Source organism: Dryobates pubescens, chromosome 6, assembly GCF_014839835.1.
Source record: "Dryobates pubescens isolate bDryPub1 chromosome 6, bDryPub1.pri, whole genome shotgun sequence".
Classification (NCBI taxonomy): Eukaryota; Metazoa; Chordata; class Aves; order Piciformes; family Picidae; genus Dryobates; species Dryobates pubescens.
This window is the reverse complement of record NC_071617.1, coordinates 15987357-16205199: the sequence shown is the minus strand read 5'-3', so window position 1 is coordinate 16205199 and position 217843 is coordinate 15987357. Positions and strand designations below refer to the sequence as shown.

Here is a 217843-nt window from a genome sequence, read left to right as displayed (position 1 = left end):
AACCCTTTTATTATTTTTTTTTGTATGTCACCTCCCTTGACCTGCTGGCTATGCTTCTCTTGATGCAGCCCAGGATGTGATTGGCTTTCTGGGCTGCAAGTGCACACTGCTGGCTCATGTTGAGCTTCTCATCCTCTGGCATCGCCAAGTCCTTTTCTTCAGGGCTGCTCTCAAGCCAGTGGCTGCCCAGCCTCTATTGGTGCTTGGGGATTGCCCTGATCCAGATGCAGGACCTTGCATTTGGTCTTGTTGACCCTCATGAGGTTGGCTTGTGCCCACCTCTCCAGCCTGTCAAGGTCCCTCTGGATAGATCCCTTCCCTCCAGCACGTCTGCTGCACCACACAGCTTGGTGTTGTCAGCAAACTTGCTGAGGGTGCACTCAATGCCACTGTCAAAGATGTTAAACAAGACTGGTCCAAGTACTGATCCCTAATTTGCCATAGAATCCCTCTTGTGGGAAACCACAAATCATGGCACCTTAATTTCCAATTTGAATCTCCATAGTGGAAATCCTTGGATTTTTACTTAAATCGTTTAACCTGCCTTCATATTCCTTGCATGTAGAATACATTACCCACAGCCAAATATCAGAACCTGTAAATATACTTGGTAAATAAGTTACAGTGGTGTCTGAAGATCCCACTGCCTGAAATATTAAATATAAAATATATTCATGTTTTATGACAATGTAGTTAGTTACACCCTGCTTCCTAAGCACAAGAAGAAGGTATCAGTAGCACATCACACTCCATAAATCAGTGCATTGAGGTCTCAGGCACGTGGCTCTGTTACAGCAATTCTGTGTGCATCAGACGAGCGAGGATGGGCAGCATGTAGCTGAATTCTAACTTGTACCAAGTGTAAGGTAAAACACATTAGAGAGTGAAAGAGGTGGATAAGAATCTTTACCTTGGCAGTCTTGATGACATGGGGGAATTAGGCAGACTTCTAAAATGACAATAACTTGACTGTATGTTTGAGCCACAAGATTTATGGAGAGGGAGAGATGAGTGCTTGAGAAGAGATGCCAAGCTTTGGGAATGTGAGTGACCACCAAATGGTGCCACATTGTGAAGCATCAGGCCCAGGGTTTTAAGCTTCTGCTTCCCCTATAGTGAAAATATGTCACCAGACTACCTGAATTTTAAAGCTATTGCTGTGCAGCTAGATGGATCCTGGGAAAATGGAAAAGTGAATAAACCATAGGGGTTAGCTTTGGGGTTTTGCTCCTACATGGGAGCAAGGCGTGGAGAAACGCTGTGCTAGTGCTCCACTGAAAGGATATCCATGCTAGAAAGCAAAACAAAACCAACCAACCAACCAAAAAACAAACAAACTAAGAAAAAAACCCAAATCACAACAAAATAAACAACCAACCACCCAACACCACCAACAACAAAAATTAAGGAGGCTATGTACAATATGAGGCTGAGGGTGAGCCCTCCATTTGGGAGGGAAAAGAAGGCCTCTGTTCAGCCTGAGTAAAGCTGATGTTTCATGTCCTCCTGCAGTAGTGTAGCTTAATAAATAAACCACAAATGTATGACAAAAGAATTAAAGCAAACCGGTCTTGTTTTAGCTGATATAAAAATCCCTCTGTTTCTGTGAGACCTTCCTATCTTACGTGTGGGTGTTGGTTCAGTGGACCCTATCCATCCCAAACTGGACAAAGTTATGCAAGAAAAGCAATCTTTGTTTTCTGAATTCAGGCACTTAGTCATCAGCAATTATTTAGACTGGGTAAATGGGCCAAAACACTTCATAAAGCAGTATTTTATTCTTTTAAAATATTTGTTTCTTAGCTATTACATCTGCTGCTTTTCCACAACCACCTTAATATTAAAATGCTTCTCTTGAAATTGTGCCAGCCATGGAAGGAATAAGCTGGTTGAAAGTAGCCACATGCCAATCACCATCACAGGACTGCTCTACACACATTGAAATGTCTGGTTTACGGGAATAAGCCACACAGCTCCTATCATCAGGCAGCCAAAACCTCGTGATTTGTATGTGCCAAGACAATTCAAGGTTTGTGCTCATAGAAACCCTGTTAGCAGAGATTGAGATCTGAGAAGGAAGAACTCTCTGCCAAAGGGATATTTTTTTCCCCGCGTGGTATGAAAGTAACAAAAAATTGAGACATTTAATTAAATGCCTAAATGTGGAACTGGGTTGATCCATTTGCTTGCAACTATCCTGAAAAACTATGTGTTAGTTTCTGTATACTGAACTTTGGGGCAAACACAGCTGGTGTTTTGTTTTTGCAGTGGATTGTGTATGCAGGGGCTTAGAAAAAAAAGGAAGAAACACACGGTCTGTTTTTCAGATCTTTTTGGGATGCATGTATGTGCATTGGGATGTTCCTGCCTCCACATGTGGTACCAATATGCATTGTTACTTACATTCTTCTGATCCCACTGCCTGCTGAGTACCTGCTGAAATGGCTGCTAAATAGAGAGCACTGCAGCAGTCACTGTGCCAGCATGCCAAAGTGTTTGGGAAGCTAATCCTTGCCATGCCTGGCAAACGTCAACACTGAGTCAAACTTCTTCATGTTAACATTATCCCTAAAGCTTCTTTCTCACATTCTTCTTCTTCTTCTTTCCACCCCCCCCCCTTCTCCCCCAGCTTCACTGAAAGAAAACACTGAAATGTCTTTTGCAGCATCTTCAGTAACAGATGGATTTATTTAAATTGGTAAACAAAGGACCTGTCAATTTTAGCTGGCAGGGTCAAAAGAGGTGCAGGTCATCATGCTCAAGATAGCAGCTCACACAGGCAACCACATGGATTTAGCACAAAGATTAAGGAGTGAAACAAATACCTGCAGCTCTCACACAGGTTTGACCTGTTATATAAAGGCACCAGTCAGAAGCCCTGGTTTCTAGTGTAAATAGCCCATTGGATGTTAATCTGAGCAAAATAATAATGAAAAGAGAAAACAGAACCAGGAAGATTTTCAGGAATGTGTCTAGTTTTCCTTCCTGCTTTAAGGAAAACTTACCTATGTCAAAATCAGTCCTGAGATATCTATCTATCTGTCTGTCTGTCTATCTATCTATCTATATCTAACACAGAGGTTTGCAGCCAATCTTTAAAAAGGACCAGGACTCAGAGGTGGTGGTGGTAAAGGTGCCTTCAACTGCTCCTCTAGCACATGCTTGGCCTGCACATGGCAGGTTACTGCTGACCAGCTACACCACAAGACTGTGCCCATGCCAGGCTGCTCAAGGGCTGGGCATGGCTGATGGTGTGGCCATGTTTGCTTTAGTAGAGGCTTCAATAAGTGAGGCTGTTGCTGCAGTAAGGAAGGCTTGTGACTGGGGTGAATAATGGTGATGTGGAAATGCAATGGGTGTGGAGTTGTTTTAAAGGAGGGTGAAGCTACTTGGTGGATGAGGCAACTTCTATGAGCAAGGGGTTTACAGCTGAGAAATTTGGGAGAAGATAAACCATGGAGACAGAGTATTGATATGAACTGTTGGAGCACTTTCCTCCTCATGCAGTGTACCGTGTTAGTTAAAATAGTTACATGAAATAAAAGAGGATCACGGGACCTACCTCTGTGTCATCTGATACTGCTGTTGGTGTGGATGGTGGCATCCACATTAGTGAGTTTAGGAAGCCCAGGTTCAGCTCATTCTTAGACACCTCCAGCAACAGAGGGTCACCTCTGTCCTGAAAGTCCAGGATATAATTTTTGCCTTTTTCTTGCTCAAGAGGCAATTTATAGACTATTGCAGTCAGTCCAGTCTGAATGCAGTTAAAGGATCTCTTTGCACAAATGTAGGAAACACCATATACAGCACCTGATAGGATAAAATATGGTCAGAGGATTGTGTGTTTGCTGAACCAGAGCATGCAATACTTTGGGTGAAAAAGACCCATCTTTGGGAGACATTAAAAATCAATGGGAATGAAAGAGCAAGATGCATTAAACTCAGCTGGCTGTTACCCAGCAACGGGAGCTGACAGCCACACTCTGAGGGACAGGCTGCTTCTGTCTATGCTGATCTTTTTTTGGGTTGATGTGAAATGAAATGTGCATTCAGCTGCCCAGCCACCCCAGAAGTACCATGACAGACTCACTACACTCTGCCTTTAGCTGGAGCTTGTACAAAGATCTGTGTGTGGTGTGAGGCTTGAACAGGCTCACCTGAAGTACATCCTCAATGTGATCCTTTGTCACCTACTACTAGGAGCTGTCAGGCTTGACCCCAGCTTTTCATTCACCTAGTGTAGCTAAAAGAATTGTAAATTACTCATCCCTAGTAAGAGCTGCAACCTAACCAGACCAGGGGAGTGGGGGTTGGTTTGAATTACCATTGTAAGGCCCAGTTTGCCTAAATACATCCTCCTAATCTGCAAGAGGAATTATCCTGGCTACTTCAAGTCCTCACAGTTACTCCCTACCTTCTCTAGGCTACACCAAAGAAATGGTGAAGAAGCCATTCATGGATGAAGTCCAGCTAGGCTGCAGGAGCTGCATCCCCTCAAAAGTTGCCCTTCCTGCAAAGCTCAGCTTGGACCCAACCTGCACCAAGTTGTTGCAAACTCCTCTGAGAAGTCTGAGCTCCACTCTAGACACAAACCCACAGTATTTCAGCCCCTGCCCTCCATTCCTGCAAAGCTTTGAGTGCTGGTTTCCCATGCTTGCCCTCCTTCCTGAGCACCTTCACTGTCCAAAACTGAATTGCAGCTCCATTATCTGGGTAGCACTGTCAGCATCTGCCCAGCTCCCTCTGTACCTTGGGAAAGTCTATAAAATGAACATGTCTGAGCAATGAAACATTTGCAGCCAGACTGAGAGGCATTCTGGCATGTCTGCTTTCCTGGGAAGTGAGCAATGGTTGTAGTGAGCACTAGCAAGGAACTCAAGCTGGCTCCTGCCTTGTGCAGAGCAGTACTTGTGTAAGTTCACCAAGAGATGATGTGCCAGTAACACAGCAGTGCTGCGACTCTGATCTGCTGTGACACCAACATCACAAGAGTTTGGGATGGTGTCATGACCTGTCTTGATGTACTAGTCTTATGCCCTGCTATGTACACCAAATCCTGACTGTTCCTGGGCCTCCCTTCTGACTGTCATAGCAGTCATGCCTACAGGCTCTTTTGAAAAAAAAGGCGAGGCAAAAGCAGGTCATATCCTTCCCTACCCCATCTACCCCAGGCCACCCCTCTTGCCTTAGACTGGTGTCAGCTTAGTGATGCTGCAGGTGTGGGGTGAGAGCAACATGCCAGCAAGTCTCCTGGGACAACTACAGATGAGGGATTCAAACCACTTCGGATTTCTTTCCCCAAAGATTTCGTGAGAATTGCAGATAACAGTGCCTTTTCCAGTGGAGCAGCACTCTGCTCAGCCCTGCCTATGAGGTGACCTCATCAATGTTTATAAATATGTAATGGGTGAGTCCTGAGAGGATGGAGCCAGGCTCTTCTTGGTGATGCCCAATAACAGGACAAGGGGCAAAGGGTGGAAGCTGAGGCATAGGAAGTTTTATGCAAATATGAGAAAACATTTTTTCACTGTGAACAGGCTGCCCAGGGATGTTGTGGGGTCTCCCTCTCTGGAGGTATTCAAAACTCACCTGGATGCTCCTGAAATTCTGTGAAATTACAGAGTGGCCTTAGGTGCAGCTGTACATCTGAGCATGTAGCTGCACAGTTCTGCACCTTGCTTGAGCTTACCTGGCAATAGATGTTATGGGCAAAGAGTATGTGGAACAGAGGACTCAGACGACAACAGATCTGGCCCTACGCTGTTGAGGGAAGAAGTGGTAGGGAGGTACGAGCCGGCATGCCACCATCAACAGAAGGCTGCTATTCCGTGCCCCCCCCCACCGTGGACATTTATGGATACAGTGAATTTCTGAGTCACAGGATGGCAGCCCAGCAGATCAAAGAATTTGCCCAGTACTGGAATAAACTAGCGTGCAAGCATGAAACAGTGACCTGCCTCTGTTTGCTCAGCTGACAGCAGGGTAGCTGTTGCTAATTCCATTGCATCCCGTCAGGGCTAAATGGAGAAAACATAGTATCCAGCAAGGGAAAAATTGCTCTTTCCACTAAATGTGCCCGAATGCAGACAGACAGCTCTTTCCCCTCACTTCCTCAAGCATGGAGTGTTTGCTTTATCTGGTGATGTAACAGATTTCTAAATAAGAGACCAACCTGATATGAACTCTCCTTCTTATTCCTGCGCTGGTGCTTACATGTGGAAGAATCTTGTAGAATTTTTCACTTGATTTTCAGCTTTACAACTAGCAATATGCCAGTGCCCTCTGCTGGAACAGCATGACCAATTGTGCCAGGCGAGTGGGAAAGAAAACCAGAGTGGAATTTTCTAAGCGCATAATAGTATTGCATTTACTGCACTTGGAACTGGAGTGCTGTGAAACGCAGCATGGCAGGGACAGCAGGAGCCCTTTGCCCATCAGGCAGAGCCAGATGCACTCCTCTGACATGGCCCTTTTCTTCCCTTGTGTTTGTGGGCTCCCCGGGATGGGAAAAACCTGGCAGTGGAAGGAAACATCAGACCAGAGTCACCATATTTAGAATGCAACTGAGATTTTTGAAAACACTTTTCTGTCTAAAGCTATGTTTGTTGAGAGCTCTTTCCAAAATAGTCTGGATACAAAAGTTTAGGCTATCAGGTACATGCTAAACATTCAAGCAAGTATGCATTTTGTAGGGTAGATCATTCAACATGCCTTGAAAAAACCCTGTCATTCAAACTGCTGTCAGATGGCTGTGGTTATACAATCCATATGGACATCTCCACAATGTGCACTCCTCATGAGTACTAAATCTGGGCTTAATCCAAGTCCAATAGCATTTATTGGCTCTGAGCAAGCAGATGTATCTGAGGAAGTGCTACCTTTCCAGAAAGGTTTCCATGAGACTTATTTACTTATTTTGCTGTGGTGCTTGAACTCTATCAGACTGATTTGTCATTATGAGGGGCACTGGGTTCTTCCTGAACTATAGAGATTTTATTGCTAGGTTAGTCTCCCAATCATAGAAATACTGGAGTCACTGCCTTGAAGAACTGTTGCAGATCATCTGCTTAATGCTGGAGGGTTAAAAATACTAGTTTTAATTGACATGCACAAATAGCCATGGTAGTGTGTTCCGCCTATTCCAGTGGTGTGCATCCATCACTGGTCAGAGTGACATATCCTGAAGAAAGGGAAAAAAAATCATGTGGAACATGTAGGGTGATGCAGAGCAGGCCTTGACCAACTAGCCTTTCTTTTTATTCACTTCTGGAATCTCTTCTGTTTCCCTTTCCCAAGCACTTCAGCACATGATTTCCCTGAGGATGGGAGTGCAGGATATCTAAAAATTAAATGGACTGAGTAACCAAAGACCAGCTAAGCAGAGGTTGAAGGGGAAAGCCTCTTTAGCAGAGCAGCAGCTGGAGCGCACGAAACATCTGTGCCACTGACTGCTCTGCATGACTGAGTTCCCTGATGTTAACTTCTAAGCCCTTTGTCTAATTGGTTGGCCCATATAAGATTTTACATCTTTATATACTGTAAATGCACAACAACATCTTATAATGGCTCAGTGAATGACACGCTGCCGCCTGTAACTTGGTAGCTGTCCCTGTGGTTACATACATTATAGATCTGCCTTTCAAAAGTAATATAATGAAGTGGCACTTTATGTAACTCAATGGGTTACAGTAGGAAGCTGTTAACAGTAGAGGATTAAAATAAAACTGTTCTTGATATTTAAAAAGTGATGAAATGAGGAGAAAAATAAATCCACCCCCACACACTGCAAATCACTCCTTACAAGTTTGACATCTGCCAAAATCTTACTTGGAAAAAAATCCTGGACTCCTTCACTCAGAGAGTCTTTCCACCCTGTTCATGGCATAAAGCTCAAAAGTGGTGTTCACTGTCCATGGACACATACGGACAGACCATCCACACACCCCCAGCATCCTCATTAATACATGCCACTTATCACAGTGTGGGGTTTTTTGGATAGAATAGAATACATAGAATACATAGAATAAACCAGGTTGGAAGAGACCTTCAAGATCATCGCATCCAACCCATCAACCAATCCAACACCACCCAAACAACTAACCCATGGCACCAAGCACCCCATCAAGTCTTCTCCTGAAAACCTCCAATGACGGTGACTCCACCACCTCCCTGGGCAGCCCATTCCAAGGGGCAATCACTCTCTCTGTATAGAACTTTTTCCTAACATCCAACCTAAACCTCCCCTGGCACAGCCTGAGACTGTGTCCTCTTGTTCTGGTACTGGCTGCCTGGGAGAAGAGACCAACATCCGTCTGTCTACAACCTCCCTTCAGGTAGTTGTAGAGAGTAATAAGGTCACCCCTGATTGTTTTCTAAACAATATTACTGCTAAACCTTCATATTCTGTGCATCTTCAGTGATGAGACTTACATATAGAGGAGCAGATCTGACATGTTTCAGCAGGTTTCCTTGTTCTTTAAAGGTAAACAATTAACAGTAGGCCATTAGTGTGTTACATTTAATGTTTATACATCAGTATGTATTAATCAAGTGATTGGCTGACTAAAATATTTCAACAGTATCAAAGTATGACTACAATTTAAATCAAGTTATTGATGATGAGAGACTACATTTAGCTGGAAGGAAACGTATGAGTTTTAGATTATTCATTTCTATTACTTCTACAAGATCATCCCAGCATATTGTCTGTTGCCTTCACTTTCATTTCCTTGACACAACTGCTACCAGACCATTCACTGGATGTGGCATTCAGTACATCACAAAAGGGAAAGACATATTCTGCAGAATGTGTTCCTCTGGTAAATTTGAGTTACTCTTGCACATTTATTTCCAATGTTTTGGCTAGGCATTTACCTGTCTCACATACTTAATAAACACAGGACTATTTCGCAGAATTCCACTGAGTCGTTTTTGCCATGAAACACTAAAAAGTAAAATAAAAATAAAATCAACCACTCACTGTTGAAAGACTTTAATTATCTGGAACACTAACATCAAGAACGTTTACTTGAAAACGTTTCCACTTCAGTCCATCTTCAAACCTGTTACACTATGTTCCACTGACTAGTTTTACACATTTCACTGACTTGCAAAAGACAGAACTACAGTAAATTATTTCACAAGGTGTTTGACGAAAACATATATAAGAAATTATTCTTTCCCTCTTCTTCTATGATGAAGCAGAAGCTTGATTTTAAAGCAACAAGAACAGTCATTATAGAGCTAAATAAATTTGACATATTTAACCTCACAAATAAATAAATATATACAAGGGAGGTTACAGCATGTCAACTACAAAGTACAAGATTTTCGCTGTAGAACTGAGAGCATTCAAGAGCATCTAACTGACACGGAGTTTAAGATTACTACATGGTAGTAAAAAAAAGAGGAAAAAAAAAATCTTAATTCAGCAAAAATATAGGTAGCTGTACATTAAACTGATAGGTTACAGCTCAGCTTCACTCAGGATACTGTGTTTGCTTTTTATATTATGCTGATTTATTATGTTTTACTGATTCCTCATTTTTTCAAGAATGATTTTTCCTTCTCTTCACTTCTGAACACCTTAATCAGGTAGAATCTCACAGTAAGCCTCTATATGAACACTATTATCTACAGTAGTTAAGCAAGTGGGACGATAAAATATAAGTTCATTAAATGCTTGTACTTAATCTCTCCCTAAATTAAAGGTATCTGACAACACTCATCCCTGTTAATAATCACGTTTGTAGTGACTCGAGTTGACTTTCACTCATACCACCATATAAGGATTTGCAGTTACAAGACTGAGGTTTCACTAAGGTCCATGTAGCAACAGCAGTGTTTCTGGATGGGATATGGTCAGGTCATCCTCCCCTCACCAGGTTTTTGCAGCCAGGGAATACACACCATTTGTGCGGTCACAGCATTAAATGATCTCTGCACACAAAAGTGCATGCAAAGAGCAAAGAAAGGCACAAATCCACATCCCTAATCACTGAACATCCACCTGCCTGGCAACTGCAAAAAAATCTCAGCACAACTTCATGGTCACCTTCTGGATGCAATGAAATATTTGGATAAAGATATTTTGGTTAAAAAGACAGACCCTTTGTTTTGTTTTTTTTTTTAATGAAAATTTCCATTAGGAGACACTCTCCTCTGGAAACAGTATTTGAAAATACCTTTGGTGGTTATCCCATGCCTTCAGAGACATGTGCAGTTACAATGCTTGTATCACCCGTCATGGAGTGAGACATGCTTTATGAGGAGAGATGCCTTTTGGCAGTCATGGCAACACACTAACGTGTCACACATTTATAGAGACTAGAACAAGTAAGCACGTTATGCTTTTGTCTGGTCTCTGCACACATACACAACTCAAGTGTCATTATGTACACAGTATAGCAGTAGGAAACTTGCTAATGTTGCCTGAACACTGTTTAAACAAACTCCGTGCCACTGACAATCTTAATCAAGTCAGCCAACGGGGGTGGGGGGGGGAAGGGGGGAGGAGGAGAGCGATACTGATAATGTTATATGCCTGGAAAGATGTTATTTATTTATTACTGCTAACTGTATTCCAGGTTATTGTAATGTTGCAATGCCATCTGATGGAAGTGTTCATACATACAGTATATCTGAAGTACAAAGACTGACAAAAGAACCCATGGGTTTACAAAGCATTCACCTTGCATTTAAATACTTAAGTTTTAGCACCGTTCATTGTACTTAGATTGTCTGTGCTACACATGGTGGTTTCCTCTGTCACATTTATTATGTGATTATACAAATATATGTGGAGAGAGATCTAGATATATATTTATATATCTGTATCTAGTTGAATGTCTTATTTTGTGCAGTGAAAAAGAACATTAAATCTAGGACTGTGATGGGAGATGCCACATTTCATACATGCCAGTCGATTACTGTTGAAACATGACTTTGTGTAAACTTTGGATTTACCTGTTCTGCACAAATGCAAAAGATCCATGCCACTGCCTGCCTCCATATACACCAACAGGCTTAATATTTGCAAGAGTTATTAGCAACCTGCATGCCCTTCTCAGCCAGTACATCTATGTACTAAGTGTGTTGCTATGTACATGGATACAAAGTAGCCTGAATTTAGAGCACATACTGTTTTGGTAAGCATGATTTGTGTGATTAGGTCTATTTAGTGAGATATGGTTTAAAATAACCCTTTTAATGCTGCTATCAGGGTTTTATCCACTTATGAAAAAAAAACAAACAGACAGCAATAGACAGTCAAGAAGCAAGAATCTAACAAGTGTTGTAGGGAAAATCCCTGTTTTTCAAATGAAAAAGACCATCAGTAAACTGTTCAATATGAGCTTGCCTATACTGTGTGGTGTGTCTACTATTTTCTCCAGGAATCAAGACTTGCTTCTGTTTGAACTATATAATTTAGGCTGTTGGGTCTATTTACACAGGATTGCAATTAGCTGTTGGCAGGCATGCATTTAAAAACAGCTCAATACCACAGTGGAAAATTGTCTTTTCCCACAATGTTACAAAGGTAGAGAAATTGGTCCTTGAGTGGAAGCTGTTAACAGATGAACATTAAAAACTAGGAAAAATAAGTAAACACATTCTATGACATTCAGTATTCCCAACTCCAGGCAGACTTTGCTTTAAAAAATTCAGAAGCACAGTTAGAACTTTGTGCTGAGACTAAACGTGTCAGACATGATGATATTTTCATAGAAGTTGTCAGAGTGAGGATTGCAGTATCTCTTAACCTTGTCAGTAACATTGTGGACAGGGATGATTGATGTCTGTTCTCCATCCTCTTGAGCAAAATTTGAAGATGGCTTGTCAAGAAAAACATTCTCTAGGAAGAGGAAAAAGCAACAAGAAGTTAGGGCTTCTTAAGGAAACTCACAGCTCAAGAGGTGTTTCACTCCCACACAGATATGCCGTGATTTGCCTCTACTGCTGAATTAAATTACTGACCTAGTAGCCAGCAAACTACTTTTTGGCTTGGCATTGTTTCATCTAAATTCTTTCGAGGCACCCGGTTTTGTGGAAGATCTCTCAGGTCTCTCTTGCAATTATCCTGCTATTATTTTGCCTAAAGTGTAACTGACTCCTACAATCTTTTAATATATTAATTTACTGTTGATGCTTTGAATCTTACAAACTAAAACCATTTCAACTGGACTGGAATAGGGGTGACCACCGTAACACCCAGTAAATAGCATCTCCACATAATAAAGCAGTGGGAAATGACAGTTAAGCTGACTAACTAACTTAACATAACAATATTAATTTAATAATTTAATAGACAGTGGTGGTTTTAAAGCTATGCACAGAAATAATGTACAGCACAGAATGCAGCAGAGGACAACTTGCATCTTAAAGCAGGTAACTGGATTTGCAACTAAACTTTGTGCTCGCCTAGCATCTCTTTGGTTTTTCCAGAGTGTGCAGGGTATGGACCGAACAACTGTGTGGAGGAAAAGATGCAGAGAACTGGCATCTCTTCAGAGTTCATGTGCTATAACCAAAGGGTGGAACTGAAAAGAAAACCCATCAAGGCAATCCTCAACTGGGCTGAGAAAATCTGCTACAGTGGCTAATGCTATTTATTGCTGTTCCAAGAGCAGTCAGTAGGTAGAGCTCATGTACTGAGCACGGAGAAGGAAAGCTCCTGTATCTCACTTGACAATGACCTTTCTCATCTCTTCCACTGTAGTAAATAAAGCCACAATTAACTCTTAACACAGGCAAGGTTTGGACCACCATAAGCTGACAGTAAGATCCTGTGAAGCAATGTTTTCTACAAAGTGACACTTTTGATGGCTGTTTACAAGACTTTGCTGAAACCACCTTCAAAAATTCCCTGGTAAAGAATTTAGCCTTTTTTTTTCATATATAAAAAAAAAAAGTAACAAAACCAGTAAAGTAACCCACCCCTGCAGAAGTCATCACATCAAGCCATAAAAGAGTATGAAGTGTTGCAAAGGAGGAATGGGTTGTGGAGTGAGAAATCAAAAGTTTCATTCATGAAAAAAGAAACAGGCATGTTCACAGACATCAGAATGAGTTTTTCAAAGCACGCAAGAATGTCCATGAATTGCAGCAAATAACTCCATGTCCAACAGCAAACTTCTGAGTATCGTGTACCTTCCAAATGTATGCATTTATTAGCCAATGGTACCGCATTTTAAAGCTTTTCCACATATTGCGTATCTTATGACAAATATGAAAAGTTAATTCTCAGATTTTAGGGAAAACTTTTAAAATTCCTTGTAAATATCTACTCACAAGGCATCATAACGTTGTTAAGTACCAGATATTTCCTCATGAAATTGGCATGCACAGGAATTACAAAAGGCCTTTGGAACCAGTGGAGACCTATGTTTTTTTAGCTCAGGCTTCACCTAAGTACAGGGTTAAAATCCTGTATCACTGAAGTAAATGGGAGTTGTACTACCAAATCATCTGCAGAAATAATCCTAACTTCTAATTCATAGATGTGTTATATATGATATTTAAGTACTATCTACAGCAAGTTTGTTTTAGCCTCATAGAGAGCAGTGCCACAAAATGTTGAAATGCCAATGTCATTTCTTTCATCAACCCAGCAGGGTCCAGCCCATACTTGGGTCCAACTTGGTGCGTCCATCAGTCAGCCACCAGTTCACAGCCTGGCTTTTGGGCACATACAGTTTGTCATTCAGAGGTGTTTTGGGAGAGATTGGATATGGCAAACAATGGCTAGAAGACTAATCTAAAAATGGCCACAGATCAAATAGAAATACAGTATCTTAAAATTCCTGTAATAACTTTAAAAAAGACTAAAAGGATTTCTAGGACTCAGTCAGATTGGTTTCGCTTTTTAATGTATGATCTGTGTATGGGTGTTTCAACTTAATCTCTTTTTCCCCAGACTACTGTACAGAGGCACTCATCTCAGGACATGGTCTGATTTCTAAAATAATATCTTCCAATTGCTTCATGCCCCATGCAGATCGCAGACACCGTGAGTTTGAAGCAAGCTTATCCTCTGATTCAGCATCAATGGCGCAAGATAATAATAGTGAGAAACAAGCAGCGTTTTGAATTGATTAGCAAAGTCCTTTGTGTCAGTGAGGACACCATGCAAGCAGCATCCCTCCACCCTGTTTAAACCATGCATCAACAAAAGCAGTTCTCACTTTACCTGTAACGCTCCACCACTGATGAGGAAAGGGCCTTAGAAGACATTATCTATACCACAAACACATGAATGCTTGTGTCAATTCCAGGGAGCAAATTATAACCACATTAACAAGAGCTGCCAAGTCATGTAGCTATGCCATTATTTGCCTCCAATTTACTAAGACATCAAACTGAGAAGTTTGGCTGTATTAAAAATCAGAATCTTGATGTTATTTTGTATTGTTTTAACACGAGAAGCAATGTCAGTAGTTTAAAAGCTAACGTTAGCAACAATTCCTTTGGAGTACCACATTGAAATGTGTATTTTTAGAGGTCAAAGCAAAATGTATTAAAATTTTAAAAATACAGAGAAAATATGTGGTATTCCCTTAATGTTCAATAAACCACCACATTACAAATTATGATTATACCACCAACTCTGAATGTAATTTCTCTTTGTTTTGGATACTCTGTGTTTACCGTGGGATAAGACGACTTACCTTCTTTTATCCAAGAAAGGTGAAACTGCTATACAAAAGGCAAAATTTGCTTTCATCACACCTTCTAAGTGTGGGAACACACTGAGATTGGAACTATGTATTTGATACAATATATATTAGGTTAAGAGTCCTTATTAAACACTGTATTTTAAAAATACCAAAAGTACATTCATTGGTGACATTTTCTCACTCTAGCTTTAACATGGAAATTCCCAGTCCAGCTTTAACATGGAAACACATCTTTTCAGATGAACCGCGTTGCAGTGCAAGAACTCACCTGTGTGGCTGTTTCGTTTGCAATATGTGTTTGTTGTAGACTTTGATTTGGATGTTAAGTAGGTTGAATTGGAGCCGATAGAACTAGAGGACAAGGATTTCCCAAGATTATCGGAACTCTTCTTTATAATATTGGTTGCTGTTTTGCTCCAGTCTAAAAAGGATTACAAATTTTGACATAATTACCATAGGAACTAAATACCTAATTTATTAAATTATGAACATTTCAAGTATCAGATCTCTTTCTTAATCTACCTTGTAACAAACAGCCCATTGCTCTTCCTGTCAGGTAGCCTCCTTGATTCTTAGGAAATACAGGAATTCCAGCTTAACTTACTTTGCTGCTTACAATGGTAGTTAAAATCGGGGCTCTAACAGTCTAAATAGTCATTTGGATGGATGGCAGAACTCTTAAGATCTGGTTTGCCAGGATGCAGGAGAGCAGTGAAAATCTTTAGCTGTGTAAGAATGCCAAAGTTTTATCACTTCAAGAGAGACATCCCAAGTGATGTATAGGAAAGGATTTGGATAGGAGCATTTAGAGAGGTTTTATCATTTGAGGGCTTGATATGCTGAGGCAGATACTGCATGCTGGTGGATTTGCACTTGTTACAGGGCTTAGCAAATTGGTGCACTATTAATAACAATGAATTAGAATGGTTATTCAGTAGTTCACAACTGAAGAGTTTTGTTCTAATCACTAATGCAACAGGTTTTAATTGCGGAACAACTAATAACTAACATACCAAACTAATACCAAAAATTGTATTGAGGAAGACTGACACAAGTGTCCCAATATCAGCCAAATAAATATGTCAAATTCCTTTAGTATCATATATTTGCAGGTCAGTACAGACAGTTTCACACTTTTGTTGCTATTATGCACTGTACTTCAATAAAATTCACAAAATGGAAGAGAAGTACAAACCAATTGTATGCAATTCAGTAAACATACTGTAATATAGGAGAAAAGGATTAAAATTAGTTTTTGAATGATAGAGTTTGAATCTTTCTTTCTTTCTTTCTATCTTTCCTGTTTTTTAAGGGTCCAAAGGGCAGTACAAAATTTACCAGCTGTGTTCATTGGAAAAATGAAAGAAAATACTTCAGAATTTTTATGAAGAGATATCTGAAAAGTCCCTTGGCAATTGTTATCAATGAAGTGACAGCCTATAATTAATCCATTTTTCCACATCTCTAATGTTGCAGCATATTAAAAATAACACAGCAAGCTGTTCACCTGGACTTTTATGGACTATTGCAGCATCTAAGGAGGGAAGCTGTGAATTGCTTTTACCTGAATTATCTGCCAGTCGGAATCTGCCACAACAGAGATGTCTCCTCCACTGTTTCTGAACGTTTTCTTTCATAGCACAATGGAATACAAATATAAACAAACCTGCAACAAAAAAATACATAAACAGTAAATGGACAGATAAGCTAAAATCTGCTATAAAATACAAGCAAAGGAAAACAACCTTAAAGTTTTCTTATTGTTACCTATGCTTCAGCAAGGTATTGAAATTAATTAAAGCTTTCCCATAGCTGCTGTAGAAGTGTCTGGGATATCAGAAGAGAGCGAGCACAGGGCTGCTTTTATTGATACTGTTGGTTTAGATCCAGCTCAGTGTGTTTTCTGAAATTATTATTTCTGTCTTAGATGGAAATAACTAAAAGGTTTTGTCCTTGAAACAAATTAGTATTTTACATCCAAAAGGACTGCAAGAGTCAGACTGCAAAGTAAATCCAGATACTTTTATATTATCAAGATGATACTTTTATCCTCCTATTCCAGTATTTTCAGAACTATGGGCTGTATTCTTTTAAAACTGGAATTATTGCAATTGGCACTAAAGAGTGTTATGAAAACAAAGCACACTTGGATTTATATGCATCACATGTATGTACTTGAAATGATTATGAAAATGCTAATAATATGTTCATAAATGCTAACTAGTGTCCAGTTAATTCTGAAAAAAATGACTTTGTGCATGTAATCACAGTAAATGTGTTTAAGAATGTTTTTTGTAGAGTTCATATTTCTCATGCAATTGTATAATCTTTCAAGACAGAAAATTAGCATCTACCACCTGGTAAAGAAGGACTTAACTGGGTGTATGGTACAATTTCATAATTCTGCAGAGATAGTTTGGAGCTAAATATAGAAGTTGGAAATCTTATATGCTCCTGGCTCTCTCAAGCAGGCAGTGGTTGTGGAATCTCTCAACATTCTCAGGTTGGCCTGTTCTTGTTTTACTCTTATTCTCTGGGAGAGAGCCAACCTGAAGTCAAACACCTGATGGCAAAATGTTATTGCCAAATCCCTCATGATTACATCTTCAGCATGAATAAATGCTATATAGTGTGGGCAAACATGCTTAAAACTGTTCCTTTATGATCATCTTCAATACTTCTGTATACTAATGCCCACTATGTTTCAGCTGGAAGAACACAGTGTCAGAGTATAGCCTGGAAAAAATACTTTGGAGTATAAAACTACCCTCTCTTCTCCAAACTGCTGAGAATGTATGAGTGCATATATGAATGACATTGAACTGGGCTTCTATTTGCTTACAGCCATCAGGCCAGGCAGAGATCACTGAGATCTTTGGGTAAAGACCACTGAGAAATTTAGGTAAAGGCTGTGTCATGAAACAGTTTTGCAGAACTTTTCAATAGCTGATGGGCAAAAAGAGGCAAGAGCACAATTAAAGAAAGGCAAACAGACTTTAAAGCACCCTATATGAAAGTTCTGTTGCTTTATGTCTACTGTTGTCTACATTTAGTAAAATATTTCTCTGTGTGATTTGTTTTAAGTACAAAGTAATTCCAGTGCTACCACTAGCACCTCTTATAGGCTCCCAAACAAGCAATTGTTTGTGGCCCCAAGTACCTCTTAAGGCTTCTGCACAGGTACAAACTTACTAAACAGATGCTTAATTAAATTGTGGTGAATGTTTGGAACATATTGAATAGTTAAAAAACTATGTGTCTATAGTAATAGAAAATCAATGTGCTGCAGTAAGTGCTTTGTCTTTGCCCTGTCTGGGCTTGATCTCCAAATTTTTTTCTCTATTTCATTATTCATTAAATTTACAATGTGCTTTAGTAATTTGGTTTTGTTTCCCAGAGCCAAATCAGACCCTAGGCTTGACTCTACCTTGGCTCTGACTTAAAAGTGTTTGGCTTGTTCAGGCACATATATAAAATAAGCAGCCAAAAAAGACATGTTCCCAGATTTTTTTGCTCTGTCAAAAAGAAAAATAATTTCCTATGTAGATGAAATAGCAAAGTACAGTAACACCAGTAGTTGCTGCAAGTTACTTTTTCACTGCCAGTGAACAGAAAACTGTTGATGGAGGCTGCTGATATAGGTTAAAATACTCTGCAGTTTTAAAAAACTTGAGAGAATAAAGATATTTACTGAGGCCTCAATAATTAAGTTCATGTTAACAATAAAGAAAGACTTACCATACTGAATTACTTTTTGCTGTCTGATAATAGAATAATAGAATGTACTGGGTTGGAAGGGACCTTTAAAGGTCATCTAGACAAACCACCCTGCAGGTTACAGGAATGTCCCCAACTAGACCAAGTTGCTCAGCGCCTCATCAAGCCTGACCTCGAATGACCCTAGGGATGGGGCCTCTACCCTGGGCAACCTGTTCCAGTGTTCACCCACCCTCACAGTGAAGAACTTCTTCCTAATGACCAGTCTAAATCTACTCTGCTCTAATTTAAAACCATTGCCTGTTGTCCTAATGCTGCATGCCTTTATAGGCCCTCCTCAGCTTTCTTGCAGGCCTCCTTCAGGTACTAGAAAGCTGCTACTGGGTCTCCCCAGAGCCTTCTCTTCTCAGCCTGTCTTCCAGCCCTCTGATCATTCTTGTGTCCCTCCCCTGGAACAGGTCCACATCCTTCTTCTGTTGAGGGCTCCGTAGCTGTACACAGTACTCCATGTGAGGTCTCACCAGAGAAGAGTTGCATGATCACCTCTCTGGATATGCTGGCTATGATTCTTTTGATGCAGCCCAGGATGTGATTTGCCTTCTGGGCTGCAAGTGCACATTGTTGGCTGATGTGCAGCTTTTCATTCACCAGTAGCCCCAAATCGTTTTCCCTGGGCTGTTCTGTGTCACATAATTGCCCACTCTGTGTTGATAACAAGGACTCTCCCGACCCAGGTGCAGGACCTTATACTTAACCTTGTTGAACCTCATGATACAAATCTTAATTTTTCCTTTGCTTTATTCCATCCCCTTAGAGCTACATGTGCACTCCATCAGTTTTATGTGACTTTAAACATCTTCCTTCTCTCTTTAGTTTTGCCTAGCTCTTTTTGATGCAGCATCAAGCCTTTTCAGATATGGAGTTACTATCATCCTGTGCCCTACATGACATGCCTGAGCATATGCTGTGTCATCATTGCTACCACAATCTGAAAAATCTCATCACTCTTCCTTTTGCATTTACTCCTCAGGTTTTTCAGTTTCATCTTCTGACTTAACTGCCTTCCAAATACTCATTTTCCACTGAACAGTGCTGTTGTCCCATAGAGACCTCAGCAGTGGTGGTCAACCTTGTATGCACTATGCACATACAAGCTTAATTGACTGCACTGGAAATTCTGGTTACAGAGAGCTTGTTTAGATCCTTGGCATGTTTTTCAGAGTTTTTAATGTTTTTTTCATGTTCTTCCCATAGTTTTAATCTCCCTAGGCCCATCTAAATTTCTAACACAGGCACATTGGAGCAAATAGTTCATTATGCTGCTAGGGGAGTATCAGAATCTGTCCTTTGGAAAAGAAGTCTTCAGTAAGAACACCACATCTGAACAATTTTTGCCATATTGCCTACATTTTAGGTTGAAACTGAACCAAACCAAACTCCACAACACTATTCTCTTTCCACGAAAGCTCAATAAATCTTTTAGTGCAGTAAATACATCTAAACTGCAACAGATAAAATCTAAACAGTGTAATGTTAAGTACTTTTTCCATACAAGTGAGGCATTTTGCTGACCCTGGGAAAATTTATTTTTTATCTCAAAATTTGTGTGGCAAAACACATGTTCCTCCAATGACATTCTTGGGTTTGCTTTTTTATGATTTTTTTTTTGGCAGACTTATTTTTTATACTAGTATGTGTGTGGTATAACACATGCTCTTCCAATGGCCTTCTGATTTTTTTCTTTTCTGTTTTTTTATTTGTTTTTCTTTATTAGTGGGTAGAGTAAGTGGAGGTGAACATTCTTACGCCATTTGGTGCATACGCAAATCTTAGCTCTGAGATGAAGCTATTTTAAATGTCAACTATGTAACTCTGTAATTTGTAGCCATGCTCTTACATTTTTCAGAAGGACAAGCTATGTTGGAAAAGTCAAATATTCAAAATTTCAGTAAAGGAAACAAAAATAAGATGACTGTAACAGTGGCTTGATTTTCCTTAAAGAACCAAAGAGCATCTCACACTTCTGTACCATCTCTCCACACTGAAATAGGGCTGAATTTTGTTTTAATAGCTTCTCATGCCTTACAAAGTGCACTTCTGCCCAGAAGGCCCATCACATCCTGGGCTGCATCCAGAGCATCATGGTCAGCAGATCCAGAGAGGTAATTCTGCCACTCTGTTCTGGTGAGACCCCACCTGGAGTACAGTGTCCAGCTCTTGGGTCCCCCCCGCACTGGAGAGATATGGACCTGCTGGAGCAGCTCCAGAGGAGGATCACAAAAGATGATCAGAGGGCTGGAGCACCTCTCCTGTGAAGAGAATTGTGGCTATTCAGCCTGGAGAAGAGAAGGCTCCAGGGCAACCTTATAGCAGCCTTCCAGAACCTGAAGGGAACCTGCAGGAAGACTGGGGAAGGACTGTTCAGAAGGGCTTGTAGTGATTGGACAAGGGACAATGGTTATAAACTGGAGTAGAGTAGATTTAGGTTGGACATAAGGAAGAAGTTCTTTATAATGAGAGGAAAAATACTGGAACAGGTTGTGCAGGGATGTGGTTGTGGCCCCATCCCTGGAGACATTCATGATCAGACTTGACATGGCCCTGGGCAGCCTGACCTAATTGGAGGTGTCCCTGCTCACTGCAGGGAGGGGGTTACACAAGATGACCTGTGAGGGTCCCTTCCAACCTAATGCAATCTGTGAATCTGTAATAAAATAGTTATGAGCTTTACAGATTTCCTAAAGGAATAAATTAAGGGAAGTAGCTTCCTATATTTGTTATAATCAGTGAAAGGAAATCTTGAAGGTCGTGCAACATCTGTCTCAACAGAGATTATTGCAAACCATTAGGTAGGAATAGCACTATTATAATACAGTGTATTTTATGGAAAAGATCATGAAACAATTCATTTAACTCAGATATTCAGCCCATATGTAGTTGGTAGCATTATTCCACATAAATGGAAACTAATGATGGTTTAGCTTCAAGGGAAAACCTAAAGAGCTTGGCTCTGAGCTACCAAACCAATTGCTGGACATAATAGTTTCTAGAACAGCAACATCTGAAATATTAATTGTTCACAGAACAGAAATTCATCTTACCTTGCAGTGAATTGAAAATTGAGAAGAGATACATGAAAGGAATAGTTAAGGGACCCCAGGCAAAAAAGGCAAAGCCCCAAGTCATGCCCAGGAGGAAGGTCAGGCTGACCATGCTACGGAGGTTCCTCAGAATCTCTTCCTTCAGGCTCCGATTAGTTCTTTTCCCATTCCTCCCACATATTTGCACCATCACCACAATAAACATGGCAACATTGATCAGAAATATCACTCCAAAGTATCCGGCATAAGTCACGTAAAAGACAACTTTATTCTTGATCCAGCAGCTGTGAAAATACACGAAAATGTCACTTTTAGAGAATGCAAACTATCTTCCAATTATCTGTACAACTACAAGGAAAATCAGTCTATATCTGATACGACCGATGCAGTGCTATACTCTAAAACAAAACTTTTATCCACTGTCTGTTAAGAGGATGAAGCCCAGTGGCATCTTAATCTGAGGTCTGTAACTGATTTTAGTTAAAACTCATTAAAAGGAAACCTGACCTCTGATAGAAGCTGTGGGAGCTGCAATCATGGAAACTTTAGATTCTGTATGAGTAGCTTCATCAGTTCTATGTGTGTGAAGCCTTAGTTACAGAATGGGCAAACTTAGACCTCAACTTTCTATCACGTGATCAAAAATCTCTGGGGAAGAGGGAGGATGGGTAGCCCTTTAAGAGAGCCATTTGATAGTCTGTCATGTAAGAGACCTAGTTTATCCATATAGCAGCAAACTGCTTAGCACGATACTATAAAGACACAGAATGACACTTTTATTTATCATGATGAAGTTTTCCCAAAGAAGGAACAGGAAATGAGGTAACAGTCATATAAAAATGTTGACATTTGTAGATTATTATATGGACATCCAGCAAAAAACATAGAAAGCTATTGACAAAGTCTCATATATTTACAAAGGAGGCTGTTTTAATGCTATTATTTTCTTTGCTGTTGATAGAGGAGTGGTTGTACCTGGCACTGGGTAATGCATATTTCCCCCCAATTTTTCCTGTAGCCTTCTTCACACTTGCCCACCTTGCTTGTTCAACACACCTCTGACTTTTCCAAAGCAATCTGATCAATGCTATTTGTTTTTCAGATTGTGAATGCCAAATTACAAGAGATTTAAAGAAATACTCACAAGTCATCTCCTCCTTGCCCGTTAGAATCTCTGCCATATGAATCTTTGCCATAAATATGGCTTGCATCTGTATTAGCACTTGCTAAAACAATTGCTATCACCAGAGCTGGCAAACCTGTAACACAAGAAAACCTGCAGCTTGCTTTCACATCTCATAAACCTTCAAAATCACCATGCAAAGCTGAACTACTGATATCTCCATCCCCATTGTTTTGGTACAGAGTATATTGAGGTAGTTAAATCAGAAAACTGCACTCAGAAGTCGAAGAAAATACTTTGTCAAAAAGTACAAATGTATAAAACTTTCAAAGTACTTAATGTATATTACTGAATAAGCCTCCTAATGTTCTGTAAGGTAGAAAATATTATTTTAGCATGTGATAGAGAAACTAAATTAAAATAATCTTTATTTACCTAAAGCTAAATATGCAATTGCACTTAGGTTCTCAGAACATAGTGAGAAGATTAACAAACTACTACAAAAATCAGATCTAATGGAGGATGGTATTGGGATTAGTTCTGAGAAAATTTTTTTCAGAGATGCTAACATACTTGATTAGGCTGGGGAACTGGGAAATATGAACTTGAATCTATAATTTCTCTACTGCTTCTCTCAACAGAAAATGTCTTTTTCTACATCATTGCCTATCATTTTACTTAGATATGTTCCCCCAAAAAAGGACGTAAACTGTGTATTTTTAAAGAAAATAAAGGAAATATTGTGGGACCATAGCCAGCTATGTGGGAGAGAAGTCTGTGCAGAACTCTGTACAGCTCACACACAAAAAATGTATGTTTCCTGACGTGCCTTATTTACATGTCTTATCCTTGCTATGATAAAACAGATTCAAAGGGGAAGAGGTTAATTTGCTTTTCTGACCGCTCATTCCTTGTCCTCTGCTGAGGTTGCCAAAAAGGATGCTAGTTGCCAATGGAAAGACATCAATTATCAACTGGACTGAGGTCAGTGCTCTAGCCATGAGGTTAATGGTTTTGTATTGTGTTGTATTATTTCAAACACAATATGTGCATTCAGACAGAAGGCACAGATTCCTGATATAGAAAAAAAGCCTTGCTGCCTGAGCCTTGCAGTTATTTTTCAGTATTACATTTTCCATTTCAGTCCTGCTGTGTACACTGCTTAGGGCAGGCAGGATCTTTGAGTGGTTTATTCAAGCAATGTGCTGAAGCTCAGGAAATTTTGGTTGTTTCTGAGTCCTGCCATAGGCTTTATATTTATCAGCAAGAAACTTAAAGCCAGATTAAAAGTTTCTGCAGTACCTGCAAGAGTTTCTGAACTTACTGTGTGCCATGGCTCTCCATCTCTGATATGACACTAACATTTTCCCCCTCCCATTCTGGACTCTCTGGAAAGTTAAGACCAGTTTATCTGGTCTCTCTGCAACTCCTTGCACTGTGAGCTGCTCTGGCTGCTGAGTGCCAGTTGCAGTGTATTTGCAAAGATCTATACTGGGGAGAGCTTGGTGACAGAGAGGGCTGGCTGCGTGTCAGCACTGCCAGGGGGTGGGGAAAGGAACTGCCATGCTGATTTAGATTCTGCTCTGCATTTGTGATTATTTTTATATCTTATCATTTCAAAACCCATGCTATGTAAATATTGCATCTATGGAACTCACCCCAGCCAATGATGCAAAACTTCAGTATGTATCGCCGGATGTACGTGTTGAACACTTTCACAAGAGCAATGTACATATGAACAGCTTCCAGTCCCATCCATGTAAAGGTGGCCAGAAGAAAATAGTGCAAAAGTGCAGCTACAGCTATGCAGAGGCCATCTATGTTAAATGATGCAATCCAACCATCAAGCAAGAAGATCAAGTTAAGGAAGAACAAGGCTGTGCTCAGATTCATCAGGATTTTGGACGGATAATCTCTTCGCAGCTTCCTAATTAGAGAAATGAAAATGCATATGACTAATTGGCTTCAATCACCCAGGCCACTTAGAGCAGTTGCGTTTATCAGTTTGCAAATAAAAGCACAGGGATCTCCTCCTACCTGTGAGTTTTTCTGGCAATAAAGCATACTGTGATTATCTGCTGTATGTGGTGGGGGAAAGTTACTTCTTTGGGTCCTTAATGAGCTAATTAGCTGCCACAATATTTTAGCAATGGATTTATTGATAAAAACATTTAGAATGAAATATAATGCAATGTATTTTGTACTTTAAAAAAAAGAACTGAAGAAAATGAAAACTTTCAAAATACAGCTGACCTCTGTTAATTTTATATGTAAATCTTTGCTTAACTTTTGGAATATACTGTCCAGTGCTTGCTGTTTTCTGTTCAGTAGGTTTTTCTGTTAGCTTCCCTTGCTTTTTGTTTTAGGAAGACTGAAGATCAAATAAATTTTCTTTTTTAACTGATGCATATTGAAATGTATAAACTGAGGGGCAATACAACCCATTCTGCTACCTTGGACCAGAGCACTATACCATAGGTTGTAAGAGTGCAATCATTGGAGATATTTAGAACTTGAAGATCCCTTTTCCCCCACCCCCTAGCAAACTATGCTTCTTTAGCAGCTACACTGTGATGTCCTGTTACAGACAGAATGGTTCCTTTGTTTGCTATGACTTCATTTTCTCTTTTCACTGTTCACAGAGCTGTATCACTTCAAAACTTCTGCGTTCCCAGGAGTCACTTTCACATTTCAGTAGGACTGCTGTTGAAATTGTTGCAGCAATTCACAACTTCATTTTATTTCTCTTCCTACTGCCTTCCGATGGGCTCTAAAATGTAATTATTCTAGTTGGAAATTTCTTAAGACTTTTTATGCTCACACAGGCAAGTTTTGTTTTGTTATGTTTTTACAAAAAGACTGGTTGCAGATTTTAAAGTAATACATACCTGTTCAGAAACCAGAGGATACTGTACTCCCAAAAGAGAAAATTTTGAGACACATGAGCCTTATTCCCAGGCCTGAGCAGCAAAACGCATTCATTGGAAACAGGAGGAAAGAGTCTGAACTTAAGTTCCCTTGAAAAACATTCTGACCATGATTTTGCATATTTATTTTCTTACACATAGATTTCCCTTCCTAGACAAATAAACCACCCTAATCTTATAACTAATTTATTTTATTTGTCACATATGGGTATTTTTTTTTGTGATATTTTCCACAGAGCTAATACTTACTCAAATGCAATATACGTCAGAAGAGTTGCAGCTGAAAATATAGCAGATATCCCACAGCCTATGTAAGTGATAAAAGTGAGGACCTTGGTATTATGTGGGTCAATTTCTGTAGCAGCTCTCTGAAGGTCCTGTGTGAGGAGGAAGAGGCATCAGTTATAGTAAACATCTTTTTCATGAACTCAACACTCTTTCTTGGTAATTAGTCAAATAAAGCTCAAAAGCACTTTCACAGAATCAAAGAATCACAGAATGTTAGGGGTTGAAAGGGACCTGCAGAGATCGTCTAGTCCAAACCCTCCTGCCAAAACAGGACCATCCAGGGCAAGCCACACAGGATTGCATCCAGATGGGTTTTGAAATTCTCCAGAAAAAAGAGACTCCACAGCCTTTCTGTGCGGCCTGTTCCAGTGCTCCATCACCCTCACTGTAAAGAAGTGTCTCCTTGTGTTGAGGTGGAACATCCTGTGTTCTAGGTTGTTTTCAGTGTTCCTTGTCCTATCAATGGGCACCAACAGAAAGAGACTGTGACCTTCATCTTGACACCCACCCCTCAGATACTTACAGATGTTGATGAGATTCCCTCTCAGCCTTCTCATCTCAAGACTAAACAGCCCCAGTTCTCTCAGTCTTTCTTCATAAGAGATATGTTCAAGTCCTGCAATCATCCTCATAGCTCTTTGTTGGACTCTCCAGCAGATCCCTGTCTTTCTCGAGAGAACAACACTGCTATAACCCTGACATTATGGTTCATGCTTACTGAGTAACCTTAGTCTATGATTGCTGCGTCTCTTAATTCCTTCCCATTTCTATTCAAAACATTGCACTTTAAGAATCGTAAGTGCTGGGATCAGCAAATAGACAGAGCCTGATACTAAACCTTGTATTTCAGTATCAGGAGTTCTAATGTCCTTCTCTGGAAACATCTCCCCTTTTCAAACTTTTCAGTTTCACTGCTTACTTTAAGAAGATGTAAGATTTAGGAAAATACAATTTATAGTTATTCATACTGAAATATGCAATATTCTCAGAGTTTCTGACATCAGTGCTTTTTAATAAACGTTCGTAAGAGTCAATGTGCCTACTCACGTATGGGTGAAACCAAGGGCAAGATACTGCTTTTTTGTTTTATGGTCTGTTTTGACATGCAAACTACAGTTATAAATAGAATTGGTCAGAAAAATAGTGACATAGACAACATTAAAAAAATAATAATTTGGAAATGAAGCAGGAACGTTCTGAGGACTTTTTTCCAGTTTTCTGTCCAGCTGCAATTGCCACACCATACCGTCAGAGAATAAATACCAGTGTCATTTCCTTTTTTTAAGGAGAACAAAAAATTAGAATGTTTGGGTCTATATCACTGTGGAGTAAATGTAAGCAAATACTGAAACATAATGGTGCCATTCTACGGGGTCACAGTTGGCCACAGTAAGACTATCCAGCAAAAATAAATTAATAAGACACTACAAAACTTGCCATTCTTCATAGAAAAAGGAAGCAGCATGTTTTTCACACTCTGTCCCAACTTTATATCACAGTTTATATATGTATAAGGAGAGTCCTATTTGAAAATAATTTAATAGCTAAATTAAAGTCAGAAAAGATTATTAAAATGAGAAAGCAATTAGAAGGGTCAAAACTGCTGGAACATAGCCCTGATTCAAAGAACTTCTGCCTTATTTCCTCCTGCCACAAAAGCGTTCAGGAAAGAGAAGGGATTCATTGAATATATCCTGAAGAAAGCCCTTTTTTCTCCCTTCAAGGATGAAAAGTGAAACAAGACCACAATTTAGCTTTCAAAAAGACCAAAATCTTGGGGCTTTTTCATATCTACATCTGAGCATGACATGAAGAGAGCAGCTCTATTGAGAAGGGTTTAAAAGGCCAAAGCTGAAAAAGTGCACATGGCTCCTTTGTGTGGTTAAGTCCTGTGACACTGACAAGTTAAATAAAACCCAAATACTTCCACTAGGAGCACTGCTGTGATCAGGAGCAAACACCTTTTCAACAGGTGAGATTCAGAGGCTAAAGCATGTTAATTTCAGATGGGAATAAATATTTCAGCCCACTTCTGATCTTAAAATAAAATAAATTTAAAACATCACCAAGTGTTAAGAAAAGATAGCAGTATTCCATCTTTTTCATATTGGGAGTTTTTCCCTTCAAAAATGCTTCACATGCCAATTACTGTAGGCACCTGAATGCAGCTCCCTAACAGGCTATTCTTATCTCAGACACCCAGTCTGGAGACTTTGCTTAAGGCTCCGAAAGAGCAGAGTTACACATTTTGTACCAGCTCTCAGTGGGGAGACTTTCTCTGAGAGGCAGCCTGTACTGTGTGGCATCCCCAAACCTGACGAAAGTCTTTTATAAAAGAACAGCAAGTATGGGCTTACACATCTCATCAAAGAAGTTATTGCTTCATACTTTTTATCATTAGATCAATATAAATCTTGTCACATTTGGAAATCTAAATTTGCAAGGGACCATTTAACTTCTTAAATCTGAGGATGAAAGGGGATTATTGTGCTCCCCTGACTTCATTTCCATCAGCAGTTTTATTGACTGTAGGATATTTTTCTTTCCATGACTGTTTTCCCTAGCAATACATGTACATCTTTTTTTAAGTTTGTTTTGAAAACAGCACCTCAACTTTTTCTCCTATCTTCTTTTATTCTGAAAACAACTTGCAGCTTTCCAGATTTTGACATTTCAAAACTACATAGACTTGTATCCTGTTCATTCCTTCCCATCCTTCACACCTTCCCATCTCAGATGCAGGTCACTGGTACCAGACTATATTAAGGGAAATGACAGGGATACCCTGCACCTTAGACCTCATTGAGATCAACTCTTTCCACTTTTTATTGGAAATGTTATTACTAGCCCTTGGTTTTACAGTCCCTGACTTTCTTCTTCACCCAGCCATATCCCAACTTTCAAAGAATCATAGAATGGTTTGGGTTGGAAAAGACCTTAAAGATCATGTATTTCCAAACCACCAGCAACACCTTTCACTAGATCAGGTTGCTCAAAGCCCCATACAAGGGGTCTTTGAACACAGAATCACAGAATGTTAGGGATTGGAAGGGAGCTGTAGAGATCATCTAGCCCAACCCCTGTGCCAAAGTATCACAGTATCACAGTATAACTAAGGTTGGAAGAGACCCCAAGCATCATCGAGTCCAACCTGTGAATGTATGATCATCTTGAGCAGGCCATGCAGGAATGTATCCAGAGAGGAAGACTCTGCAAACTCTCTGGGTGCCCTGCTTTAGTGCTCTGTCACTCTCACCATAGAAGAGGTTCTCCTCATGTTGAGATGGAGCATCCTGTGTTCCAGCTAGTACCTGTTGTTCCTTGTCCTATCACTGGACACCACCAGCTTCATATTGACACCCACCTCTCAAATATTTATAGACATTGGTAAGATCCCCTCTCAGCCTTCTCAAGTCTAAACAGCCCTACTTCCCTCAGTCTTTCTTCACAGGGGAGATGTTGAAGTCCCCCAGTCATCCTTGTATCTCTCCTTTGGACTCTTTCCATCAGGCCCCTATCTCTCTCGAACTGGGAAGCCCAAAACTGTATGCAGTATTCTAGGTGTGGTGTCATGAGGGCAGAGTAAAGGGGGCACCCACAACTTCTCTGACAGCCTGTTTCAGTGCCTCACCATCCTCACAATAATGAACTTCTTCCTTACATCTAATCTAAATCTACCCTTGCTCAGTTTAAAGCTTCTATCCTTTTTTCCTATCACTATGCTCTCTAATAGAATCCCTCCCAATCTTTCCCATAGGCCTCCTTTATGTAGTGGAAGGACACTCTAAGGTCTCCCTGGAGCCTTCCTTCTCCAAGTTGAACAACCTCAACTCATCCTGTCTTCATACAGGAGGTGCTCCATCTCCCTGACCATCTTCCTGGCCCTCCTCTGGATCCATTCAATCAGGTCCATGTCTTCCTTACACTGGGGGCCCTATAGCTAAGCACAGCAGTCCAGGTGGGGGTCTCATGAGAGTAGAGGAGAATCACTTCTCTCAATCTGCTGGCCACACCTCTTTTGATGCAGCTTCTTTGAAGTTGGATGTTACAATACACTTTTTGTATTTTGGTATCACTCAGAAGTCTCAACTCCATGTCTTATGGGACACAATACTTTCAAAATTTAGAATACTCATGTGGGCATATTTTACTTTTTATTTTACAATATTTAGTCACTTGTAAAAAAACATAGTAATAGACTTTCATTGTTTACTTTATTCATTACATCATTCTTGAATACTTATCACTAGCTATTTTGTTGTGAAAATATAACTTAGTGACAATAAGGGGGGAAAAGATGCATTGTTATTAAAAAATACATGCAAAAGGAATAAGACAAGTAAGAAAAATGAGAGTTGTCTTCACCCAGGATGAAAACTGCATTGCAGTTTCTTGGAGAGACAACTTAGTGAACAGGGATTTTGCCTACCATTAGGACCCCGAAGTGTGTGAGGTGGTTGCATAAGCAAACTGTCTCATTTTCATTGGACTCTGTGCTCACTTGGCAGCCCTCAGGGTTCCAGCCACCATTGCCACCTGTGGAAATGAAAGAGGAGAAACTGTTCTTTCCAACAAACTCATGTCACTCTTTTAACAGATTCCTCACTTTATCTTGTACAAATGCAGAAGTGTTTTCTTACATTGATTGAATATATACTAAAACCAATTATGACAGAAGAAAGTGTTCCGTTCCCCAGTTTCTACAAGGAATCATACCACATGAGTGCCCCAGTAATGGAGTACTGAGTGGAAGCAATAGAGATCTATAGATAGCAGGGAGTTTTTTGATGAATGAGAGATGAATAAGAACTACTTTGTGGTTCATGCATTAAGACATACCTTAGTTTCACCCATCAAGAAGATCATTGTAAAACTCTCTTTTATCACAGTGATGTGATATCTGTACCTGCCACCCTCCTACTCATATATCCCTAGGCACATAAAAGCATTCGTGACCCAAGAGTGGTCCTGTCCTTCTGCAGCATGTAATGCAGAAGGATCCTCCGAGGCATTAACAAAAAACGTGAAGTAAACTACCCCCTACTCATTTGCTCCGAAAAGCCCATTCTGAAAAATAAATGGAATTTTCTCTTTGAAATAGATGTTAAAAAGTAAAATTTGTATTTCTGATTACTTTTCATTTTCCCCTGCTAAAATACTAACTCATTTTGTGTAATAGTTCACATACTCTGAACTCCTGAAAGAAGTTTTCGCACAACTCCAGACAACATTCATCACATTATCTGACTGACCCTATAACTTTACCTCAAATTCAAGACAGGATCTCTCAAAAAACTGTGAAGATGTTCCAAAACTACTTAAAACTTTCCCCACTCAAGCAGCCACTGAGAAGTTTCCTCCCTTTGTGTTTCTCATTAAAGTGTTTCTTTTAGTCTTTTTTTTTCCCCTCATTTTTTTTTATCCTTTTGCATTCTCCTCAGTTCTTCTGTCTGAATTTTCTGCTTTCAATTACAACTTTGGATGGTAAATTTTATTTCTTGCAATACTCTCTGTACTAAATCCCTCCACCCAGTATCCTACTGCTAAGGACAGTTACTTCTCCACTCTCTGTTTCAACACAGGGAAGAGTAGCATCTCAGTAGTAATCTCTATATAGAAGGCTCTGGAAAGTTATGTGCAAAGGATGAAGAGCCTGAGTATAAAATCACACACAAGGCAGTAGCAATGAAGAATGAGCTAAAATACTGCCTTGTTAATGTGTGTCTGGATATGGGAGCTCATCAGGTTGATTCTCATCCATTTATAGGGTGGATGAAGTACATGTGATGTAGTTCCTAACTTTCCTCTGAAGACAAAGCAGCTTAAGATGTGTAATGGGCACAATCTCAAACAACCCAGTGTTTTCAAACTTACGAGTTAAAAGTATGAGTAAGAACCTTTAGAACCTTTATATGTTTGAGTGGCATTACTATTTAATTTGCACCTGCAGACAGATCAGTGAAAATCTGTTATCAGATACAGAAGATAATTTTATTTTACAAATTTAAATGGTAAAAAAAAAAAAAAAGATTATTTAACATCTGCTGTTACAAGCACCTGTACTAACCAGAAGATATGATATCACCTAAAGACTTCACCTCATTCTGCAAGGATTAAGAAGTAAAATGGCCAAGACTGCGACTGATTTAACTTAAGACATCTTTACTCTCCACATATAAGAAATTATAGTATTTTTAAACTTACCATTTTTGTTCATATCCCAGAAGACACAGGTAGGCTTAGGATCTTCCTAAGAACACATGCAAAAGTAGACTTTGTACACCTTTTCAAACATAAATCTCATCAACATATACATTTGCAACAGTTCTATTATTTGTCTTTTCATCAGTGAGCGGAAGAATAAATATTATTTGGATTGTTGACATTTCAGCTTGTGTCAAATTAGAATTTATTCTGCTAAAAAGACAGATCTGCCCAGACTACAAAATCTAGACCACCGTTCCTCTGTGCTGTTTTGCTGGTGGTGAACATGGTCATGAGCACAGGTTTTGCCCACAGTCATTGTCACAGAAATTGCAGAATCAATATTATTTCAGACAAATGTTAGATTATGAATGGAGTTGGAATGTGTGAGGACAGTAGAGGGTTATTTGGTTTAAATTTTTACTTACTTGCTTTGGGTTTTTTTTGCTTTAGAGCTTTTATTTCCATTTGAGTTTCTGTTCTTACTCAAAATTTATTCAAACCCATCAGGCTATATGCTTAGAATAGAATAGAATAAACCAGGTTGGAAGAGACCTTCAAGATCATCGTGTCCAACCTATCATCCAACACCACCTAATCAACTAAACCATGGAACCAAGCATCCTGTCAAGCCTCGCCCTGAACACCCCCAGCGACGGCGACCCCACCACCTCCTCGGGCAGCCCATTCCAGTGGGCAATCACTCTCTCTGTGTAAAACTTCCTCCTAACCTCCAGCCTAAACCTCCCCTGACGCAGCCTGAGACTGTGTCCTCTTGTTCTGGTACTGGTTGCCTGGGAGAAGAGACCAACCTCTGCCTCACTACAACCCCCTTTCAGCCTTTACTATATAGAACCTACCCTTCACTACATATAACATACCCTTTACTATATATAAGCGACATTCCTCTGAATAATAAATCTTATTTTACCTGTATTTTGGTATGTTTAATTGTAACCTTCACATAATCCTGAAGATCCTGAATGGTTATGTTTCCAATGCTGCATGCCACCACAAAACTGGTCAAATTGGCAGGATTTTCTGCATCCTTTGAAAGATTCAGAAAAAATGTAATAAATGCTTACATAGCACATAACATAAAAGCCAGCGTATGCAGTTTCATTTTTGCAGCGTGCCAGAATAAATAAGTTGTCAGCATTTCTACACTTTTGATCAGGCAATGTAAGAACACTGTGTTTATAAAATCCAATTATGGGTTTCTCTCATGGAAGTTTCCGTATTTTCCTTATAGTCACAAACATATACAGACACATTTATAGGTAGAGGTTAAAAGGTGGAAGTTCCCTTTTTAATCATTATGTCTGATGCTAACAAAATGATAACCCAAACAGTGTGGCAGATAACAAACCATGACATTATTAGCTCGTTTCCATAAACAAGAATTGTTGATGCTATCCTTTTTAGTAGATGCAAAGTATTTGGGAAATGGTTTGTTCTTATATATAGTTGCTACATCACTCTCCAGCTTACGATGAATTACTAAGTAGCTGTAGATAAAGTCAAAGGAATGTTACATATTGTAGGAGATTATATTTTCTACGAGGTCTTATTTGATGAGAATTTAAATAGAAGATTGACACTATCACTGAGCAATACCATTTCTAACCTGTAATGACAAAGCAGCATGTTAAGAGATTTCTGGAACAGAAGTTTTCCTTGGATTGATGACTTAATTAAAATGGAAGTGCTATTTCCTTTAAATGAGCTTCCATTGAAACCTCCATAGTTACATGCCTGGTTGGCCTTATGGGAAGCTGGAAAACTTGGTCACTGTCTGTGGCAGATCTTAGGTCAAATGAAATCTATTGCCCCTCACTTTTCCTCCAAAAATCTGGGCTGCTAAACCCCTGAAATTGCTTGATTCCTTCAGTCTAGGGGTTTTGTCATCCTGACAAGGTATCAGGTAGCAGCTCACCACTGGGCTCATGAGATCCCACTACTCTTGAGAGACAGAATAGCTTTAGCTATTTAATGCACATTATTCTGAAAATAATATTTAATTTCTTAAGACTCATTTGTGACTTAATTTACAGAAAACATAAAAACTGCAAAGGAATCAAAATGCAGTTTTCTAGACAGTTCTTGAACATTCAGCTTAAAGAAAACCTCTTGGATATGACTTAAATTTCAACATTTGGTAAGTCTATGAAAACCTCTGGACAGAATTCTATGGGTTTCAGTGGATTCTGTCTCTAGTAGATAACAAAACCTAGAAGAAAATATCAGATGGTCTCTTCAGGGAAGGCAATTTAATATATTCTTACCTGTCCTTAGAAAGGGATGTGTATATTAAAGTATATGTGTATTAAAGTGAAATGCAGATAACTGCTTATTTAGCTACACAGCAGTAAGCCTTCAGACTATAAACCATATAGAGCTACAAAGTAAAACTATGCTGAAGCTACTGCCAATAAATAAATCTGGTCTAGCCTGCATTACATTTATATATTTGCACAGAACTCATGAGGATAATCCTTCCAACCTAACTTTAGACAAATAAAAATATATCTAGACCTGAAGTGGCCATTCTAGCATTTCTTAACATAGTTGATGACAGGAGACTGGTACATCCTATTTTATACACCTAGGCTGACGATGGGTTGCCTAAAAATAAATCTCCTGCCCAGTTTCCAGCTGCTACTGAAGAAAATCTCACATATCTTACAGGTTCATTGTTATGTCTGCCAGAAATACCTTTGTACCTTGGGGTGTCTTAAATTGCACTATACTCCTTTGTCTGGAGAACATGTGTTCTGCAGGTGTCAGAGGATGAGATGTCACATCTCAACAGAGTCCTTCTTTTCCATTGACAAGCTTTGGAAGCAACTATGGACAACAGTTCAGGCATGGGTATGCACATTGAACAGACCTGCCTTTGGTGAAATGAATCTCGTCTTGAATAGCTTACATCAATTTGTCATATTGTCTTCTTTAACGACTGACAAGATAAAACTCACTAGTATTCCCTCAGCTGCAATAAAAAAAAAACCTCCAATGCTGTAAAATAAGGTATTTCACTCTTATGTTGAATGCTTATAAATACAACTAATAGCAATGTTTGGTTTTTTAAATTGGAATTGGAATAAATACATTTATAAAATAAATTTATACTAATGGCTAAAGTTATTTTGGTTTGAGGTGGCATCTGCATCAATTTATATTTAGGCTTTATTTTTAGAATTTATTTATTCATTTGTGTTTTTTAGACTTACTGAATTTTGTAAGCTTTGAATTAATTCTGTTGCCCATATCACATGAGAATAGTTTGAAAAACACAAAACATGGAAAGAATTTTGGTTGCATATTTTCCTGGCTTTTGCTTTTTACTTACTTATAAAGTATCCCTTAGAAATACATTTTAATACCATTAAAAGACAACTTCTGACTTTATATGGTTTTATGGCATTATGATAAAAAACACCTGCATTCTTCTGGTTTCTTTATTAAATGTATGCATCCTGTTTTTCTCAAAAGCAGGCTTCCAATGTACACTATTTTAAATGAAGATACTTTGGGGTGTATTTCAGAAGGCAACCGAGGGTCATGGGTATTTTCTTGCCTGGATTATCTGAAGAATCTGGATACACTGCCAACAAAAACGATAATATAGGGACAATACAATACTACAGAGTTCTGCGGATGCACAAGAGCCAAAGGTCACTAATGGGAAAACAAACTCAAATCTTCTGAGGCTCAGCCTACAGTTCACTATGAAACAATGTTTCCTTTTTAATTAGCTCTTTTTCTTTTTCTTTTCCTTTTTTTTTTTTCTCTTCAAAATAAGTGTGTTTTGGGTTATTATTGTGTGTTTTGGTTTTTTGGGTTTTTTTTTACAAGCTGTGAACATTTCCTAATTTTTTGCCATGTACCACTCAGAACTATTTATAATTATCCCTTGATGGGACCCAAAGGAGGAAAGATCAAATCTTCCTGAGCCCCTCCAGATTTTAGGTAGATATATTGTTATCTTATTTCATATTAAAATACGGTGTGCTTCTAAGAACACATGTATGAAAAGAAGAATTATGTATATAGAATCAAATGTTCTTTGGTTGATGTCTGTCAGCCCAGAGTTTCCAACTAGGTAGCCACCTGGCTATGACCAATCAACTCTTTTAATGGAAAGAGAAAGAAAGAGTACTTGGAAGTGTTAGCCAAAATCACTTCTGATAGAAAAGAGCTTGGCTCCACTGAACATCAAGGACCTATATTAAAGCATTTAACAAAAGTTATGCTGTTTTAATAATTCTGTCTATTTTATTTTGATTATATGCAGCTGGGATATAGTTTTCCATAGATTACCCTAAGAAAAACTTTATCTCTCATATAAGAGGAATTTGCTACCTTTAATTAAACCTTGGCATTTTCACTATTTTGTCACTCTGAACATAACATTGTTTCTAGTGCTCACATCTGCTATCACTTTCTCATTCCTGCAACTCATGAGATGCTACAAAGAACTTTTAGCAGCTGGCTTTAACTGAAATTACTTCAGACATATGAAAGTTTACCTGAAAAAGACCATTTTTATTGAAGAAAGTAAACTGAGCCCTGGATATAATTTCAAACTCTTCTTGACTTAAATTCCTCAGTAAACTTGGTGGCAGAACAACAGAAGCCAAGGCATTTGTATGATCCTTGTCAAAATCTATCTGTTAAAGAAAAACAACAGAACATGTTCAAACAAACCCCATACCATCCACTGTCCACAGCTGGGTTCACATCCTTATACAGAGACATCTAAACAAGGGACTCAAACCAGTAAACACTAATATGAGCTGTACCTGTGTAAGAGTTGATGCAATGAATAATTTTTTTTAAAGCTTAGGATGTTTTTCCACTATTCCAGAAGGATAAAAATGTTTTCAATGGATAATTCTGCCACAAAAAAGTGTGTGTGTATGTGTGATAAAGATGTCCCATTAGGCATTCTCTGCAAACAAAGTGGTGGAGGCTTCTGTAAGGATATAGTATTACAGGAACAATTTAATAATATGAATCACCAAAAGCTAACTTAGTCAAAGGTTTGGCAAGAAACATAGAGACACAGGGGACTGAAATAGAATCATTCCAAATAGCCATGGATTCATTTGCTTGGTATCTGATTTAAGAAAAAAAGCAATGAAATAAAATCTGGAAACATCCTGACACACAGTTCAAAGACATTAATGCTCCCTGATGATCCTGGGATAGATCATCACATCACTGGTGAAAAACATGGGCTTTCACAAGGGAATCTCCCTGCAGCAGGGATAGCATGGAAAATATTAAAGGTGACCACAACTGCTGCGGACTCTTCTGGTAGGAAGGATGCTAAGAATTCTGTCAGCTGTTGGAAATGTGAAATCCTAAAAACAAACTCTTGTTCCAATAGGAACATTACAAAAAATCTGACGGAGTTTGGATTTTATGATTATTTAGACGGTGCCGTAATAAATGATTCCAGGGCAAGAATATTCCTGGATGTCCTCATGCCACAGATGGTAATTCTTATACATGCGAACATCCCAAACCTGGCTTCAGAATTTTTCCTCTTTCCATACATACAGGATGAAATCTGGAGAAGTGTTCCTTTGATAACTATCAAAGAGCACTCAGATACTGAGCTTTGTTAATAAGGAAACTAAATGAAAGAGATTTATGGTCATCAAAAACGTCAAATAAAATAAATTGATTTCCAACTCATTTTAGCCAAAATGTCCACAAGTATAAACGTGAACACTCAATTATATTAAATCTATGTATCAATTTATACTTGCATTTGAATTTTGATACAAAGTGTATATACACAACATGTAAAAGACCTGCAGCATGGTTTATTTTACTACTTTTTCTAGTACTATTTTCATAACTTATTTTGATTTTTACAGTACATGGCATCTTATGAAATGATCAGACATTTATTAGCATTGCTGCCTTGCCAATTTGCAGTGGGAATTAATTTGGTTCCACGAGATGCTTATATTCTAGTGATAAGCCTTTAAGCATTTTTTATAACTTGTTGTTTTGTTTGAGCTCAGTCTTGGTTCCTCTTGCCCCAACACAGCAGATTTTAAAATTTTCTTGTTTAAGCTTTTCTGTGCATTTCTCCCAAGAAACTTAAGATTACATTACCTCTGCCATAGACTTCTTACACAGCTGTGAAAAAAAAATGCACCGCAATGACATTTTTAAAAGCATTTCTGGGTCAAAAGATGCAAACAGGCACAGAGTGAAATGAAAAAAATCTCAGCAACGCATTGCTACCGATTTCAACAGAAATCCCAGCAGGTGTTCATGTACATCTCAAATGTTATTTCATAGGTTTTAGACATCTGAGCTTTTCTACTTGTGAAACAAGAAGAAAAAATACTTTTGAGGCAGTGCCAAATATCTTAACTACAGCAGCCTGTCTAGGTACTGTAGCACTGAAGACCATTCTGCATTTTGACACCTCTTTCTCTTAGTTTTCAGGCTCCACATGAATGTCTTGAAGCACCCTGTAAATCCAAATGTCACAAGCCCAACATCCTATGTGTGGGACACCTGGATCAGTTGTAGGTCTCTGCTAGCAGCAGGTGTTTAAACTATACTGGAAGGCTGAAAACCTATTGTGTATCTGCATAAATCTACATGTAATTAACCTACCTACATGTAGGCGTTTTATTCCAAAGCTGAAATGCATCAATGGAATTGTTAGTGTACAATGGGTAACACAGCAGGCTGTTAATGATTATTATCTCTTCTCATTAGTAAAAACAACCTACAAAGGATAAAGTCTGTTGTGTATTTGTACGCAAATTACTTTTCACCCATACGGAAGGTGTAAGTTTATCTGGGTTTCCTGTCAGTCAAGGAAATACTACATTAATATGGATAATTACAGGAAAAAGGAAATAGAAAGTAGGGGGGAACGGGGAGTTTTAAGTGGTTTTAGAGGAACGACAGTAAACACAGTTGGAACAACAGGTACATTTCATGTTCAAATACAACTACTGGCTCCATACCTGAAAATCAGATGCATTATTCTGTGGACTGACACTGAAAGAACCACCTCTGAATGAAGCTGAGTTTATAGAAGACACTCCAAGTGCAAGATTTCGTGTTGAAATACTCATGGATGGTCCAGTGAACTGGATCTTTAAAGCTAAGGCATCAATAGTTTTTAGAGCTCTAAAAACAGAAATGAAATTATTCTAAAAACTGAATACAGAAAACCAGAAAATATTATACATATACACAGAATATACATAGAATAAACCAGGTTGGAAGAGACCTTCAAGATCATCACGTCCAACCCACCAACCAATCCAACACCACCTAAACAACTAACCCATGGCACCAAGCACCCCATCAAGTCTTCTCCTGAAAACCTCCAATGATGGCAACTCCACCACCTCCCTGGGCAGCCCATTCCAATGTGCAATCACTCTTTCTGTATAGAACTTTTTCCTAACAACTAGCCTGAACCTCCCCTGGCGCAGCCTGAGACTGTGTCCTCTTGTTCTGGTACTGGCTGTCTGGGAGAAGAGACCAACATCCCTCTGTCTACAACCTCCCTTCAGATAGTTGTAGAGAGTAGTAAGGTCACTCCTGAGTCTCCTCTTCTCCAGGCTAAGCAACCCCAGCTCCCTCAGCCTCTCCTCATAGGGCTTATGTTCCAAACCCCTCACCAACTTTGTTGCTCTTCTCTGGACTTGTTCCAGCAAGTCAACATCCTTCCTAAACTGAGGGGCCCAGAACTGGACACAGTACTCGAGGTGTGGCCTAACCAGTGCAGTGTACAGGGGCAGAATGACCTCCCTGCTCCTGCTGGCCACACTGTTCCTAATGCAGGCCAGGATGCCATTGGCCCTCTTAGCTGCCTGGGCACACTGCAGGCTCATGTTCAGTCTACCGTCGACCAGCACCCCCAGGTCCCTTTCTGCCTGGCTGTTCTCCAGCCACTCTGACTCCAGCCTGTAGCTTTGCATGGCGTTGTTGTGGCCAATGTGCAGAACCCGGCACTTGGATGTGTTAAATCTCATGCCGTTGGACTCTGCCCATCTGCCCAGCCTGTCGAGGTCCCTCTGCAGAGCCTCTCTACCCTCCAGCAGATCAACTCCTGCCCCCAGCTTGGTGTCGTCAGCAAATCTACTGATGATGGACTCAATGCCCTGTGCTCTGTATGCTCTCCACATTTGAGATGACTCTCATTATTGACTATCTCTCCATCATCCCTCTGTGTATTCACAAGGAGACTGTCAGGCTGTAAACTTACACATCTCTCTTGAAAACAAAAGCTTTTGATTTCCAGAAACTGACTACACGTCACTGGTCCTGAAGTAATTTTGTAACCTTACTTAAATCTCTGCTGTGCCATATAGCAGGAGACTTCTTTTCCATCCAAATACATTATCTTTGTCATGTGTATTAATTTTAGTACAAGAAGAAATATCTGTGTATCCAAGTTGGAAAATTCTTTGTAATGGCAATTAGAAAAAATTGATTTTTGTACTGCAATTGTTTGTCTAACCTTGCAGGTTACTCTCAAAATCTTGTCCCAAACGCAGAAATACTTACTCTGAGGATGATGCTGCCAATACACTGTCTGAACTGTTTAGAATATTGGAAAATATTGTCACCACAGTAGAACCCAGCGATTCGTCAATTTCTTCATCGTTCACAATTTTTTTTAGCTTCTGCACAACATCGTTTACTTTGTCTGAAGTTAGCTGCTGCCCTTCACTGGTGAGATTCAGAAGCTGATTGGCAATGTCAGCTGCGTTTTCTGTGAGTATACAAGCAAAATGAAGTGCAAAGAGCAAACAATGCTTATCAGCCCGAAAGTAATTCAGAAACACAGATTTTTATCCTCATTGGGGAAAGCTAGAGAGTGTTCTGTGGCACTTACAATGAACATAAGATGTTATCATTTTATCAAATTTATAATTTTATGAAAAAAATATAGAATCTGCTGATTATATACTGTACTCAACAGTATCTTTTTTCTTTGAGTTTGTAAATTTAAGGGGCTGACTGAAAAAAAAAAAAAGGGCAAGTAAGGAATTTTTTTTTTCTCCTTATGTGATCCTTTCTCACTCTTGAAGTGAAAGAAATGTATCCAAAGTCTCTATTATGGACAAACTATTCACTCTTTTAAGCCTTGGGGAGAAGTCTGACCTCACTGCAAATGATTCAGTCCCTTCAGAGGATTGTACTCTTACTCAGAGGGCTGGCAAACACAACATACAAGCAAATTTCATTAGAAGAATCTTGCTTATAAGGAAAGTTTGATAGTGTGTCCAATGGTAAAACATCAGTGTAAATCCCGTGCTAAACTGTAGGTTTGTTTCCACCTGGATAGGAAACTGATGCAAACACTTGCATTTTACAATATGTGAGATTTACTGAAATTTGCAAGTAAGACTTTGAAATACCAGCCTTCTTTAGTCTGCAACTGCTTGTGTTTTTTTAATCTTGTGTTTACTCCAGAATGTTCACTTTACATGAAAAGGCATTTTCATATTGCCTGATTGCAAGTACTCAAGCAACTAATTTAGGTAGCCAAGCCCCCCTTGGACAACCTCTATGAGTTGAGAAAGAAAAAGAAGCTTCTCTAAGAAAGCCATTCATAACAGGAGCTTACTGTAGGTGCTCTGAATTGCTTATAAGAGTACATTTCTCTTGACTAACTCTGGCTCTAAAAAAAGCCCATAAATTGTTGTCTATTTAATTTATTACTCCTTGAAGGCCAGAATGACATCAAGGGGTATTTTACAAACAGGATAAATCTGAAAATGTCTGATCGTAAGCCCAGTGAAAAGAGTGGGAGTCTTTCCACTGGCACTTAACAGGCACTGGAAACAGTTGAAAATTTGCCTGAATCTGAAAATCAGGCTGAGGAAAGCTATTGCATGCCTCTGTTCTAGCTTAAATTACCTGAAGAATTTGACTTATTTAATTGATTTCTATGCTTTCTATGAGTGGACTGAATTCAACATGGTGCACTTCCCCAACAGTTTAAATATTTATTTTGCACCGTTGTGGATTTTTGGAAAGATTTTAAGCAACTTAGCATCAAGGAAGACAATGCTTTCCTTAATGTAAATTCCTTATAGTAAGCAGTAATCAGCGGTTACAAAATTACTCCTTTAGTCAAAGATCAACATCAGTATACTCACCTGTGCAATTTCTAAGATCAGGCTGCCCCCAGTATGATGTGTAATTATGCAGACCCAAATAGCTAAAGGAGAAAAATGGCAAAATTCATATGAAATACAACAGCAAAGTCATGTGAGGGCTCATTATTTTGTAGGTGTCACACTGGTCCACTCTTTTCAATTCACTGTTTTCCTATCAGCATGGCCTTTCGTAAAAAGAATTATGTATGCTTGACAGTGGAAATATGTGATCAATAAAGTGATAATGCTGACAGAAACTCTACTTCTTTTGGACAAATTCCCAGCTGCCTCCTATAGTGGTATGATAAACTGTGTCAGTGGAAATTCTGCCCCTGCATTTCAGAAAAGACCTAAATGTTGACACAAATTATTATGTCCCTATTATGGCCTAATCAGATGATAATTTCCCTTTGATATAAATAGCTTTGGTCAAATCAATAGCAAGCTGTAATAACTCTCAGTATAACATGCACAGAAGCTATGTGGAGACATAAACTTAAGCAACCCAAGAAAACTAAGGCAGGTCACCATCAGATCCATGTCCAAGGTGAGGGACAGATACAAAGATATATGTCTTCAAAACACTTTTTAGAAAAGCCTTATCATAGCAAATACTCAGATAATGTGTCCAAAATCAATCACATAGCAAAATACTCCAAAATCAAGCACACTTTCACCTCGGTTTTCTTTAAGACAATCACATTATCATTGTATGGCAAAGGCAGGATGGAGAATATGAAAAATTCATCCTTTCACTTAGCACATGATAAAGTCATTCCTCAGGTGAGCACCTTTATTATAACAGCACACCAGCAGGTTACCTGCTGTGGGATGCACAGCACTAGAGGAGACCATTAGCAGAGCTTCCTCTTCTCTCAAAACACATCCCACCTGTGCTCCATTCTGGCAAAAGCTAACAGTGTCAGAGCCAAGCAAAGCATAGCACAGTGCAGAATATAGTCATCTTTTAATGAGAAGTGCTGTACACTGACAATTAATGGCATTGTGTAGACCACAAATGAGCAACAAAGATAAGCAAGACTGGGGCAGCAAAGGCCAGAAGCCTTAATTTTTAATGATTCTGAGGCTGTGACATAAAAACAATTTGACTTCTGCACTACTCGCTCTACAACAGAAGCTGGTCAATCAGAATCCAGCAGCTCTTGTACAAGACTAAGAGGCTGAGGAAGTGAGTTAGTTAAATATAATGCTGGTTGCTTTCCTGTTTGGCACAGAAACTTAAAAGATGATTCACACCCATGTTGCCATGTTGTTTCAAGAAGCAAAAGATTGGGTCTTCTCAGAACACATTCCAGATACAATGTGGGCATAGTAAGACTACAAATGGGAAACAGATATACAGCATCTATTTATTTTTTTTAGATATTCACATAGAAAGCTTGAATTAGGGGAATATTATCTTTAACCTTAAAAACTGAAATTCAAATCTTTAAGTAGAAGATTATTCCCACTTTCCGTTATGACTAACTACTGGCAAAATGCTTCTTTCACAGAATTTATTTCCCTTAACAAGATGAAGGGTTCTGGATCAAACCAAATACACATCTCATCTTCGTTGATGATTTCTTATACAAGCCAGATAGCAGTAGTAGAGTGGCCACAAATGTGAAACTTTGGTTTTTGTAGAATCACAGAATGGTCTGCGTTAGAAGGGACATCCGAAGGTCATCTAGTCCAACCCCCTCTGCAGTAAGCAGGGACATCCTCAACTAGATTAGGTTGCCCAGAGCACTGTTGAGCCTCACTTTGACTATCTCCGGGGATGGGGCCCCAACCACCTCCCTGGGCAACCTGCTCCAGTGTTCAACTACCCTCATGAAAGAACTTGTTCCTAACATCCAATCTAAATTTGCTCTTCTTTAGTTTGAAGCTATAGCGCTTCATCCTATCACTGCAGGCCTTTGTAAACAGCCTCTCTCCATCCTTCTTGTAGGCCCCCTTCAAGTACTGGAAGGCTGCTACTAGGTCTCCCTGGAGCCTCCTCTCTTCCAGGCTGAACACCCCCAGCTCCCTCAGCCTGTCATCATAGCAGAGGTGCTCCAATACCCTGATCATTTTTGTGGCCCTCTTCTGGACCTGTATCACTCTAGGAGGGAGTAGAGGTAACATCAACATCATAACTTAAGAAAAGCAGTTTCATTCTGCAAGAAAGTGCTGGGTTTATAGTCACTTTGAACATGTATTAATTGATAGCCTCAGTATGCCCTACACAAGATGAGCCTTTTTTTCTTACCTATGAAGTGCATACTTCTACACTCACATGTAATTTCTCAGTATAGAAATCATCTTCCTGAAATAAAATACCAGCCAATGGCAACCATTATGGAGGAGGCAGTTTAACTGTATAACCAGAAAGTTGCATTTGAAGCCTTCATCTTCTCAGATACATGAATGCCTACCAGGTTCTGGATGCAGTCTGAACTGAGCTCCCATGGCATAATGTGAAATTGGTCACAGTTGGTCTGGTATCTGGCCAAAAATAGTTTGGAGGGTTTTCTTCAGCTAAACATTTTTCTGTAAGAACAAAAGTGTATCAGTGTTAATGGTAATTTCTTCATCTAATCATTTTCCATTTCTTATCCTGAGCTCATCAACCAGTCAACAGCACAAAGCTGCCTTCAAATGAATGCTTGGTTGTTATCTGTACAGCAGTGGCAATGGAACGGTGAACAATAGGGGACAACATACCACTGCTGCTTAAGGGAAAGGATTGACTAAGAGCAGCAGCTGGCAAGAGCACAACAGCTTGAGGAGAGGGCATGAGAGACCTTGGAGGTCTGAAATGTCTCTCTGCAGCTCTGGCTGTAAACCACACCTCTTTCTCCTATACCAGAGTATCTGTCAAGAACTGTCCCAGCCTCTTTGAATGACTCAGCAAAACACTAACTAAAGCAACCTGGACAACCGTATTTGTGTTAAAAGAGCTATCTTGAGCACAGCTCTCTGAGATTAGTGGAACACTGAGGCTTAAAGGGACAATTTAAAATCTGAAAGTCATACTGTTTGGAAATGTGATAATTTTGACACAGAAGATGCTTATTTGTGGACAAGCAAATAAAATCTGTTGTGTAATAAAGGTGAAAACTACTTACCAACTGGATCGACATTCACAGTATGAAGCCTATACCCTCCTTCTATGGTTCCATTATTATTTATGAGCTTCTGTCGGATGTCTTCCTCTTCTAAATTGATATTGTTGGTAGAATTATAAACCAGAAGAGCCAAAACCTCAAAACTGCAAGGAAAATTATCTGAGTGTTTGAGTCAGAAGAGCAGAGGCCAAATGTTTGGAAATAAAAATATCTGACAAACTCTGGCTTTCTGAGTATGGAACGGTGTCATCATAACAATGTTGCTCATTATGATTTTTGTGTATACAGGGCCATGACAAGAAAATATGGTTGGGAATTTTGTCCTTTGATTACCATTAATGAAGCATCTTATCAGAAGAACTAAGAAACATTTTCAGAAGACTTTGATAATCTTCAAAGGTGAAAGCATAAATCTGAGTTGTGAGTTCCAAACCGGCCCTAACTAAATTGAAAAATCTGGCTGCTGATGCTTAGGAACTTTAGAGCTGATTCATCCCACCTTATGGAACATATCAGGATAGGACAAGCCATCCGTCAAAGGGTCTATCTCTTCACTGACTACAGAGGTAGAAGATTAACATAGAACAGATGCCTAACATTTGTCTAAATACTGATGCAGTGAAAACCACCCTGACTTCTGAAACATTTAGTCCTAATTAGGAAAGTCTAGCTGCTCAGATGAGTAATTTAAGTTTGAGTAGTTATAACTATTTTGTACTGTAGCCCACTGCTACTTTCTGGAGCATAAGAACTAGTTCAAAGGGCTCAAGTCCCTTTGCTGTGAGAGAAATAAAACAATCTCCACCCTTGTCCAAAAACATAACTTTTCTGGAAGGGAAAAATGAACAGAAAACCAGTTCTAGCAGAACACAGGAAAATAAGTCCAGAGTGGAAGGCTCAAAAATTTCCTCCTGGGACTCAGAAAACACATGTTGGAGAAGAGAATATGTTGGTACCCATGAGCATTGCTTGGCTCTGGCTAGTAGGAGGTGACGCCACTGAAGCATGGAACATTGGAACTCCATGGGAGCCAAAATGTGGAAAAAAGAAAAAAGCCTGCTTTGGGCTGTCTTCATCTTAGCTTTGCCCTTGGATACCCAGAAGCCTGAATAGAGACAGACCTTCACAGTGTGTGAGCTATTCCTGGCAGCCTGGCAAGCAGTTGCACTGCCAGCATACATACAGCGAGTGGGGCACACACCAAACAGAGCTGCTTTCGCCACTGTTCCCCAGTGCAAGAAAGCAGCAGTGAGATAAAGGATCTTGCAGTCTACTTAGAAGTCTGCAGGAGCACTGTATGGGAGAAGGACCACAGAGATCAGGACTTCATTTCCAAAAAGACATCCCCATGATGACAGGTCAGAGCTGCACTTTCCAGAGGTACCTAGTTTGGTACAGAATAAAACTGCAGCTTAGTATACAGGTGTTGTTGTTAGATGGCAGATTTAACCCTCTTTCTGTCAGACATCATTCTGTAAACTGAACAAATTCAGCCAATTACTCTGAAGTACTCTTATTAGTGAAATGGCATTAAAAGAGCTGGCATTAGAAAACAATCTCTTGGTCAAATTAAAAATTTATAAAAGTCAAAACCTCATCAAGAAGTCATGAATGTGAAATAAATATTCCACATATTTCATTGATGCAGATGTAAAGAAATAAGTATATACTCAGTCCCTGGTTGTAGTGCTATAGGGTTTTTGTTGTTGTTTGGTTTTGTGTATTTTTTGTTGTTCTTTTGAATTTATTTGGTTTTGCTTTGGTTTTGTTTTGTTTGGGGATTTGTTTTGTTTATTTGTTTTTGGAGTGTTGTTGTTGAACAGCAGTACACTTCTTTTTCTTCTTGCCATATCCACTGTTTTACTGGTAACATGCTTCTGGAGAAGAAGATTAAAATGTGATCACCTGCTGGTTTGGCTTGTGTTTTTTTCCCAACTGATCCATTTTAGCAGAGAAATTCCAGTGATCTCTCACCAGATTGCTCCTGCCCTGCTTTCACAGATAGAGAGCTCCTAACAGTCCTTTGGCCTCTATGGAGTGTTCAACATATGGCAATAGTCTCAGTAGGGTAGATGTGCATTAGCAGGCTCTTGCTGTATACCTCAGATATATTATGAGGCACAAGTTTATTATGGCATTTATTTTTAGCAGAAGCATGGAAATTACTTACATGATTGCCAGTTCCTTCAGCCCTCCACTATTTCAGCCCCAGAGTCTCCTGGCACTTAAACCATCTTTCCTAAAAGATTCTGGCTTCACTCATCTATTCCCTTTACTTCAGAAGAGGAAAACTTAATATACTGATGCCACTCCCTACCTCAATGCTTTGGCTGTAAAACAGAAGTCATAAGTGAACAGTCACTGCTACTGCTATGCTGCATATTGAAGGACTTTCAACTAATTAAAATTATATCTAGTACCTGTAACTGTTCAAAAGGATAATGGCAACAAAAAACAAAGGGATGATGACAGATGAGGTAGAACTGGCTACAGCTGTCTTGAAAAGTTGTAAAGTATTTGCTATGAAGTACTGTTTGGTTCTTTTTTTCCTGAGAAACTCTTATAGTACATGTTTGTGTAATCAGACCCTGCTCCACATTATGAAGAACTTTTCAGAATCACTCATGCTAGGTTCCTAAATTAAATAAATACCTTCTAGCTTGACAGCTGATGCAATAGGAAGCTTGAATGTTTCCCTCCACTTTTGTCACACTCAAATCTCAAAAAGAAAACATTTTAATGATGAAGAACAAAATTCTTGATTTGGGAAACAGTAGGCCTGCACTCAAATAAATGGGGACACTACCATGCTTTGCTAAAGTCATCACATTTGTTACACCCAACCTTACACCTTTTATTGTATGCTGTACATACAATAGGGATGTATGCATGTAGGGATGTAAGCAGAGGGATTCTTACAGCAATAATCAGTTACAAATTACAGATCACCTACAGTGATCTGTACTGCTAGTATTACTGCTGCCACGATTAAAAAATGGACTGTGGTGCTGGTAAACACAATAGGAATAAGCATTTATGGCCCTCTTCTCTTTGACTGAAATGATGACAGCTGGAGCAAGCAGGAAAGCAGGGGAAGACCAGTATCGGTGCCACTTTGTCCTAGTCTGTCAAGCTAAGCTGGATCAGAGAAAGGAGTTTACCAAGCTGCATCCTCATCAGTGGCACAGGAGGCAGTGAGGGAGCCTGCGCTGCCACAGCACGTACCACAAAGCCTGCTTTCTTCTCCGGCAGCATGACTCAGAGCTATTCCAGGACAGTGTGCCTACACACAGGCTGTGGGCTCACTCATGATGTGGGAAGCCTGAAGGAAGGATTAACAAACCATGCGAACCGTGCAGCACAGGCTGTCTCATACCTGAAGATATCTGTCTGATAGCTAGCAATGCATATTTCTCCTCCTGTTTCAGTTCTAAAAGACAGGCTGAACAATACTGAATTATTGCAGTTGTCAAACTGTTTAACTATTAATTTCTCTAGTTGTAAATGGTACTTGAATTAAAGTATATAAAGAACAATTTTTAAAGCACCTAACTAATCAAGGAATCTAAACTTCCACTAGAAGTCCCTGGGACTTTAATTCCTAACTACCCTAGCAGTTTTAAGATGTCAGAATTGAACTCTTTACCAATCTTGCCGTTCTATTGGCTTCAAAGATAAGCAGTGATGGGCAGCTATAACTCAAGACTTGCAGCACAAGTAGTCACCTGCTAACTTCTTCACATTGACTGGACAGACAAAAAATGATCTGACTATTGTGTAAGTCACTCAGTGAAAGTGTAATATGAACAGCAGATGAAACTTCAGAAAAAACACAGAATGAAGCAGAAAGAAATACGAAGATAGAGGGAAACGAAAAGCACTGAGTTATGGATAAACTTTTACTTCAGGTGATTTTTGACTATGATGGCATCAAAATGTTCAGAATAGAGAGCTAAAAATTAGGACTGGTTCTTTTCTCAGCAGAAGCTGATGTTACAGAAAACTACCAAATCTGAGTCTTCAGGACACAAAAATTGCAGCTAATTTTTGGACTACTGAAAATTAAAAAATCCTAAGCCTTCCTTTCAAGTCAATAGCCACTGTAACAGAACAGTGCTGTGAGCAGCATGGTAAAGTCTTTGTGCCTGTTCTTTTGTCTCTGGGCCTTACTCCTCCTTTCAAACCATGTGTGGGAATACAAACAACTACAGCACTTACAATATGTGATGATTTGGTATGAAGACTGTTCATTATTAGAGAACGTAGCAGAAAGGCAAACTAGAAAGGACTGGAATCCCTCACTTTTAAACAGCTGTTCTTTGCTGAAATAAGATGTTGGTTATGCTTGAAGAATGTTAAAAAACCCACACCAAATAACAAAGAAATCCCCATTCACCGATATATTAATTTCCTAAAAAATGGCATCTAATGTCAAACCTACAATTAATCCAGTCAAAATCAACAGAAAGAAAAAGCAAGTCATTGGAAGCTGGATCAAGAGCAGGCAGCTTCAGCAGGACAATAAGAAGGGATCAACCTTTAGTCACGTGGGAAGAATTCCCAAATTTCTCCATCCACAGATGGAGTCAAAGATGAAGTCTTTTTTTACACATCATTGACACAAGATGACAGCAGGGAAATGTGGAGGAACCTGAAGATTTGTGCTTGGTCAGTTTTTCAAGCAGAAATATTGCACATAATGAGGCATTTTACAGTGCTGTTCAGCACTGGTCAGCGTTGTCCCTTACTGCCTTTGCTAACACTGTGAAGCTGAACTCAGGGCGAGTAGAAGTGAGCCAGCTCCGAGCTATTCCTAAGATCTCTGTCCTGAAGAGTCAAACCCTAAAACATGCCCCAGCCCAGACAATGGGCTAAGCACCTGCGAATGTGCTAACCTGGACACTTCCTGGGGTCCAGATAGTCAAGGGAAATGTGTAGCGCATGTAAGCACCCGTGAATGTGCAAGCCTGGACACTTCCTGGGGGCCAGAAAAACATGTAGTATGTGTGATTAACTTTGTAACACAGCTGTGAACTGTGTGTGCCCATGGCCATGTCAGGACATGCCCCATCCTATAGGTCCAGTTATCAGGGTTCTATGCTACCAAAAGGCATTAATTGATTTGGCACAGTATTTAAACCAGCCAAGAAGTCAGGCAATTTATCTTGTTCTCACCTAGCAAGCAACAAGAGCCAAATGCTGCTGGAGTAGCAGCTGAAGGGCCTGTCCTAGCAGACCAACTACGCTTATGCCTTATGCTTACCACAAAGAGACAAGAGCCAAATGCTGCCCAAATAGCAGCTAAAGAACCTATCCTAATAGGCAACAACTACACCCAGGCATTGCACCTGGATCAAGGCAGAAAGGAGAAAAGCTCCAAGAGAAGTGAATCCCAGAAGAGGCTACAGCAACAGAACACACAAGAGAGAGGTTCCCTAGCCCTCTCCAAGCCAAGGACTGCTCATATTATAGCCACAGCATCTGGGAAGATACTGGACAGAGGAGCAAGTTGCGAGTACCCAGCTAATCTGCCACAGGATCCCATTTGTGGGAAAACCACAGATCACAGCACCTGTATTTCCAATTTGAATTGCTGCATTGGAAATGTTAGATCTGTGCTTGAATCATTTAACTGTCTTTATATGTGGAATCTAATACCCACAACCGAGTAACAGAACCTGTAAATAAGTTATGGCACTGTTTGAAGATACCACAACCAGGAAATATTAATTATAAAATATATAAAAATATAAATTTTATTACAACCTCACCAAAAGAAACCAGGAATTTTTAATGTATTTTTTTAATGGGAATAGGGATCACAAATGCATTCATTTATAAGAAGAATAGCATTCTTATTTCATAACTAATAATTGAAAGTAAATCTAGGAAGATTGTAAAAGCCTAATACTTTATTTGGTAAAGAAACTTACAGCTATAAAAGCAAAATTATGCTACTCTGACGTTGCTAAGTCCCATCCAAAACTATTACACAACCTAATTAGCTCAAGTTTTATCCAGGTGTATTAAACTTTCCATTAAGCAACACAGCACCCAAGAACACAGCATGCAGGAGTCTGAATCTGTCTCACTGACACTGGTGTCAAAAGTCCCATGGACTTAAAAAATGTAGCACAAGGCAAGGGCACCTCTGATTTCTTGCTTTCCTCTCTATTTTCATCCCTGCGAGAAGGATTTCTGTTTAAGCTTAGTGGGCTTTGCACAGCTTGCTGTCACCATGGTTTTTTCATTTTGTCAAAATTACAATGATCAGGTAGTGAAAGCTGGAGCAACTATAACCTCATCTATATGTTGAGACAAGACTACAAATTAATTAGGACCTGAATTCTTAGAATTGCTTGTGAAATCAAACAAGAGAAGCAGGGGGTATGAGCTGCTTAATAAAGACCAATTCCCCTACTGAGGCAGCACTGTACAGTCACCTGACAAGACCAAGCATCTGAAGGACCCTTCTGAGAAAAGCAGCAGCAATAGAATGTTTTTGACAAAGCTCTAGAGTCATAAAAAGCAAAGAATTTATCAAAGATACAAATACAATGGTAATTTATCTACATAAAATCTGCACATCAGCTTCACTTTCAAAGCTTTGTGCAAAATAACAGGGCACAAAGAAACAGGTATGCCCACAGACCATTCTGAATTAGACTACTTTAGTTTGAGTAGCTCAATGAAATACTCTAATTAAGTTTAATAAAGAAATAAAATAATAATTAAAGAAATGAAATAATGAACTTCCATAGCTTAGTTTACTTTAAACAGCTGCCCTCTTATTAAGAGGGTGGAAACAGTAGGAAAAAATTAAACACTGACACAAAGTCAAGTATAGCTGTGATAAAATTCTATTAAAATAGTTAATCATCTACCAAAGTATTAGCTTGATATATTGCCACCATCCAGTATTAAAGGTGCTGATAATAACATGCACTTTTGGACTTGGCACTCTGTCTCTCATCACCACGTAAAGAAACTCATAATAAGCACAGTGTACTTTGGATTTCTGCAGGTCATAGAACACAGCAATGAAAGAATAACAATCCACTTCCATATTTTTATTTTGTACTGCTTTCCTCCAGAATGCAGTACAGTTTAAAATATTTATATGGAAAACTCCTATTTTTAATGTACCCAAAAAAAAAGCCAGCTTCCCACCTCCCACTTCCAGCTTCTATTTCTTCTCTGAATCATTCTCTCTAACAATTCTTCCTTTCATTGACAAGATGACTAGGTGGGGAGTCTGATAACAGAAGTTCCTTGATAAGCTAACAACGTGGTAAATAAGGGTTGAAGCAAGGGAAAATCCATAGAAAAGGCTGAGAAAGTTTATTTTGTTGTTTAGGGTTTTTTAAAGTGCTGTATAAAATACTAATCCAAAAGGTAAGGACAAAAAAGATGCGATTTGGATGATAAGAAATATTGTCAATGAGCAATTTAAAGAATTATAATAATGCCTTAGTAATAAGAAGGCTATGATCTTCTGGAAAGTTTGGAAAAGGGAGATAAGATTTAATGAGTTAAGAGTAAGAATAGTATGTTAATTTCTGTAAAAGATAAAGTTAAGGCCAGGATATTTATGGGTCTTAACTTTTAACTGTGGAGTAAGATTCCGTTCAGATGAAGGTAAGAGGAATACAAAATACTGCAAAACTAAGGGAAATGTCTAAAGCTGCAACAGACTTATTCCTGACTATCCAAAATGGAGAAAAGAGAAAATCTTTGGACAGCTGTTTAAAGAAGTCATTTACAGGAATATGTAACGAATTGAAACTGTCTGAAATCACATCACAAGCGAGCTACCAACAAGAACCCAGTCATAATATTTCAGTGCATTATCTGTGCAGTGAGAAATTAACATTATTTTCATCAAGGATTAAAAACTTCCAACCTGTAACCTGCTAATTATGTAATTATTTTTTTTTTTACACTCCAAAATGTTACTCTATTGTCATTTAGGATTTCCTTAGAAACATTCCCTGGAAAAATCCAAGAAATTGGGAAGGCTAACAAAATGTCTTGAAACAATGATTAGGAACTGGTAGGGGAAAAAAAGTTTACTGTCTGGATCTTCACAAATTCAACAGATTTTTTTCCTTGCAAAATTTAGAAACAGCTTTGTGAACCCTGAAGAACTGGAAACCTGGTGATGAAAGCCAGGAACACTGAAGACTGGGAAGGTGATTCTTTATTTGTCTCAGAAGGGAAGCAATGTACAATGATAGGCATATACTCAGAACACTTAAAGCTGGGAGAGCACCAACCTTTCCTGAATGTTTCTCTTGTAAGAGGCAAATGATGCATGAAAAGATGTATGATGCACATGAAAAATACATGGGGGGGAAAAAACAAACAGAAACAAAATCCTACATAGATGTCTGTGTGTATATATGCACATACAATGTGCAAAAAGTGTAATTTTTCTTAAGCATCATGTAGCTCAAGTAAAATTTTAATTATCCCTGTGGGGTACCACAGGGTAAAAAAAAAAAGGCACAAAACAAACCAACCAACAAAAAAAAAAAAACAAACCCACAAAAAACACCCAAACAGAAAACCCCACAGTTTTCTAAGAAAATAGCATAGCAATCCTGATTATTTGGCAAACAGTAACATCTTTCAGAATGATGACAAAGTGCACTAGTTCCCATGTGAAGACTAGTTCTCATTAGACCAAGACTTCCTTGAAAACCTTTATGACTTATTGCTAACATGCAATCCTATTGCCTTATGATAAGGTAAGTAGATAGGAATGGGGTTAACTCCCCATAATGGTCATACATTATTAGAGGTAATTCAGTGTCATATGCACTGTGTCTCAGAAAGGGAGGAAAAGGAAAGGAAATTACTAAAGTCTCCCTCTTCACCTGCTTTATTATAGACCAGGAAGAAGAAACCCCCCCAGAGGACGGGATGGTGGGAAAGTAAGACAAGAAGTCAAGTGTGCTGTGTAGGGGAGAACAGATGCTGACAAGCTGGGCTAATAGCCTTGTAAAAGATGCAGAAATAAGGACGGGTGAAGTTTTACATTCCTGGATTGTTGGTAAGACCTGAGGCATGGTCTCCACTTAAAAGGTTTTGCTGGCGTAACCGTATCATTTATAAGTGTGAAAAAAAATCCCACCCACATCACTACACCCTACTGTAAATGTAGGTCAAGCAGAAAAACAGCCTATTCAGAGACTGGGTTTACACTATACCAGTTTAATAGCTCTGGCAATTAAAGCTGTCTCTGCTGTGGGTATGTGGGAAGGAGATAGTACACATTACAAATCTTTTCATGTCTAGGTAAACTCTGTAGAAAACTGGAAGCATCAGTATGGTAAATTGCAAATACTGGGCTATCTCTGAAATTAGAAAGCCCAGCTCTTACCATTGTAGTTCTCAAGAGTCTGTAGATAAAGTCTTTTCCTATGGGACTTTTGCCTACACTGCAAATGGATATATCACGTACCAACTTGTGGCCCCTTTCTTGCAAGGCTAGTGTTTTGGCTTCCTCTCATTAAACTAAGATTCACTATCACTAAGGTCCTAAGATTCACTATATTCCTGCATATCACTTACTAATCAGCCTGCTTCTTTCAAAGACATCTCCTGAGACCAAATTTTCAGGGGGTGTGACCCATCTAACTTTCTTTGGCTGCCTTTGAAGCCATCCCAACTCTGCTGCCACTGAGCCCAGCAGAAGTCAGGAAATGAGAGCATATGGTAAATAGTTTAACTCACACCAGTTTGGCTTTCAATTTCAGCATGGTTTTTCAGTGTTTTGCATCTAGTAAGATGTTTTTTTAACTCAAAAGGCTCTGGTTCAAGATAGCAAATATAGTGAGTGCAGACAGATACCGCTGTACCAAAGGTTGCTGCTAAATAAAGCTGGGTGTGCCATAATACATATATATGACTGTCTAGTAATCTTTGTGACAGATGAAATCTGATCTCTGAAAAAAACCAATCTGTTAAGGCTTAAAGCTTGGTAGGTTTAAACCAAACCAACCACCATAACCAGTATTAGGTTTCTGAGCATACCCAGAGCCCTCAGCCTTCCAGCAGTCCTGTATTTACACACTAGCAGCTTATACCCAGTAGCAGACAATGAATTCCAACAATACACACTAAAGCCTGTTGTAAAGCCACTTGAAATAGCAGCTGTTGCCTCTATCAAGAAAATGTCTTTTCAAATGTTACCTTTTAATACTTCTTTTTTCTCTTGCTCCCTCTTTCATGGAGCCAGGGTGGATGCTATAAAAGAAATAAACACTGATGAGGGTGGAGTCATTCTCTAAAGAAACACAGCATAAACATCTTCCCCTTCCATTTACCTGATATTGACCACATACACCGTGTAATTCCAGTTCTGGAATGTACGATTTAGCTGAAAAAAAAGTAAGACAGTGATCACATGAATGGTGAGGTGCAAACAGGCCTCTTACTTGCCTGACAGAGTTAGAATTTCACCCTTCTCCCCTTCAACAAATCCCCTTCAGATTTTCAAAACAAAGAGAACACGCTCCAGTTTCAGTGAGGTGATTGCTTTATTAGATGTACAACTAGCAGTGACAGATGTGGGCTTTCTTGCATGTGGGCTTTTGCACAGTCTGCTAGGGATGAGTGACACCTTTCTAGATTCTTTGCTTAGGCATCTAAGTACCTCACCTGCCTACAGCTGATAAGAGAACAACCTTGGCAGGTGTGGATGGCTACATTTCTAGTTTGATGACTACAGCTGGCTTTCCTAGCTTCTGAAAGCCTCAGCATTTATAAAAGGAAAAATAATCAGCACATATTTATGACATATTTTCATGTAAGTAGTCAGTAAAAGGCTACTTACAGATTGTGTCAGTACCACTATGTGAACTGTCAAAATAACAGAGAGTATCTGTATTCAGACAAGAGGAATTTTCAGAGGCAGGAACTTCAAGAATTCTCCACCCAGAGGCCCCAGAAAGGAGCTTATGTCTGCTAAAATGGGATGGAAAACACAGGGGCTACTAGAAACCCCAATAATATGGTAGAAGACTTCCAAAGTAGAGAATATTAGGTTAAATCACAAAAGTGTGTTGCCTCAGGCAAATGAATACTGCCTGTTTTTTTGTTTGTTTGGGGATGCGTTTTGTGGTGGGTTTTTTGTTTGTTTGTTTTGATTTGGGGTTTTTTGATAGTTTTGTTTTTGGGTTTGGGTTTTTTTTATTACTTCTATCACAATGCAACTTCAAAACCACAAAAGTATTGGAGGAGAAAAATTTTGCTCTGCATATAGTGATGCTGGAACTTAAACATTTACCTCTTTCAGTCAACACTTCTGATTTCTGCATACTTTCCAAAATCTCAGCTAGTATCCACATTTCTTAAGAAGCTAGCTAGTATAGTGGAGACATTTTAAAATTGCATACTAGTAATACAAAGATCTTCAGATAATGCATAGTAGTCTAAGAATTTATTTGGATTTTTCCTTTCCAGATTGATTACATCAGTGAGGCAGATTCATATATCTAATTACACAGGAAAGAAAACTTTACTTACCCATTCTGCAACCACATCGTGTACTTTCGACACGGAGTTGGAGTTGGTACTAAAAACAGTTATAGATATCCTGTAGAATAGCCCACCTGTTCATTAAACACAGCATTATAATATTAGAAACTGAACAAATGTGCCTTTTTAATCCCACTCTTGCTGGTGTTTCACAAATTTGGTGTGCCCAAGCTCTGCACACTTGAACTCATTCTCACTAGTCCTGTTAAAACAGACCCCTTTGTATTTTTACAGACACTTGAAATGTGACACAAACTCACAAGGTACAGCTAAATAGTATTTTGCATATGCCTTTAATGTGGTGTATAAAAGCAAGATCATGAAAGTGTCATGAATTTAAAAAATAATCAATTACTGAAGTCTGTAACATGGAAAAATTCTGTTCTCAGCTACTGGACTTAAAACTGAGTGAGCTGATAATGCTCATCAGCTGAAAGTAATAAGATAACTGAGGACAGAATTAGCTGGTAGAAAGGATACTCAGCTCTTTTTTTTTTATTACAGCACAATCTTGGCTCTCAGGCTTGGTGATGGCCAGATAGTAGAAGAACTGACATGGCCATTACTGGCAGCTGAACAAACCATCTTTCAGTCACTAAATGTGTAACACTTGGCTTGGAGTGATTTTATATTCAGCAAAATTGTTTTGATAGAGCACTGGGTAAATATAGACTCTCCTTAAGCTCATGAGTTGGTAGGCACCATTACAAGATTTTACATCTAATAAATGTCATTAAATCATCTCATAGTTATGCTCTGTGTTAGTAGTCTATACTTTTCACAAGTCAGTTTTTGTTAAGATACTAAGAATTCTGGACACCCTAGTTGGATAAACTCTCCTAGGATGAGGGGGAGGTTTAAGAGCTTCTGAATTGATTCACTTGCATTATTGTGCACATGGCATTCTTGGTTCACAGCTGCTACCAAACAAAGTTATGTGTCTTCATCACAGATACATGCATTTATATCAATATTATGTTAATCTTACAGAGACACTACATTGGACAGAACAGGATGTGAAAACAATTTTACGGAAATCTCTTTCTGTCTCTTGATTAAAAAGGAACCTCTCTATCTGCATCTAAATAGAAGACCTTTTATTCTAAGCAGAACAAATGTCATCATTTTACAACTTCATAGACAATCATTTTACAATAGCTTGAAACAAAAGTAACTGGAAACAATATTAAACTGAGTATTTTCCAATTTAATTGTGCAGATCGGTTAGTATCCTATTCATGAACCGGCTTAAGTATTGTTCTTTCTTTTCATTAGGGAAGTGATAAAACGATCACTGAGATTAGTATGAAAATTCCTCCATGATAAAATACTGAATAATTCATTTCTTTCAGGAAGATGGGTTTACCAGTTACCCTTTTTGGCGAGTCATGATTAAATTTTAGATATGAGGAGAATGCTTGCTTTTTGATCACTTTTGTTATTCCCTTAACTCCACAGACATACAAATTCCATGTGCAGTGTAATTTGAAAGTGTACTTTAGTTTGTTGTGATTACTGTGACAATTTCAAGAAAACAAAACCAACAACAACAACAAATTAAGACTTCGGATGTAGAAAATTGGACTTTGGGCAAGTTAAAACACTTGCAAGACCTGGATCTCTGTTCATACATACATTCCATTCTTTATGTACGGTGTGCCTTTTTTATGTACTGTACAGACACAAATGTAGTGTGTGTTATATATAGTCTCAAGCATTGATATATAATCATATATATAATTATAACCTAATTCATGTAATTATGTGTATGGACAAAATCACCTTCATATAGGAATATGCAAAGTATTTTTAAAATCAAATAGTAACTACAAACTAGTCAACAGCTTCAAGGCCTCCACCAGATGGTGAACCTAAGTATGTTTTAATGAGGTGAAAAAAGAACAAGAACAAAGAACTAATCTACATTTTAAAACACTCTCAGGAGACTGCAGTGGTAGATAATGAAAACTAAAAATGATTCCTCACTCTCCAAATAAAACAGTGGAAATCCCACCTCAAAATGCTGAATAAAAATAAATATTTTTATGGGCAGAAAATTGATGAAAAGTAGCCAAAGATAATTTGAAAAAAGAACCTGGAAAAACAATTTTCCCCACACCCAGCACCAAACACAACAATACAATGATCAATGAAATACCAGCATTGTTTTCTTTTAATTCTGTTATGCAAATGATCCAAAAGTTTCTTCTGGAAAATCTTTGCTTTTTGAAAGTTAAATCCTCAAAAATATGTGAATGCTCTAAGTGAAATACACCCATACAACCTCAAACAATACAACGGCATAAAAATATGAAAAATACATGGTAACTCAATACATTATCCTCACAGTCTCATGAGAGCTGTCTTGGAGAAGTACACAAAAGTTAGAAATCAAATGTTAATGACATTCACTATCACTAAGAGGTTACAAATTCCCTTCTACTGTAATTAAATTACTATTCCAAAATCTTTTCATGTGCTAAATGGATCTATAGCTAAAGGATGAAAGCCAGCTACTTCTATATTTGGTCTACCAACTGAACATCTACTAGATAAGATGATCTGGGTTTTTTTCTACATCTGACTTAATGGCTTGACATACTGTAGTAGACCTCAGGTTGACATAGGCAGCCCAGCTCAGTGAGGGAGTGGCATACACAAGATAAAAAACTTGTAGAAGAGCTAGCATGTTGATCCACTGGTGGGTAAGGGATGATATTTTGGCTTGTCCCGGATGGTAAACTGATCAAGGAATGAACATGTGTGGAAACTGATGACTGATGGGACATTACAGAAGAAACTGGCATTTGGGACTGCGTGAGAGAGAGATGGATTGCTGTTGCAGGTGTCATCGAAGTATCCTTCAAGATAGTCTCTCTGTGATGAGTAATAACTTCACTATATGAAGATTGCAAATGTATTGCATCATTCATCACTGCAGTTCTTGACAACTCCAAAATAGAGGACAGACTTGTAAAATGTTCATTATCAGCATTTTCAAAATCTAAAGCTTGAGTACTAACAATATTCAGAGAAGATACTCCTCTGTTGTTGCTAAAAGATCCATACCCATCTGCTTCCACATCCAATATGGAAAGTGTCAATATGTTTGTTGATGTTGGAACAGCAAAATTCCTTATGTCTTCATTAGCACCAAGGATTTCTTGTTCTGTTGCCCAAAGAGAGTATCTCAGGCCGCCCCCTTTATTTTCAACAGAGTTCTGTCCTAAAACAGTTAAGTGACTTGGTGTTATAGTTGTTGGCAACCTTAACTCTTCTACATCCCACTCAGGAATCAGGCTTGAAGAAATTCTATCAAGATGGTTCTGAAAACTTTGTGGGAGCGGAGGTGTGGAGTAGCTATTAGGAGGTACACCGATGCTGAATTTTGAGTCTGAATGAAGAAAGTGCCTTAATTCCAAAGACAATGTCATTGGAAGGAAGTCAGAATTCATCAAACTGATATTTTTTAAAAAAGCACTTGTATCTATTTGAACTTTACTTCTTGCTTTATCAATAGTATCTGTCACAGTACCATTTCCTGAAAGACTTTGAGACTGTGATGATCCATGTGTTCTTGTACTGTTTACCAAACTCTTAACTGATGTATTGATTGAGAAAGCAGCTTGGCTATCTCTTGAACGTGAAGGCTGAGTTCCAGGATATGCAGTAACAAGATGCTGCTGATTGTTTACGAAGGTCATGTTGGTTTGACCACTTACTCTTTCAGTTCCAATTTGCATCTGCAAGCTATCAAATATCAATTTTTCTGTGGCGTTTCCAAGTCCATTATCAAAGGGACTTGCCTGTACCCATACGGAGGATTGACTCAAAGGGGCATCCAGGGAAGGGAAAGAAAAATCAAAATGAAGTTCAGTGTTGGAACGTACAGTTGGGTCTGAAAAGTTCATTGTTGACTGCAACTGTGAGACTGTCTTGCCATTACTTTCCAAAATTCCCCTTGAAATGTCTGCAATAAATGAGCTAAAGATTTGTGTTTCCAAAGCTGACACCTGACTAGAGAAATTAGTTTCTTCAGCCTTGTGACCTAATAATCTAATGGCAGTTGTTTGTTCAGAGGTACTGTCAGACTTAGCAGGTGAACTAAGGGGTGGCAATCTTTCTGTGGGGGAAGAAAGTCCTTTGTTAAATGAGAGCCACCAATTTTCTGATGGTTCCCCAGAAAACACTTGAGATACTTCTTTGAAATGATAGGAGACAGTCCAGAAATCTGCTGTTAAAGAAGGCAAAATATCTCCATATTTTGTTGGAAAATTCATGTAACCCGAGTCCCAGGAGCTGCCAATTCTATTCATGTTCCCTGGCTCTAGTATGGAAAAGGCTGACTCTTTGTTTTCATTATTATCATGAAATGAATGTAAATTGTTCTCCAGTACCCAACTTCTGAGGCTCTCACTTGGCTTTTGAATATGTAATGAATGTTTTAAATAATCAGACCAGTAATTGCTATTAGATATCAATCGGTTGTCCATTTCCAAGTGTATGTGAGTCAATGATTGTTGATTAACAGGCAGGGTTGTCACAACATGCTTCAGTGCAGAGTCTGCCCAGTCTGTTCCTACTAGAAGTGCTGACAATGTCAGTAGTTCTCCACTGTGTCCTAGGACTGAATTTGTCAGCTGGATGACAGGCATAGATTTAGTGAATGTCATTTTCATCTTTTGGAAAAAAGTTGTTGGGTTTGCATGTGGAGTCTCTGCAGAGGTTAAATTTGTAATGACTCCTGAGCGATGTTCCTTAATGTCTGTAGATTCACTAAACTGAAAGTCACTATTTGATGCTAACATAAAAGGACTTTTCCTATCAGCATTGCCTTCTACAAGTTCCAGATTAAAATTTTCAGGTGTGAAGTCTAACAAATCTAGCCTTTGTTGGAATGATGAGTCTGTAGGTGATATAGATAAGCTAGAATGTCTGTCTTGAATATCAAAGGTGACAGGATGATGAAATAGAGTCTCTCTCCACCAACGCATAGGCTCCAAGGTGTTGCTTATATGCATGAAATTCGTCGTGCTGCTATTGGAGGATGAAATCCACACAGTTTCTTTTTCCTGTTTGTAAGCAGCACTGCTGCTGCTAATGGAAGAATGGAATGCTGACTCAGAGTTGGAATGATCTAGCCCATCTGTCAAAGTCTGTGCTACCTTTGCATTAGGATGTGTGCTTTGAAAAAGAGGAACTGCTGCATTCACAGAAGGCTCTGTAACAGCAACTGCTGCATAAGACGTGCCATGAAATGAACTTCTGGAATCATTCAAAATATTTTCATTTGGTAAATGATTCATCACAGTATTATCTAGGTTAATTTTTTCTGTAAAAGCAGCCAAGGTATCATTGCTGAGCTCCTCAGAAGCAGCTGATGTGGACACAGTTGGAAGAAACAAGCTGTATGTGGTTTTTTTCTTTGGGTTCTCCTCTGCTGAGCTTTTACTGAAACGAAGAGGCCTTTGTTTCACTGGCCAAATAATTGGGGTTGAAATAATTCCTATGGTTTTGACCCCTTCTATCTTAGACTCTTGCTGCTTCTGTGGTTGTGAATGGAAGGATACAGGTGAATTTCTCTTCATTCTGAAGATAACTGTAGCAGGAAGTTTGAATTCCTGCAGGTCTGTGTGTAGTAAGCCACATAGTTAATGGATTAAAGAAAATATATGCAACCTAACTGTTCTGCTCTTGTTCTGAAAATCAACTTACCAAAGGTGGAAAATGATACCAGTTAGCTGAGTGAAAGTTTAATTTGCTTCTACTGTAAGTTAATTTGGCTTATTTTTCTTAGTGTTTCTACTTTCTCTTGGGAGTTTCAAAGCCAAAGAAGGGACATAATTGTCTAGTTTTTATCCGTACTAACATCAATAAAGCACTCTCTTCCTTCTGCAGTTATAAAAATCAACATTAACTGCACATGGTGAATACAGATCCACAAAAAGAAAAAAACCCCACAATTTGAAAGAAATTTTGAATATTTTCTTCTTACTTTTACAGTTTAGTAAATCCAAACAGGCTGAAATCAGATAAAGTCTTTCACATTGTCTACTGTACAGCCTGACTGCCAATGTACAAGAAATAATCTGCCAAGAGAAAAAAAAGTATTCTAAGAATTTCAAGTCCCACAGTAACTCCTGATGCTTTTTGGAAAAAAAATAAATAAATTTAGGAATAAAAATGCCAAAAATGCACCAAAAAAATCCTCAGAGTCTAATTTACATTTTGTGGAGCACATAGAAAAAATAGATCTGTACAAAAAATATCTTCGAGCCTCAGATGAAAACTGCAGAAATTTATCTCTGTATTGTTTAATGGTTAACAGCTATCTTTAACAAACTAATAAATACTTCATCAGTGTCACACAAAATGATGCTCTCTAGGAGACAGTGATATCACAGAATTTGAGAAAATCTTAAAAGAAATCCCTGCTTTTTTTCCTGTGCTAATAATAGGCTCACTTACTACCTTATTTTTCCCCTTAATCTTTCTAAATGAAAAGTAAACGTTATCTGATACTGTCAACATTTTCCCTAGTAAAGTCTGATCCAGCTCTTCTTGAAGTCAGTGGAAAGATTCCTGTTGACTCAGTGGAAGTGGCTTTGCTCCATAGGAATGGTTCCACTTGGCTCCTGTGCGTGACTAGTGAGGAACAGACAATTCTAGCATACTACCACCCTGGCTACACAACCAAGAGCTCCACAGTGCTTCATAATGCAGCCTTATGACATTTAAATCACAACACAGAGTAGTAACAACTATACGATCATGGCCATGGTTCTTCTCAGACCCTTTTAAAACAATCCTTCCCACCTCCCTCATTGTTTGCATGGGTGACACAAACTTGGTCCCTTTTGTGTGAGACCCAGTTAAAGGTAATAAAACTAGCCAAGTTTGGTTTGTGTTCCTATTTACACTATTCTTACATGGTCCAGTGAAGCTACTCTTGATGTTTTTTTCAGTGTAAATGAAATCAGAACTGAGACATGACCCTTGACATTATGATAATAGGAAGAAAAACACCTTGAAATACAATCAATCGGCTCTAGACACAGTACAAGGAAAAATGTAACACAGGATTTCTTACCATTGTTTGGCTTATCGTTTCTGTTAGTATCAGGCATGTTAGTGGTGACAGTGGGTGGTGTAGGAGTAGTAGCATTTACAGTAGCTGGTAATAAAGATGAGAAAGAGGTGAACTTGAATGAAATATGAATGTTAATAAGGTAAGACAAAATGGGAACAACGCATGACAATGTAAAATGAAACCATCTGCACACAATGCCATAAATGCCAAATAAACACATTCTTTTTCCTGCACAAAGTGATGAATGAATATGAACCGAGATCCCAACCACGCGATCTTCACTTTCACTGACTTCAGCAGGAGTTTTGCCAGTGTAAGGTTTGCAAGATCAGTCCTGTACTGCTTTCATAAACTGAAAATCCTCTCATGAGAACTTCAAACATCTATGTAAAGACCAGAAAATAGATCTTCTAAGATGTATGCATTGAGAGCATTGCATGTGAGAAGAGTAATTATCCCTACTCAGAGACTGAAGACAACAAATGTGAAACTAAAACAAACGCCCATGTAAGGATCCAGTTAACTCCACTGAAGTCTGTACAATGAAGAAAATTGAAATCAGACTTGGAATACTTTAGAATGGAATACATGTTCTGAAAGCTTCATGTAGGATCTCAGCTGTACTGTTCCCACTGACACTAACAGGAAACACTTCATAGAATCCTGGCAAGTGTTTCCCAGGAAAACCAGACAGAGCACTTTGCAAAATCAGAGTGAGAAGACAAAACTGCATATTTCCCCCCGAGTGGATTGGGAGGGTGTACATGCTCAAGGTATTCAAAGATCACACCACTAAATTTTCAAATAATAATTTGGAAAATCATTTAATTTTGTCTAGTAACTCGCAAGGAATGAAAATCCACTCACTGACGGATTCTTTTTTCCTGATAATTCTTTTTAAAATCTGAAGGTTGATGAAGCGTAACCTCACAATGCTACAAGGCTTTTATAGATTTTTGACCAAGAACCAAACTGGAAATGTTAAGCAATCATATTTTAAGCAAGAAACACCACTTTTGATATTTTTTCTGAGATTGTTTTAGCTTATCTGCTGATTCTGAAAGTCTCAGGAAGCAGGTTCATGTTCAGATTTCATCAACTAAGAAACTCAGGGATAATGAAAGATGAATTAGACACTGCAGTAAACAGGTTCTAACTGGGAAAGTGGGTATATAAAATGATACTCTGTAATATAACAAAAGATCGTCTTCCATGAACCTTCAGGACTATACTATCTGGGAAAGAAATTATAAGGCTTCTTACTGATTATGTCTTTCAGTCAATGCTGTTAAAGGAGGCATCTTCCAACGAATGAAAATACTCGCTATGCATAATGAAGAAAACAGCTCTTTCATCAGACTGCAGTGACATAATCTGGCACTCACAAACTTTGTTACTGCTGCATTACACACAACAAACAATGGAATCCAAACTGGCCTCTCAGTTTAAAATAGGTCTGCAGTGATGAGAGAAATACACAGACACCTTCTTACGATTTTTCATTACTTTGACAGTAAAGAGGATGGTGATGAACAGGGTAAATTTGATCTGCCACATCCAAAGTAACAAACAGAACAACAGATACTTTACCAAACAATTTTCAGGGAAGGAAAGAGTTTTACCTTTGTCAAAGTACTCATAGTCTTTTATCAAAGATGTAGTGGTCTAAGAAGTTAAGAGAGGCAAGTTTGAAAGGTAGCATCTTTTATTAGAGGCAATATCTTCTACTAGACAAGTTAACAAAGCTGGAAAAAAGCATGAGGCTTTTAGAAAAGCAGGCTTGTTTTGATGAAGGTGTGTCCATTTCTACAGCCCTATTAGCTGACCCAATGAAAGATATTCTCTCTCCTTTCACACTATGCCATTTTGACAGAGGAAAATGCTCAGAATTCTTCCAAGAGAATACACAAAGTTCTTTATATAGTGGCTCTATTACCTTTTACATAGAAAAAGACTAAATAATTGTTGCTGTCACATTTACCTAAGGTATTCAAATAGTAGTATTTAGATCATATTGTGCTTTCTGAATATGATGCCTGAAAGTTAGTGTTTGAAATCTGATTATGGACATACCTGGCATCTCACTTTCCATGTGGAAATCAGTACAATATGCTCCAAGAACCTGAGCCAGATTTACCTCAGGCAAAGATTGACATAGATATCTTACTGGCTTCCCAAGCAGAATGCATTTTGATTTTTAAGCTACCTGTAAATGTCCATTTTGAAAGAGTTCTGAAACTTCCTCCTACTCTTTTGTATATTATTCTTTCCTGTCACCTTCTTCCATCATTCAGTCTGTGAAAAGGGTTAGAAGGCTAGACATCGTTTTTAGTGCAGCTGCTGCAGTGATTGAAGTTTGACATAGGATGCCACCTCATTAGCAGGTGTTCATGAAGGTATTGTGAAATGAGTTGATGTTCACATTGAGCTCTTTCATAGAATTTCAGCCTCTAAGCAAAGCAGAAAGACTTAACTGTCCTTGTATGGCAAATGATTTACGTGGCACAGAAAATAGGGTTCACCAATTCTCTGAATTCAACTAAGCTGACTTTTAAAGACACCCAATGGATCCTTCTACATGACAATTTTTAGGCTATTAAGCCACCACCAAGTACTGTAAGCAGTCTCTCATTAACTAATAGCTGCTGGATATTGCAGTTCGATGTTAAATTTTTAGCTGCTAATCTCAAATTACCTTGCCTCAAAATAGCTTACTGGGGGGAAAGAAAAAGAATGCTAGTAGATTATTTACATCTGCCCATTTATTATTTACAGATATAGTAATTTCTTATCCTGGTTAATATTTTACTGTCAAAATGTGCAGGAGGAAAAGAGATGTGAGAAAAAAATTAAAGCAGTTGATTAATTCAGTTTTAATATAGTGGAAACTATTTGAAAAATGTATTATCAAGGGAGTGATCACACTTTTTCCCACATATTGTATGTACAGATCACCCACACACTTGATGAGACTGAAGAATTCCTTCCCTTGCTATGTTTTATTGCAGTCCACTGTTTTTGAAACACTAATTAAAAAACCAAGGAAAACAGATATTCTTCAAAGACGAACCTGTGAAAATGACCCAGGCTTCTTACCTTGGCAAAGGCTTCCCAGGTTTGCACAACTGGTTGGTTCAATTGCAGAAGAGGGAATTAAGTATGAGCCTTTAGAAAAAGAAAGCAAAATAATTAGAAATGTTTGGCTACTGGGAAGAAAACTGTCATGTTTCAGAATATATTCATATTGCAGTTACATAGTCCTCTTCCTAATTGGTGAAACTGATGCTACCATTGCCTGTAAGGCTTGAGGGGTTTTTTGTTTGCTTTCTGTTGCAGCTGAGGGATCTGTGAAAGCCCTGCAAACTTTCAAGTTACAGTCATGTATTTAGCTTTCATTAAATAACTGCATTAAATGACTGCAGCTTGCATGTACCCTGTGAAATGGCTTTAAGAGAGAGGTTCGCGTGGCCACAGGAGTTAAGCAATCCTGTGTCATAATGCGTGTCTTGGAGAACCAGCCACGCTTAGCTGCTGTAGCACAGGTTACCTGCACCACACACCTCTGAGTAATCTGCCTGTGACAGACACCAACTAGATAAAAGGTGATTAAACTTGTTCCTCTGCCTGGGATGTGGGTGTGATTAATATTCTGGTATGCATGATTTATAAGCAGATAATGTTGTAAGTCTGTATCCCTACTGAATTATTCATAACAACATGCACACACTTTGATGATATGGAGCCAAAACCAGGGCATACAAGAATGGCTACTGAAAAAGAACTGGTTAATTACACCTTGTGCATTAATTACACCTTGTGTATCCCAGAAGTTCAACCACAGACAGAGCTAAATAATGGGGCCATAGAGCATGACATAATCATGAACCTACTGTGAGGGCTGCCCTTTTGGCTTTTGCTTTACCACTTCAGAATCATATTGACTCAGTGAGATTCTCTCTCAAAACACTGTATCTTTTTATAAAAGAGCCAACTCTTTGAGAAAGTTAGGAAAATACTTCCTGTGATACAAGAACATACAAAGCATGGGGCCTTGAAGCAGAAATCATGTCATGCCACAGATACCATTACATGCGTTGCTGAGAAAAATAGGGCAGCTTAACCTCAACAAAACTCAGCAAACTCCAGGAATGATGAAGTGAACATACTCACTCCCAAAAAAACATATTCCCCCCAAAATATATTTGTTAATATTAAACAGTCAATATCCAACCCTGCTGTAAATTAACTCCTTGTTTCTGTATGATTTTATTTGGTAAAAGTAATTACAATTCCAATCCAACTTTACAAAACTATTAAGTCAGAAGACTTGCATTGGGTTTTAGTAATGGGGACTTAGAGTTGCTACAGGGGTAGCTTCTGTGAGAGGCTGCTAGAGGTTCCCCTATGCCTGGTAGAACCAGTGACAGCTGGCTCCAAGAGGAACGCATTGCTGGCCCAGACCTAGTCCATCAGTGATGATGGTAGTGCTTCAGTGATGACATATTTAAGAAGGTGAAAACACTGTTGCACAACAGCAACTGTAGTTGGAGACAAAAGTGAGAATATGTGGGAGAAACAACTCTGCAGATGCCAAGAATTGGGAGGAGGTGCTCCAGGTGCCAGAGCAGAGATTACACTGAAGCCTATGGTGAAGACCATGGTGAGGCAGGCTGTCCCCCTATAGTCCACAGAACACCCCACACCAGAGCAAGCAGATGCCCAAAGGACACTGTGATCCCCATCAGAAGTCCACATTGCAGCAGGCTCCTGTCAGGACCTGTGGACCAGAGTCCACACCGCAAGTGGGTTTGCTGGCAGGACTTTTGATCCTGTGGAGTACACACACTGCAGCAATCTGTTCCTGACGAACTGCACTACATGGAAGGGTCCCTCACTGGAGCAGTTCATGAAGAACTACAGCCCATGGGACAGATCATGCTGGAGACATTTGGGGAGGACTGTCTCACATGGGAGGAACTCCACACTGGAGCTGGAGAAGAGTGTGAGGAATCCTCCTTTGGAGAAGGAAGGCATAGCAGACATGTCATGAACTGACTGCAACCCCCATTCTCCAGTCCTACTCAGGGAAAGGAGGTGGAGAAATTGGGAGTAAAGTTGAGCCTGAAGAGAAGGGATAGGTGAGGGGAAGGTGTTTTTAAGACTTTATTTTATTTCTCATCCTGCTCTGACTTGATTGGTAATAAACAGAACTAACTTCCCCGCATCTAGTTTGTTTTGTACACAGTGGTCACTGGTGAGTGATCACTCCCTGTCATTATCTTGAGCATGAGGCTTTTGTTGTATTTTCTTTCCCTCTGTTCAGCTGTGATAGAGTGGTGTTGGTGGGCACCAAGTGTCCAGCCAGGGCTCAATCCACCACAACTGTATACTTTAAAGAGGGATACTTCCAGTGAATATATCAGCTTTTTTAACTTTTAATTGGGTTGAATTCTGGCAAGACTTTCCCAACGTGTCCACTAAAGAAAATATAATGATTTGCATGTTAGCAGATACTTCCCATAATAAGCTACTTTATGAAGCTAAATGGCATGGTCAGTAATGTGGCATGGTCAGTAATGTGAACAACAGATATGAACACTTTGATGTATGTCACTCACTAAAACTGAGACATCTATATCTATATATAGCTTGTCACACTAGACTTTCTTATAGTCAGCAAAGAAGAACAGGTACTTCAACAGTGAAAAAATTCTGACTTCACTGAGGCATCTTCTCCAATATGAGATGACCTTTGGAACAGCATTTTTCATTCTATTACTCATAATCAGCACTGAGGTCAATTAGCTCATCCTGAAACATCATTCAGCTGCCTATGGTGGGCAGAAAAATTAAGTATTCTTCTGGCCTTTGAAAATGAAGACTTTACATGATGTGTGTATGAAGCAAATGGAATTGCAGGCATGGACACACATGCACCAATGTCACCCTTAAACTGAGCAGATCATACCATGGTATAGGCGTAGCCAGTGCAGGCTCCAAGATCAGTACCTAAAACTGGCTACATGCTGCTCAACTTGCCTGCAGAGAGCTCTGAATTGGTGGCATTACACTGCTGCCGTTACCTAGGCTACCTGTTTTAAAATTAGTCCGGATCCCCAGGCTGTGTACATATACCTTTAAATGCAAGCTGTGCGGAGGTACCGCAATAAAAACAGAATTCCATCAAGTCTTACAGAAACACCCCACCATGATTGCACAGCTGTGAAAACATTAGTCTAAGGAATAAACCAGGAGAAGGTAAAACTATGAAAAGATTATCTGGAACAATTTGCCAGTGTACTTGTATGAGCTTTGTCTGAAACACCATGAAAATAACTCTCCTTGAAAAATGTAAGCACTGTTCAGGCATAGATGTGCTGAGATCACTTCTAAACGCTTGGCTTGCCTCTTTTGAAGTTACATGCTGCTTCCTGGGAAGCATTATTGGAGCGCTGCAAAAGCCTCTTTTCTGCATAAACCCTTCCACTGCTGCTAAATGAAGCCTGATCGGTTTGAGTCATCTCCCCACTGTAAGTGGTTTATTCATGGTTGATAGCCTGACTCATCAACTCCCCTGTTGAAGGCTGGTTTTACAATGAAGGCGTTTATTCAAGAAGATGAAGGGAAGAAAATTCTAACAATTTCATCTCTGGGATTAGTGACCAATTTTGAAATGGCACTGAACCCAGTGTTTTCTTTTAGGAAATACTCTGGTCCAGGAAAGCCTGTATCACAGTGGGTGATGCCTTGTCAGGACTTAAATTGACACTACTTAAAGTAAGTTTAAACTATTAAGTAGTGAGGCGTCAAAGGAACAAAAAGGCAGAACTGGAGAGGACAGCATTAGATATGAAAAGACACCACATGGTTAAAAAACAAATAAATATTTGTAATTGATTAATTAATTTATTTTTTTTCTTAACTAATGTGTATTTTGCTTTGGTAGAAAGGCTCAAACTAAGGTCTGATAGCAGTTGATTTTTCACAAGCATCATCAGTGCATGTATAGGCTACTGTTGGCTACGATTCAGATTTTCCCCTACTCATTTTATGATTATCCAAATTCTGTAAAATTGCTGCTACCACAAACAGTGGGTATTTTTTTTAATTAAAAAGTATTTTAAAATAATTGTTAAAATAAATGGTCCAAAGTGACAATGATTTTTCAGTTATTTTGCCCAGAGAGGCTGTGGAGTCTCCTTTCAAAACCCACCTGGATGCGTTCCCATGCGGCCTGTCCAAGGTGATCCTGATTTGGCAGAGGTCCCTTCCAACCCCTAATATTCTGTGATTTTTGCTGTGAAGCAGCAAATCAGTATTTAGGGGATTTTTTTTTATTTAGGAATCAACTGTCTACTGTTTCAAAGCCTCTGTTTATGGTAAGAGTTGAACTAAAGTTTAAGAAGGTAAAGCCTAGCTGTTTTTCTTTCACAGGAACTCTTTTTTCCTCCATGCTGGTATGTACATTCAGCACAATGCAGACGTGCGCAGGGAAAATAAGCGAAAAAGATTTGGCAAGGCGTACTCACCACAACTCAAATTGTTTTCTGCTTTCAGTGCTGAAGTTGGAATACTCCAGAATTCGTTTTCCCAGTCTACAATGTTTCCTTTCACATCGCAGCTGAGGTTGGCCAGTGTTTGTGAATTCATGGTGAAATTCCAGAGGCGGAAGTTGTAAATGTCCCCATTTAGAGAGCTCACTTCATTGCTATTAGAGCCCAGCACCAGCCTCCCATTTCCCGGGATAACTTTGCCAAAGATATCTGGACAGTATTCTACATGATAGGTGCTTTTGGCATATACACCTATAGTGCCTGAGAAGCTGTCCCCTACAACACAGAGCTGTTGAAAGACTTCTGTGAAAAACTCTGCATTTCGAGGCAAGGCGTTCTCAAGGATGCACTGCTTGCCTGAGATGGACAGAAAATGGCCTTTTGTGGTCTTCCCAAAGCTGAAGAATTCTGTTGAAAAGGTATCAGTGTAGGAGAAAACTTTCCAGTCGTCGTTGTCATCACCGCTGCCCTTGGTTGCTTCAAAGCATAGCGTAAACTGGCTAAGCTCTGGCACTGAGACAGTCTCTGACAGGGACACAGCATCGACATCAGGAACCTGGGGAATGATGACTTTCTGATTCCTCAGAGATACAGCAACTAGAACCAGGAGCAGATAAATAAATGAACAAAAAAAAAAAAATTCATTGTATAGAAATGAAGGCAGATTGGCAGCAGGGGTTAAAGTAACATTCATTAAATCAAACATTTATTGGGTGGTTTCTATCACTGTAATATACCAATAGCACACATCCAGGGGAATTTGGCTTGGGAGTGCACTCAGCTGAAAACAATGTAGGGTTTGTTTTCAACAGCACAGTGAACGCTCCACAACACATAGTTAACAACCCCTATAGCTGCAGGAAGAGCAGCATTATGACTTATTACCTAACTTCCAACACTTTAGAAAAATTACTACCCGTTCATCTAGTAAGGAGGCATTAGGCAATGGAATAAAATAGTTATTTGAAAAGCCCAGCATGATTTGCTTTTAGGACGTATTACTTTAATTACTTGTCTGCATGACTGCACTACACCGATGAAGTTCAGGCCTTGCTTCTTTTAAATATTGCAATGCAAGATATCTCCCATTAGATTAGGTTCCTGAATTCAGCTAATGGCTTTCTACAAAGCATTGGGCGCTCTAATTTTGTTCCCAGAAGCCTTCTGGTTGAATACTGCAATTGCACGTTCATGAATTTTATATCCAAAGTGTTCACTATTTGCTAATATTTGGGTCAGCATAAGTATCTAGAAATGACTAGTGTCCTTGCAAATATGCCCTGCAGGAAGGGTATTTAGGTGTGGTCAGAACTAGTCTGTCTCTAATCAATATTAAGTATTCTGATATGCGTGGGCAACATTGCAGTCAGCAAATGTGAAGAACACTATCATACAATATATGCTGCTTCTCCATGAGGATATTACTGACAGTTCTAGAAGTTCACCCTAATTTGAAGAACATTGTTTTTCAAAATAAAGCGTTGATATGATCAGTTTTATTGGCACACTCATGTCATCAAAACTCTTCCAGTAAATTTCTCCACAGAGAGAAGTTTCAGGTTATCAGTCATGCAAAGGTATCAACGTCAACAAGACCAGACTGCAGCAACCCTCAGTTTTACTTCTGCCTCTGCAGTCTGTGGCCAACCACACATACAGTAAATGTCTGCTGCCTCTTTTACACATTTTCACAGTGTATATATGCTGGAAGTGAAACTGGGTTTTGCCATACCTGAAGAATAACTTCTACAGTAGTTAGTATCTAGTCTCCCTTGGAATTTTTAAGTGATGCCACAACATACATTATCTCAGAGTTAGATGAAACCCTTTCCATATCAGGGGATGACACATGTGGGGGAAGGGTGACTGTCATGCCACACTCAGGAAAATAAGACACATATATGGGGTATAAGGATGCCGTGTGTTCTGTGGTATTGCAATTTCCCTTTGCCAGCTGCTTGCAAAGACTCTGAGCTCCAAACTACCATATTTGGATATACACAAAGACGTAATTTGACCAATATATTATACAGTAAAATAACATAAAGCATTTCACATTATTTGCCAACCCAGCAACTAAAGAATGGGTGGGAAGGGAGAAAAATACTGGGCTTTTACAGTTACTGGATTTACTTCAGAGACTTTTTTTTTTCTTTCCAAGGGCAAAAGTATGTTGCAACAATTTTATAGATAGAAAATGCGTTCAACTCTCCATTGAAAACAGAGCCTTTTTTTTCCATGGGTTAATTATACTGTAAGCTTCTTTACATAACATGGAAAATGTTCCAGAAGTATAAGGATTCAAAACTCAAAAAAGAAGAGAGATCATTCATATAAGCACTGTATAGCCTGTGTTAGGGTGGGCAGAAGAGTTATGGAACACCTGGTCACATTTAAACACTATAGGAAGAGAAATAAACAGAGAAGATGTTGCTGCAGTACTGAACAAGTCTACTGCACTCTGCTGTATTCATCTGAGAGATTTAAACACTGCCACCTTCCCCACACAGTGAAAGAACAAAAATGACAAGTATTTAGACTATGTGGAGAAAACAGAATCCTCCCATCAACATTAAGTACAGATCTCTTTCCTGATTACTGTTGCACAGCCATTTGTTTGTCATACTGATTAATTTCAGGTGTTAATACCACAGAAACAGATTATTCTCTGAGCAAGAATACATTCTAGGAATAATTATCCAAGTGTTTAGACTACTTTCAGAATGATGTTAAATTGTTTCTGTTAGGAAGATAACTGGATTGCAATGAATAGGGGTTATTTTGGACACACTGCTATTTGCTCATGAAGAATGTACAAAAGTCTGCCTGGATGCATAAGGAGCAACCAGACACTGTTCTGAGACCCACATCTGCTTTTGCAGGAGCGCTGGGATGACACAAAGCCTGCCTCTGCTGCTTTTCACAGCCCCTAGCTTACTTGCAGCTCACTGCTGCACATCTCCTATGTCATATAAGCAAGCAAGCCAGGAGTCCTTAGACTGTATTTTACAACCCCTTGCAGGGAAGACTGCTTTCCTGCCAGTTGATGGGCTTTTCAGCATGGTTCAGTGCTCAAGTGGTGGCTTCATCTGTTCCTAGCTTCACTGCTTTCATCTGCTCCTTCTCTGATGCTAGAAGAAATGCATTAACCTTAATGACACCTGCAAGTGTGTATATACCTAATAGCTGCTTGAGACCTTTTCTTGCTACTACTGTGCTGAATTGTGCTTTTAATTTGGGCTGCTGCACTACTACTCAGCTGTCAGTTAATTTTATGTGACACTGTCCCAAGCATTTCTGTACTAGCAGAGGTCTGTTAGCTCTCCTTCCTCTCCTTTTGGTAACTGAGTGACTTCTACTTATCATTATTAATTAGTAACTGAGTGACTTATAATTAACATGCCAGCTCTTCAGATGGTGTAAATTGACACAATTCCCCTAAGACTAGCAAAGCTGCATTCATTTACTGCTACTGAGGATCTAGTCTATCCATCTCCTCTTGGTGTATTGCAGGAGGTGACAATGAGGAAAGTCAACATTTGTGTGGGTGGTCAGCTTGTTGTGGATAACAGGATGTGCCCTGTGAAACTCAGTTTGAAACTGCTCTTACATAAAACTAAGCAGTCACACAAAACCTGTTCTATTCCTGGCTAATTCCATCCCAAAACTCACTCATTTATATTTGTCTTTCCCCACATATATTTTGTCTTGTGTACATATTGTACCATTAATGTATTTTTAAATACTATATAGCAAATTGCTGTGTTTCTTTGAATACACTTTCCAACTTTGCATTACCCTGTAAAACACAGGATTGAAAAAACTACTTAGTTTTATTTCTTACATATGATAATTTCAGAGAAACAGAAGCTAAATATGAATAAAAACAGTAGTCCCCTCACTTTGGGAGAAATAATGATTTTGCCCAGCTATCATGTTTATAGTAATTGCAGTGGCATCAGCTTGACAAGGGAGCTTTGAAACTTCACTGGGGACCTGAATTGAGGGGGTGTGCAATTTCCCTGATGACTTCGGGAACTCTTTACAGGGACAAGAGAACATGGTATTGACATCTGCCATGCAGCTGCATCATAATTTGTATATGTGTGTCCTTTTATAACATGAAAGCAGTACATTATCATTGTTTTACCAAGCTCCTTTTCTTTATCCATTGCTAGGTTAAACATTGCCATGATCTTTGTCTGTAACCCAGTGTTACAGACACTGCAAGACCGTGGTCAATAAGCAGAAAACAGTTGTAATTTGCCACATATGCATGAAGCCAGCTCTTCTGGCATCCACAGTCAAAATCAAGACATCAGGTTAGAGTTATAGATTTGGAATAATGAAAGAAAATCCAGCAGATGCTTAACAGCAAGCCTTAACAGAGTTTCCAAAGTAGCGCATATGTGAACCATTAAAATATGTCACTGGTGAAGGTCACTGATATCATTACTCAAGCTGGGGAGCAGCTGCCTTACTCAAAAGGAAAGATTATCTTCCAAGACTATTTAACTTTAATAGTGCAATCCGTGAATGCAAGGTATAACTCCATTTGGCATCACCTATATGTATATATACACAAGTGGTTCTCTAACTGCATTTGTGGACTTTTCCTCTCCTCCTCATTAAATATATGAGGGCAGTACTGAATCTTTCAATTCCAGCTGTAAGTCATCTTATCCCTTATAATCAAAAAATATTAAACAGAAATAAAGAAATACATAATTTTGCATGAACAGATTGCATTTAAATTTTTTATGATCCACCTGATATTACAACTTCTTACAATACAGCAAAAGCTGCTACTTTCAAATAGAGACCCCTTTCAGAAAATTTGCTTCCACTTTCAGAAAAGAATAGGTGCTCCTACAATTACTACTGCATTCATTTTGTCAGCATGAAAGGATCTCAGTAGAAATAAATATTTTTAGCTCCTCTGATGTTATCTTTTTTTTTTTTTCTTTTTAGAACAGCACACAAATTTTGCTGGCACAATGAGGACTTCCTTTGCCTTATGATTTCCAGGGGTTGCTATCTTCATTTTTTAAACTATATGGTATCTATATAAATATATAAACATTAAAATCAAAATAAATCACAGGGAGGATCTACTTGTAACTGAAGAGATAACTGCAAATCTCTGTGCTCTGTATTTCTACAGCTGCCAGTCAATCAACAGAATGTGTATGCTACAGTAATATAAATGCTCAAAGCAATACTAGTATTCATTCCAAGGCGTGTAATTTTGACACAAGAAAGACTACTGTTCACAACTGCAAACTGTAACTCTGAAGTGGATGAATGGTGAGTAGCAGATAGGGCCTGTAAATGATCACCCCCTAATGGTCTCCACTGCCTTCCTGCCCTTTACCATCATGTCAGAGCAACTTGTAATTAACACTTTAAATGACAAAGGAAACACCAATCATATCTCATTTGTCATGTTCTAGGGGAAAAAACATGAGCATTTTCCCCCCAGTTGTTAGGCTTTTTAAAATCTCAGCATTGCCATGTATTTAAAGAAGGGAAAGAAAGGTCAAGGAACTGGAACACACTAGTTCATCCCTGGGAGTTTGTTCCTAGAGCCTGGAAGAATCCCTGAGAAGTTCTGCCTTGTGAATAAAGTCCTCCCCACTGTTGGGTGCCTCATGGCTGAGGCATGTTCTGGCTGAGCTAAGTTCCCTCTCACGCTCTCCTTTCAATGTCTCTCTGCAGGTATATTGACCTGGCGTCCTGGTTCCAAACCCTCCAGCATAAATCAGCAGGGAGAGGCACCATTAGGCCTAAGATCCTTGCATGTGAGAAGTTTTTCTACCATGATTCATGTCATGTCCCAGAATAATATAATTTCTTCTATTCCAAAGAAAAATAAATTATTTAAAAAAACAGACAATCATAGAATCAATAAGGTTGGAAAAGACCTCAGAGATCATCAAGTCCAACCTATCACCCAACACCTCATGACTAACTAAATCATGGCTTCAAGTGCCACATCCAAACCTTTTTTGAACACCTCCAGGGATGGTGACTCCACCACCACCCTGGGCAGCACATTCCAATGGCCAATTACTCTTTCTGTGAAGAACTTTCTCCTCATCTCAAGCCTGAACTTCCACTGGCACAGCTTGAGACTGTGTCCTCTTGCTCTGGTGCTGGCTGCCTGGGAGAAGAGACCAACCCCCACCTGGCTCCAACCTCCTTTCAGGTGGCTGTAGAGAGCAATAAGGTCTCCCCTGAGACTCCTCTTCTCCAGGCTAAACAACCCCAGCTCCCTCAGCCTTACCTAATAGGGCTTGTGCTCAAGATCTCTCACAAGCCTCGTTGCCCTTCTCTGGACACATTCAAGTGTCTCAATGTCCTTCTTAAATTGAGGAGCCCAGAAATCAACACAGTACTCAAGGTGTGACCTAACCAGTGCTGAGCACAGGGGCAGAATGACAACCCTGCTCCTTCTGGCGACACTAGTTCTGATACAGGCCAGAATGCCATTGGCCTTCTTGGTTACCTGGGCACACTGCTGGCTCATGTTCAGCTGGAAGTCAACCAGTACCCCCAGGTCCCTTTCTGCCTGGCTGCTCTCCAGCCACTCTGACCCCAGCCTGTAGCGCTGCATGGGGTTTTTGTGACCAAAGTGCAGCACCCAGTACTTGGACTTCTTAAATGCCATCATGTTGGACTCCGCCCATCTGTCCAGCCTGTCAAGGTCCCTCTGCAGAGCTCTCCTACCCTCAACACCTGCCTCCAACTTGGTGTCATCTGCAAACTTACTAATGATGGAATCAATCCCCTCATTTAGATCATCAATAAGATATTGAACAGGATGGAGCCCAACACTAATCCCTGGGGGACACCACTAGGGACTGGCTGCCAGCTGGATGTGGCACCGTTCACCACCACTCTCTGGGCTCGGCCCTCCAGCCAGTTCCTAACCCAGTGCAGAGTGCTGCTTTCCAAGCCATGGGCTGACAGCTTGGCCAGGAGTTTGCTATGGGGATGGTGTCAAAGGCCTTGCTGAAGTCCAGATAGGCTACATCCACAGCCTTCCCCACATCTACCAGGCAGGTCACTTGATCACAGAAGGAGATCAGATTGGTGAGGCAGGACCTGCCCTTCCTAAATCCATGTTGGCTAACCGTAGTTTTATACTGCAAACCTCCCCATCCTTCCCTTCTCATGGAGGACTTGATTTCTTTGGAAATTATTGCTCTAATTCTTATAGTACATTTCCTTCTAACATCTCTAAGAGGGATGAAATACTTTGAGAGTTTACTTACTTCGTACATAGCTGGCATTAAACCCTTTCTTTTGGATACTGAAGTCACTTTTAAATGACACAATCATTTCATTTCCGGTAGAGTTATAAGATAATCCTTTGGCAGTGATGCCACAAAGGTTCATTGGGCTTTCCCCATTGTCTAATGTCAGTGAATCATAAATGCAACCTGGAGCCTCCTCGATGTCAAAATCAATGAATGTTAGCTGTATGATGAACCCATGAGGTGCTCGGATGATCCACTTGCATGCTTGACTGTTTGGATAATCACTGGGGAAGCATGGAGAAGTGAAAACTCCAGAGGGATCAGTTAGCACCGTCCTGCAGTCATAGCATCCATAAGCTGGCAAAAAAAAAACACAGAAAGGTTGGAAGTCAGGAAGACAACAGGAAAGTAATTGTTAACACAATAACAAGAAGTATTTCTACACAGAAAAACAAACAGCCGGCCGGAAGAAAGGCAGAAAAAGGCCTGGTTTCTCGTGAGCAAAATTCTAGAGGAATAAGGATAGCAAAAGAATGTTTTAAGACATTCTACACAAAAGAAATATAAGTTATGCTGCTAAATATTTGTTTGTGAATACTATACAAATCTGCTATGTATACTGACCTGAGACAGACAAAGAGGAAGAAACACTTTTGAATTCAGAAAGGCAAACCAACTATTAAATTGCAACTTCTAAAAAGATGACTGGTATCATTTACATTTTCTAGCTGCTGGTCTGATGCTGACTGGTGGCTATTCCAGCAGCTTTGTGCCATGATGTTGCTTCCAGTGGAATGCCCCTGGAATGCAGCAGTACAAGAGATGGGTTGAAGAGCAGCAGAAGCAGCAGCTCTGCAGAGTCCTCGAATGTTAGTCATTGGCATTTCCAGCAAATGATCTCCACATCACCCAGAAGGGTAGCAGTGAGCTACTGGCTTTTGAATCAACAGCAGATTACTGCATTCTTCCCATGCTGACTCAGCTCCATTGACATATTTGCAGCAGTTAGGCTCTAAGAAACTCTTATCCTATTCCTCTTAGTACTTTGGCTTACCTGCTGTGCCACAAGAACTTCAGGCCTCGCTAGTCCCCAGGGTTTTCTTTCTTGTTTGATTTACATTTGCTCATTTACCATATATTTACTTAGTGTGTTATATGAAATAATTACCGTGAATGACTGTTGCTGAAACCTGTAAGTTTGCCAAAGCAGCACTGAACAAACTAGGTGGAAACTGAATATTGCCAACCAATAACTAAAGAAACCAATCATCACATTTATGCTGAATTACTTTGCAAACATTTAATTAGGCCCCAATCCTGTGTAAAGTTCTACAAGTACAAAACAAATAGGACAATGTGAACACGCATTGTGAGTTGCCCAAGTAGAAAAGTTGTCAAGTATAAACTACACATGGAGCAGCTACAAACCAGGAATGAAGACAACAGATTTCTCCAAAGAGCCTTTGGTGTTTCTTCCCACTGCTTGGGTCTTGATATTGTTCAGTCACATTCAAATAGTGTTTTGGCATGGCAAAAACAAAAGCAGTTTATATCTGCAGAGAGAATTGCAAGGTCTATTTCACAGACGTTTAATAATTTATTACTTGCAAATCACAAATTTGTATGGCCCCAAATAGGTAAAGAACCCAGTACAAGTTGGTTACATTAAAAAAGTATCAGTGAGATGCTTATTTGTTCAAATGAGAGGGAAAAAAAAGGCTGTCTGAAAGATCTGCAGTTAGTTTTGGGAAGCACTGGTGCTCATGACATTGGAAAACTTGACAAAGAGAAGCTTGTTCCTTCTTAATTTCTCTGCAAATCTTTACAGTCAGAGGAGTATGCTCACCTGCTCTAAAATCCTGCTGTTCCATTTATTAACCAGAGAGGGAACATTTACTTATTAGTATGGTGACTATAAATCCTGCAGTTGTATAAAGAGATAATACAGAAGATTTCACACGGATAGGTATCAGTTTTCAGAGAGCCACCCTAGACTGAGAGTAGGAAGAACGAGAAAGGCACGCTCAAAGCCAGAAGCTACCACAGTCTCCTAGTCTAGGGTGAGTGAGCCTCTTCAGGGCAAAGCAGCTGTAAGATGGCTCTGGCTGGAGCTGCCTCCAGCTGGAAGGCTCTGTGATTCACGTTCCTGCCTTTGTTATTTTCTAGGATGAGGGCTACAGGGGCGAAGGATCTGGCAGCGTGCCACACCCACTATCCTACTCATTCCTGCCAAAGAAATAAAAGACACAGAGCTATCTGGGCAGTTGAGAGCTTTCCATGTGCAGCCAGATGGTCTTGGACTGAGCTGTTAAGTGATGTAAATATGTATAGGAACACTGCTGTTAATGTACACTCATTGAGCCTTGGGCCTTTAAAGTAAATTTAAAAGGAATTCTAAAACATTGCCAAACAAGAAAAAAATTATTTCACTTGTCAGTAAAAGCATATCTCTCAAACTGATAGACTATTACATTTAACCCAAGACTGGAGAAGTCAAATTTGTTCATTAGAAGGAACAGAGGCATTCTTAAAAGAAGCCTGCCTTTATTAGTACTACTGATCACCATCAGCCAAAACAGGACTCAGCTCTTCTATTTATTTCTCTTGAGTACTTAGCATTGTTTCTAAGCTGTGTGGACAACAACCCCAAACCTCAGTACATGTAACAAAAATACTTTTATCCCTGCTCTCTGTCACTGTAAATACTAAACCAAAAATGCTACTTATATTACTGTTGCTTTTTTCCCCCCCAACCTTAATCTTTTCACTAACATAGTCTCATTTTACTATATACATATTGTTTTGTTGGTTTTACAGATCTAATGCAAAAAAAAACCCAACCCAACCCAGCCCCTAAATTTAGGTAGGAAAATAAGTGCTCTAAACTTTACATACACGGAAGAAACAGATTTGGTGAAAAAAATAGTTTACTTTTTTGAAGTGGGTTGGCTCCATTTTGGCAGAGTAGCTATTCTGTCCATGACTGCAATTTGAAGGAGAAATATCCTGTTTTCATGCAAATGTCCACAGTAGTAAGTAAAAAGAAAAGAAAACAAACAACAAAACTATATATAAACAGACCGGTTTTGAATGGAACTTTTTGCACAGCTTCTCAAGAGACAGTTATTTTTCTATAAACACCACCTCTTTTCCTCATTAAAGATAAAAAATGCTGTGGCAACCTTAGGCTGTCAGCCAAGCTGACCGATATTTTGCAATCCCATTGGCCCAGAGCAGTCCTGAACTGTGGATACTGAATACTTGTTGCAATACACACCACAAATATTTCTACAAGCAACCTGAGATATTTTATTGATTTTAATGAGAACAAACTTAGGTATGATATTCTTGGTCAGCAATTCCACATATGCAGAATGTGCCTGTCAAGGATTTGTTATCACCCTAGACCACAGGAAAGTCACTCTCCACATGTATTTTATCAAATAAACCCCTTCATCTTTTCTTCCTGAAACCAGAATGAATACTCTCCCCATATGGTAAAATCAAGTACTTAATTACAGCGTTTCCTACATTGAAAGTTTCACCAGGCAATTAATTTTACTCCATCATGAGAATACCATGGAGTTTGGTTTTCATTTCATAACCACTTTTTTTCCCCCCCTGCAGGACTCATACCTCCTATAATAAAAGAATAAGTATTTAGTATGATACTTCAATGTTACACTGAAAAGGAAAATTAATAATTTCCTCTGGAGTATGTTAGAGCTTTCATCAAAGTTATCTAAGCAATTCACATTGACTTCAGAAGGGGAACTGAACGTAGGGGAAATGGTTTTTTCCCTCCTATCATGCCCACTATATAAGGATAAAGTTAGGCATGGAGATAAAGGGGGAAAAAGCAGAAGTTTCCATGTACTTTGAGTTTCTAGTATAAGAAATTAGAGTACTGATTTTCCTTCACTATTTAGTAGTTGTAGCAGGTTTTATATGTCCAAAGCACACTATCAATGACTTAAAACTCCAGCTGGGAAAGCAGTCTGCCAATCCATCCCACTGTAGAAAATCCAAACCATTAGTATCTAGTGGCTGATGGAAAATTTTAGAATAGAATAGCATTTTTGGTCAAAGCAATTTGGCTATCTTTAATAGGAACTTATTGGTAAAGGCAGGAGTAGTCTACCCTTTCTCACAGTTGCCAATCTCCCTAACCATGAGACCACTCAATCTCTTCTGAATCTCCTGCCTATTCTACATGTATGTATATTAATTTCTATGAAGAGGAAAGTACTCTATATTTGTTTTTCCTACACCATGCTGAATTGTCTGAAGACTGTCCTAAAGCTAAGGAAGTAGGGGGAACAGTATGAGACTCATTAAAAATTGCACCATACACACACCCTACCCCCACCCCTCATATCCCATGGGACAAAATAAATTGCCCAGCTTGTACCAAGTACTGATTTTGTCCCTTCAGAGGCCCAGCACAGAACTCACAAAGCCTGTATGCACTGAGAGACACAATTTGAAAGTAATTTTCACAAGCCATTTGTGGGCAGCTGAAGCCATGGTCAGACTTGGAGCTGTAACACTGAACTTCAGATCTGGGAAGGAAACATTCTGTATATATTGTCCCATACATTCATACTTCTCTGTTTTTTCTTTCTTCTTACATGACTAACATATTCCAGCACTTGCCTCCAAAATCTGTGATGATATTTGTATTTTCCTCTAGCTCCCCACATGTCCCTACTTCTCACCATTGTCATAATTTTCCCCTAAAACTCCATCTTTTCCACTTATTTCTCAAGCATTAGTTTTGACTTCTACCTCTCCACCCACTTTAATTTCTGTGCTTACCCAACCTTGGAGAAATGCTGGACAGTAAAATTTTGCTTGGGCAAGAATTGTTTTAAAAGGGCAAAAGCAGTGCAGCTTGGGGTACTGCTGAGGAAGTTAGGAAACTGCACTTGCAATTTGTGTATTATCCAGTTTGTTTTCACACTATATTACATCTTGCACTGGATTTTTCTTTTTCTTTTACCATTTGTAGCATGCAGCAGGCCTTCTGTACAGCATTTTCCACCTAAGAGAAGTGTAAAAGACAACATACACAAGGGCTGTGGCAGCAGGCACCAATGATAGCCAGTATGGGTTCAATCAACATCAGTGGTATTTTTAGAAGTCCACTAAAAAGTTCTTCATAAAAGTAAGATAGAATGCTGCTGTGTTTCATTTTGGCATGAAAATTAACTCTACTTCTCCCAGTACAGGACACAACTTTCATATGAAAATGTTAAATAAATCTACATAGCTCTGAGACTGAGTTTTCAGAAAACAAAACAAAGCAGTTCATTTTAACTCTAGTTTTACTCAAGTGAACAATTAAAATCTCCTCTGCCTGACTGAATTAGGCCAGTCCTAAACCACAGAAAATCTTAATTACAGTCCCTAAGCACTTTAGACATAAAAAAGTCATGAAGAATTCATTCTAATGTGCTTTCATATAGAGATCTGATAACCTTTAAGCATTTTACATACATTTGAAAAGGTAGCACTTCGAAGGATGGTCATTTTGAACTAAGAGAGAAGCACAGGGAGATGATGCAACTGTGTGGCAAAGCCCAAAATAGAAGTGAAACCTTACAATCTTTTACTGTGAGAGGATGAAAAAAAAACACACCAATTTTGATGAACATTAGGCAGAAAATTCTTGTTTCATACTAAGAAATTAATTGTTTGGAGGGGAGGAGGTTGTTTCTATTTCAATGATGGCATAACAGAGATATGTCCAAACATTAGGTTAAATGTATTTATGACTCCAAATAGACGGGTGAATGAGGTCAGCAATGGACACACCTGCAGACAAGCAAGAGGAAGGGCCAAACCACCAAGATGTGGGTGGGCTGGAATAGCTACAGAACAAACAAACCCATATTACTCCAATGAGACACAAACACTAAACTCAGAACAACTATCACATGCCAAAGGCTTCAACAGTCACTTATCTTCACTTTAAAAAAATCATTTTAGAAGGGGATCTGTAGATTTACATAAATACCTGTACGCAAATTCTGAGTATATTAATTGCAAGTAAGTGCCATGTCATTCAATATAGACAAAACATAATGCTCTGTTTACTCACTTGTAAGCTAGTTATAAGGAAAGACCTATTCATTATTTTATGCAAAACATTAAGCATGGCACTCTTCTGGAGCCTCTGCACATCAAACTGTGTTGTCTGCTTTCTGCTCAACCCACAATTTCAATGAGATCTGTCTGAGAAAGTGTAAATGAGGAGGTACAGCAGGTTTATTTTTTGCTTCTTTACTTCCTTTCATAATTGTAGAAGCTGTTTGATCTCACCAAAAGATCCTTATATTGCCAGAATATGCTGGCTTTGATAAAAATTACTCAACACTACACATAATTTAATGTTAGCATGGACTGCAACACTCAAATTAAACAGAGAATCATAATTATAACAATTTAAACATCTGGAATTTAAAAAAAAAAAAAAGACAGACAAAAGGAAGGACAAAAATAAAGGATGAAAGCAACAAAAAAGGATTATTTCTGCAATAAAGAGAAGGGAAGTCAGATTCTTATCCTGATGCGTGTGAGGGTTTGTCCATGCACATATGACATTACAGGCCTGAGGTCTACTGGTTGGAAATATGATTTTGCTTGTGTACAGATGTAAATGTTCCCCAATCTGTAACAATAATATGGAATCATTTCTACTTCAGCATTTCTACACTGTGTACAAAATTCTTCATCAAACTAAAATCTCACAGATGTCAATTGGATTTAAGCATGGAGTTAAAATTCAGCAACTGTTTAAATTTTCCTGCACAATGATGCCTTTTAGCCCTGTATTTGAAACTGTACAGTCCCATCTTCATCCTTGCAGCCCCCTCAAGGCAGAACGGAAGGGCATGATTCTGTAATTGCTGCCATATAAAAACCACAGGGGAGGTACTGCAGAGACCCAAGCAGATACGAAGCCTATGCCATCCTCTCCATTTCCAATCATTTCTTTTCCTCTGAAGGAAAGGATTAATAACTGGACCAACATATACAAACACCCATTCACAGAGAGAGATCCACTGTTTAACACACAGGTTGCATATGAAAAGCCAGTTACTGTGTGATTAACATGAACCATTTTACACCCATTTAACATCCACACAGCAATCCATAACCTTCATTCCTTTTCTTGCCACCCCACTGGGCACATTCGAGATTTGCTGCTCACTGAATTTGGGAAGAGCAAGAGGTTGATCTTTTATATCACACTGTTGCAGAAATAGTTCCTTCCAGCCTTTGAATTTTCTTCCCAAGTTACTTACTGCCCAAAGATCAGGAAAGGCAAGGTTTAATTCTAAATCAGTCATGAATGTTCTGCGAGTGTTTGAAAACTATGGAATGTTAGAAGATGGAAGGGACTTCTGGGATCACGTAGTCCAACCCCCTCTGCTGAAGCAGGTTCACCTACATCAGATTGCATGGGAATCCATTCAAGTGGGTTTTGAATGTCCCCAGAAGGATATTGCATAACCTGTTCCAGTGCTGTCACCCACAAAGCTTTTCCTTAAATTCAGGTGGCGCTTTCTGGTCTAGTTGGTGTCTATTATCCCTTATTCTGTCACTGGGCACCACTGGAAAGAGACTGGCCCCATGCTCTTGACACTTGCCCTTTAGATATTTGTAAGTATTGATAAGTTCCCTTCCCAGTCTGCTCCTCTCCAGGCTATAAAGCCCCAAGTCTCTCAGTCTTCCCTTGTTAAGAGAGATGCTCTTGTCCCATAATCATATTTGTAGACCTCCACTGGACTCTCTACTGTAGTTCTCTGTCTCTCCTGAACTGAGGAGATCAGAACTGGACACAGTACTCCAAATGTAGCCTCAGCAGGGCAGAGTAAATGGGGGGGAAAACCATGTCACCAGGTCAAAGTCGCTTATTCCCTGCCCTCTGCACTTAAAATTAGAGGCATTCTTCCTCTAGGCAGGGTTCAAACCTGTCCCATCACCCTTTGTCAGTGGGATGTTATATTAATTTCCAGCTCTACAAAGGTGTCAGTAACAGGCTTTTATGCTGGGACAACTTGTGTGCGGAGAAATATATTTCAGCTCACCTTTGAGAGGTTTTAAAATTTCCCAGATACTAAACTGCTGGTGACTAAAATACTTGGCAGTGAAGTGCAGGTTGTAAAAAAAAGAAAAAAAAAAAGACACTCAGTACAGTTTAAATAATTATCTAAAGCATTCTGAAGGATGTAGGATACATAAAACACCCAACAGTTTTTATGTGAAATCACCTGCATAGAGTCAACAGTACTATAACCAGTTTAATTTTAAAACCAGAAATCTTTCAGGCTTTGTATGAGTGAAACTATCCTGCATAGAGTTGGAACACATAATCAAACACATCTTGCACAATATGAGTATAATAAAGATGCTATTAGAAAGAATTTTTCATCTCTGTGTTATTCTTAGTTTGCAAATGTTACCTTTTTGTTGGTTTGTAAGAAAACACTATTTTAAGCACTATTTAAAACTAAGTTCAAATATCATTCTGCATCTTTCCCATTGCATCATCTGTATAGCACTCCTTGTACCCAGCAAGAATTTAAAGCCTCCATATTCCTGACTGGAAATAGCACATAACCCTGGCAGAGCCTTTTACAATTCAATCAAAGACAAGATTGTGCTCTCACAAAATAATTCAACAATTGGGTTTTGGTCACTGAAGCCAGGAGACAAAGAGAGTACTATGCCCTGGCCAGTCATATCAGCTTGCTTCACATCTTCTTTTGCTGATGCAGTAAGTCCTCCTGCACACACTTTAAATGACTGAAACATTTGGTGCACCTAAGATAATAAAATGGTTTAAAAAGAAATCTCCTCATAGGCTAATACATAGATGCAAATGAAAGCGTAACTCTTGTCTGTGAAGTCATTTAACATTCCTTATTCCTGTTTCTCTAACCCTTATTACTTATCAGATTATTAACAAATTAATTATTTTTTGTCACATGGTACTAGAATTCATTCTCTTTTATAAAAAAAGAACAAGGCACTTCATAAAATTACGTGTGGCAAATGAAATCTGATAAATGGCAGTATTATGTTATACTGTCAGCATGTGGAAATCCAATTTGAAAAGCGTCAAAGCAAAGAACATACCCTTCAGAAAGCCAATAGACATTTTTTCAAGCTTCTAATATCTAGCAAGACCCCTGAATATCTCCAGATATATAATAATTGATGACACACAACTGTAAGGAATTGTAAACTTCATGGCTCATGTTTGGAACTAATCTCAACCAAAGGATAAGTATTAATAGCTTCACCTTGACGGCAAGCATGATCCCAAGCTCTGGGACTTGACTGCCTATGCAGCCACAGCATGATGCTGACCCTAGCCAGTCCAGCAAGCTCTTCTTCAGGCAGCCAGTACAATTCAGGCACCACTGCCAACATTCAGTCTGAATACCAGCTATCCTAGTTTTTATAACCATGAGCATCTGTAGCATGGCATGAGCTGCCTGAGGCAGAGAACAGACCTGAGCATGTCTCATTTACCAGAATAAAGGTGGCCAGTGCATATGTGGGAAAGGGAGAGAAGCCACATGAGGCAGGGCACTAGACCCTATCTCCTGTATCTTATGTGGGAGCCAATAGGGCAGTTCTCACTAGCTTGGTGGTTCAAACACGTAAATCCGGGAGAAACAGGTGGTATTACATCCTGTTTCTAGCATGATAATCAAAATTATCTTTCAGGATACACTTGAGGTCAGTAACAGCAATAATGCACCAAAAAAAAAAAATCAGGAAGAGCAAAGCTTAATTTTGAAAGCTCAGGTTCAGATTAGAAAAACAGAAGTCAGAATAGAACATTACTGACTCAGGAAGCATTTACCATGAACAGAGGAACACAGGCAGTAACCACCAGTGGTCTTTTCATGAAAACCAAGACAGCATAAGCTGATCTGTACTTTGTCATGACACAACTACGTAACATGGGCCTACACCAAGAGAATTTTTGTCATTTACTTTCTCATCATTAAATGCATAAACCACATTGTAATTCTTAATCACTTGCATAAGGGACATAGATGGACTGGAACTTTACACCTATTTAGGGTTTCATCATTAATGCACAGGCTGTTGAGACTTCGGATGGAATGGTTCTAGGAATTCTTGACTCCTTAATGCTGTGACAGAGGTGGAAAGATCAGAGCTCTTTACTCTCTCAGAGGGGGATTCTATTAAGAGACAGCAATCATAAGACATTCAGTGTGATTCCAGATAGTCTACACAGACCATAGCCCTGTTTTATGCTGGAATTCAGTAGGTATTTCTGTTGGGTTGTCATTGCCACTAAAAGCTCTGACCCCTCTTGATCACTCTAGAACAAACATCCTACCCCCTGACAGCAATCAACTTTACCATACCAGTGACTGGAGCAGGTTTTAAATGATTTGAGAAATTGAGGGAACCAGCTACAATAGACAAAAATACCTTCTGAGCCAGGGTGGGGGCCCTGCACTGCTTATTTCCCCTTAGTTGTTTGGTTTTGTGCCAATAAAAATGGAAGTGGAAACAAACATACTGACTGGGTAAATCTGCTCTGACCCACATGAGTGGAGTTCACACTGTAGACAAAGTTATGGATTTCCCCCAGAGGGAGGGGGTAATGTGAAAATCCTGTGTTACACCCATTGTAACTTAAGAATATTTTCTTTGGCATTCCTGTGATAATCTTATAAAAATAACAGAATTGACTTGCTAGTTTTGGCCTGAGTTGGAATTTTTTTCCACAAAGTAGAAATAGTTTGGGACAAAGAATGGTATTGACAGTTTAGATATGCTTGTTAAAAAAAAAACAAAACCAAAACTAGTAAGTATACAGGCTAGTATAACAAGCACATAGCCTTAACACAGGTTATAAAAGAGAGGATGATGTTAGGGAAGGGATAGAGTGGGAACAGGTGAGGTGTTTGGTAAGATTGCTGTATATAACATAACATTTCAAACGGGTCTGTGTGATTCTGTGTGTGTGATTACACTTCATCACAAATCATGCTGTCATTTGCAAAGGGTGGTCATCAAGAATGCTGTATTTTTGTCCACTCCAGCAAGAAGTCCTGGCTGCTGGGTTTTAGCTGTTTACTTGCTGCGTTGTTACAAAGAGGAACACATCCTCAGGTGGAGTAAATCCTTGTGTAAGCAAGTGTTGTGCTTAGCTGGGAAGCTGTTCAAAAAATATGGTGTGAAAAGAGCTGACAATCTTTCAGTAAGCTATCATTTGTAGGAACTGCAGATCCCACAAAACTGGCTAAAATAATGTTATAACTGGGCACAAGTCATGTTATTAATAGAAGTCATAAGATGCACACAGCAAATATATTAGCTTTACATATACACTGGACACAGACTAAAGAAATTGCTAAATTTGCGGGTTGTGCAGTTAAAGTGGAAAACACTGCTTCTTCACTGGGTGCTTTATCCAACAAATCCAACACACACCCAATATCCAAAACAGTCTCTATTTGACCCATGATGCATTCAACAATTTTTATAGCCTATAAGAGGACAGTTCAATTGCAGACTTTTCTTTTCCAGACAGCAGTGTTGGAATACCTTTTTGGGATGCTACTATCAGTGTTCTGAATCAGCTTAATTCTTAAATCTTACAAAGATCTGTGGAAAATGCAAGGTAGGGGGCTACTCTACTGATAGTCAGTGACATTCTTCAAGATTTCTGTGTTTATAAGCCAAATTTGGGATGTGGATGGCTTTTTTAGAATTTTTGGGCTATCCCAGAAATTCTGCTGTCAGTGATGTAGATCTCTTGCAGTAGAGGCTGAAGCTGTGGTTTGCTGCTGTTTAAGATATAGAAATCATGCACAATTACTTTACACTGGAATTCACTGTTATACTACAATACCAAAGTCCCCTAAACAGACTAGAAAACACTGACTCAAACCTTATTTTATATAGAATAGAATAAACCAGGTTGGAAGAGACCTTCAAGATCATCACGTCCAACCCATCAACCAATCCAACACCACCCAAACAACTAACCCACGGCACCAAGCACCCCATCAAGTCTCCTGAAAACTTCCAGTGATGGCGACTCCACCACCTCCCCAGGCTTATATAGAGCTTACCAATCTCCTTTTACTAGCTTTCAACTATCTATTTCAACATTTCTTTGTGCTATTTATTTCAGTACTTCAGTATTTTCTGGGCCCATTAAGTAAGATACAAAAAAATAGATCTGTCTCAAGAAGAAGTAATCTGAGCCAAAATGGTTGTGGTTTTTTTACCATCACAGAAAATTGGTCATGCCTTTACCTTCGAAAGACAATAACATATTCAGTATTCACTTACTATTCAATCAGTTTTGCCCAGAGCAAACTGAAAAGATGTTCTGACTGATGATATCAGGTATTGTATACTATTTTTAGTGGATGGATCAGAAGATCAGAAAGGTGTGAGAGCCTCTTTGCTAATTGAAGCTTTTACCTCTCATACTTCATTTATGGACTTGCTGTAAACTGCAAAACCACACAAGTGAGATAAGGAATTGCTTCTCTGGAGTTCTGCATTGCTAAGAACAGTAACTCTATGTATAATATAGCAAACTAGTATCTTTTGCAGGGGGGACCTGTGTATATTTTTGCCATTCAGTGTTACTTTGACATCTCTAATCCTGGATATTTGCTCTATATTCTTGTAGAAACCAATCATTATAATTTTGAATAACTTCAGTGATACAGCATCTAGAACTGCTTTCTTATCGTGGTTGCTTTTATTGGATGTAAAGATGAAGGGGTACCTAGTTCAAAACAGTAATTCCTTCACTGCTGTATTACTTATTTCTGCCCCTGGTTTGTTGGTCACAGGATCACAGGATGTTAAGAGGCTGGAAGGGACCTCTGGAGATCATCAAGTCCAACGCCCTGTGAGAGCAGGACCACGTAACCACATAATCTAGTGCAGATCGTACAGGAACATAGCCAGATGGCTCTTGAAAGTCTCCAGAGAAGACTTCACAACCTCTCTGTGAAGCCTGTTCCAGTGTTCTGTGACCCTTACAGTAAATAAGTTCTTCCTCATGTTGAGGTGGAACTTCCTGTGCTGTAGCTTACATCCATTGCCCCTTGCCCTATCACAGGGCACAAGTGAGAAGAGGCTGTTCCTTCCTTCTTGACACTCAGCCTTCATATATTTATAAACATTTATTAAATCCCCTCTTAGTCTTCTCTTCTTCAGACCAAAGAGTCACAGTTCTCTCAGCCTTTCCTCATAAGGCAGTGCTCCAGTCCCTTAATCATCCTTGTAGTCCCCTGTTGGACTCTCTCAAGTAGATCCCTGTCCCTCTTGAACTGGTGGGTCCTTTACATAACAGAAGGAAAGAAAACATTATGAACACAGACAGAAAAGTCATATACTGAACAGTCAGTAGTCTCCTCACTGCTTCCATTGAGCTTACAATGACTGATCTTTGTGTGACTACACCTGAACCTTTTATTTTTGCCAGTCTCGGCTATGTGATTTATTTTTGTAACCTCCATCCAGTTCTCCAGCTGCTTTAGCCACTGAACTCCCACTGCAATAAATCAAGAAGTCTCTTTACACATTCCAGTACTTTTTTCCAACTCTATTAGATTTTTCTACCAGCTCCCTAGAGAAAAGTATTCCATAGATCAATGGATTTCAAAGGTAAGAATTTGACTCTGATCAAACTACATGTATTTGATTTCTTCAGGATGGACAGTGGGTGCCCCCCTTCTCTTTTCTGCTTCTTTCTTCTTTACTGAAAGCAAGAAAACAAATTCACAAGGGTCAAATCTAAAACCAACAACTAATCTGTGTCTGTTTTGTCAACTATTGCTGCATAGTGCAAAGCCCCAAAATATTCTCTCTTTTAACACGGAAACTACAATAGGTTTTACTAAGTTTGGCTTGAAAACCCCTCTGTTTGGTTTCAATATGCTTTGTCTTGGTTTTATTGTTTAATTCTTAATGAACAGATTTCCAGATGATGAAATGATGTATTTTAATATGTCTGCTTACAAACCTAAACTGCTCTATTTGTTCAAAACATGTGCAGCATTTAATTATGCAGTACTGAACAACTTCAATCTCAGATATCAGGAGAAACAAATTCTTCACTGAGAGAGGAATTCTGAAAATAGAGTTACAACTTCATTCTTCTTCAAATTAAAATCTTTGAGTTATTCAGGTTATTATAAGAGCAAGAACCCTTTCTTAGTCCTAACAGAACTTGCTTCATGTAAGGAAACTTCATTTGATTTTATGCAATGGTTCTGCAATCATCATCATTATTTGGAAACAACATCTAAACTACTTGTCACTTAATGAAAGCTGCAGATTTACAATTGACTTGGTCTGCAATTTCTGAAACCAAACCAAGCAAATCAACCAAAGGAAACCTCTTTCAAGAATCTGTTATTTACATACAAAGCAGACAGGAAAAGGTATTTTATTAACTCTGGAGACACAATTTAAGGAGGTTTTAAAACATTAGGAAGTATAGTGACAGGTGCACAGTGTTCCTTGAAATGAGGCAGGAAGTGAGTATGAGAGAACTTTATGGCATCATCCTTCAATAAAACTAAATGGACAAACTGTTCTCTCTTAATAATGGTGATAGACTAACATTTACAAGCAAGTATTGTACCTTCACTTGACCTCTAACACATTGTACTGCATTAATTGCCTTAACTATTCAATTAATGACAGCCAAGCCCTGGGTTGCTCCCATATTCCTTTTGTCTGAGACTATTTTATAAACTATTTTTCTGAAATATTTAACTCTGAAGGTGTTTCGTATTCAGCAAAGCTTTGAAGTTCCAGCATGGCAACATGTCATTACCTCAGAACTTAAGATCGTCATCTCGTTAATTTTTAGCCAATGTTTCTATAAAAATCCATGCTCAGCAATCACTCATGACCATGGTGCTCTCTAGAAGAGCAACATTTTCAACACCATTTATCATTACATTTCAGCTGTTCTCAAGGAAAGCCCTTTTAAAATCCACAACGAAAAATGTATCTTCTTGTTTAGAGTCCATTTATTAATTGTCTCTGACTTTGCACCTGAAATATGAACTAACAACAATATGAAACTAACCATTTAAAATCTGCCATCAGTATTGAATCACAGAATAACAGAATTGTTTCAGTTGGAAAAGACCTCTAAGGTCATTGAGTCCAACCATTAACCTAGACCCATGCCCATTTAAAACATGCCCTGAAGCACCATGGCTACATTTTATTTTAACACCTCCAGGGACAGTGACTCCACCACCTCCTTGGGAAGCCCATTCCAACACCTGACCCCTGGACTTGTCTGAGAATCAAACCCAAGTTTGACTTCAAGATTACTATTGCTGACATTTTCAAAGCCTCAGAGACTGAATCTTTCAAGATACTGAGTCAGGGGCTTTCCAATGATGGAACCTGACTGACATCTAAAATAAAACAGGCTTAATAAAAAGAGCAAATATGGAAGAGATGCTAATCTAACTCTAATATTCGATACCTGACTTTGAAGTTCCAAGAGTGCTTACAATTCCCCCTGCTTTCTTACATTACTTACCTTGTATTACAGATTTAATCACAATTACTCTGATTCTGCAAATACTAAAAATCTTCAAGTTTGGGATTTTTGACCTAGCATTTGAACAAGCAATGGTGCAAGCCCAAAGGCTTAAACATGCCAGCATGGAGAGGATAAGCATACTTCTCCAAAACAGGGGAAAGATTTTGTCTCCTGATTGTAGATTTACTTTGCAGTTACAATCAATAAAATAGCTAGCAGCAAACAGTTAGAAGTCAGTATCTTTGCATAATCACAACCCTGTAGTCATGAATAAAGAGTTAACTGCAAAGTCTGGATGGAGAACTTGAGAGAAATATCTGTGTTATGGTACAGAATGATTAACAGAAAAGCAATTTGCCATGTGTGACAGTTAATAAATACCATCAAAATATAAAGTGTATGCCAACTGTTACAGCACATGCCATTATGTTAACAGTACGACCCTTTACAATGCTCTGAGTAGCAAGGTATTTAAACTTACCTCATATAACAAAAATAAAACAGTGTTCTTTGGGTTCTCTTTACCTAACTCCACATATGCTATGTAAATTATTAATCTGCAAACAGCAAACAGGTTCATAAATGAACCAATCAATGACTTAGCTCATTTAGGACTTACCTCAATGATTTCCCTGCATGGAAAATTCATTCCAGGGGCTAATGAAACCTATCAGTAAAGTGTTCAAAAGCAGTCTGAGGAAGACTAGTCGATATAGTTTCTGTCTCCCACATCCTATCACCCTGTCAAGTACGAGTGAATTCTACTAACTGTTGGCACTCAGATATTATTTTATCAGAAGTTCAAATAAATACTTAAAAATGGGAATTCAGGATAACAGATTTCAAGTTTTGAAGAAGAAAATATGTTTAAACATATTAAATACATATAAACGACATAATTCTCTTTATTTTAGTTTAAGATGCTAGGCTTACTAGAAGCTTTTCCCCTTTCATGATCTGCAGCCAGATCTAGTTTTAGGCTTCAATCAAAACTCTTAATGCAAAGAAATACTCTCACCATTTGGAGTGGTATTTGTATCAAACCTTATAGACTTAAACATGAAAAACTACACTTAAAAATATGGGAGCCTCAGAGAGTGACCTGACTGCTGTCTATGTACAACTTCTGAAACAGAAATCAATTACCTACTTCATTATCTTAACACACAACATTCATCACAAAAACTTGCTTAATTCATGCACCTTAAGCTTGGCACTTTTTCACATGGAAAGCATACTACCCCTATGAATGGTTATATTATCTGACCAGAAAACAGCAGGCAACAGAATGGAGAAAGGGCTCCTTATTACTTCATAAATCTACATTGTTAGTTTTGAATCACTATTCAAACTGGTCCCTATCAGGCTTACAGAATTAATAGAAAATCTGCACAAACAAGAAGTGAAAATTGACAAATTGTTCCAACAGTGTCACCCTCAATTTCCTAAACACAGAAAGTAATAAAAATGTAAGATAATGCAGAAATCCCTTTTTCGGGGGGAAAGAAAACTATAAATGCAAGACCTAATTTGGACAGTATGTTACCTTCATAGAGGAGGTGTCAGAAAAGGCAAGAAGTGGCTTAAAACACAAAACTAACTTTTGTTGGGCAAGTCCTAGCTGTAACACAGTCATGATAGAAAAGGTGCAGCACAGAAAACAAGGTAAGGCACACCACATTTTGCTTGTGAAATGATTGTGTCACTGTACTTACACACAAGTGAAACAGGAAAAGGTAGATAAAGTCTGATGAAAAAACACTGAGAACTGTATCTGACTCCCCTTTTGGAGATATTCAAGATCTGCCTGGATGTGTTCCTGGTATAGGTGATCCTGTTCTGGCAGGGTGGTTGATCTAGATGATCTTTTGAAGTCCCTTACAGCCCCTAACATTCTGTGGTTCCCCTAATATTATCTCCTTCTGAATGATATACTGGATCCTGAGAGTAAGAATATTCCAAAACATCCATCAGGCCACTCTATGGGTAGCACATTAATACTACAATGTGTAAGTTTGAACCTGTTGCACAGACTTGCTAAAACACTGCTCAGCGTACGTAACGTTGTCATGCCACAGTGAGAATATTTTTAGCATGAGTATTTCACTCATGCAAGCAATAGAATCACAGAATGCTAGGGGTTGGAAGGGACCTCCAGAGAGCATTGAGTCTAACCCCTATGCCAAAGCAGGATCACCTAGGGCAGGCCACACGTGATATATTCAGGCAGGTTTTGAATGTCTCCAGAGGAGACTCCACAGCGTCTCTGGACAGCCTGTTCCAGAGCTCCATCACCCCTGCTGTAATGAAGGCTCTTCTCATGTTGAGGTCAAACCTCCTTCTGGCTTGTACCTGTTGTTCCTTATCCTGTCAGTGGGCACAACCAAAAAGATACTACCACCTTCATCTTGACACCAACCCTTAGATATTTAGAGATGCTGATAATGATTTGATAACAGGTCTGTGAAAATTACTCCACCACCAAGGCTATGGGAGAAAATAGGCTGGACACACTGTCAGAAAACTGAGGAACAAGAGTCCAGATTGATCATTAAGAAGCACAGAATAAAGAGGATGGAGTCTGTGTAAACAGGAAATAAAGGAAGTCTTGCATTTCACCCGGACCACAGTGTTTAATTACCATGGATCAGAAAACTAAAACAATTCCTTTCACACTACCTACATGCATAACCAAGTGGTTATTATATTCTGCATGCTGTCATGTTGACTTAAATCCACACTGCTACAGTCCTGTGACACCATTATTTCCTCAACATGTCAGTAACTAAGCCAGGAGCTGTGATAGACTCCCACGGCAGGAACTGCAGAATTTTCAGAGAGATTTATGGCAGATCCACTATGCAAAGACTAGGTCTTTGATCAAGAGTTCAGTCAACAAAATTTAGTGACCTCATGTTTTCTTCTAGATTTTTCTATCAAGGAATCTCAGTTAGTAGCTCAACTAAGATACAATCTATATGAAGAGCTCCTTCGTTACAGAAGTATTCCTTCTCACTCCAGTTTCTTCAGCTGACCCCATTACTAAGGTCTGCAAAACTGCTGCTCCCATTAGTTGAAGAATGACTATACCTATTTTCTCCAAATGGGCAGGCAATTACAGATCTCCTAGCTCTTATGAAATCAAACTTATTAAATCAATTTCAGTAATTGTATGGCTGGCAATAGTACCAATCACTGCAAGTTCTTCAGTGAAAGTTACTGAGCCGTATGTGCAAACCAACAAGGAAGTCTTCACTATGGTTCAAGATAGCTTCAGTATAGCTCTTCCACAGGAAGTATGGAGAAGTTGAGAGATCTTTTAATATCTGCAGATATTAAACCCAATATGAACTTAATACCTGGTCATCTGATCCAGACATGTTAATTTGGTGCAGCAAAGAAACAGCTGGAAGATTAAAAAGCTGATAACTAATAATAGAATCTCTTGACAATAAGTAGCTTAGGAATAACTCGACAGTAACATTTCTGTTGTTGGTTTTGTTTGTTTTAGAAAGGAAAAATTAAGACATTTCCTTCAAATAAATATTTTGTAGCATAACATCAAATATATCAAAACACTTCATTGTTATCACCTTTAAAAAATTTTAGAATGCTTTTTTAAAATACTGAAGTCAGTTTAAAACAATGACTCAAAATCTTGCTTTGAATTTTCAAAGAACTTTTCCTCCTTCATCAAAACATTTCAGCTAGAATTTTTATCCTGTCACTTTTCTTCACAACTTTTCAGTTTCAACAAAACCAGAATATTTGGAGAGGGGAAAAAAAAAAAAAACCACACATAAAAACCCCAACATCACTGTGATTTAATAACAACTTAATTCCTCATCCAAACAGCTTTCCAGATATTTTCTTTCCTCTTTGTATTTTTTTTTAGGTGTTATTATGCAGTAAACTCTTGTGGTTAGAGTGCTGGAGACCCATGTGTAGTCTGAAAAGCCTTCAGGTGTGCTAGACAGCTCTCCCATGTCTTTCATGATTACAGGGGTTTCTGAATTCCAGGCAGATCCCAACCCATCCTCATCCAGTCTCAAGACTACTCAACCAGAACAGCAAAAACAGGCTCTGGCAGTATACAGTACTAACAGGAATTACAGCATGTGATAATTGAATCATTATGACCAGGCTGCAGCAACTACAAAAAGGAAAATTCTTATAACAACTCAGATGGTAACTGCTTGCATATTTTCTTTAGTTTGATTTGGATCAGTTATGAAAATGGCAGAACACTGCTTAATGATTTGCCTAGGACATAGTTGGACAAAATGCCTGCCTTCCAGCTGAGGAAGGTCTACAACACTGAACAGACCCATTCAGGTACCACTCACATATATGCAATGTCACAGAAACAAAACATTTGTGTAATCATGATCTAAACAGTCATGAAACTGACCACACTTTCCAGCACTGAAGTGCAGAATTGCATGCTGCATTGCATGGTAGTAATGGTGGCAGGATAAACACCTTTTAGCTCATCTGGTAAATCTGCTCCAGCCTGAACTCTCAACTAAAATGAACTGCCAGCAGCAACTTTAAGCAGTTAGTAGTTAAGGAAAAGGCAAGGGGTTGTTTACAAGTCATCAGGCAACTACTGGATTCATCTCCAGGTATGACTTGCAAACATTTGTCAGAAGTGTCCTTTCATTTATGACTAGACAGACAATGGCACTTTTCAAACTTAGCTGTTCACAAGTGCTACTACTGAGGCTGACTCTACCAACAAGATAAATGCGAAAGGACTGCAGACAAAAAAAACAAACACTGTAACCTAAACCAACTGTCCAAATAGGACAAATCAACAAAAATAAACACCTCCTCTGGCATAAGCCACATGTTCACATGCCTCTTTAATGGCAGCAAGGCCACCATGGGACATATATAGCAGTACTACAACTGCTCTGTTGCCTATGGCAGACTTCTACACAAAGCAACTTTCTACTCTGCCTGAAGCTGGGCTTGCTCCCAGAAGCATGTCCATGACTAACCAAAAGCTCAGTTTCATCTCAAAAGCCAAAAGTGGAGCTATAATGGGAAATCACCTTATTCTAGTTGGAATCCATGATGCTTAGTACAGATGCAATGCAACTTCATGGTAAATGACAGGGACAATAAGGAAACAGTAGTTCAGTGTAGAAATTTCTTAACCTTTGGAAGCAAAAGTGATGGTAAATGTTGTAGAGGACCAAGATACTATGGAAAATAGCTATATTAGAAATGTATTACAATAATCAGAAGAACATGATTTTCTTCCCTTTTGGCACTTAAAGTGCAACTTTAGAATAGAAATATGGGGAAAAAAATTCTACAGAAGACACTAGGCAGGTATATACTAGGCAGACCAACACCTGTGACTTCTTGCCCACGAGACTATCCTTGCACACCACTAGATTACAAAGAGTTCTAAGTTCTAGTTATGAATCATGCTCACTATCCTTACATATACATCTATAATTTTGTAAAGAGGGATGTATGAAAAGCTCCTGTTCCTAGTTGCAATGCTGATAGCCAAAAGAATTTAAAAGCCTAATAGCTTAAATAAATTAAATAATTTGGCTGCTCTTGTTCGCGTTCTTTTATCTTGCACTTCCATCTGCTTTAAGCCAACTTTCTTATTCCCTGCAAATGCAAATCTTGCCATTTCATTTACAAGTCACAAGCCTTCCTGTTCTGAGAAAACAATTGCTTTCCAGGAAGTAATAGTATCAGAAGTTTCTTGGCATTTGAGTTTACAAAAACAAAAGAAAACTAGTACAACAGTGCTATCTTCGACTTAGAACTGACTTCTGAATGGTCTATATGGTCAATTATAGCCTGACTCTGTTCCTTCTTCATTTTAGTTTATTCCCGTCTCTTCTGCATTTCAGAAGAAAGCAGAAGTTCATGCTTTCTTATTCAAGTGATGTTTTTTCCCTCTACTTCAGAGTCTGAGGGAGTATTATACTAAAATAGACATTTGATTCCTTCCTCGAAATGGTAAAACTGTGGTCTAGCTGTTCCCTGCAACTGAAAAGGTTCTTCAGCTAATGTTCACAGTTGTGAGCTGCAAGAGTGGCTCTAGGATGAAATTATAATGAGGAACTACCACTTAAGTGATCTGCTTGAATCTTTCATTACATTGTAATAAAGCACTAGAAGCCCTGATCAGTACTTTCTGCTGCTTGTCACCACGAACAAACACATTCTATGATTTTCAAGATCATTCCTGCAAGATGCAGTCTTAGTCTGGAGCACTGGGACCGGAGTGTAATTATAAATTGCACATCCTGAAGATTTGCTAACAACATTAACGTAAAGGCTACCAGTCACATAAAACTGGTTTATTCCAGTTTTATTTTTCTCACTGAATAGACCAGTACCTCAGCTACCAGAAAGGATCTGTGGTATAAGAAATGCTAGAATTAGTGGACACCTGGATAAATAAAATCTATTTTGAAAAGTCAACATGACTTCTGTAAAGCAATATTTTGTCTTAAAAACCTCTTGGAGTTCTCTGCACGGTTCAATCATGTTATGTGGGTAAATGTGACCCAGTTGACACAGTTCACCTGAATATCCAGAAATTTTCTGGCAAAGACTTTTCACCAAAAAAAACTAAGCAGCCGTTACACAGTAAGGAAAGATCCGGCACAGCTAAATAACTGGTTAAGTGGTTAGGTGTAGGAGCAAAATTGAAGGTGTAAAAAGGCAAGAAATTCACCAGCAGAGTTCCACAGGGGTCTTTGATGGGATCCATGTTACTTACCATATCCAGAAAGTATCTGAAAATAAAAGTACAGGAAAAGCTTGCTAATGACAGAAAGCTACTCCAGATAACAGATACCTTGAAGGCAAACCAAAGAATTGAAAATTAATCTTACAGGACAGAGTGACTAAGCAATAAAACAATAAATAAAATTCAACATAGATAAGTGTGACAGTGCCCTAAGTGCACTAGAAGTCCTTAATTGGCTTTCTATTCTTGCTGGACATATGCTGTAGGCATATTTGTCGCTGGTCTTGCCTCTTGCCATGCCTGATCTGATTTCTTGCATGGATCCTGGACCTGGTTCATTGTCTCACCACATCTGTTAACCTAGCTCAGATATGGTGGCACTGCACCTGGTCAGCAATCACCCTGAAGGATGCCCCTGAAGGATGGCCAGCACCTGAAGGATGGCCAAGGGCTCAGGTCCAGCCAACATGGATTTAGGAAGGGCAGGTCCTGCCTCTCCAACCTGATCTCCTTCTATGATCAGGTGACCCGCCTGGTGGATGTGGGGAGGCCTGTGGATGTAGTCTATCTGGACTTCAGCAAGGCCTTTGACACCGTCCCCCACAGCAAACTCCTGGCTAAGCTGTCAGCTTGTGGTTTGGACCGCAACACTCTGTGCTGGGTTAGGAACTGGCTGGAGGGCCGAGCCCAGAGAGTGGTGGTGAATGGTGCCACATCCAGCTGGCGGCCAGTCACCAGTGGCGTCCCCCAGGGATCAGTGCTGGGCCCCATCCTCTTTAACATCTTCATTGATAATATGGATGAGGGGGTTGAGTCAGTCATCAGCAAGTTTGCAGATGACACCAAGTTGGGAACAGATGTTAGTCAGTTAGAGGGTAGAAAGGCTCTGCAGAGGGACCTTGACCGACTGGACAGATGGGCAGAGTCCAATGGGATGGCATTTAATAAGTCCAAGTGCCGGGTGCTGCACTTTGGCCATGGCAACCCCATGCAGAGCTACAGGCTGGGGTCAGAGTGGCTGGAGAGCTGCCAAACAGAGAGGGACCTGGGGGTGCTGATTGACACCCGCCTAAACATGAGCCAGCAGTGTGCCCAGGTGGCCAAGAGGGCCAATGGCATCCTGGCCTGTATTAGGAATAGTGTGGCCAGCAGGAGCAGGGAGGTCATTGTGCCCCTGTACTCTGCATTGGTTAGGCCACACCTTGAGTACTGTGTCCAGTTCTGGGCCCCTCAGTTTAGGAAGGACATCGAGACACTTGAATGTGTCCAGAGAAGGGCAACAAGGCTGGTGAGAGGCCTTGAGTACAAGCCCTATGAGGAGAGGCTGAGGGAGCTGGGATTGTTTAGCCTGGAGAAGAGAAGGATCAGAGGTGACCTCATTGCCCTCTACAACTACCTGAAAGGTGGTTGTAGACAGGAGGGGGTTGGTCTCTTCTCCCAGGCAACCAGCACCAGAACAAGGGGACACAGTCTCAAGCTGTGCCAGGGGAGGTTTAGACTCGAGGTGAGGAAAAAGTTCTTCACTGAGCAAGTCATTCGTCATTGGAATGGGCTACCCAGGGAGGTGGTGCAGTCGCCGTCCCTGGAGGTGTTCAGGGGGAGACTGGACGTGGCACTTGGTGCCATGGTCTAGTTGTGAGGTCTGTTGGAACAGGTTGGACTTGATGATCCTTGGGGTCTCTTCCAACCTTAGTTACTGTGATATTGTGATACTGTGTGATACCCTTTCTCTGCTAGGGTTCAACCAGCTCCCAAATCCTCCCTCATCATAGGCCACCTAGCTCCTGCTGCTCTCACTTTGCTGACAGGGCAGGGCATGTGTGGTGTCTCAGTCTGGGCTTCCATGAAGCCCTTGAGCCACAGGCAAACAGGTGTAGGGTTCCTGAGTTGGGATGCTCAGGGAAAGCAAGGGAGTACTCAAGTACCCCTCAAGCTGGGAAAGAGATGATGCAATGGGGAGCTCACAAAAGTCTACAAAAGGTCTGTGGGTTCTGAAAATTGCCACAGTTATTAAATATTTCTGGAAGACTTATTTGTCTTACCATCAGCTACATGTTTGGAGGGTAAGAAAAACAATCTTAACTCTAAAGGAAATCCTTTTTTCAAATATGATGTGAAGGATTACAATCCTTGTTCTTTTTGAGGATGTTGGCACCAAAGGCACTAAGGAAGCAGGGGGATGCTTGGCATTGCATGCCAGTTACAGTCTTTCATCTAGCACAAGATCTTCACATCAAAGGTATCCTACCCTTGACTAAGTATATTTATTTACTTACTTATTTTATTTATTGCTGAAGAAGTATGCATCCTTCCATAAAATTCAGGGCACCCTGCCATTACTTCAGATACACAGAAATATTTTATGCATTTCAGAGAACCCCACTTCCTATCAAAATGCTGCCATCAAACCTCAGTCTACATAGGACATCCTCATCCTGACTCCAATATTCCCCAAGTGCTCATCCTGAAACAAACACTGCAAAAGCAGAAGCCTTAATAGGCTACTTTAAGAAGACTTAAGGCCTTAAGCCTTTCTTTTTTCAACATAATGACACAAATCAATCATCAATAAACTAAGACTTGCAGTGCCTTAAAACAATAGTAAAGCAAAACAAAACAAAAAAGCCCTCATGTACTATATTTCCAGGGAAAGAATACTGAATAAGATGGAGAAAAGAGGCATTTCAAATATGCAACCTATGGACAGAATTAAAAAAATGAAGGGAAAAAAGTAATAGTAGCATTTAGGAAATACCTCAACAGAATACCTCCCCTTTTTTTTTTTTGTTTTTTAACTTTTCATTATGAAATACTATGTACTGGAGTTACACAGGTTGTACAGAACCAGGTTGCTCTTCTTCTAACTGACGGGTCATTCAAAAGTCACAATAAATAAATGAAAAGTAACATTCTTCTACTCTCAAGCAAATTGCTTCACTGGCTTGATTACTCCAATCACTGTCAACCATACCTTCCTTAAACATCCTTAAAAGTACATCCTGATTAAGTGATAACAAATGAAACAAGAAAAGTAAGTTAATAACATTTTGTTAACAAGATTTTCTGTGCTGCATATGGGTTAAATCAAAATTCTAAGCAAGCATCTCTAACAGTAACTATATCTTTATCTGCACACAGTCATACACACACACACCCCAACACTAGAAAACCCTTGCAGAAACATGCAGACATCATTAGAACTACACTATCAGCAACTACTGAAGTTAGGAAATACCAGAGTTAACCTTCCTCTGGCCTTTGTGCACAGATAACTGAAAAGAAATCTTCAATTACATAATCAGAGAAATTACATTTTTGCAAAACCTTATTCAGTGCACAGGAAGGACAAAATCCCATTAAAAAAGCAACTTTTCAGTATCCTGCTTTATGTCCATTCTTTGATGTGTGAGCCTCAGCCTTGCAGCAATTTCAGTCTTCTCTTAATACAGAATCACTGATTCCCTCATGACCTCTTCTGTGGTGTTCATTAGTATAATATTTGAACATTTTTTGAACAGTTATTAATTAAAACCTTACAATACAACTCTGAGGGGAAAAGTATACTTCAATTAATTTACCAGAAGGGTACTGGGGGAATATAAAGATTGGAAGAATCCTCTAAGTATCTAATTTCAAACACACAAGACCTGATTTCATGATTTGCAGCATTATATAGAGGTTAATATAGTCAAACATAGTTCCTGTTCACTTCAATTGCAATTATAGATGCAGATGACTCTATAGCTTTAAATTAGGCACAGAAAATGAGACAAATTAAAGACATCCATTAAATTAATTTGTTCAGCCACCCCTAGCAGACAAGAGTCATATCCAGCATTCAGTTTTCTAGCACAGCCTTTGATCATTCTGACCATGAGATCTTCCTGCAGCCAATGCCTTGTTTAGTGTACAGTCTACCTCTGGCTACTTACTAAGCAAAGATCTTAAAAATGGTGTTGCTTTTGGCCTCTTGGCATGTCTGCTCTGAACAAAGCTGGAGGTCAACAACAAAAACAGGTGAGTGCATCACCACAATGGATGTGAATTGGGAACTTCCACAGACAATCTGAACTCTTCAATGCTGTTATTTCCAGATTACTGAATCGTGAGCTTTCAAACCTTATTACTGTCTTTATAGTGTTTTCTTCCTAAAGCCTTTTTTCTGTTATTTAAAATAAGTAAAACTTTGAAAACTGCCACTGTGTGACAATCAAAAGACATCTACCCCGCTGGGTGATGCATTTAATTTCACTGCACAGGTTTCCAACACTTCAGCTGAAGTAGAAAGGGTTGATTATCATCCTCTACTTCAGTTCACTAGCTGAATCCTAATCTTCTCCTCACCTCCACATAAGACAGGAAATTATTAGTAAAAAAAAAAAAAAAAAAAGTAGCGTTTTTAGTCTCTGTTATAATTGGCCAGAACGAAGGGTTGTGTTGCTTTGAAGCAGTAACAGACGAGTAAGACATATTTAATAGCACGTGAAATTCCAGAAATAGATGTCCTATGTCATAATTAGAAAAGTTACACAGAAATGGCAATATCCATGTGTAACTGAGTCTGGATATTCATGCAAATCCCTCATATTGCTACTAACAAAAAGGTGCTCACAATGACAAACGCTATTTATTCCAGTCTCATAGAGATATGTTTTTCCATGACCAAAGCAGTTCATACTCAACAACATAATTTATTTACAGTGTGGACAAAGGCTCTGTGCTATTGTGCTAGACTTAATAGATCTGTCAGTGCTCACAGGCAGTACTGCACATACACCTGCACAATCCAAATATACACATTTAAGTGTTTCTGTATGGAGATTTGTCCTTAAACTGTTCCAAAACTTTAATAGAGGAAAATGCTGAGCTAAAGTTTAAGTTGCATCATAAACATATCATATTTTCTAGACATTTTCATCAGTCATTTTAATCACATTATTTTTGTATTAATTTTATTTTTAAAGTCATGTCAAAGAATAACTCAAGCAGTATTTGTGGCAGTACAGAAGCACAGGGTAATGACTGATCCCACATTCAAACAATACATCTCTGGTGAGGTATGACGATGTTAACTAGTATTAGTGTTAGTATTAGTATTGGCACAGATTATCTCCTTGCATTTCAGGCAACTGGGTCTTGAATGTATAGATAACCTTGGCATACAAAATCTATGTGCACAGCATTTGATTTTAATGGTATTTGTTATTATTGGTATTTGTATGCATACTTCTAAATTTACATTCCGATACTGTAAGTTTTACGAGGAATGACATAAACAGGTTAACAGAGGCTGTTTGTGAGAACTACTGTGAGGGCAAATATTGGGGGGAAAAAAACACAAAACAAAAATCCACAAAAAACAAATTGCAAAGACCACAGAAGAGCTTCTTGGCAAGAAAAAAAAAAAAAGTTTCTTTTAATTTTCACTAACTGCTATTAAACAATTTATGTTTGTGACTCAGAATGTTCATGTTTTTCTGACTAGATTCTAGTTTGAAATTTGTTTGTTTGCTTTTAAAACATGTAAGTTTATATTCTGTTCTGCTGCCACTGTATCGTTCCTTATGATTAGTTCTGCAAAGGAAAGCTAATACAAATCTAATGCAAAACATCATAAATTGCTAAACCCAGATTTTGTGTCTTCACATTTTCACATAGTTCAAGTGAATAAACACAGTAGCTGATTGAGATAAGAAGCATTGCAGACCTCACCCTAAAGATTAAAACTCTTCCAGGCTGAGCTGTCTTCTCACTAGAAAGGCATAAGCTACAGTGAAATACGAGGAAAGCTCAAAAAAAAAAATCATTCATGCCACTGTAACAAAAAGCAATCCATTTAAAGAAGAAAAAGAAAGATTTCTGCTCTGTATTAGGATTAAAAACCAGGCAGACCATGGTTGAATGTGCAGAGAGAAACAAAAGTGGATGTCTGGATCCTTACGGTGTTTTAACTGGCTCTGGCTCTGCCAGCTACTGAACAATCTGAACAGGATACAGTAAACTTAGCCACAAAGAGGGCAATAGAGCAAAAACGCTGTCTTCACTTCAGCTCAGCTTTTGTAAGTGCTGAGAACGCTCACTTCCCACTGGATCTCAGGGCATCTGACATGCTCCTAACTCCTGTAAATGGTACCATGTTCTGCATACAGCATGAACAGTGCTAGGAAAACAAGTCTTTCAGTATTAGTCCTTCCAGGACAGTTTGTGCAGTATGAGTTTTTTGGTGGGAGCTCAAGTCAATTCTTAAGTACCAAGTCAAGATTCACATGACAGGGAGATTACAGAGACAAAAAGCAGAATACAAAACCCTCTTCCATTTCAAGCTCACTGGGTGAGATCACAGTCATCTGTAGACAAAACCCACAAGTTGCAGCATATAATTGCTGCCAAGTGTACACAGTAACTCTTTCGCTTGGTATGCCTTTTTCTTTCCTGAGCAATGAACAGCAATGCTGTGACACCATGCAAGTTGTATCTTTTAAAGACATGAGGCAGAATGTCAGCTTCCTGTGACATAAAACGATTTGTCCAAGACACTAACTTGGAAATAGTCTCTATTTGGACTTCTGAGAGGGGATCTTGACCATCTAAGAACTTGAGAGTGTACAATTCCATGGGACCTGATGGGATACATCCATGGGTACCAAAAGAACTGGCATATGAGGTCACTAAACTGCTCTCTGTTATATTCCAAAAGTCATGACAGTCCAGGGAAGTCCCCACTGACTGGAAAAGGGGAAACATAACCCCCATTTTCAGAAAGGGAAGGAAGCATGTCCCAGGGAAATACAGGCCAGTCTGTGCCCAGTAAGATCATCACAGTATCACAGTATCACAGTAACTAAGGTTGGAAGAGACCCCAAGGATCATCAAGTCCAACCTGTTCCAACAGACCTCACAACTAGATCATAGCACCAAGCGCCACGTCCAATCTCCCCTTGAACACCTCCAGGGACGGCGACTCCACCACCTCCCTGGGCAGCCCATTCCAATGACGAATGACTCGCTCAGTGAAGAACTTTTTCCTCACCTCGAGTCTAAACCTCCCCTGACACAACTTGAGACTGTGTCCCCTTGTTCTGGTGCTGGTTGCCTGGGAGAAGAGACCAACCCCCACCTGGCTACAACCACCCTTCAGGTAGTTGTAGAGGGCAATGAGGTCGCCTCTGATCCTTCTCTTCTCCAGGCTAAACAATCCCAGCTCCCTCAGCCTCTCCTCATAGGGCTTGTGCTCAAGGCCTCTCACCAGCCTTGTTGCCCTTCTCTGGACACGTTCAAGTGTCTCGATGTCCTTCCTAAACTGAGGGGCCCAGAACTGGACACAGTACTCAAGGTGTGGCCTAACCAATGCAGAGTACAGGGGCACAATGACCTCCCTGCTCCTGCTGGCCACACTATTCCTAATACAGGCCAGGATGCCATTGGCCTTCTTGGCCACCTGGGCACACTGCTGGCTCATGTTTAGGCGGGTGTCAATCAGCACCCCCAGGTCCCTCTCCGTTTGGCAGCTCTCCAGCCACTCTGACCCCAGCCTGTAGCTCTGCATGGGGTTGCCGTGGCCAAAGTGCAGCACCCGGCACTTAGACTTATTAAATGCCATCCCATTGGACTCTGCCCATCTGTCCAGTCGGTCAAGGTCCCTCTGCAGAGCCTTTCTACCCTCTAACTGACTAACATCTGTTCCCAACTTGGTGTCATCTGCAAACTTGCTGATGACTGACTCAACCCCCTCATCCAGATCATCAATGAAGATGTTAAAGAGGATGGGGCCCAGCACTGATCCCTGGGGGACGCCACTGGTGACTGGCCGCCAGCCGGATGTGGCACCATTCACCACCACTCTCTGGGCTCGGCCCTCCAGCCAGTTCCTAACCCAGCACAGAGTGTTGTGGTCCAAACCACGAGCTGACAGCTTAGCCAGCAGTTTACTGTGGGGGACGGTGTCAAAGGCCTTGCTGAAGTCCAGATAGACTACATCCACAGGCCTCCCCACATCCACCAGACGGGTCACCTGATCATAGAAGGAGATCAGGTTGGAGAGGCAGGACCTGCCCTTCCTAAATCCATGTTGGCTGGACCTGAGCCCTTGGCCATCCTTCAGGTGCGCAGTTATTGCCGCCAGGATAATCTGCTCCATCACTTTCCCTGGCACTGAGGTCAGGCTGACTGGTCTGTAGTTTCCAGGTTCCTCCATCCGTCCCTTCTTGTGGATGGGGACCACATTGGCCAGTTTCCAGTCACCTGGGACCTCCCCAGTGAGCCAGGACTGGAGGAAAATGATGGAGAGCGGCTTGGCCAGCTCATCTGCCAGCTCTCTCAGCACCCTAGGATGGATCCCATCCGGTCCCATGGACTTATGGGTGTCCAAGTGGCTCAGCAGGTCCCGGACTAATTCCTCATGGATTTCTGGGGCATTACACTGCTCCCCGACCCTATTACCCAGCTCAGGAGGCCACTCATCCTGGACTCCTACCTTGCTGTTAAACATTGAGGCAAAGAAGGCGTTCAGGATCTCAGCCTTTTCCTCGTCTTTGGTCACCATGTTCCCCTCCAGGTCCAGTAAGGAGTGGAGGTTCTTCTTGCCCTTCTTTTTAGCATTGATATATTTGTAAAATTGCTTTTTATTATCTTTCACAGAGGTGGCCAGCTTCAGTTCCAACTGGGCCTTTGCCTCTCTAATTTTATTCCTACATAATCTAACCACTAACTCATGGAGCAGATCCTCCTGAAAGCATTGCTGAGACAGAAGAATAACAAAGAGGTGACTGGGTACAATCAACCCAGCTTCACCAAAGGCAAATCCTGCTTGACAAAACTGGTGGCCTTCTATGACAAAGTCACAATGCCAATAGACAAGGGGAGCGCAACCGATGTCATTGATCTGGACCTGAGCAAAGCCTTTGTCAGTGCCCCACACAACATCCTGATCTCCAAGCTGGTAAAATATGGGTTTGATGGATGGACCACTTGGTGGTTAAAGAACTGGCTTGATGACCACACCCAAAGGGTGGCTGTCAATGGATCCATGTCCAAGTGGAGGCAAGTGACAAGTGGAGTCCCTCAGGGATCAGTACTGGGACCAGTTTAACATCTTTGTTGTTGACATGGACAGTGGTATTAAGTGCACCCTCAGCAGGTTTGCTTATGACAACAAGCTGTGTGGTGGAACAGACACGCTGGAGAGAAGGGATCCATCCAGAGGAACCTTGACAGGCTGGAGAGGTGGGCCCACGACAACCTCATGAGGTTCAACAAGATGAAGTGCAGGGCCCTGCATCTAGGTTGGGGCAATCCCAGACACTGATATAGGCTGGGCAGTGAATGGCTTGAGAGCAGCCCTGAAGAAAATGCCTTGGGGGTGCTTGGTAGGTTATCAATATGAGCCATCAGTGTGCACTTGCAGCCCAGAAAGCCAACCGTATCCAGGGCTGCCTCAACAGAAGTGTGGGCAGCAGGTCAAGGGAGGTGATTCTCCCCCTCTACTCTGCTCTGGTGAGACCCCACCTGGAGTACTGCATCCAGTTCTGGAGCCCCTATTACAAGAGGGATATGGATGCGCTGGAAGGTGTCCAGAGAAGGGCCACGAGGATGATCAGAGGGCTGGAGCACCTCTCCTATGAGGACAGACTGAAAGAGTTGGGGCTGTTCAGTCTGGAGAATAGACAGCTCCAAGGAGACCTTATTGTGGCCTTCCAGTATCTGAAGGGGGCCTACAAGAAAGCTACTTTACTTTATTGTGGGGGGCAGGGGGGAATCCCTATTTAAGAAAGTCTCTTTTTAAAAATAGGAAAATAGGGTGAATGTTTGAAGGAGAAAATTCCAATATTAATTTCAAATTCAGAATATTTATTAGATCAGAAAACTGATTATGATGGTAAAGCAAGACAAATGTTTTGAAAACAATAGCTTTAGAAACTGGATTATTCTCAGCTACGTTTCTGGAATCTGATACATTCCATTGCTCTGATGTGATATTAAAAAAGAATTATGTAGCCAAGCACAAGAAAATAGGCATTTTTTCCCCCCTAAGATCTTGAGTTCAACTACTAATTATATAATTAAACTGCCAGTCACTCAATTCTAATGTTCTGTAAATAACACAGAAAAACTTCAGATACTTTTATTGAGGGAAGTAGTCAAAGAAGTCAGTAACCACTGAAGATGCCTAAAAGAGGATGCTACACCACCAGTGCTGCTACAATGGGGTGAAGAAAACCACCCTAACTAAAGACAATCAACTAAGCCAGACATGTATTATTTGCAGGTAACTTTTATGTTACTAATGTTTAGCAAGGGATTTAGAAACCAGTTATCTGCTATTACTTGCATGTGAAAAATATGCAGAGATTTGATTAGAGGGAGAGATTGCATATAGATAGATGTTTGTCCTTTTAATCCTCAGTACTATCTTATGATGGCCATGTGCTACCAAAGAGAGAAATTCCTTATACCAAAGCTACTTTTACCATTTTGACTTTTCCTGAGACCCTTCTGAGAAGGTGGAAGGGTTAAATGCAATTCATTCCTACTGCAGGGGAATAATTACTTAACAGAAAAGTAATTTCCTATGCACAGAGAGAGAGGGAAGTCCTAACTGGTGGTATTGTTGCTATACAACATCTTTGCCAGAAGCACACCCAGCTCAAAGAAAGATCAAACATCACGGCAATGTACTGCTGAAATCTGACAGGTCAATTTAAAAAGACAACATTTTATAGACTATTTACATAACAAACTGTAACCACAGCTGCTGGTGCACCCAGCACATTTGAAGTACCAGGCTTACACATGGAAGGGATAGGGTTCATTGTTGTTATAGTTACACTCCCTTTAAATATTTCAATTGGTCAAATATTTTGTTTTCTAAACACCCCACAACTTCAATCTCATCGTATGAATGATGCTTTTGTTCAGCACCAGCATTTTACCCTTTTATTTCTGTATGCTTGTTATAAATATGATTTCTTGAAATAATAATTCTCTAAGCCAAAGTTAAAATCCAACTCCAGTTGAACATAATTTGGCCTATCTGTTATGCAAAATATTGGATAGGTGGACAAACATACCAGCACAAAATCTGTTATTTTAGATTTAGGTACAAAGGACACAATATTGGTGTTCCTTGTGCATAGCTCAGCAGGCGAGGTGATTTCTGCATTCCCTGTATAATTCTAGCTTCTGTGAAGTGCAGTGTGATGTCTTACTAACACACTTTGGAATCACAAGAAATTAGAAAACAAACTAAAAACACTTAAAACCGATACTCACTTATAGGCCCTTCCTGTAAATTCATGAAAATGAGGAGAAAAAAAACCCAAACCAAACACCGAACAACATGAACAAAACCCACACACACTTCCCCTCACTCCTCACACCACAAACCAAAAATCACCAAGGACCGACACTTGTAAAAATGCCTCCGTGATAACTTCAAACACGAGGCCCTTTTCACCACCTAAAATTCAAGTTCAGATTAAAAAATGACTTCAGCTTCATAGTATGGATTTGTCACTGCACAGCTCTTAATGAGACGAGCTGTGAGAAGACAGACCATGCATCTGAACAAAACAAACTCTGTTCAAGATAGGGAGTTGCAGTTTTCTGTGCGACACCCATTAAGAAGCATATTCATGAGGGAAAAATCTCGAATTGGAAAACTCTGATGGCATTGTATCCTTTCAGAAATTAGGTCAGTTGTGTGACAATCTTTTCATGGATCTACCCTGTGTTCTGCAAGATCTGTACTTTTGCAGATGTTTATTCCTGAAAACAAAACCAAAAACCAACAAACAACCCAGCTGTTTTACAAATGGACTATTTTGAGGATGTCCAGAGAAGTGGTTTCAAGAATGAGAACTAACTTTCTGCAACCCTTTAAAAGAGCAAAATATTTTCCAACACACTTTTTCAGTCTACAAAAACTTGCATATAAATACTTTCTCTGACAACATGCCAGGCTGACACTTCCACAGAATATTATCTTACATCGTAACTGATATAGCTGCTGTTACGGAGTATTAAACGTCTGAGTAACCACCATGGTATCATCTCGTCTGAGCTATTTGTTGCACTGGACTTTGGACAAACCAGTAAATAATGGAAAAGATGTTCAGAAATTACCAAAGGGAAAATGTTTAGGGGTTGAAATATTGGAGACAATTAGTAAAATTGTTTTCAACTAAGAAATTTAAAATGGTGAACATGCAGCTAAAGGTGCTGTTGTCCCAGACAGGATGAAAGAAACAATATGAAAGGTGACCAAAAAAAGGAGTAGAAGTTCCTTGTGATACTAAAAAATTATGATGGGAGTTGGGTTTAGAGTGGAAAGTGACCTGATTCTTCAAGAGACGACCAATAAAATGAATTAGTGTGAATGATACCTTGAGTCCAGGCCACATAAACAGAATTCTAACTATGAATTATGCACTTAATTTTCCTGTTCTGCAGGAAGAGTTTGAGCTTAGTCTGTCATTTACAGGAACTGAACAGACCAGAGAGCACTGAATCCAGACAAAACAAGAAGTGTTTCTAAAAGCCCTGCCTTCTCTTGATATGAAGGCATACATAATCATATTTAGGGCAGGAAAAGTAGTTTTACTTCAATGTATCACAGTAATGGATGTGCTCCTCTCATCTAACACCCTTATTACAGCAATTTGTAACAGTCAACAATTACAGTTGACAGAGACAATTTTTACAGCCTATAACTGAAATATTTTCTTTTCCTGTAATAGGAGACATATTCTTCTCTCCCACAATGAGAAGAAATTCTGAAGCAGTATGGATGAATTATTTAGTCAAAAGTATTTTTATACAAAATATTAACAAGGTATGTAATTTTTCAGGTGGGTCTTCTCATTTCTTAATACCTTACGAAACTGTAGCTAAACTTCCTTCACTTAATTGTTTCCAATTTTTTGTAAAATAAAACTCATGTATGTTTCTCTTCATGTTAGTATTTTTCATATATAATACATGAGGTAAGTATATCTGTCTCAGACATGTCTATGCTGGGGTTCCAAGAAAAGCTCCAATTTTAACATTTCAATCATCAGACAGTGATTACTGAGGCCTTGATCTAGTGCAGATTACATGTTACACCGTATGCAAATCACTTAAGCAATCCTATTAAGTAATCCAATATTCTAGCAACACAATCATGGGCACAATATTCATCCAAAACCTGCAAGATCAGCCCTTCTTATTAATTGACAAGCAACAAACTTACAGTAGTAATCACTCACTTCTAAAGAGTCCATTTGTATGTGGAATCAATCCTTGTCATTACTCTGTATTGAATTGTAATACATACTAAAATGTATGTCACGTGATTGCTGGAATTATACATGAGGAATTTTATCTGGAAAGCTGTTCTATTCCCAGTTAAAACCTTCACCTTGTGATGCAACATTTCCCACATTACTAATCCACAAGAGAAAAAAAAAGTGACATTTTGGAAAGTCTTTTAGTAAGACAGAAACTCATTTTGTTCTAAAATGTTCATTTGCTTTATGGGAAGCAATTGCTGAATACCATAAAGAATTAACTTCTTTACATAATACCCCCTCTGAGAGGCAGCCTTTTGCAAAGCACAGTCCAGCTGGCCACAAGTTTTGGGGGGGGGGCTATTGCTGGATATAACACTGGGCTAGATACTTTTGATGACAATATTGACAAGCGGACAAGCGCCAAATTCTCATGTGGCTATGGTTTTAATTTTTAACAGTGAACAGGAAAAAATATGGCAAAAATAAATTACAAATACATTCTAAAATCAACAGTTCACAAAGACAGGACCTTCAGTGAAAGGTATATTCCTTAGCAAAAGGTACATTCTTTAGCCTATCTTCCAGTGAAGGAGTGCAAAGACCCTGTATGATGAGTTCCTAGGCAGCTTTTAATTTCTGTGATGTTTCACAGTATTTCACTTCTTTGGCTACAGGTGCCTATCAGGGGAAAGAAGGGGAAAAATCATTGTGCTTTTAAGGCAACACTGTTATGGTTAATGCAATAAGGTCCAAACACTTTAGGGAAAAGAATTATCAGCACCATCAAAAAATTATAGCAAAAAGAGTAAACAGAGGTAATGAGAGGCAGCTTCCTGTGAAATTCATTCCAACAATGATTTACTTTTACATTAATGAACTGTCAACTAAGGGAAATACAACAAAGCCAACTAGTAACATTTTCCTCTGCAAGATTTAAATGAACAGTCATTTTAAACACATGCCTCAAGACAGTAGAAATTTTGTTACTAAAGAGAACATAATGGATTGGATTTGCTTTGTTTTGTTTACACTACATTAAAGTATAAAAGGCTGTCAGAGAAAGGGGAAAGAATAATATTTTGGAGCTATTCATTAAATAGCCAAATTCCTTCTGATTAATGATATATGTGTGCCTGTGTAAGGAAGAGACTGCCAGACTGAATATTTTTCTCAAACTTTTTATTTTTTCTGAGTTTTTCCATAACTTCAGAAACATGAATTTCCATGCCTTAGTCAGGAATTGCCCTTTTTGTTCACTCTGCTCAGCAATATATGCCCACTCATTCCTACTCTGGGGACACCACAGGAGAAGTTTCAAGAAGTATCAGTAATAGTGTTGTAAAGTCATCCCCCACCTCTCAGCCAAATGCAATGTTTGTGCTGATCGGTTTAGTATCTTGGCACTTTGGTAGATAAGGAAGATAAAGGAATGTGCTGACAGCTACTTCATCATTTGCTTGGCAATAACATCTTTGGTCCTCGTCTAGGGTAGGCAGTTTCAGATCTTTGGTGAGAATACACACTTCCTGACTTGGGACATACCAGATAAAACCCAATCCATTTTCACAGATGGCCATGTGACTAACTCTTGCTGCTAGCCACTGGTGGCATGAGAAGTATTTCTCACCATACCCTGTCCCATCTCTTATTAGTCTCCTGAGCCTGCAGAGTCACTCTGAAACCTTCCCATAATGCCTTCTTTACACAGGCAGAATTAAGGAACATGATGGACAGCAATTATTCTATATGTTTATTATACCATTATGAACCATGCAGGTGAGAGAACTTTCAGTTTTATTCTTCACACTTCTCTTTTTCTTGATGAATTAAAGACAGCACAAATTTTTTATCTGAACTGCCACTAAAAAAAAAACTAAATTAAATTGTCAGTGCTGTAATAAAATTGAAACTTACTGTCTGGTTAGCTCCTGGGGATTGATTAAAGCCCTTTGAAAACATGGATGTGTGACTACAGACACCAACCCACTTTACTGCTGCATGAACAAAAAGATAAATGCTTGCTCTGGCATTAGCTACAGACAAATTAATTCTGTCATATGGGGCAAATGAAGAAATAGGGTAATAAGATTTGTAGATGTACTCATGGCTTTATTAAAATTAATATTTTCCACATACTGAGTAAAATTAAATATGGTTGCATGGCAGTCAAAATTTAAAATAGCTATTGGCTCTTAAATAATTATGTACCTATTGATGACAGAAGAAGGTAAAAACTCTAATGAGAATGTTGAAATCTCTTCGAAATTTGCAAGTCTTCAAAGCCCTAGAAGTCCAGTACCAACAAGAGACTTGGAAACTAGACTGGAAAGTAATTAAGCAAACTGTAATCTGCTTTTAATGTTACTGAAAAAAATGTTCAGTTCTGCTCCTGGGCTACCACAGAGGGCACAGCGAAACCCAAGAGATGGTACAATATTGAAACATTAGACATTTTGCTGTAAGAGTAGGAAAGCCAAAAAGCAAGGTGAAACTGAAATGAACACTTTTTGTGAGGTTACACATACCTGAAGCAACAATTTTTACCTCCTGCTTCCATATGTCAGATAAAAATGAAGCCATTGCAATAGGACAAACACCAACATAATTTTCCAGGCACATCAAAAGCACTGTCATACTCTCCTCATTTCCCAGATTTGAACCAAAATAGATTCTACTGGGCAAAGATCAAGGAAGCACTATAGAAATTAGGGGAATTTGGGAATCCTCTAATGTCTTTCTCAGTCCCAAGGAAAGAGGACTAAAGATTTAAAACATTTCTGGCAAATATTACTATATATTCCCAAAGAATGAGATTCCTCAGTCTTCCCTGGCAATCTATCCCACTGCTATCTATACCTTTCAATGAGATGTCCTCCCCTCATTTATCTTGCTGTAATTTAACCCATAATTTTTGCTCTTTCGTCAGTCTAAAAATATCAGTCTATTCCTTCCCACTGAAGCTTTCTCTTCAAATATTCTCAGTTCCTATACATTGCCCCTTCTGCCTACTCTACACTAAGAAACCTTAGTTCCTCCTGTCTGCCCTCATTAGTTATGTTTTCCAAAATCCTGTTCACTCTTTTTGTTCCATTTTGGGCTCTCTTAAACCACTGAGATGTACTTATAAACAAGAAGTTAGGCCAGTCTGAATCACAGATATTTAAAAAAAAAAAAAAATTTAATTAATTCTGTTTAAAACTCCACCATTCTAACAGCTCAACTTCCATACAGTTCATTCACTGGAAGACAGACAAGTTGTTTACAAGGAAGGCAGGACATAGACTCATCATTATAGGCAGGGAAACTGAGGCATGGCTAAATGACTCACTGAAGGCCATAAGGGATGTCTACCCTAGACAGGAATGGAAACCTGTCAAGTTGCTTACTGAGCTGCTTTGTAATTTCACCCCATGTCACAACACATGACCTGAAGCCAGTATGCCTGAACAGTTACAGCTGTTGAGATTTAAATTAAAGTACATGATGTATTTTTTAAAATTATGTTTATGATTTGTTTCTTTCTGTTTCAGGTGTCAGTGTCCATCCATTGATTCACCTGAGGTATTCTGAGATTGCATTTCACTGTTGCACCTGCTTGTCAGTGACCTTACTGATCAATTCGTGGCTAAACACTCTCTTTCTCAGATCACGCTGCTCCTAATCTAAGTTTTCTGCTGTACAATTCTTCTCCCAAGCTTTGTTCCTGAAAGCAGAACAAATCCTTTAGTTCTTCTCTAGTCAAACTATAAAATCCTTCCTTTTGCATTTTCTGTCATGTCACAGCATGGCTGACATTTTTATCCTTATGAACAGCCCCTTAAATAATCCATAAAATCTGCACCTGATGATCTTAATCCCTCACTTGTATGTAACTTCTTCTACGCAAAGCTTAACAAGCCCAAATAGCTTTCTAAGCTTAAAGCTCACTAGTCAAGCCGGGTGAATATCAGGTTTTATGATACTTCTACCATAAGCTGCCAGAGAGATTATGAATACCACGTGAATCCACAGCCAAAGTGACCAATATATTTTAAGAACACAAAAAATACAGCAGCGTTGCCACCTTGTCTGCCATGATCTAAAGACTCCATTTTGCAGCATAACCTATAGCTTTATAGCAACATAAAAAGAAACGTGAATCTTGAGGGTCCACAGGCAAGTATGGCCAAATGACAGATTGCTGTGAAGGTGAATGTCTCATTTTCATTTCAATCAAGTATTAAGAGCAGACTATTTATGGTCTCTTTCAGTACTGAACAGCAAACATACGTCTATTGAACCTGGGTGTTTCCAGTGCACTTATCTTCTTGTCATTCTGATTGGGAAATGCCTTCTCCATTTATTGAAAATACTAAAGCAAATTAAAGCAAGAAAGAAAAAGTTCCCAGGGGCACACATTTGAGATGTAAAAGGTCTCTCCTCTGACTTTCATCTTACCTACCTTCCATCATAACCACCTACATGCTAAACCAGTGCTTTAGAAAAGAGTACAGACAGTACCTGTAGCAGAGACCAAATTATCTAGAATGCTTTGGTTGCTTTCATCAGTCCAGTGGCACCAAAAACATTACTGCTGAAGCAGTCAGCCAGGTAACATATATGATTTTGTGGAAGTGTATCTTGGGAGTTTGGCATGGGGCTTTTGACCTATCTGCTTTTTCTGCACCAGCACAGGTAGCCACAGTGTGATGATGAGTTGAATGCACAAGCTTGTAGTTGCTTTCTCTGTCCCCACAGCATACTGGCTAGGACCTTCAGGCTCATGGGACTTATTCTTGCTGTGTCACCTGTGCTTTCAGTACCTAAACTTTTATAAAAAGAAACTACCAAAGACTAATAGTCTTAGAGTATAATGTTCTAGTCACTAGATAATAGCCCATAGTAGCTGTAAATTACAGCAGCTTTTGATGATTTGCTTTATGCTGAGAATGGCAGCTGCATGTCCCAGGATCACATATGGCCTAGGAACACAGGGACAAAGGCTGTCAGACAGTGGACCCACAGGTGAGAGTTGGGTTCTAAATGCATTTCTGGCTATACAATTTAATGGAAATGGAAAACACCCATCAAAGTGGCATGAAGCTGGAAGCTGCTGTTGAACAGCTACTGCATTGTTTTTTCTCCAAATAAAAAGTGCAGGTTTAAAAAGAAAAAAAAAAATGACTTTTTGAGAAAAAATAATATCAGAGAAACTAGACACTCTTTCTATATATAAACCATCATTTTTCCAATGGCAAGTCTGTAACAGCAGAACTACCCACTTGATATGGAATTAGCTGAGCACTACAAGCTGATCCAAAATTTTCATATGCTCCAGAATAAACTCCAGAGTTTTTTTTTCCAGTAAGGCAGCTGGAGCTCCTAAAATACTTTGCACTCTAGTGGTTAGGAAAAGACATTTAGTAAATGCAATCTCTCCTTCATACGTTCAAAGAAAAGAGTCCCAACACATTATGTTACTTTGTATCCAAGTGCCACTACAAGATGGTAACTTTAAATTGCTTGTCCTTTACAGTGTATGATTGTATTTATGTACATAATAGATTGCTGAGGAATGTTTCTATTATTTTAATTATAAAAGTGATTAAAAATACTGAACACACCACAGTAATTTTACAGTTTTGAACTAGAAGGAAGGACACACATAATCCATAGGCATAAACAGTACTGTGGAAAAGAATTATGTGATTACTCATAGTATTCCAACAACCTGAAGAAATTCAAAGGAGAGGTAAGCATTAACAAGGTAAAAGCAAAGGAAGAGGATAATTAAAGAATTAAAAAACCAAAATAAAAGAAAAAAATATTAATAGCAAAATTATAAAAAGCAACAAAAATTAAAATCATCAGTAGCAGAGTATGACCTAACCTATCAAATCACAACTATCAATTATGTCACTTTCATCAAGATGTTCTATTGCAGATAATTCAGTCATACAAACACATAATCCTTAGTCACCAAAACTTTGATTTAAGCAACAAGGTAATTTGCTGACTTACCTGTTTGCTGCATGCATACAATGTATGTAGTAAACAAGCAAAGACAGTGCTGCAGCTTCCATTTCCAGTGATAGCACCACATTTCACTTAGATGAAACATCCTGTGGGGGGGAAAAAAAACCTTTACAACAAGCCAAAACAAAAGGGGGAGGGAGGGAAAGTAAAGATGTAGGGGTTTTTTTGGAGATTGTAAAGTTTTAGTTTACCTGTTTACATAAATATATATATGTGTGTGTGTGTGTGTGTGCTGTTTACGTATCTAGCATATACATATTTTTTATTAACTACACAAAGATGTGAGGTGAAAATCCACACCTGCCCTTAACCAGCCTTCCATATTTTTCAGTGCTAGTATCTTGATAGCTACATTTTCTGCCGAAATCATGAAACTTTCCTTGCCAAAATCTAAGGGTTCGTATGGGCTGACAGAAAGGCCAGGGACTTTTATATTATTTTATAAAAGAAATAAATGCAATTATACAAAAATCTTTTATCCATTATAGCTTAAAGTTTCCTTTGCCTTGAAGCATTCAGGACATTTAATGGCTCAACCAAAATGTTTCCTCCATAGTGGGCAGAAGAGGAAGCAAGAAAGACCAAATAAATTTGGTCAGACTTGAAACCATGTATCCAGAATGAATGGTAATCCATTACATTCCTGTCTGATTCTATTCAACAAGTTAGCAGCAAGCAAAAGTAAGCAACAAGTAAGAAAACACAACGTGCATTATTTTGACTGACTCCTTCCCCTCCTATTTGGCAATGATAACTGGCTTTTGTTCAGTAAGATATTATCAGCTTATACTGGGACAAATAACAGAATCCCCACAATATTTCACAAGTTAGTCCCAGTAACAGCATGTGAAGAAGAACCACAAATGAATAGTCATGAAGAAACACCAATGAACACAAATGTTTTCCAGGTTAGTGCATATTAAACACAGGAAAAAAAGAAAGGTATTTGGAATGGCCACTGGTATGATTTATTGGGATGGAAATGTGAAAGCTACGTGAAAGTACAGAGTTCATCATTTGTGGCAAGAAAACCTAATTTTCTTAAACTTGGGAAAACAGTCTTCCCTCTACACTACAGACATTGCTGTGAACCTGCCTGTGAAACCTGGGATGGGGGCAAATGTAAGTCAAATACCAGCTTCTGTTTCTTCCCATAGTGGAATTCTGTAACGCAGACAAGCCAACCTTAATGCTGCAAGATAAACCATTGTAAAGGAACAACTAATGTTTCAGTTTTAAAAGTAGCAGTTCATCAAACTACTCCTGTGGGCAAGGTGCCAACGGGCCCAGGTAAATGGCACTTCCAACAGACTGCTACAGGATTCCCTTCAGTACAGTGTTACATAGCACAAGTCTCTGATTACAAAAGAAGTCCAGTTCTTTATGGGGAGTTGTATCAAATTAGGAATTTGAAGCGGATTTATTTTTCTGAGATATTGTAAAGTCAAGCTTAACAAGTGTTGAAGACAAGCACAGAAAACACTGGGCACTGAAATACAAGAATCTCTTTGATGAAGCCAGACACACAAAATAACCAGATTATCAAACAATAGAATTATTGTCCTTCACTTTATGACCTAAAAATCCCTATTAAAATCTCAGACACCAGAATGATGAGGTTTGAGCACAGTTACTGCTCAATGTATATAGTTAATAAATCCACGATACTCTTAATATTAATCTAAAAAATTACTTCGGAGTCCTTTTAAGATATAAAAACAGTTTTATGCACATGCATACACAAACAACATGCATATATCCTCACCCGAGTGCTGAAGTGGAAATGCCAAAGATGACAGCATGACATAACAAGAGATACAGAATATTGGTGTTTCTACAGAAGAAAGAGGCTGCACTACTGCTGAGACACATGCCAGCCTGCTGCATAATCAACTAATGCAAACCTGTCAAAGTGAGTGAATTACTGGGTTTTGTTTGTTGTTTTGCTCTGAGCAAACACAGTTAAAGATATCAGAGTAGGAAACAGTTGCAAACAATTATTTATTAATTCAGAAGAAATCTATGTTGATTTTCATGGTATCGATACATTTTCAACGTGTTATACAAAATTATCCCCTTTGATGTCTCTGAACTCAGGTGAAGTTTTTGCTCATTGCATAGCTGGAGAGCCCAAGACACAACTTTTGAAATACTCACGAAAAAGTAACATGACAAGTTTGTGCTGCCTACATATGGAGTAAATCTACCCAGTCACATGGCCTTTAGTGCCTTCCTGAAGAATCTGAGATTCTGTGTTAGTTTGAGAGAGCTATTTAATTTGGTCAATTTCTGTTAATGTTTACTTGCATTGTGGTAACACTTACAAGCCAGTACTCCAGAGTTTACAGTTTGTTTCCTCATCCTCACTCTTGTGAAAAAGCCCAAGTCATGAAAGGTTTCAAGAACATGGATAACAAAAACAGCAGAGCGCAAACAACAAGGCAGAAAGGAGTAACTGTAACAGGTTTTCCCCCTTTCCAGAGAAAAAGGGTAGGTAATTATACAATTGCAATAAAAAAAAAATACAATTCTCCACCAAAATAAATTAATATGTAAAAAATGGCAAGCCTGTCTCTTCCACTTACACTTGCTTCTGCTGAAGAATAAAATAATTTTCTTTACACCATATCACCTCAGTTGACATGAAGGAAAGGTTTATCAAACTAAAACAAGAATGACCACAGAAGTAGCACGTTACTGAAATACAGAAGCCATGAGTCAAATCTGTTTCTTTTTCAGAGGATTTTCAAATAACTGTGTTACAGAGCGTAACTTCTAGCTGAGTGCCATAAATGACTGAGGAAATCAGTTCTTCACATGTTCTTGAGATTGTCTATGCACGAAGAGACAAACTTCAGAAACCTGATTGCTCATGGCTGTGATGTGTGTAACACCCCTGTTCACACAAGAAGCTGTCAGGGATGGAAGTCAGATAACACATTGCCAACAAAAAGGCTTCTCCTGTAGCAAAACTCATCCCTAATATTTTTGTAATGTGACATCCCAATTGGCAGACAGTTACAAAAACAAGCCAGAGCAACGACTACATACTTCCCAGATATTAACAACAATCCAACTTAGCTGCACATGTTATTCATCCTTCAAAGCCAACTACATTTATATTTACTGTAAGGTTAATCTTCTTGATTATTAGTGTTAATTAATATCTGGAACTGAATGCAAACAGCATATAAATAATTAAAGAGAAAATTCTGCAAACCATTCTGGGCTAGTTTATAGCTTACCAAGGGATTATATGGTCCCCTGCTACAACAGCGCTGACTTGATAGCCCAAGAAACCTCTTTGGTATTATGTTTCTAAATAGAATTAAAAGGATGCGTTCTGTGATTTAATATTCATCAATGACACAGAGAATGGATGTAACAGCAGCAATGTACTAAAACACACTTGGAGTTTAAGTAAGCAAAGCAGTTCATAATGAGGATTCTCAGAACATGTACAGATTATTTCAGTCTTTCAACTCTCAACACATCAAACTTGCTGAACACTGTTTATATTGGGTTTTCTTCTCTATTTTGTTTCCATTTAAATGAAAAAGCCTTTTTCTGTTCCCAGCTAGTAAGACACCAGCAGCTCCAAATAAATCATTTTATTTGGGAACTGTCAGAACACCTACGGTAGGAGCACATCCATTACCGCTGGGTAAGTCTCACAACAAAACTCCCCTCTGAACATTTGGGTTTGGTGGTGGTGGTGTTTGTTTGCTTGTTGTATGCATGTGTAAGGGGGGAGGGGGTTAAAAAAAAAAGAAAAAGAGAAATTACAAAGTGACCTTCTATGGAGTTTGACAGAACTACTATTTTTTCTATGGACTTGCATTATTCCAATTACAGACTCTGTGGGACACGGACAGCTATGCACTCTAGCTACGAATTCAATACAGTCCAGTCCACAGCTACTTTCATTTCTATAATATAGGAGACAATGAGCTTATTCACAATTCATTCCAGAAGAGCAAAATAGACATGTAATTTATCTAAACCATAAATGGATGGCAACTTGACTTAGTGGGAGTCTTGCTACATCTAACTACTAGACCTTGTATTCTCCATGCCAGCAGCCAGTTAAAACACCATCACCTTTTAGAGAGGATACAGCTCTTCTAGAAAATATACACAAAAATGGGAATAAGTCTAGACTATTTCACTTGTACACTGTATGGCCTTAAAACACGCACAACTCATTTGACTACTTCATCATCCTTGTTCAAAGTTTCAGCAAAGTTCCCTAGAGTAGGATGTGAACTATGCCTCAGGCAGGCTGACATGACTTTCTTTGGTCTTTGACATGTCTAAAGCTATTAAGGAAAAATGCTGCCGACATTTCAAAATTAAAAGAAAGATAACATCAATTTCACATTTCTTTTTCTTATATAGGTTGTAAACAAAAAGACTTTAAGCTTAATCACTTCTAAGTGGAACTACAAGTGAATGGTGATCACAACTCACAGTTTAGCTCCTGCAGGTTAAGAGTCGATTTTAACTTTGAAACTCTTGCTTTAAACTCACAAAGCACACGAAATATCTTGAAAAATTAATCACACAATGCCACTTAAAAGTTTCATTTTGTTAAATATTACTTGTTCCTACTTACGCTTCCAGTCAACCCTGAAAACACCCTCAGTCATCGAAAAAGATGAGCAACATAAGACATTGCTTTTTAATTTAAACGGTGCCAACTGTATCAGATCCATCTCAGTCCTTTGGCTTTCCTTACAAAATTAACTTTTCCCAGTTGCAGGAAACTAATCTGCTGGCAGTTTGCAACTCTGAAGGACTGCAACGCTAGCTCTTTACGAACTCTTTCTCGTTTCTGCCTTAACTTTCCTCACCGTGAACTGTTAGAAAACCTTACCCTTTCCCCCTTGGACCCATTCCCTTAAGACCAACCACAGCTCCCCTCCCTCCTCCGGCCGTGAACGCACCGGTGAAACGCCTAATCCCAAACTCCAGTACCTCGCTTTACCTTCGGTGAGAGCCTGTCAGGAAAGGCAAAACATATCGGGGAAGGCGCTCAGCGGCCACTGGCGTGGCCCGCCCAGGACCAGGAGGCGTACGCACAGAAGGGAGGGAGGACCCCGACGCCACCCGCCCGCGGCACCCCCGACCGCCCCTGGCCCCCAGACAGCGACGGAGCCCCGCGGTGCCTCCTCTCTGACGAGCGCTGCGGGGAGGGAGGAGCGGCGGGGCTGGGAAGGCTTCGTGCAGCCCGTGCGGCCCTCCCTCTCCCTTTCCCCCGTGCTTGTTGCTGGCACTGCACCTGGAACGCCTGGAACGGTGCCTGGGGCGGACGAGACTCCTCGACGGGAGCGACCACGGCCCCGAGCCTACAGGCCGGATCGGGCGGGTGCCCGGGCTCCAGTGCTCACAGCGAGCGGGGCCGGGAGCTTGCTACTTGCCTCCAAACACCGGAAAGCTCACACCAGATCAGTCCTAAGGACTGGACTACTGTGCTCCGAGATGAGCAGCGGCTGCCCGGGACCCCGCAGGGCAGCCGCCAGCGGGTCCGGAGCCCGGACGGGGCAGAGCTCGCCGGCCCTGCCCTCTGAGCTCCCGACGTGAAACTCCCTTCGTTTCCCCATTCCTTCAGCCCTACCTATCTGCACGGCTCAAACCTTACATTACTCATCGCCTGCTCTGGGGGAGGCGGTGTGGGGGATGTAAAGCTCTGCCCATCTAGATGGCCAGGACTTCTTGCCCCACGAGGGCAAGCGTGGGGGTTATCTGCAACCATCGCCTCGGAGTCCAGAGAGGAAACTTACATGGTGACATTACGGAGTGGCTTTCCTCCGGGTCTCAGCAACCATCCTGCCCCGCTGCCGCTCGCGAGGGCTGCTCGCGAAGGTCATTGCTGCTCGCCCACCTCTCTTCCACACCCGCCCCCGCGCATGCCGCCCGCGGCGGCCAGGACCGCGCCAATCCGCCTCTCTGCCGCCGCGTTGCCCCCCAGCCCCCACGCCGGGACCAGCCTCTCCCGGCACAAGTCGGGAAAACTTCGGTGTGGAGGGAAGCCGCCCCCGCAGAGGGCAACGGCCGCCCCGCCCGCCGATCCCCGCGCACGCCGCGCCAGGGGCTCAGGTGGCGGCTCCGTCACGCCCCCACCCGCCGCGCCGCGTGGGGAGCAGGATGGGACCAGCTGAACCGCTGCCGCCGCCACCGGGGGGCCTCGCTCTCTCCTCCGAGGACCGGCGCGCCTCGCCGGGAAGAGGGGCGGGTTTGGGGCCGCGCTGCCTGATACCGACACCTCTCTAAAGGGCACTGCCCACATAGAGCACACCGGCTCACTGGTTATGGGCTACTGCTGGGGCGCAGAGGTCCCAGGCACACTTACATCCCCCAGAAGACGGTAGCCGCAGGCCCAAAGCCACCCCCGAAGGACACCTCTGAGGAGATCACGTACTAGAAGTACTATCCTCGGTGGTCACAACCTCCAGGGCATACAGCACGCCGCAGCATCCCGGCGGCAGCAGGTCCCTGGGGCAAACAGCCCGCACACCCGCTATGCCGTAGACAGCAGAGGAGAGTGCACACAGGCCTGTCCGCACGATTCTGGGAAACAAACCACGGTGATGCGTCCCATGGCTGCTGACACAGACCCCAAAGCATTTACCGTGCACCATTTTCTGTGATGCACTGTAGAAAAGTTGGTGGAGGGATTGCGTCTCTGACCTGTTGTATGAAGCATACAAAGCTGTGCACTGCTCACACAGACAGTGCTGGCCCACACCTCCTGGACAGCCTATTTGGAGGATGGTAATTTGCACCATTTCCTAGAGATCCTTATCTGCTTTGTTCAATTAAGATCTCTGTAACATGGTACTCCACTATAGTTAGCTAGGAAAACATTGAAGTGACAGAAGGGGAAACACAGCAAATCACAAGGTCACAAAAGTCCCAAATTTTCACAGAGTTCCTTGGATGTGAGCTGGCAGACTTAGGAAGGATGAGGGAAGAGAAGACTTGGCATAGTGAACCATTCAATGGAGTTATCAGCATGCAATGGCAGTTAAAAGCAAAGAGAGCTCCTACTTAAAAAAAAAAGTCATTAATTTTTTCATGAACTTTATACTGAACATTTACATTCTGGTCAATTTTTATCATCTGTCTTTTAAACCAATAAGCTGTAGGCTTGCTTTCATTGTAACTTTCTGGCACTGAACACAGGTGCTGGAACTGCTGGGGCCAGGTTAGCCAAATCTACATGGCCAGCTGTCACTCGAAGGCACTGTGAATGACTTCGTACATGGTTGGCCTTTTTCTTGCTTTAAGAGCTCTCTGAGTAGGTATTGCACTGCTTTCCACCCTGCTTCTGGGTCTGATGTCACAGGGGATGAGGGAGGCACAGAGAGGAGTATGTGCCAGCTTTCCTCCAAGAGTTGTAATCAAATACCCTGTTGTTTTCTGCAGCAATCTGCTTTATTTCTGGATTAAGTCTGTGCAGATAAGTTTAAATTGCATTTGCAGTGAGTCCATGGTATCAATGCACATGAGACTTAATGTGTTATGTACAGTCAGTTCGTGCTTGGACAAGAAACCTAGAAGTTCTTGCTACCTGGATTTTTTGTTCAGGCATGGACTGCATTTACCTCACATGCATAGCAAAGGTAGTGCATCTAGAATGCATTGGATTTGCTGTACATATGCAGATCAATTGAAGCTCAATTCCTCTTGGATATACTGGATTTACTGTATCTATGATATACAAAAAGTCAAGAGCATCTGGAAGAAGTCCATCTGATGCTGATGCAGCGATTAGTGACACACATGTAGCACATTATCTGCTGGCTATAGTAGAAACTTACATCTTCCTTCCCAACTTGGAAGGCATTAGAGGTAACTACAATTTCACACAGTCTGCCACGGCATCCTCACAGCTAAACTGAGAAAGTGTGGTCTGGATGATTGGGTAGTGACCTGGATTGTGAACTGGTTGATGGAAAGAAGTCAGAGAGTTGTGGTCAATGGGACAGAGTCTAGTTGGAGGCCTGTGTGTAGTGGGGTCCCTCGGGGGTCAGTACTGGGACCAGCACTATTCAATGCATTCATCAGCAACCTGGAAGAAGGAACAGAGATCACTGTCAGCAAATTTGTTGATGACACAACTGGGAGGAGTGGCTGACACACCTGAAGGCTGTGCTGCCTTTCAGCAGGACCTAGATAGGCTGGAGTGTTGGGCAGGGAGAAATGTAATGAAATACAACAAGGGCAAGTATAGAGTCTTGCATCTGGGAAAGAACAACCCCATGTACCAGTATATGCTGGGGACTGACCTGTTGGAGAGCAGCTCAGAGGAGAGATATCTGGAGGTCCTGGTGGATAGAAGGATGATCATGAGCCAGGAATGTGCCCTTGTGGCCAAGAAGACTGATGGTATCCTGGAATGTATTAGAAGGGGAATAGTTAGTAGGTAGAGGGAAGTTCTCCTTCCCCTCTACTCTGCCCTGATGAAGACACATCTGGGATATTATGTCCAGTTCTGGGCCCCTCAGTTCAAGAAGGACAAGGAACTGCTTGAAAGAGTCCAGCACAGAGCAACAAAGATGCTGAAGGGAGTGGAACATCTCCCTTAGGAGGAAAGTCTGAGGGAGCTGGGTCTCTTTAGCTTGGAGAGGAGGACGCTGAGGGGTGACCTCATTCATGTTTATAAATATGTAAAGGGCAAGTGTCAGGAGGATGGAGCCAGACTATTTTCAGTAATGTCCAGTGGTAGAACAAGGGGCAATGATGCAGGCTAGACCATAGGAGGTTCCAAGTGAACATAAGGGAAAACTTTTTCACTGTGAGGGTGACAGAACACTGCAACAGGCTGCCCAGAGCGGTTGTGGAGTCTCTGGAGACACTCAAAACCTGCCTGGATGTGTTCCAGTGTGATCTCATACAGGTGATCCTGCTCTGACAGGGCTGGACTAGATTATCTTTCAAGGTCCCTTCCACTCCCTATCTTTCTATGATTCTGTGAATTTTAGAACCTGGGAATGCTGCAAAATAAAGGAACAAAAGAAATGTTGGGATTTTTCTTGTGTACACACTTTTGCTGAGCTGTTTCTTGGTTAATTCTCCTGTTGTGAATTTGCTGCCATATACTTTCTCAGTCATCAGGTGTTTTTTCCCTTTCACAGCAGGAGCACTGCCATAATGTGCTTAATCATCATGACATGTTAACCTATGTTAACCATGGGATGATACTGCAAGATTCAAGCCACTGGGAAATTACAGAAGCCACTGGGAAATTACAGAAGCCACTGGGAAATTACAGAATTGTTAAGAATGGAAGAGACCCTTGAGATCATCATGTCCAAACACTTGCCTAGAGTTTGCAATCCCACCACTACTGCTAAGCCACTGCCACTAAACCATGTCCATAAGTACTTCATCCACATGTTTTCTAAATATGTCCAGGGTTGGTGACTCCTCCACGTCCCTGGGCAGCCTATTCCAATGCTTGCTAACCCTTTCTGTGAAGAATCTTTTCCTCATATCCAGCCTGGACCTTCCCTGGCACAACCTTATGGTTAGGATGGTTTCTTTATGTTTTGTGCAATATTGCATGGATCTCCAAAAGTGTTTTATAGGAATGTTTCATGAAATAATACAAAATATCACATTTCCTGTCTTGATACTTCATTTTAATGTTTGATAAACTGTTTGGTTTTTTCTTGGAACTTTTGTTTTGAAACTTTCCCCCTTATTATATCAGTTGCATTTGAGAAAACCCATGTTTACTTTTCAAAGAAGCGCAAATACTGAAACATTATTGTCTGTAACACTGCAAAAGAGAAAATAATGCACAACAGTAAAAGGGAAGCTTAAAATTAAATGTTCAGTGAAGAAAATTCAAAATCATATGCATTCTCAGAAAGTTCAAAAGAAAAAAACACTTGACTTTGTGCTCTACAACCATTCCTGGCTTTCTGCCTGGTCATTCTTCTGTCTCAAACATAACATGATAGATATACTCAACTGAGTCTGGAAGTTCAAAGGTGAACTCCCAGAAGCTGGTTATGAGGATCAAAGTCTGTGCATTGATCTAAAATGTAAAGTAGCAGAGTTGATGTGAACAGCTGCTCCCAGTACTTGTAATTCAAGAATTGCTTCAGACTGTTGAGATGGAGCTGACTAGGAGTCCGTTTTACTGTGCTTTTACATAAAGTAATTTTTACAGTCTTGCAGCTCTTTTTCTTGAGGGTCTGCTATTTCTCTGAAGACTACTTAAGCTGCTCCCATATTTCATAGCGGCAGTTAGCCTTGTTTGCCCCTAGCTGGGTCCCAGCAGAAGCCATCTTTCACAGTCCAGACAGCAATCTACCTGAACTTCCTTTCTACTGAGTCTGCCAGAGAGTCTCTAAAGAGCTCCTCTTTTCTTACTTTCCCTTATTTGAGAGATGATAAGCCTTACCTTTCTAATTCAGGTGTAGAAGAGATGAGAACAGGATCAGGCAGGTATTTTTCTTTGTTCAGTATCTTTTTCTAGGAAGATGCTTTCCCTTTGGATTTGAGAGGCCATGCAGACCGGGCTGGTTCCCATTGCTAAGAGACTGAAGAGGTGGCAAACGAGTTTTCACTGTGGTTCTTAATGCAATGGTTTCATCTATATGCTGGGCACTGATGGCTGAATGCTGGGTAACTGAATATTTCTTAGAGGCTGCCGATCCAGTAGATAGGGAGGAATGTCATGCAGTTTCTATGCCTGAGCAAGAGCAAAGCAAGCATGGGCTTCTAGAGAGAGAATAGGATTAGAAGGACCATATTGGTTGAAGTTAGTAATTGGTGATACTACTGATAAAATTATTGCACCCCCATGTATGTTCCTGAATTTATTTTTTTGTCTCCTGAAAACAAGCTTAAAGTGAACTGTACACACAGAAGTTCAGGGGCCAGCATACACTCATGTTCACCTCACTGGTACTTTCTCTGTCTGTTTTCATGTGCAGAAAGCTTAGATTATGAAACATTTCCTGTCAGGGAGGTTACCAACAGCTAAAATGCTGTGGTTTGCGCCAGATGAAATGTCTTTGATGCAGTGCTGAGAGCATGGCGCATACAAAGCCTGCACACATTTCACTTCATAAAATTCTGTAAGGTCTCAAGACCTCAAGCAAAGCAAAGGACAGATTGGGCAGCAAATGGATTTGGATGGTTTTCATAAAATATTTCAGGGGTTTTAATCACTGTCTTTTTTTGTTTTTAGCCCATTTCAACTCCTGACTCATGATCAAGCACTTTGGAGGTCCTAAACATTAGCCTTCTGGTGCATGCTGCCACTGGTGTTCTTGCATACATTTCTGATCTGTGTGGCTGAGAGGATCCTGGAAGTACTTGCTTTCCCACTTATAAGGGCTTCCTGAACTTTGATTTCTTTCAAAGTGAAGAGGAACCTCAGAATTTTCCCCTAGCTTCAGGTGAATGAACTTGGGAGCAGTACTTGCATTACATGGAGATGCATTTTATCACTATAAAGAACCTATAGAATGTTGTTACCACCAATGAACAGCTCTCAGGAGCCTGAACTGAACTGGTGTCTGGGATTTGGACAGGAAGATTAACCTGGTAAGCAAGAGCTTGGAGAAGAGAAGAGAAGAGAAGAGAAGAGAAGAGAAGAGAAGAGAAGAGAAGAGAAGAGAAGAGAAGAGAAGAGAAGAGAAGAGAAGAGAAGAGAAGAGAAGAGAAGAGAAGAGAAGAGAAGAGAAGAGAAGAGAAGAGAAGAGAAGAGAAGAGAAGAGAAGAGAAGAGAAGAGAAGAGAAGAGAAGAGAAGAGAAGAGAAGAGAAGAGAATTAACCCAGTTGGAGAAGACCTTTGAGATCATCAAGTCCAATCTATCATCCAACACTACAATCAGAGGATGTGCTGGGAGAGCTGGTCATTCTTGTGAAGTACAGGGAAAGAAGCATAGTGAATGGAAATCACAGGTGGTGAAAACAGGATATCATTCATTTCTGCAAAGTATACTTTGAACTTATTAGATATCACCTAACAGAGTATAACACATCAAGCTATCCAAGTCTTTTGTCTAAAAATACATCTCCGTGGCTGCAAGTTACTTCAGTGCTAAACTCTACACAGCTAAACTCTGCCACCTTCTCAATAGACTAACTCTGAAATTAGAGCTAAGGAAGGTAGCATGAATAGCCAGGATCTCCAGAGTATTAATTCTGGTACAAAACTGAGATGATCTTTTCCTGTGTACTACCCTCCCATAAATTGATAAATAGTCTGGAATGAAAATAAATACTCATTCCTGAAAACTTTTAAAATGTCATCACATTTGAATTTTGCTCTGCATGTGTCATTTCACAAATAACCAGATTCTATGGAGCAAAAGGTTTCAGCTGAGTAGGCTGTAGTTCCTTGTACCAGTTAAACTGATTCATCTCTAATTCTGGATTCTTGATTCTTTTTCAGTCATGGATCAACCACTTTGTAGGAGTTTTAAAAAAACACAACAGTCGTTCTTCACCTATTTTTAGAGCAAAACTTTCCCTATAATACAGCTTCTGGGCAGGATTTCTCACTTCCGATTTCTCTCCAGATGTTAAGGTTTGGAACAACTGGAAGAAAAGCTGACCTCACGGTATTTCCATCAGGTTCCACTAGTGGAACAACTGGAGATCTCATGAGGAAAGCCCTTCTCTGTCGAAGTGTTCAGACTAGTTTTGCAGAGTCAAGAGCTTAGGAAACTTTGGATAAGTTTTGAGTAATCATCAAAATATTTGGATGCTTATCAAAACTGAAAGCAAAACGAATATTACAACGTTCATTCATCATTCTTTGTAGAACCACACAAGTGGTAACAAAATCACAGGATAACATAGAAACAGAAAAAATTCTTACAAGTGCACTTTTCAATAAATTACTGAAAAAACCAACCAATACTGGCTCAACACTACGTGAAAATTTGACCTGCTTTTATAACTTAAATTTCCTTTCCTGTGCTTATGCATTATTATAAATAATAAAAGAATGCACTATCTGTTCCACAAGGCAAAGAATCTGTTCCGCAAGGCACAATTTCTTGAGCCTGGAGAAAAACGAAAAAGTTCCAAATCCTGAACTTTTCAAAGTGCATTTTGAATTGCCCTCACCATAACAGCTGAATGCTTGATACCACAGCACCCTTGACTGAGTACATGGGCTTACCTTCATTTTCCAAACAGGGAGCTGATGTAGAGAGATTAAGGGCAGAATTACAGAAAAGTGCCTTACATACTAAGTGTCCAGCCTGGAATTCTTAGGATATTGTTTTCCCTTGTGATTTTTGTGCTATATTTATAACATTTCTATTTTTTTATGATGTATTCCTGTTGAGCTGTGGGTTCCTCATAGTAAAAACTAATAGGTAAGTGGAAATACAGCATTCTATAGCAGTAGCAGGAACCAGTTCTTCATAGCTTCCTTGAACTAGTATTTGTCTGCCTTCCACTCTTTTCCCATGTGTTGTTGCCCCTTTCTTATTGTATTGTGTGCAGGTATTGTGTGCAGTGAAGAAGCATCACAAATTCTACCATGAATCCTGATTCCTGCAGGAATATGTATAGACTCCTAGAAGTGAATAAAGCTGGGACTTTGAGGTGAAAGTGATAAGAAATGAAAGGTTGTATCACAGTGTAAGTTTTTATGTGTCCAATTTTCCATCATGTCTAGCTCACTAAGATCCTCTTAAAACTGCATCAACTCCAGAATTTCCAATTAAACCACCATATTTTATTCCAACTTGACCTGATACTAGTAAAAACCAGCCTGCAACTAAAGAAGAAAGAGCTGAGGGAAAATACCTTCTTTTCCTTTCCCAGGCAAAATACTTATATATATATATATATATATATATATATATATATATATATATATATATATACACTAATGCAGCAAAAACACCCCAGTTAAGAGAATGATACTGGATCAGGAGTATCTTTTTGTGATTGCAAGGGATGAGGAGAGGTATCTCTGGCGACTTTCCACAGACCAGCTGCTTAATAGGGGAAGGAAATCAGCAGTGAAGGAAATGACACCAAAGCTTTTTAGACTGCTGTAATTCATAATTGTAACTGAAGACCTAGTTCACCATCTGAACATACTTAATTCTGAAAGATGGACTAGATGCATATATTTTCTATTTTTTTTAGATATATATTTTTCTTTTTCAATACTTCTGTAACTCTCATCATAGAAGCACCTCCTTGTACTGCAATGTGCATATACAGTCCCATGAATTTCCCATTTAGTAAGAGCTAATTAAAACCATGTTTGTAGGATGTGCTTATTACTTGTTATAGCCCAAGTCACACTTTCTTTTTCCTCCCAATAATTTTTGACATTGTAGTAGTTTGGGCTGGGTGCCCTCTGCTATGTGGGGTGCTTCCTGTGTCCAGAAGTCCAGCCCAGAGGGGTGGACGCAGGAAACTAGGTATTTCCTACCATAATACTCTATGCCACTATAAGATCCAGCACGGGGTCTGACACTTCCTCTTTCTTTCCTTGCCGTCACCCGGTAACTGGGGGATATGTCTCCCGGCCTTGGGCCTGGCTAGGCTCAAGGCTAAGGGGGAATGGGCAGTCTCAGATCTGGCCAGCTGAGACTAGCCTAGCAGTTGGGGGTGGGGTGGGGGTGGGGGGGAAAGAAGGAGCCCTGGGGGTCTTGGGTGTACCCTCAGGTGGGGATGGGATGTTTTCTGGGTCTGCTTTGGGATTTCTTTTGTCACTGCGCTTCTGGCTCTCTCTAAACATTCACTGCTTTCTATTTAAACTTTCCATCACTTTTGCAATCTGTTTGTCTGAGTCGTTATTCCTGCCCGTGGTAGGGAGAGTGTCTATTTCAACCCATCACAGACATCCTTAGAGGTTTTCTTTAGAGTAAGACATAGTAAAACATCCTTAAACACAGGAATTAAATTAACTTAATCTTTCAGTATTGCTTCTTTTGGATGGTTATGTCTATGCTTTTTCCCTCAGTTTAAGAGAGGATATATAAAAAAGACAGTTGAGATTGTGTTTCTTTGTGATTAATGGATAAGACCTGGAAATTTTTAAGGGGAAGGAGGAAGAAACAAGGAGTGTGTTTAATTCCCTAATTTGAAATCAGGGCTTGACAAATCACCAAAAAAAAAGTTTGCAAGGGAAAAAGAAAAATAACTTTTCATTTTGTGTTGAATTTTCATTATTTCTACTTGTGTGAAACTTTGGTGTTTCATTCTTACTAAACTCTTGGCCAAGCTGTCAGGCCGTGGCTTGGACAGCAGCACTCTGTGGTGGGCCCCTCAGTTTAGGAAAGATGTTGACTTGCTGGAACATGTCCAGAGAAGGGCAACAAAGCTGGGGAGGGGTTTGGAGCACAAGCCCTATGAGGAGAGGCTGAGGGAGCTGGGGTTGCTTAGCCTGGAGAAGAGGAGGCTCAGGGGAGACCTTATTGCTCTCTACAACTACCTGAAGGGAGGTTGTAGCCAAGTGGAGGTCAGTCTCTTCTCCCAAGCAACCAGCACCAGAACAAGAGGACACATTCTCAAGCTGCACCAGAAGAGGTTTAGGCTGGATGTTAGGAAGAAGTTCTTCATAGAAAGAATGATTGGCCATTGGAATGTGCTGCCCAGGGAGGTGGTGGAGTCACCATCACTGGAGGTATTTAAGAGGGGACTGGATGGGGTGCTTGGTGCCATAGTTTAGTTGATTAGATAGTGTTGGGTGATAGGTTGGACTCAATGATCTCGAAGGTCTTTTCCAACCTGGTTAATTCTGTATTCTGTACTATTATAAAATTTTTCCCTCCCCTCCATTTTCTTTCCTGTCCTGCTACCCTCTCCCTTCCCTGCCCCTTCTCCTCTCATTTCTCTCCCTTAAAAATAATCGATATTATAATTGTTTACATTACAGATTCTAAATTCAATATTATTTAATTCAATTCTACGTTAAGACCTACTGAAATGAAAAATTGTGACATGTTCTTTAAAGTATTAAAAATATGTATTTTGCATGTATTTTGAAAGACAGTGAGATTAATATATATTTCTGGGAGGAAAAAAAACCACCACCACCACCACAAACAAAAACCCAAACCCACAAACTCCAGGCTTTCATTACCTAGATATATTCAGTCATTTCCCTGAATTGTACTAAAATTTTCAAAACATTATAAAAAGAACAAACTGTATTACAGAACAAAGGCAGTCAAAACCTCTTCCTTTAAAAGAAAAGAAAAGAAAGAGACTAAAAAACTCTATTCTTTTTCATAATTTTCATAATTTTTAAGCACTATTTTCCATTTATATTTGGGAAATATGGAATAATAGAATCATAGAATATGAACCAGTCCTGGCCTCAGCAGAGACATCCCAGTCTGTATTCTTTTGCTAGGATCCAGAGACTTTTAATTTTACTTCCCTAAGCATTTTGTTGTGTGTGGATATACCAAATAATCACATAGACTGTCCCCCCTGACTGGCATGAATAATTGGCACCACAATGCCCCCATACCACAGCCCTGAGGTGAAAAAAGGCACAGGATGGCACTTCCCAGGGAAATGACTGCAACTGTAGCTAACCCACAGCAAATTCTAGCCTATGAGAAGAAAACACTGAAGCGAGGGGTAAGCTTTGTCCATGGGCTAGAACATGGGAGGAGAGGACAGATTGCACTGCACACAGCAACTGTAGCTGTTCCTGTGTTCCCATGGCTCGCTTCATATTTCAGCCTTACCATGTAGCTAATCATCATAACTGCTACTAGCTACATGCTCTTAGTGTTAGGTTATATCTTCTATTGGGATTATTGTGTGTACTCCCAAAGTAAAAGAAATAAGCAAAATCTGCTCCTATGAGTGTTAATTGCTACTTATGTAGCATGTTTAGTCTCTTAAATCTATTGTTATAAACAGTGACAGAGAGAAAACATTGAAAAGAATGGAAAGACAGATTCAAGCTTCCATATTCAAGATTCCTGAAGCATAAAGATGTGTTACTCTCATTCCCATTTAATTTTCATGTTTTGCTATTTTATTTTCATTAGAAATGGGCAGTCATGAGAATGCAGAGTTGAAGAACAAATTCCAAATAAATTCCTTGTAAGAGAACATCTGAACTCAATGATATTTTTTGATAAACCACAAAGATTAATTTAAATAAATACAGCAATTCTTTTGAAGTTCACCGTTTTCATTATGATGTTGAAACGTTCTTCCTGCAGCTAACCTTTGTCTAAACTCTCCTGAACATACTTATTTATTTTTTCAAATAGAAAAGGAAATTCAGGCAGTCGAATGTTAGTGCTGCCTATTAATTTTACAGCAGCAATATTGTCAGTAATTTATCAAACTGGAGGTATTTGATGGACCACTTAATGTTCTTGACTCAACAGCTCAAATATGTCCCTAAAGCAATGACATCTAATATACAGGTTTTCTTATGTCCTCAGTTATTGGAGTCCAGTTCTCAATGACTTGCATTTACCATCATCACATCATAACAAAATCATAGAATCACAGAATTTTAGGGATTAGAAGGGACCTTGAAAGATCATCAAGTCCAATCCCCCACCAGAGCAGGATCACCTAGAGTAGGTCACACAGGAAAGCATCCAGGTGGGTTTTGAATGTTTGTAGAGGAGATTCCACAACCTCTCTGGGCAGCCTGTTCCAGTGCTTTGTCACCCTCACAGTGAAAACCTTTTTCCTTATGTTCACACAGAACCTTCTATGCTCCAGCTTGCACCTCATCGTCCCATAGCCCATCACTGAGAAGATAGCCTAAAACCACTACAACTCTAAACACCTGTGTTGGAATCTTTATTTAAAGTCTGTGTAGAGAAGTAATTGGAAGGTTGGGGGGTAGGGGATGACACACACCCTCTATCTTATAGTAGGTATATACCATTCTATGTAAGGACTAGACATGTTAGCTGGATGATGTGGGAAGGCAGCAATGTCTACCCTAAACCCCTCCCTAGGCATTTAAAGTAGCATGCTAGAAACATTAACATATTAGTAGAGTTATTTTGTGTATCATGAAATGATCATACTGTAAAAGGCTGCATTTAGATATTCAGAATGAGTACTCCTATGGGTACTGGTCCTTTCTTCTCTCTCTGCCTTTATTGCCTCACACATTTTCGGAGGATACTGATGAAAGAAACAGCACTATGTCCACAGACCACAATAATAGCTCCCTAGTCATCTTTCTGTCCTGTGGGCACACAGCACTCCCCCTCCACCTTATCCTTGCTCAATAACAGGCAACTGGATCCACCTTGCACTGGAATTTCACATATCATCCTAACAAATAAGGCACACGTAAACAATGGAGTGCAAACCCCTAACTATTACTGAGAAAGAAAGGTGAGTGTGTGAGGTGGCAGAAGACAGGCACCTGTGTGATTAAGGGAAAATCTCAGCAGGCAGCAAGTTCAGAAAGAAGACACTTGGAGAATGGTAGTAGTGTTGAAGATGGATTGGTGGAAGAAGGCTGGATGGATAAACCAAAGAGGTGCAGAAGATACAGAAGATAAATGGAAATGCTGCTACAGTGTCAAAAATGGCAAGAGAAGTCATGATAATGAAAAGAGGAAAGTATGGTAGAAGGAGGTACAGGAGGAAACCAACAAACTGAATTGAAAAACATAAAAAATATGAAATAAGCATTATGTTTACTAAAGTCAAAGTTATTACATCGAAAGGAAATGGGTGTGGAAAAGATGATGCAAAAACTTGGACCTGGAGTTCATACACTGCAAATGAGTATTTTGGTAAATATTTCAATAATTTAATGAGAAATGCACATTTCAGAGCACTGTTTTTAGGTGTCACACATAGTATGCGAAAATGTGCATGTAGAATAATGCCCCTTATACTAAATATTATAAGGATGAACAATATAAATCATTAAAAGTCATGAATCATTACATTCTTCATCTATTTCCTATCTCTCTTTTTAATGAACTGGAATGCAGACATCCATTAAGCTAATGAGAAAAATGGAGCAGAATTTGCTCTAGTCTGCCTGGGATGGCTCCCAAGGCTGCTTGGTTCAATAGTCAGTAGGATTTAAATCTGACTTTTTACAGAGTTTCCATAATAACCAGTTCAGAATCAGAAAGACCCAAACACCCCAAATTCCTACTGAATTCAGTAAGAACAGTGTTTGTTAAACTGCTCTCCAAATTTTGTCCCTTTACCTTGTATCAGAAGAACTTCCTCCAACATTTAAACCAATCTCCTGACAAAAACTAAGTTGTTTGGGGTTTGTTTTTATTTTCCTGAATTACAATGACTAAATTACCTTGTATTACTGACATAAACATTTCAAAAGACAAGAAGAATCATTATGATGTTGCCAGTGATCATTACTAATGACACGATGTTTAGAAGCTGTGCAGTTGTTCTTCATTTCTTCACTGTCAGTAGAGAAGGAAAAAAGCCATTTATCTGTTGTTTTTTCTGGCAGCTGTTACTACTTAAGCTTCTTAAAGCACATGTAAAGGAGTATAATAGTAACTTAAGACATCATCAGCTTTGCTGTAGTGTTGGATCTCAGGACAGGTTACTGATTTCAACTAGTATTTATATTGTAATCAGCAGTGGAAATAATGTGAAACTGATCTGCCTACACAAGCAGAGCTGATTCTCCCTGAGGTGAAAGGAGAGGTTCCCACTGACTTCAACAGGCTTTAGATTAAGCTGTGAGTAAGGAGCTGTGCGGGGTAAATACTGGTGACAGAACCTGGTGCTCTGCCAGATAAACACAGAAAGAGGAATGGGGAATTTCAGAGTGCTTAATTCCTGGAAGAGATGAGACTTTCTATCCTTTGTTTTTCAGCTGTAATTATTCCCCATCCAAAAAAAAGTCAGGAGGAAAGAAAGAGGGAAAAAAGATTGAACTTTTCTTTTGCTCTCAAATCTTCAACAAATGTGAGTACATTCATGAGAAATCAATCTGTTTTAATTAGTCTTTACCAACAGTGACAATGATTAAGCTGTAGGAAGATACAGCCAATGGTGTTAGAAACCACAGACAATTCTAAAGAAGGGTTTGGGTTAAATATCAGAATGTACACTGGAGAATTCCATTCCCTGTCAGCATCTATTTCATGATTGTAAATACTCCGAGTATTAATACTGGGATAGCCCTTTTGTTATGGTTCCATTTTTGTCATATTTGGCAATATTTGGAGCCAAGAAATAACCCTGTTAGTGAATGCTCTTTTATTAAGATTATAGCAAAACATCCCTCTAAAAGTTGATTTGGTGTGGATGTATACATTTTTTTTGTGGACACAGCAAAAATTCCAATTTACGTTGAGCAAAGTTTCTCTTAGTTTTTCACTATTTTTCATATTTGTAAATTAGTTAAGTGTTAATGTCTTCTGAATTGCACTAGATATAAAACTTATTACAAAGAGGGGGACAACACCTTGGAAATGTTACTGGTTTACTGGTAGGCTGAATGTGAGCCAGCAGTATGCCCAAGTGGCCAAGAAAGCCAATGGCATCCTCGCCTGTATCAGGAACAGTGTGGCCAGCAGGAGCTGGGAAGTCATTGTGCCCCTGTACTCAGCACTGGTTAGGCCACACCTTGAGTACTGTGTCCAGTTCTGGGCCCCTCAGTTTAGGAAAGATGTTGACTTGCTGGAACATGTTCAGAGAAGGGCAACAAAGCTGGGGAGGGGTTTGGAGCACAAGCCCTATGAGGAGAGGCTGAGGGAGCTGGGGTTGCTTAGCCTGCAGAAGAGGAGGCTCAGGGGAGACCTTATTGCTACAACTACCTGAAGGGAGGTTGTAGCCAAGTGGGGGTCAGTCTCTTCTCCCAAGCAACCAGCACCAGAACAAGAGGACAGAGTCTCAAGCTGCACGATGAGAGGTTTAGGCTGGATGTTAGGAAGAAGTTCTTCATAGAAAGAGTGATTGGCCATTGGAATGTGCTGCCCAGGGAGGTGGTGGAGTCACCATCACTGGAGGCATTTAGGAAGAGACTGGATGGGGTGCTTGGTGCCATGGTTTAATTGACTAGATAGTGTTGGATGATAGGTTGGACTCAATGATCTCAAAGGTGTTTTCCAACCTGGTTAATTCTATTCTATTCTAATTCTATTCTGAAATAGTTTATATACTAATTTATATACTAGACCAGAATTATAAGCATTGATTATTTTCATGACATAGACTGGACATGTATTACTTGTCATATTAGGCACTGCAAGTCACCAATCACTGTTTTTGTCTTCAAGCACTTTCTGCTCCAGCAGACATGCAGACAAAAGTGGCAAATATGGGCACTGTATTAAACTTATTGTGGCACAGTAGCATTTTTAAGATATAACAAACAGATAATTTGCATGAGAAAATGAGCTTTGACCAAAAACTGGTGTAGTGAAGCAAGTTCAAAAGGACTGTGAGCTTCCAGTACAGAGGAAAACATTTTTCCTTTTCTGAGCCATAAAGCACATTCATCTTTCCCAGTGTCAGCAGTACAAATATGTGCAATTTACACATTATTGTCAAAGCTTCTGAAAAAAATGCGGCCCTTGAGGCTTTCTTCTGTGGGAAACACAAAGTTAAGCTTTCCACTAACATTTTTTGTTGTTGTTGTTGCTGTTGAGAATCACTTCAAAGCAGTTGGGAAGCACAAATAAATTCCTTGACTGTACCCCAGTCACTGTGCCCTCAAGCCCAGACTTAGCAGGAAAATAATACAGTGATACAGTACAGTTGCCTTACCCTGGCATGCCCAAAAAAAGTAATCCTGACAATTAGATTGCTGAAGTACAGGGCCTAAGTCAGTGCAATTTTAGTTAATGATGCAAAAGTTGTTGCAGGCAAGTTGGATGCAGTATTTTATATTCTACTTTTGTTAGTTGATGAATCAGCCTTGAGATTGCAGGTCCTCTGGTTTGGGTCTCTCTTAGGGTGGAATAGGTTTTTACTGTAAAAGCCCAATAGATCCAAATGCCTGAGGTTTTGGGTTTATTTCCCCTTGAGGTAATAGTTCCTTGGCAACTCACCATGCCTTTTCTACTTGCTTTGCATATGAAACAGCAGGACAGTGTGAGTGGTTAGTACAAAAGAGTTCCTCTTCAAAGAAAATGTTGTGTCATGATAAAAATATATTCATATATATCCTGTACACACACACACACACACATATTTGTGTTAACAAATAACCAATTAATTTATTGCCTACATGGAGACTGAAAGAAACTGAGAACTCATAGATGCATGCTGAAAAAGTGCTGTATTCAGAAAACAACATGGAAAAGGAATTGGCTTGCTAATACATGTTTTGCTCAAGTAAAATATTACCTTAATAAAGGATCTAAGAATCCACTTGTGTCCTTATAGATGTAAATATATTCTAGTTTATTATTTTAGCTGTAACTTATGCTAGAATTACTCATTTAAATTACTGATGTAATGAAAACAAGTCTTGCACAGCCCAGTGAGTAAAATCACCAAGACGACGGTTAAGAACTGGAATCTAAATGAGGGTAACACTGTCTAACCAAAAATCGATGTTCCTTCATCTAATGCTCTACCCGTGTAGTTCTGCTTGTATTTCAAGCTGCTTAAAACAGGGCAAATGCACACTTTTACTCATTTCTCTCACAGTCATGACGCAATAAAAGTTCAAAGTTGCCATCTGCTTGATGGATGCTGAACTGGCTCACCATGGGGTTGATATCCTGACAATAGAAGGCAGCACTTGGGAAAATTTTGGTACTGCAGTCTGATCTTCCCTCCAATGCATATACTGCTCATCTCTCCACAACACCCCATTCCTGTCCTGACCCTCACTGTGCAGTGGAGACCTCTGCCCTGCAGTTTTTATTACATCTCGAACAACCTCAGCACTGTTCCCCATGGTGCTCAGGGCAATGCAAGAGGATACCAACCTTGAATCCTTTTCCCAGTCTGCTTTCCTCCGTGTTGTGTTCATAAAGCAAATAGTTTCCTGTATTGTCACTTTTTCAAGCCACAGCCTTTAACCTACACCCCTTTCCCTCTACACTCTGTCCACCCCTGCCTGCCTCACTGCATCCTCAGACTCTGGAGGCAGATCTGTTAAATGAGTGGCACAATCCAGATGAAAGAAAGGCAACTGGCAGAATTATCTGTGGGCTGTTCAGAGAGAAGACTGAATCTGTGGAAGTGGGAAAGATGTCTGAGCCATTATGGAAATACTGAGGTATGTAAAACTTTGAGAATAGCTCTGTGGCTGTTCTCAGCAGAAACACAGAATTCAAACAAGCTAACATCATAAGGAAAAAAATGTGCCATTAAATGATAAATATTGTCACAATGCTAATGGGTGTTTGGTCTGGGGGAGCAGTGTGGATTTTACAACTGGTAACTGAAAACGTAGAGTGATATTAATTGAGCAGATTAAAAATGAAGTTATCTAGAAGGTAGATAATAGATATCTGTGCTATCTGATTCATTAAAGGAAAGAGATGTAGAAGAGCCATTCCATGTCTTTTAGGTGGGAGAACTTGCTTGCTGAAGCATGCAATGCAGGAGTAAAGACAAACCACCCACTGTAGAAAATGTCAAATGAGGTGAATTCAGTACTTCCTTTCTAACATTATTATGTTGTCCTTTCCCTTTTTTTTCCCTCACTGGCTCTGTAGAATGATCCAGTCAACTACCACATATTGTCCTGCAATTTACAGACCTATTAATTTTATTTGTAATTATTTCTCTATAGAGGAGGTATGCTATATTCAAAATCATCATGGCTAATATATTAGGTATAACTGGCAGAAGTTGGGAACAGGTGGCAACAGTAAAGACCTGCATGGGCCATGATCTCTGTGATGGCTATAGCTGGGTTCTCTTTGCTCTGAAGCCCATGCAGGCAACCCATCACACTGGCTCTGAAACTTGTGTAGGGAACTCACTGCACATCACTGGCTGAGGAGCACCTTGTACATGTACTCAGATATTTAAGAAAGGAGATGTTCCACAATGAAGGAATTATGGCTTTGGGGGACTTCAGCTATAGATGACACATGGTAGGACAGGGACTCCCCAGAAAGACAGTGGCCTGTGACATGCTGGGGCAGAGGACAATGAGCAAGAAGTGAAAAGCAGTAGAGTAAAAAGAGTAAGCAAAGAGTATCAGAACATAGCCATTATCCACTGATGCCCATCACAGTGCCTTGTTGTAAAGGTACTGGGACAGTCTTAGTGTAACAGGTACTAAAAATGAGGGGAGTTGAAACCAGGAAGACCAGAGGATTTTTAACTGAAGCTGAGCCTAGGAAAGGGGATAGAAAGGTGTTTCCCGTGGTGTTCATTAATTGTTTCTATTTTCTCTTTCTGAATCAATAATTAGAAACATATTTTAACTAGCAATAAATAAAATATATTTGACACTGTTTTGTCCAGAAAAGTTCTGGAGTCCCCTTCTGGCATTTATAGGCCACTGCAAATAATTTCCTCCTTCTTACCTTGGGTCTGTCTCTGTAAATACTGTGTCACAGTACCCTGTGGCTGCTTCTCACATACAAGAATGCTCATCCTCATTTCAAAAGTCTAAGTGTTTTTCAAACAGTTTCAGGTACAGTTGTGACCTTAACTAACATTAAATAGAAATTCCAGGAGCGGCTAACTCACCGCTGATTTTGTTAGCCTCGTGGATGTCACTGATGAATCTGTTGAGTTTCACAAAATGAAACAAAACCTGCCTCCCTGCAAACTGAGGTTTACCTTCATGAAAAGCCAGTTACATTTATATATACCTGTATGTATGTGTGTGTGTGTATATATATATATATAAAAACCCAACTTTTTATTATGCAACAGGCAATGTCATGTTTATTGCCTGTTCCTCAAAATCAGGAGAAGCATTTTTAACTACCATGGCACTTCAAATATAAGATGATGAAATGTGAAGTGAATAATTAAATTCAGTACCAAAGAACTTGATTTATAACTCCTGACATAGGCTTTTATAAGCTACGAGATAGGAAAACGCAAATTCCCAGTGCAAACAGTTATTTTAGGCTTAATCTCATCACAATGACTGCAAAACAATGATCCACAAGTTTTATGAGTACACCCTTATCAGCATATACTGAAGAAAAATAGAGAATATAATCACAGAACGGTAGAGGCTGAAAGGGGCCTCTGGAGATCGTCTAGTGCAGCCCCCTGTTAAGGCGGGTACATCTAGGTCAGGTTGAACAGGGAGGTGTCCAGGCTGGTTTTAAACATTTCCAGAGAAGACTCCACAACCTCTCTGGGCAGCCTGTTCCAGTGGTCTATCACCCTCAAAGTAAGGAAGCTTATCCTTTGTTCTAGCATGTACCCATTACCCCTTGTCCTGTTGCTGGGCACCACTGAGGTCAACAGCCCCATCCTTTGGACCTCCACCCTTTAGATGTTTATAAACAATGATAAGATCCCTTTCTTAGTCTTTTTCAGGATAAAGAGCCCCAGGTCTCTCAGCCTATCCTTGTAAAACCGATGCTCTAGTTGCCTTATCATTGTGTCCTACTGGTAGACTCTCTCCAGTAGTTCTTTGTCCCTCTGGAACTGAAAAGGCCAGAAGTGGGCACAGTACTCCAGGTGTGGTTTCACCAGGGAAGAATAGAGGAAGAGAAGAACCTCCCCTAACCCGATGGCCACAAGGGCACATTGCTGGCTTGTGGTGAACTTGATGTCTCCCAGGACTTCAAGGTCCTTCTCTGCAGAGCTGCTTTCCAGCAGGTCAGTCCCTAACCTGTACTGGTGTATGGGGTTATTACTTCCCGGGTGCAGGTCTCTACACTTGCCATTGTTGAACTTCATGAGGGTACTCTCTGCCCAATTCTCCAGCCTGTCCAGCTCACACTAAATGGCATCACAGCCTCCCAGCATGTCAGCCTCTCCTCTCAGTCTTGCTGAGAGAAACTGTCCCTTCATCCAGGCTGTTGATGAAGATATTATATAGAATAGAATAGAATAGAATAGAATAGAATAGAATAGAATAGAATAGAATAGAATAGAATAAACCAGATTGGAAGAGACCTTCAAGATCATTGTGTCCAACCTATCATCCAACACCACCTAATCAACTAAACCATGCAACCAAGGCTGAACCCAGTACTGACCCCTGGGGAACCCCACTGGCTACAGGCCTCCAACTAGACCCTGCACCATTGATCACAACCAGCTGTGCTCAGCTAGTTACACATTCAGCCAATGTTACGCATTCAGCCAATGTTACACATCTGCAAGAGGAGGCTGAGGTAAATTCACAGAATTACAGAATGTTAGAGGTAGGAAGGGACCTCGAAAGATCATCTAGTCCAAACCCCCTGGCAGGGGGGATCACCTATACCAGATCACACAGGAGTGCTTCCAGGCAGGTTTTGAACATCTGCAGAGAGGGAGAATCCACAACCTCTCTGGGCAGCCTGTTCCAGTGTTCTGTCACCCTCACAGGGAAAAAATTTTTCCTCTCATTTACATGGAACTTCCTATGCCTCAACTTCCACCCATTGCCCCTTGTCCTGTCCTTGAGCATTACCAAGAAGAGTGACTCTTTCCTCTTGGCACTCATCCTTTACATATTTGTAATTATTTATATATTCAAACAGGGCTTGCTCTTAGAGTCACAGAGTTCCTTTATCTCCAGAAGAAACTATTCTAAAGTGCCTACCCATTTTGCATGTCAGCATAGCTGACAGTGAAAAGATTGCTAGTGTTTCTTCAGAAGATCCTTTCTGTAGCTGAGGGTGGATTATGCTGTGTACGTACAAATAAATTGACTAGACTGTCCTCACATAGCCACCAAATGAGTGAAGGAAAACATTTTTGTAATGGTTGCCATGACCATTTATAATAATATTTGTTAGTTTGTCATCTACTTTCCCCCTTTTCTTTACAAAATTACTAAAAAAGAGGGTAGACCACAATTTAATTCAATCACAGTGAGCAAAGGATGGAAACAGACTCCACACTACTGCTCTATTTCCTTTTTCTCTTAAGAATGATACTGGCATCCAAACAAAGAAAATTTGAAGACGAGAAGGAATCTGGCTTTAATTTTTGGAAAGCATAACAATAAGCCAACAATATGTTTATGAAGGCCATCAGTAACATATCCATCTCCACAATGGCTTTGGCAATCACCCTTTGGCCTTGGATTTCCCAGTATACAGTGTAAGAACTCGAGGTACAAATGCTTTCTCTACCTGGTCCAATCTCTTTTCCCCTCTGCCCTCCCAAAATTTATTGCTTATGGTGAGTGTAGTCTCAGCCTTCAGGGAGGTTGTTCCCTGAGGTAATACACAGTCCAGACTGGGCTATTCTGGCTCCTTTCTCCACTCTGCTCCTAGGAATCTGAATGGTTTTCTGAGTTGTCCTCTCATGATCATAACCACTTCTTTTAGCCTTAGCACAGTACCAGCTCCTTAGATCCCAAGTGAGATCCCATCCTGTCTTTCATGGGACTTCATCCATCTCCCTGACTAATGTCTACTGCTGAAATGTTATCAGTCAGGGGTTGTGACAAGGCTTAAGTCTTCACTTTACCTCTCCTTCTGATACTGAATCTAAGTTCCTCCTTCAGCTGAGGGATTGACCTATTAATAATAAAATTACATCCATCTGGAAGGAAGATTAAGCTGTGCTAGCAAAAAAACCCAACCCAACCCAACCCAAACCTATTAATGCTTTGTATGGATGTAACTCTTTACGTAGTTTTGCTGAAACAGAAATCACACCAATCCAGCCCTCAGGTGTCAATGGAAAGTATTACCAAATACCGTCTAAATGTCTAATACTAGCTACCAAACCAGCTACAGAATTACCAGGTTTGATGTAGCAACTATTCCATAAAATTAGAGCTAGGACAAGAGAGATACCCTGTTCCTCCCAATGTTAAAGTCTGAGAAATTGTATAGAAAGTGGAGATAGTGAAAGTGTTGCTATTGTCTGTTACTAACAAAGTTATAATTGTTGTGGCCCTCAGCACCAATATTTATATAGCTTCAACCAGGCAGTCCCACAGTAGGAAGAGACTTAAGAAGGAGCACAGAGTAAATGCCTAATTTACTATTTCCAGTTATTGTTTCCAATTCTTTCATGTCAGAGCATTGACATTAATTAAACCATTTCTTTTTACTGCTTTTTACAGGTCCTTCAAAAACTGATATCTTACTTACCTTCCCTAGAACCAAGAATATTAATATACCACTTATGAAGAGCAAGCTGCAGTCCAGACAAAGCCAGTTAAATTCAATTTCAATTAAAAGGACAGTAAATAAAGGCTCACAGTGTAATGCCATACAATTAAGAAAGCCAGGCTCCACTGGAAAGTAAAGCACGTGTTTACACAGCCTTAACAAGAGGTGAGCTAAGTACAATTAAAGACTTGCAACACCTAGCAGATATTTAGTAAATTCCTCCTCTCTCTCTCTCTCTCCCCCTCACTTTTTTCAGGTAGCACTCAAATTATAACAATTCCCACTCAAATTATAACAATTCCTCTTTCCTCACTTAAACAAAACCCCCACATTTTGCACAGGAATTAACTACTTTCTATATCTAACAGGTATTCAGGTACTGCCTTCAGACTGTATACAGCTTTAGCAAAGTCTCCAAATCAAGCTTAGCTGCTGACAGGGAACATACATGGAAACTAGAAACATAGCTTTAGAACGTTCACCTCACCTCCCTTGGATAAAGTGAGCTTTGATGGAAGTCGCAGTCCTTTTAAAAAGCATGTTATCTGAAGTATAAGAAATTAATCTGAAAACTTTACTGTAAAAGTATCTAAACATATAAAGGACACACTTTTTCCACTTGGAAAATGAGCAGTTAAACCAGAAGATTGTAGGAGGTCTCTTCCAACTGAAATAGTCCATTCAATTTCTGTTAAAGAGATATATTACTGAAGTGTAGCTGATGCTAAATATTTCTTGACATCTGATTTGTTACTAGGGTTTTTGCATGCACCCTTTGAAAAGGAGAAAACATTTGTGCAAATTAAATTGGATTTGGTGTGGCTTCAAAGGTGTTTCAGGGCACATAAGCCTCAAAACTGAACAATTATTGTGCAACAGTAAAAAAGGCTCCCTTTGACTTTATCAGTTAAATATTCGGGATTTCAACTGCATGGGGAGTGGGAAAAGGATATTTACACTACCCAGCTTTATGCACTTAATGTACTTCCTTCCTCCTCCTTGTCCCTCCAGTGTCTGCCTGGTTTACACTTGCAACAGTTGTAGCACTTCTGTCTCCTCTGGGAACAGAGCGCCAGAAACTATTGCCTCTAGCTTTCTGATAAGCAGCAAGGAAACAGGATTTAAATTCACATGACAGGTACTCAGCTAATAATTTTTCATAAATGATAGCACTATTATATTAGATATTAAACAGGGAAAACGTGTTTCTGTCCACCAACAGAGCCATTCAGCTACTTCCACTCATCTACAGAGAAGCACTTTAAGGATCGGGTTCTCATTTACTTTGGTTTTGGTTTTTGTTTTTCCTCCACACACACTTGTGTGAGATTATGATTTAAGATAACATCAACAGTTCTGCTGAAATAATAACTGAAGAGAGATGTCAGAGAATGCCACTTGGTTTTCAACTATGCAAAGAATTTATCTCTAAAAAGCTATTAGTGTCAACAAAACTATCACTGAGATAAGGAATATTAATAACAAACCAGGAAGCTGCCTTTGGAATGGAGACTGTTGCATTAGTATCTATGAAGATACCAGGGTGTTCCAAAATTTTCTACTCTCACAACTATAATTTTCAGACCATACAAACCTGAAGCTTCCTCATCTTGTTCCAGGAACTGCAGGGGTATTTGAAAGCTGCTGCCTGGAACAGCTCTCCATTTGGCAGATAAGCCATTTAAACTGAACTGGCATCTGACTGGTATTTTAAAAACAGATAATAGTATATATCGATGCAAAGGTTTTGTTATCTCTATTGGCATTTTAGAATTGGATATGATGATTCTAGAGTTTTATTCTGTATTGTATCGTATTGTCATACACAGAATTATTAACCTCATCCACTTGGATATAAGAAGAGCTGGAAATAAGAAATTACAAAAATGAAACTCTTCATTTTTGATTGGTGACCATGCAGCTCCATATTGTTCATTCAGCAGAAGAATTCACATTATGTCCTTAGAGTTCATTCTCCTCTTGTATATGTCACTTTGTAGTTCACCATGATGACTTCTCCCCGGTGAAGTCTTTACACATGAAAGAGAGAAACAGGAGGCCAATTAAAGCTCCTGCTTATTTGGTGTGTTTGAAAATAACAGTTACAGTACCTGAGATTATGTTCTCATATTATATTTCTCTGCCTCTGGCCAGAATTTTTGTGTTAAAAAGATGTGATTTTAATATTGGCATTCTGGAAATTTAAAAAGATATATTCAGAAATTCCTTATTTTCCATGGAATTGTTCCTAGTATGCTCACTTGCTTGTTTACATACCATTTGTCTTGTTTTCATTGTGGTGATTTCCACAGTGTATGGTAGTATTTAGCCTTAATTTGTAACACCACGTTCAGTTGTTCTCAGTCTAGGAGTTGCAATTGCCAGGCCAAAAGCACAGCTAAAACTCAAACACCAGCAGAAGCAGAGGATGAAATTGGTGGTAAGAGCACTAATGAAAAGAAAGGGTTGGTTTAGACTTCCTCGAATGACCACACTCATTGAATTCCAGGCATGAATTATTTTTTCCTTCTAGTATTTGGCTAACTTGAGTGCTGTGTGGAACCAGCTCTGAGTCACCTTTGTTGTCCCTTAATAATGCTGAGTTCTTAGCTCTTCTTCTGTAAGATTTAGAATCTGTGACAGGTTATGGAAAGTAGAATTTACCCAGATATCCTCCTCTCAAATTACTTGGACAGACCATGTTATTGCCCAGTTTCCCTTCTTCACTACTGGCATCATTTCTATATAAACTTTTGCCTTAGCTCAGTTCATGCATTTATACAAAATACATACTAGAACATAAAAGTTTCTTTAAGTTTGGCAGAACTACAGGGGGAAAGGCAGAAAAATGCTGCAAGAGCAGACTAAAGCAGAGAACACAGATTAGACTGTTCACTGGAGTCATCTATCACACTGGATACCAACTCCAACCAGACAAGTAAAATGGGTGCAGTCACTGCTCCACTGAAGCCAGAAGTCTGGTTAGACACGAATGGTCTGAGTGGTATGTGAGTCTTTGCCCCAATCACTGCCCCTCTCATGCTTGTACCAGCATTCCTGCAGCAAGCAGACCCAGAGGGATCCTAAGAAAACAGAGCTCTGGGGAACAGAATTTGTACTGAAAATCCTGTTTTCAACAGTACATTCTTAGTGTGCATTTCAGGACTGTTGCTTAAAAATTTATGAATAGCTTTTACTGCCAGGTATCTTCGCAGAAAAGCAGAGATCGCTTGGGCAAGTCACAACCCCTCCAACAGGTATGTTCCTTACAGATGATCATCCTTATGGAGATCCCTTTTCTGGAGACAGATAAATTTAATCTCCTGTACATAAATGACAAGTTCCTTTGGAAAGACAGTAACGTGTATTAGAACTTTATGATTAATAAATTTTATCAGGTGAAATAAGCAGCACTCGATTATTGAACCTATGATTTTGCTTCCTCTCAATAGCAACTTCTCATAAAATTTGTGTTATTGAGCTTGTACTATAGAAAAAATATATATAAATTAAAATATATATATATAAATTAAAAAAATATATATATTCTTAATAGATGAAGGGCCACTAGTTGAATTAGGCTCATAATTTACTAGTAAAATAAAAATATAAACTCAACATTAGAATAGGAGTCCATTGATGTATCAAAGTACAGGCTAGATTTTTTTCCTTTGGTTCCAGACCCATATTAAGGATTGCTCAAAAAGTAATCAAATACAAAAATGCACAGCTCTCCCTTTAGAACTTCAGATCCATTAGGAAGGTACGAAGGTCAAAGCTCTCTCTGATCCTCTTCTCTGCATGGCTCCTAGTTTTGCCAAGGAAGCGGTACACAATAACTGTTGACTCCTAACAGGCAAAAGTAGGAAGTCTAATTAGTCTGGAAAGAGATGGCTATTCCTTTGTAGTCTCACTGACACTGGATATACTTTAACACATTAATACGCTCTTATTTCTAAAAGAAGGGTGCTTTGTAAAACTCTGGCATGCTTGCGTCCTGTTTCTTTCATAATGCATCACACTGTGGTCAGAAGTACTGCTGTTGGATACTCACCAGAGCAGCTTTCAAGACAAAATTAATACATACTTAAATCTTATTTTGTTTTCCAAATGGCATTGCTATTTGAAAATACGTAGTCAGAACTAGAGAAAATACAAAACCCCAGCACACCTGGTGAGTACATAACTCCCCCACATAGAGAAACTAGCAGCAAGTTACACAGGGTTATGCTCAGGGAGGCCTTTTGAAATGGTGTTGCTTTGAACTCTCCATTCTTGGTTCATCTGGGTTTGTACCCTAAGGTTTTGTTATGCAAGAATCTTCCATAAGACAAAGCAAAACTTGATCAAAGTGACGTCTGCACAGCAAAAGACTGACTTGTGCCCTTTCCCCACTAAACTAGTCCTGGTTCCCTGGATTCTCGTTTTGGCAAATCTAGTTAAGTTTTGCATGCAAAACTGTAATTAGAGAAAATACACAAAGCTGTATCATGTTAAGAAATACTACACTCAAAATGCTAATGGAAAGAACAACTGCAAAAAAACCCCAGCAGTATTTGTCAATGTGGAATAAGGCTATATACATAAAGTCAAAGTGATGTAATTTTCTCCTTTCAGTTTACAAATAAAATGCTCGTGAGGAAAAATAGAAAAAAAAAAGAGCCACAAACAAAACCAAAGAAAACAAACAAACAAACCAGCTTTGGTTAGCCTAGGAGTTGCAAGATACAGAAATAAGATAATTCTTCCATCCAGAGCTAGGCTGCTTTGAACAATAATGCAGACCTAGAACAAAAAGTGAGTTGTGGAAGCTTGTATCTCACAAAAAAAAATATATGAAATTCTATAGCATGCCAACAATGTCAAGGCACAGGCAGAAAACTGCACCCTCCAGGAGTGCCCAGATCAGGGTATGCCAGCTGGTAATTGCAACTTCCATTCCCAAGCAAATCTCAAATGATGCAAATAGTGTACCAGTAGGAAGCAATGCATCTCAACAAATTTATATCATGGGCTCCACAGATACCAGACCATAGTAATGCAAAGGAAATGGACAAAATCGTGACAGCCATCGGTGATATTTAGTCTATATAAACTTTGAACCTGTGTTTAGTAGCTGAAATCTTCAGAATAAATTAAGCCCTAAACATCTGAACTGATTCTTCAAGAGTATTTTTCTGTTTAAATCACCTTTGCTTCCACAACCTCTCCAGCATCCTCAAATTATCTCTCCTCTCCTGCTGCCATCCCTGAAATTTCCCCCACTTTGCAATCACATCTCCAAAGAATATCTGTCCAAGATACTTTCCAAGAACCTACTATTCCTGTAACAATTACACAGATTCATGGAAACCAGCTTGCAGAAATGTGTGAAATAGCAAACATATGTACAAGCACACTTCATTTCAAGAGAACAGAGCAAGCCCTTTACCAGCAACTCACAAGAGTTTCACAACATACTGCTAAATTAAAAAGAGCTACTGACAAATTGAAAGCACCTGCCATTACTGTTTTCACATCATAGGGGCAACAACTGAGTTTCTTTTGAACTGTTGGTGTGATCTGTTCATGACTCATGTTGACTCTAGGAGCCCATCTGGCTGCATGCATGAAACAGTAACTGATAGCAGTCAGAGAGAGGTAAACAAAACAGAAAGAGTAAATTTTCTTGCACATAAACATCCACTTTGCATAATCTTCTTTGCAGAGGATTCTACATAGTTATTGAAAGTTCTAATTTTGTCCCCAGGAAAGTTTTAATTTCAGTACTTTAGTGAAAGATCTCTACAGATCTAGATCCCCCTTCCCATAAGCAGAAAACATCTAGACACTAAATTAGATGTGATAGGATCAGACATTATTAAGCTGAATAGCAGTGTTCATATGCTGAACTTTATTAGCTTGCTTTTCATATAGAATCTGATCAGGTCATTTACTTATCTCCCTGCTTATTTTGATGATACTAATCAAAATCTGTGATGGGAAGAAAACCACTAAAGAAATTTTCACTTGCATCAACAGCTGAATGCTTGCAACAGATTCCAGGATTTGGTGTGATTCTGAAGCATGCAGGACTGTTTGTGAATGCAGTAACAGAAGTTTTTTTGGTGGCAAGTGTATCATGTATAGAAATACAAGATAAAAATGGATGTGCTATATTGTCTTTTAAATTCCCCCCCCTTCCCAAGTGTGGACCATGTTTAAAGGTCTGTGAGTCTAAATACAAATCTGTATAAACATTTCCCCAAATTTTTGCTTTGCCTCAATCTGGTCTCAAATACAATTTTAAGTACAACAGTAGTTAGCTGAGCAGTCTAACCTAGTGAAAGCTCTGGATGTAAAAATGTCTGTGCAAATCTCTCTCATTCTGGACAAAGAAATTAATCTATGGTACAATCCACCAAGAAAAATACTTGGAAGGCTGAGTGAATTTTGATGGGGAAGTTTCCTCTCCTACTTCGAGCCTCTCTTACATTTTACTGTTTTGAGACTTCAAATACATAAAAGCTCTGGTTTCAATTATATCTTGCCAGAGACAATAATAATTACATTAAATCATGTAATTTCTTTTACACTTGCAACAATGAAGCACATATTCACCTCATTATGAACCCTTTGTAGATAAAAATAGAAGCTTACAGTATTGAAAGAAGAAATTAGGATATATGCCCTCTAAACCACCCACTGCAACAAAGATGCCTGCAGTTCAATTTTCAGCATTTGCTTTTAGAATCTAGGTTATTTTTCCTGTCTACTTCTGTGTGGACATTTTTGGATGAGATGTCCTTTCCAAATAAAGTCACTTTATTTGGCACTGCCCAGAGCGCAGCTGGAAAGAAGGATAAATATGAACATCCACCCTAAATTTTCTGTTATTATTTTGCACGTGCATCAACTTTATAATTTACATTGCCATTTCAACAGTATCTGCTATAGTCATTTTAGAGGTGAAAAGGTGTCTTGCAAATTTGTATGAAAGTTTCCCTCTAAGATTTGTTGCCTAAAGATACATCAGCGTCAGCTGGTGAATTTCTGTTCTCAGCTATCTCCTTCCACTCCCATACAAAGGTGCATTCCCAGCAGCATCTGTCTTGTTCTTATCCATAGTTCTATCCCGTCATGTCATCTCATCACAGTCTACTGAGAGCGGTTCTGCACCAAAACTGCCAATTGCTTGTAGATACAGACAAGGCAACAACCTGAGTAAACCCCTACAAACAGAAAAAGATGAAACCAATAAAGCATACACCTAGCCTCAGGTCTGTGAATTGGTTTAAGGATGAGGGCAGACAATGGCTTCAAGTAAAAAGCTGATACCCATCTTCAAAGATAACTTATGGTGAATCCTCAAAGTAACTTACTTCTCAAAAGTTGTAAAACATCAGGTTTGAACCCTAAAATATGACTCTTTCCTACTCTCCTGACCAGATGGACACCTACTAGAAAAGGTTTTTTGACATGTGAGAGCACAGCCCTTTGTCAAAAGGCAGCAAATAATAAAGACAGGATTGAGTCACAGTAAGGATCCTGCCTTTCAATAAAAGGAGAAGCCATCAACAAATGCTTCACAGTAGCAAGAACATTCAGAAACTTTTAGCTATGACCACTAGTTTTGTACTTCATCTTCTGTATTCAAAGCTTGAGCCACCTGGTCCATTGACTACCAGGAAAGTGAAGAGGACTGCAATCTGGAATGGTCCTGATCAGGTCTGATTTCTTTGAGAAATTTGAACCATAGAAGGCAGCATCTGTGGTACTCTTCACTTAAACTCAAGAAGGTATTCATGTTGTAAAGGTTTAAGACTGGCCAGTGATACACTTGCTTTTGATAACAAGAAATAATTTAAATTCCCTTTCTCCTAGGCATATTTTGAGCCTGAGTCTGTTAGCAAGTTTGAGAAGGTAATGGGAGTCTCAGGGGAGGAATTCTAGAAGAAAAACAGAAGAACAAGAGTTCAAATGTAGTGAAGAAAAACTGTGTCATAATTTTGAGTGTGTCTGAGGTTACCAGATGTCAAACACTGGAGATAAAAGGTCATCTAAAATGACATTAGGTCAAAGAGGCTAGTCATAGTACACAGAAGATCAATGATTTGGATTACACTCCACAGAAAGCTCTCTGAACAATTCCTTTATAGCTGTATCTGGCACAGGTGCTAAACACCATTTCTTTCAAAAGATGATTTCTCATCGCAGGATAAATTTTCTTCTGGGTTCGAGACACACAGCAGACATTAATGCATGTGCTCTGGTATCCTTCTGGGAGGCCCAGGGTGTTGGATGACAATAGCTTTGAGCCACTAGCATATCTGAATCTGTGAGAGATTATACAGTAATGCTTCAAATGTAATCACATTGTCAAGTGGTTGATGGTCTTCTACTATACACAAAGCTGCTCCCTTCTTGTGCTTGCTCTTTTCAAAGGCTGCAGTGGACAGGATGGCTTCTGTGTTTGGGCACATCAACAAAACAAGACTCTGCTAGTCTTTACACGCTAAATCAAAGTTCCTGGGTATTTGAATATAATGTCATGAATGTTGAACTTAGTGACTCAGTGAGCACCAGTCAGTAAGTAAGACCTTTGGTTTGAAGTGATGATGGAGCAATCCACCAAGATGTAGACTGATTCAGCATTTTATCATTGCAAAGTACTTCTGCAAGTTCTGCAAGTTGTTAGCCAAAATCTCAAGAAACTACTTTAAATTAAAGTCTTAATAGACAGAGCTTTGAAAAGATGTCTGGTCTTCTCTAAAGTGCCCTACAAAGAGAAAGCCTCTTCTGTCTCTTTTAAAAATTATGTCTGGGAAACTCAAGGTTCTCAACCCGTGTTTTGTCTCTCTCTTTTCTAAAGGCTGGAATGTGAAAGAGCTTTGAAGTTGGGAGGCATAAACAGATGTTTTCTCTTGGGAGTCCTTACATTTTGCATAGCTGAGGGCTCAAAAGACGAGGAAGCTGACTGAAGACCAGGAGACTTCTAGACAGTAGTCATTGAGAGCAAATGCTTGCAGAAACTTATTTTTAATCTAAGACTAGAGCTGTGTGAACCAAGGGAAAAAAAGATGTGGGCTGTTCTAAGCCTTGTCCTGAAGATTTGCACAGTGCCTAGGCATCACCTGTGTCTACAGTGACTGCAAAAAGTGATTCAAAACAGTCAGAAAAGGCGCGGTAATCTCTGAAAATATAAACTGTGACAGGAGAAAGAAGTTGTGGAACTAGGACTTAGATTTCAGTAGACAGTAATCTTGATAGGTGTTTCCACTGTCAGAAACTGAAGAAATGGCAGGTGCTAGAAATGCAGTAGTAGGGTACTCTAAATTCGAGTCTGTGGGAGAAATAAATTATCCAAAGTTGTATGGTAAGGGGAACAAAACCTCAATAGTGTTCACAATAGTCTCTTTGAAGGAGAATTGAATGTTCTAAGTAGGTGGCTGAGAGTGAACAAGAATGTAAGTTGCCCTCTTTCATGACCACCTTCAATACACACAGCAGGGACTGTGCTGTGGGGGTTGTGCGCTTTCCCACAGGTGTGGCTGAAAATTTCTTAGGTAATAGGAATTGTGTTTAGATAGAGCTGTACCATGAAATACAGACAGAGCCTTCATAGGAGTACTGTCTTTCCTTTCATGTCTAGTACAATTAGGTTCAATAAGACTTATAATTATTATTTTGTATAAAGTACAAATAAACCCTGGCCATTTCCTAACAGAAAACATAAGTGGAACAAAGTCAAGACTTCCATCTCAAAAATCTGCTTGTAGGAGGCTTATGAGAACTCCCACAGTGCAAAACTAGCAGGATATGACACTTGGATCCATTAAAGCCATTATTCTAACTGTATTTTACTGAACAAGCAAAGATTTCTACCTGAACACAGCAAACACTTAGGTACATGAGTACTCTTACAGCCTCAATATGACCATTCACATGGGTGTAGTTACTCAGGCATGTAAGTGTAGGATAATGGCCCAATGTGTGTAAAGCTTCTATTATCAAAGGGCTGCTGAGCTGAAGTGCAGTCTTGAGTACCTGTATGCCTGTTCTACCAATACAGATTTAGCATCCACAGTGAATAAAGTATTTTCCCAAGACTGGGCTGGTACACTTGATTACCTTCAGCAGAAAAGAAATATTTGCTGTTTTATACACAGCTTACAGAGATTTCAGTACGGGCTCCTTCCTGTAAAGCTGAATTCACACCAAGAGGTACGGCCTCTATTTTGAACAGTGCTGTATCTTGACAATGTGCTATACATCTTTGATAAGCTTTCACACTTCAAGTTTAAAAGAAACACATAGACTGTGGATACACACTAGGTACTGAATTCATACCAGACAAAAATTCTGCCCCTCACTCACTTATTCACAAAATGCTTAAAATGCATCATACCACACATCAGAACAAACAAAGACAAAATGATGTGTTGCTGGAAGACACTGCGAGAAATCAGGTCATGATGTCTCAGGTCCTGCTATACCTTTTATTACAGTAACATTTCCAGATATTTTGGGAGATGGACCATTACTCAGGGTTGAGCAGAAGCCAGAAAAACCTTCCCCAAACCTCACCAACTGAAATTCTAGAAACCCTTTGGTCTTGCAATCCAATCCATATATGCATCATGATGTCTTAAATTCTTTGTCCCGAATAGAATAGAATAGAATAGGAGCAGGTTGAAAGAGACCTTTGAGATCATCGCATCCAACCTATCATCCAACACCATCTAATCAATTAAACCATGCAACCAAGCACACTATCAAGTCTCCTCCTAAACACCTCCAATGATGGTGACTCCACCACCTCCCTGGTGCCTTAAGCCATTCTGTAAATAGACTTTTTTCAATAGATAAGATGTTAATCATCTAAGTAGCCCTTCTCTGCACCTCTTACTACTAAGTAACTTAAATGACAATGATTGGAATAAAACCCAATATTGTGACAGTACTTCCTCACTGTATTGAAACAACCTCATCCAATGCATCTTAAATTTGCCTAAGCCCACTGAAGTAGGTGATGCTGATCAGAACCTGGTTGAGGATGGCCCTGCTTACTACAGAGGGGTTTGGACTAGATGACCTTCGGAGGTCCCTTCCAACCTAGACCATTCTATGACTCTACTTCGGCTTCCAGTATTCTGAGTTTTATTAAAGAACATTCTTCTGCTATAATCCCTGTGAGTGACATTTTATGCTTGCAGTTTCCCTCCATTCTAGTCTTCCAGTGAAAGTCACAGATATTTTTTTCCCCAGTTCTCTGCAGTGCTTGCAATACCTTCCAACTTCATGTCATCCACAAACTACAAGTGCCACAGTTGGTGTCTGCAACCTAAGTCATGGATACATAAAACAGGATGTGTCCCTAGGCCAGTCTCTTTCCATTTCTGTCCTGAAAATAATTTAATCCATCTTTCAATTCTCATGTCTGTTTCCACCTAAATATTTATAGAGCCCTATGTCAACCATGATTTAATTTTAGTAAATGAAATTCATTGTATGGATTCTCTAAAAACTTCCCAGGTGGCAAGGGGCAGGACAAAAGGGCTAGGAGAATACATACTCTATGTTCTTATGCTCATGTTTGAACTTCAAGTCTTTTGTTCATAATCTGAAGTAAGATTCTGCTTAATCTTGAGGTTAAACTAACAGGTGTGAAGATGATCATGAGCTTTTATTATTTATTTATTTTAAATACAATTGCTTGCTGTTCTTCTGCTGTAAATTACTAACTCAAAACTTACAGATCCCTTACAAATTTTTACTTCTGGATTTATACTTATTCCAGTATTGTAGAGTGGGGGTTATGTTGGTCCTCTGAGAAGTACATTTTAAGATTTGCATTAGATATGACTACTGTATATAAATTGCTGCTCATGACTTACAACTATGCTGCCCCCGTATCTTAGATCTCCTCATTCCTGCCCATTATCCCCTAAGTTATCTTGTTATGGTTTTTTTCCTCCATTTCTTCTGTTCTCATTATACATCCTCTTGGGCTCTGACTGGGAATATGGCTCCAAGTTGAATTAGTTTCTCCATATCATTTAAATATTAGTCATACTACTTCCAAAGAGCCTCTGAAGCTCAGAAGGGAAGGTACAGTCACTACATTTTCCCCTGTAGCACATATCATGTAAAACTCAAGACTTAGTAGTCTTCCCAAATTACTTGTGAATGTCTAAACATGTGGGCTATCGCTCATACTTAGCATTGTGTTCAGCCACAACCACCCCCCTTCTAGCTATTAGAACACACACAATAAATACAGACAGTGAAATAGGGGAGGCAAACCAAAGCAGGAAGCACAAAATAAAGAGACAGATTTTTAAGGACAAATATGGATCTCCCTAGTTCTCTGCAGATACACTGCAGTAACTTAATTCCAAAAGGGCAACATCAAATTATTTAATAATTATGACATATTTAATGAACGCAAAGGTTCCAAGGATGAGAAGATCTGCTCCTCTCCATTTTGGAAATGCTGTCAACTTCCATTCTTAATTCTTCTCTTTTAGAGCTAGACTAAGTCTCTGTTATTATTTCCTCAACTAGATTAAGTTTCTCCCGGGCTATAACTAAGATTTTTTCCCAGTTTGCAGTAAAAGGTTGGGTTTTGCTTTTGCTTTGTTTTGGTGGTGGTGGTGGCTATGGGGGTTTTTTGTGGTGTTTTGTTTTTGTCATTCTAGTCTCCTCCCCACCTCTCCTGTAATTTTCTTCCTTAAGCTCAAGTTTCTTCCCTGTCTCTTTCAAGGTTCTAAAGAAATCAGCCAGCAACTCTAACCTCATTCCACTCGCTGCCTTGCTCTCATTCCATATGGGACTATTTCTTCTATTTTCTTCTGCAATAATTTCTGTGCCCAGCCCCATTCTGTGGAGTGTGTGACTTCTTTTCTTGCTTGGCACTCTCTTTCAAGCTTGTTTTCAATGCTTGTCTTTACAAAGTTCCTATTCCTAGACCATTTAGGTCATTACCTCCAAAATGATCTCTATGCTCAGACTGCTCCATTAATCCTGTAAGCAAAAGAAAGTTCTGCTGGCAATACAATATTCTTTTCTTATTGATAGAGAAATATCTAATGCAAATTCATGTTTTCTTCAGTTCTCTTTTTACTACAGCTGTGCACTGTGGCAATGAAATAAGAAAAAAAGCTTTGTTCTTTCCCCACCAAATTTGGCTACAATTCCAAATTTGAAAATGGATACTCTGATGTGACTGTGAAGAGCAGCTGCTGTCAGTATTAGAATGCACTGGTGGTTTAGAAAGTTAGCAGTGAAGCTCAGGTTTTCTTAATGCAGCTATCCAGGCTCAGGCTCTACTTACATAAACAGCAGAACAAGGGACATTTTAGAAGAAAGCAAAAATTATAAGTAAGGCCACTGTCAAAAGTCAAATCAGAACATTAACACAAAACCAGAAAATACCTTTGATCTTTTGCAAATCTAACATCCTTTCCATTTGTGTTCTCATTCTTCTTGTACCAAGCTATTTTACTGTTGACATTAAAAGAAGAAAATGAAGGATCATTCCTCCACACACAGACACACACCCTCCTAATTCTCCTTCAAATACTAAGTTTCTCTGTTATTAATTTCTCTTAAGTACTATATAGCAATAAATACAATCACAATCAAATTCTGGAATATGATCACGTAGAAGTCTGTGCTTCTGAAGACTGCTTACAAATTCCACCTGGAATGACTGTGGCAATTTGAAGACAGCACCTCCAGAATTAGTAACTCCAATTCGTGTGCATTAGAAAAGATCTCCATCATTTCACAGACTATGACCTGCTCTGCAAGACACTTTTAAAAGATGCAGGCATACAGATGTAAAATAAGGAACTTTCCCTACAGAAAGTTCAAAGCACAAAGAACAGTAAAACCTTTAATTAATGACTAAAGCATTTTAAGCAACAAATATTGATCATTAGTAAAATTTTAGCTTACATAAACAGTTTAACTGAAGATAAAATACCTGTCAGGAAATTATTCTTTCTCCTTTATTAAAGCAAGACTAAGAAGACAGTGAACTCACAAACCAAGGGAGAAAGGACAAAATGCATAGAATCATAGAATCAGCAAGGTTGGAAAAGACCTCAGAGATCATCAAGTCCAACCTGTCACCCAACACCTCATGACTAACTAAACCATGGCTTCAAGTGCCATGTCCAGTCCTTTTTTGAACACCTCCAGGGACGGTGACTCCACCACCTCCATGGGCAGCCCATTCCAATGGCAAATTACCCTTTCTGTGAAAAACTTTCTCTTTCACTTCAACTAAATTTCCCCTGGTACAGCTTGAGACTGTTTCCTCTTGTTCTGACACTCATTGCATGGGAGTAGAGACTGACCCCTGTCTACAACCTCCTTTCAGGTAGTTGTAGAGAGCAATAACGTCTCCCCTGAGCCTCCTCTTCTCCAGGCTAAACAACCCCAGCTCCCTCAGCCTCTCTTCATAAGGCTTGTGCTCCAGACCCCTCACCAGCTTTTTTGCCCTTGTGTGGACACATTCAAGTGTCTCAATGTCCTTCTTAAATTGAGGGACCCAGAACTGGACACAGTACTCAAGGTGTGGCCTAACCAGTGCTGAGTACAGGGCCACAATGACTTCCCTGCTCCTGCTGGCCACACTATTTCTGATACAGACCAGGATGCCCTTGGCCTTCTTGGTCACCTGGGGATACTGCTGGCTCATTTTCAACCATCTGTCAACCAGCACCCCCAGGTCCCTTTCTGCTGGGCTGCTCTCCAGCCACTCTGTCCCCAGCTCGTAGCGTTGCATGGAGTTCTTGTGGCCAAAGCGCAGCACCTGGCATTCGGACTTGTTAAATGCCATTATGTTGGACTGTGCCCATCTGTCCAGACTGTCAAGGTCCCTCTGCAGAGCCCGCCTACCCTCCAACAGATCAACACCTGCTCCCAGGTTGGTGTCATCTGCAAATCTGGTGATGACTGTCTCAATCCCCACATCCAGATCATCAATTAAGATATTAAAGAGGATGGGGCCCAGCACTGATCCCTGGGGGATGCCACTGGTGACTGGCCTCCAGCTGGATGTGGCACCATTCACCACACTCTCTGGGCTCAGCCCTCCAGCCAGTTCCTAACCCAGAGCAGAGTGCTGCTGTCCAAGCCGTGGACTGACAGCTTGGCCAGGAGTTTACTATGGGGGATGGTGTCAAAGGCTTTGCTGAAGTCCAGGCATCCACAGCCTTCCCCACATCCACCAGGCAGGTCACCTGATCATAGAAGGAGATCACGTTGGTGAGGCAGGACCTGCCCTTCCTAAATCTATATTGGCTAGGCCTGATCCTTTGGCCACCCTGTAGCATTCAGTACTGTACTCGTACATGTTGGGAATTGGTTTAAGCAATGGGTTGATAGTTAATCATTTGAGCGGCAGTAAAACCAATCAGTCAACACTTGCAGTTCACACAGTATTTAACAACAGCACCATCAATTCTGGTGCCTGCCATGAATTCCACTATGGGATAATTACAGGCTACCTACCTACATTTTCCTAACATTTTCAAATATGTACACTTTTTTGAACTGTTCTCCAATATTGATTTGTACTTTTGGGCTACCTGCCACATTTAAAGCTGTCCCAGAGGCTGCACTTAATGGAATGTAAATGTTTTGCTATAATTTACTTCAGGCATTGGTTTGGATGATACATACTCGAGTTTGTTATATCAGATGTTAGCAGTTTGAAGATGTGACTTCAAATATGGTTTAATGAGCTGTTATAAAGCTTCTCAATTAAAAAGCAAATTGTCAGAGTAAAATAATTTTATGCAAAACAAAACTCAAGATGCTAATTCAGGTATCATGGTCTGAAGCTCAGTATTCAGGTATGTTTAGTTTTACAGTACTCAAAGAGATTTTTACATAATAAATCTTCTAAACTATGATTTATTTTCAGAAAGAATGTCCTGATAGCTTCTCTAAGAAATTCTTCAACTTTTGAATTATCCTTTCCATCTCAATTCTCCTCAGAGGTGCTTAACTGTAATTTCTTTCTAGGCAGAAAGAGGTTACACATTTGCAAATGATCATTCAAAAAAATGCTTATGGTGTGTAGATTGCGTAGCACTTTTTCATTGAGTGATTCCCTGTCCTCCTAGAGGATCCCAGAGATTCAGCCTAATTAACAGCCAACAATCTTCTATGTACATGAACAAGTATTTGAACGTTTGCTTGCAACCTTCTTAGTTATGTGCTTCCATTTCATATCATTCAATCACCAAAAAGAATACCCATTCTAATTGAAAAGCCTCAAACGAATACAGTATTATACCACAGCTCACTCTTTTTTCCATGTAATGCAAAATCCTGACATTCTTTTTATTATTTTATAAATAGAAACAGGAGAATTGAGTTTCCTTCTTCAAGTGCTGGGAAGTGAAGCTGGTATTAGTAGACAGTGGTATGATATCCAAATGAAAGTAACTTCTGATTTTTTACAACAACACAATATATGTATTTCTACACGGACCAATGTTCTGCATCCTTCTTTCATCTGAAAAGCAGCTTTTCCAATAAGCGTGTAACAGCACAATAAAACACATGGGATAATTTACAGTCATTGCTTTAAGTAACCCTGCTCTGGCAGGGGGGTTGGACTAGATGATCTTCAGAGGTCCCTTTGAACCCCAACCGTTTTGTGATTCTGTAATTCAGTTTGATAGTGACGAGAGAGATCCATCTTGCATGAAGCACTGTACAAAACACAGGCTTATGGCCCAGGGCTGTGCAGTATTACTGTCAGAAAGCTTTCAGACTCATTTATTCTAAGGTTCCCAAAACAATTAAAATCTAATCCAAATCATCCCATATCAGAAAGTAACACAAACAATACTGGAAGTTTTCCCTATTAAATGTCAGTCAACTAAAATGCTTAAGCATGCATTTACAGGTTTCATACTATCCTCTTTAAACCTGCTGTCAAAGACCCTACAGTCTTAAAAGGCTATGACTAGCTAAATTTTAATGCATGCTTATGTTTGATTTTCTGTTCCTCATCTTTTGGCTTTGACTTTCAGACTTATTGTAGTCACTGCAACCAGTGCAGCTATAAAGAATACAGAGATTTGATCCAGCAGCTTGGAAAGAAAGGTAGATCCAATAATATGTCATTAAAATTATTACATAAATCAGACATGCTTTATGGTGTATTCAATTATTGTATCATGCCAGAAAGAATAAGATCACTTACTCTTTCTTTTAAACAGCATGGATGGTTTTTTAACAATTAAGAGCTCTGTAATTGTGAGGGCAGACCTCATAAAGACTCAAAATTCAGTTTCCAAAATATTTTAATGAAATCCTAAGTCTAAAGAGTCTCCACAGCAAAGTAGATAGGAAGAATATTAGCTGGAAATACGAAGCTCTATGACACTAACACCAGAGATGAACCTATACTGCTTTAATGGCTGAAGAAGCCTTTTTCTCAGCCTTTAAATAAGATGGAACGGCCATGAAGTAAATCTTCAGCAAAGTTCATGCTGTTTAAAATTTCTGCTTCAAATTTCAGGATTATCTCTGATAAATATTAGTAGTTCCTTTTAATTATTCATATGCAAAACTCTAAGTGTTCACACAAAAGGAGCAAGAACCAATAAATCAAGAACACATGTTGCAGTCTGTACAGTTGTGGGGGGGGGGGACTGGGTTGGAACAGCATCAAAATGACACTGTTTGAAGTATCAAGAGATGTTTTTTCCAGCATGTTTTACAATGAAATACAAATGTCCTTGGGTTTCCCTCAACATTGACTTATGTCTTAAATAACACTCAAATAATTTATATTAGAAAAAAGTCCTTCCCACTGTGGATCTGTCAGCCTTCTCACAAGCTCTCGTAGGAGAAAAGCCCTAACCTTAGTTACCATTTTAAAGCTATTATTAAATAATCGCAACAATAAAGTCAGAGTAAGAATTTTAACAAAACATTATGTTGAGCTTTTTTACAGATTCAGCATTTTGCCATCCCAATAATCTAGATACTGCAAGATGAACTCTTACTCTTGAGCAACGTTCACAGGACTTTCTTCAGTATCTCGCTGTGTTTCTAGCTCCACTGTTTGTAAAATGAAAACAGGGATTCCCGCTGCACCATTAATTGCTAATCTGACACTGAAACAGTAATTTCAGGGAACTTCCAAATAACTCCACTCCCCTAACAGGTACAGTAAAAGTTGTTAGTTCCTTAGGCAGAAGACATGGATCTGTTGGATAAAGGCTTCATTCTCTGCCTGTAATTAGTAACTTGAGGGCCTTCTGTAGATTCTGCACAGCAGTGCTCACATCTTCATATTGCAAAGCACTGCCAGCATATTTGCAGTATTTCTGAGCTCTTGCAAAGTCCTCTGGAGTCAAACGGACTTCCCCTGTAAAAACATAAGTATTACAGTTACTATAAACGAAATCTGACTATAATGGAAATCTGACTGAGGTTTCCTTTCAAATTATTTCTGTGCTTTACTTTGATTTGCATAATATTATGAAAACTGGATTCGTATTTGTGGTAATACTACAAAGACCAAGCTATGGTGTTTCTTCTGTTCACTTTTCCTTCCATTCATATAATGCTTAATTTCTTTGCTGCTGGCATTCAAAAAATATAAGAGGATCTTTTTAAACACTGGCATTTGCATGACCCAGTGCCTTTGAAAAGTAAGTTAATACCTTTGAGAAAGATCTGCTCTTCATCTAAGGCAGCAAAGGAGAGCAGGAGAGCTTTTTAACAAGAAGTTAGCTGTAATCGTATTACCAGAAACAGTAACAGTTGGGGTTTGTGTTTACAGTATAATTACTTTGTGCTCTTCTTCAGGAATAACACATAGTCACAAACTGTTCCTTCTCAACTGGAACAACATTTCAAAACATAGAAGAATTTTTCACTGGCATGTTTTACACCTTTTGTATTTCTGTTTTATCCAAGTAATGTTTATGTTTCCAATTTTATGTAAGACAACTGGAAACACGATTGATTCCATCAAATGTACTTTTCCTTTTTTTTTTTTCTAATACTGGAGAACACTAGCAAAAAAATATTCTTTTAATGTAGTATCAAGCAATTAATGTTGTTTATTAGTCAGAACATATTCTTGACATAAATTAAAACATCGGAAGTTCTGTAATGCTCAAATACAGGCGTTTGGTCTGCAAGACAGCACAGCTGGCACTTAAGCCTTCCCTAATGGGCAAAATATTTAGTATGTGAACAGCATCACTGAAACAGGCATAAAATAAAGCACAGTTATGTTACTGTCCCTCCTACCACCAACAAATCCACTAGGAGTTTTAAGGCTAAACCCATGCCACACTGATAACCTACAGATAAATTTGAAAGCCTTTACTCATGTTCTTTCAGAGCAGCTTAACTTGTAAAAATCTGATTTTTCTGGACATAATTATTTATATGCAATACTAAAGAATTACTTATTTATTAGGTGTCCCACACAGCATTTTACAGGTTAAGAAAAAAGGCATTTTGAAATGCACCACAGATCTTATATAAAAGATGGTAAAACAAAGATTTAGCTCACTAAGTACAGCTCTCTAACTAAGCAAGGACATGAATGTACTGAAATTCATTTTTTATCATACAATTTCAGTTAGCTGGATTCCTTTAAAAATAAAACTTGCTTTGCAATACTGTGAGAATGTTTAATAAGAATCTCAGTTCTTATCAGAAAACGTCTATTATATTTTCTTTCCCTCTCCACAATCTCAAGAACAGCTTTTGAACAAATAAAATGGAAAACCTGGGAATATGAAAAACTGGACTGGTCTGCTGGTTTTCAAAACAACCCTACCCCAATAAGAAGCAGAAAGGTTAAGTGCTCTTAAGATTAATTTTATCAATTTATAGAATATACCCTAGAAGCCTACTTCTTTTCCTACTACTAAATAAATATGACCACAAAATAACTGACATGACATGATGACTTGGCTGGCTCATTATCTTTATACTAGTTTACCGATGAATACATGAAGCCACATTAAATCTCCTAAAATACATATACAGGTGAGTAAATACACATGAGGAAATGCATAAAACACAGCCACACATTTAGGTTATTTTGTAACCTAAATAAAGTCACAGTCTAAAAGCAGCTGGGGTCATTCTGTGACCACTTCACTGAACATCTTTAAGAAATTTAAAAGACCAAGTTCCCCTCAAAAGTGGCTTTATGCTATGATGCCAAAAGAAACTATAAAATCATTCTTTAAAAACTGGCCAAGGCATCAGTCCAGTATTCAACTAATTTATTGGAAGGAAGCCTAAATTCACCAGTCTAATCTTATTTTTACAGTATGAGCTCTATTAACGTTTTGCTGGCATGAAGCCTTATTTATTATGAAATCTACTTCAGATGCTATTATGACATAACATGAGGAAAAAAGTTAACAATTTTCAATTTACAAATCAAAGTTTACACAGTCAGGGTGTTGATCTTTTGATGTACTCACTGGCCTCAGCTCCTATTGAAGTCAGCACCTCACAATGGACAAGCAGAATAGAAATAAAACACCTCTGTGTTTTTAAGTTTTGAAAAGAACGTGAAATAGCTATAATGCCTCTACTTACATCAAAGGTACAGCCATAGAAGTTAGTAAGTGACTTCAATTTACATATTCTAATGGTTAATCGGTTTTGGAGAAAAGGAGAGCAGCTTTGTAGAAAAGAACCTGAGAGTCTTGGCAGTCACCAATTTGTCCATGAGCCAACAATCTACCTATGCGGCAGAGAAGGCTCATGGCGTTCTGGGGTGCGTTAGGAGGAGTGTGGCCTGCAGGTGGTGGGAGGCGATCTTTATTCAGTGCTACTGTGTCTGGTTCTGAGTTCCTCAGTACAGGAGAGACCGACATCCCAGAGAGCAAATAGCCACAAAGATGACTAAGGGATTGGGGCATCTGTCTTACAAGGACAGGCTGAGAGAGCTGGGACTATTCCAAGTCTGAAGAAGAGAAGGCTCAAGGGGATCCTGTCAATGTGTATAAATATCTGATGGCAGGGAATGAAGGAATGGGAGCCAGGCTCTTTTCAGTGGTGCCCAGTGACAGGACCAGAGGTGGTAAGCTTGAACTGAAAGACAGGAGGGTCCTGCCTAAATATTAGGAAACACACAGTTTACTTTGAGGGTGACCAAGCTCTGGCACAGATTGCCCGGAGAGATTGTGCAATCTCCATCCCTGTAGAGTTTCAAAAGCTGCCTTTTGAATGACCAGTGACATTTTTTTCTCAAACCTCTTCCTTCAGTGCTGCAAATTAAATCACGTGAAGAGTGCAGGGGCAGGGAGAAACGCAAAGGACATGGTCCTGAGCAACCTGTGTTACAGGATCCCTGCTTGAGCAGAGAAGTTGGACCAGATGACCTCCCTTCCAACCTCAACCATCCTGTGATCCTGAGCTCAAAGAAAGCCTGACAACACCAATATGGGAAAATGATAATGCATTTATCCTGAAACAAACACGCTTCTGTGTTCATCTGAAATTGTTACCTCTGTAGCTGTATTTATTACTGAAACATGAGAGACATATAGAACCCATAACAAGAAGTATGATTCTTTTAGTTTAAAAGGAACACAAAATCAAAACCAAAAGGCAATTTGACTAGATGCAGAAAATCATGTGGAGAAAAAAACAAAAGAATGAATATGACATGTATTTTACATGATGTATCTCCATCTCTCTGGTATTGTTTTCTACCCATCACATGTTTTTCTTTTTATGAAGCTGCTCAAATGCAAAGCTGGTGATTAAATAAGATTTTCATAATGCAATTTGGTGCATAAAAATAGTGGTGGAAAAGGTACCTGAAATGATTTTTAAACTCTCTTTTTTTTTTTCACATTAAAGGACTTAAGGCATTTGAAATATAAATCCTCAAAGACGACTTCTTAGTATCATGAAAACATGTAATGTCAAATTATTATTTTGACTCTGTGTGTAGAAAATCAAATATTATTATACACACAACTAGAACAGGACAAATGGTTTCTCTATACTATGCCACCTGTGGAAGGAAGCATATGGTAATGTAAGAAGATTTTTATGAAACCTCTGTGTAGCACAGCCATGAATGCATGTAGTGTTAGCAAAATCTAGGGGTAATAAAATTTAAGCAAGCTACACCCAAGAAGTGCAAGCACACATTATACAAAGTTGCTGTGTAGCTCCACACACTGTTGTCAGAGACATTAAGCAATGCTTAATTGCATAAGCTTTGACACTTTCAAAAGTCGAAGTTAAAACTCTGAAACCTGTTCCTACAGGACAGGACAATTATTGAAGGATTCTCACTAAGTCAAATCAAAGGATAATCTGTTACTTCAACCTCATTTTCTTCTGAGAAAATATTCCACTCTCTACCAAAAGTTTCTCATCATGACAGTAATTGAATTACTTCTCCCATGTTGTGGGAAGGAAAGAAAATATATAATTCATTTTAAGAATATATATTTGATCTTAATACCAGAAAGAGTCTTGCAGGAATATGTGGAATATCCTGTTTGGCTATGTCTATACTAGAACATTCACCAGTGCCAGGGAATGCACCTCAGCACTCAAACTTAACTGCCTACACTGTCATACTGCTGGAACAGACTCCAGTATGGTTTTGGCCCACTAGCAGTTTCCCCAACAATTCCTGGGCATGACTTGTGGTCAAAGCAGGCTAGAGACTATTCAATATTGTCAGCCTTTACAAACTACCTTATTCAGAAGGTTTAAAAGTTCAATAGTGTGGATGTGAGTGGTTCTGTGCCAGCTGTTCTCAATGTCATATATTCACAGGTATGTTTTAGTAGTATAGACACTGATATTGTGTCTAATCACACAGAAAGAGTATTTTGCACTGTGCTAGTTCTGAGGACCTGCTGGAGAGCAACTCTGATCCCTTCTTTCTGTCCAAAGGAAACTTCAGTTCCATAGGAGCAGTGAATATGAAATGCTCAACAGGCAGCCAGGATCCAGCCCAAATGTGTATACTGCAACTCAGGAACTTGAAAGGTCTCAGGGGTCCCAAAGTTTAGTACATCTCTTGTGAAACACAGGCATTTCTAGATCTGCTTACAGGACAGGGAACAGGGCTACTACTGTAGAACAGAGAAGTGGTGTCATAAAAAGGACTTCATGAGAACAATGCTATCTGCTGTTACTCTTACACATAGTGAAGGGAGGATGCTTTGGACAATACCAGGCATATATGAGAGGATAGTGACAGGCAAGGACAGACACTTTCCTTGCTTTCAAGCTTCTTAATTCTATGCATGCAAACAGCAAAACTGTTACTGTATGTCTGCTGACTGATGCCTTATGCCCTCTCAGTCTCCTGCACAACTGATAGTGTTATTTTCTAAGCTGTCAGAGCCGAAGAGCTGTTTAGAGCCGAGGCTGTCTAGGCTCTGTAGGAGCTGGATCACCTCTTTGGGTGCACTTCTGCAAAACAGCCTTTTAAGAATGTACAACTTTAAGCTGTTACAAGACCTGAACTTGTAGTGACACAACAGATGTGCAGAGGAATGTAGGCATGCAAAGACTCAGGTTAGATCAAGTTAGAGATTCATCACTGTGCTTAGCAAGGGTCTTAATCTCTTAATTACACAACATTAGCTACTATGAATTCCCACAAACACAGCATATCTTAACTATAAATTAAAGGAATTGAGAGGGGATCCTCACTACCTCAGTGCCAGCAACAGATGTCTAGAGCCTGAAGGAGGATTACAGGTCAGCAGGAGAGCACCTAACACGCCAGACAAAGGAACACTACCCAGTAAGTCAGTTTCAGCAGGGCCAACAGGGGAACCTAGCACTGGGGACAAATAAGAGCAGCTAGAGGCACGTGAACGCCTGCAAGGACAGGATGTTATTGGCATTATTGAGACATGGTATGATGGCTCCTATGGCTAGAGTGTTAGGATGAAGGGTCACAAGCTCTTCAGGAAGGGTAAGCAGGGAAGGCAGTGTCACCCTGTATGTCTATGACCAGCTGGAATTCATGGAGCTCCACCTAGGGATGGATGAGGAGATGACTGAGAACACGTGGGTCAATTAAAGGCAGGGCAGGGACAAGTGAGGGTCTTCTACAGGCCACCTGACCAAGGAGAGAGACATAGATAGGAGTGGCCTTGCAATCACATGCCCTGCTCCTCGTGAGGGGTTTCAATCAACCTGATATTGGAAGGACAGAGCACAAGCAATCCAGGAGGCTCCTGGAATGCACAGATGACAATTTCCTCCACTAAGAGGTGAAAGAACCAGCAGAGGAAAGGCGATATGCTGGATCTTGCTCTCACCAACAACAAGGGATTGGTGGTGAATCTGAAACTCAAGGACAGCGTTGGCTGCAGGAACCACAAAATGGTGAAGTTCAGGATGTTTAGGGCAACAAGGAAAGTGCAGCAGCAAGCTCTGGACTTCAGAAGAGCAGACCTGGGCCTCTTCAGAGATCTGCTAGGTGGAGTACCATGGGATAAAGCTCTCAAAGGGAAAAAGGTGACTTGTGGCAGTCAACGTGGCTTCACCAAGGGCTCTTCTATGATGGGGCAACAGCACCAATGGACAAAGGAAGAACAACTGATGTCACCTACTGGGAATTGTGCAGTGTTTAACACTGTACCCCACAACATTCTGGTCACTAAATTGGAAAGACATAGAGTCGATGTGTAAGCCACTACACAGATAAATAATTGGCTTGATGATCACAAAGTGACAGTCAATGGCTCTTTGTCTAAGAGGAGACAAGTGATGAGGGGTGTTCATCAGGATCTTTGTCAGCAACACATACAGTGGGATCAAGTGCACCCTCAGGAATTCCGCTGATGACACCAAGCTGTGTGGTGGTATCAACATGCTGGAGGGAAGGGATGCCATCCAGAAGGACTGTGACAGGCTTGAGAAGTGGGCCAATGCCACCCTCATGAAGTTATATAAAGCAAAGTGCAAGGTCCCGTACATGTGTTGGGATAATCCCAAGCACAAATACAGGCTGCATGGATAGACAGCAGGCCTGAGGAGGTGGTCTTGGGAGTGCTGGCTGATGAGCTCAACATGAGCCAGCAATGTGCACCTGCAGTTCAGAAAGCCAACCAAAGCCACGGCTGAGTCAAAAAAGGCATGGCCAGCAGGCTGAGGGAGGTAATTTGTCCCCTCCACCTGGAATACTGTGTCCAGCTCTGGAGCCCCCAGCACAGGGGCATGAAACTGTTAGAGTGGGTCCAGAATGAGGGCCATGAAGATAACCAGATGGAGTAACTTTCACAGGCTATGGTTTCCTTAAGGTTAGCATTCGTGCGTGCACTTCAAAGCATGCTATATGCAAGCAGCCATAATATACATAGAATATAGGTTATCAGGTCATATAGGTCATCTATCAAAGACAGATGGCCTTTTAAAAAAGTCTTGATTAAATTGTACATCTAAATGACATCATTTGCAGTACCTTACATGTGATTTCATTTAATACAGGTACTAGTCATCATCAAGCACACAAGAATTCTACTGAGACAAAAAACACAGCTGGAATGTCATGAGTATTTAATGAAGTTGAATAACTAACTTCCATAATGATGCTGCAGAAGCAGTGTCAAGAGAATGTGCATTAATTACCAAAAGTATAATTTAGCATCAGGGGTACAGGCTTTGTTATGTATGTCAGAACTTCACCTGAGAAGCAGAAACGTAAATAATGAAAAGCCTAACACGATGCTAACGCTCATTGGTTTGAAGAGGTCAGATAGGCAACACTAATCATATGCTGTGGCAAAACTTGCAGGAACTACTAAACTCCTTGTTGCACAATGTTTAGCCAATATCCATTCTTTTTTAAAACAACTGAATTAGTAGCATTCAGATAAAGATGACATTTCTCCAACTTGTTTTTTTCAGTGCAGGGGAGACACACAGGATGCAGCGCATCCATGTACAGACAATACAAATGCCACCACCTTACCTGCAGATTGAGCACTGTAAAGGGAAGGATCGACTGGAGGAATATTCTGAGGAGCAGGCTGAATGGTGTTACTTGTCACTCCTACAAATCAATGCAAAGTTTGGACTTTGGTTATTTTTATTTGTATATGTTACAAGCAAGCAGACAAAGCAAGAAACAGAACAGGTAAACCTAACGGCACGATTTTTAAATTAAGCCGCTGGTAACTTCCCAGTTCTGACAGTTTCCAATGAAGAATTTCAATCCCCTTGTTTCAGACTACAAATGTTTTACAAAATAACACAGCAGAATTTACAGGCTGTCATTAATTATATTAGTATAGTATTTCACAGAAATTTAATTTCAAGCATTAAAAACAGGTAAGAAAATACTGTTCCAAAAGACATTGGTTACCCTAGAGAATTGAAGAAAACCTGCTAAACAAGAGTAGAAGTAAACTTTTATATCTGAAGTTTAAATTCTGCCTCTGTATCAGAGATAGTCTCCATTACTGTATTTTTTAAGCCCCATGCCTGCCATCTCACACTTGCAAACTACCTCCTTTGTAATTCTTTCAAAAACAATTGGTGAGAATAAAGAATCTACCTAGACTCTAAAGGGAAGCGGTGATGCTAGAAGAAACAGCACGTGATGCTGTGAAGCATTCTTGTACATGCATTCACATTCCAGACTCACTCATTTGCATCAATCCAAAACTGTGTTTTTGTAGTAGGTTCAGAACATGCCAGACTAACTTAAAAGTAAGAAGACAGTGTAATAACTTTTCTAAATTATCTGTTATTTCATGTAACAACTGATGGGGTTGAAACTATGTCATGCAAAGAAATGTAATCCAACAAGGTACATATTCTGTGATTTTTTTCAGATCGGGTAAAAACAAAGAGCTAAGTATTTACCTAGGCTGAATGTAAAAAACAACACTGTCCCCCTTTCAGACCCAAAACCCTCCACCTATCTGAAGGATTTCCCTTTGATAAAGCTGAAAAAAAGAGCATCCTGAACTTTTCACACGACGAAGCATTTTTAAGTAAGAAAATAAAAGGAGGGGCTGTGCGACAAAAACATCTCATGTGTTCCATAATACAAAAATGCATCTAAGCAATCAAATTAGCATCAGTTTTAAAATCAAGAGCTTTTAATTATTTTACTCTTATTGAACATTATTCTAAAAAGGCAACACAAGGTGAAAAGTTATATTCACATATCATCCAATTTTTTTTTTTGGTTACGCACTGCAACTGGGAAGAGCTTTGCATTTTTAAGAACTTGAGTTTGATCCAAAAATGACACAGAGCAAGAATGATGTAGGAGCCAAGACATTTAGCACAAGGACAAAATTTCCATTAATAATGCTGTTTGAGGTCAATCACACCAAAATACTTGCATGGAAAAAGGAGCATAAAACCCAAACAGAACTATAAATGGTGTATCAGACCTGAGTGTTATAGTATTGTTGTAACAGTTTCAACATTATGTTGGATGTATTCCCACATAAAGAAGAGCAGTCTGTCTGCACAAGGAAAGCTAAATATGAAATAAAGTAATAAAATTTCATCTATCAAGTGAAAGATTCAAATAGTTCTTCACAGTATAGATGTCAAAATGCATTATTCTAGAGAAGAAAAACATAATCTGTCTGCAGAATCACTCTTTCAGTGCTTATCTTTTCTGGCAAAGTGCTCCAAAATGAGTTATGATAATGAGTAAAAAATATTTACTATGGCATTCTTACACTGTTAATTTATGAAGTTGCTGCTGCCATAGAATATCCGTGTTATTTCACTTTATATGTAATAGAAAGAGTGTTAGAATTCACCTCTCAATAACAACAGAAATTTGAGTGCAATTCAGACATACCTGTGTTGTGAGGCACTTCAGCTGGAGTGTTGGCTGGTGCATGGGCACCAGGTGGTATATGTATACCAGTGAAATTACTGGTTGGTGTGTTGTTAGCTTCATACGTCGATGATGATGTTGGTTGGGTTGTTCCACTAGGGACAGAGGATGACCCTGCTTCTTCCCTTTCAGCATCTGCTAAGATGACACAAAATAGGAACTACTGCAACTCTTCTGTACAAACACTTGAAAAATTAAGCTTGATTTTAAAATGTCCTTTCAATTTTTTGTTAGAAGAACTGACAGCAGTGTGACAAACATTTATCAATGCAAACCATCCATTTGACAAAGTGAAAAGCAACATATCGTAGAATAAAGATCTAGAAACTCATATACTTTCAAAAATCTGTTTAAATTGAAGGATCATCTTATTACTATTTGAATATAAGCAATTTGTCTCATTAGCACAATCCCCCATACCTTTATATTCTACACCCACTGTAGTTGGAACAAATATGCTTTAATCTCTATTTTAGTATATACATGAGCCAGAATATGGAGAACTGTAGCTGCTTTACAAACTTTGTAAAAAGACAGTGCCAATACTTCTACTTCATATCAATTAAGCAAACCATAAACAAATGACAAAAACAGGGAACTTTTTAGCTGAGTCATAACTGTATCTACAACAGCTAAAAGTACATAATGCACTATAAGAATAATGAGGTTTGATATACTTCATAGCATGTACAAAGAACATAGGTATTATTTTTCAATCTAGTCATGTTGTTAAGGGTCTGGTCTAATTTATTCAATGTGGTCCATTTTTATTATGATAACAAGCCAGTTAATTTAGAATACAGTTGATTTCTGCTCCTTAATTTCAATTTAGTTTTAAAGAACTAATTTTCTTTTACTGTGTTCCTTTGTAACAGCAATGTCAGGTGGAACAAGCACGGTTTTCGAAATGGCTTTAACAGCCAGCTCTTGAAAGGGAGTAAAATGAATATTGGAGCACAAAGCTTGTATGTGTTTTCAGCTGGAAAAAGCAGTGCTTCTTCTGAAACCCATACTGATCTTCAACTATACAAAATTATGTATTACGCAAACACCTCTACTGCTTAATAATTAAAACAGTCTTCTATTACAAATATTATTATTACAAATGCCAGGATTTTTTTCCCATGAAAGGTTCCTCTTCCTCCCAGAAAAAGTTCAGGTACTACCTTTACTAAAAATGATGAAACACTTCCTGCTTCACCATACTATTTACTACAATAAAAAGCTATAATGCAGAGTAAAATCAAGTTTTGTCATTGGGACATTTTTACTGGACTTTAACAAATAAACAACTGTATTTTTTATTTATATTGCAAAGTTGTAGTAGTTTAGTTTCATTCATAACATTGTGGTGGGATTAGAGGCAGACCCCCTCCCCACAACAACCATCCTCTGCTACCAAGAATGTGCTGGGTTTGAGGCAGCCCCCTCTCCCCACCACGGGCAGGAATAAACACTCAGACAAACGGATTGCAAAAGTGATGAAAGTTTAAATAGAAAGCAGTGAATGTTACAGAAAACCCAAAGCGCAGCGACAAAGAAAAGATCCCAAAGCAAACCCAGAGGCATCCCATTCCCACCTGAGGGTACACCCGAGACCCCCAGGGCTCCTTCTTCCCCCTCCCTCTGCTGGGCTAGTCTCAGCTGGCCAGGTCTGAGACTGCCCATCCCTCTGTGGCCTTGGGCCTAGCCAGGCCCAAAGCCAGCAGACATTTCCCCCAGTTACCGGCTGATGGAGGAAGAAAAGAGAAAGTGCTAGACCCCGCACTGGATCTTATAGTGGTTCAAAGAATCATGGTAGGAAATACACACAATTTCCTGCGTCCACCCCTCTGGGCTGGACTTCTGGACACAGGAAGTGAACACATCAGGGGGCACCCAGCTCAAACTGCAACAAACATGCAAGCACTAACAAATTCGTAAGTCCTCCACATTGACAGACTAATACCAAGAATCTTTATTTTAAATACTAAAAAATAAAGAAACCTAGAAGCAACGTTGTGTCAGGTCTGTCAAGCACTGCTAGCAAAATTTAATACAAGAACACAGAACATGGTGCAATTCTTCTAGGTTGTGAAAATTATTTTCAATTGCTGCAACCAGTAATTCAGGCTGTGGTTTTATGAAGCTATTTCTGACACATGCAAACAAACATCTGGCCATTTCTGGAAGGCAAAGGGTATCCTAAGGTTTCTCCTTGGCTGTATTTTTTGATAGGAAGCCATACTGCAATATCATGCAGCTCACATGCATGGATGTAAAATTAAATGTGTTAAAACTGGCAAAAAAGGGCAAGATTCAAAAGTAAACTCTAGACATGCTATGTTTTCAATACTAATATGATATGAATAAGTCATTGGTTAAATGATAATACTTTTTCAGTGGTTTTGATGTTAGTTAAAAAATATTTTAAAATAGTTTCAGAAAATAAAATGCAGTTTTAAAAGAATCCCAGAGAATTACTATATATAAGATTCATGAAATAGTAATCTCTAACATGCCTCATGTTGTCTGACGTTAAGGCTGCACAAGTTTTACTTGCGACACTGTTACCAATTATTTATAGTTTGGTCAAATTGTAGACATAAAGTTGGATTTTCCATGTTGGGTGTTGCCTAAAGATAGTATTTTGGGAAAGCTGCTGTAAAATGTAAGCTACTTTTGAGAATGAGGGAGTGGAAAAAAGGTGCTTTCAGTGCACTTCTGAAAAACCTTCATGGCAATTTAGGTGTATTTTTTCTTAAGTTTTTCTTGCTTAAACCTCTAGTGCATTTATTCCTTTGTTCTGCCTCCTGCAGCTTCCTGCTGCCCTTATCTGGCTCTCCAGTCCAATTCTTGTTTCTCACTCTCTGCCCTAGAGCTTCATATCCCCTAATTGCAACCCTTTGCCCCGTAGTTCTGTCTTGCACTACCTCTCTATTTTCTCTTCAAGTCATTCCCAGCTTCAGCTTCAAACTCTCCCACTGCAAAAGTTGCTTCTGCGAAAATGCAATGCTGTGGGCAACACTGGTCATGTTAAAGTCTGGCAATATCATACACAACAAACCAATCCAAAGTGTTAGAAGTGCTGAACATCATTAATAACAGTGCCTGTTAGAGGCAAATTCACAAAAGGGCAATATACTTTTTGATCAGGTATACATATCAAAAGATCAAACTCAACTGTTTGATTTGCTCATTATGCAATTGGCAAATGTTAGATTGTATTAAATACAAACCCAGCTTTGTTTAAATTAACACTTTGTAGGTGTTTGAAGTACCCAACCGTTATCATCAAAGATTTTAACTCTGCTTTTTGCAAAATAAATATTTAAAATACTTCTTATCAAAGGCTAAAGTATTAGAACCATCTTGAGATACATGCATACAGTATTTGTGAAGAGTTTTAACATTAGTGCTCAGTACAAGTATTTCAGGCTGCTGGAAAAGAACTTTTAAGTCAATAAACTATTTTTAAGTTCTGTGGTTAGAACACTTATAACGCTACTGAAAACCAATTTTCAGGGAATGGGAATAAATGTTAGAAAAATTAGAGAATTCATTTCTCATAGAGCAGTAATAGCCTAGAATTTAAAGTTTCTTACAACTTGCTCAAGGATCCTGAACTACTAGCCTGTAGCTATTCAGGTTGAGGCTTCAGAGGGCTCTGGGCAACATGGTCTAGTTGAGGATGTCCCTGCTTACTGTAGAGGGGGTTGGACCAGACAACCTTTGGAGGTCCCTTCCAACCCAGACCATTCCTTGATTCCCTGTGATTCTGTGAAACAGTGATACAATTGTTTCACGTTCAGTTCCAGCTCCAGCTGAGTTTCTGGTTTTGGAACCTCATCTTCCTCTGTGCTTGCATCACAGGATAACCAATCCACATGTTCTTGAGAATTTTCTCAAGAGTTACAGTACACCCAGGTTTTGGGTTGATTTGGGGGTATGTGTGTGTGTGTTTTGTTGCTCTTTGTTTGTTTTCTTTATTGAAGGCAAAACTTTGTGGAATAAGGCTGATACCCCATACATACATAGAATAAACCAGGTTGGAAGAGACCTTCAAGATCATCGCGTCCAACCCATCAACCAATCCAACACCACCCAAACAACTAACCCACGGCACCAAGCACCCCATCAAGTCTTCTCCTGAAAACCTCCAATGATGGTGACTCCACCACCTCCCCAGGCAGCCCATTCCAATGGGCAATCACTCTTTCTGTATAGAACTTTTTCCTAACATCTAGCCTGAACCTCCCCTGGCGCAGCCTGAGACTGTGTCCTCTAATATAATAATGTGTCCATGCCCCATAACCAACTGTCCAAGGATATTTTCATATAAATACAAGGCTCTCAAGGCTTAAAGGCATTCCCTTGTCTAGTGTAAAGGTACATGATGATGAGGACTTAAATTCAGCATCCCAGAGCACAACATTTAAAACTAGCAAAATGTTTGTTTTCAAGGAGTCCAAACTCCTCTGATTCTCAGTACTCCTATTTTTAAGGAGTCCAGAGAATTAAAACAATACTCTTATCAATTTTGAATTATAACCATTTTCTTCTCCAAATTCCACTACTTGTTCATCTTTAGCTTGGGATGTTGTCAAAAGATCCACAATGCAAGGTTCTGCTGGAACACTGCTTTCTAAATATGTATGTACTTTACTTTTTCTGCCACAATACTTATAAACAGACTCAAAAATCCATCAACTTCCACTGCTCTTTCTACTAGTTGGGACTATAAAGATTTCCTGGAATTCTGTAGTATAAATGTAGAATATATGTCATATATTGTCCTGAAAGTAGTGATATTAAATGCATTTTATTATTTCCAATATACTTCTTTTCATATTTGAAATTACATTGTATTTTTTTCCCCCCTCAGTATAAAATTGTGTTGGGTGACCGAGAGCTACTGCTAAGTGACCCTGATTTGTACTCTAGGACTTGTATTCCAGCTGCATTAATAAATCAAGCGTATCATATTAAGGTTTCAATGGTGGCATCCTGACAAAGGCACGCATAAATCCGACAGCAGAACTGCATAAAGCATGCCTATACCACTGTAAAAACATCTCCAAGAGTTACAGTATGGTTTTTAAAAAAACACCAAAAAAATAACGGCTTGGAAAAAAATGGTAGTTTGTCAAGCTACAGAGACCTAGTTTCACTGTTTAAACAGACTTTTTCCACTTGCAAGGGAAAAGAAGAAAATGAGCAAGCAGAAAGGAATGGGGAAGGTCCAGTTGTACATTCAAACAATGTTGCTTTTCTTCTTATAATACACAAAGCAAGAATTGACACTAATTTTTTTTTAATAGATTCTTCTGATAAAGATTTACATAAAATTTTTGTCTTGCTTGTGTAGAGCATTATGGATAGCTACACCACAGAGCTGATTTCCAAAAGTTAATTACATTAATTCATTGCTCAAAAAATGAAATTATATTGTCAAATTACAGATGTTGCAGCTCCCTATCAATAAGGATGTTAACATTTTGGCTCTGAGTATTTGCGTTACTTTTAAGCCGCATGCAGATTTAACTTGGTAATGAAAGCCACAGTCTTCATCAATTCACACTACCACTTGTAATGATCTGCAATGAATAGTAAGGATTTGAGTGGTCTTAATTCTGCTTTCTCTTCTACAAGAGTTTCTTTTGCAGACTTAAGCAAGTCCTTTGCTTTCACATTAACAACATCAAAAGCCTGCCTGTTGCTGCTGGGAACAACTGTTTGTTCTACCCGAGCTTCATGCACAGATTTTTACCAAAAGCTTGGTAATCTCTGCTCAGAAAGTCATATTTTGCAATTGCTTAGATTCAATAATTAATTTCACACAATCAGATGAGCTTTGTCAACATTACACTATGTGCACTCAGTTAAAGCTAGAAATAGTTAATTAGGCTGCTCACTGCATTCACATTTTTTTCCTCACATGCTACCTTCTTCACTGAATTATCAAACTAATGTAATTTAACTTTAAAAAATGTGGTGATGTTTGCACCTGGGAGTTGCATTGTAAGCCTCTCTCATTGCAGCTGCATTAGCAGTTAAGAAAACTGCCTTGAAAAAGACTGCATGTGGAAGAAGAAATTTGTTTGCTAATACTTCAAATACAACTTCCCTACACCAGAACTATCTCAACAGGTAAAAGAAATTCCACTGTTTAAGTATTTAGGGCATCTTTAGGTAAGAAAAACATAATAATGAGAATAAACTGGTAGCTTGGAAATCCAACTGTATCATACTCATCATTTGCTCACAAATATCTGAATTAACTTATGTCATAGTGTTTCTAGAGTATTAATATGCAAACTCATAGCAGCACACAGGCTTTAGACACTTCTGTTTACTTTTAATTCAGTACAGGCCAACAATAAACAGAGATATTTGGAACACATTCCCATTTAAAAAATGGTGATGTTGTATTATATAACTTTTTTTTAAAAAAAATGTAATGGTGGCCAGGACATATAAATGATAAAACATTACACTGTGGAGAGCCACTATTCAGAGTTCTTTGGGCTAAATTTGAACCTCAGAAGCGCTCTTATCTGGTCCTCTCCCCTTTCCACTCATTGACTCTCTTTTCCATATATAACTGAATGATTTTTTCAAAAATCATAAAAAGGTGGAAGGATCAACTGCCTTTGCCTGGTCCAATTCCTCACTCGTAACAGCGCTAACAGTTCATGCTGCTCTGGCCACAGAATAGCTGAGGTTGGAAGGGACTTCTTGATGTTATCTAGTCCAAGTACCTGCCCAAGCAGGGCCAGCTGGAGCCAGCTGCTCAGGACTGTGACCAGTGGGACTTTGAATTTTTTTAAGTATACATAGAATACATACATAGAATAAACCAGGTTGGAAGAGACCTTCAAGATCATCGCGTCCAACCCATCAACCAGTCCAACACCACCTGAACAACTAACCCATGGCACCAAGCACCCCATCAAGTCTTCTCCTGAAAACCTTGGCGACTCCACCACCTCCCCAGGCAGCCCATTCCAATGGGCAATCACTCTTTCTGTATAGAACTTTTCCCTAACATCCAGCCTGAACCTCCCCTGGCGCAGCCTGAGACTGTGTCCTCTTGTCCTGGTACTGGCTGCCTGGGAGAAGAGAGCAACATCCATCTGTCTACAACCTCCCTTCAGGTAGTTGTAGAGAGTAATAAGGTCACCCCTGAGTTTCCTCTTCTCCAGGCTAAGCAACCCCAGCTCCCTCAGCCTCTCCTCGTATGGCTATTCCATAACAACTCTTGGCCTCTTTTAATATCTGACCACATTGGTGATGACAATTATTTTTCTAATAACTAATTCCCATTTTCCTTCTTGCAACCTATGTCCATTGCCTGTTGCTGTATTACTAGGCACATCCATGTAGTCTGACTTTGATACTCTTTATACTCTCTCATTAGGTATAGGTTAAGACAGCTATAAGAACTAACTTCACCTTGTATGCCATGTTCTCCAGTTCACATTTGGAAGACAACAGAACACTCTCATACTTCAAGCAATATACTATGTACTAAAAGTTGCCTTGGAAAGAGTAAGACTATTTCCTAGTTCATTATACTTTGCTTGTTGTCTGATAAAGGTGGTAAGATAGTTTTTATTCATGCTACTTTGTTAGTTTTTATCTTCTGCTGCACATTTGCCTTCTACTAAAGAATCAGCTAGTGGTTGCCAAGTGGAACAGGATGCTACACCTTGCTGGAAGGACCACCAGTTTAATCTGTCAGTGAACAGTAGGTCATGCGCATCTTCCTCTTTCTTCATAAATAAACAGGAAAGAAGCTTCAAAATATAAGATTGCATGAGGAAAAAAATGAGAACTAGGAGAGAAAAGTTTTCTAATGATTTGACATATTTAAAATGAAACCAATGTGCAGAAAATTTAAAGCCTATTGATAAGAAATGTGAAATTACAGGTTCAGACAAGACCCAGGTACAGACCCCAAACACAGAGGAATAGAAACCAAGAAATAAATACTTGTGTGTGTATATATATGTGTGTGTGTTTGTGCACCTGTAAATATATAGATCTATTAATGCATATTTCCATAAAACTTCATGCGTCCACCTCTATAAGTCAGAGAGAAGTCACACTCTACAGGTTAGATTTGTCTTCTGAATGGTAGATTTGTCAATTCTTTTTATTAGAAAAATCTCTATTATCAAATTAAAGCTAAAGTTAAGAGATGAGTATCAACTTGAGTGACATTTATTCAAGCCCCAATGTCTTACATACTAGTTCAGATAAAAATGTCAAACCATTTAATATTCTTAGTTGTTTCATTAGGAATGCGAAGAATTACACAGAATTCATTGTCACAGAGCAATATTAGTGTGTTTTAACTTGCATAATGAAAGTAATTCATTCCAAAGACATCCTATTTCCATAAGAGGTTTCCATTTAAAAAAATGTGTATTTCAAGCTTCTGCACTGACTGGGAAGGAAAACAAAGAGACCTCTTATTAATGAAAATGATTGTGGTGGAAAGCGACTTGGTGAGATGCAAGAAGTATTGGACATTCATAAAGCATTAATCATAGGAAAACTGGAAATAATGGAAAAGTAAATAGGTGAAAATATTTTGAAAGTTAACAATTACATTTCAGTTCTATTTTGATTTGCTTCAGAATTGAATTGGTTTTGTATATATTTTGCTTTAATAAAATACTGAAAACCAGGATCAATTTGTACACAGAACAGTAATACTATTATCTGCTTCAGAAGTTTAACAAAAAAGGGGTTGCCTGTCATTTCATTTGACTTCACAAAACCTCATACATATTTGTGAAGGCTGTGGATGTATGCTTTAGAAATAGGGTAACATTTGTAAAGTTTAGAAAGAATGTGGCACCTCTGGTTTGACTGCTTACTTATTGTTTGTAAAATACACATAATGAAATAAAAGATGCTGAGATGTCATCTATGTGCTCTTGTAAGGAAGCACCTGCTTACTACATGTTCTGTTACCTCATGGGGAGGCTAGCTTGTGTTTGCTCACAGTTGTGGTGTCTTTATGAAAAGCTCTAAATGAGTAAGGTTTGGACGCTCCTATACTGAATATCTAGGACTTCTAAATTAGCAGTGGAGTTTAGACAGACCTGAGTGCATTAAACAGATTACAGCAAAAGTTACAATTGGAGAGGTTTAAAACAACCTGTTCTCATAAACACTCATTCTCCTAAGTGGATGTCACCACTTTTTATCTAACACTTAGGGAGGAAGTAACTAAAAACACATGGGGAAAAGTGCACGAGTGAGAAAGTAGCAGGAAATCTAATCTACAAAGATTAGGCCATAACACAGTTTTGAACCTCACATTATTATACTGGGAGGTAGGGGTCATCTCACAGCCAGGTATTTACTTTGAAGCTGTATCTATTGATCAATTAATTTTTGAATCCTACTTAACTTCTGAGAGAGGATAAACTGGCAAAGGGATTATTTTACGAAACATTTAAAAGGACTGTGAATAACATTAAAAGAAATGCATGGTTCTGGCCCAAAGGTGACAATACCCTCTTAGAGAGTAGCTGTATTCAAATAACAGCCTGCACTATGAAAAGAAAAAAAAAACAACAAGTCAATCAAATAGTAAGGGGCAATAAAAGTAACAGGAGGAGAAACAGAAAAGAAAAAGCAGATGGCCCACCATGAATGGAACATTTAAGCAGGGAAGAACTGTGCCTATTATTACTTTCATCTTGGCCCACCTATTTGCTCCTGTTAAAAGGGAAACACATACCAAAGCTCTCTCCTTCCATTCCAATAGGGCCAGGCTGAGGAGTCTCTCCATTCTTCAAGCAGTTATGAATGTATGCTGCCTTCCACCTGGCATACTTCCTGTGCTGGGCATTCTGTGGAAAGGAAAAACCCAGCCACTTTAACCACTCACTTCTAAAAATTAATGTATTCAAACCAGAAGTGTAAGCTGCTATCCCTTGAAATCCCTTTAAAGATAAACTGCACATGAAATTAATTGGTGAATTAAAAAGAAATATAAAAATAACTGCTCTACAGGTTCTCAGTATGAAAGGAAAAAGTGAATATGATATATTGGTGTAGCATGTCAAGAAAGAAAACACATTATACCAGGACCATCTAGTATGAAATATGGAACAATTTGTAATTGCCAATGTAAGACAATAAAGAAAACGTCCTGTCCCCACAAACTTAGTTGATTACTTTAAATGTCTGAAACTTTAAACGCTACTCTTGCTAATCAATAACACAAAACCTTTTCTAATTGTATTAATTTTAAAGTGTATTTAAAAGCATAAATACAAAAAGGCTGCTGAAGTTGCAGTTCAGTGTGGTGGTGGTGGGATATTCCAGGGCATAACAGTATTTTGATTTATTGTATCTTCACAACATAGCTAGAAGTCAGATGGACGGACTTGAGCAATACATAAAATACCTGCAGAGCAAGGGGTTATATTAATAAATACTTCAAATACACTTCTAATAACAAGTTTAATAGTTCAGTTATTAGAAAAAAAAATTGTACATCCAAAAATTAATCACTATATTAAGAGTCAATAAAACTGCTGCCAATACCCTGAAATGGTACTGATATGAAACAACAGCAGTGAGAAGCAAATCTGCAGCTTGCCTTTCTGACTTTATTTCCATTTCTACGGTAATAGTTTGAAATTGAAAAAAGGGAAAACAACACTTCAGTATTTAAAGACAATTAAGGCACTATTTAATTATTTTCAGTTTCTGGGAAAAAGGAATTGAGGAAAATCATTTAACCTTGGTTTTCATAAATTCTCCTTTCTGCCAAACATGAGCGATTGAAATAAATGTCAAAATCTCAACTGTTTTGAGATTTTCCACTACATTAAAAAAAAAAATCCAAAACCAAACCAAAATAAAACCAAAACCAACTTACTCTTCTTATGTACAACTTTAGTATCCCAAAACATGAATGTAAGATTGGCCACTTTATATCTCCTGGGCTTGTTACCATAGCGTGTTTTTTAATCCAGAAGAGTTCTCAATCAAATTATTATGTAAATCAAATGCTTTGTTAAAAGTTGTAAGATAAATAACCAGTTCTGACAGTTATGACATCATATATTTCAAGGAAAAAAGCTGAATATGAACAGAGATAAGAAATGCAGAAGTATGAGTGGAATAATTTGGCCAAGCAATCAATACCGGTTGATGCTGTGTTTCACATCAACATCATTACATGCAAGGTACTGGTGAACTCAGATTTCCACAGTAACACTCACAAGTTAAATGGTTTGGAAACTAAAGCAGACAGAATAATCTCTCTTTAATAGTCCTGACTGAAATAACCTGCAAAGTTTTTGAGAATTAATAAAATGAAATTCAAAATTCTACTTCACAAAGCCTATTGCACCATCATCTAGAATAGGGTAGAGAGTGACAGCATAATGCGTATCTCCAGGAAGCTTCCTTGCTTATATTTAATACATCAGTATCCATCAGGATGCTCACATAGCCCAGGAGAAGGATACAGCCTTCATTTTTGCAAATACAATGTTCTCCAGAAAACAGCCTACCCTTATGACTGATATGTTAAAATGTACTCACTATATCTCAGAAGGGAAAAGTACAATTAGAAAACACAACTTTCTGTTAAATACTTTCCTTCAATAATCATTCCTGGACAGGTGAAATTCTTTTATTATTCATAGATACATCTATAGAAGCCATAAAATGCAAAAATACACAACTAGAGTATGGTACTTTCAGAAAGAACAGTCCAATTCTTTGACCCTAGAAACTTATGATTTGGTATCATACAGAATATCACGGCACATAGCAGCCAGTTTTAAGAGAACACATGGAAGAAAAATCTTACTTGCACCTCTTGATAGATGAAAATGGCAGACTGGTATAGTCACAGGCTATAGAAGATGTGGCAAAATGTTCTTGGGCAAGACCTCTAAGACCTAAACTTACCTTCCTGAATGACACAGTACACAAGAAGGGCACCACTATCAAAACCATTCTTTCACTTTCCTCCCAATACTTACAAATGAAACTAGCCAAGGCAACTGCATTTTAAACTGTATGTTAGGGTCACCTATCAGATCAGGGATTTACATACAGGATAGTAAGTATCTGAATTCCAAGGAAGACATGGAATAGTTTGGGATCAGGACAACCACAGACTTGTTACGGGCCTGCAAATCAGCAGAACTTTTGGGTTCTCCAAACACTTTTGCTAGTGGAAGCCTGTAACAGTCAAGCACATGAGAAAAAAGCAATTGTAGATTACCTGTGTGGATTTAGGGGTCCTGAGATATATTCAGGACTTAAGCGACCAGCACGTGCTGATTTTGTCTCAGATTGTTTAGTGCTGTTATTTCTTATTTATTTTTCCAGGTATTTCAATCTTCCTTTAATAAGATTTGAAACTTATCTTTGTGATCCAGTAGCAGTTTTCTCTAACTTTTTTTCCCCCCTTTGTCAGAAGATGTCAGCTACACCATCACATTTTCAAACGGAGCTTCTCATTCAGTTAATTTAACAAGAAAATCTCCCTTTTCGTTTTCACAATGAGTACCTGCTCCTCTGTATCAGAGATTAATTCTTCAGTGGGACATGCATAACAGAAAGGAGCTGACCATGCACTAATAGAAAAGTTTGTTTTAAAACAGACCAAGAGATTATTCAGGTGTACCATAACAAAAGCAATCATGATCTTGTTCAGCCAATTCTGGAATAACAGTTTGATTGTAAGATTACTTGCCATGAAGAGCACTGTGTTAGTTAATTTCATTAAAATATTCAAGTTCTAATGGTCAGATAGTGAGCAACTTCTATGAAGTAAATTCACACTCTTCCAACTTTAACATATCACTTTTAACAGCAGGGTTTGTTGTGACCCCCAAAATATCTATTTTGACTAAAATTGCACACAATTACATCTCAATTGTTAGCACTAAAGTTCTTGCTTGCAGGGGAAAAAAGTAAAGGTGGAAAAAGGCTGGAACCCTCCATCACTTTTCCTATACTCATTCGTACTCACTCAGTGTAATGCTCTGTTCCACAGCAACAATCATACTTTGAATTTCTAAGTCATAAAGCATCTTCTAACAGATACAGAAAGGACTGCTTAAAAGAAAAAACGCAGTAAAACAGCAGCAGTGTGCATTCATTATCACACCAAAGCATTATTATCATATTCATTCATCGTAAAATAGAGATATTGCTCTACTGATGAGAGCAAATCCCACATAATGCCCCTCTCTGGTAATGCATAGGGGAGGGGAAAAATTGTCTAGTATTTCTTACATATTTTATATGAAATAGCACAGTTCCTTATCACTTACTAACAAGTATTTGACTACACATTAAAGCTCATATTCTTTGAAGTTTATATACACATATTACAAAAACAATTTTACAGAGCTACATCAGTAATTTGCACCTAGGTGCTAGGAAAAGCAGTTAGATAATCCACTCACGTCCCTAATGCTTACCTCTTCAGTGAGCTCCCCGAAGACTGTTAGCACATCTATAAGGAGACTTGCAGTATAAAAGGATTTTATCATGTTTCTGCAAAAAAGAAAATAGTTCACTAACTTGGTAATGTCAGCCTCTTTGGATCAGATTTTAGGAGTTAGCATTTTAGATCACACTGGCTTATTTCAAGCCAATTATCAATTTAGCTTTTTTAAAACTCTCCTCCTCCATTACTTTGCAATGCTTAGAATTAGCAATATGTTGAGTAGCCCCCTGACTACCATGCAGGAAATTTTCAGCATTTTTCTAAAGCTGAGGTCATGTGCTCTGCACTTAGTTTCTAGTTTGGAATGTTCAATACAGGATATAGGGCATCCTACATTATCTTAGAGAAAGCCACCAACATGCTGTAAATCAAATCACACATAACCACAACCATTTTAATATCACTGGACAGTAGAAGCTACAACATGCATGATGTCAAGTTCAGCATTAGCTTGGGGTTTTAGAAGGCTTGCCAGTAGGTGAGCAACCTCTGAAAGAACACAAGGAGGAGGATAACAATTAACGAGTGAAGTAAGAGACAAACAAGTACTTAACAAAGCGTTTTCTGAAAGAGGAAATTAATATATTAAAGCCCAATTCTTGTTTCCAAATTAAAGAGTTTAAATATTCAGATTTCCTGACCAGAACTTAATTCAGATAGCAAAACCAGATTTTCACCTACTTATGAAATTGCCCAGCTCTGTCTTCGTTGTCTGCATACAAAAACATTTTTAAAGCATAATTCTCCACATGAGCAGAACCAACAATTTCCTGAGTAATTGCTTCATTATCACCAAACTGTTTCTTCATCTGTAAAAAATGAAAAAAAAAATAAAATAATACAAAACTTGTAGACCCTAAGAGTTCCATAATCTAATTCAGACACAAGGAACTGATGATTTACACAAATCCAAGGTCAATTTTAAAAAGAAACAGTATAAACTTTATACCAATCTCCAGCTTCTAACACAACAAATGCTAAAAGCAGCACACTAAAGAGAAAACACATTCTTTTGGAGGGAGAGAAGGGAAGCCTCCAGGGAGACCTAATAGCAGCCTTCCAGTACCTGAAGGGGGACTACAAGGCTGGAGTTTAGTTGGCTGGTTTACAAAGGCCTGTAGTGATAGAATGAGGGTCAGTGGTTTTAAATTAGAGAAGAGCAGATTTAAGTTGGACATTAGGAGGAAGTTCTTTACCAGGAGGGCAGTGGAACACTGGAACAGTGGGCTGTACTTGAGGGCCTATCCTTGGAGATAATCAAGGTCAGGCTCAACAGGGCTCTGGTCAACCTGATCTAATGGAGGACACCCCTGCTCACTGCAGGGGGGTTGGACTAGATGACCTTTGGAGGTCCCTTTTAACCAAAACCATTCCAGGATTCTATGATTATGAGTAAGTAAGTAGCTCTGAATACCATCTTCAAACACAAAATACTTTAAAAACCCCAAACAAACTGTTAAAACACCCCACAACTACAATATTATGAAGGAGCAGCTACAGATATTTTTCCCTTTACTATCTGTGGTGGTTTTAGGCTATGCCTTTAAAATTCTGTTACAGATTTTGAGTGGAGAGGTAGAAAAATATAAGTAAATCACTATTGGGTGCAAAAAGGAAAAGTAAAGATAATTCTAAACAGTTTCATTGGCGAAAATATCTGTTATAAGACCAGCTGTACCAAAACTATTCTCTCTCTTTTCTGATCTCTGCTTGCTTTGCTCAAGAGATATTACTCTGCTTTTCGGCTGACCTTGGCTGCGTCATTTTGTTGAAGTCTAACCACTGCTTTCTCTCCTCTCCTTTTCTCACTTTGGGACAGGGGATGGTGGGGGGGGAAGTGGAACAGCTTCCCTGGTCCCTTTGACCAGGGGGAGTTTTGTGTTGTTTGCTAATTGTAAACATTGGTACAATATTGCACATACTGTATATTTTGTACATATTCGTTGCATTCCATTGTAGAGTGTAGTTTTGCTTGTGAATACAACTTCCATTTGCTTCCAACTGAGCTGGTCTGGCAAAGTTAATGTTAGGGGGGAATTTCAACCCACCACGCTATCTGAAAGACCAGGCACCCTGAAGCCTGTGTCAGGATTCAACTGATCAAGCAATGCATGCTTTACAAAGTACTGTAGGCGAGAGTGATTATTTATCTTTTCTCTTCGAAGGTTATTTCACTGCAGTTCATTACACCTTTCAAAGCATCTGAGCTCTACCTTGACCTGTCTAGTGCCCTATGGATTTACTGGAATGTTCAGTGTAAGCAGTGTACTGCAACTCAAAGACCTCTTTTCAAAGATGTTAGAGTACAAGAATCCTCAAGTTTCCTAAGAAAAGTCAGGAAAGCAAATAACCCTCTAACAGTTACAACAGGTGGATTTACAGCTTCTGAATAGGCTTACTGTTTGCACATAAGGAAATCTCAGGTTATCCTTAGAGAACAAAAACAGGAACACTGCATGATACTGACTTGCAGCCTGTATTTTGCCAAAAAGATTTAAAAACAATCCCTGCTCAGCAGTTATTTTTCACTGTGCATGCGAAGAAAGCTTAAATCATGAAGGCTGCATTTCCATATTTTTTAGACTGCTGCCAATTTTTTTAGTACATATAATGCTGCCAGCAAACTTACTTGATTTCGGTAATGAAAATACAAACTTTCCAAACAGAACTTTAAATTTGAAGACTTGTGAAACTCATACTTTACATGGTTTTCAAAAAAGTGTTTGGTTTAAAAAGTGTAATTGTTTTTCTTGTTTGTGTATCACAATTTGTAAGTTGCAAGATCTAACTGACATGAAATTGAATTTGAGGAAGAAAATTATTTGTTTACAGATGTATCTGTCACCAGCTTATATATACATACACACACCTTGCACTCATAAAAGTAAGTTACTAGTATACTTGATCTGATGTTTGATGGAGATGGTTTCAAATGCACAAATGACAGCTATATACTACAGTTAACCAAGTTGTTTATTTTTTGAAATTGCCCTTCAAACAATCTGTGACTGAGTACAGCAGCACTGGTGTCTTAAATGGTTCATAATTTGAACCTAAAATCGAGCTAATTTGGTTTAATTTTACTAAAACCATTTAAATTAATATAGCTAGCTATAGAAAAAGCAAAACAACACAATCATATGTCAAAATACTTCTGACATAAACATGTATTCTGGATACAAAGATCGCTGTATTTAATTAATTCAGATATTTGGAATATTATTTTTATTGTAAAGAACATTATCTGGTAATTTCTGGATATATCTACACCATTTTATTCTTTGCTACTATAAAGTTCAGGACTGTTTCTAAACTCGTCTAAAACTCTACAACAACCAGCTAAGGCAACACCCAGAAAGCTGAAATAAACTTTTAGGACAGACCTGTAGCACTCCTTTGTGCCCCCTGCAGGTTTACGACTGACTGAAAATGGCTGCTATTCCACCACTGCAGGGGTTCAAGTTGTCAGGGTATCCAAACCTCTCAGCCTCCAAAACGCTGTATTAGATCTACTTAGAGGTGCTCTCTCTTCCTGCATTGTCTACCCAAAAGGGACTTCAATACCTGAGCGTCACCTGTCACACAGACAATCTTACCCACAACTGAAAGATGAAACCATGGGGTTTTGCTGCTTTTCTAAGTCTTCCCAAACTTGAAATAAAAGGGGTAACCAAACACTGCAGACAGATTAGTTGCTGCAGTACCACAAAGGATATAACAGATTTTAACAATCCTTATGAAATGAAGAGTAAAATCTTTTGAATTTTAATTGCATCTCTCCTCTTTTGAATGTGACCATTAAAGATGTCAAAAGTTAATGAAATAACACATTAAGAATCCACTGTACACTGGGCTTTCCATTACTCAAAAATCAAAGATAAAACTAAAAAAATCAAAGCAGCACATGGTATGAAAAAAGGACAAATGGTTCATGTTCCTTTTTTTTGTTTTTCTCTGAAGAACTGAAAGCTGTTCCACTAGTTTTAGACAAACTCTCCAAGCATTCCTATGGCTAGTTTTTGGATGGAATCATTAATACTGAACAATAAAAGAAAGAACCACTGCTTCATTCTTAAATGTTACTTTCTGCTTCCTTTGAGACTACTGAAACTACAGCATATAAACAAACAGCTCCTGGAACTTAAGCTGCCTTTACTTTTCTTTGTTTAACTCCATTCTATTTAAGGTTGCTTGTGTTTTTAATACTATCAGGTCCACTCAAAAGAGTGTAGCACAGGTTATCCCTTACCCATATAGATAAGATTGTGATTACAAAATTAAATAAATCCATACTGTAAGATCTCAAACCTCAAAGAGAGGATACAATTAAAAATAACTTTATCTATTAGAGAATGTTCTAAAAAACTCCATGGGTACAACAGTTTCGGTAAAACATTTCAAATGCATCCAAGGACTAGGGTAGCCAGTCCTACAGCAGTGAAAACAACTCTCAAAGACTTGAAGGAATCACAGATAAATCGAGAATAAGTCTTACAGAGCATGTGTATTTATTTCATAATGCATTATGATTTCTCATGAGAAAATAAACTATCATAATTTATGCTGTCTGAACAAAATTTCAAGGCAAATGTCTGCTGAATAAAATTTCAAGTCATTTCTGTGCATGCATACCTATATATAAACATAGATATAGCTTTATCTCCTGTCAATTCTTCTGCCAATTCATCACATACAAATTAAAGTCATACAGTGCCTGCGCACAAACAGTTGCATCAATTACTGGCGACAGAGAAAAGATAGTACTTACAGAAGTTTAACATTAAAGTAACATTTTAGTAAGTAAAACAACTCATTTTAGACAGCAATAAATTCTACTTACAGCTTCCAACTGATCCATAAGCTTGGATAAAAATTTACGGCATTCTGGGGTTTTGCTGTCAATCTTCATCCCTGTTTGCATAGCATACAAACGACCTTTAAAGGAGACAAACACACAGGAAAAAAACCCTTATGTTATTATCTAAGCCAAAACCATAAGCAAACAAAGCAACACCCCCCCAATACATCTGAAAGTCAAATTGATCTTGTGATTTAACAATGTAATATTGCAGTCCTAGAGAGATGACAACAAAATCTATGTATGTTCAGTCTTACAGAGATACAAGCAGACATTTTTCTAAAATTTATGCTTTATTTTTCTCAATGAGTATTCCTGCTTATTTCAGAATGATGCTTGTATCACTATTGTGCAATATTAAGTGCTTCCATAAATTATCACTGCCCTCCAATGTCCTTTCTCCTACAAGACACACAGTTCTGCAAGCTTCGCTGCTTTACCATCTCTCATTCCAAGCATCCCTTCATACACTAGAGAGCCTTTTTCCTTCAAATTATCTTAGTAAATGCGAGTGTAACACTTGTTTTTAAACTGCACTTACTCTGACATTTCCTGCAGGAGAAACCATTATATGCTCTAAGGCATGTCTAACTTCCATCTATTAGTTTGTCTAAGAAAATTAGATTTCTCTACAAAATTTACCTAGGTTCTGCTCATGAGAATCATACTTCAACTAATTTTTCTGGATTTTAAAGGTAGCATTTCACCTTTCATATACAATTAGTTATTCACACTAGACCAAGTTTACATTCCTTATATGGGACAGCAAAACAGTTGAAATTTGAATGCTAAAGCTGTTGGGTTGCTCAATTGTTTAAAGACCCCAAACCTAATAAAGTACCTGTGCCTTTCAATGCCTCTTCTAAATTTACAATTACTAAAGCAACTAAGCACCTTTGGATTCAAGTTTTCAGTAAAGAACCAAGTAAAAGCCTACTCTGAGTGAAACTTCAGGCATGAAAAATTGACCATAACAAACAAAGGATGGTAATTTTAATAAGAATCACTGTGTAGTTTCTATGCTATGTAGGTTTCATCAAGTAACACCAATATTAAAATAATTACTGATAAGGTGGGCTTTTAGGCCTACCTTACTTATCTTTAGGATGCTGACATGCCTGGATTAATAACTATGAAACTAGCACATGCAAAGTTGAAATTACATTTCAAAGACAGACAAACAAAAGATACATACAGAGATCTGTATCTAGGGCACTCAAATTAGTTTAAGTCTACCGCTGATTAAAATATCATGATCACGTGCTAAAGAGTTAACTCACTGTAAGAATCCACCTCAAGTCCTATGCTCTCCCCTGGGGCTCCCAGCCTAAGAAAGACATGGAACTGCTTGAGCAGGTCCAGAGGAAGACCATGAAAGTCACTGGGGGCTGAAACACCTCTCATGTCAAGAAAGGCTGAGTTTGGGTTGTTCAGCCTGGGAAAGAGAAGGCTCCAGGAAGATCTTATAGCACCTTTCTAGTACTTAACAGAAGCCTGTAAGAAAGATGAAGAAGAACTCTTTATAAGGAGCATAGTGCTAGGTCAAGAGGAAACGATTCCAAACTGAGGGCAGGTTTAGATTAGGTATTAGGAAGATACTCTTTACTGTGAAGGTGAGACACTGAAACAGGTTGTTCAGAGACGCTGTGGATGCCCTCTCCTTCAAAGTGTTCAAGGCCAGGTTGGATAGGGCTCTGAGCAATCTAGTCTGGTGGAAGAGGACTTCGTATTCGATGATCTTTAAGGGCTTTTTCAACCCAAACCATTCTATGATTAATGCTTACAGTCTTCAACTAACTGCTTTTTAAGTAAATAATTCATTGTAAGCTTCCCTGAAGCTTACATGGCATGTTTTAATAATGTAAGTTCATGGTATGAATTAATAATGTAAAACTTATGAATTAACATATAATGGATGCTAGACCTATTAGTCATCTAGAACAGTTATTTCTTTCTGACCTATGCAAATATCAGGTATTTTCAGAGGAAAAGCAATTAGACTGATATAAGCCAGGGCAACAGAAAATTCAGAATACCCTTGGTCACTACTGGATACAGATTTATCTTATTCACTGAGATATGCATCATCCTATCTCTTCCATAATTCATTTACTTGAACTCTATTTCCATATAAATAGAAATATTGCAATCTGTTTTTTTTTCCCCTTGACAATCAATTTAATCATTAGAAAATCATTATTTGTAACTGTTACTCTTCTGTTACCTATACGTAACTTTTTTTCACACTCATTGCAGAGATGTTAATTCGAACACCAAAAGCAAGATAACCGGTATTTTGTTCCTTCAATAATATCCAAAGGGGTGTATTTACAGGACTGTGAAGTCTGTATGCCCTGTAGGCAGCCTGAAAAAAGCCAACCCTTTCCCATCTTAGCATTTCAGAGACCGAGGAAGAACTGAAGACTCCTTCAAGCACTCCAATGGACAAATGCAGGATAGTGACTCTTAAACACACTGAGAACACAGGTCAAAGAACAATACTTACAGGAAACAAATATTTGTTTCTTGTCTATATATACAGTTATACTACAGATGCTGTCAAGCAATATTGCATACCAACCCCACTTTCCTGCTAACAGAAGATTCTGAGGCCAAAGTGTCCAAGAGTCCTCGCCTCATTCAAGATCAAAGGACTATTATGCAAAGAGTACACACACTGTTAAGAGAACATGAAGGTGCTCTACCACACAACACATTATACAAGACAGTTACCATATCAAGCCATCAAATCCCCATCTGTATTAATGTGTACATAAATGGGAAAGATTTCCTGCAAGATTGTATCAACTGGTAAAAGGTCAAAGCACACATAGGTTACCCTAACTGCTGCAATCTTTAAGCACTTTCAAAGCTCAGAACTTTTACACACATGCTTCTTCATATACAGTATTACATTTGAAAGGAGAACTCCATCACAACATTGGCCCAGAGGCAGGCTGCTGCTGAGGCACTCATTTAGGTAAGGGCAAAAGCTGTTCCTTCTTTCTCAAGTAAGTGGTGAGTGAGTATGATGTTTGTGAAGACGACTACCGAAAGAGCATCACTACCGAGCAGCATTCAGTACCAAAATGGAGTCTTGACTCAAATGCTGTTGATAAAACAAGCTGATTGTAATGAAGTATGAGGCAACTCACAGGTCACAAAATGCAAACCCTTTCAGACCAGTCAAAAGCTCCTGGAGCACCAGGTTCAGTCGATGAATTGAAGGTAACAGCAGGAAGGTATACTCTCCACAGGTTGAAACTCATCAGTGGCAAACAATGCATTAAGTATGTTTAAGCACATTTATTGCTTTCCTCAGCACTGCTCTCATCAAAAGTAGGGCTTAAGGATGGAAAACCTCTATCAACATTTCAGTAATGGCACAAATGTGCCCAGCTCCTGAAAATTAGGCAGGAAAAGGATGTGATAGATTTCCTTTACTAGATCAAAGCATATCTTTCAGTTACTATTATGTATCACTTGCCACAAGTAATATTTGTGTGATAAACTACACACATACAGCAGTGTGCGTGCACAGCAGTACTACATACAGCAGTAATGAGTAAAACATAATTTTCCTATGTTAAGATCATCAGTGAATTTTTGAACTGGCAATTAACATTCACGCACAATATTTATGTTGACAGGTAATCTCAGTAGCCAAGAACTCAAAAGAGGTCAAAAGTTTACCACTTCCCACATTGCTCCTAAGAAAGCCAAACATTAAATTATTTCAGTGTTGTCCCTTCCATGTATCTGAAAGAACAGTGATTATTTAAATGTCTTTAAATACAGCTGTTCTGCTTCCACTGCAGAAGCAGTGCTTGCTTGCTTGCTAAGTCACAAAAATTTTGCTTTAATCCAAGTGGTTACATTTCTAACAACCAGAATCACAGAATGATAGCTGTTGGAAGCGACCTCCAGAGATCAGTCCAGTCCAGAACAAATTCACTGAAGAGTAGGTTGCACAGGACAGCATCAAGGGAGGCTTTGAGTAACTCCAGAGACGGAAACTCCCATCACCTCTCTGGGCAGCCTGTTCCAGAGCTCCATTATCCTCAACGTAAAGAAATTCCTCCTCAAGTTTTGATGGAACTTCCTATGTTCAAGTATGTGCCCTCTACCTCTTGTCCTGTAACTGGACACCACCAAAAAAAAGATGGGCCCCATCCTCCTGATACCCACCCTTTAAGTATTTATGAACACTGATAAAATTCCCCCTCAGTCTTCTCTTCTTTGGGCTCAAAAGTTCGAAGTCCCTCAGCCTTTCTTCATAAGCCAGACATTAATCTCCTGGATGTTAAGGTCACCATAGAGAGAAATCGTCAGCAGTCTGTATTACAATTGCTTTATTTCACCTTTTCAAAACACCACACTTGAGATGCCACTTTTACATCAAAACTGTATCAGTTTACTCTTTGGAACTTCTCTCCAGACATTGAAGAGTATTTAAAGTGCAAAGTTAAACTAGATAAACAACACTAGTTACTATACACTAGTTAAAGTGTAAAGTTAAACTAGATTTACAGGAGCAATTTGCTTGTAATTTCTGATTATACTTTTCCTCTGTCAAGTGTCATGCTGATGAAAATTCTGATATAAAAACATAACAAGCATACATTGTAGCTGCAAAAGTTTTCAAACTTTTAAAGCCTAAACAAAGTGTTTGAAGAATGTAAAGAATCCTGAAAGTAAGTGACCTGTAATTCTCATCTCTCATCACTATTTAAGATTTGGAATATAAGGAAACAAATAAATGGATAAAATTATTGGTTCTTTTTGAAGCTTGTTATATGCATTTGGCTTCATAACAGATACTCAGTAGGTTTTTTCCCCCCTTTATCCAATTCAAATAGTAAAAACCCCATAATTTTTGCATGGTCAACAACAGTAGTGTATGCATAAAGCAAAGCACTAAGAAAGTAAAGAGGCTACTTAGAACTAATGTCTAGATATTAATTCATATTTTAATTAGACCTAAAGTCACTTGTATCTTCTATGCACAAGGACAGAACTGTATTGCCAATTATTAACTAAAACAGGATTTGCTCTCAGTTTGCAGACAGGACATTTATCTTTAAATTCATAAAGACTTGGCAAGTAATCCTTCTCAGAAAAATGTTTTGCCAAGACAACTACAAAATTTATGTCTTGATTTGTTACCCTTCATCTTTGTTCAGCAAATAGTGTGGGTGTGCTGGATGGAATTATACAGTGAGCCTTACACAAACTCCTCAGCTTTTATGTATGTCACGTATTACCACGTTATTTTTCCTTTGCTAATATGCAGCACAATTCCAGAGTATTTTGTCTTTAGTACATGCCAGGCATTCATTCCTAATGCACGTTAAGTTATTCCAGATTTATGTTTGGGTAACAACTGAAATTCCCCTCACTCCCATTTTAAACTAACTCTGTGCCAAGTAAAAATACTGGAGAATAGAAGTTCCAGCCAGTAAGCATGCACAATAGGTTGATTCTATCTTCTAAATTCTGTCCTACTATCCATCTTTATTTTTCCTGGTCTAACAGGATCAAAGGATTACAGTTCTTTTCCACCATGAATAGTTAATTAACTAGGATAGAAAAAAAATAATTAGGAACTGGAATATTTTTGACATTTTATAGCAACAAACTGACATTAAATAGTAGAAAAAACATTGTCATAAACTTTAGCCTTATTTTGGCTCTGATTAGAGATGAAAACTTTTCCAGGCCATAATTTATTACTCATTCATATCCTACACCTTCCTCTTCCCTTTGTAAAACCACTGGCAGAAAAGTGTTTGCTAGCTGCTTGGTACAGGAAGACACCAGCTGGAATACAAATGTGGGAAGCAAGGGACAAAACAGTATTAAACTGGACTGTACTCAAAGTATTGCAAATGTGTTTTTATGCATCTGCAAAAGTTAGTTTTTCTTTCATGACCATTAATGTAATTTCTACATGCAGATCATAAATACACAGTATTTCTACACTGCTAAGTCAAACTTCTCTGAATTCAAAGACTTTTAAAAATAGATTTAATAGCACTGACAAACAGACTTTGAAGAGCCTTATACCTCCTCTTCATTCTATGATGCTAAAGGAAACTGGCATAAGAAAATGTAAATATTAGGCTGGCAGCATCAACTCAATCTGAAACATTCCAGAGAAAACAAATTACTTTAAAATATTTGTTTTCAAGTAGAATTAGTTCAAGAAGAAATGCAAGGGGAAAAAAATTAAAAACCAACACAAAATTCTGAGGAAGAAAGACCACACAGATTTAATTAAGGAACTCAGATTAAATAATAACAATTAAAAAATTATATATATTACACTCCCCTTTCACCTCAAGATTCTTCTATACTATTCTAAATCCTAGAGGAAAATGGATTGATAACAGTGTATCACAAACTTTGTCAAGTCAATACTACCTCAAGCATTGCTTGTGTACTTTCACAGTAACTGTATTTCCCAAGCTCTGAGTCAAGCCATAAACTTTATTTTTGGTCTCTCCTTTTCATAATACATTTCAGAAGTATTACCATGCTTGTTTCATGGCTACCTCATTAAACTTGAAAGTAAAAAGCCACTCACAATTAACAGGTGAGCATTTCTGTTAAGATCCAAATTATTTTTATACAACAGTTTGCCAACTGTGTTGGGGGTGGGGGGAAGTGTTTATTTTCTCTCCTTGATCCCACAAACCCAGAAATGTCAATGCAATAATAAGATCCTTCAGAAGGATTTCCCTGATGCTTTACTATCTCAAGAATCTGAGAACTGTAGAAGATTCTCTTCATACCTTTTTTACACAGATCAAGTCTGCTAATCTTACATGAACATTTCTGACATGTGGTAGACTGTAAAGGAAAAATCATCACAGACCTGCTTTTTGGAAGTTACCAGAGTCATAACTTTTCACATTGCACTCACCGGATATACAACACTCTGGTGTGTTCAAATGCTGTATCGCAAAACATCAATGCTTTACTGGCAACCCACTGGCATTCTCTCAACACTTTTGAATTAGAACACCAAAAGCCAGTAAGTATAAAAGCATAAAATGAAACAAGTGCTACTAAGGAATATCTTGCTTTAAACACTAAACCAGAAGTTTTCTGAAGAGAGCTACCTCTCACACCTTGCAATTTTTCAAAATTAACTTCCACGTCAATTACAGAAATGTTTTAATTATCACCAAGGTCAGAGATTTTTTTATCAAAGCCTGCCTCCTTGTGTTTGCAGAGTAACATCTCAAAGTACTCAGATTCATGTCAGCTTCTAGCAGAAAAAAGGCAATCAATATTAGCATCCTTTGCTGTTATTCCCTTATAGCTTATACTGTATCAGCTGACCTGTACTGAACCTGAGATAGCTATGTACTCAATGACAATGATCAATAAAGCAATATGAAACCTGAGGAAAAGGTGATCATACAGGGAGGTATGCATTTTAAAAGAAGGTGGTAGATGTGGTAGATTAACACACTACTGAACTTACATACAACATAAAGTGCTTAATCTCTTTAAAATGAGAATTATTTTATGAGATCACATCCTGTACAACTTAAAAAATGAACATTTCTCTACGGTCTAAGTGGATACAAGTTTTAAACCCAAATAGATTTATGGTACAGTAAGGAAGCAAATATATTTGTATTGCTTCAATCATGTTCATCCGCTAAGTAGTAAGTAAAATGCACATAAACCAAAACCTCGCAAACCTACATTCATACTGAAAACTACTGTGCCATGGAAACATTAATATTGGGACCAAAACTTTTTTCTAGGAATGAACCATTTATAAATACCTTATTCTTTTCTTTGGACTGATAGTTATATTCATCACACGACCAAAATTCACCTTCCCCTCACACAGTGGCTTGTAATGGAACATGCCGCGCTATCCATCACATGGCATTTCATGGCAGGGTCCCCTTGGCTGACTGCTTCACACCAGCCTCCTGGGCCCAAGACAGGTGTGGTGCCAGGAGCATCCCTGCAGAGGCGGCTGGTAGAGGAATACCAGCATGGAGAACACCAGATGCTCCAGAACACACCAAGCCTTCCTTGCACTGTTCCTTCCACATGACACATTACAGCAAATACATTTTAGAGGCTCAACAAAGAGGTGTTCACTTTTTTAGTTCAGTGAAGAAAAAAATCCACATATAAACTGTGTCACTTTTGAAACATTACCTGGAAAGCAACCTGAACGTTTTTTGTATCCCCAGACTTACATGTAAAAAACTACCACTTTAGGAAAGCTTTTAGAACCCATAGCATGCTAGAAGTATACAGTAGCAATATTAATAATTCATACTTCAGGATTTCACCTAATTATTTTAAATCCACAGCATTAAAAATGAATGGTTCATAAATCTTATTTTGGCTTCAAAGCCAGAATTAAAATAACAAAAACATATAATCATATGGAACGGGAGTTCTGTATTTTAGCCAACTCAGAAAACTCATTCATCATGGGAGGAAATGTGTCATCAGTGAAAATTAATTCTTGTCCTTTGTGAATTTAAAAGAACAAAGGATTCAAGCAAGATCTGTCACTGCTTTTTACTTTATGGAATAATGTAAAGAAAAATACATGTCCAGAATATAGCCTTCACTGTACTCAATAATGAATCAGATGTGCTGAAATAGTCAAATGAAAAAAATAAGACATGTGTATTTTCAGGCTTAGGACAATGCAATGGACTTTACAGAAATCTAATTGTTCTACATACTTGTTTTATTTTCCTGTACACTACGAGTTAAATTAAGTTTCAGGAAAGGAGAGAAAAATAAAGGTCAGTCACCAAAACATTTATGTTTTAAAATAAAAACAGACTTGTATTTTGTTAGCTACACTAAATGCTACTATTTTTTATTGTACAGCCTGAGTGTTATATCTGATTAAAAACTCAAATGAAGAAAAAAAAACAAAAACAAAACAAACAACAGAGCAACCTGACCTAGCTGGTGCTAGGTCCCACAAAGACCAAGTACTATTGAGGATATCTTGTGTTCTAATATGTGTCTATCTCACTTCTCCGGTGTCACTTTCCCACATTAGCACACTATTACTCTGTAACAAGTAAAAATGAAAATTATTCTTCAGACTCTGAACTGACAGGTTTTTTTTCTGAGCTTTCTGAAGCTTGCATTTCATGAGTTCATCCTTCTGAAGGCTGCTGTACAAATAAAACTAGTGGTTCTACCTCTATTTTTTATTAAACTCTATTTAACCCCCTAAATGACCTTCTTGTATCTTGACACAAAAAAAAACCCCTAAACAACATAAACACACATTTCTGGTGATCTGCTAGTTTTAGAAATTTTTCCAAGTGTGATGATTAACTGTGACAGGAATTTAAGACTACTAAGAAGATTAATTAACTTAATTTCACAGTATCATAGTATCAGTCAGGGTTGGAAGGGACCACAAGCATCATCTAGTTCCAACCCACCTGCCATGGGCAGGGACACCCCACACTAGATCAGGCTGGCCAGAGCCTCTATTTCTTAATTAACTATGGTAAGTCTTTTACAAAGGCTCATGGGACACCTTGGTGATCATTATCTTAGAAGTCAGAAGTTTGCTTGAAATATTTACACACTGATTTGATTTATAGTAAGACTTTGCTATGTTTATTTCAATTAAAGGAATAAAAAAAGTGCCTCCCTACTCCCCCCCTTAGAGAACACTGAGAAGACAAAGCCTCACAGTAAATAAAATTGACAGCATTAAGAGAATTAGACTCCCAAAGTGCTTGATCAGATACAGGACAGAAAGAAGGTATTTTCATCAGGAGAAAAGCTCGAGAAGACTCTAGAATGTTGGGGTTTTTGAGATATATTATTAGGATTAACCCAACACAAACATACTAGCTGACTTTATATACCAGTATACAAACACGTATGTAGGCTGCTGGCATATCAACTGACTGCAAAAAGGCTTAACGTGAAAGACAACTGGGGCTACGAGCTGAAGTAGCAAACAAGGAAGACTCTGAACACCTCGTACCGCCCCAAGAGGTGGGGCTTCCCCCAAGAGCCCCCGCTTCTCCGAACACCCCGGCACCCCGCACAACCCAAAGAGGCAGGCGGGCAGAGGAAGGGACGCCTTCCGCCCGGTGCTGCGGCTGCCGGCGAATGGGGGTAGTAGCGGCCCCCGCCGCTGGGACTAGCTGCAGGGCGGGACGCGACGTGCAGGGCCGGGCCCGGCTCGGGGACCGGTGGGGCGGGAGAGAGGCCGCCTCACTCACAGTAGTACGCCACCACTGGTTCGCGCTTGTCCAGCTCCTGCGCGGTTCGCAAATGGTGCTGGATGCTCTTGAACTGCGGCGGCAGGGGGGGAAGAGCCGTGGCCGCCATCACGCGGAAAGCAACGCGCAGCGGCAACAACTGACGGCCAACAGCGGCTCTCACTGCCGAGCTTGGAGTCGGCCGCTTCCGCTTCCGTCACGGAACGCCAGGGCGCATGCGCGCTGGGCGGGCCGTCCTCCGTGGAAGGGCGTCTGTGAAGTGTGCCCTCTGCTGGTCAGGAGAGGCGGGGTGAGAGGAGCGCCCCTGACGATGCCATAGGTTCCTGCGTGACTGCTTAGTGCTTGAAGTGCGGTAGTGTTTGAGGGGCCTTGGGGGGGCCGGGGCCTTGGGGGGGCCGGGGCTTCCCCTGGCTGAGTCAAAGGAATGGCACTCTGGGCTTAGCTCTCTGCGGTTGTGTAGCTATGGCCTACCAAGATGTTCTCTGTTCCTTTGGCATGTCAGCCTAAAGAGCCTTGCAAACCAAGAAAAACCCCTTTTCAGGTTGAAAATTTTTCCCCTTGGGCTGCCTCGAGTCTCTCCAGAGTTCCAGGAGGCCCTGGAACACTGAAGCACACCTGTGGTCCTTGGCCTCTGCCCTTCTTCCTGCTGCTGGCTGCTGGCTGCTGGAGAATCCTTGTGCTACTGTGGCCTGGCTAATAGTGCTTCATGCACTGGGCTGCTTCCCAGCAGCTGTCAGCAAGTGTGCCAGCTCTGGAAACTACATCTTGCAGGATCACCACTTCCCAGCTACCTCTTTCTCAAGGAACCTATGGGGATTTCTGGTTTTGCTTAGAAGGGATAGAAATGGCAAAATAAATTACAACTGTTGAAGCAAAGTTGTTTCAAATGGATCTCACAAATTGCAATGTCTGTCAATTTTAGTGTTTGTCATCTTCTTATTCAGACAGCATAGTCAAATGATTTTAAAATTTTCTTGTAAATGTCCCTGTTTCCCAACTTCCTCTTGGTCTTGAAATGGCTGGCTGTGAGGCAAGGGTATGTCAGTGCTTAAAGGCATAGAGATGCATGTTGGAGGTAAACATCGAGTAGGAGAGATGGCTGTATTGTCTCATTCCTGTAATAGGAGAGTGCTGGAAAGAAAAAGGAAGGGAAATAATGGCTGAACAGAAGAAAGAAAGAGAAGAAAGGCATAGAAGAAGATGTGGTTATAGGAATGGGGATGTGTATTAGGACTGTGTGGTGCAATAGAAATTGGCTGGACCAGAGCAAGCATACCTTTGATGTAAATGCAATCCTGTCACTGAGTGCATTTAGCTTGTTTCATTGAACATGATGGAGGGAACAACTGGCTCTTTGCTAAATTACATCTGAAATGGGTGGGATGTCTGGCTAGAGACAAAACTGACTGCAAATGTGTGATCTGGGGATTGCCTTGAGTACTGACTGTGAAAATGAGGTAGCTAGAGTATGGTGAAAACCAAAAAGTCAAAGAAGCACTTATAATGTGACCCTCATGTAAGCAACTGAAATACTTCCTACTGTGTTCTAGGAAACAGAACTTCATGTCAACTGTGTGATGAAATGAAATTGAATCAAACAATCCCCAAGTGTGTTATACAATTCCTTTCATAATGGCAAGAAAAAACCTTCAGGATCATCTCAAATATTTGCTAAGCATTTGAGCTAAAATCAGTGCAATGCTGAGAACCACATGCAGGCGTGTTATAAATCTCAGAGGGAGTAAGGGTGGAAGGAAGCTAATAGAAATGTAAATGAGGATAAAAGTGTTGGGAATTTGGAAGACTAGGAGAAAGAAAAATTGAGAGACACTTGAGAATACAATGAGTGCCAGGAAAACAAATGGCAAATATAGGAAACAAAAGTGTTGACAACCATAGGGAAATGTTACCTTACATGGACATAATACCTCCATCAACATGTTCCAGAATCTAATGGTGGAATCAGTCACAAAAAAACATCTGCACCAAAAGGCAATAATGCAACTTTTGTTTTTAAATGAAAACTGAAACTGAGAAATTTGACAATTTAATTTCACAAGAAATGCAGAGGGAAAAAAACAACCCCCCCAAAATCCTGTGTTCTACCTCATTTAGAAAAAGAATATGTTTTAATATGTTCCACATTTTGACCACCAAGGGAAAGAGCATGGTGGTGGGTAATCCAGCTCCTACAGCCTTCCTAGGGGTTCTCAGGCAGTCCTGTGTCAGTCCTGGCTCTGCAGAGCCCTTGATGGCAAAAGCTCTTTGAGGGGCTAAGGGTTTTGCACTCCTCTGACCGTTCTGAAGTGTTTTGAAATCTACAGAACAAGAACGAGCAATGGAAATATTAAGCACCAAGGAAAATACTGAGAAGGTTGTGATGAAGTTACTTTATTGTTATTCAACCATCTGATTAAGTGTGATTTGAGTACAGTTGGTCATGACCATACCTTGGACATGAAGAAAGTTATATGTATATATATATGCTTATTTATTTGTATTTATAAAGGATTTTTCTAACAGATTACAGGTTTAAATTGTAAATAATTTCTGATGGGTAGTGATTTATAAAACAAAAAACTAAACATGTATTAACCAAACTTAATGGCATATTATGCAAACAAGAAGTAGGCACAGTGATTTATAATGCTTGCTAATATCAATTAACTAGTTTAATGTGGCACAAATCTGATAGTGTTGACTGGGCATATATTTAATAACAACATTTAACTTGTTTCCATAGGGAAAAAAACTAAAACACAGTTTTGATGTTTTAATGTAGTGAATACTCTTGATCAGCATATTAAAAAAGCCACACATCTAGTTGTGACCCACTTTGATTTAAATGGCCCAAAATCAATCACATGCAGGACACTTAAGTCATGCAATTCCACCTATGTAATGAGGGCTACTTTTGTGCTTGAGGATTACAAGGCTCTTATAACCCAAGCTTGCTTGAAGACTGCCTAACGTATAATTGGTGCTAAAAGATTTTGTAGCAATTTTCCTAGAATTTTCCAAATATTACTGAAAGGACCCAATTACTGTCACTGGGATCTCAACTTTTTGTCCTTTTATGCTGAAGGTTGGTTTGTTGGTGGTTTGGGGTTTTTTTTCCACATAAGTTAAACTTAATTCAAGAAGCAAGGATGTTCTTCCCTTTAGTGTTACAGGCCTCAAACTGTGTTCAAAGATGCTGATCTATTCCTTTTAACTTCACTGATTCCTGGTTTACTGCTAAATAGTGATGAGTCTGAGTCTCTTGTTTCACTGAGATTCAGAACAGAAATTGTTCACTTTAGTAGGCAAAGAAAATTATGAAAGAGGAAGAGGAAGAAACCTTCCATTGTTTCCCCTAGACATTGAAGGTCTTTGAAAAACACCAAATCATTATGATTGCTCTTAATACATATTTGAGACATTTGAATGTGTCCAGAGAAGGGCAACAATGCTGGTGAGAGGCCTCAAGCACAAGCCCTACAAGGAGAGGCTGAGGGAGCTGGGATTGTTTAGCCTGGAGAAGAGGAGGCTCAGGGGAGACCTTATTGCTGTCTGCAAATACCTGAAGGGTGGTTGTAGCCAGGAGGGAGTTGGTCTCTTCTCCCAGGCAATCAGCACCAGAACAAGAGGATACAGTCTCAAGCTGCACCAGGGGAAGTTTAGGCTTGAGGTGAGGAGAAAGTTCTTCACAGAGGGAGTTGTTAGCTGTTGGAATGTGCTGCTCAGGGAGGTGGTGGAGTCACTGTCCCTGGAGGTGTTCAAGAGGGGATTGCATATGGCACTTCATGCCATGGTTTAGTCATGAGGTCTGTGGTGACAGGTTGGACTGGATGATCTTTGAGGTCTCTTCCAACCTTGGTGATTCTGTGATTCCGTGCAAGAAACTGCTTCTTTGTTTCTTTACAGCTCTCTTCGGCTGTTTTTTCGGTGGGTTTTTTTGTTTGTTTGTTTGGGTTTTGTTGTTGTTGTTGTTGTTTATCCCCCATAATTTCACTTCAACACAAGGAATGAAATCAATTCTAAATTTAATATATCTATTCATCCTCAGGAAGAAACTGTCACACATGCAAATATCTGATACCTGTATAAAGTTCGAGATTTAACTTGTGCAAATACACTTGGTACATGTAATAACTTCAGCATGCAGATTTTTTCTTCACTGTTATTCTAACAGCTTTAGTGAGAGCAATAGGAAGTTAGATGTGATACGCACAGCAAATAAAATCAGTGGGCCCAGTTTTGCAGTCACACACAAGCATAACTCTCACTGAAATCAAGGCATGATTTGGCCCAGAAAAGGCTTTTCTCCAAGAGGTTTTTCAACACTTTTGAGCCTTTTACTCATTCAAAATGTGATCCTACAAAAATATTCTACATCATAAGCCACAACACAAGAGAGTAAATCAATCCAGTCAGCACAAAGAATACCATCCTAATCTTTCACTTTTAAAAGGAGATTCACAGCTAGCAGATGATGCTATCTGGGCTGCTGCAAAGCAAACTGATATAGTATATGACACCAGAGCCTAACCAAGAGTCTCTGTCCCTGGAGTCTGGGATGCAGACTGCAACAGTAGCACTGCTTGGGATAATGTTTGAATATTTTCCAGCACCCAGAGATAATCCCTCATTACAGCTTAAAAACATAAGAACAGGTAATAAATTTGGAATAGTTTTTTCAGGAAGGGCAATAACATGATTAGCATGTGTTCAGAAAAGCTGTGAATCAAGCTGCATTTATAAATAACCTCCTTCTCACACATGGACATTCCTCTGTAGGCAAAACTATTGTATGTGGCAGGTCATGTAAATATGTTACTCTTGCAAATCTTATGCCCTCTGGTTGTAACATGAAAACAATTATAGGCATAATGCAGTAGCTGTAAATTGAAGGATGAGTGTGAGATGACTACTCTGCAGCAGTAATCATGAGTGTGGTTCTCTTTTGCAACGCTGCATAGAGGACAAGAGATATTTTTTGTTATACCTTGATATAACTGCAGGTGAACAGGGTGGTAAATAACTAGGAGTGATTGACATCACTGACTTTTTAAAATACCTAGTTTTCTACATGAGATCTCAAAAATTTCAGCAACACACAGGATCACTGTAATCACAGTAAATGTGTACATTGCAATAAGAAAAATTGTCTTTTCTAAGTGCTCTGGCACCATGCATCGTGTTATGTTAAGCTTCTTTTCAAGTGCTCCCACATCACACATGTAGATTGCATTCACTTTGAAACCAAAGAGCTGAATCTGAAGCCAGAAAGCCACAGCTTCAAGGATAATCCTTAGGAAAACAGAGAAGATGTAAAAACCAGTGTAGAACACATTTTGAAGGATATCTTCCTGTTTGATGTTCTTACATGCAGCATAAAGGTGAAAAAATGCTCCAGGTACCAGTACAATCACCAGCTGTAACGCCCAGAACACCTAAAATACAGCAGAAATGTAGCTGTCAGGTAATTTACAACTGCATTGGGACAGCTAAAATGCATACATATTAGAACACGTTGCAAGTCTGGTGTTTTTATATATATCAAATGTAGAAACAATTAGATTACAGTAAAGTTAAAAATCACTTTGATGTTTTAATTTGAAAAGTTCAGTTGGTCTCTGAAACATGGAGATTATTTTATGAAGGATAGAAAGCACAACTCCATCTTAGTCACAGATGGAAGGTTATGAGCAAGAAAATATTAATGCAAAAGTGAACTAATAATTAGACCAATCAGTTACTACTTCTTAAACAGAATGGTTATGTTTGATTTTCGCAGTGTGTTTTCTTTACATTGGACTTACAAAATAAAAAGAAGAGATAATTACCTGAGGAGTTATAGGCCTGAACTGGTTGTAACAGAAAAGATTAACCTCTCTCTTGTCTGGGTCACAACTGAAATGCAAGGCCTCATTTCCATAAACAGCAAAACCCAAAACGCCAAGGAAAAACATGCGGACCGAGCCAAAGAAAAGAGTGTGGAATTGGCCAATTACCGTTGGTGGCCTGAGCTGCAAATCACAGGGTTATTCAACAAGAAAACAAAAATGAACAGCATTATTGTTGGAGGCCCACTTGCTCTTTTTCATTATCCAAAATAGTTATTTTATTCTACTTGTTTTAGATGAGTTTGCCAATGAAGGCATCAGTAGCTTTCTAATAAAATAAAGGCTTAGAACACTATATTGTTGCGACTAATTTTATATAAACATTCATTGTCTAGCACTTGTCAGTTACTTTGTTTCAGTGCCTTTATCTGTATTCTGCTGCTGCCGAATGCGCCAGACAGAGCTGAACGCTTCAACTCAACAGTCCATTCGTTTTCTGCTGTATTGATTTACATGAGGTCAGGTGATGGCAAAACGAGGGCCGCCGTGCCATCGACAAACCTAACCATACTTATTCTCACAAATTAAAATTCAGCTTCCCCAACGGGGCTTTTCAAGTACTCAGGCAGGCCTCTTTCGGTGGGAATCACATCCCGCCCGGGGAGACCTGCTGCTGAGCGGGCTGGTGAAGGGAGACATCCAGCACCATAGTGCCCGCGGGATGGGGGCCGGTGCGGCTACATCGCAGTTTGGGGCCGCATTTCTGGCTCCCGGCTCCGACCTCAGGTCGGCCCCGCGTACTCACGCATCCCTCCGAGAAGCTCCGCATATAGTTGGGGGACATGTCTGGGGCAGGCGCCCTGCGCGGGCGGCGGCAGCGGAGCCAGCCCCGGGCCGGCTCGCTCCGCCCTTTGTCCCGGGGTGGACAGGGAGCGGGCTCAGCAACGAGGGGGCCCGCCGTCGCCGGACGGTAATCCCCGGCCAGCACCGTCAGCAGTGCCGGCAGCCGTCGCTGCGTCGCTACCGGGCGCACCCCATTCCTGCCCCGCTGCCTTACGCCCGCCTTCCACCCTCGCTTCGGTTTGCCTGCAGCACCGACCCTCACCCCAGCCCGGCCTCGGCTGCGGGGCTTTGCTGCGTTTGCCCCTCTCCTGCCCCGGCGCCGGGGAGTTTAAAAACACCATCTGAACTTTAATAACTTGGTTTGAACTATGTCCAATAAAAAGTAAGGATGCAACCGAACATGGAAACTGTAGGTCCAAGATTCTGAAGTCGAAGAAATAATAACAATCAAATTAAACCAAGTTATATTAACCACTCCCATATTGCTGCAAATAACTTATTGGCAAGCATTGCTATTAATAATTTGCCATCATACTTCATGTGCACAGCTGAAAATTCCAGAAGAGGTATGAATGGGAGCTCAGGTATGTGCCAGGCGCTCCTGCTGACTGATAGCTGCAGGGACATTCATCAGGGACATTCAGGACCTTAGTTTGAACCTGCTGGGAGTTTTATGAGAAGGTAGAGAGAGGAAGGATGGAGATGGGAAGGAAACCAGAGAGGGAGAGGTATCTTGCCATTCAGTAGCTGGTGTGCAGTAGCATATGCAGTGTTCTGAAAGGGATGCACAGGAAGGTGAAATCCAGCCACCACATAGAAAGGGGGGCATTTATTCTTATGTCTTATTCTTATGTCTCTAAACTAATGAGAAGACTTCCTTTGTAATTGGTTGGTGTAATTGTAATTGGCGACTTCAAGATGATATAACAAAAAGTGTTGGTTCCTCTGTGATGTAAACTCATAGGCACAGAAGCATAGATAGGAGGCATGAAGTGAAGGGACTCTGTTTATTGTGTGGGTTTGTCTGCTGTGGGTATAAAAGGCATCACTGACTGTTTAAATGACATGATTAGTTGTAAGTAATCGGGACACCTTCAGTAAGGGGAAACTGCCCTGCATCCTCTTGAAGTAGCTAGATTACAAAGGAGGTGAAAAGTGCATCAATAAGTGTGTGCTATTTACTACATCTTTTTCATGCAGTTAATTAAATGTCTGTTTATTTCCTGGAGGACTGTGAAAGGTTGTATTAGTAGCACTGAGACTGTTTCTAAATGTTTGGGGTTTTTTTTTTCAATGCAATCTGCTGCTCCACTGCATGGAGAAAATGCTGAGGTTTGTATCTGTTGAATAAACTAAAAGCAGTAATAACTCACAGTGGTATGTGATCTGCAATAAAATACTGTGGTTTTCAGGATGTGTGTGATACTGTGGCAAAAGCACAGTAATTATAGTGAATGGTTTTTCTTCAGGTCATAATACATACAGACCTTAATTATCATTTGAAAGTAACTGTTGATCTCTCCACAATACTATAAAATTACCAGATTAGCTCAGCAAGCTGGACAGATGCTTAAAATAAGTAATATTTTAATTGTTAATGCTTTTAAAATGTGAATTGCTATTGAAAACCAACTGTTGAACGTTCTTCAAAAAACATTGGTATTTCTTAAAATCTCTTTGAACAGAAATGTTTAAAAAAACAATTATGGGAAAACTGAAAAGCTCCTAGTTTCTAATCTGAAGCAGATCTTTCAATGTTTTCAATTATGCTTGGTATGGAGCAATTATTATCACTTTAATCAATGGACGTGAACACACTGTTATCACTGAGTTTGGTCATGAAGCATTTGACTTTGCTGTAGATAGAAACAATATTTAAGAACACATTTTAGGTTAAAAGTTGCACTATACAAATGCCATTTTATATCTTTTTTATTGTTAGGAAAAGATAACATATTTACTTACCTGGCTGGGACATCTAAAACAATCAAACAGTTCTCTGTATGACCTCAGTAACATTATGGAAACTTGAATTCTGCCCTGTGATAATGATGCTAAAAGAAGTGTTAGCTGGCAGTGCTGTGCTTTAATTCTGGGAACACATAAGGAATACAGCTGCATTGAAATAAGAAATAGATTCTGTAGAGGTTGTCAAATAAACCAAATACAAACCCCATGGATGTCTGCATTCAAACCCCATTGAATGTGAAGAATGGATCCACAATAACACTGTTGGTTTCTTTGAAGTGGCTCAAATACTGTCATGTGAGCTGGAGCATAGGAAGCCCATTATCTTTACTGGAGGACAAACAATGTTTTTCTTTTGTCATGTGTGTTCAATAATGTGCTTCCTAACACCACATGAAGAGGATGACTTCATATGGGAATAGAGTATGCTAGCATTGTGCAGTCCTTTTGAAAGCAGTCTGCTAAGGCAACTCAAACTGTTTCCGGGGATTTTCTTGACAGAAAACCATTATTTGTTTTGAGTTTACAGGAGCAGCTATCTGCTGGTTGTCTGTCATGCACAAATGGAATGGAAGATGTTGGTATCACACTAGTTTCTAAAGTGAGTCCTAAGCCTGGCTTTCTGCTCAAAGTTGCAATTCAGCAGTATGTTCTTTAACCTTTCAATGAGTTGAAGTTGTACTGAATAATCAGTTACACAAATGGAAACTAAACACATGCACAAAGCTGCACTTACGCTTAGAGGCATGAGCTGTGTGTTTAACATTAAGCACCCACTTTGTTGCATTATCAGTGTGGGTAAATGTAATGGCACCTGTTATCCTTGTGCTATAAGTGACACTGTGAAAATGGGACAAAAAAGGAACTTACATCAATAAAATAATTTGTCTACCAAAAGAGGGCTTGCATGCCTAAATCTTGGAAAACAGCCTCTTCAGCCAGCTTTCCATCTTTGTGTAGTACTGGAAGCACCTGAATTTCCATTTTGGTTTGCAGAGATCATCATGATGAGGTTAGGCCCAGTGAAAGTCTCTACTAGCTGCGGTCTGGTGCCTGAGATGTTGGTTACCTCACCTTCAGCTAGGGCAGGAGGCTTAGGAGGCAGGTGGGTTCCTCAGGTACTGCTGACTGCCTACTTGTTTGTGTTTAACATGAAGAGTAGTGGGCAGGATGTAAAATCTGGGAGCTGAGGAGGACAAACTAAATAGAGTCTGGGTTTATGGTACAGGGGTATGGACTCAGCCATGGTACTCAGAGGAGATATGTATCATGAATAAAGCTTCTTCATCACTTTTGTTTTTATTTTTTTATTTTAAAAATAAATGCAAAGTTTAATTAATCTAAAAAGTATATTTTTAAAAACTAGAGGCCGGTGAGAGGCCTTGAGCACAAGCCCTACAAGGAGAGGCTGAGGGAGCTGGGATTGTTTAGCCTGGAGAAGAGGAGGCTTAGGGGGGACCTTATTGCTGTCTACAACTACCTGAAGGGTGGTTGTAGCCAGGAGGAGGTTGGTCTCTTCTCTCAAGCAACCAGCACCAGAACAAGAGGACACAGTCTCAAACTGCACCAGGGGAAGTTTAGGCTCAAGGTGAGAAGAAAGTTCTTCACTGAGAGAGTTGTTCACCATTGGAATGGGCTGCCCAGGGGGGTGGTAGAGTCACCATCCCTGGAGGTGTTCAAGAGGGGACTGGACATGGCACTTGGTGCCATGGTTTAGTCATGAGGTCTGTGGTGACAGGTTGGACTTGATAATCTTTGAGGTCTCTTCCAACCTTGGTGATTCTGTGAATCACTGTAGCTTTCTTTTCTACAGTATTCATGTCCAGTCATGCAGACTGAACAGATAGGAGTTTCCATATTGTTGTTTGCTGCATCTTTCCCAGGCCTGGGTGGCCACAAATTCCCGATTCCAAGCAGTGGTCCAAGGACATAGCACTGCCAGTAGACACAGCTCATATCTGGCTATAGAGCTGCTTTTTCTGTTATCTAGAGTCTCAAAGAGAAAAGAGCTTCATGGTGCACATTTGACATATTTTCTATTAGTTAGCTGCTTCTTAAAGCTTATCCCTGAGCATCTATAGTTGAACTCAGCATTTCTCTTTTGAACATATGTAGTCTGCTAACTTATGTTATTTGTGACATTCTCTACGCAAATCCACAACAATTCTTTTCAGAGTAATTCTTCTCATATCTATTCCTCTCAAGGTATGCACTGGCATTACCTATGAGCTGATTACCTTCCAGTGCTATGTGACCAGTAAAAGAGTTGTAGAGTTTTGATGTTGAGATGCCTGACCTTAGAGTTTGAAGTGTGGCCTTAGCTATGTGACCTTAGAAACTGAATATTTGTCCTCCAGCAAGTAATGTTTCATACCCAGGTAGAGAGCTTTTGTCTCCATCTCCTTCTTTCTCAAACTCTGCTTGGGCCCACTTCCAGCTACGCACATAGTAGCAGTAGCAAACTCTCATAGCTGTTCTGAAACCTGGGGGTAGGAGAAGTACCCTCTGTATCTTCTTGTCCTTTAAGTGGAGCCCATGACTGAAGAAGCTGAAAGGCAATGGAAGTCTCTGCCAAACCTCCATAAATTAAGAAAGGCTGTATTTATATAACAAGAAAGAATGTGTGACTGACTTAAGGTTGTCGTACATCTGACTCTCTGGGAGAAGGCCCTGTATGCTACAATGCATGCCCAGTTTTTCCAACTCTATCTGCTGGTCTAATGCATGATACTACAAACATCTCTCTAAAGTTTTTTTCCTAATACCAAGTGTTTAAAATAAAACAATATTCCTCATTTGGATGCCTTGTTTCTTTTTAATGCATGACTGATGATCAGGCCTTCAAACATGGTAATTTCCAGGGTTGCATTTGAACACAGTTCTCTCTCTCTTTTTTTTCTTTTTCAGACATGCATACTTAATTAGCAGCTACTTCATGTGGTTTTGGTGGTAGATATGCTTGGCTCTTCATGGGATTTGTTTGTTGTGATATGAAAATCTGGACTTCAGGCTGGAATCATAAGTTCCTTGAGCTGCACTAATCTGTGAAAGGAGCTTTCCTCCCTATTGGAAACATTTCATGGTAGAGAGCAATTGTGAGGTGCGTGGAGTTCCTAATTCCTGCATGGACTGATTTTCCACCCCTATATTTAGGAATTACTGATGAAGCAGATTTGCTTCCCACATTTCCAGGTTTTTGTAATCCCTGCCCTTTGGTGCTGCACTTCCAGATATGACCCATCTGTCTGATTTTAGCCTATGCAGAGCTTCTTTCCCACTGAGACTTACTTGTGGAAGTCTCTGTCTTTGCTCTTGTGCTAAGTTCTGTGTCACAGCTGCACAATATTTTCTCTAGACTGTAATTTGAAATAGCATCCAAAGAGTCGGAGATTTTCTCTAGACTATAATTTGAAATAACATCCAAAGAATGAGTTGGATTTTTGTATTTGAAAAGAGAATGATGAACAGTTTGTATGTGGGGATCTGAATTCTGGCTGGTTTGTCTCAGGGTCTGTGGATCTTTTCTCTCTCATTTTTGCCTCTGCAGGAAATTGTATTCATGCCCTTTGAGTATATTCTCTTATCTTTAACACAGACATCTGTGGAATGACATTGGAAGCATAATCTTAACTTTCTGTTTCCTTTGAGCTGGAGACACTCACAGTCTCCAAAGCTTATTTCCTTGCTGTTCAGAGTTCTGAAAACATAGAGTAGAAAAAATTAAGTACTGGTAAAAATCAGGAACATAAATTCCCACTGACTGTGTTCTTAATTCCTCAACCTTAGGAATCCCATCCTGTGGGCTACAAGACAGACAAAATTCACTAGAATAGAAAAAATTCTCCTGGAGGGCAGCAGCCCGAGTGGTGGTATTGTGCAACAATATGCAAAATGCAAGACATTTATGCCAATAAAAGCTTTTAAAGTGCTTTCCAGTTGATATTCATGCAAAGACACTCAACTTCCTGTTGTCCCAGACCAATCAATATTAAAGATGTGTTGACTTTAAACTATTCCCCCAATGGGAATCATATTGATTTTTCACATATAAAACCCATTTTCAAATAATTTAGTGAAAGCACCATACTTTGGAGTCACAGTCTTAAAGGCATATATTGGATCCAACTGATGTGAACCAAAAAAGTGTGATTTACACTGGTTACAGCAACCTTAATGTTGATGGTCATGGAAAAGCTCATGTGTGCTCAGTGAAG

General features: G+C 39.3%; 3 protein-coding genes across 4 annotated transcripts; all 3 read right to left on the bottom strand.

Moving 5' to 3' along the window:
* Positions 1–10520: 10520 nt before the first annotated feature.
* On the bottom strand, positions 10521–125330 carry ADGRG6 (adhesion G protein-coupled receptor G6). The gene is made up of 25 exons (XM_054162664.1): positions 125251–125330; positions 120360–120460; positions 78776–79117; positions 71475–72095; positions 67042–67110; positions 63946–64029; positions 56844–56929; positions 55643–55695; positions 55509–55562; positions 45312–45454; positions 44619–44733; positions 42199–42260; positions 40598–40805; positions 39043–39208; positions 36568–36708; positions 32967–33083; positions 32036–32081; positions 30261–30367; positions 25793–25920; positions 24275–24543; positions 22638–22752; positions 21494–21777; positions 16240–16341; positions 14944–15096; positions 10521–11854 (listed from the first exon to the last, which is right to left on the bottom strand). The coding sequence occupies exons 1-25, from the start codon at positions 125268–125270 to the stop codon at positions 11676–11678; spliced, it is 3765 nt and encodes a 1254-aa protein (XP_054018639.1). The 5' UTR covers positions 125271–125330; the 3' UTR covers positions 10521–11675.
* Positions 125331–164469: 39139 nt separating this feature from the next.
* Positions 164470–205172, bottom strand: VTA1 (vesicle trafficking 1). 2 transcript variants are annotated; one of them, XM_054162662.1, is made up of 8 exons: positions 204991–205172; positions 194720–194814; positions 190561–190688; positions 189851–189926; positions 186133–186244; positions 176355–176531; positions 174498–174578; positions 164470–166922 (listed from the first exon to the last, which is right to left on the bottom strand). In XM_054162662.1, the coding sequence occupies exons 1-8, from the start codon at positions 205097–205099 to the stop codon at positions 166777–166779; spliced, it is 924 nt and encodes a 307-aa protein (XP_054018637.1). In that variant the 5' UTR covers positions 205100–205172; the 3' UTR covers positions 164470–166776. The 2 variants fall into 2 exon arrangements, with proteins under 2 accessions (XP_054018637.1, XP_054018638.1); XM_054162663.1 differs by having other exon boundaries at positions 176355–176528.
* A 4470-nt stretch (positions 205173–209642) lies between these two features.
* Positions 209643–211710, bottom strand: GJE1 (gap junction protein epsilon 1). The gene is made up of 3 exons (XM_054162471.1): positions 211624–211710; positions 210819–211001; positions 209643–210425 (listed from the first exon to the last, which is right to left on the bottom strand). The coding sequence occupies exons 1-3, from the start codon at positions 211660–211662 to the stop codon at positions 210030–210032; spliced, it is 618 nt and encodes a 205-aa protein (XP_054018446.1). The 5' UTR covers positions 211663–211710; the 3' UTR covers positions 209643–210029.
* Between the last annotated feature and the right edge of the window lie 6133 nt (positions 211711–217843).

What these genes read in the sequence shown, in the direction of transcription:
- GJE1 (XM_054162471.1), bottom strand. Translation starts at nt 211,662, where the DNA reads ATGTCCCCCAACTATATGCGGAGCTTCTCGGAGGGATGC. An exon ending in GGAGCTTCTCGGAGGGATGC is followed by an intron (nt 211,002 to 211,623) that starts GTGAGTACGCGG and finishes TGTGATTTGCAG; the next exon opens with CTCAGGCCACCAACGGTAAT. An exon ending in TCAGGCCTATAACTCCTCAG is followed by an intron (nt 210,426 to 210,818) that starts GTAATTATCTCT and finishes GCTGTATTTTAG; the next exon opens with GTGTTCTGGGCGTTACAGCT.
- ADGRG6 (XM_054162664.1), bottom strand. Translation starts at nt 125,270, where the DNA reads ATGGGTCCAAGGGGGAAAGG. An exon ending in GTGTATGTGGTCAATATCAG is followed by an intron (nt 55,563 to 55,642) that starts GTAAATGGAAGG and finishes TTTCTTTTATAG; the next exon opens with CATCCACCCTGGCTCCATGA. An exon ending in CCGACTGGCAGATAATTCAG is followed by an intron (nt 15,097 to 16,239) that starts GTAAAAGCAATT and finishes AATCCTTTTTAG; the next exon opens with ACTGGAGCAAAACAGCAACC.
- VTA1 (XM_054162662.1), bottom strand. Translation starts at nt 205,099, where the DNA reads ATGGCGGCCACGGCTCTTCCCCCCCTGCCGCCGCAGTTCAAGAGCATC. An exon ending in TCGGGGAGCTCACTGAAGAG is followed by an intron (nt 186,245 to 189,850) that starts GTAAGCATTAGG and finishes TCCTTTCCACAG; the next exon opens with AATGCCCAGCACAGGAAGTA. An exon ending in TTACAGTGCTCAATCTGCAG is followed by an intron (nt 166,923 to 174,497) that starts GTAAGGTGGTGG and finishes ATGTTTTTACAG; the next exon opens with GGGAAGTCCGTTTGACTCCA.